This window comes from Poecilia mexicana, unplaced genomic scaffold, assembly GCF_051168715.1.
Source record: "Poecilia mexicana isolate PSO_F unplaced genomic scaffold, ASM5116871v1 scaffold_6, whole genome shotgun sequence".
Classification (NCBI taxonomy): Eukaryota; Metazoa; Chordata; class Actinopteri; order Cyprinodontiformes; family Poeciliidae; genus Poecilia; species Poecilia mexicana.
In genome coordinates, this window is record NW_028263375.1 from 32,238,769 (window position 1) to 32,496,463 (window position 257,695).

The 257,695-nt window shown below is 38.4% G+C and overlaps 9 protein-coding genes, 3 long non-coding RNA genes and 2 pseudogenes across 20 annotated transcripts; 6 read left to right on the forward strand and 8 right to left on the reverse strand.

Annotated features, from left to right (window-relative positions):
* Positions 1–12,095, reverse strand: part of LOC106913280 (zona pellucida sperm-binding protein 3-like) — a 14,855-nt pseudogene extending 2,760 nt beyond the window's left edge.
* Positions 12,096–20,724: 8,629 nt separating this feature from the next.
* Positions 20,725–26,428, forward strand: LOC148159511 (uncharacterized). Of its 2 annotated transcripts, none has more exons than XR_015763101.1 (3): positions 20,725–20,934; positions 21,316–21,829; positions 26,144–26,428. It is a non-coding gene; the product is annotated as an uncharacterized LOC148159511 (long non-coding RNA). The 2 variants fall into 2 exon arrangements; XR_015763102.1 differs by having other exon boundaries at positions 21,316–21,818.
* A 949-nt stretch (positions 26,429–27,377) lies between these two features.
* On the reverse strand, positions 27,378–31,601 carry ciao2a (cytosolic iron-sulfur assembly component 2A). The gene is made up of 5 exons (XM_014972431.2): positions 31,391–31,601; positions 29,816–29,980; positions 29,359–29,408; positions 29,050–29,095; positions 27,378–28,336 (listed from the first exon to the last, which is right to left on the reverse strand). Exons 1-5 carry the CDS (start codon positions 31,506–31,508, stop codon positions 28,236–28,238), a joined length of 480 nt encoding a protein of 159 aa, XP_014827917.1. The 5' UTR covers positions 31,509–31,601; the 3' UTR covers positions 27,378–28,235.
* Positions 31,602–33,211: 1,610 nt separating this feature from the next.
* Positions 33,212–67,750, forward strand: spg11 (SPG11 vesicle trafficking associated, spatacsin). 2 transcript variants are annotated; one of them, XM_014972428.2, is made up of 40 exons: positions 33,232–33,605; positions 34,247–34,434; positions 35,798–36,025; positions 36,445–36,655; positions 38,620–38,757; positions 39,178–39,557; positions 39,872–40,017; positions 40,104–40,233; positions 41,396–41,551; positions 41,648–41,814; positions 41,933–42,109; positions 42,779–42,850; positions 46,505–46,632; positions 47,206–47,378; positions 47,466–47,661; positions 48,402–48,605; positions 48,688–48,794; positions 49,076–49,221; positions 50,283–50,438; positions 50,622–50,688; positions 50,818–50,980; positions 51,108–51,313; positions 51,402–51,510; positions 53,868–54,027; positions 56,783–57,058; positions 57,292–57,492; positions 57,973–58,080; positions 58,711–58,876; positions 59,439–59,653; positions 60,906–61,635; positions 61,716–61,861; positions 64,633–64,837; positions 64,921–65,058; positions 65,201–65,334; positions 66,076–66,195; positions 66,373–66,541; positions 66,624–66,700; positions 66,789–66,944; positions 67,211–67,362; positions 67,476–67,750. In XM_014972428.2, the coding sequence occupies exons 1-40, from the start codon at positions 33,406–33,408 to the stop codon at positions 67,660–67,662; spliced, it is 7,188 nt and encodes a 2,395-aa protein (XP_014827914.2). In that variant the 5' UTR covers positions 33,232–33,405; the 3' UTR covers positions 67,663–67,750. The 2 variants fall into 2 exon arrangements, with proteins under 2 accessions (XP_014827916.2, XP_014827914.2); XM_014972430.2 differs by lacking the exons at positions 66,076–66,195; positions 66,373–66,541; positions 66,624–66,700; ... (1 more) ...; positions 67,211–67,362; positions 67,476–67,750 and having other exon boundaries at positions 33,212–33,605; positions 64,921–65,096; positions 65,201–65,314.
* A 1,129-nt stretch (positions 67,751–68,879) lies between these two features.
* Positions 68,880–77,794, reverse strand: znf277 (zinc finger protein 277). 2 transcript variants are annotated; one of them, XM_014972438.2, is made up of 12 exons: positions 77,710–77,794; positions 76,727–76,943; positions 76,560–76,648; positions 75,961–76,043; positions 75,397–75,488; positions 74,800–74,910; positions 71,957–72,089; positions 71,017–71,084; positions 70,157–70,253; positions 69,984–70,026; positions 69,407–69,581; positions 68,880–69,273 (listed from the first exon to the last, which is right to left on the reverse strand). In XM_014972438.2, the coding sequence occupies exons 1-12, from the start codon at positions 77,738–77,740 to the stop codon at positions 69,072–69,074; spliced, it is 1,341 nt and encodes a 446-aa protein (XP_014827924.2). In that variant the 5' UTR covers positions 77,741–77,794; the 3' UTR covers positions 68,880–69,071. The 2 variants fall into 2 exon arrangements, with proteins under 2 accessions (XP_014827924.2, XP_014827923.2); XM_014972437.2 differs by lacking the exon at positions 77,710–77,794 and having other exon boundaries at positions 76,727–77,686.
* A 1,027-nt stretch (positions 77,795–78,821) lies between these two features.
* immp2l (inner mitochondrial membrane peptidase subunit 2) lies at positions 78,822–87,577 on the forward strand. 3 transcript variants are annotated; one of them, XM_014972436.2, is made up of 6 exons: positions 78,822–78,880; positions 79,647–79,788; positions 80,556–80,659; positions 83,290–83,355; positions 84,009–84,111; positions 85,618–87,577. In XM_014972436.2, the coding sequence occupies exons 2-6, from the start codon at positions 79,654–79,656 to the stop codon at positions 85,741–85,743; spliced, it is 534 nt and encodes a 177-aa protein (XP_014827922.1). In that variant the 5' UTR covers positions 78,822–78,880; positions 79,647–79,653; the 3' UTR covers positions 85,744–87,577. The 3 variants fall into 3 exon arrangements, with proteins under 3 accessions (XP_014827922.1, XP_014827918.1, XP_014827920.1); XM_014972432.2 differs by lacking the exon at positions 78,822–78,880 and adding an exon at positions 78,890–79,227; XM_014972434.2 differs by lacking the exon at positions 78,822–78,880 and adding an exon at positions 78,890–79,109.
* A 9,053-nt stretch (positions 87,578–96,630) lies between these two features.
* LOC148159512 (uncharacterized) lies at positions 96,631–97,725 on the forward strand. The gene is made up of 2 exons (XR_015763103.1): positions 96,631–96,771; positions 97,427–97,725. It is a non-coding gene; the product is annotated as an uncharacterized LOC148159512 (long non-coding RNA).
* Positions 97,726–104,470: 6,745 nt separating this feature from the next.
* pdcd2l (programmed cell death 2-like) lies at positions 104,471–107,031 on the forward strand. The gene is made up of 2 exons (XM_088006616.1): positions 104,471–104,975; positions 105,778–107,031. Exons 1-2 carry the CDS (start codon positions 104,525–104,527, stop codon positions 106,386–106,388), a joined length of 1,062 nt encoding a protein of 353 aa, XP_087862742.1. The 5' UTR covers positions 104,471–104,524; the 3' UTR covers positions 106,389–107,031.
* Positions 107,032–107,770: 739 nt separating this feature from the next.
* LOC106911734 (nuclear factor of activated T-cells, cytoplasmic 3-like) lies at positions 107,771–142,356 on the reverse strand. Its single transcript, XM_088006612.1, has 10 exons — positions 141,972–142,356; positions 130,904–131,549; positions 128,775–129,173; positions 128,238–128,400; positions 115,212–115,411; positions 113,070–113,242; positions 111,875–112,015; positions 111,727–111,782; positions 110,730–111,396; positions 107,771–108,437 (listed from the first exon to the last, which is right to left on the reverse strand). The coding sequence occupies exons 1-10, from the start codon at positions 142,042–142,044 to the stop codon at positions 108,301–108,303; spliced, it is 2,655 nt and encodes an 884-aa protein (XP_087862738.1). The 5' UTR covers positions 142,045–142,356; the 3' UTR covers positions 107,771–108,300.
* LOC148159513 (uncharacterized) lies at positions 141,669–160,867 on the forward strand. The gene is made up of 3 exons (XR_015763104.1): positions 141,669–141,819; positions 158,376–158,520; positions 160,747–160,867. It is a non-coding gene; the product is annotated as an uncharacterized LOC148159513 (long non-coding RNA).
* Positions 144,568–165,014, reverse strand: dus2 (dihydrouridine synthase 2). Of its 3 annotated transcripts, none has more exons than XM_088006615.1 (16): positions 164,944–165,014; positions 164,467–164,613; positions 164,345–164,390; positions 163,263–163,354; positions 163,109–163,152; positions 161,837–161,897; positions 161,618–161,665; positions 161,445–161,510; positions 160,775–160,845; positions 159,706–159,792; positions 158,341–158,509; positions 156,605–156,726; positions 156,336–156,476; positions 155,869–155,956; positions 154,226–154,299; positions 144,568–145,734 (listed from the first exon to the last, which is right to left on the reverse strand). In XM_088006615.1, the coding sequence occupies exons 1-16, from the start codon at positions 164,947–164,949 to the stop codon at positions 145,449–145,451; spliced, it is 1,548 nt and encodes a 515-aa protein (XP_087862741.1). In that variant the 5' UTR covers positions 164,950–165,014; the 3' UTR covers positions 144,568–145,448. The 3 variants fall into 3 exon arrangements, with proteins under 3 accessions (XP_087862741.1, XP_087862740.1, XP_087862739.1); XM_088006614.1 differs by having other exon boundaries at positions 155,869–155,953; positions 164,467–164,605; positions 164,944–164,989; XM_088006613.1 differs by having other exon boundaries at positions 164,467–164,605; positions 164,944–164,989.
* Positions 165,015–174,238: 9,224 nt separating this feature from the next.
* slc7a10b (solute carrier family 7 member 10b) lies at positions 174,239–217,893 on the reverse strand. Its single transcript, XM_088006617.1, has 11 exons — positions 217,653–217,893; positions 184,858–185,062; positions 184,150–184,301; positions 181,272–181,397; positions 181,039–181,192; positions 180,326–180,449; positions 179,847–179,950; positions 179,668–179,764; positions 178,157–178,306; positions 175,543–175,720; positions 174,239–175,458 (listed from the first exon to the last, which is right to left on the reverse strand). The coding sequence occupies exons 1-11, from the start codon at positions 217,864–217,866 to the stop codon at positions 175,328–175,330; spliced, it is 1,635 nt and encodes a 544-aa protein (XP_087862743.1). The 5' UTR covers positions 217,867–217,893; the 3' UTR covers positions 174,239–175,327.
* A 4,219-nt stretch (positions 217,894–222,112) lies between these two features.
* LOC148159514 (uncharacterized) lies at positions 222,113–227,152 on the reverse strand (annotated as a pseudogene).
* faap24 (FA core complex associated protein 24) lies at positions 225,160–240,880 on the reverse strand. 2 transcript variants are annotated; one of them, XM_088006618.1, is made up of 4 exons: positions 240,485–240,880; positions 239,010–239,152; positions 238,769–238,924; positions 225,160–227,656 (listed from the first exon to the last, which is right to left on the reverse strand). In XM_088006618.1, the coding sequence occupies exons 1-4, from the start codon at positions 240,585–240,587 to the stop codon at positions 227,339–227,341; spliced, it is 720 nt and encodes a 239-aa protein (XP_087862744.1). In that variant the 5' UTR covers positions 240,588–240,880; the 3' UTR covers positions 225,160–227,338. The 2 variants fall into 2 exon arrangements, with proteins under 2 accessions (XP_087862744.1, XP_087862745.1); XM_088006619.1 differs by lacking the exon at positions 225,160–227,656 and adding an exon at positions 231,966–233,671 and having other exon boundaries at positions 240,485–240,856.
* Between the last annotated feature and the right edge of the window lie 16,815 nt (positions 240,881–257,695).

Here is a 257,695-nt window from a genome sequence, read left to right on the forward strand (position 1 = left end):
TCCAGGCTTGAGAAGCTCACTTCACACAGACATGTTGTGGGAAATGGACCCATGTTCTTTCCAACTACTGTTGAGCTTCACCGTCTTTTCGTCACTGTCGTCACAGCTAGATACGATGCTCTCACCGCTACCTGTAACATTCATGCATCACTAATTCTCTTGTTTTAATGTAAAATGCTTTGCACCTACTGCCATCTAGTGGTAAGAAAATTACATCATTACGCCGCTAGTCACTACTACAGCAGACACTCGAAGATGGCATTATTTGCAGATAATTAATTCTTTTTCAAAAAATCTTTTTAAACCAATTACCGTATTTTGCAGACTATAGAGCTCACCATACTAACACCTTCAATTTTTTTTTTGAAAAAAACAAAACAAAACAAAACAAAAAAAAAAACTGGAAGCTGCTCTCGGTTTTCCGTAAGGACCCAGCAGAGAACTGCGTCCTATGAAATCTGCTGGATATATTAAGGACGCAGCACTACGTCTCCAAAGTCGAACCATGGTTTCGTTCACACAAAGCTTAAGTGCAGCGGCTTTATTTCCCTCTGTAGTGCCAGATCGACAGTCCTCAACTTAAAAGCTGCATCATATGAGTTTGAAAACATTTCTCCGTCGTGCCTGCTGCTAGCATGTGGTTGTTCTAAATGAAAATCAACGAGTTCTTCTTTGATTTACAATTTTGACTTCTAATGATTCACTTCCTGCTAGAGAGCCCCCTGGTGGTTGAAGAAAAATACACAGAAAAGCCTCACCGGGCTACAATCCGCATAGTTCAAAGCTTAGGAAAAAAGTAGCGTCGTATAGACCGGAAAATACGGTACCGTAGGTGAAATTGAATAATTTCCACGGCTTTAATACACCAAACTGAAATCTCAACAGTAGACCAGGCATCGATCTGGCGACCCACCGATTGCAAAGCAAACTCCTACAGCCAACGCCACTATCATTTATGAGAGCATTTGATCATTAACATTAAGAGAACTGTCTGTTAGCCCCTCTTGCTTCATTGAAGCTGAAGTTGGTTTCCATTGGTGCTTCCAATTTGGGAAATGGCTAAAGGGCAATTCCACCTAATTTTTCACTACAATCAGCATCTTTAATTTACTCTAGCTAAAAACTACAACACCTAGACTCTTCAAATCTGGACTAGATTATTCTCAACTCATATCAGAATATTTAAAACCAAGTGTGGGATTTGTAAAACCTTTATCTGATTTGTGAAACTTCAATAAAGAACAATTCTAGTGTTATCCAAAATCATACAAGTTGTAAAGTCACCCATCATTGAAGTTTCACAAATCCCACACTTGGTTTTAAATATTGTGCTATTAGTAGAGAATAGTCTAGAGCAGGGGTCCCCAAACCTTTTCCTGCGAGGGCCACATAGCTGTTCCTTTCTCTGCTCGGGGGCCGGTCTTAGTTTTTGGAGAAAGATACCTTAGAAAATTATTGTCGGCGGGGGCGCGGGGGGGGTACTGTTCTGTCTTTGAAACTGTCGACGGGGGGGGGGATTGCTGACTACGAAACATTCGCGCTCGCTTTTAGATAGATTTTTACCCAGAATAGAAATGGAAAAAACCGTGAGTGAAACGCTGACTGGGACTGACTAGTATATATTTGAGGGAAAGTTAGTTTGACATCTACTCAAGAGCCCCCTGGTGGTTGAAGAAAAATCCACAAACCGGAAAATACAATATATGAAAAAAATACACTGAATGCTCTCTGGTATGAGGAGGCGGGCCAGATCCGGCATTGCCAGACCAAATGACGCAGGCCGTAGTTTGGGGACCCCTGGTCTAGAGCAGTGGTCCCCAACCCCCGGTCCGTGGACCGGTACCGGTCCGTGGACCAATTGGTACCGGGCCGCGAAAGAAATAATTAAATATTTCCGTTTTATGTATTATTTGAGTCTGGAGGATCTTTTATTTTGAAAATTCTTTAACCGGATTCTCTCAGTTACTTGCGTGCCAACATTTAGCCCACAAGCAGCAAAATGAGTAAGAAACGGATCAGATGTCTTTGGAAAGTTTCTTTGCAAAGGGGAAAAGGCCCAGAGAAGAGACAGGAGGATGGATTTATCCCGGACCGGTAGGTGAGTCAAACATTTCAAGCCGCTCTGAGTAACATGCGGCGACCGGCTGCTAATGAGGCAATGAAGCTTCAAACTGCTTCACCACGTAGAGAAAAGCAGGCTGTGGATATAAGCAACACTTCGGGTGTTATTGTCTCTCATCACTCCCAGATGGGACCGTCTCGTTGCAGAGAAACAAGCTCAGGGCTCCCGTTAGTTATTATCGTGAGTTAAAATTTTCACGAAAGTAAAATGTTCATTTTTGTGGCGCATCTGTATCTTATTTTGAAGGGATATGTAAACGTTACCATAGCGACCAGAGTCAGAGAGTGTTTGGGCAGTGGTCGAGAGGAGATGAGTAGAGATTGTGAGTCTTAAGTCTGGTTTAGACGGCAAGATTTAAGGATGTCGGCCGATTTTCCAAACCTCTGTGACCACAGAGCTGATAAAAGTACAACAGGTTCGATCGGTTCGTGTTCAGCCACAAGGCAGAAGCAACAAACCACACGAACCGATTCCAGTCAAACATCGCGATTCCAGAAGAAAATCCACAAAACCCCCAACATAGCATACGGGAATTTAGAATAACCAAACACGGATGACGATGTAGAAGCAATAGTGACAGTTTGTGGAGTCATTTTAAGAGATAAAAGACGTAATAAAAAGAAAAGGCGGTGATAAAAGACAGCGGGAGCAGCCGCTCTATTTGTCGCACTATGATTTGGAGGTGACTGTTTTTTCATAGTTAACATTTTTAACTGAATAAACATAAACATAGATAATAATGACCTTTACATATAATAATAAACATTTTCACATATCTCCGATATCCACCGGACTCTCAGTTGCGCGATATGTCAGCTGTTTGGGATTCCCCTCTGTTCTTACGTCATCACGCTTTCTGATTGGCTACCTGTCACATTCAACAGGTTGTATTCTCGTTCCCAGTCAGGGTAAACCCCACAGGCTGCGATAAAAAGGCCAAGACAACCCAAATTGGGTATATGCAGTATTTAGCGGGAACACCAACATGCAGAACCTTATCTGACGGTTCACGATGAACCCCCCCCCCCGTCCGCAGCAAAATTTTCCAAGTCTTGACCGGTCCGTGGTAATAAAAAGGTTGGGGACCACTGGTCTAGAGAGTTTTTCAGTTTGTTATTGTGATAAATAGCAGGGTTTACAGTAAATGGAGACTGTTATTTGTCATGTAAACAAATAATTATCTAGTTTGCATTGCTGCTTGATCCTTCAGCATCAGCAGCAAGATTCTTTTAACTCTGTTCCTGTAGTGGTGTCCTGAACTCAACACAGTAAAGTCACTGTGCTAACTAAGGTTGCTAACTAGGGTGCTGAGAGCCCAGTAGGCCTGGTCCTTGTCAAAATGCTGCTACTGTCTTTGAAATCAAATTTCTGCTATTTTTGCACTTTCAGGAGGAGAAGGGCAACACATCACAGGTGAGTCCCTTTCACGGTTTTAACTGAAGTTAGCTAACTTTAACCAACTGATAAAGAAATGTGTAGTTTCTGAGCCATGCTGTTTATGTACATGCACTGCAGCTATATATTTTTACTATACGGAACATTTAATCTTCACAGATTAAATGTTTCTGTAGGAACGGCTGCATAGATTATATTTCTGGTCTACTTTAGACTACATGTGCTTAAAGTTATTGTTAATGGCAGAAGCAACTTTTTCCAAGTTTGGTTCAATAATTAATTTGAATTACTTTGAGTGTGAAATGTTCATGCATGCAAGTTAAATCTCTGAAGAACATGTTAGCTTTTGTTTCAATACTTTGGTAATACTTAGAAGTATAAAGCTTGGCATCAGAGATAATATTTAATATTTTCCTTTGACCTCTTGACTCTCACCCCCAAAATATTTGCACTAAAGTCACTGGGTCCATGACAGTTGAAGGATTTTAAGATAAGAGAATTTAAATATTAATATTTTACAGCTTTTCTCAGTTTGGGTGCATCTCTCAGAACAGAATTGAAATTCCTAAAACTACCTGTTCAATCTTCAAATTACTGTGTCACTTCTGCACATCAAAAAAATTAGTTTTGCAAGTTTTGCTTTTGTACATCATGTAGCTGGTTATGTACACTTCTATGCTTTCCCCCCCGTTGTAATTTGCTTTTATCGTCTTGATCAAAATATGTTAACCCTCCTGTTGTCCTCGGGTCAAAATGACCCACCACTGTGTTAAACCCCCCCCCATAAATCCACTAAATGTAATTTTTTTAACTTGAGATTTTAAGACTTTTCCTAGATTGGCCCAGACAATAGAAAAAGTTCAGTGTTGCTTTTATTCTCATTTCCATGTAAGCTGTACAAAAAAGGTACAAAGATGGTCTTCAGGTCAAAATGACCCATGAGGCAAATGGAGTTGAAATCAAGGTCTCAGAGTTATTTACAAACCATAAAATGTTACAAAGTTTTAGTTGTGTCTCAGATCAATCAGTAGCAGAAGTAAGCAGAGAGTGGAAGGCCAATTTTCCAAGCCACAATGCCACTCAAACTCTTTCACACCTACTCAAGACTGATACGATTTGATGACCGTGAATCAAGACCAGCAAGACGTATGACAGACAAACTTGCAGCCATAAGAGAGGTATGGGACAAGTGGGTGGAGCGGTTGCCCTACCTCTACAATCCAGGGCCTGATGTAACAGTGGATGAGCAACTGGTTCCATTTAGAGGTAATCTATTTTCATATTTGTAATAAAAGTGATTTTCACTATTGATTTCTTTGACTGTTTTCTGTGACACTGATACTAATCACTGATGCTAATGTCTTTTGTCCAAAGGTTGTTGTCCTTTCCGGCAGTATATGCCCAGCAAGCCAGGAAAATATGGGATCAAGTCATGGGTGGCTTCCGAATCAAGTTATGCTTGGAAAATGCAAGTCTATACTGGGAAGTCAACCAGTGGATGCCCAGAGAAGAACCAGGGGTTGCGAGTTGTGCTTGATGTGACAGAGGGTCTGAGGGGTCACAATGTGACATGTGACAATTTCTTCAAGTCTTATGAACTCGGACAGCAGCTCCTGAAGAGGAAGATCACCATGGTTGGTACAGTTCGAAAGAACAAGCCTGAGCTCCCACCTGCACTGCTTGGGTCAAAGGAGAGAGAGGTCTTCTCCTCAAAGTTTGCCTTCACACCCACCACCACTCTAGTTTCCTACCTCCCAAAGAAAAACAAGAATGTAGTTCTTCTGAGCACACTGCACAAAGACGGCAACACTAGTGACCGTGAGGACAGGAAGCCAATCATCATCCTGGAATAAAACCGAAACAAAGGAGGTGTGGACAACCTCGATAAGGTGATTGGAGCATATAGCTGCAGAAGAATGACTGCCCGCTGGCCCCTGGTCATCTTCCACAACATCATTGATGTGTCCTCCTACAATGCCTTTGTGATTTGGATAGAGATCAACCCAACCTGGATGTCTCATAAGCACAACAAGTGGAGGGTGTTCCTGGAGCAGCTAGGAAAGGCACTTGTAACTCCACTCATTGAAAGAAGGAAGCATGTCCCCCGCACAGAAGCCTCAGCAGCAGTTGTGAAAGCTATTCAGAGTGCAGCAGCTCCTGATCAACCTGAGGATCCATCTACCACAGCCACTTCCCCAGCTAAGCCAAGTAAGAGGAAGAGATGTCAGTTCTGCCCTCAGACTATAAAACACATACTGTGTGCTGCAGGTGTAAGAAATATATCTGCAAAGGCTGTGCACTTGCATACTGCCCTACATGTGCCAATTAGTTGAATGGGTTATGTTATTTTTCATATTTTTGTATTGTACATCCTCTTGTTCTCTGGAGAAAAGTAAAAGAAAATTAGTCACTTTGATGAATAAAAATGCATTCGAAACTCATTTTGCACATTTTTTTTCTTAAGCTATAGAAATTCAAGTGGAGAGGGAAAACTCAAGTATTCACACATTTTGTGGTGAGTGACAATATACAAGATAGAATTTGGTGCTTAAAATTCAATTAAGCTGCTTATATTGGGGGTTCAGTGAAGACGGGTCATTTTGACCCGGAGGATAAAGGGTGTATACAGAAAATGAGGACAACAGGACAACAACGTGTCTGTGTTGAATTCTCAACTTCCAAAATAGCATCAGTTCATTGTGTAAGTCTTAACATGCATAAGTCTTAAAGTTGTCATAATGTGAATCATATATTAATTAATTTATATTCTATTATTTTCTAAATCTGTCCTGAATTTTTCAAATTGCTCCCAAGTGAGTCCTGAGTTTCTCTAACAGGTCAGTGTATGAACCATTAGCTCAACCAACGATCAACCAGTTTTCTGAAACAGATTGGAGGTGCATCTTGTGAACCATCAGTTGGCAACATTATGCTCTATATAGCCAGAACACAACACAATGTTACATTTCTGAGAACTGATGAACAAGTATCTGGACAGAGTGAACAGCCAGAGAGAAGAAGAGGAGTGAGGCTGAGGAGGAAATAGTTGGGAGGAAAGCAGAAGAAGAGTCAGAAGAGGCTGAGGACATCTGCCAGTTTCCATCAGTCCAACATCAGGACATGGCTGCGACCCACAACATGATGCTGATGGAGGTCCTCCGACCCTACTGTTCATTCCTTAACTCCACTGAGGAAAAAAGATTCCTCAGTGGAGTTAAGGAACAAAGTGACTATGGAAATTAAAACGTAATGTAATTTCTACAGCACTGTACAGTTTTCCATGAGGAGATTGTCCTGTGGCTCCTTTTCTACTTTTTTTGTTCTCTGCATTTCTGTCTTTTTCTTTCTGAATCACCAAGGCATGGTCCATGAATAAATTATAGCAAAAGCGTAAATCAGTGTTTCTCAATCCTGGTCTTCAACGCCACCCTGTCCTGCAGGTTTAGGTATTTCCCTTCTGCCACACACCTGAATTGTATCTCTGGATGATTAACAGGCTTCTGCAGTACTTGATTGTCATCCAATCATTTGAATCAGCTGTTCTGGAGTAGAGGCACATCTAAAACATGCAGAGCAGGGGGGCGGTGAGGACCAGGGTTGATAAACACTGGCGTAAATGATCCTTTTGTAGTCTCTTCCCATGACTAATCAATTTGACTGTCTTATCTGTACATAGAGAAACTATAACTTATTATTTTGAGTCACTGATATGTTAACAGACAGAATTTTAAGAGCTGAACTAAGGATTTTGAAAGCAAACAAATGCTATTTTTCCTGTTTCTACAAATTGTTTTGAGAAATGCGCTTACTGTTTTGTAAATGCCAACAATGACTTGAGAAATGCACCAAAGTGACTGAGGAAAACTAATGTAGCATAAATTGTCTCAGCTGTATCTATTTGTTTGCATGTATGAAAAGTGTTCACATTTACAGCTTTGTTTCTGCTAGCTTGCAGGAAATGTAACTTACATAAATGGTTGAAGACAACCTATTGGCCTTCATGAGACTCAGATAAATGGTGAGTATCTATTTCATAAATTGCCTAAAACAGTTATATTTGTTTTTATTTATGTTTTTTGTTTGTGTATTTTGTCTGGTTGCAGAGAGGATCACACCTGTTGACAACAAAGAAAGGTTTAACTACTGAATTTTCAGTCAGAAATGATCGCACCACCTGGTTGAAGTACCTGTGTCCATATGCAAGTCAACAAAGGTGAAACAAACATTTAAGCGAATAAGATGTTCATGTAGTGCATCTTTCTAACTTTTTCTTTGTTTGTTTTCCAGCAGAGAGGAAACACCCGATTGACAACATGTGAGTCTCAATTTCAACCTGTGACTGGGAAGACTACAACCATCCTGAGCAAAGTCTGATCTCAGCGACTTGTGACTCTCAATCCAGAACAAGAATCCTTTTATCACCATTTTTTCTTCTACAATATGTTATCTCTTATGTGATACATACTGTTTTTTTTGTTTGTTTTGTTTTCCAGATCTCAGTAATACCGCGAGGAAACTGGACAGAAAATAGAATCAGTTCTTTTTTTAACTGACTTTTTAAATAGAAATTGTTTCTTTAAGTGGATTACTCGTAATCTGTATTTTTGTTTAATTTGAAATTATTTTCTTTATAACTTTCTGTATAGAAATGCTTGACAAGTTACACTTCCTTGTGTGTTGTACTATAATTTGTATGGTAAAATTCTGGTAGGAACAGTGACCAGTAATTTACCATACGTTTTTTTTTGGGGGGTATTTTAAAAATACGGTAAAATCCTGCATTTACAAAATACGGTAAAAAACTGGCAGCTGTGGTTGCCAGAATTTTACCGTATTTTAAAAATACGGTAAAATCCTGCATTTACAAAATACGGTAAAAAACTGGCAGCTGTGGTTGCCAGAATTTTACCGTATTTTAAAAATACGGTAAAATCCTGCATTTAGCAAATACGGTAAAAAACTGGCAACTTTGGTTGCCAGAATTTTACCGTATTTTAAAAATACGGTAAAATCCTGCATTTACAAAATACGGTAAAAAACTGGCAGCTTTGGTTGCCAGAATTTTACCGTATTTTAAAAATACGGTAAAATCCTGCATTTACAAAATACGGTAAAAAACTGGCAGCTTTGGTTGCCAGAATTTTACCGTATTTTAAAAATACGGTAAAATCCTGCATTTACAGAATACGGTATAAAACTGGCAGCTTTGGTTGCCAGAATTTTACCGTATTTTAGAAATACAGTAAAAAACTGGCAGTTTTGGTTGCCAGAATTTTACCGTATTTTAGAAATACTGTAAAAAACTGGCAGTTTTGGTTGCCAGAATTTTACCGTATAAAGACGGTAAACTTCTGGCAATTCAGCTGCCAGTTTTTTACCGTAAAATGAGGCCGTTTTTTTTTTTTACAGTGTAGCATTTTATTTGCACAGTCCACTCTACCTCCGTTTTCATGTTTAGTCCAGGTTGTCTTTTTTTTATCTGGGACCACAAAACTCCAATTTGTAATGCGTCATACAGAAGCATTTGAGGACAAGAATCTTGAAGCTTTGTTTCATTCATTTTCCACACTCAGTTAATGCTCGACATCACAGGCTTTTCCTTCATCCAGAAGTGTAGAACCAGATTACACTCTGGGAAGATGTTGATGCTGTGAAGTGGCAAAGACTTTTTCCTGAAACACCGTATAAACTTAAAAATAATTAGCTATGCATAAGAAAGGAAAATTCAAAGTTTTGAAAAAATCAGGATAACACTTACCTGCTGTTCCCTAGAAATGTGTATCGAGGAACAGTACCAACATTTGGGACCACAGTTGCGACACAGACATCCACAACTACTCTAAGAGCAATGTGATGAAACTGTTTGACACTTCAAACTGTCTCCCAGCATGAACTCAGAAACAGGACAAGGGAAACTCCAGTCATCTGAAGACACAGTATTACAGATCGCAATAATTTGAATTCGCAGTTGTGTTTTTGTGAGGAAACACTTTCAGTGAAAAAGATCCGCACCTGTCATGAGCATTAAGGAGAAGTAAATACTTTCCTCTGAATTTTTACTGTCACTAAATGGAGTCCAGGTTGGCTTCAGCAGCTCACTGCTAAAGTCATGCTTTCTGGAAGGGGAAAAACCAGAGGAATGATTAGAAACTAAGGTTAAAACACTGTGGCTGCTTCAGCCATTCAGGAAAAATGTTAACCTCTGGTAGTGGCACTCAATGCTGACAGAAACCTCTCTCCCTCGAACAATTGGGCTGTCTGCCAGTGGAAGTGTAGTGTAGGGGTGAACACATAGGTGTTGTCTTCAGACATCTAAGACAACCGATAGTTTCTGCACAGCCTTCTTGTGCATCATTGACATGGATGATTTACTTTCAGCTTTACTAAAAGTTTCAAGTATGTTCAATCGTGTGTAGAAACTAAAGGCATATTCTGTACTTGGACAAATATTCAGATCTGTCTTTCCAGTTAGGACAAAGACAAAGACCAAAGAATGAATTCAATATATCTCAGAAACTACAGCGTGTATTTGAATGGTTCTTGTATCAAAATAAAGGTAACATTCCAGAGAATACTCTAGAGGTCTAAATAACTTTTTTATTACCAAGTGAGAGCAAATAAATAGGGCACAGTGAAAGTTTTTTTAATTAAAAATTTTGTGATCACATTTTGTGATCTGCATTTTCCTTGAAGGTATGCATTGAAATCCAGAACCTCTACCAATCTATAGTAACTAACCATTAACAAATTTCATCCCAAAAAAAAAAGGAAGCATACATACTCTTCAGCTGGAAACACAGCTGGTGTAGATTCCACTTCCCTTGCTACTGGGAAACAATCATAGCCCTGGCCTCCCAGCACGCCAACTGGACATGGAGCTGTCCAGTAAGTGGACAGCTCCCCCACCAGGTCTTAATCCCTCCAAACTCCTTTTGCCCCTTACTGTATCAGAGGCCTCGTCTCATCAAGGCAGGATGGCTAATGAGAAATTTTGTCACCTGAATTGATGTCTCTTAACTTTAGTGAGAAATTGCATCGTTACTTTTCGCTAGGTACTTCTCTCCTGAGCTCCGAAAAGGCATGTTTCACGGATACGACTTCTCTTCTTATTGCTTGAAAAGCAGAACCACCTGGCTCTGATTCCCCAAAGGAATCATCATCAGCGGTCTGAGATCAGGTTCCATTCATCAGCTTTACACCTGTGTTCCTCCAGAATGCGTCTGGCCTCCCAGGAGTATGAAACAGGACAGTACCTGTCTAGATCACTAAAAGAAAATTTACAAAAAAATAAATGCAGTCTACAAATCAAGTCTCGGATTCATCCACTGTCTAAAGCAACCTAAAATTTATGAACAATCTGAAACCCAGTCACTTAAACTGGCTCTGCTAAACACAAGATCAGCATCAGCAAAATGACCAACAGTTAAAGATTGAATCACTGGGCAGGATGTTGAGGTTATGTTCCTAATAGAAACATTGTTGTATGAAAGTAATGAATGACCCACACTAATTGAATCAGCACCTCCTAATTACAATTTTTTAAGTGATCTCTTTCAGTCCAGTTTCCATGGTCACCACTGACAGAGACTGCTCTTGTCAAAGTGTTCAATGACATCCACATAGACACAGACTGTGGAAGAACCAGTGGTGGTTCTCTTGGGCCTCAGAGCAGCTTTTGACCCTGTTGACCACGATGCATTACTGAAACAACAGAAGAGTTGGGTCTTTGTCCTAATAAACTTCTCAATGAAGCGGACAGAAATCACATGTGGGGGTACCCCAAGGCTAAACCTTAGGGCGCTTCTCATTAAACATTCATTGAGTGTCATGGCAGAATGAGTTTGTTACCATTTCCTCCCCACAAAGAAAACTTAAAATTTTGAGAAGCAGAACCTGCCAGGAAATCTTGTCTGCCAAACCTTTTCTAAATGAACAGCCAAGACATTTGAGAATCGAGTTCTTAAAGAGATGCTTACAACTTCAGCAGGTCTGAAATTGACCCATTTTAGAGATGTGGAAAAATTGAATCTACTTTAAACTCCCACCAGCAACTGACTGCCACAGCCATGCAGCTCTGACTCAAAGATGAAGATTTGAGCTTGGGCATCTTTTCCTGTGGCAGCACATCCTCCCAGAGTCACATCTGCAGCCGGAACAGGTTTACCGATCCCCAGCAGGTCCTTCCTTGCTTCCACTCGAACAGAGCTCTCCCCACAAACAGCACTGACACTCTGAGCTGGCTCTGGAATTTTCAGCTCAAAGTTTGGAGGGTACTGAGGCTCTTCCTCTGCAGGTGGATCAGGATACCTCCAAGCTAAAGGTCCCTCTGGTTTCACCTGCTGGACAGCTGGGATGCAGGGTACGATCAGTTCATTTATGTAAAGGTCAGAATGATAAGTTCAAATTTAAAAACAGTGACAGGTTTAGAAAACATTTTTCAGTGCTTCCTTTTTCCTACAAAGTCTTAAGCTGTTGGGGAGCAGGAACTATGATAATACACCAAACAGTATACGAGTAAAATCTGTCAGTCTATTTAATATTAAACGTGTCTTGCTAAGTGTAAATGACCCTGCTTCATTATGTGAAGAATTTTTACAATTTTTACTCTTTTTTTTTCTTCCTTTCTTTCTCAGCTCCAGACATTTGATGATCAGAGTATAAAGTCAGATCAGTCATAGGTCAATATAAACTAGGGCTGAAACGATTCCTCGAATAATTCGAGTACCTCGATTACTAAAATTCCTCGAGGAAAATTTACCTGCCTCGAAGCTTCGTTAATTGATGTTTTATTAGTTAGCGCACCGTGTTCCGGCCGGGACTTAATTTGCGTTGCGCGGAGCTCTCACTTCCGCCTCTGAGTTGTTGACAAAAGCTAAGTCTCAGCGGCATAAAGTCCAATCTTCAAGATTGGCCCGTGGGGATTTTATTGATTGATGATAATGCCCGACTTTTTATCGTTTTTGGGGAACCAATAAGCATCCTTAAAATGACTGGGGGAATGCCTGGAGTACGGCAGCATTTCTCCTCCGGGGCTGCTGGTTGAAAGCGAACGGCGGGAAGAGCGCTGAGGTGAGCGGTAGACTGAACAGGGCGGGCGGCTGAGTAGCTGATGCTTACCGTGTAAATGTAGCTTTACCGACGAACCGCACAATAAATTTCATATCCCGGTCTGAAGAAACGGGTGGCGGAGCGCATCGTACATGGCTGGTAGATGAGTTTCTGAGTGTGACCAGTGAAGGTGTCGTAAATATCCCGTATTGCTTCCCCCCGTGTTCGTCCCCCGGTCTAACGGTTCGTCAGTCCGCTGGTCTATTTCCTCCCCTCCACCCCATCTTACGTTCGTTCATTCGCCCTCTCCTCCCACTCCAGGCGGCATTTCCCGTATTTTCAAACCCAAAGCGTGACAGGTTAGGTAGCAAGGTGAGTTTAATTAATCTATTAAACTCACTGAAGATGAATACATAAACTAAAAGCTGGATTGTAGACATTTTTTATAAGCATATTTGTGAGCCTGCCTCTTTGTTATTAAATTCAATATAATTTCAGATTTTTCTATAACTTTTCTTCTGGTTAACTTAGAAAGTGAGGTATTATTGTTACAGGTTAGTTTTCTAAACTACAAAAAAGCAACTGTTAGGGATGCTCAAATATGAAAAATTGGACTGATATTGATATCTGATAGTAACACCGGTATTATGGCAGATTTACCAATATTTCATTTTATAATTTTTTTTATCCGATTACTCGATTAATCGTAAGAATAATCGATAGATTACTCGATTACTAAAATATTCGTTTACAACAGCCCTAATATAAACAGTGCCAAAACTCAATATGTTAAGTACCACTAGTTGTGAATCCCACTAACCTTGTAACTGTCAAAATACAGGTTGCTGTCTCATCCGGTCAGCAGGGACAAAGGGATTTTGGTTTAATTCCTTAGCTAAAGCACCACAAGACAGGCAAAAAGCTATCTTGATAAATATCATCCTCTTATTCTTTGTGATTTATTTTCCTGATTCTGAAAAATGTTGATTGATGCAAGAGGTAACTTTGTATAGTGCAGTGTTTTTCAACCACTGTTCCGCAGCACACTAGTGTGCCGTGAGTGATCGTCAGGTGTGCTGTGGAAATTATTCAATTTCACCTACGGTCACCTCCGGACTATGAGCTGCTACTTTTTTCCTAAACTTTGAACTATGCGGATTGTAGCCCGGTGCGGCTGTGTATTTTTCTTCAACCACTAGCAGGAAGTGAATCATTAGAAGTCAAAATTGTAAATCAAAGAAGAACGCGTTAATTTTCACAACAACATGGTAGCAGCAGGCACGACGGAGAAATGTTTTCAAACTCGTATGGTGCAGCTTTTAAGTTGAGGGCTGTCGATCTGGCACTACAGGAGGGAAACAAAGCCGCTGCACTTAAGCTCGGTGTGAACGAAACCATGGTTAGTAGTGGCTAGCGGCGTAATCATGTAATTTTCTTACCACTAGATGGCAGTAGGTACAGAGCATTTTACATTAAAACAAGAGAATTAGTGATGCATGAATGTTACAGGTAGAGGTGAGCACATAGACATAATATAAGGATAGACGCCTCATGCACCGCTCTCGCCTATTGTCGCTGACGAGATTTAGGGCGGCCCCTAAATAATTTATTTATTAAATTATTTAGTAACAGAAATACATATTTATATAACTATGCAAACACAAATAAATAAAGATTAATAATGGCACAAATAAATAATGATTAATACTGAATAATATAAATTGGATACATGTTTCTTCTTCCTTATATCGTGTCTTTATGAAACTTTCAAAACAAAAACGGAAGATTTGGGATGTATCTTACTAGTGAAAGAATTACATACAAATAATAGTCTTTGCCACCTGTGTAAACTTTGCTGGTGAATGTTATAACACATAATATAAGTTTTATAATATGCGTTATATTGTTTCCTTTCTAATATAGGCCCTTGTGTCAGATAATCTAAGTCAATGTTAGAGAATAATTAATTTTTTTTAGATTTACAGAATCTCAGTTAGCCTTCATAGCGGGGCTGAACCCGGTATTACACCAAGCACTCTAGCTAATATTAGCTGGTATCTCGCCGGTGGACATAAATACAGTAAAGTAATATTCTAATCACAATATATACACAATGATATGTCCATCTTACTTGTGAAATGTTATCTGTGGAGCCCTCACATCAATAATCCATAGATCCTAGCAACAATATCCCTCAGTGCTGAGGCATCTTCTGCTGTTTTGATTGAGCAAAGTAGGAGGGTGTACCGCTCCAAGATGGCCGTCGTATTTCCTGCGCCGGAGCGGCCAATGCGGGGTCTACTCTTATATTATGTCCATAGACATAATATAAGAGTTTAGCCGCTATGAAGGCTAAATCTAAAAAAAAAATAATGTTAAATCTATGGCGGTGAGAGCATCGTATCCATATTATGTCTATGCTCCAAACATTCAATGCTAGAGGGGAATAAGCTGACGTCATCATATGCGACACTTACACTCCGGTGAGTAGAAACCTGCACCTGTCAAAATGTTTTTGTACTCTAAAACCAAAAATAACTCCAAAGTGTCACGATATAAAGTTACTGATTGTAGTTTTAGGACTTAATGGCAGTAGGACTGTGATTCGAATGGTTGAAGACACGTTTGTAACTTTTTTGCCGGAGAATATACAGTGGAAGCTAGCTAAATTAGCCTCTTGGAGGCTAATTGTACCTGTGCTTAATACGTTTAATTAGCCGTGATAAAGTCACATAATAGTATTTATAGTCATGCTTGTTGTTGCCACTTTGTAAAATTAGAGGGTTCCTAAAAACAGTGCCCCTAGACCAGGGGTGTCAAACTCAATTTCACCGAGGGCCACTTCAGCATATTGGCCACCCTCAAAGGGCCACATTGACGGTACAAATCAGGAGTGCCCAGCTGCAGTCCTTCAGACTGCAACTTTTAGATGCATCCCTGCTAAAACACACCCCAGACAAAAGGTTGATTTCCCTCATTAGCAGCAACTCAGTTCTGTAGAGCCTTATAATGAGTAAATGATCCAGGTGTGTTAGAGAAGAAACGCATCTAAAGTTGCAGATGGTAGCTCTGGAAAACGGGACTTGGGCACCCCTAGCATAAAATGAATGAAAATACAATGTTAAAAATAAATTGAACACCTCATATTGTTTGTTAAATAACTCTTTGGAGCTTCTGGTTAGGAAGCGCATTCGAAACCTTTGTTTGAAATGGCGCGTTAAATTCAAGTCTCCATTACAGACCAGAGAAAACTAAAGAGAATGCAACTTTGTGTTAATCCATTTGAGGAGCCGGTAGTTTATCTTGTGGAAATAAATGACGATGCAAAAGTTAATTAGATTGTAACATGCGCAGTCTGCTGCTCAACCACTGCGGAGGCAGTTACGTTACGCCACTGCGAAGAATTAAAAACCGCTGGGAGTAACTCATCCAGCGGATTTAACAAATGGAGCCTTCTGGGTTCACGTTACCCAGGAGAGCGGTGCTCTGGAGGAGCTGCAGACGTGACATCTGTCCGTTTCGGAGAAGCGAAAAAAAAAAAAAATCCTTAAAGCGCACACCGGACCCCGCAGGGTAAAACACTCAGAGTTCAGTTGATCTGTTTGGATCAGACAGATCCAACTGACTGATGAATTAGCGCAGATTTTTCTGCAGATTTGAACTAGGAGGAAGTGCGTTCAGACCCCAGCGGGTGAAGTGATGCTAATTTAAGTGAAGTCGCTTAATTTAATTTATTAAAAGTTATTGGGGCCTCAGTCAGTGGTTTTTTTGTCACTACGGAGAAAAATGTAGATGCATTTATCTGCTTAATTTGTGATGGGATCAGGATTCACGGTGAATATTCACTAAACCGCATAAAATGCGGCTAAATAGCCGATGTTAATATGATTATAATTTCACGGATAAAAATAGTACAGGGCCAATTTTTTTTTTTTTTTTTATGTTGTCGGTCAAGATAACGGATAACAGAAAAAGTCTAGCGCGACCTGCCGCCCTGACACCAACTCACACATCTTCATTCACAGTCTTACTTATAAATCGATTTTTCTTTTCTTGGACGTTTTGATGTTAGCTTGTCGAAGTCTCAGTTTTATTCGCTGGTAAAATCAATAAGCAGCTTGAGGTGACTCTGCTGCTCTCTAGTGGCGAGAAGCCGTAATGTTGGCTGGTAACAATCGGAATGCATTGTGGGAGATGTAGTTTGTTGTAAATTCGTGCTCAAAACCTATTTTAAGTCAATCATGGACCTATAAAACGCTGGGGGGCCACATAAAATGACATGGCGGGCCACATGTGGCCCGCGGGCCTTGAGTTTGACACATGTGCCCTAGACTGTGACGATCTTTAAAGTTTCGTTTATGAACCCTGTCTGAATACACTGATTGCAGCTATAGGTTATTTACTTGAATTAAAAATGAACTTGCATCAGTACAGGCACATTTTTTTCCTCCTGTCTATGTTATTTATTGCTGTTGCAAGCCAAATGAAGAGAAGTAAAGAGCTGAGAACCTGATCTTTGAACAGACAGAACATAGGTCTAGAGCAGCCTGGGATGCTTACATGGGGAGCATCCAATGATGATACCAGAAAACCAGGAAGAGACTGTGATAGTGATTGATCTGGTTCCTGTTTCTCCTCCTGTTGTCCCATCTTCTCAGTCTTTTCAGAAGAAGAAAAGACCCAGAAGCACCTCTCCAGCTGCCTCCCCTCCCATTCCGTCATCTGTCTCTCTTGCCTATAGACCCTTTTCACATGACGTCACACAACCTCCGTTTTGGCTCGAAGCTGTGTATCCTTAGTTCCGGTGTACATAGTAAGTAACGATAAAGTTGTCTATTTCATATATATATATGTAAAATGGACACATATATGTCTATGTATATCTATATAGAGACATATATATAGAAAGAGAGATTTATATATTTATATATATATATAAAAAAAATAAAAAAAATCCCCTCTCACCCTCTGTGGGTGGTCTCTTTCATCCTCTGAGCTCGGGTCCTCTACCAGAGGCCTGGGAGCTTGAGGGTTCTGCGCAGTATCTTGGCTGTGCCTAGAACTGCTATATATATATATATATATATATATATATATATATATATATATATATATATATATATATATATATATATATATATATATATATCTGACAGCATATGTTGATCAGACAGAACACCGGAGCATGGAGTTTACACAGTCTCTAAAACATTTGCCTAAAAGATTTGAAGATAGATCACGATTTGCAAACCAATTTTCTCTGACAATAAAATCTAAATTAGACAAAGGCTAGAAATTCTTCACCGAACAATACCTGTTTGACTATGAAGGTAGGTATTTTTGTTTTGCGTAACCGTTAGCTTAGCATTAGTGAATTTTGTTAGCTAGCTAACTACGTGACATAACTGTTCCTTAACCAGAACTTTTTACTGTTTTTGAACTATAACGTTTTAGGCTCTAATCTTGATCAGATTCTTAAATTATAGACTGGAGTTGCCACTAGGGCTGAAACGATTCCTCGAATGATTCGAGTACCTCGATTACTAAAATTCCTCGAGGAAAATTTACCTGCCTCGAAGCTTCGTTAATTTATGTTTTATTAGTTAGCGCACCGTGTTCCGGCCGGGACTTCATTTGCGTTGCGCGGAGCTCTCACTTCCGCCTCTGAGTTGTTGACAAAAGCTAAGTCTCAGCGGCATAAAGTCCAATCTTCAAGATTGGCCCGTGGGGATTTTATTGATTGATGATAATGCCCGACTTTTTATCGTTTTTGGGGAACCAATAAGCATCCTTAAAATGACTGGGGAATGCCTGGAGTACGGCAGCATTTCTCCTCCGGGGCTGCTGGTTGAAAGCGAACGGCGGGAAGAGCGCTGAGGTGAGCGGTAGACTGAACAGGGCGGGCGGCTGAGTAGCTGATGCTTACCGTGTAAATGTAGCTTTACCGACGAACCGCACAATAAATTTCATATCCCGGTCTGAAGAAACGGGTGGCGGAGCGCATCGGACATGGCTGGTAGATGAGTTTCTGAGTGTGACCAGTGAAGGTGTCGTAAATATCCCGTATTGCTTCCCCCCGTGTTCGTCCCCCGGTCTAACGGTTCGTCAGTCCGCTGGTCTATTTCCTCCCCTCCACCCCATGTTCGTTCATTCGCCCTCTCCTCCCACTCCAGGCGGCATTTCCCGTATTTTCAAACCCAAAGCGTGACAGGTTAGGTGGCAAGGTGAGTTTAATTAATCTATTAAACTCACTGAAGATGAATATATAAACTAAAAGCTGGATTGTAGACATTTTTTATAAGCATATTTGTGAGCCTGCCTCTTTGTTATTACATTCAATATAATTTCAGATTTTTCTATAACTTTTCTTCTGGTTAACTTAGAAAGTGAGCTATTATTGTTACAGGTTAGTTTTCTAAACTACAAAAAAGCAACTGTTAGGGATGCTCAAATATGAAAAATTGGACTGATATTGATTGATATCTGATAGTAACACCGGTATTATGCCAGATTTACCAATATTTCATTTTATAATTTTTTTTATCCGATTACTCGATTAATCGTAAGAATAATCGATAGATTACTCGATTACTAAAATATTCGTTTACAACAGCCCTAGTTGCCACTCATCCCATAAAATAGGGGTTTGTTTGTTATAAGCAGAGATGTCCGGTGCCGCCGCTGCTTTGTAATGCCTTCCTCTAATCGGACCACTTTTTCCGGTAACGAATAATCTAACGAGCTCGTATTTCAAATCCAGTAATCAGATTAAAGTTATTTTTATGTCCTTTATTTTCCATTAATACAGAAAATGAACCTCTAAACGTTACATCACTGACAGGCGGCGGTGTATATGTTTCCTATCTGTGGCTAAAGCTGCTGCTAGGTGGTTTACTCATGATCGGAGGCTTGTTGGAGAATGGTAAATTGACAATGACTAATAACGGTTATCTAACACGTAAACACTGTTTTATAAAACATAGAAAGTGAACCTCTAAACGTTACAGCACTGACAGAGAGTATATTTTTTCCTAAATGTGGCTAAAGCTGCTGCTAGGTGGTTTACTCTCCGATCGGAGGCTGTTTATTTTATACACAGTTAGAGAATGGTGATTTTACAATAATTAATAACAGCTATCTAACACTTAAATGCTGTTATTATTAAACTTACCTTTTATTATATCCTTAAGATTATGAGAATGCGGGAATTTTTCAGCTTGGTTCCCAAGGCAAAATCACACCGGAAGTAAAGATACCCAGGTTTGAGTTATGGCGGCCATTGTCTGACGTCACTGTGAAAAGGGTCTATTGTCGCTGACAAGATTTAGGGCGGCCATCTTGGAGTGGTCCACCACTCCACTCAGTGTTATGTGTTTAGCAGGCACAATGACGTATCAGCGCATTTAATCGATCATAACATGCTTTTTTGTTACTGGAAACCATATTCCAGATGTTTTCCAGATGTTTATCTATCAAAGCTACATTTATAAACAATTGTATTTTTTAAGTATGTTTTTAATACATAGTTCAGCATATTTAGATATACTTAGTGGCTATAACAATAGAATAGGAATGGAATATTCTGATATTGATGTATGATGAGCATATTACAAAGCACACAGCCGTTCATAATTTATTTAATAAATTATTTAGTAATATCAATACGTATTTATATAACTATACAAACACAAATAAATAATGATTAATAATGACACAAATAAATAATGATTAATATGGAATAATATATATTGGATACATGTATGTATGTATAAACATACATATATATATAGATATATGTTTTTCAGACGACGAGTTCTAGCTTCAGAGTGACTCAGCAGCTGAGATTGAGTCCAAAATCCGATGCGAGATTCATCCGTGCTGCAGTGAATCCGTATGGAGTTAGATTTGTTTCACAATTATTCAATCAAAAAAAAAAAAAAATCATGTCAAACAAAAAAAGGAGTATCCAATCAAAAAATCATGTCAAACAAAAAAAAGTAGTATTCAATAAAAAAAATCATGTCAAACAAAAAAATCTTAAAAAGTTTTTAATCATAAAAATAATTTTTTACGAAACAAAATTTTTTTAAAGATTTTTTTTTTTATTGAAGTCACTAATTCTTTGATTGAAACTTTTGTTTTGGTTGAGTCTATTTTTTTTTTTTTTTTTTGGTTGAACTCGTTTTCTTGCTTATACAACTTTATTTGCTTTGGCGAAGCTTACATGAACATTCTGGGCGGGGCTTAAGGACGAGCAATGTAAGACGTGTTCCGATTGGATAGCGCGGACTAAAGCGGATGACTCCTTGAGATTTCAGAACTCTGTCCCGAACTGCAGGGCTTCGGTAACGGGACACAGAATGTGAATGGTAAGTAATCTTCACAAAATTACACCGTTTAGCAGCTTCTAAAGTGTCCACCCTGTTTCAAAGAAGAAATCTTACACAACTTATGACGACAGTCACATATTTTTTCTGCCGTGATTCCCGGTAGCATATTGTGCTAGCTAATGCTAGCACTAGGTAAAGTTAATAAACTAGGCTTGTGCAATATTCGTTAACCAGCGCACCTCTGTCGAGTGGCGTTAAGCGTGGAAAATACCAAATATATCTGGAGGAAATATGTGTTAAAAACTGTTGCATAATCCTCCGTGTGTGCATGTGTATATGTTGCACAAGGGAAAATATGATTGTTTTTCTTTTTCTTGCTTGTTGTGTTTTGCATGTTTTTGGTTTTGTTTTTCCCTTTAGCACCCGAACGCACCAGGTCGAAGGCAGCCCTTTAAGGAGGTGGAGCCCACTGATTGCAGCTTGTAATCAGTGGGTCGGCATGCTGATTGAGGCCATAATAAAAGAAGCCTGGATAGAAGGGGAGAGCGTGAGCCCTGCAAGCGAAAGAGACGGATCCTGACGAGTGACGGACAAAATCCGCACCCCAGACATAGAGCACCGAGAGGTGAACTGACGGCCCAACACAGAGAATCAGGGCAGAGGAGGTCCTCTGCCCGCGCCTGTAAGTAGTGTTCCGTCCCAGAGTGTTTACAGGAAATTAACCTCTCGATGGAGTCTTGGGACAGGATTGCTGGCGCTCTCCCTGTCTCTCTCTTTTAGCTGGGTCTGGCTGTAAAGGATCGTAATACGCCGAAGAGCGGGCAGTGCCGGAGTTTTTAAGAAGTCAGCTGGGAGCTGGCAAGTGTACAAAGGGTAGACGGGCCGCATTCACTTGGAGCAGCGCAAGTGGAACTCAGCCGAGGGTCTGGAACTGGTGACTTCCTTTTACGGAACTTTTACCGCGGTAAAGCTAACAGGTGTTACGTCAATCCGCGTTTCCCCATCAGATACGGTTCCCCCTTCGTCTTCTTGCCGCTCCGCCCCGCCCACGCGGCAAAATAGGCGCGTGCTCGTGACGAGCACTGAGAAAGCACGCGCGTAGCAAGCACGCGCTAGTTCGGCGCGCTTGTCTGAGGAACTACGGACATGGTGAAAGCTCAAACAACATGTTTCGGCAAAGTTGTCACACTTTCTTCACGTTTTTTGCGGGAAACTAATAGTAATAATACTAATAATTATAATAAATATATATGTTATACATATTATAATTATAATAAATAATATATATTTTATACATATTATAATTATAATACATAATATACGTTATATATATTATAGTTATATTATATATATATGTTGTATATATTATTATAATTATAATATGTTGTATATATTATAATTATATATGTTGTATATATTATAATATATATGTTGTATATATTATAATTATAATAGATAGATAGATAGATAGCCTAGTGCTATATGAATTAAAAACAGGGCAATGCAATTTAATGCTCAATATTACCCATCAGATACCGTTTCCCCTGTTTTAAAGTGGGGGAACACTATCTGATGGCCATCTTTCACCCATCAGATACCGTTTCCCCTGTTTTAAAGTGGGGGAAACGGTATGTGATGGGAGATTTATGGCCATCCGATACCGTTCCCCCACTTTAAAACAGGGGAAACGGTATCTGATGGGAGATTTATGGCCATCAGATAGCGTTCCCCCACTTTAAAACAGGGGAAACGGTATCTGATGGGTAATATTGAGCATTAAATTGCATTGCCCTGTTTTTAATTCATATAGCACTAGGCTATCTATCTATCTATCATAGTTATAATATATACAACATATTATAATATATACAACATATATATATATTATAATTATAATATATATAACATATATTATGTATTATAATTATAATATATGTATAAAATATATATTATTTATTCTAATTATAATATGTATAACATATATATTTATTATATTTATTATAATTATTAGTATTATTACTATTAGTTTCCCGCAAAAACGTGAAGAAAGTGTGACAACTTTGCCGAAACATGTTGTTTGAGCTTTCACGGTGTCCGTAGTTCCTCAGACAAGCGCGCCGAACAAGCTTGTGCTTGCTACGCGCGTGCTTTGTCAGTGCTCGTCACGAGCACGCGCCTATTTTGCCGCGTGGGCGGGGCGGAGCGGCAAGAAGACGAAGGGGGAACCGTATCTGATGGGGAAACGCGGATTGACGTAACACCTGTTCTGACTCCAGCCGGCCCAGCACACAATATACAAGTGCGCGGTCGCTCAAGACATTATGGTACACCCATTGCTGAGAAACTCTGTTTCCAAAGACTCCTACCACTTCTGGGTGACAGAGGGACAACTCTAGAACAGAACCAGAAAGTGGCAACTAGATCTGATGTGTAATTTCAAAATAAAAGACCATTAAAGTAGTAGTTTAGATCTATTCCACCTAAGTTGTCGTGCCCATTGCTGAGAAACTCTCTGTTTCCAAAGACTGCTACCACTTCTGGATGACAGAGGGACACCTATAGAACAGAACCAGAAAGTGGCAACTAGATCTGATGTGTAATTTCAAAATAAAAGACCATTAAAGTAGTAGTTTAGATCTATTCCACCTAAGTTGTCGTGCCCATTGCTGAGAAACTCTCTGTTTCCAAAGACTGCTACCACTTCTGGATGACAGAGGGACACCTATAGAACAGAACCAGAAAGTGGCAACCAGATCTGATGTATAATTTCAAAATAAAAGCCTATCAAAAAAGTCATTTTTTTATCTTTTCCATCTAAGTTGCCGTGCACATTGCTGAGAAACTCTCTGTTTCCAAAGACTGCTACCACTTCTGGGTGACAGAGGGACATCTCTAGAACAGAACCAGAAATTTGCAACTAGATCTGATGTATAATTTCAAAATAAAAGCCTATCAAAAAAGTCATTTCTTTTTCCCCTAAGTTGCCGTGCCCATTGCTGAGAAACTCTCTGTTTCCAAAGACTCCTACCACTTCTGGGTGACAGAGGGACACCTCTAGAACAGAACCAGAAAGTTGCAACCAGATCTGATGTGTAATTTCAAAATAAAAGACCATTAAAGTAGTAGTTTAGATCTATTCCACCTAAGTTGCCGTGCCCATTGCTGAGAAACTCTCTGTTTCCAAAGACTCCTACCACTTCTGGGTGACAGAGGGACACCTCTAGAAGAGAACCAGAAAGTGGCAACCAGATCTGATGTGTAATTTCAAAATAAAATACCATTAAAGTAGTAGTTTAGATCTATTCCACCTAAGTTGCCGTGCCCATTGCTTAGAAACTCTCTGTTTCCAAAGACTCCTACCACTTCTGGATGACAGAGGGTCACCTCTAGAACAGAACCAGAAAGTGGCAACTAGATCTGATGTGTAATTTCAAAATAAAAGCATTTCAAAATAGTCATTTGTTATGTTTTTCCCACCAATTTGCCTTGCACATTGCTGAAAAACTTTGTGTTTCCAGTGACTTCTCTCACTTCTGGGTGACGGATAAAAACGTCTGAGTGTTTTAAGAAGGGGAGATGCCACAGAGTGGTAAAAATGGCCGTGTTCCAACTTTTTTGGGATTTATAGACATTGTGAAATTTTGACTCAACATATATCTCCTGTAAAATGTTACATTTACTCAGATTAAACTTTTGATCTGCCATCTATGTTCTATTACGAATAAAATATTATATGTTGCCACCTCCACATCATTGCATTCAGTTTTTATTCACAAATTGTTTAGTGTCACACCTGTTTTGAAATCTGGTTTGTATATAAGTAGTACATGTATGGGAGATTATAGAAAAATCTGTGTATAAAAAAGATGATTGAGTGAGGCAGCTCTTTACATTTTCTACTTATTTGTGTATATAAAAATAAAAACGTATTATTTTAAAGGGATTTAATTTTGAAATTATAGATCATATGTGTTTGATATTTTCTGGTTGTCTTGTAGAGGTGTCCATCTGTCACCCAGAAGTGAGAGAAGTCACTGGAAACACAAAGTTTTTCAGCAATGTGCAAGGCAAATTGGTGGGAAAAACATAACAAATGACTATTTTGAAATGCTTTTATTTTGAAATTACACATCAGATCTAGTTGCCACTTTCTGGTTCTGTTCTAGAGGTGACCCTCTGTCATCCAGAAGTGGTAGGAGTCTTTGGAAACAGAGAGTTTCTCAGCAATGTGCACGGCAACTTAGGGGGAAAAGATAAAAAAATGACTTTTTTGATAGGCTTTTATTTTGAAATTACACATCAGATCTGGTTGCAACTTTCTGGTTCTGTTCTAGAGTTGTCCCTCTATCACCCAGAAGTGGTAGGAGTCTTTGGAAACAGAGAGTTTCTCAGCAATGGGCACGGCAACTTAGGGACAAAATATAAAAATGACTATACATATATATATATATATATATATATATATATATATATATATATATATATATATATATATATATATATAGTGTATTAGTTTCGTATTAGTTTCTGAGCATATATTATTTTCTGTTTGCAAATGCTGCGGCCTTTTATTGTGAAAGCAGCACGTAAATGGGTGTACCATAATGTCTTGAGCGACCGCGCACTTGTATATTGTGTGCTGGGCCGGCTGGAGTCAGAGCCGGCTAGCTTTACCGCGGTGAACTTTTTGGGATCTCATAAAAAAAGAGAAAAGGACTGTTTTTTTTATTTTATTCTTTTATATATAGCCACTATTGCAAGTGACTTCTTGTAGTAATAAAAGGTCTTAAATTTGACTGTTCCGTTGGTTGGGTTTTTTGAGTTGTTTGCTCCCCCTTGTATCGCGAACTGAGCGTGGAGCCATATTGGTGACATATATGTATTAACTAGCATTGAAGCTAAAATGGGAAAACAGCAGATCGTTGCACCAATGTTATTAGGTCCACATTAATCTGCACCACACATCAAGTGACTGTGCAGATGATTTATTTACCAAGCACATAATCAGTGTTGCCGATGAGGGGAGGCAATGTAACTCTTAAATATATATATATATTCTTCCAGATGTAAAATGTAAAACTAAGCTGGTAGGTCACAGGCCGAAGGAAGATATTCACATAATTTCTGTTTTTTATTATTTGGTGTGTATGTGTCTTGTACTTAGTTTTATTCTGAATTAGATGTAATATGCCTTTTGCTGTGTTATGATATTAAATTAAATTGGTGTTCTCCTAATTCCCCATTCTAGTATGACCAGCAGAGTGCAGCTGAAGCAGGACAGGCTTGTAGGTCTTACTGATTCCTCCAGCTGCTAGAGACGATCAGAGCATGAGGATGGAGAGACCAGCAAGTGTTGAGTCAGAGAAGGCCAGGTAGGGAAGTAAGTGTTGCTTTTAGGGGCCGGGTGTGTTTGGCTAAATATATTTCTCCAAGTCAGTTTATTTATTGGTTCGCCAACGCAAATAAAGTTGTATAAGCAAGAAAACGAGTTCAACCAAAAAATAAAAATAAAAAATAGACAACCAAAAAAAAATGCTCAACCAAAAAAAAGTGACTTCAATCAAAAAAAATCTTTAAAAATTTTTTTGTTTCGTAAAAAATTATTTTTATGATTAAAAACTTTAATATTTTTTTGTTTGACATGATTTGTTTTTGATTGAATAATTGTGAAACAAATCTAACTCCATAAATCTGTCTCTCTTTAAAGATATTTCCCACTTCTTCCTCACATCGTGTCTTTATGAAACCTTCAAAACAAAAACGGGAGATTTGGGATGCATCTTACTTTTGACAGAGTGAAATAATTGCATATAAATAATAGTCTTTACCACCTGTGTAAACTTTGCTGGTGAATGTTATAACACATATAAGTTTTATAATATATGTTATTGTTTCATTTCTAATGTAGGCTCTTGTGTCAGATAATCTAAGTTAATGTTAGAGAATAATAAATTTTTTTTAGATTTACGGAATCTCAGTTAGCCTTCATAGCGGGGCTAAACCCCGGTATTACACCAAGCACTGTAGCTAATATTAGCTGGTATCTCACCGGTAGACATAAATACAGTAAATATTCTAATCACAATATATACACAATAATATGTCCATCTTACTTGTGAAATGTTGTCTGTGTTTTTTGTTCATATATATATATATATATGTATGTATGTGTGTGTGTGTGTACTGATGTTGTGGTTATTGCACAAGGATGATCAAATGTGAGAATAGTACAGCCATTTACTGGACCCCAAATTTACACATAGCTCCCCAGCTAACTTTACTGCTGTTTTGAATGCTTATGATAAAATATATCAAAGTTTGATATATCGCCAGTTTCCTCATCTCCAAAATGAGTATACGTATGGGTTAGTTTGCATGAGGAATCTCACATTCTTCCATTATTATTTTATAGCTCACATTTGGCTTTGATACTATTGTGATTCTATGCAACCGTCATAAAACTAAGAGAGCTCAAAGACATGTAACTTTTCAGGATTTTATTCTGACAAAAACAAATCATATATTGTCTTTAATTGTTTGAGACTCTGACACTTCAGAAACTCTTTAGTGCATCAAGGTACATCCAGACATTACCCAGAGAATATGATGAATGTTGATGAACCAGCTTGCTCCCAAGGGAATGACAGCATACTCAGATGTAGTCCCCTGAAAACTGAATCAACCGTTTTCTCTCACAAAACTTTAAACATCTGTTTCTGCTTAAAGTTTAAATTTCATTTAAAGCACTTATGTTTAATAAAGCATAAATTGTGTTAAAGTCAGCTTAGTACATTTAAATGGTAATTTACATTTACTAAAATAAAATCCTGAACAAGAAAATATTTTCTAGCTTATTCTGTTTCAATTTATCAAAAGAGATGCAGTAACTCATCTTCCACAGAACGGCAAACTAGAGGAATGATGGATGGAAATAAGACGGATGGAGGGTCAGATGGAACTATGTCAGGAAGCATGTTCTCTAGTCTACTGTTCATGCAGCTTCTTTTATGGCTCTTAGCAGTATGAAGAGGTAAATAACTGCTGCAATATTACCACAAAGCTATCCACATGATAAAGTCAGCAATCAGCACTCATTAAACACCAACTTCCTATTGCGCCCTATTGTCATCACAGCTTAAAATAAATGCTTGTGTGTGAGACGAGTTCCTCCTCCCGAAACATAATAGAACAATCTGCCAAATCCTCAAGAGTTATTGCCCAGCTGATTTCAAGCAGATGCAATGGAATCATGTAAAGAACCTTCTCAGGCTTTGGGACATTACAAACACAAAGACAGCAGATTAAAAAGAATTGCTTTAAAGCAGGTGGGGTGTCCTCCGTCAATCGTCTGGTTCAGCTACACACTGCTCCACAATTTCTCTGAGGTTGGGGTTTTCCATGGCAGCTGCTATCCGCTCCTTATCATTGATCTGTTTGTTAACTGCAGACATGAACAGAAGGTTCTCACTCAGTTAATGAGCAACAGCAAGATTAAAAGAAAAGCACCCATCAATTTATCAAAAAAAGATACATCTGCTGCAAAAAACAGTATGTGCTCCATCAGAGGTTACCACTGTTTTTGCTTTTTAATTCTTACTAAAATGCTTGAGATTATCTTAATACCAGAAAAAGATAATAAATACAAAGAGCAGTTTTTCCAAGCCATGATTTCATTTATGGGATGCACCATGGAGCATCCCATAAATGTCCGCATGAAGTTGAATGTTCTCCTCATAAATAGGTGGGTTCACTCAGAGTACTTGGTCTCCCTTCACTCGTCCTGTAGCAACAGTGGTCAATCGCTTGTATTGTCGCTGACTTTGCAGAAATGCGTCAAACAGAGCATGGATGTAGCAACAGCAAAGAGGAAACTCCCCTTTAACAGGATAAACCTCTGGCAGAATACGACTCAGCGGCCATCTGCCATGGCCAACAGGGGGTTTTAGTACACACACACACACAAAAGAAACAAAAGCATTGATCTATAATTACTTCCTATATTAAAGAAAAGTAAAATATTAGCAGTATAAGAATGTTAAGTTGTTGGCAGCAGTGTCTCAGCCGATGGTTTCCTCAGGCAAGACGTATTTATGGTGTATGACCTACTTAAACCTTTAATGCTCGTATGTGAGAAAATATTAAATAAAAACTTACTGTCTTCTTCAGTAGAATGGGTTCCTTCTGAAATGTAAATTTCCAACTAAAGAAAACAAGAAGAAAAAAACAATTGATCAAACAACTTATGTTTGTTGCCATCAAGACCAAAGATGACTAATACTAGCTTGGAGAGAAGGTGGTTTAGGATTCCAAATAGCATGAGAATAGATTGAAGAGACATAATAGGGGGAAAAAAATTCACAAACAAAGAGTTTTAATAAATTTAAAGTATACCAATATTACTGCTGCTCAGAAGACAAGAGAAACATGAAATCTGCCCATTTGGTCAGGGCTGTTCAGACTCACCTTGTGTTTAAATGGCAGACACCGCTGCAACTTCACTTGTATGCACAGACCTGCAGACAACATCTTTATAAGACACAGATACTAACAGATCTACTGCAACAAAACAGGAAAAAATAGACCAGTGTTCTAAAACTTTTCCATCTGAGGACCATTTAACCCATTTAAAGTAGATATGCATTGCTTTTAAATCTTTTCTTGCATGTAAATCATTCATTGTGGCCAATATAAAGTGGAACTGCAATGCTGTGTTCTGAATTCCTGGTCACTAGAACTCAGACCAATAACGAGTAAAAAATTACAATAAGAGTAATAATTACAAATATTTAGTACTTAGTACATTAATACTTCTCAATTTACTGACTGAGTCTTTCCAAACCCAAAATATGATCAGTTCTCCATCTGCCATTGTTTTCAGGTGGGTTTAGAGGAGACTTTTGCCATCAGCAGACTTGCTCACCAATCAGAGTAGCCAGGGAGCAATGAGGAACGGTTGGGGAGAATCTGATTATGATGAGGAACTCATCCTCGTTGAGCTCCTGAATCTCCACACATTTCTCTGTCACCACCTCCAGTTCCTCCAGGGTGTTCGGCTTCTCTGGGTCCCGGATGGATCGAATCACATCTGAGGGAGGGAAGGAAATAAGTTTCCATAAGATGCTTGAAATCTATTAACTTCTACAATGACTGAACAATGAAATACAATGCTGTGAAAATGATTTATACTTTGCAAATTTCTGTTTTTTCTTATGCTTTTTTTATTGCTGTTTTGTTAGAGTTGACCCTGGGGGCACTTTGACTACCCCAGGGTCAAAGTGCCCTGCTTTTACTGCATTTTTAAAATTATTATTCCCAGTATCTCTGTCATCTTGCAGGTTAATTCTATGAAACTTGGCCAGAACGTTTTTTAAATTTTCTTTTTAAAATTTCTTTGTCCCTTTGATTGTAAGTTATGTAGAACAAAATGTATGCACTTTGTGTGCACTTAACATTCTGGTTCAACTGACTCCCATTATAACCACATATTTTTAATGGACAGTTAACCTTGTGTTTTAAAATAACTTTCTTATGAAGATCAAACTTATCTTCTACCTTCGAACTACAATGACAACTTGTTTTAGGTGTGATGACTCCCCTAATATAACCACAGGCTTCACCTCTTTATTTTGTCAAGTCTCAATGAGGGAATGGTCCTATTATCTTTCAAAATGCATGGCAAAAATATATTGAACACCACAAAAATAGTCTTGGTGTGTTGGCAATGGTGTAAAGGAGTGGTGTGAATATGATAAAGAACATATTTTCTAATTTAAGGAATCAAAGCCAAGTAGCCTTTGTTTATGTTTTCTTTATTATGGGAGATTCCGATGTGTGGCATAGCAAGTTTATGCAGGTTAATCTGTCAGATCTTCTACACATGAAGAGAGTCTGCTATACTTCTTTAGTAAGTGACAAGTCACATGACAAAATGTTAGGAGAGTACAGCTATTTCTATTCAAATGTAATGAGTAAAGGTAAAAAGTGGTCAGAAAGATAAATACTCAGGTATAGATACCTGAAAAGTCTAATTAAGTATAGCAACGAAGTACTTTTTCACTTTACAACTCTGCCTGCAATTAACATAGAATGATCTACACCAGGTTTGAAGTGTCCAGGTGTCATAGTTTAGGAGCTGGAGCGGTTTTAATGTGGTACAGATCAATAAAAAGCGTCGAAATAGCCATTAAGGAAACTTCACAATTCAAATAAAAGGTTTCAAATATCACAAACTTAGTCTTATTCTGCTTTAGTGCTGAATAATCTAGTCCAGGTTTGAAGAGTCCATGTGTTGTATTTTTTAAAGGTTAAATAAGCTCAAAGTACTGAAAAAATTAGGTGAAATTGCCTTTTAGCCATAAATTTCCGAATCGGAATTTTCAGCTTCATAGTCGCAAAGGAACAGGAAATAAAGGCGCGAGCTTTTTCTATGTATTACCTTTCCAGCTCAACTAGCACTCAGTCTGACGTTAGAAACGCCTATAGACCTCTGACTTACCGTACACGTCCAAAGCTTTTTCCTCCATCGGCTTGGTGTTCATGCCATTTCTGATGAGTCCGGACAGTTGGAAAATCTTTTCGAGAGCTGATGATAGAAGGCTGGACACTATTTCCATTCTTTAACAAGCGCCATGATAAACATTAACGTCTCAAGAAAGACTATCTTCTTCTTTTGTTCAATGGCGATTGTCAAACAACCTAACAGAGCATGACTGCCACCAACTGGGCAGTAATGCCAGTTTGGTGATCTCTCTCTCTTTCTCTCTCTCTCTCTCATACACACACACACACATACACGAACCACACTCCTTACCCGTAGGTGGCGGTAATGCACCTTAAGTTGTTTGCCAACTGCCAATAAATTTCAAGAAGAAAATTCGGTCACCAGTTCACCCGTCTCCTAATAGTGTTGTTGATTTTGTTGGGGAAAAGGAAAAAAGAAAACATTTTAGATCCATATTCAGTACAATCATATTTAGACAATAAGCACTATAGATATGTCCAAGTTTATACAGATGGTTCAAAAAAACTCAAATAGCAGTAATGGGGTGTCATCCATTGTTCCAGAATTCAATATTAAAAAATGTAAAAGAATTACTGATGGAGTATCAGTTTATACAGGAGAGATGATGGGATTCATTTTGGTTTTAGGATGGATCGAGGAAGTTCGTCCACTGAGATATATAATATGTTCTGATTCAAGTTCATCATTATATTCATTAAAAAATAATCATTCTATTAGTAGACCAGACCTTTTATTAATAATTATTAAATTATTAATAATTTAATAATATTTAAAAATATATTTTAATAATTATTTTTTTTTTATTAAAAAATTAATAATTAAAAGTTATTAATTTATATAATTCAGGCAATGGGTTTATTAGTTGTATTACATGGGTACCATCACATGTAGGAAAAAAAGGAAATGAGTTGGGAGACAAATATGCAAAACAAGCTACAAAAAATAGTTATATTGATATATTGGTACCAACCAATATATTGATATATTGGTTGGTATATCAATATATTGGTTGGTACCAATATATTGATACCAACAATATATCAATATATTGATATATTTATATATATATATTGATATATTGTTATAAAAAATAACTATTTTTTATATCAATATAAAAAATAGTTATATTGATATATTGGTACCAACCAATATATCAATATATTGGTTGGTACCAATATATCAATATAACTATTTTTTGTAGCTTGTTTTGCATATTTGTCTCCCAACTCATTTCCTTTTTTTCCTATAATAGATTTGATTTCTTCTTTACTTAATGGTTTAAGTAAAGAAGAAATCAAATCTATTATTAAACAAAAGGTTAAGGAAAGATGGCAGAAGCAGTGGGAAGAAGATAGAACTGGTAGGTGCCTTTACAGTATTCAAAGAAAAGTTGGTGCAATGAGGAGAACAGGACGAAATAGAAAAGAGGAAACCATTATATCCATATTACATTTTGGTCATACAAGGTTAAATAGCACATTATTTAAAATGGGAAAACATCCAACTGGAAATTGTGATTTTTGTCTTCAAGAAGAGACAGTAAAACATGTTTTGTTGTTCTGTTCTATTCTGTTGAGAGAAGGGAATTAGTATGTTGATTACAAGAAAAATAAATTACAGTTAAATATACAAGATATTTTGGACAAAACTTCTACTTCTGAATATTTTTGTGATTTAATAAATTACCTTAAGAAAACGAAATTAATAGAAAGGATATGTTTGTTTTTCTGTGGGAGAATATATATGTAGCATCCCGATCCACACTCCATTCCAGTAGATGGCGGTAATGCACATCAGTAAGTTGCTTGCCAACCGCCATAAATAAAGAAGAAGAAGCTATTTCGGTCAGCTGACACTAGAAGTAATGTGACTCGTTGAACTGGGAAGCTGTTGACGAGAAAGAAATGGTTCAATCTTTCCCATCTTATTCAGATATCTTTATCAAGGCAATTTAAACCGGTCAAACACTATTCTGTAACTGTGAGGAGATGTTGGATGGGCAGAACTCCATAGAGGTGCTGGTTATTCCTGAGAACCAGCACTGTGGTCAGCTAGCAGACATCCAGAAAGCCGAGCTGTGTCCTGCGGGCTCCCTCCTCTGCTGTCTTGGGGTCTCGGGCCAGCTGTTGGTGTGGGACCCTGGGGATAGAGAGGCCCCTCCGGCTGCATCGGACGGCTGCTTTGTAGAGTGAGTTCTGACTGGTCTTCACTTCCCGTGTTTGTGAAACAAGATTTATAATGCAATTTACTGCTGACTAAACGGCTTTTATGCTCTAACCGAATCGAGACAGACAATAGTTTTTAACAGTGACCCATCCTACAATAAACTCTTTAAAATCTTTTTTAGCAATAAAAATGTAAGACTCGTGCTAAGTCATGTGCCATGTACGTTTATTTCACACAGCTGCATTCAAACATTTTTTTCTGCAAAGAATGGTGCGAAATTCTGGTAAAGTCTTAATAAAGACACAAATAGTACTGTTATAAAATAATAGATTCCGTCAACACTACCAAATAAAATTCATAAATCTTTTGAAACCTGTCCTGTGGTCAAAACTTGTTTGCTGTTTATTCAGTGAAGTTGCACATGGTGTAGGTATTCTAAAAGTTACAGAAGTAATGTAACTGAGTAAATGTAAATACTTACTATATGTGACCTGGACAGAGTCTGTCACTGCTGGATTGATTTGTCTCTTATTTGTAGTTTTGTTGAATACAAAGTCAACTACTGAAATCAAAATCATATCCAAATTAAATACTTCATGGAATTGCAGATAGTAGTGCTTATTCTGCAGATAAAAAAAATAACTAACTTTTCCCTGTTTATAGTTTCTGCTGGGAGGAGGCGACTACAAGCATTTTGGGAGTCAGCAGCTTTAATTTGTTGGCTGTTGGATCACAGGGTGACCTAACGCTATTCGAGGCTGAAGCAGAACAATCCACCCCAGTTTCTTTACTGACTGTGCAAAAGTGTAATGTAGATAATCTGCTGGAAATTGTCAAAGAGAGCGACAAAAGTGAGTACTCAGTTGTTCTTACCTGCTGATTTTTGTTTCAAAAGTCTTGATGTTAACTGGTTGACAGCCAAAAAATTGTCTGGGGTTTTTCAACTCTCTTAGGGTCATTTTGATGAGCTCAATCCAGAAATCACATTGGTTTTGCTGAATCAGGTCAACTCTGAACTATAGTGCACCATGAGCATCAAATGCTTGACTTGTTCTCACATCTGAATCGGTTTCCTGAGAATCTGATCAATGAGTGATGAGGAGAGATTCCATCAGAACAGAAAAGAGATGGAGAATTTTACACAATGAAGACGTAATGTTCAATTCACATGTACTTACCCTCTGTAGTGTTTGTTGCACACTTAATGATCAGTCAGTGTGCTTTTCCGCAGGTTCTTTATTTTGAGGAACGCTGTTAAAACAAGAGCGACAGTGAGCGCCTCCGCTGACCAGCCGTTGCTGCGCTAAATTGCCATTGGCTCTCCTCACAAACAAATATTTACAATATAACTGAAAAAAGAAATATTTACAATATAAATCAAAGAATTGTTCATGCAAAACTTCCACAAATATATACTGCTCAAAAAAATAAAGGGAACATTTCACTTTAATTTTGTGTGTGGCTCCAAATCCAGGCCTCCGTTGGTTAATAAATTTGATTTCCATTGATGATTTTTGTGTGATTTTGTTGTCAGCACATTCAACTTTGTACAGAACAAAGTATTCAATGAGAATATTTCATTCATTCAGATCTAGGATGTGTTATGTGAGTGTTCCCTTTATTTTTTTGAGCAGTGTATATCGCCACTCCACTCCAGCTCACTTCCCCAACAAGACAGCGTCGATACAAATAGCAGCGACAGTTAGCGCCTCCGCTGACCAGCCGTTCGTTGGCTCGCTGAGTCAGGAGTGCTGCTCACCGTGCTCCACGCGCCCACCGGTGGCGAACCGCTGCAACTACAGTAAGAGAAGTGCATCTTGAGAGTACAGCCAACATAAGAAAAACAGAAGCAAGTAAACAAAGCAAGAAAAGGGAGGGGGGTGCAATCATTCCCAATGTCCATTCTGTCACATGTTTATTATACAATTTACAGAAGTCCAAGTTTGTAACACTTTAATAAAAACACTGTGTTAGGCAAATTTCTTTCTCCTAAAAAAATAAATATTAACAGAAATTAACTGATAATGTCACATAAATGTCATCAATTTAGTTAGATCAGATTTCTCAAAAGCAAATTAGAATAAAAACCCGATTGAGAAAAATGGATGTCATTTATGGATTCAGCGGTGCAAAACAATCCTAATTCAGTTGAAAAAACATAGACAACTTCCAAAAAAAGTTTTTTGTAACTCAGTGTTATGCTCTTGTTGCCAGGTGTGTGTGAGCTGGTGTCTGTACAGGTCTTGTCCTTTATGGCCAACCAGTGCTGTGTACTGGTAAACAGTGACTGGATTCTGCAGTTGCAGTGGGAACAGGCATCACAAGAACCAAAGAAGATCTCCTGCTGCAGAATCCAGCTAACGACCAGTGACAGACATACTGCTGTTCACCACTGTGTCTTTGCAGAGACCTTATTTGTCCTCAGCTCCAGTGGACTCATTTGTATCCTGCAAAAAGCCTCTTATACTGACAGTAAAGATGCTGCTTTGAAAAACTGCAGAAGTTCTGTCTCCTCATAATAAAGCAACAGCCCCAAGCTAGCACAACCGGTGGAAAATTAAAGAAAACAATAATCATGTAAAAAGCTTGTCCTAATCCTGGGAGCAGCATTCAGAATAGAATATGTTATGACTGCTTTTAAAATTTTGGATATGGCTGGAAAAAGAATATGAGTAAAGAACATACACACTGCAGCTTTAAACCAGGTTTGTGAAAGAAACCCTGGATATAATAAATGCGATGTGATGTGACTGATGATCTAAAAAAAAAAAAAAACGGATTGCCATTTTATAGTTTGTTAGTGTGTGAAACAATGCATTTCTACCCAAAGAGTGTTTTCCCTAATCAGTCCACCTGATCAGATGTGTATGCCATTACTGATGGCTCTCTGCTGGCCAGCATCGACATTCCTTCCTACCTGAGCTCTGGTTGGCCGGATGGCGGCCTGACTTCCTCTTCACTCTCTTCCTCCTCCTCCTTCTGTCTTTTCCATGTGTCAGCAGATCTCTGCACAGCTGTAGCTGTAACTCAGTCTCATGCAGCAGTCACCGTTAACCTTAACCACTACTTCAGGTACAGAAGTCAGTTCTCTGTTAATGTTTTCTAATTGCTTTGTTTACAGCAGTGATGTATGGCATTCCTCCTTAAGGTCTACTGTAGACTTTCCTTCATGTGTGTTACTCCCTCACTCTGAAGATGACATAGGCATTTGGGTGACAGTGATATTTGCTCTTTGTCTAAAAGATTGAACACATGTTGATGCATACATATAGAACTGATTTGAAAAACATTGCTTTGTTACTTTCTCTCAGTAGATTAAGATCACTATTGATCATAGATTTAGTGTGAGACTAAGTTTATGTGTAGCAAAAATAAGGATATGATTTGGCATCTTGTTTTAACACTTAGCATAGTGGCTGGTAGACCATGAGCCTTTGGGTTTTAATTATAACTCTGTCTTTTTGACTCAGCCCCGGCTCCAGAGTAGTTTAGCTAAGTTGACATAGTAAATGGATTTTTAATTTAATATGAATACATAAACAAACTTCCTTTCAAATATAAGAATAGCCATATTTATTAATACAAAATAAACAATAATGATGTAAACAGTGACATGGAGAAATGTTTTCAACCTCTGCAGACAATTTCTTTAAATACAAACTCATTCTACACAAGTAAGTACTATAGCGCATTAGGGCCATTGTAGGTAGAAAAAAAGGAGTACATTTCCACTGAAAAAAACTTTCCAGAAAAAAAACAAATATTTTTGAGCTGAGCAAAAGTTGAAAATTTGCTAGAAAGAACCTCAAAAAGTTTGAGATGCATCTCAGAATTCTTTTTCTTTCTTTTTTTTTTTTTTTTTTTAAATTTCCATGTTTTCTTGAAAATGTCAGTTTTTTTCTAGCAATTTATGCTTTCTTTTTTAAAAAAAAAAATCTACAATGGCCCCCTAATACACTGTAAGATACGGAGCCCTCCAGGGGACATGGGGAATTTTTTTTCTGTTGCGTTCCCTCGCAAAACTTTTGCGTTCCATCACAAAGGTTTTGCGTTCCCTCGCAATAATCTACTGATCAGTTCAGTTTAATACATAATTGAATATTGTAAGCCTTTTTACGGTGGCCGCCGTACTTTCTGCTTTAATACAAGCTTATAAGGTTTTTCCATGGACTATTGAGTTATTATCGTGGGGTAATAAGTCATCTGATTGTGTCTCTATTGTGTTCGTAGTCTGAATTGTTTAAAGGGCTGCTGTCAGTGCCGTTCCGTCTTAGCCTTAATAGACATAAACATGCAGTAAATAAATCGATTTTCAATCAGTTTATGCACCAAAGCGTTAATAATAATAAACACGTTTTATTATTATAAAACACAGCAAACTAATGGTGGTAGAGGGCCGCACTGGGTTAACTCGGGGAATCTCATCTGTCCGTGTATCAATCAACTCCTAACCTCTTCTTTGTTCTGTCACAATTATTGATTTATTTAATTTTTATTATCATGCAAAAAACTTTCCGAGGACTGACCACCCAGCTCACCCGCTTCCTCATGCACACAGAGCCAGCAGCGTCACCTTCCCATTCATACTTCATGACAGTCACGCCCACATCGACACGCCCACCACCAGGTGTCAAAGCCGCTGCTCCTGTCATATCAATAATTACTTATTTCATTCATATGGCTCTTACAGAACCTCAGTGAAAATGTGTTTATTATTATTAACGCTTTGGTGCAAAAAAACTGATCAGTAGATTATTGCGAGCGAACGCAAAACCTTTTGCGAGGGAACGCAAAAGTTTTGCGAGGGGACGCAAAAGAAAAAAATTTCCTCATGTCCCTCATGTCTCAGGATCAGGATCAGTTAATGATATTATTCAAGTAAAAGTAAAAAAGTACAGTGCAGTAAAACAACTCTTATAAACTCCCTTGGTCCTGGAGCAGTTTTGACAATGGTTGGAAAATATTTTAGCTGCTCCGTTACTAAAAAAACAACCTTCTGGTTTGTTGCACGTTAATAAAGTAAAACTGTCTTCCAGAGAACACCCAGAACACCTCCACTGTGTTGGCCCCAAGTCTCCTTCCTCACTTCAGCCCAAGGATCCAGGAGACCAGGACGCCCTGTCCAGCTCCAGCTCCAGTTTTGCTGCTGTTGGTTCTCCATTCAGTGATAACCGGTACAACCACTGATGACAGACTGTCCTTTTATGATGCAGCATACGTTTACTGTCCACTTGAAAACAATACTGTTGTAATGGATTCAGTACTGATCCTACACATGCACACAAATATCACACTGAGGAACTTTTCTCCAAACAAACTTGAACCACTCATGAGTGACGTTCCAAAATTTCCATTAAATGACAAATTAATATAAAAGAAAAACAAATATTGTACACAGTATTTTGAAATAAGTATGCATAACAAAGTTTTTAAAAAAATAAGTTTATATTTTGGGGATGTTGTACCTCTAACCAGATGGTCATAGCTCTTTCTTTGAGTTGAGGATGTTGAACATGTCTGACAAATTGTCCTGTGCCTTTCAGATTAATGATTAATGACTTTGAGGATATCTGGGCTTTCTTTTCTTCTTTTAGTGCCTGGGACACTTGTCTAGCATCCATGTATGCCAGAGCGCAGCAGGCTGCTTATCCCTCATCCCCCTCTAAGTCAGCAGGAATTCCATGGTTCCACTCGCTCCCCCGCTTGCCGTCCCACCCAGCTGCCATGTCCTCCCACAGCAGAGTGCCTCCCAGTGGGGCGATCGTCACCTTCTCTGTCCCTGACTCATCTACTCCATCTCTTCTTGCCGTTTCTGAGTTCTCTGCACTTTTGACCTTTGTTGCTCCTGGCAACACACACACAACAGTGGCATTATGGGAAATGGAGTCTGGGAGAATGAGCTACCACCAGGCAGAAGGAACGGCTGTGCCGGTGCAGCACAGTGGAGAGAGGCAGCACAGACTGCTGTTGAAGAGTAAGCTAAGCAGTGGCACAGTATTTATTTTTTTATATCTTCCACTGGTGTATCTTATGTACACATTTAACAACTTAGCCATTGAAATGCCATTTTAAAGGGGAAAAAACAAACAAATTTAACACCAATTTACAACCCTTTGTGTACAGTTTGTATTTATCTCCAATGTTTCCTGGGCAGTTTGCAAACATTTGTATTAAAATAATATAGGAATCAGACAATGTTTGTTTTAAGACTACAGAGATTGATTATCCTGCCAGAACTAATTAACACGTCATCACTCCACCTTCACATTGACGTGTGTTTTTCTTCAGAGTCAGGTGTGTTCCAGATCGTGTTTTCCATGTCCCAGCAGGATTTATTAAGCAAGTTGATGTTGTTTGGCAGTGCAGCAACAGTGGACACAGTCTGTCACCTTAACAGCTGGGGCCACTGCTCCATTCCCTTCCACGCACTGCAAGTAGGCATCTCATTCTACTACAAAAAAAATAGATTTATCGATTGATTTCCTCTGTGTTGCTTCTTTGCTTTTTGTTTTGCATGCAGACTGGACTGAAAAACCGACAGCTTGACACAGTGGATTTATACCTGAAAAGTAAAGAAAATGTCCTGAACCCATCAGCAACAGCTGGTTTTTCTGAGCAGTTAGCAAACTCCAAACCGAGTCTCAAGGACAGTAAGTACTCAAGAAGACTTGAACCACGACGATGTGTAAACTAACATCTCGCTCTTTGCTTGGACTCTGCTGTTATCTACTACCAACAAATGGAAAAAGGTTTACTGAAGCCTTAGAGTTTTGATGGAAAGCTTTCAAGTGTCTGATATATTTGTTTAACCATATTGAATATGCTGAAGAAACAACTTAAAACTGAAGTTTGATCAAGTCAGAAGTTTAATGGCATCATTTGTAGCTTTTACTATATTTAATACAAGTCATATTTTACTTTAAATTATGGACTCAGTTGAATATTTCATAAATGAAAATGGCTTGGCCAAAAAAGATGGCAATGTTTTTGGCAGCACCCTTTTCAGCAGTTACTGCTAGCAGCAAGCAATGTTTGAACTGCTAAAGAAGACGTCCATATTTACTGACAGGGATTTCAGTTTTAAAGTGTCTGTTTTCCAAATTGTGGTTTTCACATCTTCTACATTAAACATAAACATAAACAAATTAAACCTAGAAACTCAAGAAGGGTTTTTAAACAATAGTTAAAATTTTCTCTGCCATTTTCAGACCTTTTAGCTTCATTTGAGTTATCCTTTTGAGGAAAACACTTTTTTTTAGAAGCCTTATTTTTGTGAACTCTGATCTGATATGATGGAGCAAAAGGCTCCACTTTTTTCATTATTCCAGAAAATTATTCTCCCAAGATGGTTCATTAATTTTCAGATTTTCAACTGTCCAATTTTCAGATTGGGCAATTGTTGCCCTGACCTAGTATTTGTGAAATGTTTATTTGACACTGTTATTAAAAGTCTGCAGAATTCCTTCATTTAATAATTCCTTTGTAATGTTGTCATATTCTATCAAATTTATATATCAGTTTTTGCTATGATTATTTTAAATCATGTTTATATAAAAAATAAAAAAAAACAAATCATGTTCATTGATATTGAACAGTTGATATTCCATACAATTGACATTGTATGGAATTACTTTTTTAAAGGTTTTTGGAAGCTAACTTAAAGGTAGAAAAATTTGCAATGGTCATAGTCATAACGGCCTATTAGGAGCTGATTGGAGATCCATGCATAACCTATGTATGATGTATATTTGTGTTTCTGAATGTAAACACACATGGCTGTCCTTGAGTTTTTGTTGGTTTATCTCTATGTAGGTGTCCAGGAGTTGTTGCCTGCGTTGGATTTGTTGTGTTCAGCTGTCAGAGAGCTAAGCAGTGAAGCTCAGAGCCGACAGTTCTCTGAGCAGCTGCTCAACCTCACCATGAGCTTCATTAACACACAGCTCCGCTCTGTGCTCCTCTGGTCGCACTGTAAGGCAAACACAGCTCACAGTTACTTCACTTTACTGATATGCTTTTTCACTATTTGGGATTCAGAGAGCTGGAGGTGTTTTGTTGTGCTTGCAGATGAGCAGTCAGATGTGCAGAGCAATGTTGAAGTCCTGGGTAAGTATGTCACAGAGTTGAGGGGTTATATGAAGAGATTCCCCTGGGCTTCAGGCGACTCCACATCTGATGCTAGTGCTCCTCTCCAGGGAGCAAAGAGTGATGAATGGGAGCAACTTTCAACTGAGGTGATGTTCCAACTTGTATTTTATTTGTTGTAGTATGAATCATTAGAAAACATAGTGTACCTTTTGTATTTTGTGTTGGCATCAAGTATGTAATTATCAGACTGAACTTGCTTTGCAGGAAGTTATCCATCAGTCCATCCTGACCAATCAGATCCCCAGAGCTCAGGCCGTGATGTGGAGACAGAACCGGCCTGAAAAGCAGCTGGCAGCTCTGAGGATGGTGGGCCTGCGCCAAGTTTTGCTCTGCCTGCAATGCAAGGACCTAAAGTCTGCCAAAAAATTCCTGACCAACATGGTAAGAACACTAATCCAACTGGAAGCTAACACACAGCTTGTAGGAATATTTTCATTAAAAAAAATCTTTCTTTATTCTGGGATTTAGCAACTAAATGTAGTTTTCCTGACTGACATGGAATTGACAATGTGGAAAAAGGTTAGGGCTACATGCTGTATAAGAAAATGTAAGGTTTGTTTTTTCAAATATAATTATTTTTCTGAAATGTTCAGTAATGGGGAAATACTTACTCTGCAAGTTTGACCTTGCTGAGTAACACAAAACCTGTTATTCCCAGGACTCCTTGAATTTCTAACATATAGGATCTTGAACCCACTAAGCGACTGAGAGAGACGATGACAGCACAGAAAGTTTACAGATTACATGACATTTATTAAGAATTCAAACAGCAATAATTATATTGATTTTTATTTCTTTTTTTAAACTCTGTTCTCTAATCTGTTGAAAAGACACATTGTTTTGTTGGGTAGAGACTGAAATTACAAGATTATTGTGCTGAATATTTTTTTTACCCAGATCATTTCTATTATTTCCACATGCAAAAAATCCTAGAAATTAAATTTTTTTACTTTTTATCATCCTTTTTGGAAATAAGCTGATGATTGTTGAGCTAAATCCTTACCAATAATTTTCCTAAAGAGGTAAACTGCAACATTTTGTTGTCTGCAGGGTCTCAGTGTAAAGAAAGAGCTTCACAACATCTGCCTTTATACCAACAACAAAGGTCTCCGGGAATTGTTGGTGAGTCACGATTCTTACAACAAACACCAAATGAGACGTTACCTTTATGTGAGAGTTGACCAGGATGTTTTGTTTTTGGTACCTTTTGTACTTGAACATGATTTTGTTATTGCTTTTTATATGTTTTAACACATACTGTGAATAAAGTGCTGTCATAGTCATTCTGATTTTTGTGTGTTCAAAGCCTCTGGCACCTTGCCGGCTCAAACCTGCACTTGTACAGGAGCATCTAAAGAAGTTTAAATATTCACAAAGCTTATTTATTTTAGTAAGTCAGTCACAAAAATTAAACTCATCTATAGCTTCATTACCCACAGTGATTTATGTTGTGTTTTTTTCTGTTAATTTGCATAACTTTGTTGTACTGTTAATAAAAACAGTGGACAGGGCTAACATTATGGAACAAAAACCTGCTCCACATATGCTTTACCTCTAGTTTAAATCTTTTAAATCAAAGATTTTAAAAAGCAGCTTGTTTTCGAAGGCCTTGTTGAAAATTCGACCTTCATATCAAGGGCGTAGGAACAAGTCTGTCATTGGGGGGGACGCATATCGGAAACCTGACAGATCAGTAAATAGCTTGAGCAGAATTGTCAAACAATTATGCCATCCAGGGCCGTGCAGGGACCACTAAAGGGGCAGGTGCTCAAAAAAAGGGCACATCTAACCGCCTTCTAGGACAGAATATTAACAAAGCCACAAAGCTTTCAGAGTTTAATAAACAATGATAATTTACAAAATGATAAGATATACAATCAAGGCTAAGGAAAATCTCTATATAGAGCATACAACTATGCATATGTAAGATATTTTATTAGTAATTTCTTTCTGCAGGTCTATTTTGTTATAAGAAAGTATTGCCATATTCAAACCCGCATTTTAGCAGGATATGTAAATCAGAGCTGGACCACCAGACATATTTTATCTTTACAGAATTACACTATTAAAAATGTAAACAAGGACACAATGCAACCTTTTAGTGTACTGTAATCTATAAAAAGAGCTGCATGTTTGCTACACTTGCAGTGGAGATGAAGATGGTCCATTCAGGAAAGCAGAGCTGCATCAAACTTTAACGTGGAACTGCAGAAAAAAAAACTAAAGCAAAATTTTAATTGTTAATGCATGTCACCATGAGAAAAGCCTACTGAGTTTTGATTAAAAAACTTTAAAAAAAAAAATTAAAATCACACATTTTTATATCATGAAGTGAAAAAAATTATTTGCAAAACAAACTTATTTGCACGTCAGAAATATTTTCTTGCTATTCTAAGTTTTTATTGTTTGTGACTCAAAGTTTTGCTTGTGATTCTCACATGAAAAGATTTCTGAGTGCAAATAAAAGTTTATGTTTGGCAAATAACTTAAGTTCACGAGACAAAAATTAGTTATTTAATTAAAAAAAAAAGTTTTTTTAAACAAAATGTTTTGTTTTTAAAAAAGAAATCATTACAGTTCCAAAAGTTTTGATTACAATTTTATTGTAATAGGTTAGTTTTTTTTTTTCATTGAATAATTGGGAAAACATTTTTTACTTTATACTCTGTGAACCAGACCCTAAACTTACTTAAAGTCTGGATTGAGTTTTTTCCCCTTCATTAATGACACACTTTTATTGCATACATTATATCCATCATGGTAATTCAGGGTGAGTTATTTTTAATTCTAAATGAATATCCTTGTTGGACTTTTATGTAAGTGCTATTCTCCTTCAAGATACATTTACCTAATGCTAGAATAAATGGAATGTACATTATGCAGCAAAGGAAATTAGAAGATCGGACATATCTCCTTTATGGAGATGATCGGTTTTAGACGGGCGATGTGCCCCTGTTCCATAAGCGATACTGAAGAATGACTGATTTCATTAACGATACAGGGAAGAAACTTTTTAGTTATCTAGCTTTGCTAGCAAAGTCGTTAGCTAGCAGCTAGCTAATAGCACAACAGCAGCCTAATGTCTGTATGATAAAAATACTGAATCGATAGATAAGAACAGTTTTTCCTCACCTGTCTGTCTCCTCCCGCTCAGTAGTTCTTCAGAGAAAGGCAGACGCAGAGGCCTGTCAGTGTCTGTTGTATTTCATTACCTCTCTGCTTAAACCGCTGAAGCAGAAACGATACTTCAAAGTTTTCTGTCATCTGACAAGTAGCAAGTCTACTCCACTTTATTCACCAAGAACATTTTTTTTAATTCACCAAAAACTGTTCTGTAATCTGGAACGTTCGCTACGTTGAGCTCCAGTTAGCCGCCTTATCTCACTGCGTGAGAGGCAACTGCGTCATGCGTCACGGGCAAAAGGTCAAAGGAAATGGGGCGGGGGGGGGGGGGGGGGCACTTATGTTTTTACAAAAAAAAACAAAAAAATAATAATTTTAGTACATGTTATTATGTGTCAGAAGAGGGCTTAGAAAATACCAAAAAAAAAAAAAGTTTGACCAAAGGGCACTTGGGGGGCAAGGAGCAAAAGGGGCAGGTGCTCAAGCCCCCCCAGCCCCTCCCTCTGCCTGATGCCATCAACACATCAGTAACGCGTTACTCTAATCTGACCCTTGTTTCAGTAACAAGTATTCTAACATGTTACTATTTACAATCCAATAATCAGATTAAAGTTATGCAGTATAATGACTGTCATTCCAGGATGAACACTCACTTTAGCATTTGCCTCACACAACTAGCAAGCTAAATATTATGGTAGCACAGACAGGCTACCAGATTGTGATATATTTTATTGGTCAAAAGACATTTGATTATTGGTCAAAATGCATTGATATAAATTGACTGGTAATTGAACTGGTTCTACCTCTTTCTAAAACCAAAGTAGAAAACAGCTCATAAAATAGGACTCGGCAGTTTTAAACTCAGTACAGCAATTTGACCAACAAAAATAAAATCTAAACAAGTTTTGTTCTTCTTTAACAACTCTCTACATCAGTGCAACAGTTTGATCTACAAAATAAATAAAAATTATACTTTTCACGTCTAACAGACACCTTAGCTCCTCACTGTTAACTCAGTCTCACTTTCCAGCCCTGCATTCAGTAACTTACCAAAGATCCATGAAAAACACTGAGGCAAAAAGACTAAATGTTTTTTTTTCCCTGTCATTTTCAGCCGCAAACATTTAACTAAAATATCTACGGATATGTGTTTCTGTCTCTGCCTCCCTTTGACTCTCTGCAGTAAAATTTTGGACATGTGACTATCCCAGAATTAAAACGGCTTAACCTAAAAGATTTAGTTCTATATATGAAAGTAAACTGACAACAAGATGTTATAAACGAGCGATATTCATGGCAAAATTCCTGACAGACAGTTTACCTCCTTCAAACGGAGTTTCTGACTCCGTCTGCTGCTGCCTTTACTCTGAGCCGTTCAGAAGAGGGAGGGGGAGGAAGTGCTCTGCTGAATGCGCTGTTGTGATAAAATAAATAAAATAAACGAGTGGAAGATTTTAAAATTCTTCGCAACAGCGGTGAAATTATTGGTGGGGGACGAATGTGACTCTCTCCAATATTGGGGGGGACATGTCCCCCCCGCTTCCTACGCCTATGCTTCATATTATTTGGGGAGCCCTGGTTTTAACAAATTTTTCTATTCTATAGATTGGCCATGCTGGTTTGGTCTTTGTAACTCTGTGTTCTATCCATCAGGTAGAGGATCTGTCAAAGCACAGTTCTCTGACTGAAGAAGAGCTGGAGGGTGTCTCATTCATCTGTGAGATAGAGAAGCTTGGCCTGCTGCCTGCTGTCTCCTGCCCAGCTAATCCCCTTTCACAACGGTACAGATGCTGCATTTCTTTCCTCGTTATTTGTAGTATTAATGTGCGTCTCATATGGTCACCAGAACAAATAAAAACTAAATAAGAGAAAATGAAATATGCCAAGAAAGCAAACATAAGTATGGAAAAAGTGGTTTAAAATTATAAAGGTAAGAAATTTAGAACAAATAAAACAATTTTCATACAGACTTATATTTTAAGCTAGATGCATTTTGTGGAAATGTATCTAGTGTATGTATCTAATGATAAAAATAAATGATTTTCAATATTCTGTTGTTTTTGATCTTTTACCTTAATGTAGCTTAGAAATTCTAAGCTACATTATTTTTATGATACCTCTGTGGTTTTATGGTGAAAGTTTTCAATTTTTTATCCTTACATATTTAATAGTTTTTTTTTGTCACCCAGTTCATTTCCTTCATACTTTTAAATTTGATCACCCTAAAATTTCCACAATATTTTCTTTGGAAATTACAGAAGAATTTCTGATGGATTAAATTTACATTGTCAGTGTTGATATAGATGAAGTCTGTGTTTTGACCTTTGTAAAAAAAAAAAAAAAACATGTTCCAGGTTACCTCAGATGATTCATAAGGAGCTAGATGGTGAAGAGGTGGTGAAGGAGTTGGTGGGACAGAGTTCAAAGGAGGAGGGAGAACTCTGGAGGAACCTCCGACTGGACTGGGTGAAGACCTGGGATCAGAGCTGCCAGACGGCTGTTCGCTTATCCAGGCTGCAGCACATAGGTCAGGCTACAAGTCCAAGCAAAACTAGAATTGCTCTGTGGTGCTGCAGCATACAGACGCACAACAAACATCTGTCTCTTTTATCAGAGCTGAGCTGCTGTGACCCTGCATTGTTGTGGCATTACCTGACTGCTTTTCACCACCATCAGAAGGTGGTTGACTGGATTCACAATCAAAGGACCTTCGGCTCCCCCTGTTGGCCTGACATAACTCCTGAGATGGTCAACAATAACACAGTGTGCAGCATCTTCTTCAAGGAGAACATCTTGGACCTTCTAGCTAGGTATTAGATCCTTGTGTTTTAAGTTAAAGTTGTTGAAAAGAGAACAAATAAAATCACCCACATACACACACTCACACACACTATGCCTGCGTTTGGCCTATTTTGATCATATGTTAGGATGTGGGATGTTGATTAATTGTTAATCAATTGTTAATTGATTAACCCAAAATTTTTTTTTTTTTTGAGTGGAAGTTGATAACAATATTTAAATTTTTTCTGAAGAAAAGTATACACACAAATCAAGACAGTTTCTTTCAATTTGTTGTATTTTCATATAGATATCCTATACTCACCTATTGAAAAGCAATGATGTCATAGATCCACCTCTTGCTCACATCACACATAACAGCAGGCTTTATGTCCACACCTCTTTCTGTTTATTGCTTATTTTAGTGACAACTACAAAATAACAAAAAGGTGATCCATTCACCAAATCTGACAGATCATCAGTAGAGCAGATGTTTAAATGAGCTAATCTACCACAATGATGATGATCGCAAAATGAACATTAAGCCTAAAAACATAAAACTGTAATGGACTGAATGTTCTTTTGGAAATGTTTGAGTGTTTTTTTTTCTGAATTCTGAAACATACACTGAGAAAAAAGTGGTTTTGAGTTGTTATTGAGCGGTTTTCCTGCATTATTTTCCCTTTTGTCAAAATTTGAGTTTCAGGCTGTAGATCACTTCATCCCCAAACATTCTGCCTCATTTAACTATTAATGCCTTCTGCCACCACAGGAAAGGTGTGTTTATCCCAGATGAGATGTCAGATTTGGAGCAGCTTCTATGGCGACTAGCTCAGGGTGCTGGGTTGATGACATCATCCCCCCCCGTATCTCAGTATTGCTCCCCTCTCTGCCTTAACTTACACAGTGTTTTCATTGCATTGTGCCTGGAGCATAATCTTCAGTACCTGCTTTATACCTACCTGGAGCACTACAGGTACAGAACTGCTGTTTAGTTTTGATTAAATACATGTTTCTGTTATTATGCAAAGCATCAGTTTTGGGTCCCCTTTCCACAGACTGACGCCCAGAAACTGCCCCCTCCTTACCGATCAGAACCTGCTGGGGAGTCATCCCTGGTTTGAGATGATGGTAAAGACCCAGGAGATAACCAGAGACCTGTCAGGTACCCATAGCGGATCAAGTGCACTGATAGGATCAAGCTTCTCTTCATAGGTCATGATTATAAAAAAAAAAAAATTAATACATAAGCAAATAAATGTTTGGAGATCTGTTTTCCACATATTAAAAACTACATTCATGTCACTATTGCAGTTAAGAACGCAACAAACCTCTTTCGTGTGTCTTTAGACACCACATAACTCAAAAAGTAAATATCAGGAAAAACTATTTCTAAAGAAATTTCATGACCGTACATTTTCTGTCTTTCTCTCTCTTTGTTTGTAGAACCAGAACCCATGTTCCAGGCGAGTCTGACCAGCGCTCAGGTGCTGCTACCTGGCAGCCTGGCCTCTCTGAGCAGCTTACTGTTTGAGGGACACAGTCTGCTGGCACTGGCTTCCATCATGTTTGCTCATGGTGGAATTGATAAGGTAAATATGCTTCAGCTAATCAAAACTTCTTCCCTTATTTTATCTTATTTCTTAAAGCTATAACCTAAATTGTCATAGAAAAAAACTATAAAAATTTTTTCTGTTAAAACTGCTGTAGTTTTAACAGAAAATTATAACGGCAATAATCACAAAATATCACTGTTATATAATAATGCAATATAAACACCATGTTATATAGGGTGTGTATATATTAATATTAATCCTGTGTATATATTAATATACACACCACTACAGGAAAATGAATAGTTGTAATAATATGTTTATTTCATAAGTATTTTTCAGATCACTCACAGTGGTGCCAGTTACTGATCTTTAAGAAACCTGACCTGCCGACTCTGATTTTGGCCGATACAGATTTTTTTTTGTTTGAAATGTTTTTATATATGGCAAGAAAGTTGCTGAGTTGGTAACAGTGGAGTGATTAATATTAACTGCAAACATGCAGACATGACTTGGTGTACAGGGTCAAACCTCTGTCACAGCAAAACAAAAGGGCACAGTGGTTGGTTTTTAAACCTTTGCTGGGGTCGATAAGATCGACTTCACATGTAGGTATCGGTGCACTGCTAATTTCAACATCTTCCATCAACATAGATGCCATGGATTTTGTGGCTCACTATGAAAACTAAAACACAAATACAAACATATTTATGTAAAAGAACATGGGCTGGTAATACAAATGAAATATAAACAAAACGTACCTGGCTTCTTTCACTGTGTGTGTTCCAACATATGAATGTTCTGAAGTCTTTTGTCCTTAAAGACAGACATCGAGTGTAACCTAAAATCCTGCTGACAGTAAGTTGTTGTTTTCTGGCCATTTGTGCTGTGTTCAGTTTCTTTGTTTATCACAATTTTGCTTTGATCAATTTAAGTTAACAAGGTGGGCTGCCTGACTATCGTCTGCCACAATTGTCAGTTTCAGTCAATTGCTTTTTTAAATCCCTTTTTTTTGTTTTTTTTTTTTTTGTTTTGTTTTTAGTAGTCACATTATCTGCTAAATATTTTACCACTGAACAGAACTGTGCTTTTATGCATAGGTTGTGGCTCAGGGACAGAGTTCAACATGTTTGGAGGGGACTGTTGACCCCCAGCTCCTGAAGATGGCCCTGGCCCCTCATTACAAGCTGAGAGCCGCCCTCTTCCCATCTGCGAATGGCTCATTCTCTGACATCTTCATTTATCACCTTCTCCAGGTAGACACACAACCTTTTATGAAATAAAAAAATGCTGAAGTAATCTATTGGAGATTGCTTCAGCATTTAGCAAAGAAATATAGTTTGTGGAAAAGTTAAAATAATACCAGGTGATATCACATTGTAAAAGCTGATTATCTCTTAATGTGTAACATAGTAATCCTTAATGGTTATCTATCCTAGTCACTTCACCCTCTTGACCCATCCAGGCTATTTAGTTGGCAGACTGCAAACCCTCTGAACTGCACTGGTAAGAATATTGTTTTTTGAGATATGTTATAGGCACATGTAAAAAAAATGAAAATGAAAAGATTATTAAATAGAGCCAAACTATCCATTTAATACAGAGTAAAACTGGTAATTTATTTATGTTCTGCAGAAACTGCCGAACTGCCTCATTTTTCTAGCTCTCATCTGGTTGGCAAGTTCGCTATTATAGAAAACCTGGACTTTCTTTACTACATCCATCATGGTCGACCATCTTTTGCATATGGAAACTTTCTTATCCAGCAGCTGGGGGTCTGCAGTGACGTGCAGTTGCTGTGAGTACATCTAACATCAGGTTTTATTATCAGATTATTGAGATGGTTGCGAGGGCAGGCAAGATGGCACCCATGTTTCTGACAAGCTGCATATTTCTTTAGTTGTATTTGCATGCGTGTGTTTTAGACTCCAGAAGGTCTGGCTGCAGGTGTACAGATTGGCTCTGAAGTGTTTCAATAAGCCGTCTGTGACATCGTCTGCTGTATGTTTCTGTGAGCTGCTGGGAATCTGCAGCCTGAAGCTGAGAGTTGACATCAGAGCCTTGAACACCATCCTTCAGCACTGGAACCAACTCGACAGGCTCACACCAACGCAGAATCTGCGAACATTAAGTAAACAACACCAAGACATATGCCAGTCCAACACAGCATCTATACGGTCCAAGTGAACACAGTAAACGCCTTTCCGGTTGTGTTTCAGTGTCTAAAGCAGTAAAGCTGGTGAATGGAGAGCCGGGAGCCGCAGCAGAGCTGCTTTGTTACCTGGAGGCTGCAGTGGCAGACAGTCTGGAGCAGAGGGGGATCAGCAGGTAAGCCTACCTACTAACACGTTTACAGTTTACAATCTACCGCCCTTTATCATCCAGTAACACTTAATTTGTGTGTGTTCACTTTTGTCTATGTGCATAATGCATTGAATTGGTTAATTAATTTGTGAAGTACCTGCTGTTATGGCTGTTCAGCTCAGAGCAATCTGTTTTCCCGAAATTGAATAAATGTTCATGTTTCATATAATATTGAATTTATTCAGAAGAGTCATTTTAACTGACTTAAGATAAAATTCTTAAAGGTCAGTTTTACATGCATATTTTCTTAGAAATGTCTCAAATGTCTTTTTATTGATTATTAGCAACATATTGAAAAATACACTACAGGAGATGGCAATACAATTTGAGTAGATTTTAACCCGACGTCAAATAAATAAGATTTGCATATATATATATATATATATATATATATATATATATATATATATATATATATATATATATATATATATATATATATATATATATATATATATATATATGTATGTATATATATGTGTATGTATATGTTAGGGGTTGAACAACTACATATTTTTTAAGGTCGACTACATCATGATAATAGTCGAGTCGTTGTCGACTAGTCGCGGTGACGTCATAGTGACGTAAGCGCAAAAACCCTGCACAACTACTTGGAGGCTTTATCAGCTATTTTCACGGCAAATATGGATCCTCCCCCGACCCCACACACACACACACACACTCCCCTTCTCCTGCTTTTACTAAGTCTATTATGCAGAATTAAAAGAGCAATAAACAGATCATTCTTCGTGAGCAGGGAGAAAAGTTCGTTGTACAAATTCGGGTCTGACTTTTTTTTTGTTTTTTTTCCAAACACCGGCTGATGCTGATGATCTCTGGATAGTTACTTGTATAGGAGTCAAATTATCACACTGACCACAATGGTGCTTTTGGAACATCACAAACCAAACTTATTATGAACGGATCCCGTTTGGTTACAGTTGAATTTAACGAAACCTCCTGCTGCTCCTCTGCCCGATGCGCAGCATGATCTCTGCTGACTCAGCAGCGGCTCTCTGAACCGACATCTGGACGGCGGCCGAGATCTCCTTTATCAGATCCTCAGGATGAAGCTTGGACTTAGTTTCCAGATGTAGTCAAACCATATCTTTATAAGAGCGTAAAGCTGCCAGGTTAAAAGCTTCCATACGCAGGGTGACGCTGATCAGTTGGATGGATAAAGAAGCCTCACATCATGACGCGTTGTAACACATTACTGCGGTAGTCTTTTTTATTTATTTAATTTTTTAAGGATTTTTTCGGCACTAGTTTATTTGACAACGATCTGACTGTAAGGGGGCAGAGAGAGCGGAGAGAGGCCTGGGCCCAGCGAATGGAGGCCGGGAGTCGGACTCCTGATTACCGCGGGCTAAAGTCTCTGTATACGGGGCGCCGCGCTAACCACCGCGCCGCGCAACGCCCCTATTGCGGTAGCCTACGCTGTAATTTACAGTTTGTAATTATTAAATTATTTACATTTTTATACAATTTGAGCTTTCTGACGAACTCACCTAGTCCACCTTCTTTCATTTTCTGGTAAAAATCTGTTTAGTCATGTAATTGCGACTAGTCGACTGGCCCAGAAAAAAGTCAGTGCAGAGAAAAGAATCGACTAGTCGACTAATTGGTGCAACCCCTTATATATATATATAAATGCGTGTGTGTGTGTGTATATATATATATATATATATATATATATATATATATATATATATATTCTTATTTGTATAAATAAGAATGAATAACTTCAGACAGTAAAGGTTATTTTTTCTAAGTCCATACAAAACATCATATCCTTTATCCAGTGTGAATGTGAAGGGGGATCATTCCATCTTAATAAGACAGCTCTCCTGGCAATTAATGATGAAAGTGAGAGAATTCTTTGTTTGACACCAAAGATGGTGGATAAATGGTTTGACTTGATCTCACAGTGCAAGACGTCAGATATAGTACGGAAGGCTGACGTCTAGAAATTAGCTGGAGAAGGACAAGACCAAAACATGTGGATTTATGTAGCAGGTGAACTGCTATACCTGTCGCATGCTGGGTCCATGTTTGGGTAAATGCGCACCAGTTTAGCTTTAGAGAGGTGTACCTGGTGAATAACTTTAAATTACAGAAGTGTGTGGTGAGTACACGTCAAGGATGAAAACAGAATCCCACACCTTGTTTTTTTTTACTGTCCCACAGCAGTGTTAGCCAGACCACCCTGATGTAATGTCATGAAAAATTAAACTACTTGCAGTTGAATGATTGACAGATGTAATTCTGAGGTCTTATGTTCAGATGTTCTACCTAAGTATTGTGAGTTGTTTTCTCAGGTCATCGTTCGAGGCGGCTCAGCAGTGGGCCTTACCTGTTCAGTTCTGTCAGCTCCACAGTCTGGAGCTCAGCCTGATTTATCCCAGCCACTGTGCTGAGGACAGACAATTTGTACACTTTTTATTGTTTGTCCAACTGCACAATTTCCCACCCCAGCAGGTGAGCACACACAGGACACACTCCATCTTTTTAAGAAATGTTACTTATTTCCATTTATTTGAATAAACATAATTTGTGCCTATTTTGTAATTATTTGATTAAACCTTTATTTAACTAGGTTAGTTCCATTGAGATCAGAGATATATTTTACAAGGGAGACCTGGCCAACACCACTAATACAATTACCAAGATAAAAGCAACACACATTAAAACTTGCTCTAAAACACTTTCAGACAATATCACAGTCAAAAAAGCAGTTCAACAGTCAAAAACATTGTATGGGGTTTTTCAACTCTTAGTGTCATTTTGATTAACTGAATCCAGAAATCACATTGGTTTTGCTCAATCAGGTCAACTTTCTGAACTATGGAACAACATGAGCATCAAATGCATGGACTTGTTCTCACATCTGGATTGGTTTCCTGAGAATCTGATCAATGAGTAGGAGGAGAGATTCCATCAGGACAGAAAAGAGACGGAGAACTTTGCACAATGAAGACGTGATGTTCAGTTCACATGTACTTACCCTTAGTAGTGTTTATTATAGAATATACAGAAATCCAAGTTTGTAACACTTCATTAAAACACCCTGTTAGAATTTTTTTTAACAGAAAAAAATAACTTTTTTAGATGAGAAATATTAACTGATAATGTTACAAAAATGTCATCAATTTAGTCAGATCAGATTTCTCTAAAGTAAATCAGCTACAATCTAACTAATTATTATAGGGTATAATTAGGTAGAAAATTGATAGAAATTTTTTATTTTATTATAAACCTACAGTACAGACCAAAAGTTTGGACACACCTTTTCATTCAAAGAGTTTTCTTCATTTTCATGACTATGAAAATTGTAGATTCTCTCTGAAGGCATCAAAACTATGAATTAACACATGTGGAATTATATACTTAACAAAAATGTGTGAAATAACTGAAAATACGCCTTATATTCTAAGTTCTTCAAAGTAACCACCTTTTGCTTTGATTACTGCTTCGCACACTCTTGGCATTCTCTTGATCAGCTTCAAGAGGTAGTCACCTGAAATGGTCTTCCAACAGTCTTGAAGGATTTCCCAGAGATACTTAGCACTTGTTGGCCCTTTTGCCTTCACTCTGTGGCCAATCTCACCCCAAACCATCTCTATTGGGTTCAGGACCGGTGACTGTGGAGGCCAGGTCATCTGGCGCAGCACCCTATCACTCTCCTTCTTGGTCAAATAGCCCTTACACAGCCTGGAGGTGTGTTTGGGTCTTTGTCCTGTTGAAAAATAAATGATGGTCCAACTAAACGCAAACCGGATGGAATAGCATGCCGCTGCAAGATGCTGTGGTGGCCATGCTGGTTCAGTATGCCTTCAATTTTGAATAAATCCCCAACAGTGTCACCAGCAAAGCACCCCCACACCATCACACCTCCTCCTCCATGCTTCACGGTGGGAACCAGGCATGTAGAGTCCATCCGTTCACCTTTTCTGCGTCGCACAAAGACACGGTGGTTGGAACCAAAGATCACAAATTTGGACTCATCAGACCAAAGCACAGATTTCCACTGGTCTGATGTCCATTCCTTATGTTCTTTAGCCCAAACAAGTCTCTTCTGCTTGTTGCCTGTCCTTAGCAGTGGTTTCCTAGCAGCTGTTCTACCATGAAGTCCTGATTCACACAGTCTCCTCTCCGCTGCACAGTTGTTGCAGCGATGTGTCTGCTGCTAGAACTCTGTGGTATTGACCTGGTCTCTAATCTGAGCTGCTGTTAACCTACGATTTCTGAGGCTGGTGACTCGGATGAACTTATCCTCCGCAGCAGAGGTGACTCTTGGTCTTCCTTTCCTGGGGCGGTCCTCATGTGAGCCAGTTTCTTTGTAGCGCTTGATGGTTTTTGCGACTGCACTTGGGGACACTTTCAAAGTTTTCCCAATTTTTCGGACTGACTGACCTTCATTTCTTAAAGTAATGATGGCCACTCGTTTTTCTTTACTTAGCTACTTTTGTCTTGCCATAATACAAATTCTAGCACTCTATTCAGTAGGACTATCAGCTGTGTGTCCACCTGACTTCTGCACAACACAACTGATGGTTCCAACCTCATTTATAAGGCAAGAAATCCCACTTATTAACCTGACAGGGCACACCTGTGAAGTGAAAACCATCTCAGGTGACTACCTCTTGAAACTCAAGAGAATGCAGAGTCTGTGCAAAGCAGTAATCGCAGCAAAAGGTGGCTACTTTGAAGAAACTAGAATATAAGGTGTATTTTCAGTTGTTTTACACTTTTTTGTTTAGTACATATTTCCACATGTGTTAATTCATAGTTTTGATGCCTTCAGTGTGAATCTACAATTTTCATAGTCATGAAAATGAAGAAAACTCTTTGAATGAAAAGGTGTGTCCAAACTTTTGGTCTGTACTGTATATAACAAGAGTAAACTTAATTTCACTGATGAAATGATCAAAAATAATTTTTCTCACCTGGCCAAATAGCTTGATATGTTGTGTACTTTCTCTTGAAAAAATCAGTACCTTTATTTTAAAAAATAATCTTAACAAAATTGTTTTGCAAAATCCTCACTCATAGTTACACACACGTGTGTGGGGGTGGGGGGATCTTGAGATTTTCTTTATCCCCAGTGATGCTAAATTTTGTTCCTTGAGCCTATGATGTTTTTTTTTTTTTTTTTTTTTTTTTTTTTCCAATTCAATTCAAAATTAATTTTACTGACAAATCATCTTTGAGTCTTTCAATTTTGTTTCCCCAGGTGAGGTCCCTGGTAGGTCTCTTTGACCCCGTCTTGCAGGTTCACCTAAGCCTCGCATTTCAAGACCTGCAGGTTCACAATCAGACGAGCCGAGACCCTCAGGAACAGTTGGGCTTTTTGAGAACAGATGTGGTCGCTGGGGGCTCTGAACATGGTGGGGAGCTGTTCCAGGTGCTGCTGCAGAGCCAGGAGAAGCAAGTGTCATGGAGGTTTCTCCTACATGAAGCAATAGTTCAACACTGCCCGATGCTGGCAGTACTTGCTGCCTGTCTGCAGGTATCTGGCTAGAACAACTACATGTCAAGTCAAGTTATATTTAAGTTGTTTTACTTGTTGCCATAACACCCGTATTATACTAATAGTAAATACATTGAGTTACTACAAACTGTCCCTATCTGTGTCTCCATCAGTTTGGCACATTTTGTGTTATGAACTAGTTAATACATGGTCTTAGACAGAATCTTAATTCTGATCTAGTTGTTGGCTCTTTTTTCCCATGTAACTGACAGGGAACAGATCTGCTGTCATGTCTGTGTGTGTGGATGCTGACCTCTGTCGTTGACACAACAACAGAAGAGGCCACTTCACACCTCACCGAAGCCCCCCAGGACCATGAATGGACCCTCCATGACCTGTCAGTCATCTGGAAGATGCTGCTGAGGCAGGGTCACACCTGGGTCCTCCTGCGAGGATTTGAGCTTTTTCAGCAGGTATCATTGACCTACACACTGCAAAAACACCAAGTCTTACAAAGTATTTTTAGTCTCGCTTCTAGTGCAAATTTCTTATTGCACTTGAAATAAGTGAAAAATACCTTACAAGTATCTGTTCAGCAAGATATAGAAGTTTGTGTTCAGTAAATAATTCCTTAATGTTGGTGGGAAAAAAAAGACCTATTCCATTAGCAGATAAATTTACGTATAAGACAATTTCCCTGTGATATAAGTGAAATAATCTGCCAATTTTCACCAATGTTAAGGAATTATTTACTTAAAACAAGATTCTTGCTGATAAGATACTTTTAAATTAGTTTTGTCTTAATTCAAATGTACTAAGATATTTGCACTAGAAACTAGACAAAAATACTTGGTAAGATTGTGTGTTTTTGCAGATTATATCCTAGATTTATAGTAATGTTCATTCTAGCAAACAATCAGTACTACCAATAACAAATACTTTTTTTTCCTCAGGATTGTCCCCTGGTGTTGGTGCTGAGAATGTTCGAGTTGTGTTGCGATTACAGAAAATTCACTGAGGCCAAGACAAAGTTGTTGGACTTTCAGAGGACACTTATTGCTGTAAGTAGGACTGTTGACTGCATTTTAATACAATGTAAGAAAAAAATTATTTACAGTAATTCAGTTTAAACTGTTTTAAAAATCTTGAACAATATGTTGTTGGATGTAGCTTTATAATAATAAATGTCTTTAAGAGTGACCACTGCAGACAATGACTTGAACTGTAGGTCATATCAGAACCAAATGAACATAAAGTTCAGGGTGGGAAAAGCAGTCTGTTCTTCCTCTGTTTTTATTTCTCTGCCAAGGTAATAAAATGATGCATTTATTTCATGGGGTATTTTGAAATGGCTTTGTCTTCATGTGCATTTCAAGTAGATTGGGATTTTTGATAAATACTGAAGGTTAAATACCACACAACAATTGTTATCCATGAGTTTTAAAGATTATAGTTGGATCTCAGTATATGATGAGCTTAGTTGCACATTCAGTTCTTGCATCTGTCATGTTTTTGGGATTTTTTTAATGGGTCAGCATCTCTTTATGACATGTTTATGCACTGTAGAACAGTACTGTGGTAGCAAGGAGAGAGCAAAGGGAGCAGATGGTGGGCTAAGAAATGTGATTGAGCTGACAGTGAAATTAGCTAAAAGAAGAGAGACTGAAACTGATCTGTTTCCTTTGGTGTAGCTCAGAAACTGTGGTCCAGAGGCTGCAGACAGCCTTCCTCTGCAGTGGGTGGAGAGCCAAGCCTCAGTGCTGCTCCTCACTATGCTGCTGCGCTGCTCCTCCCAGTACGACCTTCACCAGCTGCTGCAGCTCCTGGCTGACGTTGACAAACTTCTCAAATCCAATGGTGAGATGTTCAGGGCTGCTGCCTCACAAAGTGATCACAATATGCATCTCTTACTGACAGAATCAGCTCAGAAAATGTGATTTTAATTTGTTTTTTTTTATCATATATGCCCAGTGCTTGTATGAAAAAAAGCTGGCACCAGATTTCTTCTGTTTTTTCTTCATTTCTGTCACATCATCAAACTGCTTCTTTGTTCAACAATGTTAAAGAGAGCTTGAATATCATGTTTCCATGCTAGGAGAGTCTGATTTTTATTGAGAATAATCATAATTAACAAAAATAAAGGCTCATAAATATCAGTCTATATGTAATTACTGTGTTTTGTCTCATGGTGAATTGAGTCACTGAAATTTATAGATTTAGAATTATCCTTAGGTTGCACAGCTCAGTCTGCTCAAATAACTTTTGGAAGCTAAGGATACCCAGGCTTGAATATAGAACTTTAAACATGCTCTGAAAATACTGATGAACAAAACTTTGAAAAAGATAATATCTTCTGAATTGTGTATATTCCTATGTATTCCTATGTGTGTGTGTGCATGTAACTCCTGTTTGTCTCCAGGTCCAGACTTCAGGAAGTTGAGCCAGCTGAGTCAGTTACTGCAGGGATCAGGTGTGACTCTGTCCCAGAGCCTGCTGCAGTGCATTTCCCCCTCTGTCCAGCAGGAGGAGTTTCAGCTGATAGTGGATGCTTTGCAAACTGGAGGATGCTACAGCCAGGCCAGACAGGTGGCAGTGCTGGCTGGTCTGCCTGTTCACCGCCTCCTCATGAGCCAGGTCTGAACCATCAGGTCACACAAGGTTTAGCCTTGTTTTAGTTTCTAGAGTTATGTTTAAAATGAAGGAAGAAAGGACTAAAATTGGACCCAGAGAGAAAAGTCAGACAGTTACTACTTACGGTTATTAATACTAAAAAGATTGCAGAGCACTTTACACTGTGAGCTATCTCTACCAGACTCTTAATACAAATTGCACATTTCTTTTAGTAAATATACACCTAGTTTGTACAAACTGATCCTCGTCTACAACCTTGTCTACATAATAAATTTCACTTTTTGGCTTTCAGATATCACGTTGCTTCTCCTTCGCACAAGGACAGCTTCCTATTCTACTCAATAGAAAACTTCCTATCTAATTTTTCCCAGTCTCTTCTTCTAGTACCTTTTCTGTCCGGTAACTTATCCATGAGAACGTTTTCATGCTCACATGCAACTTTATGTTTTACGCTACAGCACATGTCTGTAGCGTGTTATTAAATAAGAAGATGTACTTACTAAATAATCAAAGAAATCCTATGAACATCATCCATTCTCACCTCCAGTGGGTTAAAATGTTCCAGATTTTACAATTGCTTCCCTTAAGATAGCTTGTTCTAACTACGGTGGCCCACAGGTGCAAACATGCAGTAAAAGGCAAGAGGACCTACCAACACGTAAAAACAAAAAGCAAATGCAACAGCAAAGCACTGCAAACAACAACAAAGAAAATGCTCCAACAACAGAAAATGGAAGCAAAAACTTTCAGTCAACAAAATTAATGCAAACAAAAAAAGGCATCAATGACAAAACACTGCAATCACAAGAAAAAGGAGCAAGGGGGAAATAAAACTACAAACTCCATCAGCAAAACAGAATGCTCCAGACCACTAGGGGGAGTCGAGACTCATTTGTGTCCGAAGCATCATAGAATTAATTTCTCTGACACATTATGTGTGACACCTTCACACATAAAGCCTTATACACTTACTTTGTTTTGTATATGAAGCTAAAGTTAGATTCTGTTTGTTGCTTCCGAGTCGGTAAATTGCTAAAGGGCTAGTCCACCCAATTTTACACAACATTGAGTGTCTGCTCTAGAATAAAAACTACAATTCTGAGACCCTCTAACTGCGACTAGAATATTCTTACCCTGTAGCTTTCTTTTGGTATTTCTGTATTTAGAGTTTTGACAATATAACTTGAGGATGGATGAACTTGTTAGTGACAAAAAAAGCTAAATGCTTTGTGTTCTATATCTGTTTTTCCTGCAGCTGCTTCAGGAAGTAAACTTCCACAAGAGCAAGTGGCGGTGGAGACGTTTGGAGACCCGAGTGGCCTTCTGGAAGAAGTGCCACAGGCGACTGAAAGCTGATAGCACTGAGCCAGAGTCAGCCGCGCAGTTCTTTTTATCTCAGACTGAGGCCGCCGCCGGCCCTGATGGTGACCAGGCTCAGACAAATGTTTTGGACATCCAGGAATGCTGCTTGCTGCTCCAGCTCACAGCTCACTGGCTTTCTTTGCTAACCCCTGTTCCTGTAGATGAGCTACAGAGGCTGGAGAAAAAGCTGTGGTTCTGTCAGGTCCAGAAGCACATTCTCACAACTACAATAGAGGAAAAGAGCATGTTTAACCTGCTGCCACCAGCAATCACACCTGAAACCAATGAATATGAGATTTTCATGAAGGAGTTTTCGTTCTCTAACATCGCAGACCTGAATATGGAGAAGTACCTGAGTCTGGAGGGATTCCCAGAAAAGCCTGAGGAGTTGGATACAGAATCAGATTTAAGTTCTGAAGAGAGAAGAGTTTTGGCAATACTTATTGACCAGTTACTAGATAAGGGTAGTATACATGAAGCCAGTCGTGTTTGCCGCTATTTCAATATGCACAATCCAGATGTATGGTTGGTCCTGTGCTGCCATGCTCTGGCATGTGGATTCTTGGTACCGGAACCACAAGGGCAGACCACAGAACCCGCAGAAACAAAGGCTCTAACCCAGTGTATGTTCTTTTTTAACATCTTCCCTAAAATCCTTTCCCTCGTTGGTCCTTTCTGTAATTTTCTTTTCTTGCCCAACCAGCCCCCTCACTCAGCAGCCTGTCCTCATTTGTGATGGTGCCCCTCCACGAAGATGCAGTCACTGTCCAGATCCAGAAACGGGTGGATCAGTGTCGCCATGGGAGCAGCTACTGCAAACAAGTCCTCAGTCTCTACCAGCTCTCCAAGGTCTGCAACCTTTCATCAGTACAAACTTGCACATTTCTATATTGCTGTGGTATTTTTCTTAATTTTTGGTAATTTCTGCTTCTGTCAAACTGCCTCAAAGCAGCTGTGGTACAATGTACCTTACCATGATCAGAGTGTGAATGAGTGAACTAGGGCTGTTGTAAACGAATATTTTAGTAATCGAGTACTCTATCGATTATTCTTACGATTAATCAAGTAATCGGATAAAAAAAATTATAAAATGAAATATTGGTAAATCTGGCATAATACAGGTGTTACTATCAGATATCAATATCAGTCCAATTTTTCATATTTGAGCATCCCTAACAGTTGCTTTTTTGTAGTTTAGAAAACTAACCTGTAACAATAATACCTCACTTTCTAAGTTAACCAGAAGAAAAGTTATAGAAAAATCTGAAATTATATTGAATTTAATAACAAAGAGGCAGGCTCACAAATGTGCTTATAAAAAATGTCTACAATCCAGCTTTTAGTTTATGTATTCATCTTCAGTGAGTTTAATAGATCAATTAAACTCACCTTGCCACCTAACCTGTTCACGCTTTGGGTTTGAAAATACGGGAAATGCCGCCTGGAGTGGGAGGAGAGGGCGAATGAACTAATGTAAGATGGGGTGGAGGGGAGGAAATAGACCAGCGGACTGACGAACCGTTAGACCGGGGGACGAACACGGGGGGAAGCAATACGGGATGTTTACGACACCTTCACTGGTCACACTCAGAAACTCATCTACCAGCCATGTACGATGCGCTCCGCCACCCGTTTCTTCAGACCGGGATATGAAATTTATTGTGCGGTTCGTCGGTAAAGCTACATTTACACGGTAAGCATCAGCTACTCAGCCGCCCGCCCTGTTCAGTCTATCCGCTCACCTCAGCGCTCTTCCCGCCGTTCGCTTTCAACCAGCAGCCCCGGAGGAGAAATGCTGCCGTACTCCAGGCATTCCCCCAGTCATTTTAAGGATGCTTATTGGTTCCCCAAAAACGATAAAAAGTCGGGCATTATCATCAATCAATAAAATCCCCACGGGCCAATCTTGAAGATTGGACTTTATGCCGCTGAGACTTAGCTTTTGTCAACAACTCAGAGGCGGAAGTGAGAGCTCCGCGCAACGTAAATGAAGTCCCGGCCGGAACACGGTGCGCTAACTAATAAAACATCAATTAACGAAGCTTCGAGGCAGGTAAATTTTCCTCGAGGAATTTTAGTAATCGAGGTACTCGAATCATTCGAGGAATCGTTTCAGCCCTAGAGTGAACGACTGAATGTTACTGTATGTTTGGCATCCTCTGGATTATATAAAGTTCTGTACAAGTACACACCATTTACCGTCACCTTTCAACAGCTGGTCAGCACTTATTTTCTCCACAACTTGGTTGTTTATTCCTCCGTCTTGCTTCTATACATGTATATTCCTGGAATATACTTACTAACTCCAAACTCTGATAAAAAAATGTAACTGATCAATCAAGACTCCTGGAAATCTTGTGATTTTCATAAAAACAATTCTAACAAAAAGAACTGTAAGAAGATGGTCACCGGAAGCTGGGGGAGCCCTGCAAAGTTGTTTTGAGGTTACTGACTGGAATACTCTGTGGCAGCCACATTGAGAGGGTGACAGTGTCATGACTGTGTCCAACTGTATAAAACTATGTGTGGACAACAACCACCCCTACCAGAACAGCTTCCCTAATGACTAACCCTTGATCACCAACTTCATACTTTCAAGTCACAACTCAAAATACATCTGTTCAGTTGGCCTTATCATTGTAATCTTTCATTTATTTATTTTTTCTTCTACATTTGTTCTCATTTTTAGTGTACACTTGTATTGGTTTTTTTATTGTAAAGTGCTCTTGGGTGTCTTGAAAGGTGCTAGCAAATAAAAATCATCATCCATCATCATTTTAAACAAGTAAAAAAGGGAGACAGGGAATTACTGAAGAATATCTGGAAACAGCTCAGAGAAAAAACTAGCGACAGCAAGAGAAAGTACAGGAGGAAATGTATAGAATTATGCTTGACATATTGTGATAACCTGTTCGAGCGTTTTGCTTGTTAACATTTAAGCGATGAAATTATGCTTAAATGTTGTGGAGATTGAGACAATTCATATAATAAATAATGACCATCATATCAAAAGCAATTGAACATGTAGGAAAAAGCAGAGAATTGTACATAATTGCTTGGATGCACAAAAGTATTTGCAACTTGTTGGAAGAAATAAGAAACTGCTTTTTTCGTTGTGCACAAGTAACACCTGATTTGACGATTGAACAAGCAGTTTTGAAAATTTCAATTCTGTTCTGAGAAAAGCACCAAAAGCGACTAAGAAAAACTGTAAGGAGATTGTTTTAAAGGAGCCTACTCCATGTGATCTGATACCTGAAACCCAACAAAAACTCATTTGTGTGTTCCAGCTTCCATTGTGTCCTGTGTAGAATATGGAACATGTCTCCTAGAGATTGTGGCCTTTTGAAGGTTTAACACAGATTCATAAATTAAGGCATATAATGAACATATTTACAAGGTTAACTTTTCAGTTTTGCAAAAGTGGAATTTCCTAAGTAGACTTTGTGCTGAGTGTGTTTTGCATAAATCTACTTTAAAAAAAAGACTTCTGAACCTTACAGCTTTTGTGCTTCATGTTATACATCAGTACTGTATGTCATGACTTTAAGTGCAAAACACAGAGCAGTGTTTTTGGTTTTGTTCAATACATGTTGGGTTTTTTCTGGTTCCTTCCTTAGGAGCTGCAGTGCCTCTTCAGTCATATCAGCAGAGAAGAGCCTCATTCTGTGTTAGAGAAGCTGCTGTTGTTGGTGCAACCAGATCGGTTCAGGATGGCCAAGACCTTCATCAAAACTCAGGGTCTTAGTGCTGACAGTGTGGCTGAGCTGGTCTCTAATGCAGTGGTTCAAGGCCTCCTAGCAGCAACCCAGGACCTGCAGTCTGGTGAGAGTAGAGCTGTCTCTTACATCAAATATTATTTGTCCCTTTGCCATTTTCTCAGTTTATTCTGTGCATGTTTCAACCAGGAGAAAGGCTGATTTTCAGACCATCAGAGGGGCAGGAGTCACTGATACAACTGATCAGACTGTGTGAAGATCCAAACATAGTGGGCCTCAAACTGCTGGAAAACCTTAACTCTGTTCCACTGAGGGACCTGAACTCCAGTATGGAAAAATCCTACAAACATAACTGAACTCAACTAGTAGATATCATTTAGTTTAATTGAAATGGCCTTATTTGTATGCATCACTCCACATGACTCAGTAAACCACCTTTTTGCCTGTCCTCCTTGCTTGTCCTGTTTAGTTGTGGAGCTGCTGATTGTGGCTCACAGCTGTTTCAGTCTCACTTGTAACATGGAGGGAATTGTTCGAGTTCTCCAAGCTGCTCGTCATCTCAGCCACACCTACCTGGCTCCAGGAGAGCACTACAGCCTGCTGGTGAGCCCTCAGTGTTCAACTGCAAACTAAATTATTAATTCACTTATACCTTAGAAGCCACCTTCTCACAATGAGGGTTTTATAAAAAAAAATGAAAGTATTTTCCAGAGTTGAGACCTGTTGAGTGTGTGACTTGGAGGTGTTTCTGTAGCTGATGACTTGTTCTTGTGTTTACTTGTTTCTTCTTAATTTGGTTGTGCTTGTATTGTTCTGGGGCTGTAAGCTTCAGGTGAAGTTGAGACTAGCACCAAGTGGTCAGATTGTGTTTGTGTAGTAAAACACTGGTGTTCAGAGTGAGATACTAACTTTATAACCAAAATAAAATGCAGAGGGCTTTGTCTACTTTGGTGGTGATCAGCCAAAAATCTTTGTGCCATCAACATATTTTTTTAATGACAAAGATATGTGGCTTTGTTTGACTGGATAAATTATTTTGGATGAGTTAAATGTTGTAACTCATCCAAATTTCTTTAGAGTTGTTGATGGTGAAGGCTTGTGGGCAGGCAGAATATTACAGCAGTTCTAGCCTCTGACTGAAGACCCTCTGTTGTTGTATACAGTCTGTAATTCTCTTGATTCGAACACAACTCTAGAACCTTCTCTTGAGTCAAGCTAAGGTTGAAGAAGTGCTGCTGAATCCCACTGAGCTGCTCACTGTTTCTGTGTAAAACAACTGAAATGGACGGTTACTTCATCAGGTTGGTGTTTTTTTGTGTGTGTAATATATTTGTGTGTGTTCAGGTGCGTCTCCTGACGGGTATTGGCAGGTACAATGAGATGACGTACATCTTCGATTTGCTTCATCAGAACCATTGTTTCGAGATGCTACTGAGAAAGAAGGTGGACAGAGATATAGGACAGGTTTGACACACACGCGCACACACACAAAGATTAAATGCATGAAATATTTAAACTTTTTTGAATTAGCCACTTTAATTTAGAGGTTTTAAGTCCCGTTTATAATTCTATGAGCAGCCAGAGCTTGTTCCTCCCCAACATATCAGCCCCATCATTAATTTATTCCCTTCTTTTTTGCAGAGCTCTAGTTTGAAAACTTCTCTGCTGGATTACATCAAACGTTGCCTCCCTGCTGACAGTGAGAAGCACAACATGGTGGCGCTGTGTTTCAGCATGAGAAGGGAAATTGGAGAAAACCATGAAATAGCTGCCAGGACACAGCTGAAGATGATTGAATCTCAGGACTGGGGTGAGCAGAGCAAAATCAAACGTTACAAATTACCTGCTGTGATTGCAGAGTAAGTTTCACTCTTGTTGAATTTGTTATACAGTTGTGAATCCTGATCTTAAGAACTCATTGGTCAAGGTGTTGGGTCTGCTAAAGGATGCTGCAGAAAGTTTCTCCAAGGTACTTCCACTTCCTTTTCTACACCTAGGAATGACTTCATGGTTCATGATCAATTGTCATTGTTTGTTTTTGTGTGTGTCCCTACCAGGACTCCTGTGTGCATCAGGCTGGTCGTTGTGTCCGTGCAGCCAAACTGATCACTCTTCAGCTCCACTTGTTGAACCAGGGATCCAACCTACGCATCATAAACCTAAAGCCTGCAGAGATGCATAGTGCCATCTTGGCTCTGCCACAGTGCTACCAGGTGTGCAGCATCCCTCTGCTCTCTAAATCTGCTTTCAGCCGTGCCTCCTTAAATTCCAATAAAACGGGCAGCTCTGAAAGCATGGTCTAACTGATATGTATAAGAGTTTGATTCTATATGTGAGGGTGTTTGTGTGAAACATTGCGATCATAGTAGAGTTTATGAGAGGGTTTGGTTGTGTTTGTGTGAGAGTAAAAATGTAGGCATGTAAGCGCAATTGTAAGTTTTGGCCCATGGGAGCTCTTATTCTGCTTCCTGTGTCTCAGGTGTTTGTTGTCGCAGAAGCGTACAGCTACAGTCCAGACTGGGCTGAGATTTTGTATCAGAAAGTGGCTCTGAAGGGACACTTTGCTTACCTTGAGGAGCTGAAATGCCACCTTCCTCTCACCTCTGCCCTATTTGAAGACATTTTCAGAAAGTAAGCCATAGTGGGTTTTCTTCCCCAGCCTTTGCCAAAATACATGTCTAAGAATGTTTTTTGACATTGTATGACTTTTGTAACTCTGAAGGTTGTTCTGTGTGTCATTCCAGGCTGGACAGCATCCCCAGTAGCGTCTGTTCCAATGTGAAGCGTCTGCTTAACCACTGTGATGATGTGTACACCCGCTACAGACTGGCCTACCAGCAGAATCTCTATGATGTCACCAAAACACTGCTGCAAGATAACAAAACCTCCAGCTACATGAATGACAGACTTGCCAGTAAAGCATTTATCTGACTGAGCAATGTCATGTGTCTGTCAGGACAGTCCAGTCTACAGTCAGTGGTCTGTAAATACCCAATAAAATGATTTTGGTGTACAGCAATTATTCATGTGTACAAAATATAGTTTTATGAAACCATTAAAATTACGGAACTTTTCTAAGCTAAATGATGTAATATTAACATTAAACAGTTTCTGATCAGGATTTCAGAAACTGAAATCCTGATCATTTCTGTCAGAATTTCAGTTTCTGTCTTTATTTGATCAGCAACAAATTCTGTTAGTCTGCGAAAATGATCACAAAATGACTACATAGTTTTTATGATTACTCATCAAGTTGTGGAACCTAATAAGCAAAATGCAGTTGTATGGTCTGTGTTATGGTTATCAAATATGTTACACATATGTTAATAGTGAAAGATTGTGGAAAAAAATGCAACCACTGTAAAAAAAAAAGTGCTTTTAAAAATTTTAAGACTAAGGTCAAACTGTTATGTTCATTTTCTAATGTAGGATATTCTGATAGGCCTTCATCACCATGTCACAGCAGTGCGTACACAAGTGTTATTGACATTGCTAAGACAGTCCTAGCTTTGGTTGTTTTTGACTGGGAGACCATGACCATAGATGAGGGTAGGAACGTAGATCAACCAGTAAATCGAGAGCTTTGCTTTTTGACTCAGCTCTCTCTTCAACACGACCGATTGCTGCACCAATCCACCTGTCAATCTCTTGTTTCATGTTTCGCTCATTTGTTCACAAATGATCTCTAGATACTTGAACTCCTCCACTTGGGAGGACAAGACCATGGTCTCAGATTAGGATGCACAGATTCTCATCCCGGCTGCTAACCACAGGCTTTTACCACTTTCCCCAAGTACTTCTTCTGGTCCAGGTGACTTTTTTGGGTGTACTCTTGAGTATCCGACGTACTTGGTGTATCTGAAGAGTAAGAGCTGGAGGACTGTGAGACTGGCAGTGTTTTGTGGAAGTGTGTGACCATCCCACTTAAACTCTTGCAAAAAGAAAAAAGATTTAGTTCTTCCACTAGGAGGGGGTCAATGCAAGATGCCGTATGCTCTGCCAGACCTGCTGTGACTTATTTTGAGCCTGTTGGTCCTTCATTTTCCATGTGAATTCCACTTCAATTATTTGAAATGTGGACATTTGTCTTGGAGTAGTGAACAACTGTAACGCTGATACATTTATGTAGTCAATATTTTCTACTCCACTGAAAGAATGTGGTGCTTGTGCACACATTTTAATGGGTATCAAAGCAGCATTGAACAAACCATACAGTATGCTACCGATGAAAAATCAGTTTTGATAGAAGATAATTATGTTGCCATTTGTCCAGGTATCATAATGAACTCAAGCATAAGTTTATCCAAAATAGACACTTCAGAAAAAAACAAAACACAAGTCTATGCATCGTCTTTTCTGAAACGGCCTCTGTTCTTCAGGAGTTGGTTGAGGATGCTGTTCTGTTTCAGAACCCTCAAGTCAGATATGTCCTCTGCAATTACAGGTATGTCCTCATTGCAACACGCCTCATTGTCTTCATCGTCATTGCTGTCAGACAGTGTACACAGGAGGGCATCATTCTCATATGTTGGGAAATAATATCTGGAGATCAGAGATTCAAAAGAGAGTTTAGCTGAGTTTGAGCCAAACTTTAATGATATGTTATCTTAAAGATGAGATTACTCGGATTCAATACAAAAGCATCATGAAGCATCATGTTCTTGGTAGGACTTACTGTGGTTGGTCCCAGGTGGACATCTCTGGCAGTTTCATCACATGCCCTTCAGAGATGATGTGGTCCATCATGTCTGCTCTGGAATCAAACTTCTTCTGGCAGCCATAGCAATGGCTCTGGTGGATTTGCCGCCGGATAAAGTTGACCAGCTTCACCTGCTGGTAGAAATTGAGGTCTGACGGAGGAGACATCAGGACAGGATGAAGAAAATGACACTGGTCATATTTAGCAACTGACTAAACTGTCCGGCTTTTTAAAGAATCTCTAGTTTAAAACTAAACTGAAGACTCTTATCATACAAACAAACACAAAACCATTTTAAGGAGCTGAAATTAAACAGCCTTCATCCACTTCATACCCTCAAGTGAAAACGGAAAGTCTGTCCATGTCTCCTATAGACGTAATTTGAATACGTCTCAGTAGACATGTAAAAAAAAACTAATTTGGGGCAGTGTCCAAACATATTAGGTCCCAACTGTATATCGAATCTGATAGTTTGTAAATCAAGCTGATAATTAGGGTGATGGCAACAAAGCTGCTGCTTGGTGATAATGTTCTGTTTACATATTTTACTTACTGAGCTCCATCTTTAAGTTATGAAGATCAAAACCATGGGAGTCCTACAAAAATAATCCGACAACAGAATCAGAGACACGATCACAACTGTGTTCAACAAACTGCTATTGAAAAAAGAAAACACTGCTTCTTTTCTTTTCTAAAATCTCTGTATTTTTCATAAGCGTACTTTACCTTCATGTGTGTATAAATCTGATCCATTGTCTCTGACTGACGGTCACAAAAGAGACAAACGGCAGAGACAGGATGGGCATGCCAGTCGGACCAGTCACTGTGGACATAAATGTTAGTCAGAGGGAACAAGCAAATTCACACACTTCACAAAATAAGAGATGGTCTCGTATGACGTGGATGTACACACGTGGACAAAGTTGTCTACTTTTATAAATTCCTGTTGAGTGCGAGAGCCAAGCAAGCAGTGTGGCTTTGATATTTCAACTGAATGTTTGGTGCAGAGCCGGATTTGCTAATGGGAAACAAATCTGGCCAAAGTGGACTGAACCGGTTAGAGGCGGTATAGTAGAAAAGCAACTTTTATAAACTTGGAAAATAAATATGCACACAGTTGTAGTTCTAGCAGGAATGGTGCCCTGGGCAAACCCCTTCATCGGCAATGCAAGCAATTATCTGATTTTTTTTTTTTTTTTGCATCAGAATGCAGTTAGTATAGTCTCAGTAACTAAGGGAAACTTACTCCACTCCACTTGCAAACCAAGTAGTAGCAAACCTGTTCAGGGGACAACTGACAGATGAGATATATTTTATTTTGTAGTTTTTGGGTGTCATACCCCTAACTGATGACACCCTGGGCAACTACCCATGTCACCCATATCAAAACCCTCCATTGTATGTACATTACCGATACATTACATTACAACACTGAGGGATACCAACAATTTTGTCCACATGTGTCAATCAATTCCATGTCTAAAACTGATTTAGCTTTCAGCATCCAGCTGTTTGGATGCAGTTAGAAAAACCCAGGCGTCCGACCTGAAATTCTCCTTCATGTAGATTTTGATGAAGATACTTACTCATCTTCAACATCTACCAGCTCCCGGTCGTCCTCACTCTGAACCTCCTCCCAGGTTTTTCCCAGTTCCTTACAAGAGAACCAAGTAATGAGCAGAATGCACTGACTTCTTAATTAGCACCTCAAGTTAAGAACAAAGGGCAAGATACAGGAAGAGGACGAAAGGAAAAATAAAAATAAAAGCGTGACCTACTCTTCTCAAGCTTTTATCTTTGAACAAATTGCTTGTGGATTTGGCCTCTGAAGTTTTTTGAATTTTGACTGCCCTTCATTGTTTATACGTGAAAAAAAAACCCCACCTGTTTTGATGTATTTAATTCTTGAATCAAAGCTGCCTCACCTTGCTTGCTCACTAATTTTTAGTGTGGAAGTGAAAGTCAAACAAAGTTTTAAAAATTCAAATAAAATGCAATTTTCTACATTTATATTTGGTACGGGTAACAAAGTTAGAAAAAGAGGAGATATTAAACTGCTTCAGGTCGTCTTAGTGACGGTGACTGTTGTGGAACTTTGGGCAGGAAAACATTCCTAATCTCAAGAAAGGGCCAATCAAAGCTCGTCAGCCAAGGTGAATGAGTTGAACGCTCAGTAAAATGATGCGTAATTTATTTTCAGTGTTCCTACAAAATTCATTTTACACAAAAGAGGATTACTGCTACAGAATTCTGACTTTCCTTTCTCAGAGTTCTGACTTTAGACATGGTGACATGGTGCAGAGATGACAGTTTTTTGACTATCAAAGCATGTACCAAAGTTAACGGACATGCACCAAGTGTTATTTGAACCTTTATACATCATTTAAGCTAAATAAATTATGAATCCTTGAAATTATGGAAGTGGATAAGAGCCACTGCGGGAAAAAAAATCTGCCTTTAATCTCAGAATTCTGACTTTTAATCCTGAAATAAGAAATTTGTAACAGAAGCCTTATTTCAATTTACCAGATAGTTGATCACATAAAAGCGGTCGTATTCATGGTTGTTGGCATTGATGCGACGGTGAGCTTTCTTCCTCATATGGTCCTTCAGTGTAGATTTGTCACGGAAGATTTTTTCACAGTACAAACACTGCAGGCTTATGGAGGAGAGAAAATACATCTTCTTTATGTAACAGGGGAAATAAACTAAATGGAAAACTGCAGTTTTGTATTTACTCAGAATGTCTGATATTAAAATTTGCTTTATGATTAGAAACATTTACAGTACAGACCAAAAGTTTGGACACACCTTTTCATTCAAAGAGTTTTCTTCATTTTCATGACTATGAAAATTGTAGATTCACACTGAAGGCATCAAAACTATTAACACATGTGGAAATATGTACTAAACAAAAAAGTGTAAAACAACTGAAAATACACCTTATATTCTAGTTTCTTCAAAGTAGCCACCTTTTGCTGCGATTACTGCTTTGCACAGACTCTGCATTCTCTTGAGTTTCAAGAGGTAGTCACCTGAGATGGTTTTCACTTCACAGGTGTGCCCTGTCAGGTTAATAAGTGGGATTTCTTGCCTTATAAATGAGGTTGGAACCATCAGTTGTGTTGTGCAGAAGTCAGGTGGACACACAGCTGATAGTCCTACTGAATAGAGTGCTAGAATTTGTATTATGGCAAGACAAAAGTAGCTAAGTAAAGAAAAACGAGTGGCCATCATTACTTTAAGAAATGAAGGTCAGTCAGTCCGAAAAATTGGGAAAACTTTGAAAGTGTCCCCAAGTGCAGTCGCAAAAACCATCAAGCGCTACAAAGAAACTGGCTCACATGAGGACCGCCCCAGGAAAGGAAGACCAAGAGTCACCTCTGCTGCGGAGGATAAGTTCATCCGAGTCACCAGCCTCAGAAATCGTAGGTTAACAGCAGCTCAGATTAGAGACCAGGTCAATACCACACAGAGTTCTAGCAGCAGACACATCGCTGCAACAACTGTGCAGCGGAGAGGAGACTGTGTGAATCAGGACTTCATGGTAGAATAGCTGCTAGGAAACCACTGCTAAGGACAGGCAACAAGCAGAAGAGACTTGTTTGGGCTAAAGAACATAAGGAATGGACATCAGACCAGTGGAAATCTGTGCTTTGGTCTGATGAGTCCAAATTTGTGATCTTTGGTTCCAACCACCGTGTCTTTGTGCGACGCAGAAAAGGTGAACGGATGGACTCTACATGCCTGGTTCCCACTGTGAAGCATGGAGGAGGAGGTGTGATGGTGTGGGGGTGCTTTGCTGGTGACACTGTTGGGGATTTATTCAAAATTGAAGGCATACTGAACCAGCATGGCCACCACAGCATCTTGCAGCGGCATGCTATTCCATCCGGTTTGCGTTTAGTTGGACCATCATTTGTTGTGACTTTTTTACACTTATGTTGTTCGGTATATTTGCATGATAAGTGACTGATTTACAATTATATGTTAAGCATAATTTACATGATGATTATTATTATTAATTGTATTGAACATGATTGTATATAATTACAAAGGTGAAGTGAAATATATTTAAGTGCAAGACATGATTTATTTGAATAGAGGAAGTCTTTTATTTTGAAGAATGCTTAAGGATCTGTTACTGTTTTGTCACTATCTTGCTTTGTTGACTTTTGATTGCTATTGGTTACGAACAGCTGTTGCCCGTTATCAGCTGACGCTGTTGTTTTCCTCTTCAATAAATACAGAACAGAAAGGTTCAGTAAAAGAAATGCGAGCCTCCGTCTTGTTTGAAAAGAAGCTTTACTCCGTAACATTTTGGTGCCGAAACCCAGGAATAAGGATTTTTTTTTTATTTTTCTGAACGAAGTGAAGCTACGGCTCAGTTTAGCAGCCAACATGACGGACATTTGACCAAGGAGAGTGATAGGGTGCTGCGCCAGATGACCTGGCCTCCACAGTCACCGGTCCTGAACCCAGTAGAGATGGTTTGGGGTGAGCTTGGCCACAGAGTGAAGGCAAAAGGGCCAACAAGTGCTAAGCATCTCTGGGAAATCCTTCAAGACTGTTGGAAGACCATTTCAGGTGACTACCTCTTGAAGCTCATCAAGAGAATGCCAACAGTGTGCGAAGCAGTAATCAAAGCAAAAGGTGGTTACTTTGAAGAACTTAGAATATAAGGCGTATTTTCAGTTATTTCACACATTTTTGTTAAGTATATAATTCCACATGTGTTAATTCATAGTTTTGATGCCTTCAGAGAGAATCTACAATTTTCATAGTCATGAAAATGAAGAAAACTCTTTGAATGAAAAGGTGTGTCCAAACTTTTGGTCTGTACTGTAAATGTGATTAAAAACCAAAATCAGACGACTTCTACAACTGAGTAAGACTTTCCACTATTATTAAAGATACTGAGGTGAACTGAGTTCATGTTAGGCATGTACTAGAGATTATACTTAGAGAAAAGGTGCAAGTCCACAATGCAAATTTACACAGTAAAGTGAGACACGATTGTGTGTGCGCGTGAGTGTGTGTGTGCGTGTAACTGTTCTCATGACAGATGTCCTGACAGTATGGGAAAAAAACAAGACTAGTTTTTTTTTTTACATCAACTTCTACCATGTTTTAAGCCTACATATTGGGTTCTAGTTGTCCACAGTGAGGAACTTCAGAGAAATCCAGGCTTCAGATGGTGTCCTTGTGGTTTCTCCCCGCCCCCCAACATCCGATTAAAAATAAAACACCATATTTCCAAAGTTATTCTCTACATTGTAACCATTTGACGCTGCTTATCTGTGGATGATTGAAAAATCTATTTAGCAGTTTTGTCAGAGAAACCAAGCTGCTATAGAGTCAGTTCTTACTTGTCCAGTTTATATTGTAGTGTGTCCAAGAACTCATTGCAGTACACAATGTTATCTGGCAGCCCAATGCTGAATGAGTGTTCTCTGGCCATGTGGTTCAGCAGACATGCCCTGAACACAGAATATGGAAAGGATCAATAATACAATAATAATTAACATTTGAGTAGAGCTCAAATGAACAGCTTTGAGTAGAGCTGTTCGAACTTGTCCACATTTCCTTAAATGATATCAAATGATATCAGACTTATATAGTATTTTTCAGGATCCTCAAAGACACTTGCAGTCATTCCCATTCATGCACATATTCACACATTTATGATGGCAAGCTACTGGACTGTAGCCACTGGGGCAGACTGACAGCAACAAGCCATCGGTCCTTCTGATCACCCTCAGCAGGCGAGGTGGGTGAAGTGCTTTGACCACAACGACAGACGGTTGGAGCAGAGATCAAACAGGTGACCCACCAATTGCAGGGAGAACTTCTGCTATCGGAGTTTGTTTGTAGGACTTAAGGAGTCGCCACTATCACCCAATCATCCTTACAAATCACACATGTCCTTATACACTCTCTTAGTGTAGACCCTGGTGCATTCTCACCTGTTTCCAGTGCACTCCTCACTGCAGAATAAACAAAGACGATGGAAGTAGCAGTCGTCACGCTCCTTCTGTTGTTGCTCTAGGACCTCCTCCTAAAGTAAAGTGTGATTTTTAAGAAAGCAAATCTGAGAGAATTTTATAAACTGACAGAACTCTAATGTGCTCTGACACATCATCTATTAGCAGCAGTAAGTATGCACATATATAGTATATCATTTTTACAGTTTGTAGCTGTGTGCCGTACTTCGTTTCAGCAGTCACTGTTTTAAAGCGCTTAAGGAATTTTGACCCAGGAATGGAATGCAAGAAATTACATTACAGAGACTAAATTTGTGGGGATCAATAATATAATCTGCAATAGCTGCAATCCTGCAATAAATTTCTGTCCCTGCCCTCACCTGATACATATTCTGCAACATACAAAAACAACAATTTATTGTAGTATTTTTTTGTTGTTGTTGTTTACAATGAACCATCAAAACTGATGACACCATATTTCCAAAGATGTAGCTGAAAAACTGTCCCAGTTGTCTTTTTAAAAAGTGTTGGGTTGCTGATCCTCACCAGTCGTTTCTGCTGGAGCCTCTCTCTAAGGATCCGGTCCTCTGGGAGGACGTCACATAGCAGGAAGTAATCCTCCTGTTTCTCTGCAAGGTAAATAACTTGCTATCAGCAGTTAAGTCGTGTTCACAAACTTTCCTTTTTTACACTGATTAAAGCCTAAATGAAAAGTGAATTCTGGCTTTTCTCTGTCAATCAATCAATCAAGTTTATTTGTACAGTGCTTTTCAGCAACAGGGCAGTTCAAAGTGCAAACATTTAAACATCATAAACACATCATACAGTCAACAGTTGTGAAAACCAGTAACAGACATTACATTTTGTCAAGTGCCATTGTTGAAATCATCAATACACATTCAACATGTTGGTTAATGTTCCTTTTTTTATTATACTAAAGCAACTCTAAACAGGTGGAATTCTAGACTTGATGTAAAGGAAATCATGTTTCAGCTGTTTTGCAGTTTTCTGGAAGTTTGTTCCAGATTTGAACAAACTTCCAGAAGCTGAATGCTGCTTCTCCATGTTTGACACTAAATATTAATTACATTGTCATGATGTCTCTCTTGAGGAGGTCATGAATTGTTGTGTTCCAATGGACTCACCAACTGGGCCAGTGGAATTAGTCTTTATGACACTGCAGAAATCTGTGACTGGTTGTTCAAGGAACCTGCCCTTCCAGTAAACCAAGTACCTGACAAAGTGAACTCAGACAGCTCAGTGTGGTCACATATACATTTCTGTAACTCCACACAAAGGCAAAGAGCCCTACCTTGGGAGGCTGGCTATGAGCTTGATATCAGCGATGACCAGCTTGTGTTCCAGCAGCAGGTGTCTGAGCAGGGTGTCTTTCTGCAGCAGCGGGACAGACTCGGAGCAGAACAGACAGACCAGCAGCTCATCACTGGGATGCTGCACCACAATGGGAGTGCTGGGACTTCCAGCTCCAAGCTCTGGAAAACTCAAAGGTTCCAATATGCTGTCCCTGCCTGAAGGATAGTCATTTAAAACAAATCTAAAGGAGGGCTTACTAACGTGCATAAATAAGAGCAAACACAGCAGAGACATAAGGAATGAATCTGACAGACGAAAATAAAATTTATGAACATGAAAGGTCGGAGTAAGCAAAGGCTAATTTCTAATATAGATCTTCTCTAATTATCTATTAGTCAATAGACTAATTAATAGTTAATCAAACCTTTGAGGCTAACCCTTTTCAGATCATAGTTCTGCAAAAAATAAAAAACAAAAATTGCGAACACACTTAAAAGTCGATTGAGTGAGTTCACTGACCCTGTGTGAATAATAATGGAAAGCTTTATTCCACCTAATACATGCATATATGCTGGTGTTGGTCCTTTGTATTATTGTACTTTATCAAGTCCAAGAGAAAGTTTGTGTACGGGTATGAATTTGATCTGTGGGCTTGTCTTAAAATTGAGTTAAATGTGAATTCGTTTCAACTAAACTGAACTTAAGATCCTTTTTGATGTACAATAGAGCTGTGGGCTCCGAAAGATTCAAACCCCTTTTTTCACAGACTAGCTGCTTTCTGGCTGCCTTTTTAAATGTACAGAGACAATAACAGAATGTCAAAAGGTTTAAATCAAAAGCTAATGTTGTATGCAGTGAAGGATGAATTGAAAAGTGAATGTAGTTCCTGCTGCTTTCGTTCACTACCACACACTGTGCGTACTTAAAACATATCAAGTCTTTCAGTGAATAGCCACAGCCAGGTGTCAAACTTTAACATACCACAGTCTGCTGTTCGCTCGCAGGCGGCCATAACGGATTTTACGTAGGGATATTTTTCCTTTGTGTTTTTTTGGCGATTGGCAAACCAACTTAAAGGGCATTTACCGCCACCTACCGGACTGGAGTGTAGACGTCAATTGATAATCAGAGGGAATTTATTACATCAAATAGTGTCATACATACCTGCCAAGTCCCTTTTTTTGGACGGGAACGGCCGTATTTTACCCCTCTTTCCCGCCGTGCTCCCGTATTATTATCTTCCCGTATTGTAACATATTCCCCCCTACGGTGTGTGTGTATGTAAATATATATATATATATATATATATATATATATATATATATATATATATATATATATATATATATACATATATATATATATATATATATATATACATATACATATATATATGTTTATGAAACAAATGTAATATCTAGAATAACTGAAATTACTCAAATCGTACCTGAAAATAACATACATTTTTTGACCTTTAGCTCATGTCAGGGGCGACGAAGTTCAGCATTAAGAGCCAAATTAAGCTCATTATCACAGTAAAGAGCCACACAGCAATTTCAAGATCAGCTTTATACCACTTGGTTCACTTTCTTAGATTTTTATTTGAATCTCTTTTATTCATTTTAATTTTTAGAACTTCCAGTCATTTGAGATCTCGAGATATAAAAGGCATTATAAAATAAATCTATTATTATTATTATTATTATTATTAGTAGTAGTAGTAGTAGTAGTAGTAGTAGTAGTAGTGTTAACATCCATCACTACTGTTTTGAAACAAAAGTCTAGAACAATGAACCTTGATGGATCATTGATTACTGCATATTGATCTGACATACCATTATGTCTGTTATTGTTACTGATAGCAATAATGTTAACACTAACAATATTATAAGCTCAATAAAATGGTGATTGACTGTTTGACAGATGTTTATTTGAGTTCAGCCAGCAAACTGACTAATTAGCAGAGCACCTGTTAATATAGGCTGCTACTTGCCTACTAAACATTACGTGTTTATCTATCTAAAATTGTTTTCATGAATTTCCGCTTTTCCAAGTTTAGTTATTTTATTCAGAAAGAACATGGCAGGCTTTAAGACCCAGAGCACCACACATATAGTTGGATTAAAAAGGAAGTCACGTTGCTATTTCTTGGGTAGGTGTATTTTAGCTTTTCAAACTTAGCCGCTGTTTATTATTTTTGTTTTTTAAAGAAAACTCGTCATTTCCGATGACTTTGGAGAGTATTTTAACTGGAGAGCATCTGAACTGTTTGTCCTGTATATTCTTCAGTGCTCTCTGGGCCTCTTTACGAACTAACTCCCTGTTAACTGTAGGGGCTAGATGTTAGCACCAGCAGCTCTGCCTGTCAGCAGCAGGAAAAGGTGAATAGGATGAGGCTTAAAGATGGGTCAGTGGTTGCTGCTGCATGTTGCTTTTGTGTTTGCCTACAAATATCTCATTAGAAACATATCTCCACATCGTTTATATAACAATTGAAAGGTGAGAAAATGTGTAATTACTTATCATATAGACCAAAAATGTTACAAGAAATTAATAAGGAACACTGACATCAATTTTCTTCCCCTCTATCCTGAGAAGAAAACATTTGTTTAAAAATCATGACGGCATCTCTAAAGTAAATAAGAACAAAATCGCTTTCTATTCCACTCCCACAAAAAAATGACATAATTATTTATGAAGTTTTCCCTGTAATGACTTTCTGCAAAATATATCAAATAAATATAAATTCTTGGTTTACACCACTGCGCCACACGACGCCCGTTCTCAGACCCTTTGAAGCTCTCATTCACTCTTAATAATTCTTCTCTGATATAATATCTAATCTTCTTCTGATTATTATTATTGGCGTCAAGAGTTCTGATTTAGTTTAGTTTATTTTGTTGTATTTTCCTTTCCAGTTACCATATGGCACAGCAAACATCAGCAGGACGGCGCTACGTACAAACTTTCATTAGTGGATTCTTTGTTGCTGTTCCCGTCACAGTTACTATCCTAGATAAACTGGCGTATGTGGCTCGAGTGGAAGGAGCATCAATGCAGGTGAGACTGCATGACTCATCAAGGTGATGAATATCTATTTGTGGAAACACTTTACTAACACCTGGGCAAAGAATTATCACAGCATCTTAAAGTTTAGATGTGGTGGCCCTGAGAGTTGGCTTAAAAGTAACATTTTGATGTGATCAGCCATTTCTTCTGAACCTCCGTGGCAATCCACATGGACTCATTCTGAAGAAAATCTCACCAGCAAGGTTCCTCACATTTCCTCCTGTCTGGCTGGGACACTGGTTTTCGTCAAGTTGTCTTTGGTACCATCAGGTTCCTGTCCATGTGTCAAATGTACCTGATAATCTGGTGTTGCGAACTTTTGTTTTAGTTTAAAGCACAGTGTGGAGTACCGATGTGGATGGCATGTTGGTGTACTTTTGTGATCAATGGTTGTTTGGAAGAAACACTGCAGAAACACCTGATTTGGTGGACTGATGCAACTGTTAGGCAGAGAAAAACAGCTCCAAATGTAACAATCTGTTTTGAAATTGTATACTGTTAATATTTGCTAAAACAGGGTAATATTCCAGTAATCTGAACATTTTCAATTTGGCTTGTTTTAAGCTGATAAAGTCAGCTAAAACAGACTTAGCTTCACGTTTTCACAACTCTTATGATTTATTTTAATTTCCAATAAGATCCTGGTAATATGGCATCTTTCTACTGCAGAGAAAGGAACTGCAGTAGAAAGTTCCTTTCAAAGAAGCTCTCTCAAAAGTCTTTTAACTAACGTTTAACTTTTCTTTATTTCTGAACAGCCATTCCTTAACCCAGATGTGGGAGCCCAGTCTGATGTTGTCTTGCTGAATCGTTGGAGTGTAAGAAACAACCAAGTTAAAAGAGGGGACATTGTCTCTGTTGTGTGAGTAAATGCCACAGTCTTTGTTTTTAGGTTGTTTTTTTCTGTTTTATTCTTTTATAAAATACAACACATACACCACCTATATTAAAGCTTTACATTACCTTTGTTTAATAAATCTCATTTACTTTTCTCACAAGTAGTAATTAACTTCACACATTGCCTTTTTCACATTACCATCCTAATGAAGACAACCAAGGTCCAGTGTATTAAAGAGGATAAATCAATTGTTTTAAAACTTTACAGCATTTAGCTGCACGCAAGGGTGTAGGAACGAGTCTGTCATTGGGGGGGACGCATATCGGAAACCTGACAGATGAGTAAATAGCTTGAGCAGAAATGTCAAACAATTATGCCATCAACACATCAGTAACGCGTTACTCTAATCTGACCCTTGTTTCAGTAACAAGTATTCTAACACGTTGCTATTTACAATCCAATAATCAGATTAAAGTTATGCAGTATAATGACTGTCATTCCAGGATGAACACTCACTTTAGCATTTGCCTCACAACTAGCAAGCTAAATACTCTGGTAGCACAGAGCCGACCAGATTATGATGCATCTTATTGGTCAAAATGCATTGATATAAATTGACTGGCAATTGAACAGGTTCTACTTATTTCTAAAACCAAAGTAGAAAACAGCTCATAAAATAAGACAACAGTTTTAAACTCAATACAGCAGTTTGACCAACAAAAATAAAATCTAAAAAAACAAGTTTTGTTCTTCTTTAACATCTCTCTACATCAGTGCAACAGTTTGATCTACAAAATAAACAAAAATTATACTTTTCACGTCTCACAGACGCCTTAGCTCCTCACTGTTAACTCAGTTTCACTTTCCAGCCCTGCATTCAGTAACTTACCAAAGATTCATGAAAAACACTGAGGCATTTTCAGCCGCAAACATTTAACTAAAATATCTACGGATATGTGTTTCTGTCTCTGCCTCCCTTTGACTCTCTGCAGCCTGATGTTCCTGCATGGTTTCATATATTTACAACAGACACTTCAGTAATGTACAGTGTCAGAATGTGAACTAAATCTAAAAAGTATGTTTTTATCATACAGAATGAGAATTTAACTTAATTTTCAGATGTATACATTATTATACATCTCAACTCTATTTACTGTGTAGCAAAAATTTTCACTAATTTATTTTTAAACCTCTCCTCAAGCACTTTTCTTATTGTCTTCTAAAATAGTTAACCTTATGGTGTGGAAATAATGAAAAAATATTGAAACGTTGAAACGTTGAAAGAAATCAACCTGACATCAGTCTCTTCCTGTTCTCCTTTCTGGTTCTATTATAATTAATATAATTTTTATATCTTCACACCCTGAAACGCCAACTGGCTCCCCTATGTCTTCCCTGACCTGCTCCTCTCATAATAAAATAGTTTATTTAAAAATTAAAAACAGTTAATACATATTTCAATAAACTAAATGAAGACCTCACCAGAGCTTCTTCACCTTTCTTCAACATCATTCTAGCACTGCTGTTCTCCTAAATATATAATATAATATAATATAATATAATATAATATAATATATAATAAAATATAATATTAAACACATGTTAAGTGGTCGAGTATGATCAGGTGTTGCTCAGTTTGCTGCTGTTTCAGTCTAAATCATTGTGACTAGACTAGCTAACTGTTAAAGTTAGTGGTAAAATTTTGGACATGTGACTATTCCAGAATTTAAACAGCTAAACCAAAAAGATTTAGTTCTATATATGAAAGTAAACTGACAACAAGATGTTATAAACGAGCGATATTCATGGCAACATTCCTGACAGACAGTTTACCTCCTTCAAACGGAGTTTCTGACTCCGTTTGCTGCTGCCTTTACTCTGAGCCGTTCAGAAGAGGGAGGGGCAGGAAGCGCTCTGCTGAATGCGCTGTTATCCGCCTTCAAAATGAAAGCACACGAGTGGAAGATTTTAAAATTCTTCGCAACTGCAGTGAAATTATTGGGGGGGACGAATGTGGCTCTCTCCAATATTGGGGGGGTCATGTCCCCCGCGTCCCCCCCGCTTCCTACGCCCATGGCTGCACGTTATCTGATAAAAACATCAAAATGTACACTGATTTTAACTTAACCCTTGTATGTAAAAATGGGGTCCAACCGACCCCACACACGTAAAACTTGTATAATTTGCCATAGTCCTCTACGTTTGCCTCAGTCCTTGCACGCACAAAGGTTAAGAATAATCAAAAATACAATTAAAGACTTACAAAAATATATAGAATTTAACATGGCATTGTTTCCACTTTAACTTCTGAATTCCCACACTTTATGAACAAAGAATAGTTTCTCTACCTTAAGCTTCGGCTGGACTCACTTTACCTTCATGCTTTGAGATACTTTATGAATCAACAAGCAACTGAATATTCAAACAAAAGCAAAATAAAACTCCTGAAACCCAGAGTTAATAAGATATCACAGTTCTTCCAGCCACCTAACCCCCTGGGACTTCCCAAGCCTTCAAACCTTCAAAAACTTAGAGACTTGCCAGCATACTTGCTGATTACAGGATCATTCAATAGTGGATGCAATTATGTTCTCACCTGTTGTGCCTGTTACTATTAATTATTACATATTAATTTGCTTAATTATTTAATTCAGTTCCCCTAGAAATCCCAAGCAGAAGATCATCAAGCGTGTCATTGGCCTAGAGGGAGACTTCATCAGGTAGGAATGTTTTCCCAGTTCTCTTGCAGTAGCCTCAAACTGTTTTTAATCATTTACCAGAGGCATGCTAACTGTATATTGCTTGGAAAAGAAACAGTCATTAAGACCACAACCATTCACCGATCACAGGGAAATCCTTTTTTTTTTTTTTTTTTTTTGTTATGTTTTCTTTTGTAGCAACAAACACACATTATGTTGTGGTTATAGTCAGGTATTTCTTCCTATTTAACTCTTTAAGACAGTCAGAATTTTCTCTTATAAACTGATTTTTAAAGTTTATCAATTAGAAAGTAACTACTATGTAACTACATAGTACACAGACAATTACAAATATTTCTGGATTTTCAACACTTTACTAGGTTTTTGTTGTTCTTGTTGGCAAAAAATACTTGATGTGTTTTAAAACTAACACCACCTGTTTCGCAAAGACCAATCAATCAATCATCTGCCATGCTTATCCTTGTTGGGTAGTGAGGATGCTGGTTCCTATCTTCAGAGGTTTGGTAAAAAAGGGAGGAAGAGAAAAGACTAGAGAAAACCAGAACAAGCTCAATATGCTATCACTTTCTAAAGCCATATATTATTTATTTATTTATTTTTGCAAGAAAGTATTCAATAACTTATATTTTACTTTTCTCTGATCATTTCTACAGGACTCTAAGCTACAAGAATCGATATGTGCGGGTCCCTAATGGTCATTTGTGGATAGAGGGGGATCATCGTGGACACAGTCTGGACAGCAACTGCTTTGGACCGGTATAAACAATAACAATTATGATATCCATACGGGGGAGGCTGTAGGGAGAACTAAGACTAGTAAATTGACTGAACTTTTATAGCACTTTTTCAGTCATTTTTGACCACTGAAAGCACTTTACACTAGTCACATTCACCCATTCGCACTCACAAACACATTTATACACCAATACACAGATCAGTAGGCAATTTGGGGTTAAGTGCCTAAGTGCAGGAGGAAGCTGGAATCAAACCTACAACCTTCCTATCGCAAGACAACTACTCTACCCACAAAGCCACAGTCGCCCCATAACAGACAAAAGTTATACTTCACAGGTAATATCTTCTTAGTGTGCCCTTTCCATCTTATCCAAACTTTCAAGAAAATCAGTCCTGATTCCTGACCATATTTTTTACTGATATGATCACAAAATGATTGTGACCATATTTTTTACTGAAGAGGAAGAAAACTCTCACTTATTGTCGAAGTTTATTAATTCAATCTGGAAAGAGGGAAAGTAGCTATTGATAAATAAACTTTGATGCTTGGACATGGCGCTGGTAACCGCCATCAGAGAGGATGAGCTGCTGAGGTTAGAGACGTCTTCCTCTCGGGGCCCAGACTGAAAGGGAACTGAAGAACTCCAGTTGAAGTTGAAGGTGGAATAGGGGTGGAGGTGACTTGAAGATCGACTGAGGAGCAGGTGAGAGGACGCCGGACTTTATGAAGGAATAGAAGCCTGATGATTGGTGGATAGAGTAAAAGACCTGGACCAACACACTGCAAAGGAGGAGCCTGGTGAGATGAAAAGTCTTCCAGTTTGAAATTACACCTAGGCTAAATTTCAACCTGGAAAGACTCATACACAGAGGAAGTAGCTATTAGATTAGCTATTTGACGAATAATAATCTTTGGAGCTCGGACCCCGGCAGAAGATATGGCACTGGTAACCGCCGTCAGAGAGGATGAGCTGCTGTGGATTAGAGATGTCTTCCCCCAAAAAAGCCTTTCTGAATCTCAAATCATGGACACATGCATCTTTCTGACCGGGAGCTGACTGTGTGTTGAAGAGTTATGGACTGGACGCTGTGGAGCGCGTCTGGTTCAGAAGTTCAATCCAAACCTTTAGTTGAGCCTTTAATTCCAGATTGTAGGGCTGTTCCAGCCAGACAGCAAAGCAACTTGAAAAACTTGACTGGCAGCCAATCAGAAAGATGAGCATGGCAAATAACATTTCAATAAATTATTTTGGCTTATATTTTATAATAATAATTATATGTGTTTTGATTACATTGTAATTACATTGTAATCAAAACATATTTTTAAAAATGTTATCAATTTTGGATTAATTCTTTCATTATTATTTTAACATTTTTTCCTCATCATCCCCCCAACTTTCTGAGTTTTGGAGGGAAAAAAGACAAGACAAGACAAAACAAAACAAAACAATGTACCTGAGTATGAATTCTGACCTTTGAATATTAAAACTGATTCAAAACATTTATTTTATTTCCCTTCCTTCTTAGGTGTCACTAGGGCTCCTGCATGGCAGGGCCTCCCACATCATCTGGCCACCAAATCGTTGGCAACGCATTAAACCATCTCTACCGCCAAACAGAGAACCACTGGATGCTGAAGAAGATGATGAATAAAAAAAGATAAAATAGTTTTTGTACAAATTTTTTTAAGCAAACGCTGTACCAATATCTATTTCCTCAGTATGTGATCGTTTGAATTCGAATATTCAAGTGCTTTGATTGGGTTGCTTGTTTTTGTGTTCTTTTAATCACTGTAAAGTAAATCGTTGGTATTTCCAACTTGGAACTATTTTCTCTGAGGTTGTCAGCTTTTGAAGCTTCAAACCTGAATACAGTTATAATCCCGAACATTGTCCTTTGAAACTGAATTTTACACATTGACATTCAATAGAGCAGAGGACTTCAACGTGGGGGTCAGGAGTCACGACCTCTCGGTGGGTCTCAGATTTGCTCTGACTCACCAGTACCTCTGATTGAGACATTTTTTGTAGATTTTTAAAAAATTTTAAAGTTATGTCTTTAAATCCACATTAACATTAATCTAACATGTAACAAATCAGTAATGAGCATATCAGAAATGCACACATTCAGGGAGCAAAGATCTGTTTATTATGTCAAAAGTTTTTCATTTTATGCAAAATAAGTTTTTTTTTTTAATGGCAGTTGCAAAATTAGGCCTTCATTTGTGTATTCAATCTGATGTTGGTTATGTTTTTTCCTAGGATTTAATTTCTACCTTTCAGTTTCATCTACTGCAGTTTAATCTTGTCTGAAGTTAAAATTTGCTGCCGGCTTCTAATTGTATGGTGGTAACATCCATCCATTTTCTCTACACCCTTGTCCCTTGGTGGGGTCAGGAGGGTTGCTGGTGCCTATCTCCAGCTTCATTCCAGGAGAGAGGCAGGGTACACCCTGGACAGGTCACCAGTCTGTCACAGGGCAAACAACCATGTGCACACAGTACCAATTAACCTGACAGTCATGTTTTTGGACTGTGGGAGGAAGCCGGAGTACCTGGAGAGAACCCACCATGCACAGGGAGAACATGCAAACTCCATGCAGAAAGACCGCGGCCGGGAATTGAACCAAGAACTTTCTTGTTGCAAGGCAACAGCTCTACCAACTGCGCCACTGTGCAGCCCATGGTAGTAACATTGTCGTCCAATTAGGTGGCAGGGTGAACCCACCGAGGCGCCGACGTTATAAACTCCGCTCTTTCAACCGGATTTCATAGTGATAGTGGTCAACAACAGGACCAACCAACTAATATTTTTCTGATATTCACACGGAAGAACATCTGATGTCAAATTCACACATCTGAGTGTGAATTTTCCACTGGGCTCCATTTGGCCTGCTTCACATCAGACAAATGAAGTCCAGATGAAGTGTGTTCTGTTTTGTGGGTCACTAGTACAACCTCACTGCTGCTATTTATCACTTGAACTGTTCTGTGCATTTTTATATATTTATCAATTGAATTTAAGGAGGGTCCAGTCTGAGTGCATGAAGTTTATGTTGTGTTGACTATAGCAATTAGAGCAAAATATTAAAGTGCAGTAAAAACAGACCAAATTTAGATAATAGGTTCTCTGGACACTTTATTCATTAGAAGTAGAAAATTATTGATCAGTCTGTGCCTCTATCTAAGCAGATGTTCTCTTTCATTGGCAACAAATATCTGATTCAAGGAAACTGCTTCCATTGTGGTGAGATTAAAGGCCTTGTTAAAAAAAATTATTACAGTTAAAGAGTGAAACATCTTTTCTAGAGCTTCTTTAAACTGTCACTGAAAACCTCTGCTAGAAATGTCTGAGATGTCTTGGTAGAATTTCCTTGATAACATTTGCAGATTAAACATCTTATGATTTAATGTTAACCAATTGCTCTAATGATGTACTTTAAGAAATAAGATAATAAAAAATGTGTGTTGTCCTGAAATAAATTAAAATGTGATTACTTTGTTTGACAGTCTAGGCCAAAATATATTACCATTTGCAAATCTGGTAGAAATTTCTTTTGCTGATTTTAGAAATTAAAAAATTTTCAGATACTCAAAAACCCAAATAAAAGTTCTCCTCAAAATGAACCAGGGGAAGGCAATAAGTCAATTGGATTGATAAAGAATGATGCCCTTTAGTTATTAACAGGCTTTTAGATCAAAATTACATACAACTGGAAAAAGCCAACACAGCAGAAAATCTTTTAACAGAGTGCCTGAAAAATAATAATTAAAAAAAAGGAATTGGTGGGAGCTGTACAGAAGGCAATGCCAAGAACCTCAATGAACTAAGCCAGTTTTGGAAAATTTTCCAAAATTCTTTCATAAAATGACAAGCATACAGACAGGGGTGCTGCCAGGAATTGTGGGCCCCCTGACAAAAAATTTGTTTGGGCCCCCCTGCACAGCTGCTGCTACAATTTTTTGAGTCTATTGACCCATAAAATGCATCACAATTTTAAAGGCTTGCATCTACCTTGCTTTCTTTGGTTCAGTTCTGATAATTAGCACAATATTTACTGCTCATGAATTAGTCCACATCCAGTATGCAAGTAGGTTACTTAAATTTTTTTCTATTCATTTTAGATTACTGAAATGTCTCTCCCCATGAGCAACAGTCAAAAGCAACGTGCAACTACACAAAAAACAATCCAAACTTCTCAAAAATTCTATAGTTGCATTTTATTCAAGCTGCAGTACATAACTTTAATAAAAAATATGTTTTCTCCATATTATTTAAAGCTGTCATGATGTCATACCAGTTTGTTATGAGACAGATAATCTGTGAAAACAATCAATCTCCTCCACCTCCTTCCTGATTTACCATTACTGGTTAAAGTAATGTGCCGTTCTGACCAAAACAACCAATCAGAACTTGTAGGACGCTCTTAGCGCTGTCAATTACCCTCATTCACTCACTGCTAAATGTGCTATAGGTGGAGAAACAACTTATCATTACAAGAAACCATTTATCTGCCGACATTGGTAGCTATCTAACTAAACTGAGCATTCACAGTTTGAATCTGCACAGCTCTGTGCTATGCTAGCTGCAGCACATCTCAAATCAAGGGGGAGGAGGGATGAGCAGCAGTGTTGTGCTCAAGACCACCTAACCCGAGACCAAGACAAGACCAAGACCAGAGTGTATCGAGACCGAGACAAGACCAAGACTTTTCGGGTCCGAGACCAAGTCAAGACCAAGACCGAGGGAAGTCGAGACCGAGTCAAGACCAAGACCAGCACCCCACCTATACATGATACGATAAAATGTGAAATATGATCAAAATAACTTCTCAAATTGATCTGAAAGATCCATATTCACATAGAAACACCTACATATTAAATACTTAATAAATTTAACCAATATTAAAAGCAGGACATACTCTTTGTTCTGCTTTGCTTCCATCTCTGTGCTACGATCCGCAGTGGTCTCCTGCCATCCCTAAAAAGATAACGGCCTGGGTGTTTGTCCATGTGGCTCAGAAACCACCACTGTCCATTAAACATAGCAATTGAGGCAATGCCCTGACGCTCAACTATGACCACTGACCAAGGAGCAACAACCAAGAAGTAACCAAGCACAAGACGCTCACCGTGACTGTTCTCACCCTCTCTCCCGCTACATGAAGCCAGGTAGTCTGACACCATGGCAGACTACCATTACAGCTGCCACTTTGACCGAAAACAATCAAAGAGCAATGTGCATGCTCTGTGTGCTGTTTCGTTCTTGTGTTTTATTTATTTAAAATATATCAATGTACATAATTAAATAAAATAATGATAGATACTGCAGTGTACGCAGAGGATTACAAGAACAAAGAAGAGTGTTCTGTCAGATCAGCATACGCTGTCAGATTGTCATACGCTTAGCACAAACTCACAGCTATATCGGTCAGACACGTCATTACCATATAATTTTATTTAACTAGCAACATAGAATCTTGACGTAGATCATCATACACTTTATTAACAGTTGTATGGCATCCTGACTTAGCGGTTAAGTAGGTTAATGAGTTTTACAGGGTGTGTGTTGTAGTTGACTGCAGCTGCAGCCAGACCCTGCTTTAAATACAATTTGAAAAAGCGACAATGCATGCATATCTATAAAGTTATCATGGAAAACAATTTAATGACTTATTTTCGTCATAACTTGTTGTGTATGGTGAACTGACAACTCCTTTGACTGTCGGACTTCTTAATGCGCAGGCATGGTACTCACTGCATGTGTAGCACCAGTATCACACCGCTAACTGCGCCACTGGACCAGTTCTAGGCTCTAAGGAGTGGGGAAGCAAGAATAACAACACCAGAGACCGCTGCTTTAAATGGAAAAAGCCGGCAATTTACTGAATGCAAAACACACACATAAAATACAATACATGAAACCCCTCCAAAAAAAAGAGAAAAGTATTTCACTCCTTCTTTTTACTCTTTAGTTCACCTGGTTTATTTTAGTAAAACTAATCTAGTTTAATTAGACCAGTCTCTTTTCTCCTAGGTTATTTTAGCCGGACTAATTTAAGTTAGTTAGACCAGTCTCTTTTCCTAGATTACACCTATTTTAGTACTCCTATTTTTTCTGAGTCGACTCGTTTCTTGTCTTTCACAGGTAAGGAAATACCTTCAGACACAATTAAATCAAAGTGGACCACAATTATTCAAATCACATTCAGAAACATAACATGAAAATCAAAGTAGGGCACTTTAAATTCAAGTTCAAGTCCAGATGTAAGTTCAGGTGCTCAATTCAATGAAAAGCTTCAGTTTGATTCAGTCCAAAAATAATAATAACTCAATCAGTTCTCAAACCTGTTCAGTTCAGTTTGAACGATATTCCTACCGCTCCGGCAGCGAATTACCCCACGCAGAAGAGTCCCTCCCACATATGATGGAGAAGATGAATTGAAGGTCTAGGTTTGGCTCGCCATCTTGAATCCCGTCTGTAAATGTGCACGTCGCATATAGCAGACCAATCCTCGCTCCGTCCGAGCTTCCAACCGAACAAAAAAACCTGACCTGTGTAACAGGCCACAAACACAACAGAACTCTTTTTAAACACTTAAATTATACAAATAAATTATTCTTCATAAACCCAATATATTAACCGGATAACAGTTTATGACGGAGCATTTCTTTGCAAACAGCTACGATTTTAGCGTTAGCTCTCCGCCAAAAGGAAAAGTACAACACGGTGAAAATGTAAAAAAAATAAATAAACAAAAACTCACCAAAACCGATGTAACTTAGTTCTCATAAAAAAAAACTTGCTACTTGTCAGATAACAGAAAACGTTGAAGTATCGTTTCTGCTTCAGCACGGAGTAGCGGTTTAAGCAGAGAGGTAATGAAATACAACAGACACTGACAGGCCTCTGCGTCCGCCTTTCTCTGAAGAACGACTGAGTGGGAGGAGACAGCCAGGTGAGGAAAAACTGTTCTTAACTATCGATTCGGTATTTTCATCATACAGACATTAGGCTGTTGTTGGTTGTTGTTGTGCTATTAGCTAGCTGCTAGCAAACGACTTTGCTAGCAAAGCTAGGTAACAAAAAAGCTTCTTCCCTTTGTACGAGGCACATCGCTCGTCCAAAACTTATCTCCATAATGGATATGTCAGATCTTCTAATTTCCTTTGCTGCATAATGTACATCGCATTTATTTTAGCTTTAGGTAAACATAGCACTTAAATAAAAGTCCAACAAGGATATTCATTTAGAATTAAAAATAACACACCCTGAATTACCATGATAGATAATGTGTGTCATTAATGAAGGGGAAAAAACTCAACCCAGACTTTAAGTTTAGGGTCTGGTTCGCAGAGTATAAAGTTAAATTTGTTTCCCAATTATTCAATTGGGAAAAAAAAAACTAGTAACTTTAGTTAAGTAAAATAAAATTGTAATCAAAACTTTTGGAATTGTAATTGATTCCTTTAAAAAAAAGTTAAAGACTTTTTTTTTTTTAATTAAATAACTAATTTTTACCAAACACAAACTTTTATTTGCACACATCACAAATCTTTTGTTGTGATTTTAGGTCCTGCCCACGGTATCATGTGAGAATCACAAGCAAAACTTTGAGTCACAAACAATAACTTAGAATAGCAAGAAAATATTTCTGACAAGCGCAAATAAGTTTGTTTTGCAAAAAAGAAAGTTAACTTCATGAGTCAAAAATGTTTGATTTAAACATTTTTTTAAAAAAATTTAAGCAAAACTCAGTAGGCTTTTCTCATGGTGACATGCATTAACAATTTAATTTTTGCTTTTGTTTTTTTCCTGCAGTTCCACATTAAAGTTTGATGCAGCTCTGCTTTCCTGACTGGACCATCTTCATCTCCACTGCAAGTGTAGCAAACATGCAGCTCTTTTTATAGATTACAGTACACTAAAAGGTTGCATTGTGCCCTTGTTTATATTTTTAATAGTGTAATTCTGTAAAGACAAAATATGTCTGGTGGTCTAGCTCTGATTTACATATCTTGCTAAATTGCGGGTTTGAATATTGCAATACTTTCCTCTAACAAAATAGACCTGCAGAAAGAAATTACTAATAAAATATCTTACATATACATAGTGTTATGCTCTATATAGAGATGTTTGTTAGCTTTGATTGTATATCTCACAATTTTGTAATTTATCATTGTTTATTAAACTCTGAAAGCTGAGAGGCTTTGTTAATATTCTGTCCTAGAAGGCGGTTAGATGTGCCCTTTTTTGTTGTTGTTGTTGTTGAGCACCTGCCCCTTTAGTGGTCTCTGCACGGCCCTGTTTTTTTCCATCACAAATGCTTATGTGTCTATACAGCTAGCTTTGCTAACATCACGTCAACGGAGTTTACCTTTCTTTGAGCTACTTGTCTAAGTGACGAAAAAAGTAAGACGTTGTTCCCACCGTCTGTGAAAGCGAAGCGCTGCCGAGTTAGCTGTGGCCATCGGATTTCTTATGATTTATGCAGCGTTATTCTGTTACTGACGATTAGACCGACATCTTCTGCCGCTGAGAGGAAACCACCGCGCATGTCTCAGAGCGCCGCGTGCGAGTGAAAGGTGGGGGGTGAGGGAGGTGAGTAACAGAAACACGTAATTGGCAAGTCACATTATTGGTTGGATTTTAATCGGTGCGTTTTGCATCCACTGAAAACAAAGATGTTAACAAATAAACTAGATAGTGTACTGTATGTTTAGTGATATTTTAACAGTTGCGGTCTCGACTGGTCTTGAAATAAAATGCCGAGTCCTCAGCGTCCGAGACCGAGACAAGACCGAGACTAAATGCGGTCGAGTCCGAGACGAGACCGAGACCATCAAAAAATGGTCTCGAGACCAAGACCGATCTCGAGTACTTCAACACTGTTATGCAGTACTGTAAGATGTCATTGCGTTCCAAATCAAATGTTTTGTTGGACTTGAATTTATGTATCAATTCAATCAAAATTTAAGGCACACAAGTGTTGTGAGCCAGTTGTTGTCCAATCAGTTTGTTTTTTACATAATCAATTACTATCATATCCACTTTAAAAGTTTCATCAAGTTTCATGTGCCTTCCCAGATAGCACATGATGTTAAATCAACGTTGAAAAATAGTTAGAATCGTTGATTTTTGGTTGAAGTCGACAAATGACGGTGGATCAACCATCAAACAACCATCCAATCAAACCGTTGAAACTGTGACATTGAATCAACGTTGTTTTGTGGTTGAAATCTGATCACTGAAATGCCGAAGTCTGATTAATGGTTGATTTTTGGTTGAAGACAACAAATGACGGTGGATCAACCATCAAACAACCATCCACCTCTAGCCAAGTAACCAATGTTGAAACTGTGTCATTGAATCAATGTTGTTTTGTGGTTGAAATCTAATGACTGAAATGCTGATGTCTGATCAACATCTGATCAATATTGAATCAATGTCAGATGTATTGCCGCTCCCCTTCCCCTCCTCTCCTCCTCATCAGCGCTCTGGGTCAGAGCATTTTATTACTGAGCGGGGTTATCACATTTAAATTAAGCACTGTAGAGGATAGTCGGTGGTGATTCCTTTCTGTACATTTTCTTACTTGTTCATAACAATTCTCACTGACTGTGTGTGTGATATATTGACACAAAAACATCTACAACTTACTACAAGGAGTGGAGGGGTCCACCCCCACCGTTTACATGAGTGGGATGTCCTAAACACACAGCTGCTTCGCTGTTGGCTTGTTGGAAAATATGTTAATTCAATGTTGAATTATCATCACAGAGGTTGCATGTTTGGTTGAGGTCGACAACTGATGGTGGATCAACTATAAAACAACCATTCAATTCTAGCCAATTAACTAATGTTGAAACTGTGTCATTGAATCAATGTTGTTTTGTGGTTGACATCAAATAATGAAATGCCAACGTCGAATCCAGTGTGTTTCAGCACTGGTCCTCCAGGCCCTACAAGTTTTAGGCATTTCCCTAATTCAACACACATGATATTAATTGACGTCTGATTAACGGGGTTTTGCTGAACTGAAAAAACGCAGGTCAGTTTGATTGACGTCAAGGTTTGGGGAAGAACTACCCAGATAGCACACGATGTTAATTTAATGTTGAATTATGATCACAAAGGCTGCATGTATGGTTCAGGTCAACGACAGAAGCTGGATCAACCATCAAACAACCATTCAATTCTAGCCAATTAACATTCATTGATTGAAATGCCACATCGAATCCAGTGTTTTTCAGCACTGGCACCAGGCACACTGCCCTGCAAGTTTTAGCCATTTCCCTAATTCAGCACACATGATTTTAATTAACATTTGATTAACAAGGTTTTGCTGAACTGAAAGCATGCAGGTCAGTTTGCCTTGAGGATAAGGTTTGGGGAAAAACTAGTAATCAAAGTGTTCAGGTGTTTTTTGCACCCCTCACCACCGCCTGCCATTCAAACGCCCAACCCCCTTCTCTCCACCTGCCAAAAACACACACACACCTCTTTCCCCCCACCTGGGCCCATCTACCCCTCAATCGGGTGAAACAACTTTAATTTTAAGTGAGGGTTTTTCATTTTTCACATTTTATTTTTTAAAAGATTGTTTTGGCGAGTGGCCTTTCTTTGATAGTTAATTGACAGGAAAGTGGGTAATGAGAGAAGGGGGGTAATGCAGCAAAGGTTGCCAAGGTCAGGAATTGAACCTGTGACAGCTGTGTTGAGGACTGAGGCCTTGATTGTGGTTTGTGCTTAACCCCTGCGCCACCACAGCACAACCCTTTTTAGGTGAGGGTTAATCACGTTTTAACTTAAGCACTATGTGTTGACAACACTGAGTTGTGATTCCGTTCTGTACCCAGATTCACTAGCGGAACAAGTCAGCGTTGGGCCGGGGGGCGGGGCTAATTACCGGACCCCTAACGAATCACCAGGCCCCTGACGTTTATCGCCTGTGCTACCAGAAACTGTTGAGCGAGGGGCGGGGAGGTTGGTCTGCGTTTTTTGTTTGATCTTTACCCAGGAAACACATCGGGTAAACCGTGAGTGAAACGGTCACTGGGACTGACTAGTATATATTCCATTGAGGGAAAGTAACTTTAACATTAAATAGACCTTTCTCAACAGGCAGTAGACTTTCTCAGTCTATAATCAGATATTTAAACAACTTGAAACCGCACCCCCAGACACCCCCATAGCTCTGCGCCTGCCCAGATTGCACATGATGGCAATTCAACATTGAATTAACATCTTTTGCCAACAAGCCAACAGCGAAGTGGCTGTGTGTTTGGGACATCCCACTTATGTAAATGGCGGGGGTGGACCGCTCCACTCCTTACTCCTTGTAGTAAGTTGTAGATGTTTTTGTGTCAATATATCACACACAAATGGTCAGTAGGACTTTTTTATGAAAAAGAATGAAAATGTACAGAAATGAATCTTCACCCACTATCCTTTACAGAGGTTAATTTAGAATGTAATACCCCCCACTCAGTAATAAAATGCTCTGACCCAGAGCTCTGATGAGGAGGAGAGGAGGGGAAGGGGTGTGGCAAAAGAGCTGACATTGATTCAACATTGATTCAACATTGATCAGTCGTTGATCAGACATTAGCATTTCATTCATTAGATTTCAACCACAAAACAACATTGACTCAATGACACAGTTTCAACATTGGTTACTTGGCTGGAGGTGGATGGTTGTTTGATGGTTGATCAACCATCAGTTGTTGACCTCAACCAAAAATCAACCATTCTAACTATAATTCAACGTTTATTTACCGTTGTGTGCAATCTGGGCAGTTTGTTGCAGCCCTCATCACCTCCTCATCTCCCCCTACTCCCTCCCAAACCTCCCCCACCCAGCCGCTCCTCCCAACCTTCTCCTCTTTACCCCCTCTCATCCCTTCTTCCCTCCCCCTCCTTGAGCTCTGGGTCAGAACATTTTATTACTAGGTGGGGGTTAATCATGTTTCAAATTAAGCACTACATGTTGAGAACAGTGGGTTGTGATTCCTTTCTGTACATTTTCTTACTTGTCTGTAAATATTATTACTGACTGTGCATAATGTGTTGACACAAAAACATCTACAAGTCTGTACTAGGAGTTGTACAGTCCACCTCCCCAATTTTACACTGGTGTTTTGTCCCAACCAAAAAGCCACTTTGCTGCTGGCTTGTTTGCTACCGGCTTCTGAATTGAATTCTCCGCTGAGCACTTTTATGGTAAGTTTTTCAATATTACTTTGATCTTAAATGTGTTTATTGAAAAATAAGGGCATTGTTTTGTGCCCATAGTAATCCTGGTTATTTTGGGGCAAAATATATATTTTTTAATAATTGAGGTCATGTCTCCTTTTGTATTATTTTCATCCTACCCACCACTCCAGGCCTAAGTATGAAATCCTGCGAGATTTTGTGGGATTTGAGTTTTTAAAATAGGGCGGGGCCTATTGTTTGGTCTGGGAGAACATGTGGTGGACAAGGAAGTGTAAGGCTGGCTGGTCCAGGTGGGCTTTAAATTGTTGTGATAGTAATCACTTGTTTTTAACTTTTTATTATGATATGCTTAGGGTTGTGCTTAAATGAGCCTCTGTACCAGAACAGCTGAGTTGGATGATTACATGACCGTCTGCAGCCATCAAGAAGTGCAGAAGGTTGTTAATCATCCACAGATTCAATCCAGGTGAGGCAGAAGGGAAACACTTAACATGTAAGGCAGGTGAAACACTGAACTAAACCTGCTAATGACTGATTCAGTCTGTTGATCCTTGGATTGGTAACTGGTTAAATTGAACTGGACTATCGTTACTTGTGTGGGATCTTTATTGGCATATAGACACTTTTTAAGGAATTTAATCAACTTATTTGGAAATATTTGTAGTTGGAAGATTGAACCAGCTATTTGATGGAAGTTTATTCTGTATAAATTATAATTTTTCCAGCTACACTATAAATCACCTTTTGTTCGATTTATTTGTCTCTGGTGTGTTAAATAAACCTGATCCTCCCTGAGTTTTATTGTTAGGTTTTCTGATAAACAGCCCTTTATTTTAAATATTGATTTAATATCAATATCATAAATCCTACACTATACTGCAGCTTGATGGGTAAATGCAGTTGTATATGTAAACATTAAGATAAATATTAATGAAAGATTAAGATATTAATTTAACAGTGAGTGTACATGGGGAACTATATGGTTTGTATTTGTTCTCAGACCTGTAACCAGTACAGTGTTTAATCTTTCATTGTGTTTCAGAACTTTTCAAATGTTTATCATATGATAAACATTTAGAAATATTTCTAACTGGCACCTTCCTCACTTTTATTTTTTTCAGCTGTTGCTCTGCAGTTTGACCAAACGCTGACTCTTGAGGACTGCAGCAAAATTGTCAAGAAGTGGCTTCATTATGCGCCAGAATGAGAGGAAGACATCACAAGGAATCAAAGTGACGCCAACCAGAGTCAAACTGGGGTTACCACAACTTGTACTGTTTCCCTACTTCATACAGTACAAAGCTTAACCTCATGGACTCTGTTCTTCTGTGGACAACATACTGTTGTTTTGACAGTCAAAAAGGAATCAAATATGTTTAAAGATCTGTCCCTCTTTTCTTAAATAAAATGTTAAATCAAACCCATGTTGTCATTTTTAAACTTTTGTACACAGTTTACGCATCATCTGCCAATAATACAGTGTTTAACACCAGTGAAGAAACTTTTAGTGGCATGTTATGATGTAGACCTATCAGACGTAAAATGTACATAAATCCTTAGCTTTCATTCAATATAAAAACAACCCAAATCTGCATGTACATCCACAGTCAAATGAGTGTTGAATCAACATTGATTCAATGTAGAATTAACACAAATCTGCATGCAGATCCACGTTCAGCTGATGGTTGAATGAACGTTGATTCCTAACTGATTCAATGTAGAATCAACACAGATATGCATGCAGATCCATAGTCAAATGAGTGTTGAATTAACATTGATTCAATGTAGAATCGACACAAATATGCATGCAGATCCACGTTCAGATGATGGTTGAATCACCATTGATTCCTAACTTATTCAATGTAGAATCAACACAAATCTGCATGCAGATCCACGTTCAGATGATGGTTGAATCACCATTGATTCCTAACTTATTCAATGTAGAATCAACACAAATATGCATGCAGATCCACAGTCAAATTAGTGTTGAATCAACATTAGGGCTGAAACGATTCCTCGAATGATTCGAGTACCTCGATTACTAAAATTCCTCGAGGAAAATTTACCTGCCTCAAAGCTTCGTTAATTTATGTTTTTAGTTAGCGCACCGTGTTCCGGCCGGGACTTCATTTGCGTTGTGCGGAGCTCTCACTTCCGCCTCTGAGTTGTTGACAAAAGCTAAGTCTCAGCGGCATAAAGTCCAATCTTCAAGATTGGCCCGTGGGGATTTAATTGATTGATGATAATGCCCGACTTTTTATCGTTTTTGGGGAACCAATAAGCATCCTTAAAATGACTGGGGGAATGCCTGGAGTACGGCAGCATTTCTCCTCCGGGGCTGCTGGTTGAAAGCGAACGGCGGGAAGAGCGCTGAGGTGAGCGGATAGACTGAACAGGGCGGGCGGCTGAGTAGCTGATGCTTACCGTGTAAATGTAGCTTTACCGACGAACCGCACAATAAATTTCATATCCCGGTCTGAAGAAACGGGTGGCGGAGCGCATCGTACATGGCTGGTAGATGAGTTTCTGAGTGTGACCAGTGAAGGTGTCGTAAATATCCCGTATTGCTTCCCCCCGTGTTCGTCCCCCGGTCTAACGGTTCGTCAGTCCGCTGGTCTATTTCCTCCCCTCCACCCCATCTTACGTTCGTTCATTCGCCCTCTCCTCCCACTCCAGGCGGCATTTCCCGTATTTTCAAACCCAAAGCGTGACAGGTTAGGTGGCAAGGTGAGTTTAATTAATCTATTAAACTCACTGAAGATTAAACTAAAAGCTGGATTGTAGACATTTTTTATAAGCATATTTGTGAGCCTGCCTCTTTGTTATTAAATTCAATATAATTTCAGATTTTTCTATAACTTTTCTTCTGGTTAACTTAGAAAGTGAGCTATTATTGTTACAGGTTAGTTTTCTAAACTACAAAAAAGCAACTGTTAGGGATGCTCAAATATGAAAAATTGGACTGATATTGATATCTGATAGTAACACCGGTATTATGCCATATTTACCAATATTTCATTTTGTAATTTTTTTTATCCGATTACTCGATTAATCGTAAGAATAATCGATAGATTACTCGATTACTAAAATATTCGTTTACAACAGCCCTAATCAACATTGATTCAATGTAGAATCAACCGAAATCCGGATGCAGATCCACGTTCAGATGATGGTTGACTCAACATTGATATAATGTAGAATCAACATTGATTCATAACTGATTCAATGTACTATCAACACAAATATGCATACAAGTTGACATACAGATGATGGTTGAATCAACATTGATATAATGTCAGTTATGGTTGAAACCCTAACGTTGATTCAACATACAAGTCACCGACCACTTTCAATGTTGTTTCAATGTCAGCGTTCAACGTTGATTCAATGTTTCTGGCTGACATTGATTCAATGTTGTTTCAATCATTCTGTGCTATCTAGGTTTCTACCAAGACACGCATGTTTTTCGAAAGCAGCAGTTAGTTCAGTTAGTAAGTTAGTTGGTTTATTAGAAAAAATAAAAACAACAATAATATTTATAAAAATGAAACAATAAAAAATGTCAAACTAAATGAAGCAGTCTCGTAATAAATGCTGTCTGGTCTTAAACCAAAGCTGAAATGTGATTACTCTTTTTCTAACATATTATTTCCCAGTTTGAAGTCAATGTAATGAACCGTAACTAAATCTGGAGCTGTTTCATAACCACCCTTTGAATCAAACACATATTCATAGTCATTTACCAATTCTTTAGACATTTTAAGGTGACCAAGTTTCAAATAAAAAGAAATCCTGTTTTGATAAGATAATAAGAGAGAAAAATATTGATTAGTCCATGATAAAGTTCAAGTCTGCTATAAACCTTAATTTCTCAAGTTTCAATAAGTTTACATTTTAATCCGTGAACAGCTAAGCAAAAGTTTCTAGAATTTCAACACATTAGATGTCACTTTATTTTGTTTACAATTGTACCTGTTAAGTAATTTCATTCATTCTATATACATATAATTTTACCACATGTGAAAATAGTGGATTGTGCAGGATTAGTTTAGTTTCAATCAGTTTTCCCTTAGCGTCATTTATTCCTTCCAGCCAGTATTTCCCCAAAGGCTGTCAAACAGTTCGCCTCCTTTCTTCTGCACCAGGTGTTCTGTCCTTGTTTTCAGTTTTTCCCTTTCTCCCACACTAAAACTTAAAGCAAACAGACTAACAACACATACTACTTTTTTACTTGCAATTTAATAAGTGAAATACAATTTAGTTAAAATTAACATGACTTGAAGTAGTTTAATTTGTAGTTTTATATTGGCAGCACTGGTATTGTCTAAATCAGGCTACATTTGTAATACTAAGTTATTCAAACATATAAGCAATACCAGTAAAATATGAATTTGAAAATCCCTAGAATGAATGTGTTTCTATTAAAAACTTTGATCTAAGAGGATGGAGGAGTTCTGAACCACCATGATTACCAGGTTTCATGTCAATTTAAAATTATATGTGTACATATATGTGTATAGAAAGATAGGTAGATAGGTAGAGCTATATGAAATAAAAACAGGACAATGCATTGTAATGTTCAATATTAACCATCAGATACCGTTCCCCCTGTTTTACAGTCGGGGAACGGTATGTGATGGGTAATATTGAGCATTAAAATGCATTGCCCTGTTCTTATTTCATATAGCACTAAGTATATATATATATATATATCTGTGTGTGTGTATATGTATAATTAGACAGATATATTTATAATAATTATAATATATATATGCAGGGGTGAAAGTAAGGGGGTACGGTAGGGTACTGCGTACCCCTAAAAGATTTAGCTGGGGTACGCAGTACCTGCAAGAGAGGGGAGCGGCTGTCTGCTGTAAAAAAATGAATGGGTTCACTGTGCAGCCGTGAGTGCACCCACTGTGACTGATTCATTTTTCAAGAAAAATCTAAAACACGACTTAATCAGTTAATAAATAGCTTTTTTCTCATTTCATATTGTTTCTGAACTCTTCGTGCTTCACTAGAGCAGGGGCGCAATATGTCAATCGCTGAAGGTTTTGAGTCGATCTCGGCATTAGATGACAAACTGAACGCCGCCAGGACGCTGAGACCAGCACGTCCTCCTCTGACTGGCTTAAAACGTTCGTAACTTTATTAAAGAACAACAAAAAATCAATGAAACAATAATAATCTCAGTAATTATTGTTTCAACAAGGTGTTGCACAATTCTGTGCGTTTCGGTTCTATTATCAAAATAACTAGCAGAGCAGGAGTTTAAAATTAACTAATCAACCACCGCTGTGTTCAGGGAGCGCTTATTAATCGCAAGATAAATATCAAGCCTGCCAACCTAATACCGTAACAGACTGAATATTATGCTTTTAATGTAATCTCCGGTCGGCTTGTGGAGCTCAGGCGGTTGCCATAGCAATGGGTGTGCTTAAATGACAGAGAGAGACGGAGAATAAAAAGGTGCGAGTGGTTTAGAGTTGATCACTTGTTCAGGTTGTTTTACCTTTGTTTACCTTTGCCTTGGCATCACAGCCGCTGTAGTTTCTGAACGTTCAATAAACGACAAACTTGGACTGATAACCTCGTTCTTTGTGAGTATATGTCATTTACAACAAACATCAAACACGGTAAATATGTTTCATTAAGTATTTAACAAACAAATGACTTCTACAGCGATAATTATGTGAAATTAAATTAATTGTCTAAAATAAAAAATAGTTTGGTGCTGTTGGGCTCAGAGTCTGAGAGGCTTTTCCCTTATCAAACAAATTATTATTTTTTTGCCTCTTATTTAGTGGAAATATTGATGTTGATGAGACTTTCTCCAAAATGATAACCTTTTTCAATCTTCATAGCTCCACTATTGAAAATGAGGCTCTAACATTCACAAATGACAATGAAATAAAATCCAGTCCAACATCTGGTTTGAGGTGATTCCTCTGGAACCTGTTGGAGGAAAAATATCCCAACTTCAGAAGATGAGCTTTAACTTAACTGAGCTCTGTGGTTCCTCCTGTCAGTATGAGAGTCAGGGTAAGGAGGCGCCATGTTAGGAAGAGAAGCGGAAACTGCAGGATCTTCAGCACAAACAGGTCATGATGCTAGGCTACTGATTATCACTGTCTGGACACAGGATCAATATAACCAGTTTAAAAGCTAAAATGAATGGTTATATGCCAGACATGGAAAACTGAGATGCACTCCATGCCATGATGTTCAGAATTAAGATCTCATGGCATCTCAAGGTGTCAACATTTCCAGTCAATAGGCTGAGGGAAATATAGCTTTATTTTGTAGCAATTCAAGAGCCTACCCAGCTTTAATCGCTTTGCAAAAAAATTAAACAGCACAGAAACTCCAAAGCACACAAAGAAGTTATATATATACTTTTGTCATAGTACCCCCAAGAATTTAAAACTACTTTCATCCCTGCATATATGTGACATATATCTGTATTTATTATTATTATTATTGTTATTAGTATTATTACTATTAGTTTCCCGCAAAAACGTGAAGAAAGTGTGACAACTTTGCCGAAACATGTTGTTTGAGCTTTCACGGTGTCCGTGGTTCCCCAGGCAAGCGCGCCGAACAAGCGCGTGCTTTCTCAGTGCTCATAACGAGCACGCGCGCATTTTGCCGCCTGGGCGGTTCGGAGTGGCAAGAACATAGACATAAATACGTAGACGACTCATGGAGCGGGTCGGCCCGTTGCTGCGATACGTAACAGCGTCCGCCATATTGAATGTGGAATATGCGCCAGTAAGCTAATACAAGTGAATGGACCGAACTTTATAAAGTGCAGTTCTACAAAGTATTTTAAGTTAATACCTGCCACTGATACATTTTCTCACACACATTCTTTCTTTATTTGGCAATCAAAGAAATGACTAAAGACAGAGTTTCTAACTTTTGATGTGATTATTTAATTGTTTTGGGGCATTTCTGAATAAAGAGCACAATGTTTTTGTTTGATATAAATTATTCTGATCATTTTTGTATTGACATTGATGAACAGACACACTTTTACAGTGTTTTATTAAAGAACACATTTACATAATTCCATAATTCAATGTACATTTAACGTTTCAAGACAAGAAACAAATTATTGTATTTTAATTATTGTATTTATTGTTATACATTATTGAGAAATGACTTTTGATTTATAAATCATTGTCATTTCATTGTCAAACATTAAACTACATATTTTTCTTACTTTTTCCCAGAGAATAAATATTTATTACAGTATGTCAACTCTGCTATTGACAGCAAAGAGTTAAAATAATTCTAACAGAATAAATTGTTTTTATTTCATTACATAAGATGCATTAACACACTAATACTTCAGATTGAGATATTTAAAAATACACCAGTGAAAGAAATAAAACATTTATTTATTATACTGGGAACACTGGTCACAGGCAGGGCTTCAGTCTGCTGGTCACACTGGGAGAACTCCAATGACTTCTGAGACGTCCTGGTTCACAGGCTAAAACCAAGGATAAAAGAGAAATTATCCAAAAGTGTAATAGAAAATACATATATGTTTACTTAACTTTCAGAAAAAGACATTTTCATCATTTTCATCATCAAAGATGCCACGAGTTCTGACTCATGGCATCTTTATAGCTAAACACCGACATGGTGAAGCTGAGCTGGGAAACAGACTGAAGAACAGCAGCTCTAGCTCTGATCCTGACTGATATTTCCTCACAAAATCCTCTGGTTTTTAAAGAACTTCTCCTCTAACAGCGGTTTTTCATCAGCTCTCTCTCATTAGAAAACAGTATGAAAACGTTAGCTGCTAGGCTAACAGTCAGCGGTTATTTCGGGCTACATAGGAAATATTTTTCGGTTGTTTAGAAGCGAATTTCTGGCTGCAAAGTCAAGTAATTTTGATCTTTCCTCCTTACCTGTGAAAGGTAATGCCATTGAATCCAGTTTGTTTCGTAAAACGTTTGAAATAAGTCCACACAGCACAGGACTTAAGGAGGTCCGATCACCCTTCTGCCACATAGAAGATGGCGGTGACGTTAACGTACGACTCAGCGCTCCATGAAGCGTCTACGTATTAATGTCTATGGGCAAGAAGACGCAGGCGGAACCGTATCTGATGGGGAAACGCGGATTGACGTAACACCGGTAGCGTTTATTTCAGGTCCGGTAGGAACTTTTCTTTGCTCGAGGAAGGTTCCTACAGGTGAGCGATGGCCGAACAGACGCTTCTTATAGGTCTCTGTGACGGAGAGCTGGATCCCAGGAAATACCGCTCCACATTTCTGACAAACAAAGTCGGGGGCAAACCGGACTGGTCATCGGCTGTCACCGGACAGTCACCCTGCTGTCGAATTTGTAGTGCCCCGCTAGCCCATGTGGTGCAAGTGTACTGCCCCCTCCAGGGTTCCCCCTTCCACAGAAACCTCCACCTGTTCGCCTGCTGCCAGCCTGGCTGCAGCGGGATGTCCGGTAGCTGGACGGCCCTCCGTTCCCAGTGTGCGGAGGCTCCCAACCAGTCCTCCACGCCACAGGTAGTTATTCCGTCGGCCACAGATTGGTGTGAGTCCGCTGACGACTGGGGAATGGAGAGAGAGGAAGATGATTCTGGATGTAGAGGAGGCAATGATCATCAGCAACAGTCTGAAGATCTACAAACAGAAGGTAGGTGTTTCAAACTTTCAAAATCATCAGGCAGTTGCCATCCTTCATTCCGGGGGGAGTGGTGGTGGGGAGTTACTCTTATATTTCTCCATCTCAGCACAGAGCAGAAGTTCCCAAACTGTGGGGCGCGCTCCATAGGGGGGCGCCGTGTCATTGCAGGGGGGGGGGGAGGGGCGCGGGAAGCCGTCTGAATGAAAAAAACAAAACATGAACACTGTATGCGCTGGGTTTTTACCTTAGAATGGCCAACTCTCTGTTATTCCTATGTCAATTTGGGAAGTGTGGGAGGCTTCCACACTTCCCATATTTGTGTCCTCTGTCACTTTTATCAGCAGTTAAAACTGTTTAATCCGTTGCTAACATGTTGTAACCTGTTTTTCCGAGCCGCATTAAACGCAACATGAGCGCTACAACTCTCGCCCTGGTTTTACACCTGTGAGGGAGACCTGCTGCTGCTGTGCGGAGCTACATAGGTTTGTGTTAGAATCACTGCAGCAAACCAGCAAAACGCAAAGAACTTTTCACAGTTTTTCCCTCCAAACTAACCGACTGAGTTGAGTAAAGCTGTTGGATGCAGGTAATGTTAGCTAAAAGATGACTAGCTAATATCAATACAGAACCTTAAGCTTAACAAGTACCTTGTAGGCTACCGCCGATGTTGGTGTCTATTTTCAGCTACGTACATTCATTTTGCCCCCAAAAAAGTCGATGCCTGCCCCCCTCCCCCGCCCCCAGACATTAGGAATCTGGAAACCTGTCAGGTGTTGCAAACTGTCTAACTTTCACTCTGGTGTTTCATCAGTGAGTCCTACAGTCTGTTCCATGGATGTCAGCTCTGGTCTTCAACAACTCAGTCTGGTAGAATCTGAATACATCCCCATCTTCCGTCCATTCTTCATCAGTGTGGTGGAGGAGTCAGAACTGTGTGAGGAGGATGATCAGCTGGAGCACGCTCAGGAACTTCTGAGGGAGTATGAGAGGAGGGAGGGCACAGCAGTGTGGGAGACAGAGGAAAAGGGAGGTGGTGGAGGAGAGAAGTATGAAAAGGCCGGAGCCAGACACGGAGATGCCGTTTTCTTCAGGTTCATGAAGGCAGTTTTGTTGTGTCCGCAGCAGATCCTGCGCTACTGTCGCCACAGTAAACCACTCTTCATCTGTAAGGCGCCGTCCAAAATGAGTCAGGAGGTTCCAGCATGCGGCTCCTGTGGAGAACCCAGGACCTTTGAGCTGCAGCTGATGCCTGCTCTGGTCAGTCTGCTGCAGAGGACAGACAGCAGCCCAGAGGATGAACTGGAATTTGGGACCGTGTTGGTTTATACTTGCACCAACAGCTGCTGGGCTGCAGGAACAAACTGCCCAGTGGAGGAGTTCTGCTTTGTACAGCCAGACCCAGATCAGCAGCTCTTTAAATGATGGAGCAGATTAAATAATCTAATCATCGCTTTATACATTAAAAAAAGATGAAAGCATACATAAATATCCATTATCATACACGCTTATTGTCCCCAGTGGGGTCAGAAGGGGTGCTGGTGCCTATGAAGAGGCGGGGTCACCCTGGACCGGTCACCAGTCTGTCACAGATACATAAACATGGGAGGACTAACAGGCATTAAAGCCGATCCTGTTTTTGGTTTGTCTCAGCAGCAGCATTAAAAAAAAACAATCATAACCTGGTGCGTCTGAACAACGCTCGGTTTCCATCAATCACGTTTTTAGTGTAATAGAATAAAAGCTAAGGAAATATTGAGACACTCATTCTTCCATTGATATGTGTAACTCCATTTACATTTTTTCTGCAAATATCTTGTAGTAATCAGATTGGTTATGTTGATGCCAAGTGAGTGCCTGACAGGTCTACTTAAATCTGTCATATGTACATGATGCATTCATGTTGATATGCATTCTCCCCTTTGAAATAAATTCATATTTGTCTACAGTGTTGGCACAATTAGGCAAGTCTTATTACCTAAAGGGGTAGCATTATGTAAAATTGTCTTTTTAACTTTACATCATGTTGCATTTCCTCATCATAAACATACCTGGAGTGTTGCTTTCATTCTTTCATGCATGTTTGAGAAATTGCCGCCTTCCACACGCAACTCCTCCTCAGAGCTGTAGTTTCCAAGTTGAGCATTACATAGCACCTTTTGTCTCAGCTCCTTCAAACTAGCGACAATTAGAAAACACCTGGTGGAACATCTGCTGAGCTCATGATATGAACTATGAACTATCCAGTCCTCCAACAAATATTTGTAAATGTGTATTAGTGGAATGACGATATGCTGAAGACGGAAAGTTGCCTAAAATGATTTTGTCAAGATACCCAGTTGCACACAAATGGATGGATTAGATAGAATGCATAGAATAACTTAAGATATGCATATGTTCCATCACTAAAAAGCACATGGTGATTATTTATACAAGATGTTTTTAGTGGCAAGCAAACCTCATCATAGATTCCATTTGTAAACATTTTAACCCATACCTGGAGTGAACAGAGTCAGGAGTATGGCTTCTCTCTGAGTTTTCAATAGTAGGTTTGAGGAGACACACACCCGTCACCCCATTTACACTCTGACTTCCTACGAAGGGAAATACAGTAACTGCCAAAACAGGAAATGAGCGGCAAAGTGCAAAAAAGTTCTTTGCAAAAGCCAAATAATTATTTTTTTTAAGAAAATTGGAGTGCATGTCAAAATCATACAGTTGATATTTTGGACCAGGGTTTAGTCTCCACAAAGCCTGTCAGTTTTGAAAAGGTTGCATAGAGAAACACAGCAAAGTGTGGCGACAAGTTTAATTATTCTCAGTTAAGTATTCTTTATTTTTATTTCAACCTCACAATATATTTCAGCATCTTAAAAGGTCACACCACAGGAATTCAGGATGAACATCATTAACAAAGCGAGAAAAATAAAACAGCCTTTAAAACGTTGCCATGGCAAAGCATTCCTGGATCAGATCCAGGTTTCAAAAATAACTTTTTAAGCTTACTGGCCCTGTCAAAATTCAAGAAAAGTGTTCTTTTGTGCAACTTTGAAGTTGGCATTAAAGTTGTAATATGACTTTAAAATCAGATTACAGTTACTTTTTTGCCACTTTACAGTTTCTCCAAATCAGTCACAAATAAAATCTTTGGTTTGACTGTGAGGTACAAGCTGCTTTTTTTTCTAAAATTCCTGAGAAACATAAGAACAGAACTCCAAATAAAATAAGCTACAGATTCCTCAAAGGCTACCGACTGGTTTTCAGGCACTTAAAGATCAGTTTGGGAGAACTTTGTGCAAACGGGACCATCTGATGAAGAAGGAACTGTCTTCTGAAACTACTGAGGGTCTCCATGGAAGGACCCAGGGGGGGTCCTAGAACTGTGCTCCCAGTTGTACTGCTGGAACTGGTCATGCTGGTCAGTCTGCACACAGCTGCTCAATGCACCAATGTCTCTGTCGATAATCTCATTCACTGAAAGACGAAAAACATTGTCAAAAGCCGAGACAAATTTAGAGATTATTTCTGAGGGATGATAGCTGGTTGGTCTACTAAATTAAAATAAAAAATATACAAACACATGGTGTAAAACCTCATATAGCTGGAAGCTCCAGAAAAAGGTTTGAGCTGTTTATCAGTTGGAATGTTTTACATGCATCCCTGCTCCAGCACACCCGATTAAAATGTACATCAGCAATGCTGATGTATAATCTGTCTATATCTATTTATGTTACAGTAATTCTGACATTGAAAGCTCCCACCATGCCTCAGTGAATACTTGAGTTGCGTCCCAAAACAGAGACATGCAGCTGCTGAGATTCATAGTCCAACTGAATGGCAGCTGGGAATCGGGCTTTCAGACAAAGGTCAGGAGGACAGCTGGTGCCAACCAGCACCATAAAACAGAACCCATCAGCATCATGCACAGCAAACACAGCTAATTTTAGCTCAGATCACTCAGAAATAACCGGGAATACACATGCTTCAGGGAGCAGGCAGGAATAAATTAGGTAACAGAAATATAAAACTTGCCATTTCTGAAATACAATCTGAGCTCATTAGCCTACTTTAACATTTTTTTCTTACAGCAAGTGGATTGAAGTTTGACAAAATAAAATAATCTGTTCATGAGGAGAAAGATTTTTAAAAATGTCATTAAAAAAAAATACATTTCTAAGAAAACACAGCAAACGAATGGATGGATGAACAATGGAGTAAGTGGAGGAGCTACTTCCTCATTTTTAAATGTTTAAGTTTCTTCTCCCTCATTTTTCTGATACAAGAAAATAAGATCACACTACACAGTCTGATCCTCCTTCACCTCAGATCACTCAATCCAAATTACTACATAAAACTCAGTTTGTCTCAATGTCACCTTTTTAGTTGGAAAGTTTTCAGCAATGACGGGAAAGGTAAAATAATGTAAATCTTAGCTTTTTAAGAACTAAACATCTCAAAGTCAACATAAATCTGACAGTAAAAACATTTACTGTTTGGTAAGGAAAGGCTGCAGTTCACAGGATTACAGGCAGGTTCTGATCCTAACCCTAGAAACCAAGGGTGTGTTTCTGAATTAAATCTAGCTGGTAACTCATGTAATAATGGGCTTATTAGCCAACAAATTAAAAAAGAAAAAATATACAGAAGCTCAAACTCTCCTATACTTCAAAAAGTATTTTATTTTTTTTGGTGGGATTTTGGGGGGTTGGCTGGAAGTATAGATTGCATTTTAAGAACACAAATAGTTTTGATGCACATGGAGTTTGGTTCTAGGACAGTCAGTTTGTGTTGCTTCTAATTGGAACCAGACTGGTCTAGTTAAAGCTGTTAACATACAGCAAGCTGTTGAGGAAATGCCATGAACTGTGGTTTGGGAACAGCTCATGGCATTTCCTGAATGCCCCCTAACTGTAATTTATTTAGAAGAGAAATTGTTGTACATGGTCCAACTAGTGAAAATCTGATCATGTAAACTTTTACATAGCTTGACAATAAATATTCTAGAGCAGGGTCTCAAACTCAATTTACCCAGGGGCCGCTGGAGGCAGAGTCTGGGTGAGGCTGGGCCACATAAAGGATTCCACAAAAAAACAATTAAAAAATATCCTCAAATGTCATCAACATTTAATTATTTCTCCAATACATGAACTGCATATGGAGGACCAAAGCCGACATAAGAAATAAAAGCATAAATATATTTAGTTTTTCCTTTTCCTTACACGAGTTTCCGTCAAGTAATGTATATTTATTTTTTTATTTCCCCTAAACATGCGTTTTTGTCAAGAAAAATAGATATTTTGCTTTGTCTTTTTTTGCTTCTCCCTTTTCTGCTTGCTGTATTTCTGCTTGCTGTATTTCCGTTTGCTGTTTTTCTGCTGCATCGTTATGTTAATGAGGAGAGCTGCCTTCTATGCCCAGTTCCTCTAATATAGGCCAATAGAGCTTTGGAACCAACGTCAGGTCACTGCATCAGACTTTGTGAGGCGTTTAGGTGTAGTCGCTCGGTGCCATCTTTGCAGGTTATGGTCACAGATCAAAACAAACTTTATCCCGGTGATTTTATTGCGTTACCGACTGCAGTGAAGTGAACCTCAGAGCGCTTGAGGAGAACGGCTGGCCAATATTGGAAAATCTTCAGAGGTCCACTCACCCTGTACGCCGCACTAATTTATACTTTCATGTCACGGTGGGGGCCACAAGATCCTGCGGGCCGTGAGAATGAGACCTCTGTTCTAGAGGTTGCCAGTGCTTTAATTTGCTTCTTACCGTCATCCAGAGTGATTTCCTGAAAGCCCAGGGATCCTTGAATAGGCTGCTCCTCCGGCTCTTGCTTGACATTCAGCTCTTCTCCTGGGTTGTGCAGCAGGAACTCTTTGTGAGCGTCCAGAGAGCTTTTCAAAGAACTCTTGGAACTTTCAGATTGTTTCCTTGGAGGACCACCAGCAGAGGCATGATGAGAGAGGTTTAGAGTTTGGATGGGGGGAGAAGGTGCCTGTGCATCAATTGTGCCCATCTGCACTGACATCAAACCTAGATTTGGAGGTGCAGTCATGATCTGACATGGTGCTGAAGACACCTGAGGAAACAATGATGCTTCAAGGGAAAGCGTGAAAGCAGGAGGATGGTGTAGATGAGAGGAGTTTTGGGAAGGAAGACCATGCAGTGGGACACTGCATGGATCATAAGCTGCATCTGGCCTGAGCACGGCATCATGGGAAGGTGACAGACTGGGATCTGGACAGAAGATGTGCTCGGACCCCCAAAGCTCCTGTTTAACTGCAGGAGCAGCTCGATGGGAACCTCTGGTTCCAGGCAGGTACGTGAAGCTCTGCATCAGGCTTCTTCTCCTCTTCCCATTTGACACATAGAACTGGACTTGGACAGGAGATACTGTCCTCTTAACATAAGGGGGGATCTCCACCATGATCCTTGACTATAACAAAAACAAATAAATATCAGATCCAAATTCAGGAGTCTCAATCATGTTATACTGTGTTGAAGTCACTGTTCAACTGTAATCAAAATAGTTCACTAGTTAATAAATGTAGCACACAAAGTACACACAACCTGCTGATTGTTACAATGTACATTGCTGTTTATGTATTGCTGATGGCAATGTATAAACCTGCTGATACATTGCAATCAGCAGGTTTATACAAAATACATTTCATATATGCTACAAATTTAAACCTTTATATTTGCTATAAATATCAATAAATATTCCGACTAATACAGCCATCCAAATAAACTGCTTTGTACTTACTTCACTACTTTTGTCACACAGAACTCTGGCATCTACTTCCCATTGTGTTCTTCCATCTAAAAGTTCAATGCATTTACAATGCTGATTAATGTTAGTGAAAAGAGACATGATGAAAACACACTTGTTGATGAACATAAAAGGACCTTACCAGGCCCCTTTTCAACGAAAACAACTCTAGGTTGTGCAGACATGTTTGTTCCGGTGATAAGCAGCTCTTCTCCTCCGTCCACAAAGCAGCTGGTAGGAGAGAAACTCTCCACCTGAGGAAGTTCCTGACCCGATCGCTGGGCTGGAAAACAGCTCAGTTTAAGATTTCAGACACTCCTGTTCATCCTCATCCTTTCATCGGTGGTAAAAATAGCAGCTCTATTTTCTCAAAAAGTAAACTGTCAGCCAGCACTACTTTTGAACATCTGTGGAAATATGTAATTTATAATATCTTCTGGTGTTAATTATAATAAGGAATTCTTTACTTATTATGCAAAGTATAGCATAGTATGTTGTTTAATACCAAACCAAAATGTTCATGTGCAGCTGAAAGCCAATATTTATATGTATTGTATAAACAAATACTGTACATACTGTATTGACTGTGTACCACACATTGGTCCTGTGGTCTCTTATAGTCCTCTATAAATAAAGTTGGTTGGGTAAATAACTTTGTCTCTCACTGTCTGAGATTAAATTACACATAACTTGTCTTGTTTTAGCTGACTGCAGCTCAGATAAAACAGTCATAAGCAATTATTTGTACTTGCTAAATGCAAAACAAATGAGAGTTTGTTAGATATTTTTATCATATACATTTCCTGGCACCATCTTGACTGGGGGAAGTGTACACGCATTCTAAAATGCATTTATCTCTAGATCACAACTCTTTCCTTCCAGAAAAAGCATGATGACAGGACACTCTGATGCTGTATACTTGCAACTATTTGCTTGAATATGTAGATGTGCTCTTGTTAAAAATGTGAAGTTGAAGTAGACTCATTCAGGTTATCTAGCCTGATTTCATTATTTTTTCCATATCACCCAAAAAACAGTAGGTATGCTGTAAAATAAATGTCGGCCCATTTAACCCGGTAGTTGTTAAGAATCAGTCAAAGCCATCATGGTATTTCCTAAACTATTCACTGCATGAAAAAGTTTACATCGAGAATGTAAACTTCTCGATTTGAAGAAAGCATAAAAAAAATCTCTCGCTCATCTGGTGTTTAGTAAAAGTAAATAATGTTGGTCATTATAACTCATGTAAAACAAGAAAGTTTAATTTGGTTGAATAGTTGATTGTGTACACAGCTTATCTAAATATCTGGTTTCAAATGCAGCTGTAGAACACTCACAGCACTCCACAGGAACAGATGCTGTTTGCAGCCAGAGCATTTGTCCGTCCTGCTGAGGCACGGCGACTCGAAATACAACTCGGACTCTAGTGTTCTTCCGTCCAATATCCGTCTCGCCTTTCTTCAGCTCAATGTCAGCATTCCGCAGCTTCAGGATGCCAGCACAGTCAATGCTGTGTAAAAAAAGAGAAATAAAGTATGTTATTTCTAAATCTAAAGTAATTTTCTAACTTCAATTCATCCACTGACTTATAGCAGAAAAAAAGAAAACTTTTTGGAGTTGTATTTTGAGCTCTTCCAGAATCCAAACAAGAACATTTGGGTATTGCAAACAGAGGTTGCAAAAGCCTTTTTTTATGTCCATCACCACCTGCTGTGGCGTAGCAGGTGGTGATATTATATAAATATGTAATAAATTATATAATAAATTAAGCGTCTCATTCTCACATTTAGCTTACACAGACCTAACATTGGACTTAATTTACTTGATTTACTTGTTTCAAAATATTGTTTTTAACTTGCATTGTTTCAAAATGAGCTTCATGTAGCACTGAGGATTAAATATAATTTCTTAATATAGTATAGTTAATTATTTTTATGTCTTTCATACTCCTGCTAATTGATATGCATTACTGGATTGGACAGCGCCTATTAGTCGCTATAAGATTTATTGAGTTATGTCCAGAAAACCATTTTATCCCAATGCAGGACGAGCAGAAATCTGTCAAAAATATTCGTAGCGTCATCATTTGTTATCAGATATAGCTATTAAATACGACTTAAAGTAAAGAGGAGAAAATTGATGTTTGATAAATTCTCCGTGATGCAAATCTATAAATGGTTTTGTTTCTGTTAGTTCTGTCAAGATGCAAAAGAAGGGGCAAATTTCTCTTATATTGGTCAGTCGTTTTATTTTAAATATGCTGTCGGAGGTAGTTTGATGATTAGTTCAGAGTTTGTCGCTTGTTTAACTTTTATGAAGTACAGCGGCTGCAGACAGTGCGCCACAATAAAGCTGGTAAACAGGTGAAGAACCAAACACCACTTATATTCTGCCTTTTCTCGCTGTATATCGGCTTTACACGGACCCGTTGCCATGGCAACCGACAGACAACAGCTCAACGAGCAGATAGAGCAGAGATTACCGATCAGGGGAATCAACACCAAAAAACAAACATTTCCCACACATAAAAAGTAGCAAAAACACCAAAACAGAACATTCAGTCTGTTGCATTATGCTGTCAGGGTTGATGTCTATATTGTGATTATCAATACGTTTTCGCCTGAGCACAGCGGTGGTTGATAAACTCATTTTAAAACCTGCTCTACTGATGACTTGGTGGGCGGGTTGACCTGTTTTATTGCTAACGGAACCAAAGCACACCAAACTTCGCAGCACATGTTAAGGTGATCAAAGTCAGTAGAAGGCTAGCAACAGTTAGGCTAGCATAACTGACCCACTGCTCACTTGTTCAATGTTTTCTTTAAGTTAAAACTTTTTCCTCACCTGTTAAACCTGAAGTCCTTGTTATCCAATTCAAAAGGTTGAATTAACCGCTAAATATTGCGTCCATTTTTCAGATTCTTCGCGTGACTGTGGTATTTTCCTGACCACCCATAATGTTGACTCAATGGACAGCAATGGCGCATGTGTGGCCCACGATAAGTCATGTAATGTCCAGTAATTTATATCCTTCCATATCAATGCTGCTGCCTCGCGCTTTGTTCTTCCCTCGCACTTCCCGCTACTCAGCAGTAGGTGTCAGGTTACATTGTGTTGCATTCAATGTTGTCGGAAAAAAGAGATTCATGCGCTTAATGCCAGATTTCCCATAACTATTTATTGAATTCATAGTCGCCAGCTGGGGTGGCAACAGGGGTGGCAAGGCTCTCATTTGGGGTTGCAACTGCCACCCCATGACCCCCCCACCCCCCAGTAGATCCGCCCCTGGGTTTACAACAGATATAATTAACAGCTTGCCTTGCACCTTGAGTGCAAGGTTTCCCCCGGGACATTTTGACAAGTAATCTTTGATTGCAAGTGCAGAAATATATTTTGGGGTTACAACAAGTTGATCTAAAAAGATGACCCCTCCCCTTACCCCCACCTAAATCCCAGTGTGGTGAGGTTTCCTCCAATACCTGGCAGCCATGTTGCTTTCTGGAAGCAAAGGAATCTCCAGGACTTTGGTGCCATTCATTATTTTCTCCTGGCAGACGGTGTTGACCGTCTTTCCTGTGACTCGATGGACCTGGTAGAAGGAGTGAGGACGAAGGCATCTGTCGTCTGCAGTACCAATGAACACCACCATGTGGACTGGTTGCTCACTGTATCCAATCAACTGCAAAGAGAAAGAAGTCTGATAAATAACTGGCAAACAATGATTTTTGCACAGATGGCAGGAAAATAGAATATATTATTAATGTGTTTTAGGGATTTTGTTAAAGGCCTATTTTTCAGAAATGGTTAGTTCTATAACAAAAGCTCAACATGCTCCAAAACTGATTTGAACAGGCTATATGTTTTCAGATTCCATTTGGAAGTGTACCAAATAATAGATACAACATAAAAACAGAGTTAAAGAAAGTTCCTATTTGGTCAGTGAGCTGAAAATGACATTTGTGGTGCTCCAAAGGTTTTCTGGAAGTTGGATTGGTGAAAACATGAAGCCGAACTGTGTTCATTTGCAACTAGGTCTAGTGTTCAAATAAAGATGATGGTGAGTGCCACACATTTCTTTGAGAATTTTACACTGGTTGATGTGTCTTTATCTAAGAAACCTGAAGCGAACACATCTCATAGTGACAATATTCAATAGGTGTTTTATGAGTTTATTTAATAGATATTTTCAGAGGAAAATGAAAGATGGAACCCTGCAATTTTGTTTAAGCAGGCAAACTTTCAGCTGAAGATGGAGCTCAGTGCAGTTAGTCACTTTTCTCTCACACCAATATTGTTTAAAGCAAAAATAAATAATTTTTTTGGCTTTAAAATATTCAGTATATTAAAAAATATTCTTTAAATTATTAAATGATACTATCTTACTATACTATGAATGTAGAGGAAGCCAGGGAGTCAAAATATTCTTTATCACAATTAAGGACATAAAATGTAAATTTACTGCTCCATGTCCCGTTTTGGTACCAAAATAGATTTTTAAATACTTCCGGTTATGGCGGCCAGGTGGAAGGACGTGCTTTCACCGCTCTGCTGGTCTTGTCAAAGAGTTTACTTAAAATACCTTCCTTTCAAAACGAACTAAACGGCCAGTGAGCGCGGGTGATCGGAATAATGCCTAAAGCAGCAAAAGCTTCCAAGAAGTAAGTGAAAAAGCAAAACATAAACTGATGGATTATCATCTGAGAGGTGAAATGCTGAAAGCTAATGCTAGCTCATGCTCAGCTCCAATGGCCGCCGCAGACAGAGAAGAGAACCCGAAGTCTCAAAGCAGCACGGCGGATGAAATACTGTCTGTGGTTAATTCAATCCAAAAGGACTTCTCTAGATTTGACGAAGTTCTGGACTCCATCGACAGTGTACGCAAAGAGAAAAACAGCAGGGCCAAGCGCAAATCGTGACACCGCACCTACTAATGGCACTTCCGGTGGCAGGTGTGACACCTGCCACAAGTGCCACTGCTTTCGGGACTAGCTGCCAGAGTTGCCACTGCGTTCGGCTGACTTCGGCACCTCGTACTGGCACTTCCGCCGACACCTGCCATTAGTGCCACTGTTTTCGGGTCTAGTTGTCAGTGTTGCCACTGACTTAGGCAAATGGACTACATATCCCATGATGCTTTATTACTAGTAGAAGAAGAACTTAAAGACAGACGAAGACAGAATTTAATAAGAGTTTTTTTCCGCAGAAATACTTATGTTCGCTGAATTCCTACACGTTTTGTATATCATGTATGATTCGTTCATCCTATTTATTCACTAAAGTTCATCTGAATAATCCAGCCGACTCCTTTCGTCTTTGTATTAATCAAATACACAGCAGGTATCAGGGATGCCATTGGTTTCGGCATCTTTGTAACAGCCGAGTCTGGCTTCCACTAGAGCTGCCATTAGGTGTCCAGGATGTTTCAGAGCTGTCACAACTGGTGCCGATGTTTTGGGGGATGGCAATGACAGTTATTTGAAAACGTGTTACTTATAATGCGTGTTTATAAAAAAAAATTCAATGGTAATTGGTTATCAATTTAACACTGAATATTTTTGACTGAGTTTAATTCAAGCAAGATGGCCAATTGAATATACTATAAAGTGTCACTATTGCAGTGGAACCTGTCACTATGTTCAAGGACACATCTGGTTAATCACACATCACTGATAGTTAATAGGACTTTTTACTTAATCAAAATGACATTCAACCCTTGCCCATGTTTATATCGCAGAACAGTGGCTGACATGGTGCAACAGGAAGCCAAATGTTGCAACTGGATAATAGTAATAATAATCAGACTCTGTAAGCTATGCTAATTAACATATATTGTAGAAATTAATAAAGTTTGAAAAATAAATTTAAGCTTAATGATCATAATTTCTCATGGAGGAATAATAAGTTATTTGATCCTGATGTAGTAAATTCACACGTTGACTAAACATGAATTTTACAGCAGACTTCAAATTGCTGTTTAAAGTATTTACATACAATGGCTAATAAATATTGACAAATCAATTACTATGCATATACTTTGTGACAAACTTGAAAAAATGTTGAAACATATCTGCCAAATAAAATATGTAAGCAGCACAATTTTCTTTGAAAAAAGCATTTTCATCTTAAGTATAGCCCAAAGTAATTTTTATTTCCAAAAATATGCAACAATCTTGTTCTTAATTCTGCTTAGGATTCACACATTGTCAAATTTTTTGAGGTGTAAATACTTTGAAAGTGAAAGTCCTCCTGCTACCTTGAAAATGCATTTTGTAGCTCAGATTTTAGTCATTTTCTCATCTTTGAATAAGAAAACTTTGAAGACAATGAACAGAACCAGAAACAAACACAGAGAAGCAACCTTCATTTATGCCACACAAATCTCTAATAAACTTGACAAATAATGAAAAATAGCGGGGATTAATTTTAATAAATAAAAACAAGTAATAACTATTTAAAACTGGTCAACAGGCATTTTTGGATAACACGTTTCTTTTTTTTTTTTAATTGCATTATCTTAACAAAAAACAATGAAAGTTATAGTGGCTGCCTGGTCTATATATCTATATATCACTATAACTTATGACATCCTGTGAACTGTCATGGAACCATGCTGAACATAATGTCACTCTGGAATTGTCAATATCTCATGTTGCCACTGTCACAAATATTAACTAATAAGTCAATATTAGTGAACTTACCCGGTTTAATAATCAATAGCATTATATTAAGGTCACTGTATGAAAATAATTAGAATCCGGAATTGACAGGAGCTTGTCAGCACTGACATACCATGGCAACCGAGTGTCAGTTGTGGTGGTAGGTACCTAGTGGTAGCTATTATCAGCTGTTGCAGAAGAGGTCCCATCTGACAGTGCAGGAGTTGTCTTTCTCCATTTAAGTCTGAACACCGGCTGTATATTTAAATATGTATGAGAATTATGTTGTAATTAAGATATATTTTATTTCTATTTGTTTGAACTAAAGTTATTCATATGCTACATTCTGTCTGAAACAGATAGAGAATGAGGTTAGCAGCCTGTGGCACCCATGGCCACCTTACTTGTGCCACCTTACCAAGTGGTAAGGTGGAACAAGTGGCACCTTACCCAGAAGCCCGTGGCACAAGTGACAGCTTATGGCAACTGTCAACATGTTTTCACTGAGGCTGTTTATTGGAAACTGAAATTTGAGACTGTATAAAAATTAGACCAGGGCGTATTTGCTTTTTTAAGGGAACAGAATACTTAAGAGGAAATGCAATACTTTGTGCCAGATCCACCATTATTTTCATTAATTATAAATTCATTCATATTAAATCTGACACAGAAGCTGTCACCAAAGAATATTCCAGTGTTGTGTTCAAGACCACCTAACCCGAGACCAAGACAAGACCAAGACCAGAGTGTATCGAGACCGAGACAAGACCAAGACTTTTGGGGTCCGAGACCAAGTCAAGACCAAGACCGAGGGGAGTCGAGACCGAGTCAAGACCAAGACCAGCGGCCCGCGCTACATGACACAATAAAATGTAAAATATGATCGAAATTGCTTCTCAAAATAATCTGAAATATCCATATTACCATAAAACACCTAGATATTAAATACTTAATACATTTTACCAATATTAAATATTCCATCTCTGTGTTACAATGTGTGATGGTCTTGTGCCATCCCTAAAAACATAACGCCCTGGGCATTTGCCCATATTGCTCATATAAGAAACCACCACTGTTGCACCATTAAATATAGCAATTGAGGCAATGCCCTGACGGTAAATAACGCTCAACCATGAACACTGACCAAGGAGCAACAAGCAAGAAGTAACCAAACAGAAGGCGCTCATCGTGACTGTTTTCACTCTCTATCCCAGTACATGAAGCCAGGTAGTCTGACACCATGGCAGACATCACAGTTGCCACTTTGAACAAAAACAAAGAGCAATGTGCATGCTCTGCGTGCTCTTTCGTTCTTGTGTTTTAGTTATTTGTTAATTTAAATATTAACGTACATAATTAAATAATGATGCAGTGTACACAGAGCATTACTAGAACAAAGAACGGGTGTTCTGTCAGGTCAGATCGTCATATGCTTAACACAAACTCACGGTGTTTTGTCAGATCAGCATACGTTGTCAGATAGTCGTACGCTTAGCTCAGACATGCATACGCTGTCATTACCATATGATTTTATTTAATCAGCAACATAGTATCATGACGTAGATCATCATACACTTGGTTATTAACAGTTGTATGGCATCCAGCTGCAGCCAGACCTGCTTTAAACACACTTTGAAACCACGACAACGCATGTATATCCATCTAGTTATCACATTATGTCATATTAGAAACAATTTAATTACTTATTTTCGTCATAACTTGTTGCGTATACTGACAACTACACTGACGGTCGGACTTAATGCGCATGCGCTGGCATGGTACTCACTGCATGTATGCTATTCTGACAGCGTATGGCTATGTGATAGAACACCGGCTATATCTGTCAGACACGTCATTACCATAAGATTTCATTTAATCAACAACATAGAATCATGACGTAGGTCGTCATACACTTTGTTATTAACAGTTGTATGGCATCCTGACTTAGCGGTTAAGTGAGTTTTACACGGGCGTGTGTTGTAGCTGACTCCAGCTGCAGCCAGACTTGCTTTAAATACACTTTAAAACCATGACAACACATGTATGTCTATATAGTTATCATTGAAAACAATTTAATGACTTATGTTCATCATAACTTGCTGCGTATGGTGAACTGACAACTCCTCTGATGGTCGGATTTCTTAATGCTTAATGCATGTATGCTATCTTGACAGCGTATGGCTATCTGATAGAACAACGGCTCTCAGTGAGTGACACTCCAGTCCTATCTAATAAGTGGGGGAGGGAGAGTAAAAGGTGGGGAGGGGAGGGGGGAGTAACAGAAACACGTGGTTGCTTGGATTTTAATCGGTGCGTTTTGCATCCACTGAAAACAAAGATGTTAACAAAGTGGACAGTATGCTGTACGTTTAGTGATATTTTCACAGTTGCGGTCTTGACTGGTCTTGAAATAAAATGCCGAGTCCTCAGCGCCCGAGACCGAGACAAGACCGAGACCAAATGCGGTCGAGTCCGAGACGAGACCGAGACCATCAAAAAATGGTATTAAGACCGGTCTTAAGACCAAGACCAACTTCGAGTACCACAACACTGGAATATTCTATTCCTATTCTATTGTTTTTCCCACTATGCATATTTAAATATGCTGAAGTATGTATAATACAATTAAAAATACTTTAAAAATACAACTGTTTATAAATATGGCTGCATGTATAAGGTTTCCAGTAACAAAACAGCGTGTTATGAAAGATTAAATGTTCAAATACGTCATTGTGCCTGTTAAACATACGCTGAGTGGAGCGGTTGAACCCTATAAGATGGCCGCCCTAAATCTCGTCAGCAAAAATAGGCGAGAGCGGTCCGTGAGGCGTGGGAGGTGCCAGTATGAGGTCGTGGCAACCCTTGGAAGTTGCCGAAGTCGGCCGAAGTCAGTGGCAACACTGACAGCTAGACCCGAAAACAGTGGCACTAATGGCAGGTGTCAGAGGAAGTGCCAGTAGGTGCCGAGGTCAGCTGAAGTCAGCCGAACGCAGTGGCAACTCTGGCAGCTAGACCCGAAAGCAGTGGCACTTGTGGCAGGTGTCACACCTGCCACCGGAAGTGCCAGTACGAGGTGCCGAGGTCAGCCGAACACAGTGGCAACACTGACAGCTAGTTCCGAAAACAGTGGCACTAATGGCAGGTGTTTCTGGTTCAAAAGTGGCTTGACCTTTGACCTGGGGAATGCGGCACCTGTAGCCCATTTCCTGCACACGCCTGTGCACAGTGGCTCTGGATGTTTCTACTCCAGACTCAGTCCACTGCTTCCCCCAAGGTCTGGAATCGGCCCTTCTCCACAATCTTCCTCAGGGTCCGGTCACCTCTTCTCGTTGTGCAGCGTTTTCTGCCACACTTTTTCCTTCCTACTGACTTCCCACTGAGGTGCCTTGATATAACACTCTGCAAACAGCCGATTCGTTCAGAAATTTCTTTCTGTTTCTCACCCTCTTGCTTGAGGACGTCAGTGATGGCCTTCTGGACAGCAGTCAGGTCAGCAATCTGACCCATGACTGCGGTTTTGAGTAATGAACCAGGCTGGGAGTTTTTAAAGGCCTCAGGAATCTTTTTCAGGTGTTTAGAGTTACTTTGTTGATTCAGATGATTATTTTTATTGCTCGTTCAGAGAACCTTTTCATAATATTCTAATTTTTTGAGACAGGGATTTTGGGTTTTCATGAGCTGTTTGCCAAAATCATCAAAATTAAAACAATAAAAGACCTGAAATATTTCAGTTGGTGTGCAATGAATCTAAAATATATGACAATTTAATTTTTATCATGACATTATGGAAAATAATGAACTTTATCACAATATTCTAATTTTATGACCAGCACCTGTATATACATATATGTGTGTGTGCATAATCATGCATAGCCTAATGTATATTATTCAGTATTAATGATTATTTATGTTTGTATACTTATACAAGTATGTATTGATAAGACGAGAGCGGTCCATTAGGCGTCTGTCCTTTTATTATGTCTATGTGAGAAACGGCCCGATCTACAGAAGACGGGTCCTTCGAAGGCCACGAATATGGACGACCAGAAGAGAGAAGCTGTAGCCTCCGGCTAGCTGCCTAGCCTCCATCTCGGCGTTATGTTGCTTAGCAACCGTGACAACGTGAAGCACAGAGCAGCGAAGGAAAAAAAACGGACTCAGTTGTTTTTTACTCTTTATTTCTGTATTATTCTTCACCTTTTGTAATAAAGGTTGTTCCATAGTAAAAAGAAAATCTGTCTGATTCTAAAATGTTTAATGTATACAAGGGATATTATTCATTTTCAAATACTCTCCAGATCTCAGATAGTAAGACATTACAGTTAAATAAACTATGTTTGAAGGCTTAACTTTAATCAGTCAAACCCATTTGCTCAGGAATAAATTAAATACTTTACTTAACCAAAAGATTTTACTACTACCTAACTTAATATCCACATGGAGCGCCCGGCCAGCTGACAGCTTGCGAGTGAAGCTGGCTGTTAATGCAGCGGGAGAAGACATCTCCGAAAACGTCGGAGCAATATTGGAAGTAGGTGATTTATTAATGAACCGAGCAGATATTTCAGATCTATACATCTACATTCTCGCCTAAAAACATTGTAAAAAATAATTTTGTGTAATTTTAAGTGTAATACAGCAAAAATTATTTTGTCGCCATTGATGCTTTTCTGAACACCCGCTTTAAAGGATGCAGAGCCTGAATTCGGACACAGCTATTTTTTGTTAGACTCCCCCTAGTGGTCTGGAGCACTTCCGTTTTCAACACTTTTTGTTTGCTGCATTTCATTCGGGGGTGTCTTCTTTTTTGTTTGCTGCATTTCATTCGGGGGTGTTTTCCTTTTTGTTTGCCGCATTTAATTTGTGCGCGTGTCTTTTCTTTTGTTTGCATGTTTTCTCTTTTGCTGCGCATTTGCACCTGTCGGCCACCGTAGATATGTTTCTTACATGTTGAAAGCTTTAAATCTTAAAATGATTACATGGAACTGCAGGGGCCTACAACGCTTAAAAAAGGTCTGCATGATTTGGATTCCAGAATAGTATTTCTACAGGAGACTCATCTTATGGAAGAGGATGAGGGGCTGGTCAGGAGGTGGCGGCGGGGTAATGTATTCACTTCAGCATTTTCTTCTGGAGCAAGAGGAGCAGTGGTGGGAAGTAAAGAAGTACAAGTACTTCGTTACTGTACTTAAGTACATTTTTCGTGTATCTGTACTTTACTTAAGTAGATTTAATAATGGGTACTTTCTACTTTTACGCCACTACATTTTACAGTAAGTATCTGTACTTTCTACTTAACTACATTTCTACAAAACTGTCGCATTACTCGTTACATCCAAGTTGCATTTCGTTTTTTTCCGTTAAAATGTGAAGTTCAGGAACTTAAGGTGGCGCCGTAAAATCCAAGCATAACGTGACTTAGTGTCTGTTGTCACCCATCGCCTCCACCATTACTTGCATGCGGAGCTCCAGACATGCGCAGTGGTTTTCTCTGATCGTCAGTAATAATGGCGCTGCATAAATCATAAGATATGGCGACATGTAAAATCAGCAGCGCTTCGCTTTCACAGACGGTGGGGACTTCGTCCAACTTTTAGCGTCACTTGGAATGAAAGCTTAAAGAAAGGTAAGATCTATGGACGTGATGCTAGCAAAGCTAGCTGTACAGACACATGTTGCATCTGCGATGGAAAAAAAAGTTGTCACTCATGCGCTGAATTATTGTGTGGAGGTGTTGACTGACATGTCGCATTAATGGGACAACGCTGTGACCGAAGTGATAGGACATTCAGGAACGATCCGATTCTTCTGGACGGATATTTACTGATTAAATTTATTTCAGCTCCAAGTATTTAATATCTATGTGTTTTATGTGAATGTTTCAGATCAATTTGAGAAGCAATTTTGATCGGTAAAACTTAATTTTGTCAGGGATGCCCTCTCTGCTTTACTATTCACCCAGGCAATTGAGCCATTGGCATCAACTATTCGCCTACATCCACAAATCTCCGGGATAACAATGGGTCCCACAGAGCACAAAATCTCTCTATTCGCCGACGATGTTATTTTATTTCTAACAGCTCTGAAAAAGTCAATTCCGGTTGTGATGGAAGTGATCCATGGAATTTGGGAGAATCTCAGGTTACAAAGTAAATAATACAAAATCTTCTATTCTGGTACTAAATGTAGATGAAAGGACTAATCCCATCAGAGAAGCTAAGCAATTTAAGGTAGTGGAACATTTTGAATATTTAGGTGTTCAGATTTTCCCAGCACTACAGGAGGTGGTCAAATCCAATTACGAACACCTAATGAAAACAGTAGCTGCCTCAATTGACAACTGTACGTCCCTGCTTATATCAATATTGGGAAGAGTTAATATCCTGAAAATGAGTATACTGCCAAAGCTATTAACCTCTTTCAAAGCATTCCCCTGCCGCCGCCTCCTGAATTATACACTTGGCTGAAAAAAAACTATTTTAGGCTTTATGGGGAACAATGGAAGGTCTAGGCTACGCCTCTTTTGCTTTATTTACCATTTGATAGAGGGGGGTTAAAATGCCCTAACTTCAAACTTTACTATTGGGCCACACAACTAAGAACTATCATGTTCTATTTTGCAGATAAAGATAATCCTCACTGGGTAGAAATGGAGTCCCATAAGTTAAGTTTGGCTCTTCCATTATTCATATATTCTGACACTTTAAAGAAGTTACAGAAATATACTACAAATCCCATTCTGAAAAGCATGATTAAAATCTGGCAGGATGTTAGAAAATACCTTGCGGAGCCAAACAGCATATCCCAATTTAGTCCAATCTGGGGAATCAGCTGTTTGCTCCAGGTAGGGCAGATGGAACATTTAAACTTTGGGCATCGCAAGGCTTAAAAAGCATTGGCGAGCTTTACCCATCAAATTCTGATGTATTTTTGTCATTTGGAGAGCTACAAATCAAAAGCATTATTTTAAATTCCTTCAGTTGAGAAGCTTTGTTAAAGCAAATTGCAGTAATCTTAACAAGCCTCCCTTTACATTGCTTGAAAAATTAATGACTCGGAATAGATCAAGAAAGGGCATAATTTCAGACTTTTACAATGTGCTGATCTCTAACTCATTGGAGAACTCAAAAAAATAAGCTTATAAACTGGAATTTGGACTTATCAAATATCAGTGAACAGGATTGGGAAAGAGCTTGCATTAAAACTCACACAATGTCCATAAACAGCCGTCTTAGAAATCTACAGTTTTAATGGCTAATGCGTGTTTGTTACGCCTGTGCATTTAAATACAACTAGACCTGTCACGATAAATTTTGCTGAGCGATTGTCTAAAAAAATATTGTGATAAACGATAATATTGTTTCAAGACCTTTTGATACTGATTTAATGGAAATGACTAATAAAGCATGCAATTTCCTGCCATAGATAGATACACTTTATTTTCAAAAGAATACATAACACTGGAACTAATAAACTAAATAAGCAAAACAACCAAAAACAAAAATAAAGTGGATTCTCAGTCTCCATTAACAAAAAACATACTTGAATAAAAACTAAACAACATAAAGCTAAAGTGGAAATAAATACTGCATTCAACCAAAAGAGTGCAGATTATGAAGTCTGTATACAATATTGCCCTTCAGTCTTCTCTAGATTTAAATAAAGACGGGCACATCCGACCACCAAATGCAATAGTTCACACTACACGATTTTTTGCCCCTATTTTCCCCTTACGACAATCTTAAAACATTGGCCGATCTAAGATTGTTGCTGGTGATTTCGTAACCGATCATCCTGTATTATGTGTGGTGTGTTACTGTAGGTCAGTGTTTCTCAATTCCAGTCCTCAGGCCCCCCTGCCCTGCATGTTTTAGGTGTTTCCCTTCTGCTACACACCTGGCTTGAATCTGTGGGTGATTAACAGGCTTCTGCAGTACTTGATGGGCATGCGATCGTCTAAATCAGCTGTTCTGGAATAGAGACACATAAAACATGCAGAGCAGGGGGGCCTGAGGACTGGAATTGAGAAGCACTGCTGTAGGTCATTGTGGCCGCTCTGATCTAAATCAGGGGTTTTCCCTGACTGGGAGCGTTAACGCTGAATGTGACAGGTAGCCAATCAGAAAGCGCGGATTCTCCTCCATGCTTTCTGAGGGGAAATTACCAAACAGCTGACACGGCAACCCGAAGTCCAGCAGACATCGGAGATATGTGGAAACAACATTGATATTTATTTAACATTTCGTGCAAAGAATATAGAAATGACAAGAAGAGGAGTTGGAACCAAATTGCTACTGCAGTTGATAAACCCGGTAACTTTTCAGCTGTTCTTCTTTAACGTGACGAATAGATTATAATGATTTTCAGCCACATGTGTCACAGGTGGATTATAGTACAGCATTGATTAATGCCTGATTTTAAAATTAGTTAACTGGACTTGTAGCCATTATTTTGTGCCCATGTGGCTGGACACCACACAGCATGACAAACCCGATTGAACCGTTATACCTAGGATTTCTGTCGGCTAATGTGTGGTCTCTCAGGTTTTGAAAATGGGCCGACAACTCGTGTAGTGTGCGCTGGACATTACACAAAGGAAATGAGGAAGGGAGGGTCAGTGGAGAGCACCGGAGTTGAGCCTTTTTTCATTCAGTGTCGGCAACAGAAAGAATAAAAGGCAGGAAGAGATGATAAAACCGATAATTAAAATTAGGTCGATAGGTTTAATTTATTGCACGATTAATTGATTTATCGTTTATCGCGACAGGCTTAACAACATCCCAGATTTTTGCGTAGTGTAATTCTAAAGGGACTCTAATACACTGCATGTGGGAATGCAGACAAATCAATGCATTTTGGACAGAGGTGAAAGATACAATTGAAAAAATTCTCCTAAAGCAAATTTCACTGGACCCTAAATTGTTCCTGTTGGCTTTATACCCCGAGAAGCATAACTTTAGCAAAGTAGAATGTACCTTTAAAGATATAAGCTCATTAGCTGCAAAAAATGTATTGCTTTGACTTGGAAAAGTGTCAGACTTCGTGCCACGCAGTGGTTAAAGCAGATGGCATCTAATTTGCTGCTAGAAAGAATAACATATATTAGAAAATCCAAACATTATTTTTATGAGAGGATTTGGGGTCCTTTCATTAATTTTATTAAGAACTTAGACTTATCAGAGGGACTGTTTGAGTTTGATTTGCCGGAACCTGCAGTGTGCCATGCTGTATAGATGTGTACATTTACATGTAACCAGTTTGTAATCTGCTTGAATACCCCTGTTTTTGAGAAGCTGTTTCTTGTTTTGTCTTTTTTCTGTCCCATGTCTGTCTTTTTTTTTCTTTGTTTGTTTTCATTTCTCTGAGTTGAGAAAGTGAATAAGTACCGTCATGTAATAACCAACCACAAAGAAAACGTGTTCAGATAGTTACATGATTGTATTTCCAAAGTGAAAAATCTCAATAAAAATATTCAGGAAAAAAAAAAAAAATTTTAATGCAACTTCAAAAATAACTTTTCTGAAAAAGAGGCAGGTCTGATTTGTGGACAAATAAGATCAGCCAGTTGGAATAAATTATGTCTATTACTCAATCCCCATTTTGATGCTCAGATTGAACTTTTACATGCATTCTTTCTCCAACATACCCGGATCAAATGAATGGCTGAATAGCAGGACTCTGCAGAACCGAGTTTCTGCTGGTGATGCAAGTCAGCTTTTTGACTTGGTGCGTTGGAGTAGGGATGGATGTAAAGGCTGCAGGGCAGTAGTTCTCGAGGATTGGACTTGGTCACACCCGAATTAGGCTGTCAAATCCTAATGAACAAAAAAGTGATGAGAAAAGACATACTTTGACAACAGGATGTCCTCCAGCAGTTGCTTTGATGGATCCTCTGCTGCCCTCCGTCTCATAATGTGCTCTGTGGTAGGACCTCGGCTGGACCTCCAACTTCAACTCAATCAGATCATACTGGTTGGGCAGAGGCCAGTCCAGTGGAGGGGGCAATAAGCCCCTGGAGAAAAGACACATAGAAGAATCTGATTATTTGAAACATCAAACTTTCTCATAAAAAAAGCCAAAACAATGGGACTGCTTACAGCCTAATAAACCACTGGTCAAAGTTTCTCCAGAATCCTCTGCCTCACTGAGAAATGGACTTTCACACCAACGAGATACTAATAATGAGTAATTTGTTCTTTAAGTAGCACTCTTAACAATAAGCTAATAACTGGCCCAGTTCAATTGAGTCGTATTTTCCCCAAATGATGCATTTTATTCACTATTAAAAAAAACACAATAATTCTAAGAGTAAATTGGTCTGCTCTTAACCTCTCTGGGGAAAAAAGGAGGAAGGAGAAATCAGATTTGTAAATCATTCGTTCTAACCTGAACAACGGGGCATTTCCAGGTTTAGGTTTATTCCAGCTGTAGTGGGAAGGCACTTGAAGATAAAGCTCAGCAAGGTTGGGTTTTTCTTGGGCCTCTTCGCCAGGAGAGTCCTGGTACGTGTCCAGACCAGGCTCTCCCTGACCGATCAAGAGGCCAAGGTGGCTACTGGTTGTCCTCCTGGTTTTGGAAGGAATGTCAAGCTCCTGGCATCCAGAAATGAGGAGTGAGCCAAGGGCAGTGGCAGGGCTTCCCACCCATGTGTCATCAGTCACACTGCCCCTTGGAGAGGTGCCTGGAGTGGGGCTTGGTGAGTGATGGGGAGAGGGTGAGCGAGTATGGGGCTCAGCACCGGAGTGGCGTCTCTTTCCACAAGGGGATGTTGGTCTGGATGATGCCCTATGAAAGGAAATTTATTTACCAAATTTTAGAGCTCTCAAATGATTTCTGTTTGTGAGAGAGGTATTTTTTTTAAATAGTTGAATACATTTTCATAAAGGCATAAATAGTAATGCTGGTTCAAAATAACTGCGTGGATCATTAGTGTGATTCATGTTTCAAGCATGGGTCTTAATGAACATTAAGGAAAAGTCAGCAGTTCACAATGGAAGCAGTTAGTCCATCAACAACATTAACAACTATCCAATCTGACTTGGCATACGTGACCTGAAAAGATCTCAAATCACACTCTTCAACAAAGATAAAATTCAAAATGAATCCAGAATGATATAAGACTCACTGTCACTTATTACTGACATTTTAACTCATCTTTTAAAAGTCACTTTGATCAGATTTTAAGACCAGCGGTGTCCAAAGTCCAGCAACTCTCAACAACTGGCATCTGCATGTTCTACTTCTCTCCCTGGTGGTAGTAAAAACCTCCTCAGCATGTCAGTGTTCTTCTTTGGCCTTCTAATGAGCCATCATTTTATCCAGGTGTGTTAAACCAGGGAGAGAACTAAAACATGCAGGATGCCGGCCCTCCAGGACCCACTTTGGGCACCACTGTTCATGACTTTACATAATTTGTATCTGTTAGTTAATATTGACAGATGAGGCACAACCTTTTACTTAGGAGGCAATTATTTTTCAAATCTCAAAATTAACTGTAGTAACTTTGGCTGCCTCAGTTGCTTGATATGTTTATTCTTGACTTGGGAGTTTACGCAGGTGTCAAACTCCAGTCCACAAGGGCCACTGCCCTGCAGCTTTTAGATGTGCCTCTGCTGCACCACACCTGAATAGAAGAATTAGGCCATTAGCAGGACAATACACAAGAAGGAGGTAATTAAGCCATTCCATTCCAGTATTTTGTACCTGTGGCACATATAAAAACTGTAGGATAGTGGAGTTTGACACCCCTTATATAGCCAGAATAACTTTCAATACCAGAATAATACATTAACGACTTTGGACCGACTTTGTGTGTCCAAAGTCGGTCCTCGAGGACCGACTTTGGACACACATCCTGCGTGTTTTAGTTCTCTCCCTGGTTTAACGCACCTGGATAAATGATTGCTCGTCAGAAGCCTAAGAAGAACATTGACTTGCTGAGAAGGTTGCTACTACCACCAGGGAGAGAAGTAAAACATGTAGGATGCCGGCCCTCGAGGACCGACTTTGGGCACCCCTGCATTAACGGATTCACTCCCACTGTGGGATGTAAATCCATACGCCACATTAACTAGTGTTTATATTTATACATATCAGATGTTGCAGTGTAATGTACAGGGTTTCTGCTAGTTTAAGAAAGTCAGATTTAAGACTTTTTAAGATATCTTGTAAAAGCCACTTTGATCAAATTTAAGACAACCTTTTACTACAGAGGCAATTATATTTCAGATAGGGTCAGATTTTTTTTTGTGGAAAGCTTTTTTTTTTTAACTTGAATCAAATCATTCTTTATATTAAAAAAATTGTATTTTGTTAAATACTTTTTATGAAGGACACTACTTGTAATGAATAAAAATAAAACTGTGTAACACAATTGTTTGAAAAAAAAAAAAATCACAATGCAATCTGTTCTTCTTAACCAAGAAGAACAGAGAGGGTAATGATGCACACTGCCTGAAAAAGATGATGAAAACAACAAACAAGTGGATCTCCATATGGAGGTGAAGCTGACTGACCTGGAGGTAGGCCGGCAGCTCAGCCAGTTCTCCTCTGTGACACTAGTGCGAGGGGAGTGACAAGGTGACTGTCGGGGTGACTGATAGGGTGACAACACTGGATTGAAAGCTGACGGATGCTGGTATTTCTGTTGCCAAAGCTCCACCCCAAATGCCCCTCCCCTGCAACCTGGTGACCCCAGAGCTAGGAGTGCAGGGTCTTGTAACTCTCCCTCCACATCATCATAACCGTGGGAGAACGATTCACAGGATGACAGGTCAGACATCCAGCTTCTAGAGGAGAGGCTGCTGCAGGGACTGGGGCTGAGTGCAGTTTCACGATAGCAGGCATCCAGAGGCAAGTAGAGCTGGTCTCTGGTCCACAGTGGCTCAGGATAACCTCCTTCTGCACCACCTAGTGGCAAAACCTCCAGGTCATTGCCAGGCTCGATATGATTATGAGCAATGGACGTGATTTCAATGCTTGGGCAATCAAATGCCCTGAAGTTCTGCTGGAGGCCACAATAGGGTCTGTGAGAAAGGCCATCAGCATGATCGTAGTCAACTGTGCCAGGTAAACATGGAAGGTGGCTCTGCAGCTCCGGACTACAGAGCTGCTCAGTGAGAGCCTGAGTGGAGGGAGGTGTCTTCACATCCAGAGCTAAAGCTGTGAAATAGAACAAAGATGTTCAAAAATAATGAATCTCAAAATTAAATCAAGTGTTGCAGTAACTATTTCTACCTCAATTTCTTCATATGTTTATTCTTTGGTTGGGAGTTTAATGTGTTAATGTCCATTAATTAAGTATAACCCCTTCAAAAACTAACATTCACTCACACTGTGGGATGTACATCCATACGCCATATTAACCAGGGTTTATTTATAAATATCAAACGTCCTAGAACAGCGATGCAAGCAATGGAAACCAAAGTTAAATTATTTGTTTGTTCCAGAAAAATTTGCTTTTAAAGTTGATTCTTATTTAGGCAGACTGACAATTATGTGACTCTGCACCAGTTAGCTGTATGAATAAACTTAACCTTCAACCTTTTTTTTATCTTGAAGGTTAAATAAGGTTGACAATCATATCACAGTTGTATTCTCTTACATGGGCTGCACAGTGGCGCAGTTGGTAGAACTGCAAGAAGATTCTGGGTTCAATTCCCAGCCCAGGGTCTTTCTGCATGGAGTTTGCATGTTCTCCCTGTGCATGTGTGGGTTCTCTCCAGGTACTCCGGCTTCCTCCCAGTCTTAAAATCATGACTGTCAGATTAATTGGTCTCTCTAAATTCCCCCTAGGCGTGAGTGTGTGCGTGCATGGTTGTTTGTCCTGTCTGTCTCTGTGTTGCACTGCGACAGACTAGCGACCTGTCCAGGGTGACTCCGCCTCTCGCCTGAAATATTTGCTAGAGATGGGCACCAGCACCCCTCCAAACCCCATTAGGGACAAGGGTGTACAGAAAATCGATGGATGGATGGATTCTCTAACATGTCAAGCTATCATCAATATAACAGTTACACTTCCAGTAACAAACTCTTATTTTGAAAATCCAAATGGGATACTTCTGGTGCCAAATTAAGCCTAATTCACACAACAGGATTTTTGTCCAACAATCTTAGAGCGTTCTGTGTTACATTATCACTTCATCCTGTCCTGTGTGGAGTTAAAAGTGATCTGATCTGGTTGGTACAACATCATGACCAATCCCACCTAAAATCTAAGATATTCAATATGCTGGATTGTCTTGGCCCAAATTAAACTATATTTTAAGCACTAATTTTGCAATAATAAAGAATTGGATGCTGTAATTAAAGATGTCCCTCAGGTTCTGATAAACAAAGGTCAAGGATTTTTACCATGACACATAATCAATACTTTGGTAATAGCTACTGATTTTCTAGAATTATATTTTATTAATAAATCATTCAGGACCTTCATTGTTCCAACAGACTTTCCCTTCCCTCTGAAGAAGAAATATATACTTAAAGAGTTTTCACATTTTCAAAGCATCTGTGAGAAAATCAGATGCAGTTGCTTAAAATGATCCACACTCCCAAAAGCCAAAGAATTCAATTTGATGTAGAAAAAAAGTAATGCATTACTTTTTCTTGCAATTATTCATTTCAAGTTTGGGAACATCTTGATAGTTGGACGTTGTCTAATAAATATACCAGCTTTGTCTGAATGCTATGCTATCCTGGTATGTATTTTTAAAACAGTCTCACACACACACCACATAATGTATGCAAAATATGTGTGTATGCAAAAAAGGTGTTAAGGCCCCAACTGTGATCTGCCTCACCAGCTCCACTGCCTCATGCATAGACCTCACTTTGCAGGCTAAAATAAGCTCGGTATGGTGCAGCAGCTACCTTCCTGTTGGGTCAGTGTTCCTCAGTTCCGGTCCTCAGGGGCCACTGTCCTGCATGTTTTAAGAGCACTTAAAATAGATCTTCCATAGTGAAGCAACACTTCTGTCACACTGATGACTTGAATAAGAAAGTGATTAAAAGGCTTCTGTAATATTTTGAATCAGGGGTTCTGGAACAGAGTCACATCTAAAATTTGCAGGGCAGAGGTCCCTGAGGACCAGAATTGAGAACCACGTACCATGTTTTAGATGTTATGTGAAACAAGGGGAAAAATAGCGGCGGGAGGTAATTGACTAAACCAGGTGGGTGCCTCAAAGCAGTTAGAAAACCAGGAAGTAAAACCAGCCAGCAGACATGCTGGGTGTCACACTGGTTCACTGCAGAGAACCTGAAAAACAGGCAGGCTAGAGACAGACGTGCAATCCCTATCTTTATGGACTCATCTACTTATTTGTTCAATCATTCACTTGAATCGTTAGAAGAGAAGAATAAGAAATGCTCCTTCATATAATAACATTTTCCTTTTTTCTTCATCTTATAAAACTTTGAACTAACTTTTGTCTGACAGACAGACAGTAGTTAACACTGTTGCATTGCGGTGAAAGTGCCCAGGGTGTGAACAGAGAAGGTTTGCTCTGGATCCTGTGGCTGCCCGTCACAGTCCAAACAAAGCATTTCCAACATATCTTATCTTTGCTGGTTTATTTATTTCATTTATTGAATTTTGCTTTATTGGGGCCTGCCATAGCAATGCATAGGGAGAGCAGTGACTGACTTCTGTCACTGCCTCCATGCATTGCTATGGCAGGCACCTACATCCAATAGAATGTCTGGATATTCAGAGAATGCATTCAATGCATTCTCACTACTAGTATTTCATTATTTCTTTATTATCAGTGAGAATGCATTCAATGCATTCTCACTACTAGTGTTTCATTATTTCTTTATTATTATTATTATTATTATTATTATTATTATTATTATTACTAGAAAAATAGCTGTTCCTACCGAAACAGCCATGAGAATGCATATTTGCAGAATGACTGCAGCAGAAATGCAAGAAAAATTAGAGAAAAGCGTAAGAAGTAGGAAAAAGCAGAAGAAATTGAAATAGTTGAAACAGTGAAACGTAGCAAACAGCAGAAATTAGCTGAAGCAGAAATTAGTACACATCCAGAAATATTTGAAGGAGTGCAACTTAGCAAAACAAAGGGCATTAAGGGCCAAAGAAGCATATTTGCAGAATGATTGATGGAGAAATATATGAAACTTGAGAACAAAGAATAAGTAGGAAAAAAGCATAAGAAAGCTACAGTCATACATTGTATAAATCATTTGCCAAGTAGTGAAACTTATCAAAAGGTGTTGAAGAATTCAGCTGAAGAAGCAGAAGTTTGTGTGCAACATTAATTATTTTAAAAAGTCAAAAAGTGAAACAGAGCTTAAAAAGAGCATAATTAGCACAAGAGAAAATTAGTGCAAAACCAGAAATAGTTGAAACAGTTGAACAGTGAAACAGCAATAAGCTTAAATTAGCGGAAGCAGAAAAACAGAAATATTTGAAGGAGTAAGACAGAGCAAGACCAAAAGCAAAAAGGGTCAGAAGAAGCAGAACATTTTGATATATGAATTGCTAAAATTGATTAAAGATTGCTGAAGACCTTAGAACACATGTGTCAAACTCAAGGCCCGCGGGCCACATGTGGCCTGCCATGTAATTTTATGTTTCCCGCCCCAGCATTTTATAGACCGATGATTGACTTAAAATAGGTTTTGAGCACGAATTGACTACAAACTACATCTCCCATAATGCATTCCGATTGTTACCAGCCAACATTATTGCTTCTCGCCACTAGAGAGCAGCAGAGTCCCCTCAAGCTGCTTATTGATTTTCCCAGCGAATAAAACTTAGATATCGACAAGCTAACATCAAAACGTCCAAGAAAAGAAAAATCGATTACAAGTAAGACTGTGAATGAAGATGTGTGTGAGTTGGTGTCAGGGCGGCAGGTCGCGCTAGTCTTTTTTTTTTTGTTATCCGTTATCTTGAACATAAAAAAAATCGGCCATGTACTATTTTTATCCGTGAAATTACAATCATATTAACATCGGCTATTTAGTCGCATTTTATGCAGTTTAGTTAATATTCACCGTGAATCCAGATCCCACCACAAATTAAGCAGATAAATGCATCTATATTTTTCTCTTAGTGACAAAAACCACTGACTGAGGCCCCAATAACTTTTAATAAATTAAATTAAGCAACTTCACTTAAATTAGCATCGCTTCACCCGCTGGGGTCTGAACGCACTTCCTCCTGGTTCCCATCTGTAGAAAAATCTGCGCTAATTCATCAGTCAATTGGATCTGTCTGATCCAAACAGATCAACTGAACTCTGTGAGTGTTTTACCCTGCACAGTCCGGTGTGAGCTTTTACCAGGATTTTTTTTTTTTTTTTTTTTTGCGTGGTTTCGCTTCTCCGAAACGGACAGATGTTACGTCTGCAGCTCCTCCAGAACGCCGCTCTCCTGGGTAACGTGAACCCAGAAGGCTCAATTTGTTAAATCCGCTGGATGAGTTACTCCCAGCGGTTTCTAAGTCTTCGCAGCGGCGGAGCCGTGTCCGCAGTGGTTGAGCAGCGGACTGCGCATGTTACAGTCTAATTAACTTTTGCATGTCATTTATCTCCTCAAGATAAACTGCCGGCTCCTCAAATGGGTTAACACGTTGCATTCTCTGGTCTGTAATGGAGACTTGAATTTAACGCTCCATTTCAACCAAAGGTTTGTAATGCGCTTCCTAACCATTTTTTATTTGTAAGTATTGATTTTATTTTACAGCCATTTGGCCAAGTTTCTTTAGAACCATTTGTATCTGCTAATGACATCTTCAATACATTTTTTGATCCCAGGCTTAGTTTATGGACCGAACAGACAGAAACAGTTACCATTATACATTTTGAACTGTTGATTTTATTTTTGTACCATTTTTTTAATGGTTCAAAAATACATTTTACACTTTTAAAGTGTTGATTTTATTTTTGAACCCTTATTTATTTTGAAGTGTTGATTTTGTTTCTGTACCCTTATTTATTTTGAAGTATTGGTTTTACTTTTCAATTGTAAACTGTTGATTTTATTTTTGAAACTTTATTTTGAAGTGTTGATTGTGGTATAAGTATTTGACATTGTTCCATGCCAATGGTTGATGTTAGTCTCTAACAAAATGTGGATCATCTACCAGGAACACTATAAAGAGCATGAGTTTCTGTAGTGTAGTGGTTATCACGTTTGCTTTACACGCAAAAGGTCTCTGGTTTGAAACCAGACAGAAACAGATTTAGTTTTTTCTATTCATCACAGGTGTTTACTAAAGGTCAACAAGGGTTCTGTGGCGTCATGGTCTGTACTCTGAATCCAGGCAGATGCCTGGATTCAGATGAGTGCAAGCCTCAGTTGAAATTTTCATGTTGCATCTCACATCATCAACTTTGGAACCTCAAACTTAAACAAAGCAGACAAGTTCAGTTCCTGTAGTGTAGTGGTTATCATGTTTGCTTTACATGCAAAAGGTCTGGTTCGAAACCAGACAGAAACAGTTTTTGTAGGTTATGCATCTCTTGGGGTACAGTGAGACAACAAGAGCCTTCCTCTTTCATGATGGTTCATTTGCCAATCGACTTCAATGTAGGCTTCTTTGAAATCAAAGCTCATTATAAGCCTCTACAGAACTGAATTAGGGAAGTCAACCTTTTGTCTGGGGTGTGTTTTAGCAGAATGCACTTCTGATTTGTACCGTCAATGTGGCCTGTTGAGGGTGGCCAATATGCTGAAGTGGCCCTTGGTGAAATTGAGTTTGACACCCCTGATCTAGAGAAACTCATCCATGCATTTATCTTTATCTAACACACACCTGTTTGAAACAGTATAAATAAAACATTGATAAATATTCAGATGTTTAATAATGCCACCAGACAAAGCGTTATGCTTAAATTGTTGACCATGTCTTCTATGACTGTATTTTTATGTTTTTATGATGTAAAGTACTTTGAACTGTCTTATTAAAATGTGCTATACAAATAAACTTGATTGATTTTACCAGAGTACAAAACTAACTTAGAGAGGGGAATGAACTAGTGAAAAAGACTAACATCTGGACTGATGAGTTTGTGTAATGCTTGGAGGATTGCTATCACAGTAGAGGCAGTAATGTTAGTGGAAGCCTGTATGGGGATGTAGATGAACTCATGGATGTAATCCGCTTGTTTGGTGGCCTTCTGCAGAGATGTGATTATACCAAGTAGGAAGATCAAAATCTCCCCAAATAACAAACAATTGTTTAAAAAAATCAGTAAAAGCTAAAATGAGAGAGAATACCTTATAAACCTGGTCAAAATCAAATCACATTAACATACAGAGCACTAAAGAGCCAGGACCCAGATTACTTATATAATCTTGTCACAAAATATACTGGTGCTTGCTGTCATTGTTCAGAAAGCATGTGTTTGGAAAACATCCATAACCTCAAACCTACTAGAAGCTGTGGTTGGATTTCCAAAAAAATTTGGAAAAGGCAGAATCATCTCCTGCTTGTTTGTTTTGGCCTAATTAAGGAACTTAATCATATGTTTTGCTATGTGCAAAGTTGGTGTGGCATCAAAAATGGCATCGAGTATTTTTCTTAGGCTTAGTATCAATTTTGAAATTTTTGTTTTGTGTCAACTCTACTCCAGGAACACCATAGATAGACCATAACCAGATCAACTTGACGCATTATATTCTATTCACAACCAAGTGTATAAGACTCAAATAATCAAAACTGTCAGGATGCCTGGACAATTGGTTTTAGTGACCAAGGCAGATTATCAGCACCCCTTTCACAATGGAGACTTTTACAACACACTTTTATAATATAATCCAGTCATTCTGCAAAAATTCCTCAAGCACGTTCCCACCAGAACCCAAATTTAAGTACTTGCAGTTTTAGTTTCATGTTAAGAACATTCGCTTCTTAATTCCAGTCCTCCTACCCCTTGTTCTGCATGTTTTAACCCTTGTGTTTAGAAATGGGGTTCAACTGACCCCACACACGTAAAACTTGTATCATTTGCCACAGTCCTCTACGTTTGCCTCAGTCCTCGCACGCACAAGGGTTAAAGGTTATGTCTCTATTTCAGAACAGCTTATCCTAATGATTGCATGACCTCTTCTGCAGTCATCAAGTACTCAGAAGCCTGTTAATCACCCACATATTCAATCCAGGAGTTTGGCAGAAAGGGAACACCTAAAATATGCAGGGCAGGGGGGCCTGAGGACCGGAATTGAGAAACACTGGCCTAATGAGTCTAGATTTGTCATTATGTCATTTCATAATTGGCTATGTCATGTAACCACATCGACCAGAGTTCTAGACCAGATTCTTGCACTGGGTACCACATTGCATTTCACATCACAGTTTTACAACTTCACTTTTATTTCTTAAACACTGTCCGTTAAGGCAATATAAACTTATATATGTTTAATTAACAAGCTAGTGAAAAAAGTTATTTCTTTGAAGCAGTTCAATAAGCTGAAATTTAAACTTAAAAATCTGCAAAGAAAAACAAAAGAAAGCAACATTTTTTTACTACGTTCAAGCCATTTTCCATACGAGTTCAGACTTGAACTTAGTGAAGGGAACTTTATTTGTTGCTAATATTGCAGGCAACTTAAATCTAGACCAGTGTTTCTCAACCCTGGTCCTCACCGACCCCTGTCCTGCATGTTTTAGGTATTTCCCTTCTGCAACACACCTGAATTATGTCTGGATAATTAACAGGCTTCTGCAGTACTTGATGGTCATGCAATCATTTGAATCAGCTGTTCTGGAATAGAGGCATATATAAAACATGCAGAGGAGGAGGACGGTGAGGACCAGGATTGAGAAACACTGATCTAGACCATCATCTTGGCTTTGTCTGATGATCTGTCTACTCATGCCTGCTGCTGAAAGGCAGAACTTAGGTAGTGCATTTCCCTTAGTATGTAATGTGTTTTATAGATGAATTGTAATTTCTTAACATTTAAATTAGAAATGTATTATAATCAGTCAACATAGTCAGGGGTTCCCCCAGAAATCTTGCTAAGCCCGTTGGTGGGGGCGTCGAGGCGGTCCACCGGTGGTCCACAGTGTTTTTGTATTAAAAGATGTTAAGTTGACAGAAAATATTAAAGTATTACTGTGTAATTATATGTTACAGGAAAACATCTCCAGTGAAATGCTATTTAAACCTGCAACTAGTCTAAAAACAACAAATTTGCACTTCTGTTTAATCCATATTAAGTCAACAGCTCCGTCGGGCCCCCAAGAGCTTCAGGGGCCCCATAAATGCTAATATTTTAAAACAGACCACAGATACATAAATGTAACACTTATTTACTGAGATTATCAATGCTGTTAAACTTTATTCAATTTCAGCATACATAAATTAAAAGATTTTAAATTGTTTAATATTTAAATGCAAGATTTTAAGGAACTGGCAAGTTTACTTTGTAAAACTTCAAAGAACAATATTCATAGTTAGAATGTTTTGTTACCATAGCAACAATCTGATGCTGTGACTTTAATCTTTGAATTTACAAATATAAATTAGTAAACTACGATTATAACTTATTGCTTTTTAGGCTGGCCAGTTACACTACTCCCTTCTCCCATATTTCACTAAATCAAACACAGAAGCTGTTAGAGGTGCTGATGATTGTAACAGCTAGAGGGGCCCCTAAATCAAAGTCTGCGCAGGGCCTCATGCAACCTTGGACCGGCCCTGCACAATGAGTAAATCCACTGCACTGCGCACAGATGCGCAACAAACGGGAGTTTTGGCTATAGTAGCTCTTCCATTTCGTGTCTGTTGAGTTTTAATTGTCAGAAACTATTCTGGTTGGTCAAGTTCATGGGACTCGACTGTGCCTTACGGTTTTGCTCTGTCAACTGTTAAGAAAATAAATTTAAGATAAGCTAGTTTTAAAATCTAACATGTCTTGATTCAAATGGCCTAAATTGTGGTTTTAAAATCAGTAACTTATTCTGGCCAATTAACCTTTATGTTACCTGTAGTTATGGTTTGCTAGGATCGTTTGAACTGCCTTTTGTCTGTGTGGGAAAACAATACAGGAGAAGTTGTAGCTTTTCACACTCATCTGTGAAAAGCCGTAAACACGGCAGGGGTTCCTGTCTTCAGATAAAGGGTCAGAGATAGCTCCTGGTTGGAGGAGCAAAGATACGCCTTATTTGAATAAATGAAAGAAAAGAAGATAAAACTTTCTACACAGAAGTAACAAATCAGATTTTGCTCTTGCAACTTCTCCAAAGACGTCTTTGCTTTTTGTTTGTCGTTTCCATCTTTTGTCTTTTTCTCTCTCAGGTAAATTCATGTGTTGTTTGTGCTCTGAGGTTTCTGATGTTATGTGATGTGCTTTTCTGGTGATAGTATGCATCTGTCTTGAATAAATGCTGATTATTGTGACGCTGTTATCTCTGTGTGATCTCAGTCCTTGCGCACAGCATTTTTCTTAACCCGGTCATAGATTGGATTTAACGAGTCAAAAGGTTTTTAAAGTTCAAGAATTTTTCCTCTCCTAACACAACCTACCTCATGTACAAGCTGCTTAATGTGCTAATGTCCCAAGAAAGCCTTTGAGTGGCTCAGTGGCTATGCTAACTAGCCTGAGCATTCAGAGCATAGCAGAGAACAAGCGGGAGGTTGTGAGTAGCACCAACACAAGCATGAGTGACAACACAAAAATGATTTTAATTGGTGGTTTCTGACCAAGCTGAGTCTTTCTGTAGTTAGCACTGGGAGAACTGGCAGAATGCAGAGGAGCTCAATTTTTTTCTCACAAATTATCTGTCTCATACATGTTTAACAAATATGTAAATAAATAATAATAATAAAAAGTTACATACCCCAGCTTTAACTACACTACTTTTTTCGCAAAACAATTCAAATAAACACTTTCACTGTGATATCCAAGCATTCTGTTAGGATTCCAGGTTAAGTGTTTTTGAGTTCTGATTTATTCTAGTTTGATTATTCTGTGTCCCTTTGCCTTTTGTTTAGATGAGTCCTGTTTCTGTTTTACTTTAGCTCAGTCCTTCTTAATGTTTCTAGTTATGTTTATTTCTTTTTTCTAGTTATTCTTAGTTACAGTTTTATTATGTTTCTTTAGTCCAGTCATTCTTTAGTGTTAGAATTATTTCCTCGTCCCCAATGTTCTCTCTGTCTCCTCAGCCTGCTTCCTGCTCTCCTCTCACACCTGCAACTCATTAGCCTAGATCTTTGCAACCGCCTCCATATTTAAGCACCTCATCCTCAGTCACTCCTCATGGAATTCTCTCCTCCACTCCCATCACTTCCCTGCATTCTGCCAGTGTTCTCTTTGCTGGTTTGTTTATCTAGAGCTATGGCTTTTGTTCTTCATTTTTATTGTTAAATCTTCACTTCATTCAGGGTATCCTCTCAGGCCTGCTGCAATTGGGTCCATAACAAGACACCAGGACACCTTTCAAAAAGTCGTCAAATTGGTAAAATTCAGAACATTAATTTGTAACTGTTTTTATTTTTATTTTACTTTTATTTTGAAGGCCTAAATTATCTACTTCTGGTTTAACTCTTACAATCTCTTGAACTTGACAAGAGTTTTCGCTAACTAACTACTCGACAAAATGACACGTACCTGTTGAGTGTTTACCGTGTTCCTCAAACAGCAGTCTGAAGTCGAGCTCTTGAGCAGACTTTATTGTGGACATTGAACCATGAGACGATTAAACGTCTATGTATATAAATCGCACTGTCTTTAAAACGGACCTTTCTTGCTCCCCGTTTTATCCGAAAGAAAGCAGAACTCTGTGTCGACTCCGGTAATAACACGATAAATCTAACCTGAAAGTAGTTCACCGAGACAAGTAATGAGTAATTACACATCCGGACAACGCTGTAATTGACTAAAATCTCATTGTTGAGCTAACTTGTTCACTGCGTTTCTGCTCGGCTGCAGCGAGTTTTTACTCCGCTTCAGCTTGATCCTCGTGCTGCATTCAAGTCCCCTCGTAAACTTTGTCTGTTGAAACGGATGCGTAAAGGTGGCTAAGAGAGAGTCTTCAAATAAATGACTTTGTTCTCTCTAGAGATATGGATAAGTTCACTTTCATAATCCTTTTGATAAAGAATGCATAATTTTGATTGACAACTTCAGCGCTGAAGTAAGCAACCAGACTTTGATGACTTTTACATTTTTAGAATTTACTTTTGCTTTTCTTTACAATGCATTTTCATTGTGATTAAATTACGAACTGTCTGTAATAGTTTTTGTGGAATATTAAGGTTTTATATGCACAAGATGCAACTATTTCATACTGAAACACTTCTGATTAAGGATTAAGTTGAAAACACAAAATGCAGTAATCAGCTGCATGCACACTTCCTCTTGTGGCCGCAAGACATTTGCTTCCTGTGAGAGATTAGCTACACTTAAAACTTATCAGTAGGCAGCCTTGCTTACTTCATGTTTGTTATGTAATGAGAAAGCAGAAATTCAACCAGATAATAAACACTGTACCTACTTTCCTGAGAAGGTGAAAATATGCTTTTTGTTATTTTGGGCTTTCCCTTACAATGATACGGCTATACAGTGGGGAAAAAAATTACCTTAGGCTCTTTATTTTACTGATTTCAACTTTTATGTTTTTCACATTTCCCAGTAATCATAAAGGCATCATTAGACCGCCCCGTAACAAGGTACACAAAGTTGTTGCTAGAAGATACGCCTTTCATTTCAACTTTTGGTCAGTTCACTTAATGAAATACGCAAGCTAAAATTCAAGTTCATGGCAGCTGTATGATCAAATTAACAATGTAAGCTTTTTACTCCCTCACTTTTTTATTCCTCTTGTTATTTGTTCTCTTTCGAAACTATATGCTAATCAGTTTGAGAATTGTTGGTAGTTTGATCTTAGACTAGAAGATTAACAAAATAATACAATAAGCAAAAATATATTGTCAGTAAGATCCATAACAGGGTAAGATTCTGACCAAAACATATCTTCACCGTTTCTGTTAAGGCGTATTTAAGTTCTTTAGCTTCTCTTTACTTAAACTAGGAAGCATTATGTGTTTAAGGGTTCAACGATTTTCTTTCATTGTCGTACCACCTTTTTTTGTTTGTGGTACGAAATTCGGACTCCGGTCCCAGATTAAGAAATAGAATACACAATTAAATTAAAGTCATTTATGTGATGTATAGATATGCATTTTAAAAAAGTGTGTGTAAACAATTTATGAAATGAAGCTGAATTAAGTGCAGTTTGAATTCAGCAATGTGATGGATGGCTGAAGGGGAGAATTAGAAACTGTTTCTCAGCCTGGTGTTCTGGATGCTCCTCAGCCTCTTTCCTGGACTTGAAGACTGGAACAATCTGTGTGCAGGATAGGTGGAGTCATGATGTGGAGTTGAACAGTCCAGATTGCTATTGATTAGGCACAACATTGGTAATGAGCTTGACCCTCTAATTTTCAGAATTTTTTCAGTAAAGAAATTAGCAAAATTGTTTCAGGTCCTGGTGGATTGGAGTTAATTTGCCTTGGTCACATGAGGGTTTGATTTCAGAAAAGTATTCCTTGCATTCTTCAGTTGTAAGTTATATCTGTGAAGTGAAATCTCTCTATATAGATGTCACAGTGAATCTGCAGTCCAGTCCTACATCACCATGTTAAACTTTTGACATTCCCTTCTAACCAGTGTTGCACTACAGGGACTTCTTCCCACCAAAGACGGCCTTCATTCATTTTAAAGGGAGCAATAGAATTGATTATGTCTGAAATGTTAGAATGAAAGCTACCAGCTAATTACTGTTAAAGGTCAGAAAGAGACATGAAAGAATAAACTTGATCAAAGTGTTCAGCTGAGTCAGTCGCTAAGATAAGGTCTTGCTACATCAGATTTTTTTTTAATAGGACTGTCTCAATTAAAGAGACTGGAAATATTTAGACCCTCAGTAACTTTCTGATTGTCAAGTCCAGTGTGTGTCTCTGTGTGTTTGATGTTCAAAATAAATTTGAAGTGTTTCATATGGCTCTTTTGCTCCTTTGGGACAATTTAACATCCATGTTGACAAAACCAAATAATCATAATCAACACAGATAGATGATCACTGCAATTCCCAAAAACAGTTCAAATAGGGTCTTTGCCTGTATAGCAAAACATTTAAAAGGGTCAAAGTTCTCCATTACCATCTTTTTACAGTTTTAGTGAATCATGAAATAAAGTAGCAACATTTCCCCTTCCCTCTCTTGTCCAAGAGTGTATATTTGTATCCTTTTGGGGAAATCTGCTACAACAATTACATTATCCAGTCTACAGCATAAAATGATACAAACATTTATCAAATCCCAAACATCAACAGATTTTTAAAATCTTTATGCGTTTTCTGCGCTCACTTAGAAAATTATCATTAGGAGGCCCTGACTCGATCAGTATAGGTCACTCACCATTTCTATTCATCCCCAAAATGTACAAGGAGAATAAATCTGGTTAAAGCTAGAATGCTACATCTGTTCTGCATTATCTCACATAATTTCTTCATAATGACATTAATTCAGGAGAACGTTTGAAAGTCTTTCAAATATGTTTTCATTGTGTCATTACACATCCGGACAACAGATATATTAGCATATTCCATCCAATTAAGAAATAAAGACTGAATGTAAATTAAAATATGTATAAATCACCTTGACAGGTTTACAATGACAACAAAACTTTTTACAGCAAGAAGGAAAATTTTAAGCAGTAAGGCACAGGCATTAAGATTTATATGATTTTTGTGGAAAAATTGTAACTGAACTAATTGATCTGCTTTACCTATAAACACAAATATAAACCTCTCCACTTAAACTTTAAACAAAAGTGTAGTTTCTAATACATGAAATAAAAAAGCATCATCAAGGCCACCTGGCTTTGTCCCAGCTGATGGAATCAGTTGATCCCACTGGGAAAATAATCCTTTAGAAATGTGAAAGATTTAAGAAAATCTTGAGTCTTTTTTTTAGTGTTTCCTCCAAGGAAAGTTTCCAGGCTTCAAAATATTAGAACAGCAAAAGGCTGATCTGCAGTAATCTGGTTCAGTCAAACATTGCAGAAATCTGTCTGCCTTCTGCTTTAACTGAGAGCTTCTCTTGAAGCTTCTGCTTGTTTTGGAGGTGTGGCTGGGTTTTGCTCATCACCGTTCATTTCCACAGTGGGGCCTGGGGCTTCCGCTTCCTGCAGGATGTCAACATGCAACTTCTTGCTCCTCCCTTCCTCACTACAGCTGTTCGGCTTTCCTTCCCTCTTCCTCTTACAGACCAAGCCAGAATCTTCTTCCCCGATGCGACCCTCTGGTACACCCAACACTCGCAGGCAGACAATAGCAGAAGCTTGCTCTGCAAACTTTTTTGACTTCTCCCTGTTAGAAATAGACACAAAAGCAAACTGAAGACAATTCAACATATAAAAGGCTTTTTCTTGGTTTTGTTTTGTTTTTTGAAAGCTTTAGTTTAATATCTTAAATTATGATAACATACTTTGTTGCAAAATTGAGTCAAATAATCAAAGAATGAATGAACAAAATAATTACAAAAACAGAGGTGATCACAGTTGGTAAGCATTAGTCAATCAATGCATTTGATCACCATCATCAAGCCATTTTTTTCTTCTTCTCTTTTTATTTTCTGGGCCTAGATGGATGAGTTGGCCCAAAACTGCTTTTAAGATTGCTCACTAGACCTTTGTAGTTGTTTCACTTGTCAAAATGAAATTTAAATTAAAGCAAAAATGTAGATACAGGAACATGTGAAATGTAACTGGCTCATTTACATCTGAGAAGAGCCAACATCAACGCAACTCTCTAGTCTGTTTATTCTGCATGTATGGCCAATCCATTTACTTTTCTCTAAACTTTGAGCTACCTGGAGTCAGAGTGTATGCTACCGTCATGAAAATGCTACAATATTCTATAAACTCAAACTAAAAAAAAAAAAAAAAAAAAGAACCTTTAAGATTTTTATTAATGTAATCTGCTATTTTCTGGTTAAAATAAATCAGCATAGACCCAGATTTATTACCACTTAAATTTGGGGAAGGGAAACTGACATGTAACATCAAAACGCTGCTTACACCCTCCCCCAGCCTCTACTACACGACAGCTTCTCCCCATCAGAGGAGCCTGGCATAAATGATCAGACTAGTAGCACAGCCACCAACGGTACAAACGAGCCCAAATAACAGAGTTCATCAGGCAGAGAAAGGAATGTCAGGTCTATTCTAAACCTCCAGGTTTGAACACCACAGATAACTATTTGACCTACTAGACAGGAGACTGTGGGTGATCCAACTTTCCTAAATAAGGCTCTTCAGAAAGAGTTCGGGAAAACATGACAAAGATTGTAAAAGTTTGGGGATGTCAGGTCACAGGCTTCATGTAGTTATTGTAAGCAAAGGCTCTGAAACTGCACATGATGGGTCTGATGTTAGAAGATTCTAAATAAGGAGTGCTAATGTGCGGGTGTGGAAAAAAATAAATAGTGGCCATGTTGCAAGCAACCTATAAAGATTGTGTGAGCCGTTGATTACAGATGCAAAAATGGTGCTGACTTTATCTCATTATTTAAATGAGATCTTTGCATGTGCTACTACAAACCTGATTCCAAAAAAGTTGGGACACTAAACAAATTGTGAATAAAAACTGAATGCAATGATGTGGAGGTGCCAACATCTAATATTTTATTCGGAATATAACACAAATCACAGATCAAAAGTTTAGAGAGAATGTATCATTTTAAGGGAAAAATATGTTGTTTCAAAATTTCATGGCGTCAACAAATCCCAAAAAAGTTGGGACAAGGCCATTGTGGCATCCCCCCTTCTTCTTACAACACTTAACAGCAGAGGTATGGACTCGAGTCACATGACTTGGACTTGAGTCAGACTCGAGTCATTGAAATCAAGACTTGCGACTTGACTTGAAAAAATGCTGAAAGACTCGGACTTGACTTTGACTTTCACACCATTGACTTGTGTAACAGAGAGAGGAGCTTGTGTGTGTGAGTTTTGATCAAAATGATTGTAGGGTTGTATGTGTTTGTGAGATTTTTGATCAGTGCGTTTGTTTGGAGCCACCTAGTGGTGTGATTGGTGACTGCATGCAACGGGTCCATCAGGCACTCTCGCGGCTTCCCCCACCAGAATTCTGAGGAGCGCTGGTGGAGGTAGGTGCGAGAGAGGCAGTTCTTCACTTCTTTTTTTTTTTACTTAGGGTCATATTTTTCTAGTTCAACAATTAACAAGGTACTGTAAGAATATTTAATATCTACAAATATAATTTGTAAAGTTTTCTCGTGGTTGGGCTGGAAAAATGTGACCCTATGAGTGGGAGCTGCGCCGGTTGGTGTTCGTGGCTGACCACTCAGTCATGACGCTAACCGTGTCTTTTATTTTTCAGCCTGCCGGACCACTTGCCTGCAGTCAAAGCCACATTGTGAAGAGTTTTTTTATTCTGTATTGTACTAGGTGGGTTCAAAGTATAAATGTATTTATATATATAAAATGTTTTGTGAATGTTTTACTTGTCAACTGGTATAACAGTTGTCTGTTATTTTACTGTTTTTGCTGTTAGTTATTTTTGATTGATTCATTGAATGGGAGTGTTTTGTTTTGGGAAGTTTGTTGGCTGTTGTATTTGTTGTTTAAACTATACGATCAAATCTAAAACAAAAATAATAATAATAATAATAATAATAAAGAATTCTGAGGAGCGCTGGTGGAGCCTGTCGGACCACTTGCCTGCAGTCAAAGCCACATTGTGAAGAGTTTTTTATTCTGTATTGTACTAGGTGACCCACTAGACAAGAAGAGTTACACTTGGGACTTGACTTGAAGCCGTTTACTTGAAAAGACTTGATATTTTACTCAAGTCAAAAGTTTAAAACACATTATTTATAAAGTGGCCGCATTAATTAATTTCACTCGTTCCGTATTACCAGGCGCAGACCGTCTCTGTTTTTCTACACTCCATATGTATGTGTGCGTAGCACAACCAATCAAATTAACAGGATTTAAAAATAACGTGGGAAAAAAACGATCAAAGCAGATATACTCCTGTGAGTAATTTCTTTTGGGTACATCAATCATGAAATAACCAACTAAAAACGAAGTGAAACATGCAAAACCTGCAAGACCAGGATCTCGGATGGAAATACTTCCAACTGTTCGGCATTTGAAGTTGCACAAAGAGGTAAGCGGTACTTTCCTTTTACTATGAGACAACTGACTAGCTAATGTCATGTTAGCAACTCTGGGTTACGTTGGTGATACCGCTTCTCTGTATGCTATGTTTAGTCATGCTGTATAAATCCGTACGTATCCACATTAATGTTTACGGTGTTAGCTCAGGAAGTTTTTGGACAGTGAGCGGGGTCCGGATCAGAAAGCAGGTTGTGTACTGAACTCGGGGAAGAAAGTTTCTCTCTGTCCCATCATAATGATGAACCAGGTCCAGTTCCATCACAGGTCAGATGCAAGAGCTTAAATCCCACCTCATTATTGGATGATAAAAAGATATGAAATAAAGGCATACTTTTACTCAGAGGCGCAAAAAGTGGGTATGCAGCGTATGCAACGCATATGGGCGCAGCACCAGAGGGGGCGCCAAAACCCCGTCTGGAGGGGGCGACGCGCCGATTATGTTTTCCCATACACTTCACACTTCAGCGCGCCTCACGCTCCTTCACCTCTCGCACATAACGAGGTAAATGTAGCGATTTTTACACTTCACGTCACATCGCCTGGGGGGGGGGGGGGGTTGGCATCCACCTGAATAATGTGTAGTTGTGCCACTGCTTTTACTGCCAGCTGCAAGTAGCCCGTCTGCTCTCAGCTCCCATACTGAGCTGTCAGCTAGTGCTAACGCTTCAAACTCTGCTTATGAAAGTAAGAGTTAGAGAGCTAAATATAATATTGGGTGCCTTCGACAGAAAAAGGAGTTAAGTCTATTAAAGCAATGTAGCAGTTTTGCTAAGGTGGCAGTTTATCATGATTCAGCCAAAGTGATGAAATTATGAACTGCAGTCTGATTTTTATTGTCAATGTATACTGCTCAAAAAAATAAAGGGAACATTTCACTTTAATTTTGTGTGTGGCTCCAAATCCAGGCCTCCATTGGTTAATACATTTGATTTCCATTGATGATTTTTGTGTGATTTTGTTGTCAGCACATTCAACTTTGTACAGAACAAAGTATTCAATGAGAATATTTCATTCATTCAGATCTAGGATGTGTTATTTGAGTGTTCCCTTTATTTTTTTGAGCAGTGTATTTCTACCAGTGAAAGTAAATAAAACGTGTTAGATGTCTTTTTCTTTAAGTATTGATTTACTGGACAATTTTTGTTAGTGCTGCAGAGCCACAGCTACCTCCTCACTTAGCGGCTCTAAAGGAGACTGTGTCCTTCAGTAGTGCAGCTGTTGCTCCTCCTACACTTTGGACTGAACCATTGTTCTAACAATGGGGGGGAGGACCTAAAACATGATTCTAATTTTTTTCTTAGATGAATAGCAGATTTACTTTGTTCTTTGTTTCTATTGCCTTTTTTATATTGATATTGTTTAAATACAATGGTTTCTTTTGTAATTTCCTTGGAGGGGGGACAATTTTAGACTTTTCCAAGATTGAGGGAGTCCTGACCCCCACATCCTCCTGGGATTTACGCCTATTGATGGATGGTGGATTCATAAGGGAAACTGATTTTTTACACCTCTTTCCCACCCTGCTCCCGTTCTATTTTTCCATAAATATCCTCTCCTCCCCTCCGCCCCCCAGCTCTTATGTTAGTTTTACTGCCCCCCTCCTCTGACGGTAGCACTGGACAGAGACATTTCCCATATTCTTCTCAAATCCAAAATTTGACAGATATGGGTGTATTTGAAGACATCTATGTTTGGAAATTATATTGACAATAAATGGATTGTTTATTGCAGTCGGTGCATTAAGTCTACTGATTTTTCAGTTATAATTCTTCAAATGGCGGCATGATGGTCGTTGAAATACCATCTCCAAGTGGTATAATTTCCATGTGGTATAATTTTGCTAGAAAACAAATCAAAACCCAGTAATTTTGCTATCCTTCAGAAACTGCTGTAAAAGTAAAAAATTCTACAGTTGTAAGGACCCTGAACGTATCACTGTGGGGCGGTTCTGAGTGTTTCTGGATGGTATTGCGCCACATTATTTTGTGTCTTGGTTAGTGATTCTGGCAAGCTTGATTCACGCAACATGCTTTTACCAATACTGAGATGTGAAATTAGCTGTAAATTTAACCCCACTTGGACTGACAGATATTTATTTTAGCACATCCAAATTCAAAACTACTGGGCTTTATTTGCAATGAGTGCATCAGTGTGTTTGATTTAAGAACACTTGGTCTATTATTAGCATAATTGGGACATTGTTAAAAAAAAAAAAAAAACTCAAAATGACTTGAAATTCCAAGTCATTTTGTCTAATACAGGCCTCTAACCGTTTAATAATCTTGGGTCTTCTTTGTCACACATTCCTCTTTATGATGCGCCAAATGTTCTCTATAGGTGAAAGATCTGGACTGCAGGCTGGCCATTTCAGTACCCAGATCCTTCTCCTACAGAGCCATGATGTGATTGCTGCAGAATGTGATCTGGCATTATGTTGTTGAAAAATGCAGGGTCTTCCCTGAAAGAGATGATGTCTAGATGGGAGTATATGTTGTTCTAGAACCTGAACATAGTTCTCTGCATTAATGGTGCCTTTCTAGACATGCAAGCTGCCCATGTCTGGGCAAGCTTCCATTAGTGATGCAGGCTTCTGAACGGAGCGTTGATAACAACTTGGGTTATCCTTGTCCTCTCTGGTCCAGATGACATGCCGTCCCAGTGTTCTATAAAGCAGTGTTTTTCAACCTTTTCTGAGCCAAGGTACATTGTTTTAATTGAAAAAATCACGAGGCACACCACCAACCAAAAATGTAAACAAAGATACTCTGTAGCCGCCTATATATAGTCATTCTTATCAAAGTGTCTTGAATAGGAATCAAATAAACACAAAAATTTATTTTTTATAATATTTTACATTTCTTATTTCAAATTGCACTCAACATGTCCACTTCAAAAAAAATACACCTGAACAGTGCCACAACACTAATTCTCTTGTTTAAACGTAAAATGCTCTGTACCTACTGCCATCTAGTGATAATAAAATTACATGATTGCGCCGCTAGTCACCACTACATCAGAGACACTCTATGGGTGCGTTCACACTGCAGCCTGAAGTGACTCAATTCCGATTTTTTTGACGTAATGCGACCTGTATCTGATCTTTTCATGGTAGTGTGAACAGCACAGGTCGGATTCTTTTTCGAATGTGACCCATATCCGATACGTATCCAATTCAAATGCGACCTAACGTTCAGGTCGCATTCATCCGAACTGAACGTCACCGATTCTCAACAAATCTCACTATTCTGCGTCCTGATAAGCGCAAGTGGGAAAAAAAACAACAACAACGATGACGGATTATATGAGGATTAAGTTGTTAATATGCTGCTCCGGCCGGACAACAACTTCAAATATGTAAGCTAAGCTCCACCGTTAGCCTCCATGTTTACTTCCGCAAAAGTAAACACTTTACTTCTTTTTATGGCACTTCTTTTTATGGCAGTTGGCAGAACACTTAGAACGCTATGGCGCCCTCTACTGCGCATGCGGAACACTTTCAGGTTGTTTGCCCGTTTACACTGCAGAACACATACAGGTCGCATTTACTGGCAGTGTGAACGGCTCCAGCAAAAAAATCGGAATTGCCAAAAAATCGGAATTGAGTCACTTCAGGCTGCAGTGTGAACGCACCCTTTGATGGCATTATTTGAAGATAATTAAATATTTGTTTTTAAAAAATCTTTTAAGACCAATTACCGTATTTCCTGGACTATCAGCGCACCATTCACTGCACCTTCAAATGTTTGATCCCCAACCCCTCGCCTGGAAACTTACATATATCAGCCGCACCGGGCTACAGGCCCCTGGCATCTCTGCCGCTCTCGGTTTTTCATAAGGACCCAGAGAGGGCTGCGTCCTAATAATTGCTTGATATATTAAGGACGCAGTTCTCAGTTTCCAAATCCGGTTATGTTCACGCCGAGTGACCAAAACCGGCTCTGCAGCAGCTCTATTTCCCTCCTGTACTGGCGATCAAATCTCCTCAACTTAGAAGCTGCATAATGAGTTTGAAAACATTTCTCCGTCGTGCCTGCTGCTAGCATGTGCTTGTTCAAAATCAAAATTAGCGCGTTCTTCTTTGATTTCCAATTTTGACTTCCAATGATTCACTTCCTGCTAAAGAGCCCCTTGGTGGTTGAAGAAAAATCCACAGAAAAACCTGCATGGGGCTAAAAGTCACATGGTTCAAAGTGTAGGAAAAAAGTAGCTGGGAAATACGGTAGGTGAAATTGGATAATTTCCACGGCACTCCTGACGATCACTCACAGTACACTAGTGTGCCGCGACACAGTGGTTGAAAAACACTGCCATAAAGAACTTCAAATCGTGACTCATCTGACCACGGAACAGTCTTCCATTTTGCCTCACTCCAATTTAAATAACCGCTGGCCCAGTGCCAGGCTGAGCCTGTGGAGCTTGCTGAGAAATGGCTTCCTCTTTGCACTGTAGAGTTTCAGCTGGCAACGGCGGATGGCACGGTGAATTGTGTTCACTGACAATGCTTTCTGGAAGTATTCCTGAGCCCATTCTGTTACTTCCTTGACAGTGGCATTCCTGTTTGAGGTGCAGTGATGTTTAAGGGCCTGGAGATCATGAACTTCCAGTAGAGTTTTATGGCCTTGACCCTTACGCACAGCGATTGTTCCAGATTCTCTGAATCTTTTGATGATGTTATGCACGGTTGATGATGATAACTTAAGAGTCTTTGTTATTTTACGCTGGGTAACACCATTCTGGTATTGTTGCACTATCTTTCTGCGCAACAATGGTGGAATTGGTGATCCTCTTACCATCTTGGCTTCAGAGAGACACTGACACTCTGAGAAGCTCTTTTTATACCCAATCTTGTTGTATTAACAAGATTGGGTATAACCCTAACCCGTAATTAGGTCAATTGACCTAATTAATGTTAATTGGTTTTCCAGCTGTTCATTATATGCTCAATTTCCTTTTTCCAGCCACTTATTGCTACTTGTCCCAACTTTTTTGGGATTTGCAGACACTGTGAAATTTTGAATCAACATATTTTTCCTTTAAAGTGTTACATTTACTCAGATTAAACTTTTGATCTGTCATCTATGCTCTATTACGATGCTCTTTTAGATTGACATTTACCATCTCCACATCATTGCATTCAGTTTTTATTCATAATTTGTTTAGTGTCCCAACTTTTTTGGAATCCAGTTTGTAGCTGGCACCATGGAGAATGTCAGACAGAAGCATGGTCATATCTTCAGAACCAGATAAAGCCTGTAAATAAAAACTAATATGTTTCATATTAATTTTTAACTGTAAAATCTAAATGTTTGCAGCATACAACATAAACACAGACAATAGATTTTTATCATTCAAAGACACAAAACAAACTTGTTGGACATCAAGAAAACAAAGAATATGGTACATGTTTTGGGGTGAAAAGTGAAAGCAAGCTTGTTCAGTTTTTTTTTTTTAATTTTACCTTTTGTTTTCAGTACTTCTACTTAAACTAAAGTTGCCACTCAGGAAGCAGATTATGCTTTTACCAGAACATGTTTCATTTACCTGACTGATGTACGTCAGGTTACTGCCATGATCATGAACACCTGCCTGAGTGAAGCCACACACACGCACATGCACACACAGAGGACAAAAACAACATGCATGTGTGTACTAACCAAAGGGATGATCTGTATTTTTTGTTGGCAACAGTCACAGTTGACTGAAATGCTCGATCCTGAGAGCGCTGCGCCTGAAAAGGAAGAAAAAAAATATTGCTTTGTTTGCAGCGAGCTTGGAAAACATGTGTGATTGCCTGGCATTTCACACTGCCTCACTATCTGTATAACACATTAAAAAGAGGAAGGACCATACACTGACAAAATCTTTAGAAACATATTTGTTACATGCAATATTGCATGTTGGATGTTTTTTTCTTCTGAGGCCTGCACAAGCTGGTCAGTCTGCAGCCAGATGGTCACTGCTCATCAGGAGGATGAAACTGCGAGAGGAGCCATGTTTTATCCTTTTGACTGCTCCTACAAATCAATCATAATAAGCAGATTTGTTTTTTTTACTCATCTGTCCTGAATTTGACCTGTCCAAGTGCAATTCCATTAAAAATAGTCTCTTAGCTCACTTTTCTGTGCTTGATTGGAAGATGGAGTTCCCAGATTTTCTTTAGAAAAAGAATTCACCAGTCTTTTGGGATTTGATTTCCCTTTCCAGCATCGCTCTGCCTCTGGCAGAGCATCGCTGAGCCATCTTATAGGTGGGCTAGAAGAAGTTGTCCTAAAGGAGGACCAAGTTTCCTCTTTTTAGAAATCAAAATATGGTAACCCTAGTTCAAAAGACCCACATGGGGAGAACACAGAACACAAAGCGTGCAAAGACTGAAGAGCTTGTGACAGATACTTACATTCAGTTAAGAAAAATGGATTTGGTCTGACCTCTCTGGGGCCATAAAGCATTATAAATCAGAATATTCTTGTGTCAGACAGTAAATTATAGATATTCTGTGACATTTAGAATTATTAAAAAAAAGTATTGGTGTTATGAGAGGGACAGGTTTTACTGCTGCAGTAATGTATCCAGTTTCTGGTTTTTCTACAGACTATGTTAGCGAGGGCTCCACCTTGTGGCCGAATCCTCTATGTTTTTCCTGGTACAGTTTTATGGAAGCAGTTGATGTTTTTTTTTTATTTTTTATTTTTTTATTGGGAGCCAGGAGGCGAGTCTTAGTGCTGTCAATCACCCCTCCACGTGGCGCTGCTTATGTCCTCCTCCCCCTTTCCTCTTGCTCTCTGCTACGCTGCAGCTAGCACAGCCCGTCATGAATGCTCAGGCTAGTTAGAATGGCCACTGATGATGGCAGAAAAACGGCTGTCCTGAAACAGTAAGTTGTTTCACACATTTAGCAGCAAGTACATGAGACTGACTGACTTTAAGTCAAGTCCCACCTCCTGGCTCTTATTGGTTGTTTCTGGTCGCGACAACTTGTGAGCACCACATTTCTTCAGACACAACAGTAGCTCAGGGAGGAGATTGATATTTTCACAGATTATCTGTCTCATAACATACTGTAACAACATAGTGACCGTTTCAAATATGTAAAAAATACTTCTTTTTTTTAAATAAAAGTTACATAGTCCACTTTTAAAGTGAGCCAATCACACCAAAATAATAGTTTCAGATATTACAGGAGTCATTTTCTCAGCCATGAAAATGTTCCTTAGTGTCCCCATTGTTCAGAGTAAAACCCTGAGTTTGTTTCCAGAAGCTGAACGGCTGACCACAGACTGAACCTGATGCTTTTACATACCGTTTCATACTGCGGCTGTTGGAACTTCTCTTTGCGGCTCCACTCCAGCAGAAACATCTTGGGTGTGATCTGGGGTGGATAATCTCTGCTGCAACCACAAACAAGTCGCACAATAATGTTTATCAAAAATTATTTTTGGCCGCCATTTACAATATTATGCACACATTTTTATCTTTTTATGTACTGATCAGTTTACAATTTGACAATTAACAGTTTTAGTCTCTAAACCAAAACGTTAAATAAAGGCAGGTAATGTGATTAGAATGTAGAAAACACCCTTTAACAAAAATTGATTTTAACTACTTTGTATCCTGACTTTCATCATTATTCCAATAAAAACTATAAAATCTCATGATAAACTTTTAAACCCATGTTTGTACAGGACACACACATCAAAAAGGTACACCTGTCATGTCTAAAAAGAGGGTTTTGCTGTCGTGTTAAAATGTGATATTAGACAGATTTACCGTTCAAACTTGACAGCCATGGTGGTCACATCTCCATCGATTACAGGTTTGTTAGGCTGATTACTGCTCTGAAGGGCGGCCATCTTAGCCTGAAGGTCCTGCTGGATCTCCTGGTAAAACGTTTGCAGTCCATATGCCTCACTGCAGTACAGTCGAATCACATCTTTTTACTTTACACAACACTAAGACACCTTACTGATAATATTCCATTCTGTTCCTGGTTTATACAAGAAAGTGTTTTTAGAAGAAAAAAAAAACAACTCTTGCACCTTATCTCAGCATTGGTCTGTGCAGCCTGCACCTGCTTCCCCAGTGGAGACTCCACCTTGTCTCTCAGCATCTGGCACAGGCAGTACTTCGTGTTGAAAGCATGGTTGTCATAACGGATTGCCTGGAACCAGGAAACCCAAAAGCTTAAACCTGAGGCATATTGTCAGCATTGATTGAAATGTAGAATATATCGCTGTAATAAAACCACATTGACAAGCTGAACTCAGTAATAGCACTGTGAAGTCAAAGTGTTGATTTACTAAAAGAAGTTCATTCTGTAATTTCTGATGTTAAAAAACGTGAGGTTAATCCACATGCCACAGTGAAATGGTCCTGGGTTCAAAAGTGATTCATTTCACAAAATGAAATGTGTCCATTTAAAGAGCTGCAGTCTGTGTGCTCTTCACTTTCAGACTGCTAGTTTACTGCTGGTTTCAGATCTACTAGTTGTCAGGTTTCTCTCCTGTGGAACCAGCTCTCTGTTCCTGTCAATGAAGCAGACAGACTATAGCCTGAAAGATAAGAGCTTAAAATTTTATTTTTAGGTAAATTGGTGGATTTGCTTAGAGTGGCTTAGGTTACCCAGAGCTATCTTTATGGATAACCTATAAAAACATTTTCCAATGCTGATACTCACCACTAATAACATTATTACTGCCATTAACTTTAACTCTTGAAAAGTGAAAGCACTCCCTAAAAGCTTAGTAAATATTTTATTAACCTCTTTTCAAGAACAAGTGTGGTACAATATGGTTAAAAAACTTATCACAATATAAACATTTCAATCAGTCAAAATCAATAATTGATTAATTGATATCAACAATCCACTGTTTTCACTCCACATTGTTGTTCACATTGAAGCAGTTATGAGCCCCGGTGGCAAAACCTGAAACTGCTCAGTAGCCAAAGACTGAGTGAGTTACTTGATGCCACTCAAAATGATATGTGTCCATGTCATTTTGAGTGGATGCGTCGCCCCACTGGCTCATCCCAAACTCATCTCCATCAGCTATGATCCTTCCTGCAATGGGACCATTCTAGAGCAGCTTAGCTTTCTTTAGCTGCCAACTGTGCTTTGGTGATAGGATATGCAGCAGCGTTTCCCACTTTTGTGGAACACCTATGCTTTTGGAATATAGACTCCATCCAATAATTTGTGATGTTTTTAGATGCAGCATACATTAGGGATTTCTGTACTTTTAGTTTTTTTTATTTACTTCACTTTTTTGTGGAGGGTTTATCTTTTTTAGAGTTTGCTACATCTGTCTATGATTTATGTGATTATGCTCTATTAAATACGTAACTGTGAATAGAGAAATTATAGTAACTTTTAAAAAGTTACATCCCTGTTAAGAATATGTCTTAATAAAAGGTTCGGTTAAGACAAAAATGTATAGAATCTTATTTTGATTTTTAAAAAAGACTTTAAATCTACAGCCTAAAATAAAATGAGTCTCGGTTGAATTCTTCATCCTGATCAGCCTGGTCACTCTCTAAGAAGATCCCGGTTGGGTAAAGCACAATGTGGTCAACTGCTTTAAATGGGACAAACTGAAATGTCTTCAAACTGCATGAATAGAAAACCTTGATAAAAGTCAACAATTTTTCATTTTACCAATAATACCCATGAAAATAAATCATAGTAAGACATACAACGACACAAAAATATGTTCTAGTTGCATCTCCAGAGATGTCCCCTCTCTTCCCTTTTTTCAGATGCAAGTAACAAACTTACATATTTAATGTATTCCTCCATGACTTTTTCCACAGGAAGTGGCCCCTGGCTGCAGAACACAGACGGATTCCACATGGCAGCACGAGCCAACATGACGGACGACGTTCCTGTTGCTTTCCTGAACTTCTCGATATCAGTGTTGGTCTTCACCAAATCTAGAGAACCTCCACTGCAGGACAGGTGATACAGTACATTTAATTAAGCAACTTTGCAAACTGCTTTGGATTAAAAAAAAAAGACAAAACACACCAAAAAAAAGGGGTAGAAGCAATAATTGTACTGATGGGTTTCCGACAGAGAGCAGAATTCCTGATTCAATCCATTATGATCTTGAGGAAGCAAACCGTTCACACAACCCACACCGTGTTTGACTGTTAGTTTATGAAATGTAAGAGAGCACACAGAAAAGCAGGACATCAGTGTTTTTACTATGCCGCGGTCTTAGCATGACGTTCAGGAGGAGCGGGGAAAATGTCCCTATCAGACTCCAGGGAAGCTGGGTGTTGTCCCAGCAGTTTCCAAAACCACACACACACAAAAAAACTTTGTAAAAGCTCACACTCTGTGTGAGCACCGGACGCGCACAGTAAAAAAGGCTGTTGGGTCCAAAAGAAAGAGTTAAACGTGCCAAGTTTTGTTTAAATGGCAGCAGCTTACTCTCATGCAAATATCAGCAACAGAAACTTATTTCTGTTGTGAAGAGACAGTAGGGATGCACCAATTGCAGTTTTCTGTCAGATTATTGATATTTAGAAAGCGATCAATGTGCAACCCAAAAAATGAGCCTTTCTCCCCCCAGGGCCAAGTCCCCAGAGGAAACACTGCTCATGTTGTAAGAAGGATTCTTTTTGAGTGATTTCTAGATTCTAAGGATCTCACAATGATCACATCTGGGTTTGGCTTGTGAAACTGAGCCTAATAAAAGTGTTTGATTAATTAATGATTTAAATAAGAATGGCAATTTCCATTGGCTCAACATTTTCACAATGAGCCAGGATGCAGTGATGGCTTTCTGACCTTAAAAGAAATCATAATTTTTAGGGGGTTTAGGGGGTGTATTTACTAAGGTTATTTTTCTAAATATAATATGAGTCAAAACTAGCAAAACAGGAAAAAGAAACCCCTTTTTTCCCTTTGAGACATAAAACTTTAGAAGTTTTTAAAAAATAACATGTTAAGAAGAATAGTCATTTGGTTAAAATAAATAAATAAATAAAAGGTTACTAAAGTCAATTCTGCATTGCCTTTACAGAAATCTTAACCAGAGAATAAGTGGTCCAGAAAGGTCCCAGCAGCTGCCTTTATACTGGTTTGGTGTTTTAGTGAAACAGAAAGTCAGAGCAGTGGCTGATGACTGATACTCACTTTGCGATGACAGGGATTGAAACAGCCTGTGCAACAGCCTGAATGTAATCGCAGTGGACAGGATGTCTGGGACGCTCGTCCTTAAACCTGAGCAACAGCCAGAAAAATGACATGAGGATCAACTGCAACCAACACTGCAGCTTCACACTCACTTAAGCAAGTCATGTGTCCAGGTTAAAATGTCAGATAAGTTATGCTGTACAATTTTTTGGCTTTAAAAGCTTTCAAAAGAGGAAAAGAACTTCCTTTATTTTGACAAACATAGTTATTTTTTTAGGAAAGCTGAGAAAAATGTGGCACAACCTTACCAACTTCCAAGGTTCAGAAAGTGGGAAAATATCTCATTAATGAAGTTTCCAGCAACACTGTAAGAACAACTTCACTAATAGACTAAAGTGCTATGGCACAGGGTCTTCAAAGCAGTTTACATTTGAATAAAACAAATACACAAAATAGTAGAGAATAAGGTAAAAGCAACCAATCTCAAACTTCCACTGCTTTTTAAAGATAAAATGAAAGTAACAGGCAGACTAGATCTGTGTAGATTACCTTTTTGGCATTTCAGGCCATTTTTATCTCATGTAAAACCTCAAAATAGTAAACTTAATCTGCAAGCATGAGTTTCATTCTGCATGTTTATGATGTATGGATTCTTTAGAAACAAAACATGACAGCTGTGAACACAATGTATAAAAACAGTAAAAAAAAATAGTTCTACTCTGATGTGTCTGTGTTTATAATAAAAAAAAAGCTTGAGTGTACCCTCAGAGTGAAAAGCAGAGCTCTAGGGGGTAAATGATAGATTAAGATATTTGTACCAAATGTCTTTATATAGCAGTTCAGTTCAGTCGGCTCTACAGATACAGCACAGTGTTAAACCTGGACAAATGCTGAGGTCTCGGTGTGGAATTAGTGCACCACACTACATTCCATCAAGTAACTTTAAAAAATACATCAAAACAAAGAGAGGACTCTCATCTATCACTAATTTGGGAATACTGAGGTTTCTCCTCAGTATTCTTTCTCTTCTTTCTCCATTAGATAATGGAGAAAGAAAGTTGCCTCTTACCTGCCGTGAACAGCAACAGCAGCGACGCCGGTCTTCTCAATCCGCTGCACCAGACTGACCGTCTCCTCCAGCTGTTAACCACCAACATGAAACACTGACCTGTCAGTCATTCTGTTTTCACATAGGCCCTGTTATCTTTCATTTTCACCATGTCAAAATTATTTCAACATCTAATTTCTGCTTTGTATCATTTCTCATATCAGCCCTTTGATGGCATGTTTTAATGTACTTCCATGCTTTTCCCCATTTATAATCACTTCTAAAAGTACAGATTTTATTTTTCAAAATTTTAAAAGCTGCTTTTTTTTGCATTTGTCACATTTGAGTCAAAAACTTCAACTTCTATAACTGGGATTTGAGTGATGGACTAACTCAAAATGGTACATAATTATAATGTGGAAACAAAATGGTGAAAAGTAGAGCTGCACAATGAATCTAATCATTACTACCATTAGAATATCAGTGAATGAAAACTGCAATCAGATCAGACTTCTTTGATGCAGTAGTTGGTAGGTCCTGTATTTCCAGTGTCATGCGTTCATTATCTACATGTCAAAATATATTTCAGAAGTTAGTAGACTACAACAAAATTAAATATTTAAAAAAGAAACAGCCTCAAGCTTCACCAGCTCAGAAAATGTAACCTGATAACAGACATGCGATGTCTTACCGAAGGCAGAATCCGGATTTTACACGTAACTGGTACTGAGACTCCCATCACAAGCTTTTTAAGGATCTTTAATAAAGAAGAAAAACACAGAATGCTTCAAGAAAACTCTTGAAACCCACAAATTTCAAAGTGGCTCCTTGTCAATTAAAAAATAATCTAGTGGATGTACTCACAGCTTCAATCTTGTCTGGATTTGATAGCAGAGCAGCTCCCATTCCACCCTGAAGGAAAACACAAAGCGGAGGGTCAAAGGTCGAAGCAGCAGCAGCAGCAAGATAATATGCATCTCAATCACAGACAGGTGATTACCCTCAAGGATATCTGCTCTAGCAGCTGTTTTTATACAAGTGGTACAATCACAAAAAGAATAAAAACAGAACAAATCACCTTACCTTAGTGGAGTATTCCTTTGGACATCCCATGTTCACATCAATGGCAGCCACATCTTTCTCCCTGAACAACAGACACAGTCTGAATACACTTCAGCAGGTTATCACTTATATCATGATGCACCAGTTTACCAGTAAAGAACAAACTACATTATTTGGGTGTTTTTTTGTTTTTTTTTATTGGATTTACATAGCTCTTACATCAGCGAAATGGAAAAAGTGTGTGTGAACTACACTCCTTCAAACTAAAGAACTGTTCCTTTCTTCATAGAACCTATGAGGAAAGAAACATCTGCTGCTCATCGGTGAGACCAGGTCTATAAAAACTCATGTTTTTCAACTGGAAGCTCTAAGACATACGAATGTGTCTTAAAACAATGCTTTGGTGGAATAACATCAACAGAGTTTAAGTAGCAACGTTTGCTGCCCAAAAATCTGGGAGTGGTTATAAGATTATTCACAAGAAGAATATGTTTTTTTCGCCACACACATATGACAATGCGTCAAGAATCAAGAGGTGGATGAGCACACACATTTCCCCTAAAGAAAGTCAGACTCAGACAAATGACAAAAAACACCATCTTATGGTAAATGTTAAAGTTCATGACAACACAATCAGATGTTCTAAGGTATCTCTAGACTCTAGAATTAGAGTCAAATATGAGGCTTCGTTGATCCAGAAACTTTAACAGAAGCCTGGAGAAAAAGTTCCTGCCCATGTAAGGAACTCAAAGTCCAGTAAATGTCACCAACACTAAAAATAAAGATTTCACTTAGTTGACCAACTGACACATTTGAATTATACAAGTAGGTTGGTTGTCACTTTCTATAGAAACTTACAGAAAAAAATGACAGACATCAAGCCAATGAAAACCTTAAACTGAACAAATTCACCACTCAAATTGCATGTATTCCTCGTGTAGAAATGTGAAGCTTGTAGATGCTGGTTCTGCCATTGTCTCACCTGAATGTGTTGCTCAGAAGTAGTGAAGAATTTTAAATGTCAAAAAAATATTAAATTAACCAACTGCCTTGTAGTCTGCTGTCCTGAACTGTTAAAATAAATTCCAGGAATAGTGAAGGTCATGGAAATAACAATAATATATAAATAACTATGCAGGTGAGGTTCAGCACTAGAAAGGTCTCTCCACATGGCTCTCCATGATTAAGCATCATGAATATTAATTTATTACTATTAATATTAATATAATTATTATCTAAATGCTTTGTTGCAGAGCTTTCTCCACTCTCCACTATATGTTCTGTTATACTCACACAAGCTGGGCCACTGTTAAAGCTCTGTCAGGGTCAGCAGTTCCCTAAAAGTGTTCAAACAGAGTTTCAGTCCTGCATGTTGATCTGCAGGAAATGGCAGCCAGTGCATAATACTGACTGGGTTGATGGCTGGTGCCATTATATTTGGTCTCACCATCTGGAAGACGACTCTGTCCTTTTCCCTCTCACAGGTCCGGAACATTACGCGCTCATCTGGAGCCACAAAATCCACTGTTTCCAGCACATCTGGCAAAACATACACACACAATACAAGCAATTGTCATAAGATATGTGCAATCACCTCTTTGATGTCAGGAAACAAAAATCTTTAAGCATTTCCTAAAAAAAATTAAAAACTTAAACTCAAGTTAAGCATCCAGAATAATTTCACTCACATGTAGACCAGTTATAAATATGTAAATGACTGGATCTGAACATAAACAGTAAGAAGCAGCAGAAGAAGAAAAAATTAGGCTTTGAATCAAAGTAAGTTATAATTGTGACAGTGAAAAATGTCTGCAGCTCTCTGGTGCTGTTCTTCCTAACAAATCAAATCTATATACCTATTGCTGGTCTCCATGACAACACAACTACTATCCATTGGAGATAGACAGGCCACAGTACCATGTGGCCTGTCTATCTGATAGCCATTTTAATGTCTATCAGCTCCTGGGAGAGACAAAACAACGCGTTTAGCGTAAAAGCATTTCCTTTGTAAACATACAAACTTAGGAAAGAAGACTAAACAACTTGAAACAGTTGTAATCTGTTTTGTTGCAGGTCAGCTGGAGAAAACAATGGTATGGACTTTGATATGGACTGCATAAGTGTTTGACCAGGGCAGTAGTACAAGAAGTATGTAAATTGTGCCAAGAAGAAGTTCACTGCTGCTTTTACATGTGCAGTGGCATAAATTTCCCTTGCTTGCTGCTGAATCCTGGGAGAAATTACTGGGAATAATTCAAACGATTACTTCCATTTTAACTGGTTGGTGAGCAGAAGAAATTCATGCAAGAACCATTACTTAGAGAAAACGTTCTGAAACTGCAATTTAATCTTTTTTTTTATTATTTAATATCAGTGCACCTCGTGAAGCACAGTTGTTATAGATTTAGTTTACCACCACACTGAGATTCGTAATTTTTTTCCCCACACAAATTTTAATTAAAAGAGAAGAGAAATTATCACAAGTTAGTGAGAGGGCCAGTTCATCTGAAGCTTTGGAAAAGGTCTTACCATTCACGATCCTCTGACATTGGGCCATTTTAATGTCTATCAGCTCCTGGGAGAGACAAAACAACGCGTTTAGCGTAAAAGCATTTCCTAGTTTAATGTTCTGGGTCGGGTAGCCAGCCTACCTCACAGTAAACCACATCAGCTCCGTAGTCCAGAGCCAGCAGCCTCATCGGCAGGGTCCCCACACGAACCATTGGGGCCAGGGCTGTGATGTTTCGGAAGCTGAGGCCTGCGTGCTGCCATGCTAACTGCTCAGCGGATCTGGAAACCTCCCAACATCAGTAACCCACGGTAAAATAACATTTTTTGATAAAAAGCTACAAAAACATTAATCAAAACCAGGCCGAAAAGGCTGGAGGAATATGCCAATTTAGAAAATAAGACTGTATCTCTACCTTCAAGGGTCTATGACATGTACGAAATGCGTTCAACTGTTTACTGTATTGTTTCTGAGTAACATTTTGCGGAACATATAGAACAGAACACTTGGCAAAAATTACACGTACTTTCTCAACGATAAGCTAACCACAAAAGATGTTAGCTCGCAGCATGACATAAAGGTTTGCCATATCCCCTATAACACCAGAAAATTCACCTACCGGCATTTCAGACTGCAGCTGTACTGTGTGTTCATGTGGGGAAAACGTCTTCTTCTTTTGATTTTTATTGGCTGCTGGCATCCAACTTAAGGTGCATTTACCGCCACCTACCAGACTGGAGTGTAGTCATTAGAGATCTCAGAGGGAATTTAACACGCCTCAACACAAATTCACATGTGTTAGATGTGAATTTGCACATCGTACACATGTACGATGTGCAAATTCACATCTAACACATTCATTAAATACATGTAAGAATGCATGAGCATGTACTGGCATACACACACATACTTATACATATTCTAAATACGATTCATTAACCTAGTGTTATTTAAGAACCTAAATAAAAGATATCTAACATAATTTGATTTATTACCTAGTAGATTGATCATAGACAGTCCTATATTCTTTCTACTTAATAATGACTTTAAAAGCTGACGTTCCTCTGAGTATTTATCACATTCTAACAATACATGCTCCACTGTTTCCGCCTGATTGCAATAATTACAAGCCCCAGTCTCATGCTTTCCTATTTTAAAGAGAGAACTGTTAAGTCCAGAATGCCCAATTCTAAGTCGAGTCATAACTATTTCCTCTTTCCGCCTTCCACTCAGACAATTACTACCTCCCACACTCTTTTGAATTGCATATAATTGTCTTCCATTATCATGATTATCCCATTGATCCTGCCAAATCTTAATAATTTCTCTTTGAATAATAGATTTACCCTCACTTTTACTTAAAGGAATATTCATATGAACAATTTCTGATTTCAAGGCCTGCTTAGCTAGAATATCTACCTCCTCATTTCCTTCTATACCTGCATGTGCAGGAATCCAGACAAATCGAACCAAGCATTTCTTGTTATGTAAATGAACTAATAATTGGTGTATTCTTAATATCAAATCTAATCTACAAGATTTGCCAGATTTAATACTTAATAATGCTGCTTGACTATCTGATGCTATAGTAAATTTACTTTCTTCCCTAATATCATAATCGAACAACCATTCTAAGGCTAAAATAATGGCTGATAATTCAACTGTATATACAGCTAAATGGTCAGCTGTTCTCCTCTTAATCAAAACTTTATGGTGTGGGATATTCACTGCTGCCCCAGTTCTACCACTATTTGGATCTTTAGATCCACCTGTGTATATAACTATGTTGTCTTTATATCTTTCAAAATATCTAGTAACTACAACCCATTCTGGAGTCTTATTCTTTTCAAAAATTTCCCTTAATTGAAGAAATAAATAACCATGGTGGAATTTCAGAATGAGGAACCGAAACACTATACTGGAACAGTTAAACCAAGATGTTTTGCCTTCATGTCCCCAATCCATCCAAAACTATTACAATTTAATTTATGATGTTCCCAACAGTCCTTCAGCACCATCTTAGCTGGATGATCATACTTATGTCCTTGTAGGTTCACCCAGTACATATACATTAGTTTCAACCTTCTTAATCTTAAAGGAAGCTCACCAGTTTCTACTTGTAGAGCAGCTAAAGATGATGTTCTAAAAGCTCCACAACAAACCCTCAATCCTTGTGTTTGCTCCATATTAAGCTTTCTCAGATGACTGTCAGCAGCTGCCATATATGCTACACTCCCATAGTCCAGAGTAGATCTCATGAGAGTCTGATAGACTCCCAACAGTGCACTTCTTGAATCTCCCCATTCCTGTCCAGAGAGACATCTCAACAGATTATTCACTTTTTTACATTTATTTTGAACTGATTCTATTTGATGTTTCCAAGTTAAGTTCTCATCAAATATAACACCTAAAAACTTCACTGTTTTCACTTGTTCAAGCTTTTGTTTATAAAGGTACAACTTGACTTCCTTATGTCTTCTATAAAAACAAATAAATTGAGTCTTTGCAATTGACATCCTAAATCCCCATTTATTAGCCCAGCCTTCCACTTTCAAAATGGCATTCTGCAGCTTTTTCTGCAAACATACCAGATTATGTCCCCGCACCCATAAAGCACCGTCATCTGCAAATAAAGATTTACCTATACTACTATCTATCTCATCAAAAATGTCATTAATCATAATATTAAAAAGAATTGGGCTTTTTACCATTCTCAACAGCATACCTAGTAGAGAAACTCGCCCCAACCCGAACTTTTATTTCTCTACCAAACAAAAAATTCAAAACCCAATTATAAATCTTGCCTCCTATACCAAGTTTTTTTAGTTTAATCAATAATCCTTCTTTCCATAACATATCATAAGCCTTTTCTATGTCAAAGAACACATCTATCTCTAACTCTTTATTTGCTTGAGCTTTTCTTACTTCTGACTCTAAACACAGAACTGCATCCATCGTATTCCTCCCTTTACGAAATCCACTCTGAAAAGGACAGAATTTATTTTTACTCTCAATAAAATATGAAAGCCTATCTGTAACAATCCTCTCCATTATTTTCCCTAATTGAGAAGTGAGAGCTATAGGTCTCTCTTGACGGGTCTGCTGCATTTTTACCAGGTTTTAACACATGAATTATAACTGACTATTTCCATTCTGTAGGAATACTCCCAGTCATCCAAATCAAATTAAACAATTTTAATATAACAGTAAGAGATGAATATTTAAAATGTTTAAGCATTGTATAACACACTCCATCCTTCCCCGGAGTTGATTGCTTAGCATTATTAATAGCTTTTTCTAACTCATACATAGTAAAAGGCATATCTAAATCCTGATTTGAAACTACTCTCCTAGTAGTAACTTCTGGATTTTCATCCAATAAATTGTCTTTATTACTTTCCATATCTTCAGATAGTTTTTCTGAACTATGCACCTTAATTAATGTTTCTGCTAATAACTCTTGCTTTTTCTTTATTGGGGCATGCCATTAGCAATGCATAGGGAGAGCAGCTTCCATGCATTGCATGGCAGGCACCTATTGTTCTACACCCAATAGAATGTCTGTTTATTATTATTATTGGGGCATGCCATAGCAATGCATAGGGAGAGCAGCTTGAATAACAATTTTTTTTTACCTAGTTTTAACTCCTGAACCATACACCACACTCCCATATTCAATTCTTGATTGAATTAGTGACACATAAATATTAAGTGATTCAAAATTTGCACCCCATGTCAACCCTGCTAAACACCTCATAATGTTAAGAACCTTTTTCCTTTTCTCCATAATATGTTCTATGTGATTTTCCCAAGTTAGTTTCTTATCAAAAACTACTCCCAAAAAACAAAAACAGCCAACCCTTTCTCTTTCCCATATAAATACAACTTTTTATCAACCCCAATTTCTTTATTTGTAAAAAACATTACTTTTGTCTTCTCATTTGAAAATTTAAAGCCCCATTCTACCCTGCCGCCCCCCCACTTATCCACTTTATCTATGCCTTCCTGAAGTTTTAAAATAAGATGTTCTACATTTATCACCCTTTTCCATAATGCTCCAACATCACCAAAAAGTGACACGTCATTATGTCAGCAATGACGTCTGCACATATCCATTCAACATAGATTCAAGTTCAAACTTAGTTGTGAAGTCAGTATTTCAATCTAGCTGAAATTTCCAGATGATATAAAATCAATTAGTTAAATTCCAGTGAATTTATCAGTTACACTGTCACAGTTAATTATTATTATTTTTTTAAGTCAATGTCAGTGATGTTGGTCTCATATAAAAATAGCAGGAAAATGTCTTGCATTACATACATTAAATGCATGTAATTTATTCTTAAGAAACTATCAAAACATAAAGAACCAACAACTAATTGCAATTGTTTGCCAGGATAACACTTGTTCTCTCTAAAAAGAAACTGACAACTTAGTTTTGGAAAGTTGTGTCTGTGCGATTGACCAGTTGTCTAGAATGATGTTCTTTTCACAGATTATAAATCCATCAATCAATTAATTTTTATTCATAGAACACTTTTTGTACATTCACATGTAAAACAAAGTGCTTAGAGGTTACAAAATGAGGGACAGACGTAAAACCTCTAAAAATTAGATCTGATTAAATTAAGTAAACAAAGAAAACACAAATAACTGGATGCAGAGGGACAAGAGAGGGACAAATCAGTCAATCATAGTATAACCCAAACCCCAAGCTGACTGAACTGACTGCTATGGTGTATACGGGAGCAGTGGATGAAGGAGTAAATGAACTGGCTGCCTTTCTTGTTGGAAAGAAAGGCAGCCATAACAATATGAAAGACTGATTGTCAGAAAGACACTGTAAAGTGGGTTGGGTGTACACTACTTTTACACTTTCCATTTTGATTGGATTTTACTTTGTTGAATAAATAATGGCAATAAGGCCATCATGCGTCTTTAACCACCTGAAGCCTGGTTGAAAAAAATGCTAAAACCTGGAAAAGGTGAGATGGCTTTTATGACATATTTTTTTTTATATAAACATCTTTTAGGATTAAGATCACTTCTGGAGTAGTGCCAAAAAAACAAAAATTAAACAAAAAAGAAAGACTGCCATAATAGCCGTTTTCGCACTGCAAGGAACAGAACGGAACGGTACGGTGTTCTATCAGATAGCCATACGCTGTCAGGATAGCATACATGCAGTTAGTACGCATGCCCGTGTTCCATCAGATCAGCATACGTTGTCAGATAGTCATACGCTTAGCTCAGACATGTATATGCTGTCATTACCATATGATTTTATTTAATCATCAACATAGAATCATGACATAGATCATCATACACTTTGTTATTAACAGTTGTATGGCATCCCGACTTAGCGGTTAAGTAGGTTAATGAGTTTTACACAGGCGTGTGTTGTAGTTGACTGCAGCCGCAGCCAGACCTGCTTTAAATACACTTTGAAACCACGACAACGCATGTACAGGTGCTGGTCATAAAATTAGAATATTGTGATAAAGTTCATTATTTTCCATAATGTCATGATAAAAATTAAATTGTCATATATTTTAGATTCATTGCACACCAACTGAAATATTTCAGGTCTTTTATTGTTTTAATTTTGATGATTTTGGCAAACAGCTCATGAAAACCCAAAATCCCTGTCTCAAAAAATTAGAATATTATGAAAAGGTTCTCTGAACGAGCAATAAAAATAATCATCTGAATCAATAAAGTAACTCTAAACACCTGAAAAAGATTCCTGAGGCCTTTAAAAACTCCCAGCCTGGTTCATTACTCAAAACCGCAGTCATGGGTCAGACTGCTGACCTGACTGCTGTCCAGAAGGCCATCACTGACATCCTCAAGCAAGAGGGTGAGAAACGGAAAGAAATTTCTGAACGAATCGGCTGTTTGCAGAGTGTTATATCAAGGCACCTCAGTGGGAAGTCAGTAGGAAGGAAAAAGTGTGGCAGAAAACGCTACACAACGAGAAGAGGTGACCGGACCCTGAGGAAGATTGTGGAGAAGGGCCGATTCCAGACCTTGGGGGAAGCAGTGGACTGAGTCTGGAGTAGAAACATCCAGAGCCACTGTGCACAGGCGTGTGCAGGAAATGGGCTACAGGTGCCGCATTCCCCAGGTCAAAGGTCAAGCCACTTTTGAACCAGAAACAGTGGCAGAAGCGCCTGACCTGGGCTACAGAGAAGCAGCACTTTGGACCACTGTTGTTCAGTGGTCCAAAGTACTTTTTTCGGATGAAAGCAAACTGCATGTCATTCGGAAATCAAAGTGCCAGACTCTGGAGGAAGACTGGGGAGAAGGAAATGCCAAAATGCCAGAAGTCCAGTGTCAAGTACCCACAGTCAGTGATGGTCTGGGTGCCATGTCAGCTGCTGGTGTTGGTCCACTGGGTTTTATCAAGGGCAGGATCAATGCAGCAGCTATCAGAAGATTTTGGAGCACTTCATGCTTCCATCTGCTGAAAAGTTTTATGGAGATGAAAATTTAATTTGGTCTGGAATCGGCCCTTCTCCACAATCTTCCTCAGGGTCCGGTCACCTCTTCTCGTTGTGTAGCGTTTTCTGCCACACTTTTTCCTTCCTACTGACTTCCCACTGAGGTGCCTTGATATAACACTCTGCAAACAGCCGATTCGTTCAGAAATTTCTTTCCGTTTCTCACCCTCTTGCTTGAGGATGTCAGTGATGGCCTTCTGGACAGCAGTCAGGTCAGCAGTCTGACCCATGACTGCGGTTTTGAGTAATGAACCAGGCTGGGAGTTTTTAAAGGCCTCAGGAATCTTTTTCAGGTGTTCAGAGTTACTTTGTTGATTCAGATGATTATTTTTATTGCTCGTTCAGAGAACCTTTTCATAATATTCTAATTTTTTGAGACAGGGATTTTGGGTTTTCATGAGCTGTTTGCCAAAATCATCAAAATTAAAACAATAAAAGACCTGAAATATTTCAGTTGGTGTGCAATGAATCTAAAATATATGACAATTTAATTTTTATCATGACATTATGGAAAATAATTAACTTTATCACAATATTCTAATTTTATGACCAGCACCTGTATATCTATCTAGTTATTATAATATGTGATATTATAGACAATTTAATGGCTTATTTTCGTCATAACTTGTTGCGTATGCTGAACTGACGACTGTGCTTACCATAGACATAATATAAGCATAGACGCCTCATGGACCGCTCCGGCGCAGGAAATACGGCGGCCATCTTGGAGCGGTATACCCTCCTACTTTGCTCAATCAAAACAGCAGAAGATGCCTCAGCACTGAGGGATATTGTTGTTCGGATCTATGGATTATTGATGCGAGGGCTCCACAGACAACATTTCACAAGTAAGATGGACATATTATTGTGTATATATTGTGATTAGAATATTACTTTACTGTATTTATGTCTACCGGTGAGATACCAGCTAATATTAGCTACAGTGCTTGGTGTAATACGGGTTCAGCCCCGCTATGAAGGCTAACTGAGATTCCGTAAATCTAAAAAATATAATTATTCTCTAACACTGACTTAGATTACCTGACACAAGGGCCTATATTAGAAATGAAACAATATAACGCATATTATAAAACTTATATTATGCGTTATAACATTCACCGGCAAAGTTTACACAGGTGGTAAAGACTATTATTTATATTCTTTCACTCTGTCAAAAGTAAGATACACCCTAAATCTTCCGTTTTTGTTTTGAAAGTTTCCTAAAGACACGATCTGAGGAAGAAGAGGGAGATATCTTTAAAGAGAGACGGATTCACTGCAGCACGGATGAATCTCACATCGGATTTTGAACTCGTCGGCTGAAAAACATACATACATACACACACACACACACACATATATATATATATATATATATAATTCAGTATTAGTCATTATTTATTTGTACCATTATTAATTTTTATTTATTAGTGTTTGTATAGTTATATAAAATATGTATTGATATTACTGAATAATTTATTAAATAAATTATGAACGGGTGTGTGCTTTGTAATATGCTCTTCATACATCGATATCAGAATATTCCATTCCTATTCTATTGTTATAGCCACTAAGCATATTTAAATATGATGAACTATGTATTAAAAACATACTTAAAAAATACAATTGTTTATAAATGTTGCTTTGATAGATGTTTGAATATGGTTTACAGTAACAAAAAAGTGTGTTATGATCGATTAAATCCGCTGATACGTCATTGTGCCTGCTAAACACAACGCTGAGTGGAGTACCGCTCCAAGATGGCCGCCCTAAATCTCGTCAGCGACAATAGGCGAGAGCGGTCCATCATGCGTCTATCCTTATATTATGTCTATGGTGCTGACGGTCTGACTTCTTAATGCGCATGCGCGGGCATGCGTACTGACTGCATGTATGATATTCTGACAGCGTATGGCTATCTGACAGAACACCGCCCTGTTATATGCAAACACATCAGGGCTTGCAGTAACGGTGGAACCGGACCGAAGCGTGCCGTTCCGTTTCTTGCAGTGCGAAAACGGCTAATGAGTCATGTATGCAGTTAACCTCAAGCTAAGGGACACAAAGAAAACGTGGAAGGTGCCAAAATTAATTAGCTTTTTGGCCACAATGTGTTGCAGAAAACAAACCGCATATAAACCATGAACACAGAAATCCCAGAGGGACACATGCGATTGGAGGCATTATGCTGAAGAAGTCCTCCTCACTCTTCCTAACATTTAGTCACATCAGGGGTTCCTATGAGACCTAAGGTGCTTTGTGAATAACTTTTGTATAACCCACGTAAAGTTCTATGAAACTTCTTTACAATTTCAGAAATTGTAAGAAGTTCGACTGCAGTAAGTCAACATCCCAAAATAGTTTTTAAGTATGTGTGATGCTCACTCATGTCTGCCCACAAAAGTGGAAATAAAAGGACATGCATTTCTTTAAATGTTTATGGGGTTAATGACGATGGGTGCAGTAACGGTGTTTCACCGGTAGGTGGCGCATGGAGATTCTGAGCTGCCGGTTGCTCTGCCGTTTCTCATAAGTTGAGAAATTGTAGTATCACACAGACTGCATCTCTCGTGTGCTCACTTAAATACTGTTTTTCAGGTGAGGATAACCCTCAATGTTTATGTTAACATAGTACTTTATTATCTGATACTGTGTCTGGAACCCTGGTACCCGTTACATATGACTCAAAAGGGCTAAATGTAAATGTATGCTACACATCTTAGATTTTGTTTGTAAAAATATTAAAAACCAGTATACTATATTTCATACCATTTGCACAGTGTTTTAACATGTAAGTTCATTGACATGTTAATTAAAACAACAAAAAGGACTAAACTACTGGGAAAAGCTATAGTTAACTGATGAACAGTTTAAATGACAACTACAAGATACAAGTCTTTCAAATATTTCAGCTTCACTAAGCTGAAAATTGAGTTGCAAAGTTAAAACTGCAATTCACAAGACTGGAAATTGCTCTAGGTTCTGAAATTATTTTTGAAGAACTGCCAAACATGTAACCAAAAGACAAGCGACAAGTTATCCATAATATCTGACCAAAATCCAGCTTCATTCAAGCTCTCCCTGAGAATAATTCTATTGGCATTTTGAGAAAGTGATACCTGTACATGATTTCCTGCCTGGGTGAAGCAACAGCCGTTGGGTGTCAAAGCTATGTTCACCCTAAAGTTAGTCTCAGCTAGTCTGAAGTGAGTTCAAAGTGAGATTGATCAAAGGTGCCAAGTGACAGGATATTTATATTATTATGATTATTAAACTCTTGAGAATTATACAAAATGCTGCTTTGTTCTGCAGTCTTTGAAATATTTCAGTCCAGGCCAAAGATCTGTCAACATGAACAGGAATGAATGTCCCCCAGCATCAAATGTACTACAAAAAGCTTTTAGTCCCAACCTGGCTTCTGCTCATTTGGATTACAGTGTTGCTGCTGTAACAGTGAGATCTGATATCTGTCAGGCTGCAGTAGATCTAAAGGGTTGCTTGACAAAACCAGACGATCACATTTCAATGCTATGAAAAAGCATTGTAATGTGAACGTTACCTGCAACACAATTCTTATGTTTTGCTTTTTCTAAGATCTAAATGTTCAGCTCATTGAGCATATTTCAAATGTCAGATAAAGATAAACTAAGTAAAAACAAAAAACAAGGAAAAAAGCTTTCCAAACCTCCAAACCTTTGTTTAAAAAAAATGTAATTCCCCTCCTTGTTAAATCCTCAATTAAAGTAGTGGTTAACAAAGAACAGAACCAAGGTTGCAAAATTACAAAATATTGACAGTTATCACAAGGGCTTGATTTCAACTGGTGCCAACAAGAAGGGCAAAAATCAGTGTTTAGAGTCTGGGGGCAGTTACTTTGTCACATTTGAATTGCTCTTTCTCTCTTGATGAATAAAATCATAATTTCGCATTTACTGAGGCTTTGTTTGATGTTCACATTGGCCTGATGATCTGAAACATAAACATACAAGTTCAACAGAAAGTGTGTGTGTGTGAAAGGGTATTTTACAGTATATAGCACTTTTTAATGACACACGGTCAGGTAGAGGAATGGAGGGGGAAACAGAAAGTACATGTTTGTGTGGTTTGAATTGTTTTAAAAATAAATGATGCCTCATTTATTTTTTTTACTTTTCATTGGTTTTGATCTGGTTGAAAAGGCTTTAGAGTACAATGAAATCCTAAATATAACTAAAATACATGATTACCTAATGTCAGTCAATCAGGGAAGAATGAAAAGGTAATAAAGGCCATTAGAATTTTACATGCTGATCCTCAAAAGAAAATACATGAAATGTAAAAATTCACACATCAAACAGAACAGCAGTTCCACTTGAACATTAGATGAAAAGGTGATTTATCAGGATCAGATAAATCTAAGATAGAGACTTTCATTGTAGTAAAGAACGCCTCAACAAAAACAACAGCAATTCAAAAACAGGAGCCAGAACACAAATCTTCACATGTTCAGAAAGGGAACCTTTACGACCTGCCAGAGAAACTTTTTCTGCCAGATGACCGATCAGTCCATTCTGAAGGACTGGCAATCTCAATAGGGTCAATCTGAGGAAAGACCACAAAACACAACCTCTGGCCCACAGACGTAGCCCATGCTGGAGGGAAACAGGGGAGAGAGTTTTGTATTAGTTGCATTAATAAGAGCAATAATCAAAATGTTTCAGTTTTTACAAACTCACCAATAAAACTGTCGATACACTTTGGTTTTTCTTTCCAGTGGACGCCCAGAAAATAGACAGGAACACCGGTAAGCATGATGATCAAACCAACACCACAAACGACTGGCTCTGAGTACAGGCTGAATCCCAGTAGCAATGCCCAGAACATAAGGTAGGACACAGGGACAAGCAGGTTTACCTGGGAGAGAATACCAGGGAAATTTGTTTAAAGACTACATAACAGATAGTTGGCCGTGGAACTGAGATAGGCCTTGATCTAGTTTTTTGAGCAAAAGATTAGGAATTTAAAGTCACCTTTCAGACCTTTTTTAAATGTATGCATGATTATGTCAAAACAGCCTGTTACAGGTGCTGGTCATAAAATTAGAATATTGTGATAAAGTTCATTATTTTCCATAATGTCATGATAAAAATTAAATTGTCATATATTTTAGATTCATTGCACACCAACTGAAATATTTCAGGTCTTTTATTGTTTTAATTTTGATGATTTTGGCAAACAGCTCATGAAAACCCAAAATCCCTGTCTCAAAAAATTAGAATATTATGAAAAGGTTCTCTGAACGAGCAATAAAAATAATCATCTGAATCAACAAAGTAACTCTAAACACCTGAAAAAGATTCCTGAGGCCTTTAAAAACTCCCAGCCTGGTTCATTACTCAAAACCGCAGTCATGGGTCAGACTGCTGACCTGACTGCTGTCCAGAAGGCCATCACTGACATTCTCAAACAAGAGGGTGAGAAACGGAAAGAAATTTCTGAACGAATCGGCTGTTTGCAGAGTGTTATATCAAGGCACCTCAGTGGGAAGTCAGTAGGAAGGAAAAAGTGTGGCAGAAAACGCTACACAACGAGAAGAGGTGACCGGACCCTGAGGAAGATTGTGGAGAAGGGCCGATTCCAGACCAAATTAAATTTTCATCTCCATAAAACTTTTCAGCAGATGGAAGCATGAAGTGCTCCAAAATCTTCTGATAGCTGCTGCATTGATCCTGCCCTTGATAAAACCCAGTGGACCAACACCAGCAGCTGACATGGCACCCAGACCATCACTGACTGTGGGTACTTGACACTGGACTTCTGGCATTTTGGCATTTCCTTCTCCCCAGTCTTCCTCCAGAGTCTGGCACTTTGATTTCCGAATGACATGCAAAGTTTGCTTTCATCCGAAAAAAGTACTTTGGACCACTGAACAGCAGTGGTCCAAAGTGCTGCTTCTCTGTAGCCCAGGTCAGGCGCTTCTGCTGCTGTTTCTGGTTCAAAAGTGGCTTGACCTTTGACCTGGGGAATGCGGCACCTGTAGCCCATTTCCTGCACTCGCCTGTGCACAGTGGCTCTGGATGTTTCTACTCCAGACTCAGTCCACTGCTTCCCCCAAGGTCTGGAATCGGCCCTTCTCCACAATCTTCCTCAGGGTCCGGTCACCTCTTCTCATTGTGTAGCGTTTTCTGCCACACTTTTTCCTTCCTACTGACTTCCCACTGAGGTGCCTTGATATAACACTCTGCAAACAGCCGATTCGTTCAGAAATTTCTTTCCGTTTCTCACCCTCTTGCTTGAGGATGTCAGTGATGGCCTTCTGGACAGCAGTCAGGTCAGCAATCTGACCCATGATTGCGGTTTTGAGTAACGAACCAGGGTGGGAGTTTTTAAAGGCCTCAGGAATCTTTTTCAGGTGTTTAGAGTTACTTTGTTGATTCAGATGATTATTTTTATTGCTCGTTCAGAGAACCTTTTCATAATATTCTAATTTTTTGAGACAGGGATTTTGGGTTTTCAAGAGCTGTTTGCCAAAATCATCAAAATTAAAACAATAAAAGACCTGAAATATTTCAGTTGGTGTGCAATGAATCTAAAATATATGACAATTTAATTTTTATCATGACATTATGGAAAATAATTAACTTTATCACAATATTCTAATTTTATGACCAGCACCTGTATATCACTGCATGTCATACAATTAAATCCAAAATTATTCATACCCCTGGCAGATTTATATTTACATTTCTTTAAAATAGACAAATAACCTTTTCTCTAGAATTGGCACAGGCATCTCCTAAAAGAATAATAAGAAAATACAAGGGGTATAATTTAAAACCAACAACAAAAAAACTTCCTCTGACTTTATTGATAACCAGAGAAGTAACATAAATAATTTGTACTCTTCTTGATAATGAATAGAAAAGTCTACATTGACATTACAGCAACCAATACCTAGCCTGCCCATTGCCTTCCTATGCAATTTCTTTCAATTCTCATCTCATTTCACTGCTCAGTCTGGACTTTCTCCCATTGAAGGGAATTTCTCTGGTAGAATTTCAACCTGGTCAATCAGGGAACAGAAGGAGAAGTTGGGAACAGTGACATTAATTTTCTGCGCTGTTTTAGAATTGTAGTTTGCCTTTAGTTTTAGCAATGGCAGGAGATGAAGAGAACAAAGCTGTTCAGTCCGTGTTGAATTAACATTACCAGCCGCCTCATTCAGCTCAGCTCTTCTCTCTTTGCAGTGGAAGATGATATTTACAGTGCAGGCAATTCCCGGTAATAGCATCAAACTCACAGGCAGAAGAGATTTATCCTGCACTAACTTGTTCAGTTTGTTGATTGTACCTTAATAGGTCGATATAAGTTAGGTTTCTTCCAACGGTACCACAGCAGACCTGCGATGGTGACACCATATGACAGATAGTTGATAAAGGAGACGTAGTTGATCAGGTTGTGGGTTTCGCCGATGCACAGTATAACAATAGTGGCAGCACACTGTCAAAAAACAACCATGACATGATGATTTGATGAGGAGCAGTTTACTCACTGACCTAAAGCACCTCACAACACATTGTCCTTTAACCCTTTTCAAAACAATACCCAAAAGATGGTCTTATTTACTGAATTAGTCAGTAAATAAGAAATATATAAAACAAAAGAACATTCAGATGGAAAACCTTAACGAAAAGCAGAATGTGTTTTACAACCCTGTTCCTCAAGCCACATAGCCCTGCATATCTTAGATGCTTCCCTGCTTTAGCAAACCTGATTTCAATTGATGGGTAATTATTAAGCTTTAGCTGAACTCCAGTCCTCAGTCAGGTATTTTAAAACAGTGAAACATCTTAAACATGAAGGGCAGAATCATTTTATAAAAAAAAAAAAATACAAATTTAATAGAGAAAATTTAGTTCAACTAAGTAAATTAATATTACTAAAGGTATTTTTTAAATTAACCTTTATTTCACTAGGAAAAACTCTTTTACCAGAGAATCCTAGCCAAGACTGACAGCAAGACACAGAGATTACATAACATTCACAGCAAAACAGAAACGTTGACGCCGTCATAAATTAATTAAAAGATTCCTCAGTTGAAACATTTACAGCCAAGTGATTCCTTCTCAAAATCATTAAGAACTGCCTTAAAAACATTTAGTGACTTTATTTGTCATAAAATAAAACTTCATGTTCATTTACTGTCCACAGTTGGTGGAAGTAAGGAAACACTAGTTCAAATTCAAAATTCAATTCAAAAATACTTTATTAATCCCAAAGGACAATTAATTGTTGTAGCTCATTAATTCAGATTCTTCAGGGAGCTACTGAAGACGGTGACCAAGAATGGTCTAATAAAAGAGAAAATATACAATGAGTGCCAGTTGTGGCCATAACTGTAAAAACCTTTGCTCAGCTAGATAGGCCTTAAATTCAGTGATGACCTTGGAAGCATGGATCCATCCTGCCTTGTCTCAACAGTTCAGGCTGTTGCTGGGATGCTTTGGGCCCCATTGTGGAATCTGAGCATTACTTAATCATCACAGAGTTGCTGCTGATCTAAAACCCTCAACACTGTCCACCCATTTTCTAATCGTTACCTCACCTCCATCAGGACAATGTAAACATGTCACAGGGGTCATATCATCTTAAACTGAGTTATCTAACATGACTGAACAAGAGATTTGAACCTGCAGTAGCTGTGTAATGTTTACAAGGCCTACCTAAAAAGGTGGCTAGTGCGTATTAATAGATGCATTTAAGTCCAGCTGCTTTGAAACAAAACAAATACTGCTCATTCAAAGTGCAGATTTTAGACACATGAAAGGAAACCCATGATGTGACTGTGTTACTATACATACGCAAACCAGGAGGGCTGGGATGGGCGTACATTTCTTGTAGTGAATCATAGCTAGCAGGCTGGGAAGATGTCCCTCTCTGGCTCCTGAGAAACACAACCTGCAAAGTCATACAGGGCATCAGCAGCTGGGCTTACGATGCATCAGAAGTTAGAAGAGGCAGGAAATGTTGTCATTTATACCTTGAAGAGGTGAACAGGTAGCCATTGATTCCCCCAAACGTGGACAGAGCCACTGAGATGGGCATAATGATAGCAAAGGCTCCAAGGAGTTTCTCACCAAATGTCTGAGAAGAGAAACAACAGTCAGTGATTCCTGGAGAGCAGAAGCAATGACTGAGTGGGATCAGGAGGGTTGATGTGAGTGTCACAGTTTTACAGTCCAATACTACCATTATGTAAAATTGCTGAGTTTGCTCCTCCAGCCTCTAAATCACTTTTTGTCTCTTACCTTTTGCCATTTTATAACATGTTGTGGAGGCAGGCATATTCATAAGCACAGACAAAGACCTAAAATTTGATTTAACTTGATGAAGAAACAAAGAAATTCTGAAGGAATCTTTATTTATATTATTTGTCGTCAAAATTAGCTGAGATGAAAAAATGTTTTATAGTTTGTATAAATACACAAATAGGATTTTTCCATCCATGATATTACTCACAACAGCCACAGCATTGGAGGACAGCAGCTCCTCGGGTGACATGGAAGAAAAGTAGGCGATGTTGGTGAGCGTGTACACAAACGTCACCAGTGGAATGGAGATGTAGATGGCGCGAGGTAGATTCCTTACCAAGTTTACGTCATACAGGGCAGCAGGGTGAATACAAAAACAATTAACATGTATTAGTACAAATCTTTGTTGATAAAAGGACAGAAGGTAAATGAAGATGTATTGTAGCTGAGAAAAGCCATCACATTATTATTATTATTATTATTTAAACATTACATTTAAATTTGTGTTTATCATTATTGGGGCTTAATCACTGCCACTAAGTCATTCCATCAGAAGAACAGAATAAATAAACCATATATTTGCATTAATTAAGAAAATTTGCTAGACAGCTATGAGCTATAATCTTATAGCTGTCTAGCAAATTTTCTAGCTATAATCTTATAGCTGTCTAGCAAATTTTCTTAATTAATGCAAATATATGGAAGAATATAGGAAAGATATGTAATGTTGATTCCAGTTTACTGGTTATTTAGCCAGTAAACTGGAATCAACATTACATATCTTTCCTATATTATTTTCATTATATATAAGAGCTTTATATAAATGTCCACAAAAAGTCAACTATCTTCTAATAATCAGTGCAAGAAGTGAAACCCAATAAAAGAACATCCTACAATGTATTTAGAATGGCAAATATTCACCGTCTGGGGTCAACCACCTCTTCAGTAACGTAATTGAGAAAGTTCCACCCACTGAAGGCAAAGGAGGCCTGCAGGAATGCCAGAGCAACCTGTCCAATGGATGGTGGCTTGTCCATGGAAAAGACCACCTTAGTAGTCAGTGCCTCATAGTTTCCTATAAAAAAAACATTAGTTTATTTTTATTTTTAAATCACATGGATTTAGTAGAAGGGTGTCCATTGTGAAAGACATACCATCGAAGATCTGTACCAAACCCACAACAATGATGAGACACAAAGCCATAAGTTTTCCCACTGTGAAAACATCCTGGATTCTGGTGGCCATACGGACACTGGAGCAGTTCACCCAGGTCAGCAATACTGAAAGACAAAGTTATTGAGTATGTTGAGAATCGAGAAAATTGGTCTTTATTACAGGCAAAATTATTTATAATTTAACCTTCTTCTTTTACATGTTTGAGAGTTCAAATATATGTAGTCTTTCCACAAAATAGTTTCCAATATTTTGTACTTTGTATTATATTTTCAAGTGACTGACATATTCAAACATTCAAGTCTAGTTACTGTGGGGCGATCATGGTTCTGGAGTAGTGGTCTTATCATCGGAAGGCTGTAGGTTCTATTTCAGCTTTCTCCTGCCACATGTTGATGTGCCCCTGGGCAAGGCACTTAACCCAAAGTTACCTAATGATCAGTGTATAAACGTGTGAGAGTTTGTCAGTGTGAATGGGTGAATGTGACTCTATTGCAGAGTGCTTTGAGTGGTCAAAGTGATTGGAAAAGTGCTATATAAGTTCAATCCATTTACCATTGAGTGCCTTGCAAATTTATAGCAGGAAAAATATATTTATTTTGAAATATCATGTTGATGATGGAAGAAAGATAAAAAACAACATGACTGGCTGGTGAGGAGGCAGTCTGAGGAATAAGTTAGTGTGAGAACACACAAAAAGCATTGTGCTGGAAAACAGACTTTGCACAGCTTAGAGCTTATGACAAAACTATAAAGCAATTTTCCCAAATAATGTTCATCCCTTGGGTGACAGAATAAATTATTTACAGCTGCCAGTGCACAAAAAGCAGGATTTCATATCAAGATCTTGTCATATTTTTGTGTGTCTGCTTTTGTTCAATATTACCTGATTTGGATGTTTAGAAGTGGTAATCGTGAGCAGTTATTCAAAGTCTGCACAACAACTATTTGGAGTGTTTTTGAATGTTTTCAGATCCAGGATGTGGTTCCATTGCACTGGTGCAGTAGGCAGCAGGAGCTAAAGACAGTTGCTACTGACGGCAGGAATGTGAGAAACAGCAGACTGAAGGAAGGCATGACTGCTTCATCTCGTCCAGCACAGCCAGCAGCACTGCCCAGCTCCTGCTCATGGTGGCCTTGCTTTTCAGAGTGAAAACAGACCCATCAGCACTATTCAACCAAACTACTGCCATTAAAGGAGGAAGTAACAAAACACTGGTCTCCTTTGCCACACTTCAAGAGTATAAAGTTTACAACTCAGGAACAAGTTCTAAAAAAAAAGAAAGGGCAAATAATATTTGTGACGAGGTTTGCTTGACTTTGTCATTTGAAGGAGCAGAAAATTAGTTAGCTCGTTATTCTGACAAACTGGTCACATTGATTACCAGTGGCAGGTTCTTCAAAACAAGTTCAAAAGCTTGCTTACAATCAATTTACATGATTGTAAGCAATCATGTAAATTGTTTACAATTTACATGATTGGGGTCTCGGATGTCAAATCAAACGTCCCAATTTGCATGAAACAGAGTGTTGTTTGAAAAGCTGAGTGTTAAATGCATTTGTTAAAGCATATTCCACAGTATGAAGGAATCATGAATTGAACCAGGTCAACATAGAACTAAATTTGTTTGGCTCATTTGCATGTAAGTTGGACATTCATAGAATGGAAATGCTGTTGTTGTTTTTTTACTTTTTTTTTAAAACAACAGCAAAACAAAAAAAAGGATAAACAAGAACAGACAGACAAGGTCATCATAACAGATAGAGGCTCACAAGTATGTGGAATTGAGCCTACAAGGTTACAAAGATCTATATGAACAGATTTAAACGGGGTGTACGGGCTTACACATGAATCATGGTTGAATCAGGTTTTATCCTTCGAGTTACAGGACATACAGGATTCCCTCCTTTCTTGGTGGTGTATCTTAGAGAAAATGTAATTTGTAATTTTCCAAATCATATTAAAAATGAATGGGGGTTCTTCTGATTTCCTAAACAAATTACCTCAAAAGTAAAGTTAATTTCTGTTTAAATAACAGATCTGACTGCAGACATGTCCTTCCAGTATAGGAGATAGCAGGACAATCCCAGAAAATCTGGAAATGTCCTGCAGAGTCATTTCCACACAATCTCCAACGACGCCCAACCTCTATTATTAAAGTAATGGAAAATATAAGTTTCTCCCAGCATATTCTCTCCCTTTCACCCATATTGCCATGTTCTGGGGAATCCGTTTAACCCACATGCAGAATCGGACACAGACAATTTGGAAAGTTTAAAAAAATTTTATTTTTTCCGTTTCAGATAAAGCTCCGTAACTGCATGGCTCTGGTGGATATGAGGCTCGGAGAGAGGGCCTGATCCAGATCGCGGTTGAGTTTAGTAGATGTACTGCAGGAGGACAACCAATGACGAGAGAGACTGAAATCTTCCACCAGGAGACAAATAAATGATTGATCTTTACAGCTTGGAGAAATATTTTAACTCAGTTAAAAGATCAGAATCCTAAAAAAACAAGATCCTAACAAAACGTCATTACTTCAGTAATAATAACAATAGATTTTATTCATAATGCCCTTTATATCTTTTGATCTCAAAGAGCAAAAACAAAAGAAGCAATTGCAATGGATACAAATAATTAAATAAATGAATTAATGAAGTACTGTTGAAAGTGTACTCCCAACTTGTCAATAACAAAATATATCAAGTTTTTTTTTACCAGCATCATCAGCATTACAGAATTAGTCAGTATATCTCAAAATTTGATCAGTCCCAAGTTTCCTCTGTACCAATCTGAAACTCCCAACACCAGGTGTCCTGATTCACCAATACATGAGAATGAACTGAAAAATCACTCACAAAGACACGTTGCAGATAAAAGTCGTGTTGCCATGTATGGAGGAGCACAGTTTTGGAAGACAGGCTGCAGCACATAGCCGGAGAAAGTAAGGGCAATAACAGCCAGGGTTGTTGGGTACATGATGAGGACTGCGCTCCACAACAACAGAAACCTGAAAGAGACAGGAAACCCTGGTGACATGGGACAAAATTAAAAACTCACCAAAAGAAAAGGAGACAGAGAACTTTAATGGAATTTCTACATAAAAACACATTTTCTGTATTGGCTTCCAGTTCATCAAAAAGCAAACAAAATGCTTGGATCAAGACTGACCAGTATATCTGCTTAGAGCACTGAATTTCCACAACAGATGTCCTTTTTTTGTTTGAGGTCCACACATTAAAATGAGAAACTGCAACGGTTGTCCCTAAATCCTCCATCCAATAGAACATTACTAAGAAACATTTTAGTGGTTATAGTCTCATTGGTTTTTATACCAGTCAAGATTGATCAACAATGAGGTAAGACATAAAGTCGCTGTACTGTTTTTGTGGAATTGTTTGAAGTTCTAGCAAAATGTCAGAGTTGTCTAATTTGTTAGAAAGTGCAAAGTACATTTCTCTTAAAAGCTCAATTTTGAAAGTAGTATGTAAAGGTCTGACAGAAAACTTTTATGATAAATTAACTTTCTTGGCTGCAGTGTGAAGTGAAGGAAAGCTTTTACTCACCCAGTCAGCCCACCAAATATCTCTGTCACATAGGAGTAGTCACCACCAGATTTGGGAATGGTGACACCCAACTCAGCATAGCACATTGAGCCTAGAGCAGCAACACAGCCTCCCAGTGTCCACACCACCAAAGCCAAACCCACTGAACCAGAGTGCTCCAGGACCCCCTTTGGAGAAATAAAGATCCCAGAGCCAATGATGTTTCCTGGGGAGAAGAAGAAAGTCAATGTAGCAAACCCAGAGGGGTTCGTTGTCCAGACTGTCCTGTGCAATCTCGGATCGCTTTATCGAGTTTAACATCACATGTTAATGCCAAGTCAAAAGATAGTGCTGATGAAAATAGCCTTTTCTGAAAAGCATTTCTATTTTTCTATTATGTTTAAAACAGAAATATGATGGGATTTAAACAGTGAGACATCAGATTTATAGTCAGTGTCTCCCAATTTCAGATTTATAGCCTGACCCCAAAAAGGCCAAAAATTTTTAAATTGGTGATCGTGACCTAGTTGGGCTCAGGCTACTGTGTCATGTTTAATAAACTCGCAATACATACAGCACAAGAAAATCAAATGAGAATGTGTGTTATAAAATGACTTATAGTCAATAGGAGGAGGTTATTTACCCTATTGAAGAATGAAAGAAAAGAAAGTGCAGAAGTTCATTAGAGTGTAACAAGATCAACACACGCCACAATCAGGGCCGTGCAGAGACCACTAAAGGGGCAGGTGCTCAACCAAAAAAAAAGGGCACATCTAACCGCCTTCTAGGACAGAATATTAACAAAGCCTCTCAGCTTTCAGAGTTTAATAAACAATTATAAATTACAAAATTGTGAGATATGCAATCAAAGCTGACAAACATCTCTATATAGAGCATAACACTATGTATATGTAAGATATTTTATTAGTAATTTCTTTCTGCAGGTCTATTTTGTTATAGGAAAGTATTGCAATATTCAAACCCGCAATTTAGCAAGATATGCAAATCAGAGCTAGACCACCAGACATATTTTGTCTTTACAGAATTACACTATTAAAAATATAAACAAGGGCACAATGCAGCCTTTTAGTGTACTGTAATCTATAAAAAGAGCTGCCTGTTTGATACACTTGCAGTGGAGATGAAGATGGTCCATTCAGGAAAGCAGAGCTGCATCAAACTTTAACGTGGAACTGCAGAAAAAAAACAAAAGCAAAAATTGAATTAACGCATGTCACCATGAGAAAAGCCTACTGAGTTTTGCTTAAAAACTAAAAAAAAAAAATTAAATCAAACATTTTTGACTCATGAAGTTAACTTTCTTTTTTGCAAAACAAACTTATTTGCGCTTGTCAGAAATCTTTTCTTGCTATTCTAAGTTTTTGTTTGTGACTCAAAGTTTTGCTTGTGATTCTCACATGATACCGTGGGCAGGACCTAAAATCACAACAAAAGATTTGTGATGTGTGCAAATAAAAGTTTGTGTTTGGTAAAAATTAGTTATTTAATGAGAAAAAAAAGTCTTTAACTTTTTTTAAAGGAATCATTACAATTCCAAAAGTTTTGATTACAATTTTATTTTACTTAACTGAGGTTAGTTTTTTTTTCCCATTGAATAATTGGAAACAAATTTAACTTCATACTCTGCGAACCAGACCCTAAAGTTAAAGTCTGGGTTGAGTTTTTTCCCCCTTCATTAATGACACACATTATATCTATCATGGTAATTCAGGGTGTGTTATTTTTAATTCTAAATGAATATCCTCATTGGACTTTTATTTAAGTGCTATGTTTACCTAAAGCTAGAATAAATGCGATGTACATTATGCAGCAAAGGAAATTAGAAGATCTGACATATATCCATTATGGAAACGATAAGTTTTGGACGGGCGATGTGCCTCGTACACAGGGAAGAAGCTTTTTGTTATCTAGCTTTGCTAGCAAAGTCGTTAGCTAGCAGCTAGCTAATAGCACAACAACAACAGCCTAATGTCTGTATTAGTCCATGGGCCAGACCATTTTTTTGTCCGTTTCAGGGTGGCAAAGTCTATCAATATTTTTTGAAAAGATACATGTCTCTAGTTAATATGTTGATATGATAGCCCTTCCAAAATGGTAGCTGAGTCATAGTTATCATCTCATGAAGTAAACAACCCCTTTGGAAAAATTCTGTATTTTGGGACTGCTGTAACTCTGGTTTAGGGTCATGGTATGGGCATTTGTCAAAGGTCTATAATGCAATATTTGGTATCATCTTAAAGGGGACACTCTTGGCTTTCATTTAAGCCATGTTTTGAGTTTCTCTGACCAACATAGAGGTCATTAGAGGTTGTTAAACCAAAATTATTACACATTTTTCCACATCTTTTGACCAAACTAGATACCCTTCTTTCATCCCATCAGTATCCAGGGACATCAGGGACACAAGAGTTAATGACTAAAATACTCAACAGACTCTAAGGAGTCAGAAATTGTATGATATGCCTACACTGTCTGTCTATGGGAGGCGATTATGAGCTGTAATTTGAAGTTACAGACTTGGGCTATAACCTTAACCGGTGTATATGTTGGGGGTTTAGTGGGGGTTTGTTTAGCGTGTCACTCTTGTCTAGTTTGTTAGTTATGAAAAAGTTAATCAGTAATAGTAGAAATGTACACTTACATATAGACTTTAGGATGCTGTATTGGCCTATTTATCAGATTTTGTGAGTTTTTCCATCCTGGGCTACACAATAGTAGCCCAGGATGGCCACATAGAGACATAGCAGAATGAGGGAGGAGACCACCCTCATTAAATGACAAATCCTGAGGTAAAATTAAAAAAATGATTATTTTCAGATGCTTAGGCTAGTATTGACAGCATAATTCAGATTATTGTATTACATTTCTGCCAACAGATGATAACCTTAGGCCAGTGGTTCTTAACCTTTTTTGAGGTACCAAACCCATCAGATTCATATGCACATTCACCGAACCCTTCTTTTGTGACAAATAAAATGATTTTTTCCAAATTCACTCCAAGATCACCAAGTCTTCTTGAAAGGTAGAGTCTCTGACAACAGTTCTTCAAAATATAGTCAGTTTTTTCAGCAAAGTTGAGCTGACTGCCCAGGAACGACCCAAGGTATTTAAAATTTGCCACAGTTTCAACAAGTTGGCCATCGAGAGAAACTGGAACCACTTTAAGGTCTCGTTTAGATCATTTAATTAGCTCTACATTCTTAAGAGAATGAAAAATTAATAATAAATAATAAAGACTTTGCGGTATTCTGATTTAGTAATGTAATTATATTAGTTGTGTTACCACCCCCACGCCACTAGAGGCAGTACCAACCCCAAAAAGATGCAACTAAGGAGCAGATTTGGAAGTACACTGAAAGCTACAGAAAGCTTCAGGTGACCAGCAGCATTGAACAGCCTTTGTTTGTCTGCTATTCATTTACTACCACATTTCTTTTAACCCAGCTGTACCTGAGATGAAGTTAACAACTGCAATACTCAACAGACTAAGGCAGTGGTCTCAAACTGCATTCCTCAAGGGCCAGAGTCCTGCAACTTTTAGATGTGTCCCTTGTTATACACACCTAAATTCATTGGCTGAACTACCTTACCAGCATGCAGTCTTATATTTCAAAGCAGTCTTGGTGCAACATTAGAGCTTGCACATTTCTGAGCTCTTCAGCCTGTTTGCACATCAGGTAGCTTGCATGCTACCCAACTGTTCCTGATGCTGGGGGTCCTCACATACATAGCAAGATAGTAGGCTATTAGACTATTAGATGTGAGGACATAAACCTGTACCAGCTAGATGGCTATATAGATAGGCAGACCATAGTCAGACAGAAAGACAAAGAACTTTATTGTCATCATATGCTGACATTAAAATGTATTGCCTTGAGTAACAGAATTGCCAATAAAAAAGTGAAAAATTGCTCAAAGTATAAAAGTTTATAGTCAAATAAAAATAAATATTTAAAAGGAAAAATATGTAAATGTATAACTTTAAGTCAATTAATTTGTATGTCCAGTCAGTTCAGTTTTTAAAAACTCCCTTAGGATCTTCAGCATGACTGTCTCCTCATATAGGTGCTGCTCTACCCTGGTTTTCCTGGAACATTAAGTTGCTTCTCCACCATTAGCATATTTAGAAGCATAAACATGAGGTTGATTGACAGTGCTAAGACCCTCCTCCTGTCTGGGTGTTTTTGACTGGTTGTTCTTTTAGCGCCCTTCACCATGGGTTTACCATGTTATTAGCCTTTGAACCTCTTCTGTATGTCATCCGCATTTTTGAACAAGACAATATTATTCTGGGTGGCTTTGCAGTCGTGGGTAAATTGGAAGTAAAGGATGGGGCTGAGGACACAGCCTTGGGGCATATCTGTGCTGAGTGTGACCGCGGAGAAGGTAAGGGAGTTGATTTGGACATGCTGGGGTCTGTTGGTTTAAAAATCCCTGATCCACCAGAACAGTCCTGCTCCTAGTATCAGGGACTCTAGCCTCTCCACCAACTTGTCAGGAGTTGGAGTTAAAAGCTGAGCTGTAATCCACATCCAGCATCCTTACGTAGGTATAAAGTAATATCAGTATTCTTATTATAATAAGTCTTGCCATCAACATTTAGTTTTTGAACAACTTTCATTTCACCAATGATCCATCAAGACTATTATTCAACATCAACTGATTCTTCCAACTCTCTTGCAAGAGGAAACTTGCTAGAATTATTATGAACATGAGAAAAGGCCATTGATCTAGCGGATGACCAAAGACTTTTTAAATATGAAGGTCTCTTCTTTGTTAAACTATTATGATACACTCAAAAATATTTCAATCTGTTTTCTTTCCTTTTGTTAGATAGCTAAAACAGTGGTGTAAAAGAGTTATCCCACTATTTTTGAAGCTTGAAGGAATGTTTTTATTGTGTCATGGAATGTGGTTTTTGGTAAGTATTTTTCTAAATGACCTTGTCTGAACTTTATATAAGCTTCCTCTCCAGCATGATGAGCTTACAGCAAATCACTGACTATGATTAGTGATACAATGAATCTGGTGAAAAGTCCGACTATGTCTGACTGAGGCTGACTTAGAGCGTTTACCCAGCTTTTCTCCATAAGTTCTAAAAGGAATATCTGTCCATCTCTATCCCAGGCTTCTGTAGGCCATAATGTCTCACACTTTCTGTGGGCTTGTTGTCTGTCATGTTCCTAAAGGTGCTTTTCTGCCAGCCTGCCTCTAACTGGTTTGGCCTCAGTCTGCCTCGGCCAGATTCATTTTCCTTTAGCAGATCCAGAGCGGCTCTGGCTGGCTGTTCTCAGATTTCCATATCTACTTCAAGTGTAGTACTAGTCGGACCGATCAGGGTAGGGACCAAAGCGATTTCATATATCACAAAATAATCAGCTGATCGAAGCCTTTATCATTATCTTTGGGCCAGCAATAAATTTCTATAAAACAAAATGAAATATCTTTGAGTCCATCTGAACCATAACCTTGAGGTTCTCCATGGCTGAGTGTCACTTCAAACCTCTGCGGAGAATTGACCAGTTGCTGTGCTAAAGGCCCTCCCACAATAGTGAGGAATAGAGCGGGTAATGGAAAAACTCACTACCAGGGGTAGAACCGAACTACGCACTAACTGGTTAGTGATTGGCTTGCCAGTAGAAAAGCACTTTAAGTTACCTTAGATACTGAAGTCTGTTTTCTGAGGCGAGATAGTATCAGGTAGCGGCTCTGGCTTTTAAAATGAAACCTTTGGTTCCTGCAGGTGTCTTAGTATCCTTATTTACAAACACACACTGGATTATTTCCAAATGGATTAATGATACTCAGATGGTGAACATTCTAATTTACTGTTAATAGCTATGTGTCATCTGAAGAAATAAATACAACAAGTCAATAATATTTCCAGGTCTGTAACTGTAAACCAGCACTAAACTTTGCTCCAGATAAGTAGAAATTGAAAGTACAGAGTAAGACTATTCAGCTAAATTGTGTAGCTATCAGAGGGTAGGAACAGCATCCAAACAAAGGCAGTTCAATGCTGCAGTATGTACATTTTAGGGAAAAAAAATATGTTATATATTTGTTGAAACTGTCACCATATTGTCACAGTATGCTGAGACAAATAATCTGTGAAGAAAAATCAAGCCCGTCTGCCTTCTCGCAGTGCTAAATTGAAACAACCAAGCAGAGCCAGGAGGAGGATCTCAGGACAACATAGTAATAGTTTTAATAAATACATATATTTTTAAATAAAAGTTACATGCTGAATCTAAATGGTTACATCTTACTGATTTTATTTTTTAACAAACTCATTTGTGGGCCTGATTGAAATTAACATCCTCAGCAAGCATAATGTAGATGGTACCGATATGCCTAAGGTTATCATCTGTTGGCAGAAATGTAATATAATAATCTGAATTATGCTGTCAATAGTTGGCTAAGCATCTCAAAATAATCAATTTTTTTAATTTTACCTCAGAATTTGTCATTTAATGAGGGTGGTCTCCTCCCTCATTCTGCTATGTCTCTATGTGGCCATCCTGGGCTACTATTGTGTAGCCCAGGATGGAAAAACTCACAAAATCTGATAAATAGGCCAATACAGTATCCTAAAGTCTATGTAAGTGTACATTTCTACTATTACTGATTAACTTTTTCATAACTAACAAACTAGACAAGAGTGACACGCTAAACAAACCCCCACTAAACCCCCAACATATACACCGGTTAAGGTTATAGCCCAAGTCTGTAACTTCAAATTACAGCTCATAATCACCTCCCATAGACAGACAGTGTAGGCATATCATACATTTTCTGACTCCTTAGAGTCTGTTGAGTATTTTAGTCATTAACTCTTGTGTCCCTGATGTCCCTGGATACCGATGGGATGAAAGAAGGGTATCTAGTTTGGTCAAAAGATGTGGAAAAATGTGTAATAATTTTGGTTTAACGACCTCTAATGACCTCTGTGTTGGTCAGAGAAACTCAAAACATGGCTTAAATGAAAGCCAAGAGTGTCCCCTTTAAGATGATACCAAATATTGCATTATAGACCTTTGACAAATGCCCATACCATGACCCTAAACCAGAGTTACAGCAGTCCCAAAATACAGAATTTTTCCAAAGGGGTTGTTTACTTCATGAGATGATAACTATGACTCAGCTACCATTTTGGAAGGGCTATCATATCAACATATTAACTAGAGACATGTATCTTTTCAAAAAATATTGATAGACTTTGCCACCCTGAAACGGACAAAAATGTCAAATTTTGGCCTCTGGCCCATGGACTATATGATGAAAATACCGAATCGATAGTTAAGAACAGTTTTTCCTCACCTGGCTGTCTCCTCCCACTCAGTCGTTCTTCAGAGAAAGGCGGACGCAGAGGCCTGTTAGTGTCTGTTGTATTTCATTACCTCTCTGCTTAAACCGGTACTCCGTGCTGAAGCAGAAACGATACTTCAACGTTTTCCGTTATCTGACAAGTAGCAAGTCTACTCCACTTTATTCACTAGAAACGGTTTTTTAATTAACCAAAAACTGTTCTGTAATCTGGAACGTTCGCTACGTTGAGCTCCAGTTAGCCGCCTTATCTCACTGCGCGAGAGGCAACTGCGTCATGCGTCACGGGTGTAACAGAGAGAAGAGCTCGTGTGTCTGTGTGAGTTTTGATCGAAATGATTATAGTGATGGTTGTATGTATTTTTGATCAATGCGTTTGTTTGGAGCCACCTAGTGGTGTGATGAGTGACTGCATGCAACGGGTTCAAGCTCTCTCGCGGCTTCCTCCACCAGAATTCTGAGGAGCGCTGGTGGAGGTAGGTGCGAGAGAGGCAGCTCTTCACTTCTTTTTTTACTTAGGTTCATATTTTTCTAGTTCAACAATTAACAAGGTACTGTAAGAATATTTAACATCTATAAATATAATTTGTAAAGTTTTCTTGTGGTTGGGCTGGAAAAATGTGACCCTATGAGTGGGAGCTGCGCCGGTTGGTGTTCGTGGCTGACCACTCAGTCACGGCGCTAATTGTGTCTTTTATTTTTCAGCCTGTCGGACCACTTGGCTGCGGTCAATCACAGTGTGAGGAGTTTTGTATCGTTTGTTGTGCTAGGTGGGTTCAGACAGTGAATTTGTTGATATATAGAAAAATGTTTGTGTGTTTTGACTGTTAATTGATGTAGCAGTTGTCTGTTATTTTACTTTTTATTGCTGTTGATGTTATTTTTGATTGATTCATTGAATAAGGATGTTTTGTTTTGGTTTTGAAAATTTGTTAACCGTTGTGTTGTTTAAACGATACGATCACTACGGAGCCCCCCAGGGGACATGGGGAATTTTTTTTCTTTTGCGTTCCCTCGCAAAACTTTTGCGTTCCCTCGCAAAAGGTTTTGCGTTCCCTCGCAATAATCTACTGATCAGTTCATGCGGCATAATTGATACTATAAGCCTATTTTAGGGTGGAAGCCGTACTTTCTGCTTTAATACAAGCTTATAAGGTTTTTCCATGGACTATTGAGTTATTATCGCGGGGTAATAAGTCATCTGATTGTGTCTCTATTGTGTTCGTGTCTGAATGGTTTAAAGGGCTGCTTTCTGTGCCGTTCCATCTGAGCCTTAACAGACATAAACATGCAGTAAATAAATCGATTTTCAATCAGTTTTTTGCACCAAAGCGTTAATAATAATAATAATGTTTACAGACCAGAGAAAACTAAAGAGAATGCAATGTTGTGTTAATCCATTTGAGGAGCCGGTAATTATTATTAACGCTTTGGTGCAAAAAACTGATTGAAAATCGATTTATTTACTGCATGTTTATGTCTGTTAAGGCTCAGATGGAACGGCACAGAAAGCAGCCCTTTAAACCATTCAGACAGGAACACAATAGAGACACAATCAGATGACTTATTACCCCGCGATAATAACTCAATAGTCCATGGAAAAACCTTATAAGCTTGTATTAAAGCAGAAAGTACGGCTTCCACCCTAAAAAAGGCTTATAGTATCAATTATGCCGCAAGAACTGATCAGTAGATTATTGCGAGGGAACGCAAAACCTTTTGCGAGGGAACGCAAAAGGTTTTGCGAGGGAACGCAAAAGTTTTGCGAGGGAACGCAAAAGTATTGCGAGGGAACGCAAAAGAAAAAAAATTCCCCATGTCCCCTGGGGGGCTCCGTAGATCACACCTTAAAAAAAAAAGAGAATTCTGAGGCGCTCTTGTGGAGCCTGTCAGACCACTTGGCTGCGGTCAATCACATTGTGAGGAGTTTTTCATCTTTTGTTGTGCTAGGTGACCAAAAACACAATAAGAAGAGTTACACTGGTGCCGTGACTCTGTAATTCCTGATCAGCTTGATGCTGTTCGCCCGGGTTGCTGTGTCATCTACCTACAAGTTACCTCTTCAAGACGTGTCAAGACACCTGAGCCACACGGTTAAAGGACTGAAGGCAGAATATTGGCTTTATTGCCAATAAGTGACTGATTTTTTTTATTTGAGTCTGTTTTATTTTCAGTCTTCCATTTTGAAATGGCAGAGAGATTCCAACCAAATGTTAAAAATATGAACAGTCAACCCTCCTTTGGGAGAGGCAGAAGTGTAATGGGTCTCACTTTTCAGTCAGGTGTGGCAGTTGGGTCAGACTTTTGTGCCTCACCCATGTTACCTGCAAGTAATAGGACTCAGGGATTAGCTTTCTATCCAGCTGAGACACCTATAGGGCAGATGTCGTTTGGAGGCCCGAGCCACTCTACATCTACTGGCCATGACTTACACTTATTAAGTGACATGATTTATCAGTTAGGTTCACAGATTGGAGAGTCCATTGCAAATAAACTGTGTTCTTCTGGTGTTGCTGGGGAAAAAGAAACCCAAAATGCCTCCTGTTTGAAACAAGGTGGTGCCCATATTGAAGACACTTCTGTCTTTGATAGTCAAAAATTCAACATCATTGTAACATCAGAAACAGCACCTCCAATTTTTAGAGGTGAAAACACTGACAAATATACTGTTACTGAGTGGGTTGAAATGATGAGAGGTTACCTTAGAAGGCAGAACTATGATAGTTCCACTCAAGCAGAGGAGATTATGGGGAGGCTAATGGGCAGAGCCAGAGATGTGGTTAAGATTGGTCTTAAAAGTAACCCTGGTTTAAATGCTACATGCTCCCCAGATGTGATTTATGACATGCTGATACAATACTTCAGTCACACATCCTCCTGCCTGCCGCTGCAAGACTTCTACTCCACACTGCCATTTCAAAAAGAGGACGCTTTTGACTATTGGATTCGGCTCAACAAAGCTGCAGATATGGGTGAAGAAGGTTTAAAGCGTCAAGGAAAACAAACTGATGATACGAGTAATGAAATTGTTAAAATGTTTGTAAAACACTGCCCTGATGCAGAACTGGCTTCAGTATTTAAGTACAAGCAAATACATGAATGGACCTCAAAAGACATCCAAGAGAGGCACCAGAGAGAGTGTGTGTCCAGGATCAAAACACCAATCCACAAACCATCTGCAACCCCCCTGTTCTGCTATGACACACACATTGAATCCCAAGTCCCTGGTGGTGCACAAAGATCAAATAATGTTTTGTGCTCTTACAATGTACAACCTGCCTCTGAGGCGCCACCAAATTCATGTTCCCGTGTGATGGTACAGAACCAGCAGCTGGCCGCTACATTAGATTCCCCTTCTCCACAGTCTTACCTCCCTGTCCTGCAACCTGCAAAGCAGCACTGCCAGTTCTCACAAGTGCAGTGTAAACCTTTTGTTCCAGTTCCACAAAGTCAGCAGCTCAGTCTCCCACAAGAAGGAGCCATAATTGGAGAGATGATGTCTACGCTCAGGCATGTCCTTGATATAGTTCAGGTTGGTGGCCAGGTATCATCTGCTCGTCACAAGCGCATATGGGGTCAAGCCAGACCTGTTATAAATTGTCGCATATGTAATGATGAAAAGCACACAACAGAAGCCCACTGCCGTTCAGACTGCCTTTGTTTCACATGTTTCAGTCCTGACCACACAAGGCTTTCTTGCCCAAACAGAGCTGTCCCAACAGACAATGTGCAGGGAAACTAAGCGACCTGTGCCTGGAGGGAGGCCGCATGGGTCAAAATGATTCCTCCCACATATTTGATGCTGCTGAACTGTATCAAAATATTCAAAGACTAAATGAGTCTGAAAATATAATTATACAAGACACACAAAAAGTCAAGAAAAGTGACAGTTTATTCTACACAAATGTCAAAGTTAAGGACAAATTAATTCTTGGTGCCATGCTAGATAGTGGTTTAATGGCATGCTCATTGAGCGACGTAGCCCTACAGTCACTGATTAACGCCGGTGTTGTAATCTCTCACCAGGAGGCCACTGACATTGTATTTGTAGAATGTGGTGGTTCCAGAGTAAGACCGACTTCAATAGTAGATCTGAATATGGAGATCTATGGATGCCAGTTGTCAGTCCCCACCTTTGTTGTGAAAAACCAACAGACTGATCTGCTTCTGGGCTCCAATGTCATCAGGCAACTGTTACACCTATTAAAGAAAGACTCCTCTTACTGGGCAGCAGTTTCCACACCTCGCAAAGGTCTCCCAGAACTCGAGGAGTTCCTCTCCCTTCTTGCTGGCCTGGACTGTTGGTCTGGAGAGAATGTCCCAGACAAAGTTGGCACGGTGAGATGTAACACTGGAAGCTGGCACTGAGTATCTTGTATGGGGCAAACTTCCCAAGGGCACAAAGTTGTCACCTGGTTTGACTGTGATGTCTGAGCCCACATCGTCACATTCTGCTCCCCGTGGCATTTTGGTGCGAGAGCTGTAATACCGCTCTGGGGAGATTTTAAGATTTTAAATGCTTCTAGTGGTCCTGTCACCATACGCAAGAACGCTAGACTGGCTGATATATACACCTGCCTTGCTATGGAGGACCTAGATATACAAGATGTAACATGCTCATATCAGACCACCTCTGTCAAACACACTAATGTTGATTCTGCAGTAGAAAACAATGACAATATACAGGAAAAACTGGGAAGTTCTGGTCTAGGGGATCTGGACCTACAGTCTTGTGATGTGTCAGATGATTGGCGGAGAAAGTTGGCAGATCTAGTGATCAGGTATGAGGATGTCTTCTCCCGCCACCACTTAGACTGTGGAGAAGCAAAAGAATTTATACACAGGATCCGGCTCACTGATGAGAGACCCTTTCGGCTGCCCTATCGCCGCGTGCCTCCTGCTGAGTATCAGAAGCTCCGTCAAGTCCTGAATGAGATGGAGGAGAAAGAAATTATACGGAAATCGACAAGTGAATTTGCCTCACCTTGGAAAAAGAACGGTGACTTACGGATTTGCACAGACTTCAGATGGCTCAACAGACGGACCCTGAAGGATGCTCATCCCCTACCACATCAGGCTGACTGCTTGGCTGCCTTGGGAGGAAACATGTTCTTCAGCACAATGGACCTCACGTCTGGCTTTTACAACATGCCACTCCATGAAGATGATCGTAAATACTCCGCCTTTACGACACCCATGGGATTGTATGAATACAACAGACTTCCCCAAGGCCTGTGCAACAGCCCAGCCAGTTTTATGAGGATGATGACCTCAATATTCGGTGACCAGAACTTTCTCAGCCTGCTATGTTACCTCGATGATTTCCTGGTATTTGGACCATCTGAGGAAGTAGCTCTCGAGATGGTGTTTGGTCGTCTCCGTTATCAAAAACTCAAACTGGCTTCAAAGAAATGCTGGTTGCTGAGAAGATCTGTGAAGTTTCTTGGTCACTTAATTGACAAGTCTGGTGTTTCTACAGATCCTTCTAAAGTAGAGTCCATCAGCAACATGCTCACTACAGATCTCATGGAGCCAGATGGTATCACTCCATCTCATTCCCGCATTTGATCATTTCTCGGCATGGTCAACTACTACCAACATTTCATTCCAAACTATTCTGCAATTGCCAGACCACTATTTGACCTACTGGCTGGTGCAAAACAGAAATGCAAACCAAAGATACCCACCAAGCGAAAACTCCAGTTCCGCAAATTGACTCCAGCTGATTGGACAGACGAGCATCTCTTTGCATTCATGGAGCTTAAAGCAGCTTTGGTTAACTCCGTAATTAGTTAACCAATTACTGAGTTGGTTAACCAATTTTGTCCCACCCAGACTTTAACCTCCCATTTGTCCAGTCTACTGATGCATCACTAGATGGTTTGGGTGCAGTCCTCTCACAAGTTCAGGAGGGTGAAAGTGTGGCTCGTCCAATAGCATTTTCTAGCAAGTCTCTCACACATGCTCAAAAGAAATATCCAGCCCACCGTCTCGAGTTTTTAGCACTGAAATGGTCAGTGTGCGACAAATTTAGCCACTGGCTAAAAGGGCATGTATTTACAGTGTGGACAGAAAACAACCCACTCACCCACATTCTCACAAAGCCACGTCTGGGCGCCTGTGAACAGCGATGGGTGGCAAAGCTGGCTTCTTATGTCTTTGATATTAAATATATTCGTGGCTCTAAAAATGTGGTGGCAGATGCCTTAAGTCGCCATCCCTTCGTCAAATCTGCTGTGGGAAGGAGACTGTTGCAGAGCCCATACAGCCAGCTACTTAATGAGGCCCTCCCTGTTTCACCTGGTTCAGTACAGGAGGCTTTCAGACAGTCAAATGCCAAAGACCAGGACTCCAACATGTTGCACTCACCTGACAGCACAAAATTTCAGTCCTTCACAAAAGAGGATGTTCATGCTCTTCTTGAGACACAGAGTGCATGGGAGTCTGCTATTAGAGTACGAGCTGCTGACACCCTTGAACATCTGCCCCAACTGATCCTCCCATCTCAAGATGATCGACCTGTGTTTTCAGAAACTGTATTGAGAGAAAAACAGCATAACGATCCTGTGTTATCAAGAGTGTTACATTATGTTGACCGTGGCCGTCGTCCGTCAAGAAGAGAAAGATCGAATGAACAAACAATGGTCATTAAGTACCTCAAACACTGGGAGAAGTTTGCTGTGTCCATTGACATCCTCTATAGACTGTCTAAAGACCAAGTTACCCGTAAGAGACGCTACCAGTTTGTGGTCCCCGATTCCCTCAAGTCTGACGTTCTCAAAGGGATTCACGACAATGCTGGTCATCAAGGGCAGTTCAGAAGTTTGGCTATTGCTCGTCAGAGGTTCTTCTGGCCCCATATTGACCGTGATGTCAAAGAGTATGTTTGTCAGTGTCCCAAATGTGTCGTCGCAAAGTCCCCTGATCCAGATGGTCGAGCACCTCTTGAGAGTATAAAAACATCTGCACCACTGGAGATTGTGTGTATAGACTTTTGGACCGCGGAGGATTCTAACAACAGATCCATTGATGACTGGTTGTAACTGACCATTTTACACGGCTCGCTCAGGCCTTTCCTTGCCGTGACCAATCTGCAAAACAAGTGGCAAGGCAGCTTTGGGACAAGTACTTTTGCATCTATGGTTTCCCTGAGAGAATCCATTCTGACCAAGGTCCATCCTTTGAAAGTCAGCTCATAAGCGAATTGTTGAAAGTTGCTGGTGTGAGAAAATCCCATACTACCCCCTACCATCCAATGGGTAATGGCAGCGTGGAACGTTTCAACAGAACCCTGGGAAACATGATAAGAGCACTTGCACCAGATGCAAAACAGAATTGGCCAAAACAACTTCAGACATTGACCTTCATGTACAACTGCACAGTCCATGAAACCACAGGCTATGCCCCTTTTTATCTGATGTATAGGAGAGTGCCACGCCTCCCTGTTGATGTGCTTTTCAAGAACATCCTCCAAGATCCTGAAATTGGTGGATATGACAAGTATGTACTGTCCCTGACTAAAGATCTTCAAGATGCAATGGCCATAGCTCAAAATCATACGAACAAGGAACAAGATCGACAGGCTGGTCTCTACAATCGCCATACTAAAAGGGAAATCTATTGGGGTCGGCGACCGTGTTTTAGTATCAAACAAGCGTGAAAGAGGCAAACGCAAAACTGCTGACCGCTGGGAGTCTACAGTATACACCGTTGTGGGCATGAACCCTACAACTCACACATACCAAATAAAACACCCCACCACCGGTCAAGTTCGAGTTGTGCATCGTAACCTCTTGATGCTAGTGAACTTCTTGTCTGTTAATACATCCGGTGAGCCTGTTGACTCTGCTGCCGTCACACCTGAAAGCTCTGACATTAACACTATTTCAGATGCTCTGGGATCAGGAAAATGATTCAAAAATCAGAACACAAGAATGGGTCAGCTCCCTATCTGATAAGCCCCATGATGTTACCCCTGTGAATGACTTTGTTGGAGACGTCGTCTCTGCAGCACAGGCAGACGGGGGATCTCCATTGGTCCCTAGCGAGATGGACTGTGACAATAATTCTTCAGATGCTTCAGTTGACACACAGAGTGTTTGTCCACACACTTCACTAGTTGCTCAGTCTGTTACTGACACTGAGCCTGACACTATTTACGCAGTTAGAACCTGTGTTGGTAGAATAGTCAAGCCTGTCAATAGACTGATCCAGGTGATGACCAACATGGCTGCTAATGATGAGGCTAGTCAGCTTTTTGACAGGGTTTCTAGCTCAGTGTTTCAAATGTTCCAGCAAAGACATTTATAGTAATAGGTTATTTTCTAATCTGACTTTTCCTTGCCATGAGTTTTGTTTTGTTTTTGTAGTGTATATTACCATTGTTGGTACAGTTCCAGGTTTAGGGACTGACCTCTTTTAGTTTTGGGCATGGATTATGTGGGATGTAGGCTGCATCCTGCTTCCAGGAGCTGGCAAGGAATAAGGCGCCATTTTCTTGCCACTTCATCCTTTGTAAAGGATACTATTTCAGTTGGACCTTGTATATTCATGACAGCCAATTCATGTGATTTATTTATTCATTTATTTTCCGTTATGGTGATAATTATACACTTTAATCATTTTGGTCAAAATTCATCAGGGGTGGGTGTAACAGAGAGAAGAGCTCCTGTGTCTGTGTGAGTTTTGATCGAAATGATTATAGTGATGGTTGTATGTATTTTTGATCAATGCGTTTGTTTGGAGCCACCTAGTGGTGTGATGAGTGACTGCATGCAACGGGTCCGTCAGGCACTCTCGCGGCTTCCTCCACCAGAATTCTGAGGAGCGCTGGTGGAGGTAGTAGGTGTGAGAGAGGCAGCTCTTCACTTCTTTTTTTACTTAGGGTCATATTTTTCTAGTTCAACAATTAAGAAGGTACTGTAAGAATATTTAACATCTATAAACATAGGCGTAGGAAGCGGGGGGGATGCGGGGGACATGTCCCCCCCAATATTGGAGAGAGCCACATTCGTCCCCCCCAATAATTTCACAACAGTTGCGAAGAATTTTAAAATCTTCCACTCGCGTGCTTTTATTTTGAAGGCGCATAACAGCGCATTCAGCAGAGCGCTTCCTGCCCCTCCCCCCTCTGAACGGCTCAGAGTAAAGGCAGCAGCAGATGGAGTCAGAAACTCCGTTTGAAGGAGGTAAATGATCTGTCAGGAATGTTGCTCTTAGCGACTATCCAACAAAGTCGCTGAGCGGCTGAATAGGGGAGTGGTTGTTGACGCGCAAGCTGATCAAAACGTAAATCCAAGCTGCAGTTGCAACGATTTTATTGTCCATATTCAAGCAAAACAGTGTTCAAAAGCAGCATAAAAACGGATCCGTAGAGTCAAACAGTGATCAAAAAACAAAACATAGCGGTCAGAAAAAAGTAAACCTCCCCCATCACCCACTCACTGAAGTCACCAAGTGAGCAACAGGTGATCTACAATCACTAATAACACCACGTGATCCCGTGCTACACCTATCCACAACATTCCGGCCCCTAATTATTACATCATTACACAGTAATAATTACTCAAACACCATAACCTAAGATATACAATACATCAAAACACACAATGAGATAAACATAACACATTCAAACTGTCCATGAAAGTCATTTGCAAATAGTCAATCATTCTTCTTTTCTTCAAAATAGTCCATCCATAGTCAGTCAGTCATAGGCCAGAGGTTACCAGCACTTAGCCTAAATATAGTCAGTCTGCGATGTACATCTAGTTATAGTAAAGTCTAGTCAAAAGTCACGTCGAGAGTAGAATCAAATGTGTTGTCTTCATTGGTCGAGAGTCTCTTGAAGAAGGCATATCTTCGTGATGGGTCTGCATAAGTGACTGGTTGGGGTCTTAATCCGGACCTGGCGTACAAGTCCATTTTTATCAGGCACAGTTTCCGTGATTCTACCGATGATCCAGGAACCACGAGGTGCAGAGTCATCCATTATAAGGACCACATCTCCAGGAACAAAGTTGCGTCTAATCTTCATCCACTTTTGGCGCTGTTGAAGTTGAGGCAGATATTCTTTGATCCATCTCTTCCAGAACAGGTCAGATATGTATTGGACTTGTCTCCATCGTTTTCGTGCATAAGTATCTTCTTTCTGGAATAAACCCGGTGGCAAACTTGGATTAGACTTGAGTAAAAGAAGATGGTTCGGTGTTAGAGCTTCCAGATCATTTGGATCAGCAGATTCCAAGGTAATAGGTCTACTGTTGAGGATTGACTCCACCTCACAGAGAGCAGTTTGGAGTCCTTCCTCATCCAGATGCTGTGTCTGCAGAGTGGAATTAAGAACTTTTCTGATGGAACGGATCAATCTCTCCCATGCTCCACCATGGTGTGACCCAGCTGGAGGATTGAAGATCCATTTCACTCCCTTCAGAGACAGCACATCAGAGATCTTTTCTTGATTCCAATCTTCAATAGCTTGTCTCAGTTCGCGCTCTGCGCCCACAAAGTTGGTACCATTATCGGACCGCAGCTCTTGTACTTGGCCTCTCCTTGCAATGAAACGTCGTAAGGCGTTAATGAAAGAGTCTGTGTCAAGAGATGAGGCAACCTCAATATGTACTGCTCTGATTGCCAAACATGTGAAGATAACTCCATATTTCTTCACAAGACTTCTCCCACGCTTCACTTCAAATGGACCAAAATAGTCCACTCCAACAAAACTAAAGGGGGGTTTCTCAGGTGTCACTCTGCTCTCAGGCAGGTCAGCCATTTGTTGCTGGCCTGCAGCTCCATGAAGCCGTCTGCAGATGACACACCTTGACATGATCTTTCTAATCAGTGCACCAGCACCAGGAATCCAATATTTCTGATGGAGCTTTGAGAGTATGTGGTTCCTACCACCATGACCCACCTCTTTATGGATATATTGGAGAATAAGATAAGCAATATGAAGATCTTTAGCAACAATGATAGGATGTTTAGAATCTTCAGACATGACAGCTCTGCTGAGACGTCCTCCAACACGCAGCACATCATCCACCAGAACAGGATTTAACTTGTATATATGACTGCTTCTTTTGACGTTCTCTCCTTTTTGGAGATAGGAAATTTCTTCAGAATATCTTTCCTTCTGACAAAACTTGATTATCTGCATCTCAGCATCCTCAATCTCTCCCAATGAGAGAAAGCCAGTACATAGCTCACCCCTCTGATGAGCACTTTCAGACTGGGTTGTTTCAGATGCAGGCTGAAAATGTGTCTCGTTTCTTTTGTGATGCAAGAGCAATGTTTTGAATCTTAGAATCCAACCCATCACTCTGACAAGACGAGTCCAGGATGAAACACGATGAATCAGAAGAGCCAAAGGATGATCATCATCTTGTGCAGGAAAAACACCAACAGAAGCAGACACTTTGACTTCAGGGTCGTCATGTAGAGGTTCCTGTAAGTTCTCTGGGTTTACAGGCCAATCTGTCTCTGGCTGTGTAAGAAATGCAGGACCAGATAACCATGTGGTGTCATGTAGAAATTGTTGTACCTCCATACCTCTCGAGGCAAGGTCTGCTGGATTATTTGTTGTGTTCACATATCTCCACTGGGAGACGCCAGAAGCCCTGAGAATCTCTGACACTCTGTTTGCCACAAAAACACGGAACCTGGAAGTCTTGTTATTAAGGTATTTTAATACAGAGGTGCTGTCTGTCCAAAACACTGAATCTAGGAGAGGTAGCCTTAGTTCTCTTTTCCACAGTATGTCCATGCGAACTGCCAGCACAGCTGCCGTCAATTCCATACGGGGAATTGTGACTGGTTTTAAAGGTGCTACCCTGGACTTCCCCATTATAAAGGAACTGTGCATCTGGTAGAGACTGTTCTGCAGCAGGAGGTAGGTAACAACACCATACCCCTTCTCACTTGCATCTGCAAAATGGTGCAACTGAGCAGTGGTTGCTTTTCCAAAATCAGTAGGTTTCAAACATCTTTTGATGCTGATGTTGTCTAACAATTGCAATTCCTCCATCCAGCTTTTCCACTCTTGAGCAACGGCTGATGGAATAGCATCATCCCAACCTATTCCCTTCTGACACAGGTCTTGAAGGATTCTTTTAGCTACAAAAATGACAGGAGCTAGGAATCCCAATGGGTCATAGAAGGTGCTAACAGTAGAAAGGATCCCTCTTCGGGTCCATGGTCTATTTGGGATGGATATACAGAACTTAAACGCATCCGATTGTAGACACCACCATACTCCTAATGCTCGTTCAACAGGCAAAAGGTCACAATCCAGATCTAGGTTTTTAACCTCTTTGGCTCTTTCCTCCTCAGGTATTACTGCCAGGACGCTTCGGCTATTACTTATCCACTTTGTTAAGTGGAAGCCACCTTTGGCGCAGATGAGTCTGAGGTCTGAGTAAAGAGATATGGCTTCCTCTTCAGTGCCTATTGAGGCAAGGCAGTCGTCCACATAGAAACTGTACAGAATGGTGTCAATCACCTGTTGGCTAAAATCTGCTTTGTTGTCTTCTGCACATTTCCGCAGGGCATAATTAGCACAACTCGGAGATGATGTTGCTCCAAATAAATGAACACCCATGCGGTACTCCTGCATGCTCTGATTGAAATCACCATCAGGCCACCAGAGGAACCTCAATAGGTCAGAATCTTCCTCTGGCACATGCACCTGATGGAACATGGCTTCAATATCAGACATCAAAACAACAGGCTCTTTTCTGAACCTAGTCAGCACGCCAATCAGGCTATTTGTTAAATCAGGACCACTCAAAAGTTGTGCATTGAGAGAAATGCCCTGGAATGATGCAGCACAGTCAAAAACGACCCGAATCTTTCCCTTGGTAGGATGGTACACCCCATGATGAGGGATATACCAAACCTTTCCATCACTGCGCTTCAAGTCTGTGATTGGCACTCTTTTTGCATAACCTTTAGATAGAAGATCTTTCATGAAGGCAGTGTAGTCTTTGTGAAAGTCTTTATCTCTGATGAACCTTTTCTTTAAGCCTAAGGCGCGTTGTTCAGCGATTGCTCGGTTATCAGGCATTCTTATGTCTCGGTCTCTCAAAGGCAAGGCAATGTTGTAGTGTCCATCACGCAAGGTTACTGTCTTACTGGCCAACTCTAGAAACTTGGAGTCTTCCTTTGACAACCCCATTTGTTCATCATGGCTGCTCTCAGGAAAATCTATCTTGAATTGTTGCTTCCATAGACTATCCAATGTAACAGCAGAAATTCTGTTCATGGTGACAGCTGACAGACAATTTGGTCTTTCACAGCATTCCCGGTCAATTGGCCCATTCACTGTCCAACCGAGCACGGTTTTAATGGCAAAAGGTCCATCACTTTCACTCCTGATAACCTCTAAAGGTTCTAGGGCTCTGGGCATGTTCATGCCGATCAAAAGCTCCACCTGTGCTTTAATCTCTGGCAAATGAACACGCTGCAAATGTGGCCAAATATCCAGATCTTGTTGCTTTGGGATATTATTCAGATCTACAGGCATTTTATGCTGAGTAAAGAGGTCAGGCATGTCATAATACAGTTCGCTGTCCAATCCGGCAATTTCAAGTTCAGGTACAATGAAACTGTCCACAACTTTCTCTTGTCCCATGGTACGCAAGAGAATCTTTGTTTTTCTCCCAGTGAGATTCAGCTTATCCAAAAGACCCACTGTACAAAAGGATGCTGAACTCCCTTGGTCCAAAAAGGCATATGTTTCCAGTGTTCGTTGGCCTTTCTTTGATTTAACTTTGACTGGCACGATGGGAAGTCTACAGTCCTGTTCACCGGCCCCAGTAAGACCACTAGTCTGAACTGTGACAGGAGATTTCACTGCTTCCGCATCAAGTTGAACTCCATTCTTCATCTTGTGGTGGATATGGAGTATGCTTGCATGTCTGAAACCACATATTTTACATGAAAGGCGTTTTCTGCATTCTTTGCTGATGTGCCCTTTGCACAGGCAACCAAAACAGACGCCATTTCTCCTAAGAAATGAAATCTTCTCATTATGAGGTTTCCTTTCAAGCAGAGAGCATAACTCCAATTTGTGTCCACCTTTGCAAAACAAACAAATCTTCACATCACTCTGATGGTCTTGAACCTCTGACGGATTATTTTTCTCAACAGCAGAAGTAGTGATGCCAAAACTACTTCCTGTAGTCCTTGGGCGAGAAAAACGTTTCCCTCCGTCTGTGCCCTTGGCTGATGGATTTATTGATGGAGCATCAGTTAATTTTCCAAAAACAGGATCTGTAGTAATTTTGACTTGACGCTCAATAAAGAAAACAATGTCCATAAATGTTGCTCTTCGATGCTGCTTCTCCTGGATGTCACATGCTACTGTTCGCCAGTTATCTTTTAACTTGTATGGCAATCTTTTAATCACAGCAAGCATATTAGCAGGTGTGTTTAATTCAGAAAGATCATGAATCTCCTCCATCGCATTACAACACCCACGTAAGAACAAACAGTATGCCTGAAGAGCTTTTCCGTCTTCTGATTTAATCAATGGCCACGAATGAACTTTATTCAGGTAAGCAGATGCAATAACATGTCCATTTCCAAAATGCTCATACAGCATAGTCTTTGCTTTTACATATCCACCACCATCAGACATATGTTGACAACTTTTGACCAGTTCGTTGGGCTGCCCCCTGGTGTACTGTGCGAGGTAATGCAGACAATCGTCAGGATCACCAGTCTTTGATTCAACGACCTGTTCAAACGAACGCATAAAGGCCTGAAAATGAAGCGGATCGCCATCAAAAGGTTGAATTTCTCTTTTAGGTAGTGAAGAGAGACTTTGTTGACGAACCAACATGCAAGTTAATTCATTTTGTTTCTCCATAATAGATAACAGATTTTCATTGGTTGCTGATTGAGGAGCTTGCTGCAGATGCATATTTGATATTGTTCTGCTTACAGGATGAGAAGATCCAAGTAAAGGTAGAGACCTTTTCTTTGTCACATTTTGTTGCATTGGTTTTATTTGAAGATCTGCATTTTCATTAATTTGTTTTCTCTTTGTCTGTAGAACAAAAGTATTCGCATCTGCATTAAGAGTTTCAACAGCATTTCCTTTTGTTTTAAAATATGATTCCATTCCATCGGATTTCCGTGAAGCTAAGCTTCGCACTGCAGATCCAGTTTTCAACACTTTTACTTTTGCAGCAGTTGCAGCTATTTCTGCTTCAAGTTGAAGCTGTTCTCTTCTTTTCCTAAGTTGCTCCTCCTGTTCTTCAATAGCATGCTTTTCTTTCAGCATAGTTTGACGTGTGAGCAAGGCAGCCATTTCAGCCTCTGCCCTGAGACGTGCAGATGAAGTTGATGAAACTTTGGAGCTTAACTTGCTTCCTTGATTTGAAACACTGTCAGATGGCAACACATCATCTTGAATGTCATGCTGGAAATGAGCAGATAACTGAGACTCCATTTGTTCTTGAACCTCCATTTCTTCACCAGTTGGAGTTTCCTGTGACCGTAACTTGTCAGAGGATGGTCTGCTTGAGCATTTACTTGTCTCAGAAAGCCATATTTCAACATCCTCAATAAACCCTTTGTTGTATTTAATGATACTTGAAAACCATGTATTTTGTTTATCTTTCTCATCAAGCGGAATTAAATGCAGCAAAGATTCATGCAACACAGTAGCATCCTTAAATAGGTGCGTTAACTCATCCAGCTGTGACTTCACTTGTGAATAATTTTTATCATCTTTCATTAACTCTTTAAGAGATTGTATTACATCTTTCATTTTCTTCACATGCTTTTTCCGCTCTGTTTGGATAGTTTCAATTTTATTTGCGAGAGCTTTCTCAGTGAGAACAATCGTTCTTTTATCCTTTTCAGGATTCTCAACAACAGACACAGCAGATGATCCACTCATTTTTAATCCAAAATAAAGGAAGCTTCCAAGTAACAGCGAATCCTTAAACTTTATTGAACGCACGCAGAGCCACAGCACACACTCGCACACCAAATCCCGCAGCCACAATCCCACAGCAAAACATAGCGGGGGGGGCGTGTCACAACAATAGCTTCACATGGCAGAACCAAACTGCGCTTAGAAGAGCGATACGCAGCACCAAACATTCAGGTTACATACCACTGTCGTCTTCTACTTCTCTGTCAAGAGATCCTCTTTCGTAGGTGCAGTGGCGGTGGTGTGTGGGCTCGCGTTGGCTTTCCAGCTGTGCGAGAAACTCAGTTGTCGTGCCTTTTTTTTTCTGACAAATCTTAGCGACTATCCAACAAAGTCGCTGAGCGGCTGAATAGGGGAGTGGTTGTTGACGCGCAAGCTGATCAAAACGTAAATCCAAGCTGCAGTTGCAACGATTTTATTGTCCATATTCAAGCAAAACAGTGTTCAAAAGCAGCATAAAAACGGATCCGTAGAGTCAAACAGTGATCAAAAAACAAAACATAGCGGTCAGAAAAAAGTAAACCTCCCCCATCACCCACTCACTGAAGTCACCAAGTGAGCAACAGGTGATCTACAATCACTAATAACACCACGTGATCCCGTGCTACACCTATCCACAACAGTTGCCATGAATATCGCTCGTATGATCTTATTGTCAGTTTACTTTCATATATAGAACTAAATCTTTTAGGTTAAGCCATTTAAATTCTGGAATAATCACATGTCCAAAGTGTTACCACTAACTTTAACAGTTAGCTAGTCTAGTCACAATGATTTAGACTGAAACAGCAGCAAAATGAGCCTTTTTATTATTTAAACTAAGCAATACTCGACCACTTAACGTGTGTTTATATATTATATTATATTATATATTTAGGAGAACAGCAGTGCTAGAATGATGTTGAAGAAAGGTGAAGAAGCTCTGGTGAGGTCTTCATTTAGTTTATTGAAATATGTATTAAATGTTTTTAATTTTTAAATAACCTAAACTATTTTATTATGAGAGGAGCAGGTCAGGGAAGACATAGGAGAGCCAGTTGGCGTTTCAGGGTGTGAAGATATAAAAATTATATTAATTATAATAGAACCAGAAAGGAGAACAGGAGGAGACTAATGTCAGGTTGATTTATTTCAACGTTTAAATATTTTTTCATTATTTCCACACCATAAGGTTAATGGTTAGAAGACAATAAGAAAAGTGCTTGAGGAGAGGTTTAAAAATAAATTAGTGAAAATTTTTGCTACACAGTAAATAGAGTTGAGATGTATAATAATGTATACATCTGAAAATTAAGTTGTTTAAATTCTCATTCTGTATGATAAAAACATACTTTTTATATTTAGTTCACATTCTGACACTGTACATTACTAAAGTGTCTGTTGTAAATACATGAATCCATGCAGGAACATCAGGCTGCAGAGAGTCAGAGGGAGGCAGAGACAGAAACACATATCTGTAGATATTTTAGTTAAATGTTTGCGGCTGAAAATGACAGGAGAAAAAAAAACATTTAGTCTTTTTGCCTCTGTTTTTCGTGGATCTTTGGTAAGTTACTGAATGCAGGGCTGGAAAGTGAGACTGAGTTAACAGTGAGGAGCTAAGGTGTCTGTTAGACGTGAAAAGTATAATTTTTATTTATTTTGTAGATCAAACTGTTGCACTGATGTAGAGAGATGTTAAAGAAGAACAAAACTTGTTTTTTTAGATTTTATTTTTGTTGGTCAAACTGCTGTATTGAGTTTAAAACTGTTGTGTCTTATTTTATGAGCTGTTTTCTACTTTGGTTTTAGAAATAAGTAGAACCTGTTCAATTGCCAGTCAATTTATATCAATGCATTTTGACCAATAAGATACATCAGAATCTGGTCGGCTCTGTGCTACCAGAGTATGTAGCTTGCTAGTTGTGAGGCAAATGCTAAAGTGAGTGTTCATCCTGGAATGACAGTCATTATACTGCATAACTTTAATCTGACTATTGGATTGTAAATAGTAACGTGTTAGAATACTTGTTACTGAAACAAGGGTCAGATTAGAGTAACGCGTTACTGATGTGTTGATGGCATAATTGTTTAACATTTATGCTCAAGCTATTTACTGATCTGTCAGGTTTCCGATATGCGTCCCCCCCAATGACAGACTCGTTCCTACGCCCTTGTCTATAAATATAATTTGTAAAGTTTTCTTGTGGTTGGGCTGGAAAAATGTGACCCTATGAGTGGGAGCTGCGCCGGTTGGTGTTCGTGGCTGACCACTCAGTCACGGCGCTAATTGTGTCTTTTATTTTTCAGCCTGTCGGACCACTTGGCTGCGGTCAATCACATTGTGCGGAGTTTTTCATCTTTTGTTGTGCTAGGTGGGTTCAGACAGTGAATTTGTTGATATATAGAAAAATGTTTGTGAGTGTTTTGACTGTTAATTGATGTAGCAGTTGTCTGTTATTTTACTGCTTATCGCTGTTGATGTTATTTTTGATTGATTCATTGAATAAGAATGTTTTGTGTTGGTTTTGAAAATTTGTTAACCGTTGTGTTGTTTAAACAATACGATCACACCTTAAAAAAAAATAAATAAAGAATTCTGAGAAGCGCTGGTGGAGCCTGTCGGACCACTTGGCTGCGGTCAATCACATTGTGAGGAGTTTTTCATCTTTTGTTGTGCTAGGTGACCAACAACACAATAAGAAGAGTTACACGGGCAAAAGGTCAAAGGTAACAAGGTGACCGGCTTATTATGTTGAACAAAAAAACAACAACAAAAAAGCAAATAATTTTAGTACATGTTTTTAAGTGTCAGAAGAGGGCTTAGGAAATAATAATAGCAAATAAATAAATAAATAAAAAAAATAATAATTTGACCAAAAGGGCACTTGGGGGCAAGGAGCAAAAAGGGCAGGTGCTCAAACACCCCCAGCTCCCCCCTCTGCACGTGCCTGGCCACAATAAATGGACATGCAGCTCTGCTTCTATCAATCACACATCCCAGATGATTTGCACTTGACCCCCTGGTGGTTACAACAAGCAACAAAATGGAGCTGGAAGATGTTAGACAAAAACAAAAAAACAGATGCTTAGTCAAATTATGGTCTAAAATGAAAGCTGTAAAATCATAATATGTCAAGTTTACTTGGGCCTTTAGGTTTTCTTAAATTATCTTTGTGTGACGTAATCACACAAAGATAGACAAAAGTTCAAAAACCGGAAGAGCGACTTGGACAAATGAGAAAAGAACTTGCATGACCAAAGAAACGTTAGCCACTGGGACATGGACCTCTCAGCTAAATGTCTTCAAAACAGACTGAGACACAGCGACATGACGATGTTTGATATTCAGGATGGAATAAAGAAAATTGATGAGATATTAGGGAACTGCTCCAAGGCTCACAGAGAATAAATAAATAAATATTTATTTAATTATTTATTAAGTTAAATAATTTAATTCTTTAATTAATTTAATGTTTATAATGTTTGTTCAAATTAAAAATATATATTTTTGAAGGGAACGTCTTGGGTAAAGCTAATAGAGTCTAAGATGTATTATAGGCTACAATTAAGTTTCAGTTTCAATGTCTAAATGAAAATTAAATTCTACCTGATGACTTTATCAGTATTTCTTACTAAATCAGCTGAAAAATCCAAGAATTCAGAGAATTGTGGGCAAACTAAGAATACAAACAAAATAAGAGTTAGATATTTAAAAGAGCTGTATTCAAAAAATTTGCCCTGGATGAATCAATAAACCTGAATAAAATATGATTCTCGGTCCTTCTTTTCAGACAGTAATTCATGGAATTGGTCCATTTTTAAAAGGGGGAATGAGTTAACTGGCTTTTGCTAACATGATCCTACTGATGCAGCCAGATTTCTATAAGTCAGCATAAAGCTACTTATCACATCTTTAACTGTTAAAATAGTTTATGATAGAGATTTTATGTTAAATAAAACACTTTTTTTTCTTTGCTCAGTTATAAGAATGTAGTTTTTTAAAATTCAATAATTTACCCTCTTTGACTTGGTTTTAAACTAGGTTAATTTGAAATTGAATGACTAGTAGGCACTGCCTCACCAGAAGCTATAAAAAGCTGAATTAAATTAGTCTGGTCATTGCCTTCTTGTGCAGCCCTGCTCGAAAAAAATATCACTTATTTTTTTTCTGTATGAAGCAAGTAGCGCAGGAGAAGGGGCTGGTTTTACTAGGCTAGAAATAAACCATAATTGTTTCCTTCCTCTATGTGTGACTGAATTGAAATAATATTTTTTGTAATATGTCTCAAGAAGATATATGTTATGAATTGCTGCTTTATAATTCTATTGAAATTTAACGTTACAAACAAGTATTACATGCTTGCTTATCCCTTAAAATCTCAATTAAACACATTGAAGTTTGTGCTTCTCATGGGAGAAAATATGAAAAAATTCAAGTGGTATTGTCATTGTTTTGTTCATTTGTCTGACCAACATGCACCAAAGCTCTTCAGGGAATAATAAAGTTTACAAGGTTTACTGTGAAAAAATTGATCCTGGTGAAAACCAAGTTGTGTATACACTAAAACCTTGGAATTGTGTGTGTGTTTTTACTGTGACTTTAAAGTTATTTGGATATCATGTTTAGCAAAATTCAATTTATGGATGTTTGTCCAAAAGGCTGTCATGTGATTCAGCACACATCCTGATTCTAAGTGAATTTGTTTGTGTCAAAGTCAAATTTATTCATATAACACTTGACCAAACTGCTTCACAATTTATATCAATCATTATCATTTGAAGGAGTTTTCCGTGACTGTGTAAATTTCCTAAGCAACACTCACACTAGGAATTAGGAAAGAATGTAGAGGCTATTAATCAGGACAGTCTTCAATAAATTCTCAGTATGCACAGAAGAGTGCCGGTAGGTCATACAAATTCAGGCTACAGCACTACCAGTAGCGCAGCAGAAGGCAGCCAAGTGGCACACACAGCCCTTACATAAGCAGACATAAAACACACACTCTGGTCTGGAGAGGTGGGAAGTGACTGCCTCATGTTATCAAAACACTATTCTAATATTGTTAACTGCATCACAATGGTTCTTTTCATGACACTATGATGAACAGATTCAGAATCATTAGTGCAAATGTGAAATGCTACAATCACTTTAAACAAACAACGCTTTATAAATTAGAGCTGCACAGTACAGCGTTAGAGCATCGTCATGACTATGTAGCTGCACAATAGTGCAGCTACACTATTGCAGTGCAGCTACACTCCTACATTGTAGCTGTAATGTAGGAGGAAAATGAACTCACCATGTTCTCATGTAATTTCAAGGGTACCTGACACACACTGTGTGCCGCAATCCACCAATCACAATCATTCTTAAATCAGTTTGTGGAAGCAGACCTACACTGGAGTGAGTCGCTGTTTATAATATTGAAAATGAGCAACGATCAAGAGACAATTACCAAAAACAAACAGAATGTCAGTTATCTGGAATAATTTTGGCTACAAGACGGATGTTCCATTTTGATAGTGCCTTGCACCAATTTACAAGAGGTAATATCACCAATTTATATGACCATTTACATCTTCACCATACACTTCAGTTCAACAAATGTAGAGCCAAATCTGAACGTTGTCCAAAGCAAAAAAAAAAAAAAATTCAGAAGGTTTTGTAAGTGTTACTCCATATGAGAAAGGTTCCAAATGGCAGAAAGATATAAGATATGCTCTCATGCTTCACCTAGCTGATACCCATTTATACTTTTTCCAAAGATGGTTTTAAAAGTTGTGATCAAACTACTTTTGGTAACACTTTATTTGAAGGGGTGTGTATAAGACTGACATGGTACCATCATAAACATGACATAACACCTGTCATGAACATAAAGAAGTTTTTGTGAATGTTTATGACAGTTGTCACAAAGTGTCATTCAGTAAATAATGACACTTTCAATGCAAAGTTGCTCTAAAAGTTGCATTGAAACTCCATTAAAAATGCCAACTTTGCATTAAATTATCATAATTTACAAAATCATGCAAAGTTGGCACTTTTAATGCAACTTTTAGAGCAACTTTGCATAAAAAGTGTCATTATTTACTGAATGACACTTCATGACAACAGTCAAACATTCATAGAGACTTCTTTATGTTCATGACAGGTGGTATGTCATGTTTATGACAGTGTCATGTCAGTCTTATGTCTGCAATTCTCTGGTACTGCAGAGACTGTCTACTTCATTAATCAACACAGAAAAAATACATATTGCAACATTCACAAAAAGAGGTAAGATCAGTGCAGAAGGTAGAAGAGCAGCTAGTCAATTCATTTGTTGTATTTTTTTTTATATAATGTAATATATATTGTAGCGTTAAAAAAATTAAATATTAATTTTTCCAATATCAGTTCTATTTAAAATGCTATTCAATGACTGTTTTGGTTTTGCATATGTGCCCCAAACATTACTGGGACCTTTTAATAAGTCATTAAAGTGTTCAGATAAACTTTTTCTCTTCAAATTTCAAAAATCAGAAATAATCATCAAAGCACTTTTTTTTACATTACTACTAAGGTTAGATTTATCCAATTATAATTAAAAATGTATTTTTAGGAAGATATGTAACTATTATTTAAAGATAAATTATCTAGTTTGTCTTATTGTAAGCGGTTACATAGGTAATTTTGAATTAATAATAAGACATAAATCTGCATCAAAAGAATATTTTCCTTTTTTAATGAGGAGTCACACATAGCAAATTCTGACCTTGTCTAAAACAAAAGGAACCACTTTAATGAGAAAATAGAAACTTAAAGAAAACCTTTTGAAATAATGTCAACAGTTTATTACAATAGTTAGTATTTTTGGGGATCTCCACCACTGATGTCAATGCAGTATAATTACAGTGAATAAAGATTTAATGAAAAACAGCATACAGGTAAAAAAAAAAAAAGCCCTGTTAAAGCAGAGTCCTGCTATAACAGGACTCATTCATTTTAGCCACTTACTGTTGTCCTAGCAATGACCAGTTTATTACTAATCCTAACTTTAACCAAATTACTAACTAAGTAACTATTGTAAAAAAAATAAATAAAATACCCTAATCGGTTTCTATTTGCTCCTAACCATTCCTCTGTCTGAACCTCACTGCAGGGCATCTGACCTCTGACCTGAACTTCGCCACCCTGTGGGAGGAGAGATCAACACCACCAGTCGATGAAAGAGATCGAGAGGATCCAGAGGATCATGAAGGTGTGTGCTGATCTTTGACACCAGAAACCTTTCCATTCACTGGTCTCCTGTTAATGACCTCTGTTGATCTGCTGTCTAACATCAGCAAGGAGAAGGAAAAGATAAACCTGCTTCAGAGCTGTGAGAGAAGAAGGCACCACACTCAAATGCTTGATGCTCGTTTCATCTGAGGGCAACATGGACACTGGATGAGGGTCGGTCTGGAAAACCCACAGAACCAATAACAGAACCAGTTGGACTGATGGGGGGCCGGAGGAGAGAGAGGGGGGAGGATTACGCTGCAGCGACGCCAGCAGCAAGGAGAAGTGAAAAGAGACATTAAGATAAATTACATGCACACACACAGACCACACACACACAGCCGTCACACACACACTGCCACTGCAGAAAAATAATGACTTTTATGGAGGTTTCTTATGCTCAATATCAGAGAAACTGTTTCAGTTGTTCCTGTTAACTCTGAGTCCTGAACAGAAGGACCACTGCTAGCTAAGCTCTAAGGGTCCACAAGCCATAGATTGAAAAACTGTGAAGGAAACTCCAATCAGCATTATGTCACTGAAATGCAGAAACTGAAAAAGTAGCGAACTTTCTAAGCCAAAAATGGTTTTAAAACTTAAGATTGGCTACTTTCAAACGCAGAATAAACTTGATTAAATTTAAGTGTTGAAATAAATGTTAAAAAAGCTGAATAATTTTAGATTAAGAACATAAATAAAATGTCATCAATGAGAATTATGAATGGGTTGGAATAAACGGGTCTCCTGACTAATGCTTTGAAAACATCTGACACAGAGATGGTAAGATTTTTATTTATTTATTCCTTTTTTAAGCACTGTGCTGTAATTACAAACTTCTTTGGAAATAAAAAAAAAATCTTTCTGTATTAATAATTAAGGATCATTAATACTGCAGTGTTTATAATATTTTGGTACACCATAATATTTGGTTGCATTTAAATTGAGCAGAAGAAAATTCTTATAAAATACGGGTATAATAAATTTGAACTAAAAGACTTGAAAGAAACCTTTTGTTCTCCTGGAACTGAAGTTTATTGGTATAACAGAATCAAAATTTTTGAAATAATATTTTCAGCAGCAAAAGCATTGATCAGTTTGTAGCCTTAGATACTAGATTATGTTTGATTTTTTTATGTTGTGTGCTTCATGTTTAAAATATTTACTAAACATTATAAACTGATGAAAAAACCCTGAAGTTTATAAAGGAATATTGCATTACATTACAGGTGTCAAACTCCAGTTTTGGAGGGCCACTGCCCTGCAACTTTTAGATGTGCCTCTGCTGCACCACACCTGAACAGAATAATTAGGTCATTAGCAAGCCTCTACACAAGAAGGAGGTAATTAAGCCATTTCATTCCAGTGTTTTGTACCTGTGGCACATCTAAAAACTGCAGGACAGTGGCCCTTGAAACCTTGAGTTTTCATATCAACGCTCAACGTTATAAATTTAAAAAATATTCCCTGGTTCAAAAATTTATCGAGATAGTGGTTGTGATTTCAGACTTCAATTCTGGCAGCAGAGTTCAGATTCAGCTTCCGGAACATCAGAACCACCATGAGACCACCATGTCATCTGTCTGAGGCAAATGGTGGCAGGCCAACAATAAGGTACAGGATTACTTGCTGCCTCTCCTCTCAGATCTATCTCCAACCCTTTTTTTTAGGGTTGAAGATACTTGTCTAATAAAACATCAAAAACATAAGATCTTCCAAATTTGGGAGACCTTTATTTTTCATGCAAAAGGGAGGGGCAGATTTCACATCATGGGAATGCAGACAGCAACACTTCATAATGTTTAACATCAGAGAAAAATTAACTGAAATTAAAATTATACAGTGAATGTTTTTAATTTTTTTAATTCAGCTTATTAGTTTATATTTTTTACCACACGTAAATTTTTCCCAGTATGTTGTTTTGGTTTTTCATACTAGGGAAAATTAAAGTGTGGAAAAAAAAATATAAACTAGCTAAATTTAAGGAAGAATAGATAAAACGTTCCTACACTTTGCTGTCACGGCCAAAACTTGTCAATCCTCATCAAATTTAAACTCAAGCAAAAACAATCGTGGTGCAATAATGCGTACTAGTAATGTCAAGTGTCACAGACTAGACTCATCTGTGGAATGACTTAAAACCACAGCACTGACACGCAGGCCTTATAGTAGTACCCGTCAGCCCTTCAGGCCTGGTAAAAAGCGCTAGAACCAAACAGAAGCGTGAGGAAAACTTTTGCAGTAATAAAGTAAGAAATGGAGCTGAGCACGCAGCTTGTTTTCCTGCCTCACCTATGATGATTGTGCAGGCACTCAGCAGCCCGATCTCCTTCTTCAAAGTCACCCTCTCCGGGATTTCCTTTTCCTTCTTCTTCTTGGAGTCCGTAGCGGGTTTATGCGTCCAGGAGCAGATGTTGTTGCAGTTATGTCCTTCCATGTCTGATCCGGTCCGAGTTCGCCTCAGTCCCAGTACTCCCAAAGCTCCTGAGCTTTCCTCACTCCTCATTCATGCACGTTCAAAGAGCTGCGCTTGCGCAACGACCGGCCGTTCTCCAGGGTAGAATGTTAAATACCCACAACACACCATGATACGTTCAGGAACCCCAGGGGGACCCGTCCCAAACCCGAGGGACCTTCCAACCGCATCCAAACAGTTGGATAGCTGGATAGGAACGGTCATGTTCACAGGGGGTTCTGTGAAGGAACCTTAAAAAGGCTGGAGACCTTTTAACCAAGATCAAATTTAGAAGGTTTTGACAAAAATCCTGGCTGCTGGTGTGATAAATCACTTTCGTATCACACCTATACTCTCAGGGCTAAAATGTGCAAATCAAGTCAACATTTAAGATTTTAGGGTCTAAAAGTTCTTTGCTCTACGAATTCTAACTGCAGTTTTTAGCTAGAAAATTGGAAACTGAATGGTATTATGTCCATTTCTATGCCATCCCAGGTGAAAAAAAAGTATACTTTAGTATATTTCAAACATACTTACATTTGTGAAAGTACATTTTAAGTATACTAAGTATTAGTATAAACAACCTATATACTTAGTATACTTGGTATACTAAGTATATTTGTCGTTTATAGGTAGAACAACCTATATATTTATAGGTCGTTCTACCTATAAATATATCTGAAGTATACTAAAAGTATACTTGTACCAATTTCGAAATTAGACATAATTGTACCAAAAAACACTTTTAATAAATATGTTAAATAAAAGTATACTTTCTGTGAACAAAATATATATTTGCCCAAGTGTAAATATACACTTGCTCAAGTATATTTAATATATATTTTGTGTATATTTTAAGATATATGCTCAAAATAGAATTTTTTAAAATTCACTTAACACTACTTTAAATTATTAATTTCAGTATGTTTTAAATTACATCTCAGCGTAAATTTTAGGCTACTAAAGTATGCCTTTTTAAAATTTTCTTTATTTAACTGGGTGAACCCCATTGAGATCCAGATCTCATTTTCAAGAGGGACCTGGGCAGAAGTCTGCAATACGCAGCAACCTGATTACAAAATAAAACTAATTAATACATATGCAGAAGTATGTCTTTTAGGCCTCTACAAAGTACTTTTCATGTAATTTTAGGCATACTTTTTAAATACTGTTGAAGAAGATTTTAGGTTATAATATTTCTTAAGAAAACTCTCTGGCTCAATCTTCTTCGATTCCAGGTTCTCCCGGCTGACCGCGTGTAGCCACACAGAAAACAACAATGAGTACAGATGTCACAGAATTACAGAGTTTAATCCAATAGAAGACAACGCATAAAAACAGAAACTGCAGAACAACAGAGGCATACATTCATTTACCTGAGACAAATGGAAAAGAAGAAGGAAGAAAGAAAGGAAAGCAAAGCAAAGACGTGCAAAGACGACTTTGGAGAATTGCAAGAGCAAATCTGATTCCTACACTCCTGTGTAGAAAGTTTTACAGTAAAGGCGTATTCTTGTCTTTAATTTATTCAAATAAGGCGTACCTTTGCTCATCCAATCAGAAGCTGTCTCTGACCCTTTTAAAACTCCTAGCAAGTCACGATCTAAGACCATTTGTTTAAACAAAGTGGAAGCAGAGACTCTCCTGAACTCCTGCTATTTTATGGCTTTTCACAAATGAGTGTGAAAAGCTGGAACTTCTCCTGATTGTTTCCCACACAGACAAATGGCAGTTCAAAAGATCTTAGCAAACTATCTGCTGTAACTACAAGTAACATAAAGGTCAATAGGCCAGAATAAGTTACTGATTTTAAAACTATAATTACGCCATTTCAATCAAGACATGTTAAGTTTTAAAACGAGCATATTTAAATTTATTTTCTTAACAGTACCTAAAAAGTATGCCTTTTTATGTGCCTTAATAATCTTTTACTATTTTTGTTAAAATAGCAAAGAATAAAAAAAAAAGATAATCATGATGTAATGTTGTTTAAGAAAGTACCTAACCCAGTGGTTCTTAACCTTTTTTGAGGTATACTGAACCCACCAGTTTAATATCCGCATTCACTGAACCCTTCAACAAATAAAATATTATTTTTGTTTCCCCAAATTCAAGACATAGAAAGATCACTAAGTCTTCTTAAAAGGTAGAGTCTCTGAGAACAGTTCTTCAAAATATAATCAGTGTTTTCAGCAAAGTTGAGCTAACTGTCCAGGAGCGACCCAAGGTATTTAAAATTTGCCAGTTTCAACAGGTTGGCCTTGGAGAGAAACTGGAACCACTTTAAGGTCTTGTTTAGATCATTTAATTAGCTCTACATTCTTAAGAGAATGAAAAATGAATAATAAATAATAAAGACTTTGCGGTATTCTGATTTAGTAATGTAATTAGTTGTGTTACCACCCCCACGCCACTAGAGGCAGTAGCAGGCCCGAAAAGATGCGACTAAGGAGCAGATTTAGAAGTACACAGAAAGCTACAGGATTTGGTAAAAACTGTAAACTATGCTGAAGTAAATTAAAGACACAAGTTCGGTCCATGCTCAGAGTGGAACTCCTTCAATCAGTGCTCCTCCGCAGCACAAGCAATGTAACGTGATCATCTGCAGCAAGTGATGGCAAAGCGGGGGGCCGTCATCACGACTTTACACAAGTGTGTCTTTACCTTCGCGGCAGAGGCTCCGCCGAACCCCTGAGACCGACTCATCGAACCCAGATTAAAAACCACTGACCTAACCCAATCCATTTTCAGATGTATGATGTCAGATCTATAATCAACAGCATTAGCTCCAGTTCACACTCTAGACCAGATGGTGGCGGTATTGCACACTTTAATTAAAAAAAAAAACGCCATAAAGAGAAGAATAAACGGGGAAGATAACAGACGATGTCCAAATTCGCCATTTTTACTCGCATAATATTGCCTTAAATCAAAGAAGAACGCGCTAATTTTCATTTAGAACAAGCACATGCTAGCAGCAGGCACGACGGAGAAATGTTTTCAAACTCATATGATGCAGCTTCTAAATTGAGGAGTATCGATCTGGCAGTACAGGAGGGAAATAAAGCTGCTGCACGTAAACTCGGCGTGAACAAAACCGGATTTGGAGACGGAGAACTTTGTCCTTAATATATCCAGCAGTTGTCAGGACGCAGCCCTCTGCTGGGTCCCTATGGGAAACCGAGAGCAGCAGAGATACCAGCGGCCTGTAGCCCGGTGCGGCTGATATATGTAAGTTTCCGGGGGGGGGGGGGTTCAAAAAAATTAAGGTACGGTTTATAGTATGGTGCGCTCATAGTCCGGAAAATGCGGTAATTGGTCTTATAAGATTTTTTGAAAACGAATTAATTATCTATAAATAAAGCCATCTTTGAGCAGGCACGTGTAGAGGGGGGGGGGCTGGGGGTGCTTGAGTACCTGCCCTTTTTGCTTCTTGCCCCCAGTGCCCTTTTGGTCAAATTATTATTATTTTATTTATTTTTATTTTATTTTATTTTATTTTTTTTGCTATTATTATTTCCTAAGCCCTCTTCTGACACATAAAAACATGTACTAAAATTATTTGCTTTTTTTTTTGTACAACATAATAAGCCGGTCACCTTGTTACCTTTGACCTTTTGCCCGTGACGCATGACGCAGTTGCCTCTGCGCAGTGAGATAAGGCGGCTTACTGGAGCTCAACGTAACCTACGTTCCAGATTACAGAACAGTTTTTGGTGAATTAAAAAACCGTTTCTAGTGAATAAAGTGGAGTAGACTTGCTACTTGTCAGATAATGGAAAACGTTTCTCCGCTTCAGCACGGAGTAGCGGTTTAAACAGAGAGGTAATGAAATACAACAGACACTGACAGGCCTCTGCGTCCGCCTTTCTCTGAAGAACGACTGAGTGGGAGGAGACAGCCAGGTGAGGAAAAACTGTTCTTAACTATCGATTCGGTATTTTCATCATACAGACATTAGGCTGTTGTTGGTTGTTGTTGTGCTATTAGCTAGCTGCTAGCAAACGACTTTGCTAGCAAAGCTAGATAACAAAAAGCTTCTTCCCTGTGTACGAGGCACATCGCCCGTCCAAAACTTATCATCTCCATAATGGATATATGTCAGATCTTCTAATTTCCTTTGCTGCATAATGTACATCGCATTTATTCTAGCTTTAGGTAAACATAGTGTAACCTGATTGTAATTCTCTTTTGATTATTTGTCTTGTTCCTTATCTTACTGAAACACCTCTGTCATTCTTTTAACCGTGTTACTTTAAGATTGAAGCCCCTCCCTTTTATTTCTTCTTCTGTGGTATTGTCTTTAAATTGTTTGTGCCCCTTAGCCCCTCCCCTTTTGTCATGTTGTCCTGCGGGAGAGGTGTGTGCGTTTTATTTTTCCATCTAAATATTCAGTTTATTTATAGATCTATTAAGTTAATTTTTGTTATATACTTTTGTTTTGTTTAGGACTTGGAGCGGGCAGCCTTTAACACGGTTGTTTTGTTTGTATTCTTGACAGGTATGTTGTACAAAAATGTTTATTTAGTTTTTTTTGTAAGTTGTGAGAGGTGTTTCCCCGCCCTTTTGTCATGTTGTCCTGCGGGAGAGGACTTGGAGTGGGCAGCCTTTAACACGGTTGTTTTGTTTGTATTCTTGACAGAAATAAACCGAGAATCATCTTTTAAAAGACAAACTGTGTCACGGCCTGTTCACTCAATAACCAGCACAACGCAGAAAAGGATCCGGTTACAATAGCACTTAAATAAAAGTCCAATGAGGATATTCATTTAGAATTAAAAATAACACACCCTGAATTACCATGACACATTAGTGTGTCATTAATGAAGGGGAAAAAACTCAACCCAGACTTTTTAGGGTCTGGTTCGCAGAGTATGAAGTTAAATTTGTTTCCCAATTATTCAATGGAAAAAAAAAAAAAAAAAACTAACCTCAGTTAAGTAAAATAAAATTGTAATCAAAACTTTTGGAATTGTAATGATTCCTTTAAAAAAAGTTGTTTAAAAGACTTTGTTTTTTAATTAAATAACTAATTTTTACCAAACACAAACTTTTATTTGCACACATCAGAAATCTTTTGTTATGATTTTAGGTCCTGCCCACGGTATCATGTGAGAATCACAAGCAAAACTTTGAGTCACAAACAAAAACTTAGAATAGCAAGAAAAGATTTCTGACAAGCGAAAATAAGTTTGTTTTGCAAAAAAGAAAGTTAACTTCATGAGTCAAAAATGTTTGATTTAATTAAAAAAAAAAAAGTAATACTCAGTAGGCTTTTCTCATGGTGACATGCATCAACAATTCAATTTTTGCTTTTGTTTTTTTTCTGCAGTTCCACGTTAAAGTTTGATGCAGCTCTGCTTTCCTGAATGGACCATCTTCATCTCCACTGCAAGTGTATCAAACAGGCAGCTCTTTTTATAGATTACAGTACACTAAAAGGCTGCATTGTGCCCTTGTTTATATTTTTAATAGTGTAATTCTGTAAAGACAAAATATGTCTGGTGGTCTAGCTCTGATTTGCATATCTTGCTAAATTGCGGGTTTGAATATTGCAATACTTTCCTATAACAAAATAGACCTGCAGAAAGAAATTACTAATAAAATATACATAGTGTTATGCTCTATATAGAGATGTTTGTTAGCTTTGATTGTATATCTCACAATTTTGTAATTTATAATTGTTTATTAAACTCTGAAAGCTGAGAGGCTTTGTTAATATTCTGTCCTAGAAGGCGGTTAGATGTGCCCTTTTTTTGTTGAGCACCTGCCCCTTTAGTGGTCTCTGCACGGCCCTGCTTAAACATACTTAATAGATTTGTTATAAAATTAAGAAATTGAGTTGGATGATTATAATAAATTAAGTTGGATAAACTTAATTGAATTGCTTGTTACAAATGGAAGCAATTCAATTAAGTTGGTTCAACTATTTTCTTTTTCGAGTGTAGGAACATACCAACAATGTCATGAAGTAAATAATGACAATTTTAATGAGAATTTGCTTTAAAAGTTGGATGAAAGGTTTTATGTTATGTTTATGTCAGTCAGTTCATGTCAGTCTTATGCACACCCCATCAAATAAAGTGTTACCAAAATGGTAATATATTGAAAGCACAATGTAATTATAATTTTTGTTCTTTAAAGTAATAACTGGTGTTTTTTTTTTCTTTTTTTTGTTACACTTAATTTTTTATGTTAATTGTTTTGACATGTAAACTGATAATTTATGTAAAGCTCATAAAGCTGTGAGTAAAATTGGACAATTTTAAAATGTCGGTAATTAAAATATTTGAATTATAAACTTATAAACAAAATTTTTATGTTCATTGTTTTGACATGTAAACTGATCATTTATGTAAAGCTCATAAAGTTGTGAGTAAAATTGGACAATTTTAAAATGTCGGTAATTAAACAAAATATTTCAATTACCTTGAACATCTTGTGTAATTAATCTTTCCATGTAATTGTAGCCTAAAACAATACAAGTACTGCAGTGTAGTTATGCATGTAATGTACAAAATAAGAATGAATAAAGAAGACTTATGAGTAATTAAAATTGTACTTTATTAGCAATAGCAGTAAATCAAAAATAAAAATTAAGTGTAATTTAAATACATTACTAATAGTAGTATATTTAAAAAATACTTAAAGTATATTAAAAATATATTTTAATATAATTATGACAGAATTAGTACACTCAAAATACTCCTGAATACTACATAAAAAAGTATACTCAAAGAATACTAAGTACAACTTCACGTTGTTCTAAAAAAGTACGGTTTAAGTACATAAATTAAAGTATGTTAAAATTTAATATACTAAAGTTTATTTTTTATTTTACTAGTAAAGTCCCTTTTTAATGGTTAATCTGGGTTGCATTTTTTAATTCTTCATTAGCATTTTATTTCGGACATGAAACAATCAAAATAGAAACATGTCTGAAAGGGATTAGGGAGAATCTCATTTAATCCTACTTGTCCTGTTTTAATAATTACCAATTACCAGTTGATTCAGTGTTTTGAACGAACAACCGAAGCTCCTTGAGAATACCTATGCAGTATATGGCTACCTGCAGACAAAAGAAAATAAGTAAATAAGTGAGCAACTGATAAGTGAAAACACCTCGCTATTGTGAATGCCCTTCATTCTCCCTTTAAAGCCATGTTTTTCCCCTCGGAACTGGAGTTATAGTTGTACTTGAACGTTGATTGAGCTCTGCAGCTAGAGGCTATATATATATGTGTGTGTGTGATGATAGGTATTTTCCTCGAACCTTCATAAAAGAACCACAGACAACGTATATGAATTTTATGATCAAGCTTTTGGAAAAGAAGTCACTCTTGGTTACAGCTTGTCTTTTATTATCAAGTAAAAATAGGGAGGATAGGTAAGGAAGACAGCAGAGACAAAATACTACTGCACACAGACAGTTTCTAAAATAGGGAGTATTCCGGTTGATAAGGAGGCACCTGTGGAAACATAATTCAAGGTCTGGGAAACACACAGATAACTGTTTCACATGAAGATGAACAGGCAGATCGGGCCTCCAGGTCAGTTTAGAAACACATAAGGAAGAGAACACTTTAAACTGAAAATCACAATAATACTGAATGTTGATTAACTATTGGATTAACATTAGACTGATTATGAACTAAAGTAATAACAAAATGATAATACCAAAAAATCTCTAACATTCCCCCCTTTTTATCATTTTACTATGTGTGTAAACTTTATTCAAAAGCCAAGTACAGAAAAGAAAAGAAAAGAACCAATAAATGCAAGATTCATTTTTTTTCTTCTAATCTAAACACAGAAAATACACAATGAATAAATGGAATATAATGAAATAAATGAAAAATAAAAGAAACGGCAAAAAATCAAATGCAGTTTTCTCATCACTAACCACTTGTTTTCACATTTTCGGTGTAGGAATCATTCAGCAAATGAATTCATCTGTTTATTGATTACAAAATTTCATCATCAGAAAACAAGTCGTCTTTATTTGTGTCATAGGTTGTTTTCACCAACTGATAGCTGATCACAGTAGTGTTAAATGTCTTTAGCATCATGCTTCGAAGGCATGGAATAATGAAGCTTGTGAACAGGCAAAAAATAATCAAAACACTCAGAATAGGTGTTCCAAGTTTCAACAGTAAATTCCACCATGGTCTGGAAGTGAGCCAAGAAAGAAAATCAAAAGGAGATGATCCCTGTGTTCCACTTTCCACGTAATGTTTAAGTTCCTCCAGTTCATGTAGAGCGTCAGAAATAGTTCCACCAGTTCCTGTTTCGTCAGGAACAAAAGTGCAGCACGCTGGGCCAATTTTTTTACAAACACCTCCCTGAGAGGCTGTGAGGAAGTCCAGTACAACACGGTTTTGCAGAGCCATCTTTCTCAGTTCAGTCAGCTCTCTCATGGTGCCGTTTGCCAGCTGGTGTGTGCTGTTGATGAGTCGCAGTAATCCATATCTGTTGATCTCAACGTGACTTCGAATCTCACCTACTCCAACCCATGGAAACAGGCCTTGCATAAATTTTTCACCCCTGCCCCAAATCTTAAATTCCCAAGGAACTCCTGTGTCCGTTGTGAGGCCTCCCCAGCGTTTGACCTCTGGCATAACTGCATGCTTAGAGCGGGCAGCTAGAACGTTTTGTCCTTTCCTGATGAATGCAATTGGGCTGATTAGGGGTACCAAAGCACACAGTTCTCCCCAATATTGTGGCATGACCATGTAAGCTCCATTTCCACACAGGAAGTACCAGTCTGCCATTACCCGTGAACCATAGTCTCCTGGCACTATGGCACTGCACACTGTTGTCTCCTGTCATCCTCTCGTCCGATGTGTGATGTTGAAACTCCTCTCCTGAAGCAAATTGTCACAGTCTGGGTTGTCCTTCCAGACTTTGCAGCCGGGGGTCGCCCTCTGACCCCTGCAGGCGATGCAGTTGATGTAATCCGGTGTCGTTTCGCAGTAGGTGTAAACTTTGTTACAAGGTAACATCCCAAGAGAAATGTGTCCGTTGTTGTAAACACAGCTCCTCAGAGACCCTGGTTTAGCTCCTGCTGGTATTTTCCATGCGGTTTGTGGAAACGGTGGAAATGGAAGTATGTCAGCCTTAAATGAACAGTTCATAGATCCAAAAAGTTCTTTGCGGCATCTCCTGTCTGAAGCAGAACAGAATAATCCTTTTTGCACCATTTGCCACCCTTTGGCATGGGGACGCTGAGTCGTGGTTGTGTGCTCAGGCACTTAGAGACACATCTGTTTGTCATCAGTGACGCTCCCTGGGTGCAGACCTGAGTTGTGTGTGGCAATTGGCAGCTGCGCACACACATTGCAGTTCACCTCGTTCTCCTCGTGAGCAGTCCTGTTCATCAGCTGCCACCACAGGTTGGTGCTGTAGTCATGTGGGTGGAAAGTGAGGTCACTTCCTCCTCCAAACATCAGACATGCTGCAGTCAGCGCAGTAGAAGATCCATCTGGCATATGGAGTCCCCAGTGCTGCTCGGCGTGCAGAGATGTCAGAACCCCCAAACTAAAGGAGTGAGAATCTTAAGCGTTTCTTCACCGGGTTTGAGACGAACTGCCCTATTGGTCAGGAACCCCTTTGTAGCCCGGGAGCTGAAGCTCTCCTTCCTCTCTACTCCGGTGTAGGGGTCCAACACACTCTGCAGCTTGCAGTGACTGAGATGTATCCAGCTGGGTCTTTCAGCAATTTTTACAGCTGTTGGTGTGGCCATCAGCACCTGGAACGGTCCTTCCCACCGTTGACTCGCCCAGTTCTTTCGTTTGATGACCTTTATGTAGACCCAGTCATCTGGCTCAATAGGAGCGGCCTCCTGCAAAGGAAAAGAATCAGAAGGCAGTAAATTTGCACTGGACACTTCCTTCAGTTTAAGAGTCCTGATCATATAATCTGCTAATGTCAGTTCTTCATCAGCTTTCTGTAAGTCTGGAGCAAACAGAGGCAATCTGTAAACTCTCCCATGAATTATTTCAAAAGGTGTTAGACCATCAGCTGTCGGGGTGATTCTCATATAGAGCTTCACCAAGTCTAAACATTCTGGCCAGGATCGGCCAGTGTCTGCCATGCATTTTCTTAATCAGCTTTTCACAGTACCATTTGTTCTTTCCACCAGGCCTGCACTCTGTGGATGATAGGCACAGTGGTTTTTCAATGTCATTCCAAAGTGAGTAGCCATGTTTTGTATCACTTGGTTTACAAAATGCGGTCCATTGTCACTATAAACAGTCTGTGGAATACCATGTGTTGGGATAATAGTTTTACAAATAGCCTTAGCTACCATCAAAGCATCTGCATGCTTTGCTGGAACTATTTCAACCCATTTAGAAAAAGCATCAATCATCACCAGACAGTATTTGTATGGTCCACTTTGGGAAAGTTCAATAAAATCCATATGCATGGTTTGAAATGGATAAGATGGTTTTGGGAACCTGCCTCGTTTTGGCCTTATGTTTCCCTGAGGATTGTATTTCACACAGACTGGACATGCAGTACAAAATTTTTTTAGGTAAGAATTTAAACCATATGTTGTGAAATGTTGCTGTATTATGGTTTCCATCCCCCCTGTTGACACATGGCAGCGCCCATGTGTCAGAATTGCTGCTGCTTTAAATAAAGATTTAGGAAGAACTGGTTTGTCATTAACTTCAAAAATGTTCTCATCATTAATTTTCGCACCCTTAGTTATCCACATCCTTTTTTTGGCCTGTGGTGCATTGTCCTGCATGTCTTTTAGCACTGTTTTGTCTATCATTTGTTGTTGTCCTTCAGTCTGTGCTGAAAAAGTTCCTTTCCCATGCTTCCCTGCAGCAGCTTCTTTAGCGATTTTATCAGCTAGTCTAGCCATTCTCAACGTGGGCGGTATCGCCCTCCAGGGTGCGTTCAGAGGACGGCAGGGGGCGCTGGCGGACATTTTTACAAAAGGGGGGCGCTGGGATGCCTTTGGAGGGCGTTTGGTCGAAGGTAAACTTTACACCTTAAATGCACAACAATGACTTTGAGCAAATTGGTAAAACTGTATTGTGTAACATTTAATCATGCTTGGCTGCAACTGTATCGATGGCAGCTCTTCTTCTATTCAGTGTTTGTTAGCTTCTGTTAGCTTCTTGGCGCAGCTCCGTTCTCCTGCTACTGGTAGCTAAAATCACGATACTATGAGAGGCCCCATAGGCCAAAACCTACAAACTCTTACACGTACTATCAAACCCTCTCACATTCGCTATCAAACCCTCTTACACGTACTATCAAACCCTCTCACATTCGCTATCAAATGCCTAAGCAAATATCAATCGACCTAACTAAATTTTATAAAATACAAACAAACCATCTTACAAATAACTTAAATATTTCCTATTTATGGCTCTAACATTTAGCAAATCAATTAACACAAATTTTTACATTTTTAAAGCCGCAGGAGAGAAACATGAATCAAACATAAACCGGAGGTCCGCTTTTATTTTGAAAAGCCTGCCAGGGGGTCCAATCAAAAACTGAAATTTTAAGATAACTTCTGTTACAATCAAACTCTGTCAGAGAGTTTGATAGTACATGCAAGAGGGTTTGACTGTGAATGTGAGAGGGTTTGACTGAATGTGAGAGGGTTTGATAGCGAATGTGAGAGGGTTTGATAGTACGTGTAAAAGGGTTTGATAGCGAATGTGAGAGGGTTTGATAGCGAATGTGAGAGAGTTTGATAGTACATATAAGAGAGTTTGTAGGTTTTGGCCTCTCATACTTTTGTATGAGAGGCCCCACTCTCATGTCAGTGCCCTGACTTTGTATCCCTCTGAAAAATGAACCCATTCAAATAAAGAAATCCCTCCATGGGTGATACCACGATAGAGGGCGTTCATTTTATAGCGTTAACACCGGTGCTGTAAGTGGTCCGGTATGAAACGGGGGTGATAGAACAACGGTACCACAGCACTTTTAAATTTCAGTAATCAGAATGCAGAAATTGTTTCCGTTGTTTTAAGAGGTTTACGTCAGTCTACCTTTTCCCTATCGATACGCTTCCCGACCGCCCTGCACCTTAGGGGCTTAAAAAAAAAAAGACGTGCACATTGCGCAAAACTCAAACAGGAGAAGTGGGACATAAAACGGAGCGACGAAGTAGATATGAATTATGGCATGAAAACAGAATCCAACGCTGAACAGTGAAAAAATCAACATATGATGTGAAACACATGACGATTAGGCGGCGCAGCAGGTGATGGGTGAAGATTACTGATGGTGAGCGTCAATAAATGATAAAATAAATCTAGCAACAGGAAAGAAACTAAAGTGGACATAGCAATAAACCAAGCGAGGGTAGTACTAATCAGATGAAAATGGAAATGAATGAACAACAAAATGCAAGAATAAACTAAGAAAAAACTAAAGTAAATACAGAGGAATAAACTGGTATGGCAATACCTTTCGAGCAATAATTAATACAGAGGCAAGAATAAACAGACACTATGTCCAGATAAAAGGTAAAATAATATTGTTGAAGTGCCATGGGTTTGTTGACACCATATCTGATACTGAGAATAAATATATCTTACAGACCATAACAATAAATAACTTATCACTTATTTGTTTTTAATAAGATTTGATATATTTATTTCTTCAATATTATTTTTCATGTCAGTGTTAATGTCATGAGGCTGATGACTCCATGACACTTTCAATTAGACTCATTAGGATTTGATTAAGAACCAGATTTGTTCTTTGTAATTTCTGTCCAGTAAAACTATTAAATCAATAGACAGATCTATATAAAGATATAATCCATGTTTCTGACTCATATTTGTATGGCATTAAAAGGAACTTTTGTTTTTCCACTGAAAGCTCTGGTTTGCACAGTAAATGCCATGTGGGTGAAATTTTATGGATGATACTCTGATGTCCCATTCTCCTGAAGGCAGCACAGAGCTGCACCACCAGAAACCGACAGAAACACTGAAGAGAAGAAGAGTTATGATTAATGTATTTACAGTCCTATCCATGTTTTAATGTTCCAGAACTCAGTCAGTTTGCAAATAGATCAAAGTTTAAACGGGCATGTTGTACATCTTTTATATGGTCATTTTGTGGAATATTTAACAACTAGAAAACGAGAAAGAACAAGAATATTTTTTACACTCTTATTGGCTGCAGTTGGCCTACAAATTTTAAGTTGATTGTTCATAAAAAATTTTCAGACACCTGTGAAAATAATTTCTATTCCCATGGCTTTCTTGTTCTCTGGGAAATTATTTTTGATGATAAATACAGAAACAAGCATAAAAAATCAAAACATCTACAATAGTGGTAGTAATATTAACTAGAAAATTCCTGCAGAAATTTTAAGGGGCCTGCCAAAGTGTGCCCATCACTTAAGTCCCAGAGTTTGAGATTTGTCCTGATAAATAGATCCAAGCTTGTCTAATATACATATCTCAAAGTATTGTCAAATATATCACATGAATATACACAAACTGAATCAACATTAAAATGAAATAGCCAAATTCCAGGTCAATGAAATTCAGTCCGAGACCGACGACTATAAGCTTCGTTCATGTGGTTCTCACTCATGGTTCAAAATAAAAAATACATGAAGTTGTTAATTCTTTATTTCTAAAATAAATTCAATTTTCATACTAAGGATTTTAATTTACACTCAAAAATTCAGAGGAGTAATAATTTTATATAAGCAAAACATGAATAGTCACAGGAAATATGTATTCTTCCCACAATGCATTTTGAGAACTGATTCAGCGATGTGGGACTACTCACTGCTATGGTAATTAATTATCTGCACCTGGGCTGGCTCTGTCAGGCAGGATGCTGGTTTCTATACTTGTGAGACACCCAGCGTCGGTCTCCAGGACCCTGACAAAAAACCATAAGCCCTAGGAAAATTTTGAAAACATTTTACAGGAGCAGGCATGTGTATCTATGTCATGACCAACTTTGAGATCAATAGGCCACTATTTGTGCCTGAGAGGGGGAGTTAAGATTTTTGGAGTCAGACCTCTAGTTTGCCGCCTTATCTCACTGCGCGAGAGGAAACTGCGTCATGCGTCACGGGCAAAAGGTCAAAAGTAACAAGGTTACCGGCTTATTATGTTGTACAAAAAAAAAAAAAAAAAGGCAAATCATTTTAGTACATGTTTTTTATGTGTCAGAAGAGTGCTTAGGAAATAATAATAGCAAAAAAATGAAATAAAATAAAAATAAATAAAAAAATAATAATTTGACCAAAACGGCACTTGGGGGCAAGGAGCAAAAAGGGCACGTGCTCAAGCACCCCCAGCTGCCCTTTCTGCACGTGCCTGATACAAGATTACTTATTCTCTTCAGGCTATTGTGATCTGTTTTCTGTGTGCTCCGGTAAGATCTCAACCAGTCCCAACCAGGTTTCATGACAAACCCCAACGTTGATTCAATGTTTCTGCCTGACATTGTTTCATTGTTTCACTCATATTGTGCTAGCTGGGAAATTTCCATTTTTATTTCCACACCTCTTTGCATCTGCATTTGAATGTCCCTATTACAGTAACTAAACACCATGATTTAAGTTTGCTTAAAGTTAATGCTAATTTGTTTCTATCAAATAATCTCTTTAATTTGCACATTTGCAATGTAATCATCAGCAGTAGCTCAGAAAAAAAAACCATTCCTGTACTTAGCAAGCAAGACTAACTTAAATGTTCTTGATACCTTGCACATATTTATGCAAAAGATTAACTGTTTCGGAACCAGCACTGACCCCTGAGAAACCCCAAAAGCAATGTCCAAACAATATATACTCTCCCATCTTCACAAATTGTTTCCTGCCTCCAAAGTCACTTATCACTCAGTACAATACTACTACCATGATACCATACATTCCAATTTATTGATTAATATTTTTATGATTAATTGCGCCAAAAGCTTGTTTAAGATCAATGAAAGCTCCTACTACACAATTTATGGTCTCTTGCTTTTGGGATTTTCTCAGTTGATTCAATTATTGCCAATAATGTTGAACTGTTGATCTGAATTTGTATTGACTGTCCGGAAAGTAATTTATATTTTTCTAAGAATTTATCTTATTATTGAATAGTTCTTCTAGTACGTTGGCTGGAGATAGGCACCAGCAACCCTCCCTACCCTTCTAAGGGACAGGGTGTAAAAAGATGGATGGATGGAGTTCTTCAAGTATTGTGGAGAACTGTGGATGTAAAATAACTTGTCTGTCCCCAGTCTTACGCAGCAGCACAACTTTAGCTATTTTCAGTGAATTCATGTATAAACTGCAAACCCGAGTATTTAACGTGGTTAAAGTGAGCTTCGTCATTTCAATTCTGAGTTATTAGCTGTAAGCTCAAACTACTGGAATTACCAAAAATAAAAATGGTTTCATAAGACATTGTACAGTCATTCCACACATTTTAAAACAGTTGTGGTTAAAACATTTAATTTTTAACAAAAAGATTTCTTAAAGTCTTTATTTCTTGTGTATACACAAGATAGTTTCAAGTCTTTATTTCTAAAATTATATGGCGATGCATTGCATCGCCATATAATTTATATAATGCCCCAATGAACACTGAAAAGTACAAGTCAGTCTTTATGTTCCAGTAATAAGGTTTCCGTGGAAGAAGCTGTGGATCTGCTGGGCGCTCCCCTCGCCCACTATGGGCTCTAGCTCAGCAGGAGATGCGTTGGAGATCTCCTTGAGACTGGAAAAATTCTGCATCAGAGTCAAAGCTTTGACCCTGCCAACCCCAGGGATCTGCTGGACTGAAATCACAGTCACTGAGTCCAACAGCTGACCTGAAGTCTTCCGCCTAAAAGGATTGTCTCTGCCCTCTCCGTGGACCTAAAGATAAATGATAATACATTTTATTTGTAAAGCGCTTTGGTAAAAACTCAAAGACACTTTACAGGAACACTATAGTTAGTACAGGATGTCATGTAAGCACAGCAAAAGAGAGCTTGAGTTACTATGTGTATACACAAGATAGTTTCAAGTTAATAAAAACAACACCCACATGCTACACATGTCTAAATATGAGTAGCATATTTAGACATGCTACACATATTTAGACATGTGTAGCATGTGGGTGTTGTTTTTGTTAACTCATGAGTTTTATTAACACTACACGCTGCGTAGTGTGCATGAAGTCAGTATAGCTTAGCCTAGCACTGAATGTCACCCATGACAAGGAACGGCGGGCGGGACTTCATTCAGAGGTCTGCTCACCCTGTGGGCCGCACTAATATTATACTTTGATATCACAGTGGGGGCCGCAAGACATCGTCACGCAGGCCGCAATTGGCCAGCATGTCGCGAGAATGAGATCTCTGCTGTAAATTGTTCATAATTTCCTTGTGAAACAGAAATATTTAGACATGTGTAGCATGTGGGTGTCGTTTTTATTAACTTGAAACTATCTTGTGTATACACATAGTAACTCAAGTTCTCTTTTGCTGTGCTTACATGACGTCCTGTACCACAGTGTTCCCAGGGGCGTCATCACTTCTCACCAGAAGTGATGACGATTCTAGGGGCCCTGACCAGCAGGGGGCCCTCCACAATTTAATTATTCATATTTTGTTTATAGACATAAAATAAAAAAATTGGGGTCCAGTCAAATATAAAATGAATCATATTCAAAGATTCAAAGATTGTCTTCAGCAGTAAAAATTTAATGTTACCCCTCTCACACCAAAAAACACATCCGTTTTTGCCCTGAACTCCCCCCTGAATCTGAATGAAATGGTTTGTTCCTGCTTGGAGCGCTAACAGTGACTTGTGCAGCTGCAGTCAGTAGAAGCTGCAGCTGAATGCAGCGGCGACTGTGGCATTTACTATGCTGCTAAGAAAAGTTATAAAATCTGGTTTTCAAAAACAAAATAGAGGGAGAGAGAGAAAAAGGCAACAGTGTTAATTTATAACCCAGTTTTTCTCCAAGAGAGGTGGGTAGACTGTGAGATTATCAACCATTTAGCATAATTAGCTTAGCTGCAAACTATTGTTTGCCCTCCATTTCACTAGCATTTAATGAATTAAGGGAAAAAATTACCAACATATTCATATATTTAACTTGTTCCCTGTGCCTTTTACCACTTAACAGAAGAGTGAGTGAGCAGAAGCTCTAAACACGTCCCTCCTGATCTGTCCTCTCCTGAGTGAAATTAAAGCTGCAGTATGTAACTTTTATATAAATATTTTTTTCACATATTTTTTAAAACTGTCATTATATTGTGACAGTATGGTATGAGAGGTAGTCTGTGAAAAATCTATTTCCTCTGCCTTCTCCCAGTGCTAGAAACAACCAGTCAGTGGCAGGAGAGTTTTAGTGCTGTCAATCACAATCTCATGTAGTGCTGCAAACAAATGCTTAAATTCTTTGTCAGGGGGCCCACGATTTCTGGCAGCACCCCTGAATACGCTTGTAACAATAGTGCAGCGGATGATGGAACAGTCCTGTACCAGTTGCCCTTCCCTGCAGTTGCCATTCCGGTACTTTCTACCATTAACAAATGCCACGATCAAACATAGAGAAAGGCGACTGCTATCGGGATGTTCGTCATCCACCGTGCTTTGTGACAAGTAGAAGCGGTAATGACATCACGCGTCAAGACACTCTCCATACGTTGCTAGCTGGTTAAAGACTTCTATAAAACGTAGAACAAGAACGACACCAAGTAGAATAAACTTAGGGTGCATTCACACTGCAGCCTGAAGTGACCCAATTCCGATTTTTTTGCAGTAATGCGATCTGTATTTGATCTTTTCATGACAGTCTGAACAGCACAGGTCGAACTCTTTTCGAATGCGACCCATATCCGATACGTATCCGATTCGTCACAACTTAACGTCCAGGCCGCATTCATCCGAACTGAACGTCACTGATGCTCAACAAATTCTGCGTCCTGATATGCACAGTGGAAAGAAAAACAACTATGACGGACTATAATGAGGATTAAGTTGTTAATATGCTGCTTTGGTTGGACAACAACTTCAAATATGTAAGCTAAGCTCCACCGTTTGCCTCCATGTTTACTCCCGCAAACACTGAGCACTACTTCTTCTCAGTAGTACTGAGAAGAAGTAGTGCTTCTAAGTAGACAGAACACTGGCACAACACTGAGAACGCTAACGCTATTGCGCACTCTACTGCGCATGCGGGACACTTTCAGGTCGTTTGCCCGTTCAGACAGCAGAACACATACAGGTTGCATATGTGTGGCAGTCAAGGGCGTAAGAACGAGTCTGTCATTGGGGGGATGCATATCGGAAACCTGACAGATAAGTAAAAGGCTTGAGCAGAAATGTCAAACTATTGTGCCATCAACACGTCAGTAATGCGTTACTCTAATCTGACCCCTTGTGTCAGTAACAAGTAATCTAACACATTACTATTTACAATCCAATAATCAGATTAAAGTTATGCATCCACGTACCATAACGACTGTAATTCCAGGATGAACACTCACCACGTTAGCTTTGGTTGCGCAGCTCTACGTGAACCGCAGGAATAATGTAATATAATTAGAGGTGTGCCGATCGATCGGCCACCGATCATAATCGGCCGATTTCTGTGAAAAAGTGTGATCGGTGATCGCCGATCACGGTCTCTTGTTGCCGATCACACAAACTGATCACCTGCATCTCATTTCGCAGCCTGTCTGTGCAGCTGGTCTCCTCTTTCTTTCACACTGCGCGCAGCGACAAATCCTAAGCGATGTGGAACTATAACGCACTGAGTGAATGGGGACGTTTGCGTGTTGTGGCAGAAAATTATCTCGGGGTTGGGGATGAAGTACGTCAAAATCCATCAACACGACGAATCTAATATGGCATAAAAACACATGGAGCGATCAGATAGCAGGTAAAGCAGCACACAGCTACACTCACAAGGATTAGCATGACTGTCAGAAAGTTAAAACAAATAACCCGCAAAAGTATTTAAGTCTTCGAGCTGCGGTGTAAGACACTGGTTCTGTTCTCGCTGTTGAACCGCTGCTACGCGCAACAGAAGGAGCGCCGCTTCTGCTCCACCTGGTAGTGAACTCTCACACCGAACCTCTGTTTGAAGCTGCAGCATCTAACTTAAAAAAAATAATAAAATTACATACGTATTAAAACTTTTGCTGTCCTAACATGAGACAGATCTCCTCTGATTATTTTTTTCAGAGAAGATCTGAAAAAAATAATCGATGAACTCTGCCTCCTCCCTGTTCTGCATAATTATTCCACGCAGTCAGAAACAGCCACTCAGAACTAGCAGTAATCAGCTTGCCATGCTATCAGGAAGTTTTCATTAACTCAGGATTGTTTATTATAATGGAACCTGTATTTGCCTTTGAATGTTAAGTTTTATACTTGACTTTTTTGGCAATGTTGAGAGGTTTTATTTTGACTCTTTGCATTATTTAGCCTCTTCAGAGCCTTCATATGTTTTCAGTCTGTTAAAGATAGCATAGCAGCACAATTTGCACAATGCCCGTTTTGTTTTTTTCTTGGAAAAAGTTATTAAAAACAAGTTTTTGTCTAAATTAAGGTGAATTCATGGTTCCTTTTTCCACATAATGTAACCGGTAGGGCTTACGATGAAAAAAAATAATAATTATGTGATCGGTATCGGTGATCGGCCATGATCGGCCCTCATGGGTGATGGGAATCGGAATCGGTAGGAAAAAACCTGATCGGCACGTCTCTACATATAATATAATATAATATAATATAATATAATATAATATATCGGGTGTTATGTAGCCATCATTGCTCACTTTAAATAATAAAAAGGCTTATTTTGCTGCTGATGAAATAAAACATTGTGGCTGGAGTAGCTAACTTTTAGACGAAATCAGCAGTAAAATTTTGGATATGTGACTATTCCAGAATTAAAACGGCTTAACCAAAAAGATTTAGTTCTATATATGAAAGTAAATTGACAACAAGATGTTATAAACGAGCGATATTCATGGCAACATTCCCGACAGACAGTTTACCTCATTCATACGGAGTTTCCTGCTGCTGCCTTTAAGCTCTCTGAGCTGTTCAGATGGGGGAGAGGGAGGAAGCGCTCTGCTAAATGCGCTGTGGTGCGTCTTCAAAATAAAAGCACGCGAGTGGAAATTTTTTAAATTCTTTGCAACTGCGGTGAAATTATTGGGGGGCATGAATGTGACTCCCCCCCCACCACCCCGGTTCCTACGCTTAGGCAGTGTGAACGGCCTGGCAAAAAAAATCCGATTTGACAAAAAATCGGAATTGGGTCACTTCAGGCTGTAGTGTGAACACACCCTAAATTTTGTAACACCCTCATCATGTCTTTGCCAAAGCCGGCAGTTCATGTATTTGAGAAATAATTAAATGTTGATGACATTTGAGGATATTTTTTAAAATGTTTTTTTTGTGGAATCCTTTATGCAGCCCAGCCTCACCAAGACTCTGCCTCCAGCGGCCCCCGGGTAAATTGAGTTTGAGACCCCTGATTTACAGCTTTAAATAAAGACTGATTTTATCTTATCAAATCATGTTCTTTGATTTCTCCAATGAATTTAGCACAATTCAGCCTGATCTGCTCTGTGAGAAAGTCCAGAAGACACAGATGGAGGACTCAACAATTACTTGGATCTATGACTACCTGACTAACAGACCACAGTTTGTGAGACTGAAGAACTGAGTGTCTAACCAGGAGGTCAGCAACACAAGAGCTCCACAGGGAACTCTGTACATTTCAGACTTTCAGCATGAGTCCGACTCACTCTTTTATACACGAGGCCCCAGGACTCCAACATTAGCCCATTCAAGTCTGCACACATGAAATATACATTTGATGCTCTGCATACCTCCATTACCAACACATGCAAAGTTATCTCCATGTGACATATAAAATTTGCTATATCCAAAGAAAGATACATGGCTGCGAGTCTGTGATCCAGATCAATGTTAGATACTTACAATCTGAGTGATGAGCTGTGAGGCTTCTGTTTGCCCACTAACTGGGAGCAGAGACAAACCTAAGTCAAACACCACAAATCTCTGCAAAGCAGAGAAGTATTGCTCACTGAGCTGTGTCCTCTCCACTAATACCAGCTCCTGAAAGCTGCTACTGGCCTGAAAGACACAAGAAGAACAGTGCAGACCAGTGAGAAGGTTTGCATAAAACTATACTGTCAGACAGCTCACTGGTACCACCTACGTTTCTGTATCGAACCAGCTTCCTTTTGTAGCCATTTCCTGCTATTATGTCACACTCTGACACATAAAGAAGCCTCGTTTGGCTGGGAAGATGGAAATCTGTGACACCCAGCTCCTTTTCAAAGAGGATTTTCACACCTCCATCTGCAGAAGAAGTTCAGTGAGGTGACCATTGGGATGCGAAAAGATGGCAGGAGTTCAAACTGATAAACAGTAATGTCAGTTCAAAAGTAGAAGTCATTTAGATTTACTACAGAGTGATAGATTTCAAATCTATTTCTTTCAAATGCTATGTAATTTGGATATATATATTATATATACACACATAACAGCAAATGTCATGGCTGTTATGTGTGTGTATATACACACACACACATATATATATATATATATATATATATATGTATATATATATATATATATATATATATATACATACATACATACATACATACATACATGTTATATTATAATTTATATAAACTTATAATATATATAACATATATATGTATTTATTATTAGTTTCACGCAAAAACGTGAAGAAAGTAACAACTTTGGCGAAACAGGTTGTTTGAGCTTTCACGGTGTCCGTAGTTCTCCAGATAAGCGCGCTGAACAAGCGCGTGCTTGCTACGCGCGTGCTTTCTCAGTGCGCGTATTTTGGCGCAGAAGCGGTGCGGAGCGGCAAGAAGACGCAGGGGGAAGAGTTCTTATGCGAAATTCTGTTCCCCCTGTGTCGGGAGCGCGCATTGCAGCCAGAGAGGTGGATCCGGCGGATCTGACCATTTTCACGGCGCTTCTGGTCGATTTCTCGGTAAAAAAAAACAAACAAACTCATAATCATGTCAGTGTTGTAACTTTCAGTTTAATCGGCAGCTATTAAAATAAAAAATAAATGAATAAACAAGGTTTTGTGTGGAGGTCTTTTTACGTTGTTTTGTGTTATTTTAAACACGAAGAGAATCAATCTTTTTCCAACTTTTGTCTCTTAAGCCTGACAAATAAAAGTCAGTCAACAAACACAAGTTTCCAACACGTAGTGTGCATTTATAATTTTTCAGTATAAATCGATCAGAAGCGTCATAAAAATTGCCAGATCCGCCGGATCCACCTCTCTGGCTGCAATGCGCGCTCCCGACACAGGGGGAACAGATTTTCACAGGGGAACAGAAATTCGCACAAGACCTCATCTGATGGGGAAACGCGGATCGACCTAACACCTGCCCTCGAGGACCGACTTTGGGCAACCCTGCTCTAGAAGTTCACAAACTTAATAAGCCATCCTTGTTTTGGAGAGAATGTGTTTAGTCCTATAGCCCTTTAAACCTGCACTTTTCTCATTGTTCTGTCATAAAACGTCAAGGAGAATCAAATAGATTTCTGTTCTCAAACTGTGTACTGGCTCTCAGTCATGTCTGGCATTCAGTGCTCGCCGCTGAAAGTAACAAAAGTAAAGAAAAAAAAAAAGCTTTTAACCTTTTAGGGCCTGAAGAAGAGACGAAGTCCTCCATTTTTCATGGCAAAGAATGTGTCCGTACGGAAGATCTGAATTCACCAAGACATCTGCTTTTGGATCCATATTGCCAAACACTGACTAAATGTAAACCTGTTGAAGTCTCTTCGGCTTATTTTCAACCGCCTCTCATCATCCCCAAGGAATATTTCTTCTTCTTTTTTAGTTGATGTTGATAGCAACGTACACGTACATTAGCGCCATCTGTTGGAATGGAATGTGAAACAGTCGAAAATTTCTTCGACCTACATCTTATTCCTGCCTCAGAGGGTCCAGGTCTTGTGCGAAATTCTACCGGATTTGAATCGCAGCTTGTTCCAGTCTATTCTCTATCAGTTCCAAACAAGGAAAATAATCAGACTAAAAAAGCATATTATATTAAAAGAGGAATTGTAGTAGAAAACTACAGGGAGGATCTTATAGAATTGATATTGAGTCTAACAGAACTATTAAATCAGGCCTAAACAAAGACGTGGAGAAGAGCTTGTGCTCAAAGTTAAAAAGAGGCACATAGAAAGATCTCAAAATACTGTAAGCAACATAACAACCCATGTCAATCAAGAATCTAATCTGGAATTGAATCATACTATGTTTATTGTCATTAGGGTACAATGTATTTATGTATGTATTTTTATTTATGTATGTAAACTGCTAAAGTAAAACAATAGTTATTTGATAAAAGAACTTTGAAATTGTTTTATCAAATAAAGTTACTCATATCAAGAGTAACAAGTACCTCATTAACAGGGCCGTGCAGAGACCACTAAAGGGGCAGGTGCTCAACAAAAAAAAAAAAAAAAAAAGGGCACATCTAACCGCCTTCTAGGACAGAATATTAACAAAGCCTCTCAGCTTTCAGAGTTTAATAAACAATGATAAATTACAAAATTGTGAGATATACAATCAAAGCTAACAAATATCTCTATATAGAGCATAACACTATATGTAAGATATTTTATTAGTAATTTCTTTCTGCAGGTCTATTTTGTTAGAGGAAAGTATTGCAATATTCAAACCCGCAATTTAGCAAGATATGTAAATCAGAGCTAGACCACCAGACATATTTTGTCTTTACAGAATTACACTATTAAAAATATAAACAAGGGCACAATGCAACCTTTTAGTGTACTGTAATCTATAAAAAGAGCTGCATGTTTGCTACACTTGGAGTGGAGATGAAGATGATCCATTCAGGAAAGCAGAGCTGCATCAAACTTTAACGTGGAACTGCAGAAAAAAAAACAAAAGCAAAAATTGAATTGTTAATGCATGTCACCATGAGAAAAGCCTACCGAGTTTTGCTTAAAATTTAAAAAAAAAATGAAATCAAACATTTTTGACTCATGAAGTTAACTTTCTTTTTTGCAAAACAAACTTATTTTCGCTTGTCAGAAATCTTTTCTTGCTATTCTAAGTTTTTGTTTGTGACTCAAAGTTTTGCTTGTGATTCTCACATGATACATTATAAATCTATCATGGCAATTCAGGGTATTATTTTTAATTCTAAATGAATATCTTTGTTGGACTTTTATTTAAATACTATGTTTACCTAAAGCTAGAATAAATGCAATGTACATTATGCAGCAAAGGAAATTAGAACATCTGACGAATATCCATTATGGAGATAAGTTTTGGACGGGCGATGTGCCTCGTACGCAGGGAAGAAGCTTTCTTGTTATCTAGCTTTGCTAGCAAAGTCGTTAGCTAGCAGCTAGCTAATAGCACAACAACAACAGCCTAATGTCTGTATGATGAAAATACCGAATCGATAGTTAGGAACAGTTTTTCCTCACCTGGCTGTCTCCTCCCACTCAGTACCGCAGTGAAGTTAGTTTCAAGTTGGATATTCGATATTCGAGCTCCGCGGAGTGAGCGGCGTTTACCTCAAGGTTGATCCGATTTATGAACGCTAATGTCGGCCAGCGGTTCTCCACCGCTCCCGGCCCGAGCTCCGCGGAGTAACCGACGTTTAGCTGAAAGTTGATCCGATTTCGGAACGCTACTCTCGGCCAGCGGTTCTCTATCGCTCCCGGCCGCAGCGCCCGAAGGTTCACTTAGGGACTATCAACAAATTACTGAACCTAACATTCCTGTCAAAGAAATATAATGTTTTCTTCAATAGCTTCCAGGTCATTTGACCTAATGACTCAAAATCACTTTGAAATAATTATACTAGTCTCTTTAGATGAGGCACAGTCATTTGTTTTCCATTTTAAATCATTTTCCATTTTTAATTAATTTTTTTCATCAAAATTGAGGGTTTTTATTCAATAGCTTCCAGGTCATGTGACCTAATGACTCAAAATCACTTTGAAATAATTCTACTAGTCTCTTTATATGAGGCACAGACATTTGTTTTCCATTTTTAGCCATTTTCCATTTTTAATTAATTTTTTTCATCAAAATTGAGGGTTTATCTTCAATAGCTTCCAGGTCATGTGACCTAATGACTCAAAATCACTTTGAAATAATTCTACTAGTCCCTATAGATGAGGCACAGACATTTGATTTCCATTTTAAATCATTTTCCATTTTTTAGGAATTTTTTTCATCAAAATTGAGGGTTTTTCTTCAATAGCTTCCAGGTCATGTGACCTAATGACTCAAAATCACTTTGAAATAATTCTACTAGTCTCTTTATATGAGGCACAGACATTTGTTTTCCATTTTTAGCCATTTTCCATTTTTTATTAATTTTTTTCATCAAAATTGAGGGTTTTTATTCAATAGCTTCCAGGTCATGTGACCTATTGACTCAAAATCACTTTGAAATAATTATAATAGTCTCTTTAGATGAGGCACAGTCATTTGTTTTCCATTTTAAATCATTTTCCATTTTTAATTAATTTTTTTCATCAAAATTGAGGGTTTTTCTTCAATAGCTTCCAGGTCATGTGACCTAATGACTCAAAATCACTTTGAAATAATTCTACTAGTCTCTTTATATGAGGCACAGACATTTGTTTTCCATTTTTAGCCATTTTCCATTTTTTATTAATTTTTTTCATCAAAATTGAGGGTTTTTATTCAATAGCTTCCAGGTCATGTGACCTATTGACTCAAAATCACTTTGAAATAATTATAATAGTCTCTTTAGATGAGGCACAGTCATTTGTTTTCCATTTTAAATCATTTTCCATTTTTAATTAATTTTTTTCATCAAAATTGAGGGTTTTTATTCAATAGCTTCCAGGTCATGTGACCTATTGACTCAAAATCACTTTGAAATAATTATAATAGTCTCTTTAGATGAGGCACAGTCATTTGTTTTCCATTTTAAATCATTTTCCATTTTTAATTAATTTTTTTCATCAAAATTGAGGGTTTTTATTCAATAGCTTCCAGGTCATGTGACCTAATGACTCAAAATCACTTTGAAATAATTATAATAGTCCCTATAGATGAGGCACAGACATTTGTTTTCCATTTTAAATCATTTTCCATTTTTAATTAATTTTTTTCATCAAAATTGAGGGTTTTTATTCAATAGCTTCCAGGTCATGTGACCTAATGACTCAAAATCACTTTGAAATAATTATAATAGTCTCTATAGATGAGGCACAGACATTTGTTTTCCATTTTAAATCATTTTCCATATTTTAGGAATTTTTTTCATCAAAATTGAGGGTTTATCTTCAATAGCTTCCAGGTCATGTGACCTAATGACTCAAAATCACTTTGAAATAATTCTACTAGTCCCTATAGATGAGGCACAGACATTTGATTTCCATTTTAAATCATTTTCCATTTTTTAGGAATTTTTTTCATCAAAATTGAGGGTTTTTATTCAATAGCTTCCAGGTCATGTGACCTAATGACTCAAAATCACTTTGAAATAATTCTACTAGTCTCTTTATATGAGGCACAGACATTTGTTTTCCATTTTTAGCCATTTTCCATTTTTAATTAATTTTTTTCATCAAAATTGAGGGTTTTTCTTCAATAGCTTCCAGGTCATGTGACCTATTGACTCAAAATCACTTTGAAATAATTATAATAGTCTCTTTAGATGAGGCACAGTCATTTGTTTTCCATTTTAAATCATTTTCCATTTTTAATTAATTTTTTTCATCAAAATTGAGGATTTTTCTTCAATAGCTTCCAGGTCATGTGACCTATTGACTCAAAATCACTTTGAAATAATTATAATAGTCTCTTTAGATGAGGCACAGACATTTCTTTTCCATTTTAAATCATTTTCCATTTTTAATTAATTTTTTTTCATCAAAATTGAGGGTTTTTCTTCAATAGCTTCCAGGTCATGTGACCTAATGACTCAAAATCACTTTGAAATAATTCTACTAGTCTCTTTATATGAGGCACAGACATTTGTTTTCCATTTTTAGCCATTTTCCATTTTTAATTAATTTTTTTCATCAAAATTGAGGGTTTTTCTTCAATAGCTTCCAGGTCATGTGACCTATTGACTCAAAATCACTTTGAAATAATTATAATAGTCTCTTTAGATGAGGCACAGACATTTCTTTTCCATTTTAAATCATTTTCCATTTTTAATTAATTTTTTTCATCAAAATTGAGGGTTTTTATTCAATAGCTTCCAGGTCATGTGACCTAATGACTCAAAATCACTTTGAAATAATTATAATAGTCTCTATAGATGAGGCACAGACATTTGTTTTCCATTTTAAATCATTTTCCATATTTTAGGAATTTTTTTCATCAAAATTGAGGGTTTATCTTCAATAGCTTCCAGGTCATGTGACCTAATGACTCAAAATCACTTTGAAATAATTATAATAGTCCCTATAGATGAGGCACAGACATTTGATTTCCATTTTTAGCCATTTTCCATTTTTTAGGAATTTTTTTCATCAGAATTGAGGGTTTTTATTCAATAGCTTCCAGGTCATGTGACCTATTGATTCAAAATCACTTTGAAATTGTTCTATTAGTCTGTATAGATGAGGCACAGTCATTTGTTTTCCATTTTAAATCATTTTCAATTTTTAAAGAATTTTTTTTGCCAAAATTGAGTATTTTTCTTCAATAGCTTCCAGGTCATGTGACCTATTGACTCAAAATCACTTTGAACTAATTATAATAGTCCCTATGGATGAGGCACAGACATTTGTTTTCCATTTTAACTTTTTTTAATTTTTTTAGCAATTTGTTTTGTCAATATTTAGTATTTTAATTCAATAGCTTCCAGGTATTGTGACTTATTGACCCAGAACAAGTTTGAAATTGTTCTTTTATCCTGTATAGATGAGGCACAGTCATTTGTTTCCTATTTTAACATTTTTTTTATGTTTTAGCAATTTCATTTGTCAAAATTGAGTATGTTTTTGCAATAGCTTTCAAGACATGTGTTCTATTGATTCAAAACCACTTTGAAATCGTTGTACTAATCATTAGAGATGAGGCACCCTCATTTTTCCCCATTTTAGATCTTTATCCATTTTTTACATCATTTAAATTTACAAATTAAAAAATATGATTGGTGTTTAATATCTTAAATTTCATGTGACCAACTGAAAAGGAATAAAAAGGGCTAAATGGAATAAAAATGAGTTTGCACCACCTATCCTGTCTAGTAGAATAATTTCACATTGATTTTGAGTTAATAAGACCCAATTAACTTATGGGTCTTATGACCCATAAGCTATTGAAGAAAAATCAATCAATCATCTTCCCCTTGTCTGCAGTCAGGTTGCGGGGTCAGCAGAGGCCCAGACATCCGTCTCCCCAGCCACTTGTTCCAGCTCCTCCAGGGGAGGAGGAGCTGGAACAGGGGAATCCCTGGAGGAGCTGGAACGCTCGTCCACGCTGGAGAAACATCGTCCCTCCAGCGTGTCCTGGGTCTCCCCGGGGCCTCCTCCTGGTGGGACGTGCCCAAAAGACCTCACTAGGGAGGTGTCAAGGAAGCATCCTAATCTGATGCCTGACCCACCTCAAGCTGGCTCCTCTCGAAGTGAAAAATCAGCAGCTCTACTCTCAGTCCCTCCTGGATGACTGAGCTTCTCATCCTATCACTAAGGGAGAGCCCAGACACCTTATGGAAAAAACTAATTTTGGCCGTTAGTTTGTGATTTTGTTCTTTCAGTCAATACCTTTAAGCCTATGCCATAGATGAAGGTAGGGACATAGATCGACTGGCAAATCGAGACCTTTGCTTTTCGATCCAGCTCTCTTCACCACGACAGATCGGCATAGCGACCACTTTACTGCACCAATCCTTCTATTGATCTCCTGTCCATTTTGCCCTCATTCTTATGGATTCTGTATTTTCCTCCATCTCTTTTACCCTCTTAACACGCTGCAGCATACATAACCATGTTTATATGTGACTGCTGACATGTAAACAGACTGAAACTGATTAGAGTACCGTTTGGGGAGGGTCCACATTGCAGAGATGAATAAAAAGCTAAACTTGCTACAATCTTTGCCTCACTTGGCACAACGCTGGACGGTGATTATAACATATGAAGCATGAAGTTCAATTTGGATGATAAGTATGGCTTGTGGAACTGGATCATCTTTTAGCATTAAAGTTTGTTTTTATATATAACCAAATCTCATTATTTCTCAAGGTCATTTACGATGAGTGGTTCTGGTCGGGTCCTGAAACTGGTTAATGGACATGGGTGGAGAACAGAGACAGAAATGAATGAACTCCAACAGTGAACAAGATCCTAAGATGTTTAAACGCCTCCACTTGGGTCAGGACAATCTTCCCTGACCCAAATAAGGCGCTCTACCCTTTTCCATGACCATGGCCTTGGATCTGGAGGTACTGATCCTCCTCATCTGCATCCTGCTCCAGTAAAGCTGTAGATCACGACCTGATGAAGCCAGTAGGGCCACATCATCTGCCAAAAGCAGAGGTGTGATCCCAAGGCCACCAAAATGGATCCCTTCAGAACCCCGGTTGTGCAGAACGTGGCCTCGGACAGAAAACACCCAAATCCAAAAATCTAATCAAATTTTATTTATATATCACATTTCAACAACAAGGCATTTCAAAGAGCTTTACACCATAAAAACACAAAAATACAAAGTCATAGAAACACAGCCAACAACTGAAACATTACATTATCTCACTACATATCAGATTGTTTATAAATGTTCCATTAATTAGCGCATGGCTCTCATCTCGGGTCATGATGAGATGAGACTATTTCTAGTCAGAACCTCTCAACCTCACACACCAGCTCAGGCTCCCACCAGAGAGGTGATGCCCACTGATAAAAAGTCTTATCACCCAGGGTCAGATGGCCAAGGTCCCCTCCCTCGGCCTTCTAACATCCCACATTGCACCCAGCCCTTTTGGCCCACAGTTGGTGAGCCCATGGGAAGGTGAATCCACTGTGGGCTGAGCCTGGCCAGACTCCATGTGTTTTAGCACCAGATGCTGCCACGGAGAACCAACTCCAAGCCCGGCTCCAGGGTGGAGCCCTGGTGACCTGCGTCCAGGTGAGGGGACACTGTATCCATTGATTGTGCTCTTTATAAAGGGTCTTTGGGCTGCTCTTTGTCTGGTTCATCACCTCTAGCATTGGGTGACCCTACAAGGGGTATGAAGCCCCTGACAGCATAACTCCTAGAGTCACTTCAACACTCTAACACTTTCATCATGATAAGGTGGCAGCCTATGGAGGTGAAGAGAAAATAGGAAATATATATTTTAAATATAAAATTGCCTAAAAAATAATAAAATGGGTCAAAATGAATTAAAAATGAGCGTACCTCATTGCTCCAGTCTACTAAAACAATTTCACACTGATTTAGAGTAATTGGGTGAAAGTTTAGTGAGAACTCCTGCTCGGGTTCTCACTAAAACCAGGAACATAGATCACATAACACCAGTATTAAAGTCCCTACAATGACTCCCTGTAGCTCATAGAATAGAATAGAAAAATACTGCTGTTAGTTTATAAATCACTGAAAGGTTTAGTACCACAATACATTAAAGATCTGCTGTTGTATCAACCTTCCAGACCCCTCAGATCTTCTGGTTCTGGTTCTGCTCTGCATCCAGAACCAGAACCAAACGAGAAGCAGCAGCATTCAGTTTCTATGCACCACAAATTTGGAACAAGCTTCCAGAAAACTGTAAAACAGCTGAAACACTGAGTGCCTTTAAATCTCGACTAAAAACCCACCTGTTTAGAGCTGTATTTGAAACGTAATCAATTACGAATTTAATGACAGCTCTTAACTTAATGTAATGTTTTGATTGTTGATTCTATGTTGCATGACTCTGTGTTTTCATGTTTTTATTATTTAAAGCACTTTGAAATGCCTTGCTGCTGAAATGTGCTGTACAAATAAAATTGGATTGATTGATTGATGACATAGAAGCTAATATAAAAATACCTACAAATTATAAAAAGGACTCAAATCGAATATAAATGTCTGTGCCTCATCTATAGGGACTATTATAATTATTTCAAAGTGATTTTGAGTCAATAGGTCACATGACCTGGAAGCTATTGAAGAAAAACCCTCAATTTTGATGAAAAAAATTCTTTAAAAATTGAAAATTATTTAAAATGGAAAACAAATGACTGTGCCTCATCTATACAGACTAGTAGAACAATTTCAAAGTGATTTTGAGTCATTAGGTCACATGACCTGGAAGCTATTGAATAAAAACCCTCAATTTTGATGAAAAAAATTAATTAAAAATGGAAAATGGCTAAAAATGGAAAACAAATGTCTGTGCCTCATATAAAGAGACTAGTAGAATTATTTCAAAGTGATTTTGAGTCATTAGGTCACATGACCTGGAAGCTATTGAATAAAAACCCTCAATTTTGATGAAAAAAATTCCTAAAAAATGGAAAATGATTTAAAATGGAAAAGAAATGTCTGTGCCTCATCTATAGGGACTATTATAATTATTTCAAAGTGATTTTGAGTCATTAGGTCACATGACCTGGAAGCTATTGAAGATAAACCCTCAATTTTGATGAAAAAAATTCCTAAAATATGAAAAATGATTTAAAATGGAAAACAAATGTCTGTGCCTCATCTATAGAGACTATTATAATTATTTCAAAGTGATTTTGAGTCATTAGGTCACATGACCTGGAAGCTATTGAATAAAAACCCTCAATTTTGATGAAAAAAATTAATTAAAAATGGAAAATGGCTAAAAATGGAAAACAAATGTCTGTGCCTCATATAAAGAGACTAGTAGAATTATTTCAAAGTGATTTTGAGTCATTAGGTCACATGACCTGGAAGCTATTGAATAAAAACCCTCAATTTTGATGAAAAAAATTCCTAAAAAATGGAAAATGATTTAAAATGGAAATCAAATGTCTGTGCCTCATCTATAGGGACTAGTAGAATTATTTCAAAGTGATTTTGAGTCATTAGGTCACATGACCTGGAAGCTATTGAAGATAAACCCTCAATTTTGATGAAAAAAATTCCTAAAATATGGAAAATGATTTAAAATGGAAAACAAATGTCTGTGCCTCATCTAAAGAGACTATTATAATTATTTCAAAGTGATTTTGAGTCAATAGGTCACATGACCTGGAAGCTATTGAAGAAAAACCCTCAATTTTGATGAAAAAAATTAATTAAAAATGGAAAATGGCTAAAAATGGAAAACAAATGTCTGTGCCTCATATAAAGAGACTAGTAGAATTATTTCAAAGTGATTTTGAGTCATTAGGTCACATGACCTGGAAGCTATTGAATAAAAACCCTCAATTTTGGCAAAAAAAAATTCTTTAAAAATTGAAAATTATTTAAAATGGAAAACAAATGACTGTGCCTCATCTATACAGACTAGTAGAACAATTTCAAAGTGATTTTGAATCAATAGGTCACATGACCTGGAAGCTATTGAATAAAAACCCTCAATTTTGATGAAAAAAATTAATTAAAAATGGAAAATGATTTAAAATGGAAAAGAAATGTCTGTGCCTCATCTATAGGGACTATTATAATTATTTCAAAGTGATTTTGAGTCATTAGGTCACATGACCTGGAAGCTATTGAATAAAAACCCTCAATTTTGATGAAAAAAATTAATTAAAAATGGAAAATGATTTAAAATGGAAAACAAATGACTGTGCCTCATCTAAAGAGACTATTATAATTATTTCAAAGTGATTTTGAGTCAATAGGTCACATGACCTGGAAGCTATTGAATAAAAACCCTCAATTTTGATGAAAAAAATTAATAAAAAATGGAAAATGGCTAAAAATGGAAAACAAATGTCTGTGCCTCATATAAAGAGACTAGTAGAATTATTTCAAAGTGATTTTGAGTCATTAGGTCACATGACCTGGAAGCTATTGAATAAAAACCCTCAATTTTGGCAAAAAAAAATTCTTTAAAAATTGAAAATTATTTAAAATGGAAAACAAATGACTGTGCCTCATCTATACAGACTAGTAGAACAATTTCAAAGTGATTTTGAATCAATAGGTCACATGACCTGGAAGCTATTGAATAAAAACCCTCAATTTTGATGAAAAAAATTAATTAAAAATGGAAAATGATTTAAAATGGAAAAGAAATGTCTGTGCCTCATCTATAGGGACTATTATAATTATTTCAAAGTGATTTTGAGTCATTAGGTCACATGACCTGGAAGCTATTGAATAAAAACCCTCAATTTTGATGAAAAAAATTAATTAAAAATGGAAAATGATTTAAAATGGAAAACAAATGACTGTGCCTCATCTAAAGAGACTATTATAATTATTTCAAAGTGATTTTGAGTCAATAGGTCACATGACCTGGAAGCTATTGAATAAAAACCCTCAATTTTGATGAAAAAAATTAATTAAAAATGGAAAATGGCTAAAAATGGAAAACAAATGTCTGTGCCTCATATAAAGAGACTAGTATAATTATTTCAAAGTGATTTTGAGTCATTAGGTCACATGACCTGGAAGCTATTGAAGAAAAACCCTCAATTTTGATGAAAAAAAATAATTAAAAATGGAAAATGATTTAAAATGGAAAAGAAATGTCTGTGCCTCATCTATAGGGACTATTATAATTATTTCAAAGTGATTTTGAGTCATTAGGTCACATGACCTGGAAGCTATTGAATAAAAACCCTCAATTTTGATGAAAAAAATTCCTAAAAAATGGAAAATGATTTAAAATGGAAATCAAATGTCTGTGCCTCATCTATAGGGACTATTATAATTATTTCAAAGTGATTTTGAGTCATTAGGTCACATGACCTGGAAGCTATTGAAGATAAACCCTCAATTTTGATGAAAAAAATTCCTAAAATATGGAAAATGATTTAAAATGGAAAACAAATGTCTGTGCCTCATCTAAAGAGACTATTATAATTATTTCAAAGTGATTTTGAGTCAATAGGTCACATGACCTGGAAGCTATTGAAGAAAAACCCTCAATTTTGATGAAAAAAATTAATTAAAAATGGAAAATGGCTAAAAATGGAAAACAAATGTCTGTGCCTCATATAAAGAGACTAGTAGAATTATTTCAAAGTGATTTTGAGTCATTAGGTCACATGACCTGGAAGCTATTGAATAAAAACCCTCAATTTTGGCAAAAAAAAATTCTTTAAAAATTGAAAATTATTTAAAATGGAAAACAAATGACTGTGCCTCATCTATACAGACTAGTAGAACAATTTCAAAGTGATTTTGAATCAATAGGTCACATGACCTGGAAGCTATTGAATAAAAACCCTCAATTTTGATGAAAAAAATTCCTAAAAAATGGAAAATGGCTAAAAATGGAAATCAAATGTCTGTGCCTCATCTATAGGGACTAGTAGAATTATTTCAAAGTGATTTTGAGTCAATACGTCAAATGACCTGGAAGCTATTGAAGAAGAACCCTCAATTTTGATGAAAAAAATTAATTAAAAATGGAAAATGATTTAAAATGGAAAAGAAATGTCTGTGCCTCAATTAAAGGGACTATTATAATTATTTCAAAGTGATTTTGAGTCAATAGGTCACATGACCTGAAAGCTATTGAAGAAAAATCCTCAATTTTGATGAAAAAAATTCCTAAAAAATGGAAAATGATTTAAAATGGAAATCAAATGTCTGTGCCTCATCTATAGGAACTATTATAATTATTTCAAAGTGATTTTGAGTCATTAGGTCACATGACCTGGAAGCTATTGAATAAAAACCCTCAATTTTGATGAAAAAAATTCCTAAAAAATGGAAAATGGCTAAAAATGGAAATCAAATGTCTGTGCCTCATCTATAGGGACTAGTAGAATTATTTCAAAGTGATTTTGAGTCAATAGGTCAAATGACCTGGAAGCTATTGAAGAAGAACCCTCAATTTTGATGAAAAAAATTAATTAAAAATGGAAAATGATTTAAAATGGAAAAGAAATGTCTGTGCCTCAATTAAAGGGACTATTATAATTATTTCAAAGTGATTTTGAGTCAATAGGTCACATGACCTGAAAGCTATTGAAGAAAAATCCTCAATTTTGATGAAAAAAATTCCTAAAAAATGGAAAATGGCTAAAAATGGAAATCAAATGTCTGTGCCTCATCTATAGGGACTAGTAGAATTATTTCAAAGTGATTTTGAGTCAATAGGTCAAATGACCTGGAAGCTATTGAAGAAAAACCCTCAATTTTGATGAAAAAAATTAATTAAAAATGGAAAATTATTTAAAATGGAAAACAAATGACTGTGCCTCATATAAAGAGACTAGTATAATTATTTCAAAGTGATTTTGAGTCATTAGGTCAAATGACCTGGAAGCTATTGAAGAAAACATTATATTTCTTTGACAGGAATGTTAGGTTCAGTAATTTGTTGATAGTCCCTAAGTGAACCTTCGGGCGCTGCGGCCGGGAGCGATAGAGAACCGCTGGCCGAGAGTAATGTTCCGAAATCGGATCAACCTTGAGGTAAACGCCGCTCACTCCGCGGAGCTCGAATATCGAATATCCAACTTGAAACTAACTTCACTGCGGTCCACTCAGTCGTTCTTCAGAGAAAGGCGGACGCAGAGGCCTGTCAGTGTCTGTTGTATTTCATTGCCTCTCTGCTTAAACCGCTACTCCGTGCTGAAGCAGAAACGATACTTCAACGTTTTCCGTTATCTGACAAGTAGCAAGTCTACTCCACTTTATTCACCAAAAACGGTTTTTTAATTAACCAAAAACTGTTCTGTAATCTGGAACGTTCGCTATGTTGAGCTCCAGTTAGCCGCCTTATCTCACTGCGCGAGAGGAAACTGCGTCATGCGTCACGGGCAAAAGGTCAAAAGTAACAAGGTGACCGGCTTATTATGTTGTACAAAAAAAAAAAAAAAAAAGCAAATCATTTTAGTACATGTTTTTTATGTGTCAGAAGAGTGCTTAGGAAATAATAATAGCAAAAAAATGAAATAAAATAAAAATAAATAAAAAAATAATAATTTGACCAAAACGGCACTTGGGGGCAAGGAGCAAAAAGGGCACGTGCTCAAGCACCCCCAGCTGCCCTTTCTGCACGTGCCTGATACAAGATTACTTATTCTTTTCAGGCTATTGTGATCTGTTTTCTGTGTGCTCCGGTAAGATCTCAACCAGTCCCAACCAGGTTTCACGACAAACCCCAACGTTGATTCAATGTTTCTGCCTGACATTGTTTCATTGTTTCACTCATATTGTGCTAGCTGGGAAATTTCCATTTTTATTTCCACACCTCTTTGCATCTGCATTTGAATGTCCCTATTACAGTAACTAAACACCATGATTTAAGTTTGCTTAAAGTTAATGCTAATTTGTTTCTATCAAATAATCTCTTTAATTTGCACATTTGCAATGTAATCATCAGCAGTAGCTCAGAAAAAAAAAACATTCCTGTACTTAGCAAGCAAGACTAACTTAAATGTTCTTGATACCTTGCACATATTTATGCAAAAGATTAACTGTTTCGGAACCAGCACTGACCCCTGAGAAACCCCAAAAGCAATGTCCAAACAATATATACTCTCCCATCTTCACAAATTGTTTCCTGCCTCCAAAGTCACTTATCACTCAGTACAATACTACTACCATGATACCATACATTCCAATTTATTGATTAATATTTTTATGATTAATTGCGCCAAAAGCTTGTTTAAGATCAATGAAAGCTCCTACTACACAATTTATGGTCTCTTGCTTTTGGGATTTTCTCAGTTGATTCAATTATTGCCAATAATGTTGAACTGTTGATCTGAATTTGTATTGACTGTCCGGAAAGTAATTTATATTTTTCTAAGAATTTATCTTATTATTGAATAGTTCTTCTAGTACGTTGGCTGGAGATAGGCACCAGCAACCCTCCCTACCCTTCTAAGGGACAGGGTGTAAAAAAATGGATGGATGGATGGATGGATGGATGGATGGATGGATGGATGGAGTTCTTCAAGTATTGTGGAGAACTGTGGATGTAAAATAACTTGTCTGTCCCCAGTCTTACGCAGCAGCACAACTTTAGCTATTTTCAGTGAATTCATGTATAAACTTCAAACCCGAGTATTTAACGTGGTTAAAGTGAGCTTCGTCATTTCAATTCTGAGTTATTAGCTGTAAGCTCAAACTACTGGAATTACCAAAAATAAAAATGGTTTCATAAGACATTGTACAGTCATTCCACACATTTTAAAACAGTTGTGGTTAAAACATTTAATTTTTAACAAAAAGATTTCTTAAAGTCTTTATTTCTTGTGTATACACAAGATAGTTTCAAGTCTTTATTTCTAAAATTATATGGCGATGCATTGCATCGCCATATAATTTATATAATGCCCCAATGAACACTGAAAAGTACAAGTCAGTCTTTATGTTCCAGTAATAAGGTTTCCGTGGAAGAAGCTGTGGATCTGCTGGGCGCTCCCCTCGCCCACTATGGGCTCTAGCTCAGCAGGAGATGCGTTGGAGATCTCCTTGAGACTGGAAAAATTCTGCATCAGAGTCAAAGCTTTGACCCTGCCAACCCCAGGGATCTGCTGGACTGAAATCACAGTCACTGAGTCCAACAGCTGACCTGAAGTCTTCCGCCTAAAAGGATTGTCTCTGCCCTCTCCGTGGACCTAAAGATAAATGATAATACATTTTATTTGTAAAGCGCTTTGGTAAAAACTCAAAGACACTTTACAGGAACACTATAGTTAGTACAGGATGTCATGTAAGCACAGCAAAAGAGAGCTTGAGTTACTATGTGTATACACAAGATAGTTTCAAGTTAATAAAAACAACACCCACATGCTACACATGTCTAAATATGAGTAGCATATTTAGACATGCTACACATATTTAGACATGTGTAGCATGTGGGTGTTGTTTTTGTTAACTCATGAGTTTTATTAACACTACACGCTGCGCCTGCTCATTAATATTTTTACTTCAGTTACATTGTGTTCTTAATTAAAGGAGCAAATTTAAAAGTAAAAGTGAAACACAAAATAGTATTGTGTATTTTTAATGGGACATTCATTTCCAATATCTTCTATCAGGTGCTGATCATCTCTCCCATGTCAGCATCTGTCTCTCACACCAACATCTTTTGATCCTACATCTATGAAGCTTCTCTGTGGTTGTCCTCTTCCTGAGAACCTGGCTTTAGATTAGGAAAACTATTCGTCCAATATTCCACTGTCCTTCCTTGGTTTTAAATAACTGACTCCAAACTAAGCACCTGGTTTTCTGTTTTCAGCTTTATTCAATACAAATTATAATCACAAATATCAGAAAAAACTGACATTTATAGTGGTTGTTAAGATATTATTCAAGTTTACAATGTATGAAAGCTGTTGTCTTTCTCATGCTTACAGTTAACTGATGCCTTAAGTAAAACAAGGGGTTTTCTTTTTTCAGAAGTTACCTTCATCTATACTTGATGGGTTTTGCTTACTCATCTGTCTTCCAATTGATGCAACACTATGAGGTCTTAGAACCATTCATCTAGTCGAAGGATGAATGGTGGTTTTCTCTGTTATTTATTTATTTTTTGTTTGTTTTATTTTGGGATTTAATTTCAATGTAACTGAGTAAAATACTTTTATTCAAAACCAATTCAAATAAAAGTAAAAGTTTAGGTTTTGTCCATATAGGCTATTGGGACAGTATGCCTCTGCATATCAACTTCAATATCCAAAATTGCGGACTAGTTGCTTCCCCTCTACCCTGAGAAGAAAACATGTTTTAAAATCGTGATGATATGTCTAAAGAAACTAAGAACCAAACACCTTTCCATTCCACTTCCACAAAAAGTTTTATGATATTAACGATTTAATCTTCTGCTTAAGTTTTTTTTTTCACAAATGCCACTTTCTAAAAAATACCTCCTTTTTTAATGTGAAATAATTTTATTTAAGAAAGAACTTAAATGTCGCAACATCACAAAAGCTACGTCTTTATAACAATACGTTGATAGCTTAATTGAAGATTTGAAGCTCCTCTTGCACTTTTAACATCTTCTGTTTTACTTTCTTCACAGTTAGTCGGACTATTCTTTTTGGGTTCTTTTTTCTGCTCAGTTTATTTTGCCAAACATTTTAGTTACTTATGTGTGTCTTGGACTATTTTCTTTGAATTTTCAACAAAGACGAAAAAAAACAACAACAAAACATTGTCATAATTCCGCCAAACGGCACGTGCAGCGACCAAACGCTTAAAAAAAACGCGCATTTGAAGGACACAGAAGGATGTGTCCTCGATAAAATGGGAGGAGCAAGAACACATCCGGGTACTTTGAGCGTTCTTGCCTTGATGCGTACTTAGAAATGGAACAGTACTTGGGCCACTGTTATCCCCGTGTGTGTTTTTCTAATTTCGTTTTAAAAACGAAAAAACAAAAAAACACATGCTTGTTTTGTTTTTGCAATTTTATTTTGAAACGAAAAAACCAAAGAACGAACCATACACGGATTATTCACTGTCCATGACATTTCACAAATACCCGAGAACAGACAACTACGCATATTGAGAAACGGCCAAGAGCGAAACAAGGGTCCTAGTGCGAGTATTCGGACAGGGCCAGTATCTGATGGGAAAACTTAACACCTGTTTTAAAGTTTTAACTTCTGAAATCTAGTGGTGCGGAAATCTGTCAAAGACCCACCGAATTTTAACATTGCTTAGCCTCACTTCTCAAGCCACCATATAAAGATGTTGCTGATATAATCCAGTTTGGGGGAAAAATACCACTACCTCTAGCGGACAGTGTGAGAATAGCTGCCACCTTTCTTTGA

What these genes read in the sequence shown, in the direction of transcription:
- ciao2a (XM_014972431.2), bottom strand. Translation starts at nt 31,508, where the DNA reads ATGGAAATAGTGTCCAGCCTTCTATCATCAGCTCTCGAAAAGATTTTC. An exon ending in CTCCCTGGCTACTCTGATTG is followed by an intron (nt 29,409 to 29,815) that starts GTGAGCAAGTCT and finishes TGTTGTCTGCAG; the next exon opens with GTCTGTGCATACAAGTGAAG. An exon ending in CCATTCTACTGAAGAAGACA is followed by an intron (nt 28,337 to 29,049) that starts GTAAGTTTTTAT and finishes TCATGTCTGCAG; the next exon opens with TTAACAAACAGATCAATGAT.
- spg11 (XM_014972428.2), top strand. Translation starts at nt 33,406, where the DNA reads ATGTTGGATGGGCAGAACTCCATAGAGGTGCTGGTTATTCCTGAGAAC. An exon ending in TGCAGTGACGTGCAGTTGCT is followed by an intron (nt 50,981 to 51,107) that starts GTGAGTACATCT and finishes CGTGTGTTTTAG; the next exon opens with ACTCCAGAAGGTCTGGCTGC. An exon ending in CTGCAGAAAGTTTCTCCAAG is followed by an intron (nt 66,701 to 66,788) that starts GTACTTCCACTT and finishes TGTCCCTACCAG; the next exon opens with GACTCCTGTGTGCATCAGGC.
- znf277 (XM_014972437.2), bottom strand. Translation starts at nt 77,022, where the DNA reads ATGTCTCTGCTGTGTTTGCTCTTATTTATGCACGTTAGTAAGCCCTCC. An exon ending in TAATTCCACTGGCCCAGTTG is followed by an intron (nt 76,044 to 76,559) that starts GTGAGTCCATTG and finishes TTTACCTTGCAG; the next exon opens with AGAAACAGGAGGATTACTTC. An exon ending in TCCACCTGGGACCAACCACA is followed by an intron (nt 69,274 to 69,406) that starts GTAAGTCCTACC and finishes TCTGATCTCCAG; the next exon opens with ATATTATTTCCCAACATATG.
- immp2l (XM_014972432.2), top strand. Translation starts at nt 79,154, where the DNA reads ATGTTGCTTTTGTGTTTGCCTACAAATATCTCATTAGAAACATATCTC. An exon ending in TGGAAGGAGCATCAATGCAG is followed by an intron (nt 79,789 to 80,555) that starts GTGAGACTGCAT and finishes ATTTCTGAACAG; the next exon opens with CCATTCCTTAACCCAGATGT. An exon ending in CTAGAGGGAGACTTCATCAG is followed by an intron (nt 83,356 to 84,008) that starts GTAGGAATGTTT and finishes TCATTTCTACAG; the next exon opens with GACTCTAAGCTACAAGAATC.
- pdcd2l (XM_088006616.1), top strand. Translation starts at nt 104,525, where the DNA reads ATGGCCGAACAGACGCTTCTTATAGGTCTCTGTGACGGAGAGCTGGAT. An exon ending in TGAAGATCTACAAACAGAAG is followed by an intron (nt 104,976 to 105,777) that starts GTAGGTGTTTCA and finishes GTGTTTCATCAG; the next exon opens with TGAGTCCTACAGTCTGTTCC.
- LOC106911734 (XM_088006612.1), bottom strand. Translation starts at nt 142,044, where the DNA reads ATGTCCACAATAAAGTCTGCTCAAGAGCTCGACTTCAGACTGCTGTTT. An exon ending in GAAAGCAACATGGCTGCCAG is followed by an intron (nt 113,243 to 115,211) that starts GTATTGGAGGAA and finishes TTTTTTACACAG; the next exon opens with CATTGACTGTGCTGGCATCC. An exon ending in GGAAATCACTCTGGATGACG is followed by an intron (nt 108,438 to 110,729) that starts GTAAGAAGCAAA and finishes TTCGTCTTTCAG; the next exon opens with TGAATGAGATTATCGACAGA.
- dus2 (XM_088006613.1), bottom strand. Translation starts at nt 164,978, where the DNA reads ATGAACACACAGTACAGCTGCAGTCTGAAATGCCG. An exon ending in TCAATCCCTGTCATCGCAAA is followed by an intron (nt 158,510 to 159,705) that starts GTGAGTATCAGT and finishes CCTGTCCTGCAG; the next exon opens with TGGAGGTTCTCTAGATTTGG. An exon ending in AACAGCCGCAGTATGAAACG is followed by an intron (nt 154,300 to 155,868) that starts GTATGTAAAAGC and finishes CTTCCTTTTCAG; the next exon opens with GCGCAGCGCTCTCAGGATCG.
- slc7a10b (XM_088006617.1), bottom strand. Translation starts at nt 217,866, where the DNA reads ATGAGGAGTGAGGAAAGCTCAGGAGCTTTGGGAGTACTGGGACTGAGG. An exon ending in TGCCTGCACAATCATCATAG is followed by an intron (nt 185,063 to 217,652) that starts GTGAGGCAGGAA and finishes TCTTCTCCCCAG; the next exon opens with GAAACATCATTGGCTCTGGG. An exon ending in GAGGTGGTTGACCCCAGACG is followed by an intron (nt 180,450 to 181,038) that starts GTGAATATTTGC and finishes AAACTTGGTAAG; the next exon opens with GAATCTACCTCGCGCCATCT.
- faap24 (XM_088006618.1), bottom strand. Translation starts at nt 240,587, where the DNA reads ATGGATCCAAAAGCAGATGTCTTGGTGAATTCAGATCTTCCGTACGGA. An exon ending in TCTTCTTCAGGCCCTAAAAG is followed by an intron (nt 239,153 to 240,484) that starts GTTAAAAGCTTT and finishes CTTCTTCTGCAG; the next exon opens with ATGGAGGTGTGAAAATCCTC. An exon ending in CACAGCTCATCACTCAGATT is followed by an intron (nt 227,657 to 238,768) that starts GTAAGTATCTAA and finishes TTTCCTTTGCAG; the next exon opens with GAGGCCGCTCCTATTGAGCC.